We start from the raw sequence: 257,006 nt of genomic DNA, 5'->3' as shown, positions 1-257,006 counted from the left end.
TTTATAAATTTAGTTTATAATTTATAAATTTATAAATTAAGTTTATAATTTATAAAGTAAATATTAATTAAAAATTATTAATAATTTTTAAATTAATTTAAATTAAGTTTATAAATTAGAAACTTTTCATTCTGCATCTCATTGGACTGACTATCTTTCAAGGCTTCTCTATTTGCAGGACACTTTTTAAAACAGAGATATGGCACTTTGATTTTTACCATTAAATCCCGGGATTTATTTTTAAAGTGGGGAAATAGAGATTTTTTTGTTTTTTTTAAAGAAATGTCTTCATGATGATCAGAGAAGGCAGAAACCAGTCATTCCCGGTCCCTCGAGACACAATGCGGCTCCACGGGAGGCTGGAAGCTGCGTCTCCAGGACCCTGACTTGTCGTCCCAGACTCACCAACGCAAAACTTTGAAAATATATTTCACTTAAAATTACTATCATCACATACTACTTTCAGTCATCAGTGCTCCAGTATTCAAAGTATATGTTGCGGGGCTCCTTCCAGGTTAACAAAATGTTACCAAGCCCACAAGGGGCTTCCATCCCAGGTCCCGTGGCTTCCCGAACAGAAATCCCGTTACCCAGACCATGGGGACTGCCAAGGAGGAAAGGAACTTTTGATGTTAAAGCTGTCAGCCGGGAGCACAGGAGGGGCAGACCCAACTCTGTCTGTCCGGCCCACGGGGAGCAGGGGCTTCCATAAGGGGTGAAAGAGCGTGGCCACGCGCACCTGGGCAGGTTGTGTTGAAACTAAGGAGGGGCAGGTTGATTCACAAGTTACAAGGGACAGTGAGTCCTGGCGTCAGAAAGTCTGTGGCAGGGGCCTTTGGAGCCTCAACTCCTTTATCTGCAGACATTCCACCATTTCTGGGAAACAACTCACAAAGGTCAAGCAGTCAGTCAAAGTTACCAGGTTCTGGTCGTTAAGCCCTGCCAGCCCGGGAATGCAGAGCATAAGAAACGACAGGAAAAACACGTGTGGGAGTTCATCCTGGGTTTGCTCATGGGGCCGGTTACAAAAGAAAACCTGCCAAACCAACCTTTAGGGGAAATACATGACTTTTTGACTGCATTGAGAGGAGGAAGAAGAATGCAGCACATGATAACAAGATTAGTTTTAGAGAACTGTTTGTCACCCAGAGAGCTTACAGCAGACAGTAAAGCAAAGAGAGGCAGTGATCAAAAGCTGTTTGAGTTTCAGAATTTGACACAATCAACTTCCCAGTGGAGAGAAGGTAATGGTTGGATGGGACCTGGGGGAGGGGAGAATGGGAAGCCCTCTCTCCTGTCAGGGGGAGAAGAGAAAATGGATTTACTGTCCTGTAGAACTTGCAGGTTGTGAATAAATTTAAGCATGCTGTCTTAGTCCATTTTGTGTTACTAAAACAAAATACCCGAGACTGGACAATTATAAAGAAGAGGACTTTATCTCACGGTTCTGGAGGCTGGAAAGTCCACGGTGGAGGTGCTGGCCGGGCTGGTGTCTGGTGAGAGCCCGGTCTCCACTTGCAAGGGTCTTGCCTGCTGCACTCCCTGGAGGGAAGGACGCTGATGCTCACACGCAGCGGAGCAGAAGAGGGTGAACCCACACCCTCGAACCCCTTTATAACAGCATAATCCAGTCACGAGGGTTCTGCCAAACACCTCCCGAAGGACCACACCTCTCAACGCCGCTGCATTGGGGATCGAGTTTCCAACGAGTGAATTTTGGGGGACACAATCAGACCACCATGCATGCCAGTGAGATGGGTTAGGAAGATGTCTGGACACCTGGAAAAGTTCGGGAAGTGGGCTTGGAAGTGACCATCCTGCCATGCACAAGGCTCTCCTTCAATGCAGTACCAAAGGAGTGGACGCGTGGACCTGGTCACCAGCCGCCATGTAAAATTGTTCGTGTTCCGCACTGCACAAGGCCCCACATCTACGGAGATGCCCTTAACATTAAAGCCATCTTTATTATTTTGAAATTTTTTTCTTCAAATATTACTAATTAATTGACTCCAAAAATGGGCAATTTATTGCTTATTATGGCATTTGTGGGTCAGATGGCACAAAACTACCTTCTTTTTTGAAGTCAGTGTGTTATAGCAATTTTCTGAAAGATGAAAATAAAGTGCCTCTTTCCAGCAAGGTGGATACACGGTATACACGACACAGTGGTTTCACAGTAGACTCTTGTATTTTTTAAAAACTCAACTTTTGTAAGAAAGGATGTACTTATTTCTCAATACAAAGATTTTAGCTGATGTTTGTATGGAAAACATTTCCAATCTTGGGCCAGATTACAGATGAATCCTGAACTATCACTGAGAAGCTGTAACAAAGAGTTTTTCTATAAACAATACATGGTTATGGAAGAAATTAACCCTGTAATCTGTGGCTGATTTTGAAGGCTCTAAAGAGGTGGATGTCCAGGCAAAGCCATGACTCCTGCAAAGGCAGCAGGTTTGGAGGAGAGAGTGAAAGTGACGTGGGAGGGCTCTTAAAAACCTCAAGCTGAGGGACCATCAACCACCGAGTTTGCGGAAGACTACAGTGAGGACCCGGAAGAGGAGCGTATCAAACCCCAAGACACCAATGGTTTAAAATCACGTAAGCAACCCTATCCCTATTCTTGAAATGAAATCATAGGATGGACAATCTCGCTTTTAAGAACGGCTTCGTGCCTCGATTATACCCTACAAAGAAATTTACACCCATAAGTGCTAAGAGGGGAAGCAGAGATCCTCTTGGCAATTGTTATCATCCTGTGGTGTCGCCACCCTCTCTGAAGACTAATCTGAATCCAGGGGCATCCACGGCAGCAGCTTCTCAAGTTTTGTCAGCTCCAAGTGTCGATGTCACGTAGTGAGTGGCATTATAGGTCATTTTCTTAACTTATGGTAAGCTGCATCTGCATTTTCCCTAGTAGATCCATTTATGGTTGTGTGTCACGTGCTTGCTGCATTGCTAATGTAATGTTGCACGCAAGTCCCACCCGCTGGTGGAAGCGGAGCAAGTGCTGGCGGCCAGTGCATTCCGTGTTTTGTGATCAAGAAGCAATGTTTTAGCATTTTGTATCCCTCCATGGCTTTGTTACTTACATATAGGCATTTCACTGTGTTTTAGTTTGCCTTAGTAAGTTGCTTAGAGATTTTCTGTCGGCACTTGTCCACGAGGCCGAATCAGGAGAACGAGCACAAGTGGTTTGGGGAGGAGGAAAGAGTAGTTTTATTACTTTGCCAGCAAAGGAGGAAAAATGGTTGATCTTCTCAAAATCCAAATTTCCTCCACAATCACCCAGATACAGAGCTTTTAAAGGATGGGTTCTCAACTTCAGGCAATTACTGTTCAACTACAGTTGATAATTCTGATCATCCCATCTCTGCCGAAGACAATCTCGTGACTTCCACCTAGGACCTGCCCTTACCAGGTCAGGCTGGGCCATCTCCTGTTGCACAAATGAACAAAAGACTGACCCTGCCCCTCCCAACCACTGGCCTGAGGCAGGGATGCGGGCTTTAGTTCTCAAAAAGGAGCACAGGATGTCTTAAAGAGACAGAAAATCTTTTTGCCTCTTTTCCCAGACCATTCCCTCTGTTACATACTCCCCACTCTCAATATTTCCCTTCCGTATCTATGAGAGGAGGGTGACTACTCTGTTACAGGCATATAATGTAGAATAAATTTTCTCATTTAAAACAATGGAGGAAGGACTATGTTTTGTTGTTCAGAACATCTGAGATCCAAGAATGCATTAACTAATGTTAGGTAGAGATGTCTCTGTATTGTTCTGCTTTGATTATAGAATAGAAAGCAAATGGGATAAAGGAAAGACCCTTTTTGCCTAATTTCTAAAATAATCTGCTTGCATACAAAGAGCTGCTTTTCTGACTCATGTACTGATTGGATCTTAAAAATAAAACACTATTGTGATGCTTCACATTATCAGAATGAAAGATAAAAACCACATTATCATCTAAATTGACACAAAAATCATTTGATAAACTTTGGGATATTTTTTGATAAAAACTTAACGGTTTAGGTACAGAAAAAAAGTTTCACAACATAGCAAAGGTTATTCATGAAAAATTCACAGCTAACATCATAATCAAGGAGGATAACTTTTCCATTGAGACCTGGAACGAAGCATGGGTACCCACTCCGGGCTGTTGACAGGCATGGTCACTGCACGCCACAGCCTGGAATTCCCGGGCTCAAGTGATCCTCCCACCTCAGCCGCCTGAGTAGCTGGGACTACAGGTGTGCACTGCTGTGCCTGGTGAGGTAACTTGACCACTTGATTAAGGTGATGTGTGCCAGTCTTCTCCATGGCAAAGTCATATTTTCCCTCTCAAAATTCAGAAGTATTTTGTGGGGTGGTACTTCAACATTACGTAAATATTTTATTCCTCTCCCAATTTACCATTTATTAATTTTTATATTTGTATGGCCTTATGTTTTCTTATTTTTAATGGGTTATAATCTGTTCCCATCATTATTTGTTTTGATACTTGTGTTGTCCCCAGCTTGGGGGACAGATTGGGGGTCCCTTTTGTGCTGATTTCTGTGTTCTTTCAACAAGCCCCCATCATTCTTTGAGCACTTTGGCACCACAGGCTGTTCCAAGTCTATCCTGTCTGTCCCTGCCCAGCCCTGAAGTCAGTTACTTCTCCTGGGTCCCTTAAGCGGAGAATGGAACTCAGAAGCCAAGATCTGAGCCTTGGATGTGCTCATTGCTATTGGGATGCCACTGATCCCAGGCAGTGCAATGCACAGTGCTGAATATGTGTAAGCAAGTATTTCTGCACCTCTGTCGATGCGTGTGTGTCTGAGCGTCCACATACACATCTATATCCATATTTATTGCCCTGTCTCTATGCATTTTGAACTTGAGTTTATGCAATTACTTTCCACCGGAATCCAACATACAAGGTTCATTCAAATTAGTCCCCTTTTTCCATATCTGTAACTACCTTCTCCAAACCTGGTTAACCTGGTTCCCATTACCCTTATGTACCTACGTAGTTTGGTCATGTCCCCTGTATGCAACCAGCCTTGCGTCTGCCCGGCCAGATGCCCTCTTCACCCACACAGGGTCAGATTCTCCACACTGCATTGCCCCACCCACGTGGACAGCCTCCTCACCCTGCTTGGACTCTGACCCCTGCCAGACCTCCCCTGAGCACGCCCTCTCTGATGGCTGCTACTGGGTTGCTGCCCCCAACCCCACCTGGCAGGGACACCCTTCTCAGAGGCCCCGTGCCAGGCTGCCCTGAGAGAGAGATACCCCCTTCACTCTACTCATGCCAGGTTCTGTGTATTCTTTAAACTCGGTAGGAAACGATGCAGCAAAAAATTTTTTTAAATCTTTTGATACCACTGACATTTTTTATCGTATCCAAAAACTATATGACTATTCTCAACGTCAATGAAATGTTGAAGTGTATGGGAAACATATCTACCAAACATAAATTTAAAATATTGTTGAATAAACATTGGGAAAGTTGAATTGATGTCTTGATGTCATGAAACCTCAATTGCTATGTGCAAATTTGTTTTAGAAATTCTTAATATTCAGGCTGGGTGCGGTGGCTTATGCCAGTAATCCTAGCACTTTGGGAGGCTGAGGCAGGAGGCTTGCTTGAGGCCAGGAGTTCAAGCCTGCAGTGAGCTATGATCGCACCACTGCACTCCAGCCTGGGCCACAGGATCTGTCTCTAAAAAACAAAACAAAACAAAAAAAAAAAAGAGAGAGAAATTCTTAATATTCAATAAAGATATAAATTCTAGATTTCAGCCAAAAGTATACTTTTTGAAAACTACACTTTTGAATTTATTTGCTCAGTACTAATTTGGTTTGATGTATTAAGTAAAACTAATATCATTAGCAAAGAGTTACGGGATCCAAGATTCAAGGTACATAATGTTGCTGGAAACATCGAAGGGATTCAGAAGTGTTTTGGAGAAAAACTAAGAGACAATATTTATAAAATATACATTAGGGATGCTAAACAAATTGCAGCCTCTTGGCTTTGATGTGGAAAATATTTTTAAAAGATAAGGAAAACTCATTTTTAAAAAATCCCATGATTAGCCCAGCTATGATCCAAAATTAATTTGGGAGTAAGTTTTTCTTTTTTAATTCATTACAACAGTATCATCTTTCAAAGACAGGTTTATGATACTGAGCCTCATAACCTACCAGTGATCCAGATGTCAGATGTTTGAGAATTATAACACAGTGCAGTACTCTTCTATGTGCAAATTTATAAGGCGAATAGACTGTACATAAATAAGCCATGTCATGTTGTGGGATATTAATATAGAAGCAGTAAAAGCCTCAGGTTAGTAAAATCTAGTATGTTGTCTGTGAATGTATTTTACTATATTCGCAACAATAGCTTTATCAGAGGCCTCTCTACATACTTCTTTTTAAAAAAAATGTTTGTCTACCTCCATACCAACTTTAATTTTTATTATTTTTTATTTTTTAGAGATGGGGTCTTGCTAAGTTGCCCAGAGTAGTCTCAAACTCCTGAGCTCAAGCGATCCTCCCGCTTCAGCCTCCTGAGCAGCTGGGATTACAGGCTTAGGCCCACTGCACCTGGCATCTCTTTACATACTAGCTCCCAGGATATATTCCACTTTGCCAATATAATTTCTCAGAATTCAAATTTATTCAAAAAGACTTAAGGCCTGTAACGTGCTAAGAAAGGCGTCGAGTCTGGTGATGATTTCTACAGAACACAGGACACTGGGGCAAGTAAGCAACGAAGCCATCTTGGCAATGTTGTCAAGGGAGCAAGATGTGTAATTGTTTTACAGTCCGGTGACCTTGAGTTTCTCATTATTGTGATGAAAATGTCCACTTTCTATAATTTTATGTCCAATAATTTAATTTGCAAAATCTATACAGATTGACTTCATTTTAGTCATTATTTATTGAAAAACAAATAATGTAGTAATTACAGTTTTTCCCTCATGGAAGAGGCACTCATTTCTAAGTCACTGGGACGTGTCCTAGAAGCCCACACAGGCCTTGTGTCCTGGGTGACCTCTACCAGCCACTGACTGTACAAGTGTCACAGGAAAGAAGTGATAGGACGGCCTTGCTAATGAAACTACCTAAAATTAGTAGTGAATGAAACTACCTAGAGAAAAATTAACTAATAGAAAGAGAGAGGAATGAGCTCACAGCACATAGTTGTCCCTTTGAAGGGAACGATCACAGCACGACAGCCCCTTGTTTGATCAGCCACCTGGGGCTTAACTCGTATCTCTAAACGTTTTATTTTAACAGCCTTGAAGAGAAGAGGGGGAAAAAAGGAAAAACAGACACAGCCGTTTCACAGCCGTTTTCTGTTATCAGCTGGCAATAAATCACTTTTTTTCCCCCTTTAGCCCCAGCAAAAGCCCAAACGACTTGTCCCCTTGGCCAACATTTCTTCTTTCCTTCTTTCTTGTGTCCACCCCTTTCCCTATCTCTCTAAGGAAAAATAAAATAAACTTTCTTTCTCTGAAACTATTCTAATCTCTGTGTCGACGATTCTTTCCCATCCTGCCCTAGGGGTCCCCACCCTAACGACAAGGGGGTCGCAGAGCCCCTCTTGCTGCTTTTGGGTCAGGAGGTGCTGTAGTTTGAGCCCCAGTTTCAGGTTAGCAACTTCTCACCCTTTTAACCTAGAAAATTATGACTCAACCCATGGAGTGTGGATTTATGTGCTTCCCTGGGGCCGCCCTGACTCTGAGGCCAGCTTGGGGCTCTGGTCTCTGCTCCCAGAAGACTCTGTCCTTAGCAAGCAATCACATGGCGGTGTTACGTGAGTGTGCTGCAGGCCGGCCTGTGGCCCGCGTGGCCTTGTTGGCTCCATCGAGTCTGCCCAGTTAACTGTGAATTTCACCTATGGGACATCCTTAAAAAATATTCATTGTTTATGTGACATTCAGATTTAACTAGGCATCCTTTATTTTTTGTCTTTATATTCGGTTTGTTTGTTCTTGTCATTTTTGCTCAATCTGGCAACGCTTTCTCCACGGCAGAGTGCAGTATTTGGGTGGCAAGGGGGGCTTGGAAATTCTCGGTCAGCCCGATTCTGAGAGAGCTGAGTGAAGGACGGGCGGAAAGACACAGGGCGACCCCCTGGCAGCCGCCCCGCCACTCCCAGCAGCAGCAAGCAGGCCTCTTCCTGCAGCGCCACATTTAGATTAATTTGGAAAAGCCACCTCTTTTCTTCAGGCTGTCAGAAGACAAAATTACAACACATTTAGTTTAAAGATATAGATTTTTTTTTTCTTTGAGACAGTCTCACTCTGTCACCTCAGCTAAAGTGTGGTTTAAAGATCATAATTGGCTTTATTTACGATTCTAGAATCAGGCAGCACCTCACTTTATAAAACAGAATGAAGGTTCCCATGGGCAGAGAAGGTTGGTTTTATAGGCAGAAAACGGCTAAGGAAGCAGAAACAAAGACAAAAGCAGACGGGTTGTTTTGAAGCTACTTTCCTGGCGAAGGTTGAAGCAGAGGGGAGCTTCCGTACAACGCTGGCTAAACTGGCCTGCGTGGGGACTTGGATGTCACGCCTCACTCTCCTGATTCCTCACGAGGCCAGATGGACAGCTTCGCTTTGGCTGGGGACGTGGGACGTCAGCACGAGTGACTCCACTTCGGTTTGGTCTCTCGGGCCCAGCGCGGGAGCTGGGTCCAGACCAACGGCCTCCCATAAACTGTAGTGAAACACAGAGGCCTTGACTTCTTCGTGTGCGAATCAAAGGATCCGGTCACTGGATCCCTGAGAGTCTGTGCAAGCCGTGGACCCCTCTCCAAAAAATATGCTTACACTTGGAAAATCAGGTGTAGTTTCAGAGGGATTCGACCCCTTTCCTTGGGCCTGGGTCTCCTATACGGGCAAATAGAAACTAAAAATAGGTTAATTTCCTATTAAAAATAAGAGAAGAGACTTTGCCTCTCTTTTCCTCTTTTTTTCAAAAATTTTTTCTATCCGTTTCAAATGTAAATAACTCTTTATAGGCCGGGCGCAGTGGCTCAAACCTGTAATACTTGCACTCCCGAAGACCAAGGCGGGTGGATCGCTGGAGCTCAGGAGTTTGAGACCAGCCTGAGCAAGAATGAGACCCAGTCTCTACTAAAATAGAAAGAAATTATGTGGACAACTAAAAATATATATAGAAAAAATTAGCCGGGCATTGGCACATGCCTGTAGTCCCAGCTACTCGGGAGGCTGAGACAGGAGGATCACTTGAGCCCAGGAGTTTGAGGTTGCTGTGAGCGAGGCTGATGTCATGGCGCTCACTCTAGCCCAGGCAACAGAGTGAGACTCTGTCTCAAAAATAAATAAATAAATAAATAACTCTTTATAATGGCTTCAAAAGCCTCTGATGGGTCTCACAACTCAGGAATATTTCCTCGAGGACCTGGGAGCATGTTTTTGACATGCAATGCCAAGGCAGACAGCAGCCCCAGGTCCCAGTTCCTGTGCTGGGGAGGGGGGCAAGAACCTAACTGGGGAGGGTAAAAGCCTAACTTTGGGGGGGCTCCTTGCTCCAGTTTGCAAAACTACCCCCATCATAAAGATGTGAGAAGTGTGTTTCTCCTCTGGCTGAAGCCAGCACAGGTAGACTCCCTGCTGCCACGGGAACGTTAGGAGGAACCATGTGTGACAATAGACGCTGCCGAGTCCTCTGACTTTGGGGATGAGTTCCTGTTTATCTTGAAGTATGTACGTACGGGCTGCACGCGCTCGGTTACATGAGATGTCAGACCTGTTCGTCTTCCTAATCTCTTAGCAGATCGTGAGACGCATCACACTCTGGTTTATTCAGTAATAAAACAGTTTCTGTCTCTGCTACCTTATGGAGAGGATTTCTGGGTTGGGAGATTTTATTTCGTTTAATCATATTTCCCCAACACCCTGCGGACTAGATGTTCTCCATGGACCCTGCCAGCTCCAAGAGATTGTCATTCTGTGGCTCTCTCCCTGCTCAGGGAAAAATTAGCTCATTTGCAGAAATAGGAAGCCATGAACACCTTGTACGTACCACCCTGGAACCTTTCTGTTGGAAGACGGCAAACGATTTTGCTAATGCTCACCTTTAGCCCCGGAATCTCTGCCTGCCTGGTGGGTCACAAGCGGGTTCTGTGTTTGCTGTTGATGCAAGAAAACTGAGTCACAGGGAGAAATAAGAATTTTTCAGGATTTAAGAAGAATTCTTCCCTTTGTTCCATCTCTTTGGAAAGGAGATCTCAGAAAGGGTGACATTCTGTGACAGAGGGGGCAGACAAAACTTCCTGGGAGAACCAACATTACTGAGACCTCTGCGTCAGAGTGCGGCGTGGAGGGGACATTGGCGGGGGGTCATCACTAGGAGAGAGCAAGGCATCAGAAAACACGGGATACGTCACTACGCAAGGAATCACAGCACAATAACTGTCGAGCAGCTACTCTGAAGGCAGTGTGCCAACAACTGCAGGGTGTCCCAAAGGTCTCCCTACAAAGGAAAAGTTTTGTAAAATTTTGTAATGAATATTTTGCAAATAGAGCTACAATTTCCCATTTTCCCTAAGTGTGGCGACTTGGGGGACACCCTGTATATCTGTTTCTTCATATAATCCTTAGGACAGCCCACGGAGGTAGGTGTGCTCATCCCCATTTTATAAAAGAGGAAATTAAGGCCTAGAAAGAAAAACTTGCCCAAGGCCAGAGAGGCTCCATACCTCTCACCTTAACCTGTAAATTGCCCCCACAGCACGGACGAGATGGAGAGGAAGTGGGGTTCCACATCCCTGCTCTGCAATTCTGATACGATCCCGTGGTACCCGGCCACCAGGAAAACAGGGAAGTTTCCTGGAACTGCTGGTACGGTGTGAAAGGGACCAGCAGTCAGAACCAGGAAAGAGGGCACAGGTGGCCGTAGGCTGCTCCTACTGGTTCTAGAGTCTTGCCATTTGTTGCCGCCTGGCCGCCCTCTGCTCAAGTCTAACGGGGACAACGCGAGGAAGATGTCACCCGGCCCCGGTGGATGCCGCTGTCCGGGCAGGACTTCCTGGGCAGAGGCCTGGAGGGTGGAGCTGGCTCGTCGGGCACTTTTGTCCTACGCCCTATAAAACCAGGCGATCAGGACACCTCTGTTAGGCCTGGGGGGGATCAGATTCCCGGCTGGCTGTGTCACGGTGTCCCTTGGGGCAGTGAGTTCAGGGATCCACAACATGGATCTGACAGTCACAGGGTCCCTGGAGCAGACTGGGCTGTGACTGCAGAGTAGCAGGAGTCATTAAAGGGGTCAGTCATGCAAAATCAACCAATGATTACTCCCCTTTCCTACCACAGTGAAATGACAGCGCCGACCAAACCCATAATCTTTAGCAGACATTTACTTTGAGAACCAAAATGACGGTTTTGAAAGGTTTTGTCAATGTTCCTTCAATTCACTTCCAAAAGGAAAAAAAAAAAAAGTCTGAAGTTTAGGGAACAGATTTCAGAACTGACTTTTAACTTTGCCATTATCTAAATTGATTCAATTTGACCCAGTTTTCCTTTGCTTCAAGGTCAAAAGCACTTGTGGTATTATAGACTGAAGTTTTCAATATTTAAAGGACACAGACATGCTCAGAAAATTGCCAGTGGGCAAAAAGAAAAAAAGAGAGGGACGGAACTTGAAGTTGTTGGAACGAAGCAATCAGAGTGGAGAATTGTCTTTTATTTTTAATATCAAGACAGAGAATTAACATTTATGATCTTTATTCTATGCCAGATGCTGAGCATATTGCATACCTTCTCTCAGTCGATCCTGATAAAAATGCATTAGGTCAACTCTATATCCCTCACGTTACACAGGAGAAAACAGAGGCCACGAGGTCCTCCAGCTAGAAAATGGGGCGCTAGTTCATTAGATCACACTGCTTTCCAAGAGAAAAGAAACAATTCTCTAACTCTTTTTGGCTAATGTTTTTAAAACAGGGTTTTTTCAGGGGAAAGCGTTGTTTGTTTTGAAGAGATAGAGTCTTGCTCTGTTTCCCAGGCTGGAGTGCAGTGGTATCATCACAGCTCACTGCAGCCTTGAACTCCTGGGCTCCAGCTATCCTCCCGCTTCAGCCTCCCCAGTAGCTGGGACTGTAGGTGTGCACCAACACAACTTGGTTAATTTTTAGATTTTTTTTATAGAGATAGGATTTTGCTGTGTTGCCCAGGCTGGTCTTGCACTTCTAGCCTTAAGGAATTCACCCGCCTCAGCCTCCCAAAGCACTGGGATGACAGATGTGAGCCACCGCATCCAGCCGAAAACAGGTTTTAAAAAATTGAGATATAACCTATACATAATAAGATGCACATCTTTGTCTTAAATGGCCCATTTGGTAAGTTTCAGCATTGTTTACATTTCTGTAACCGCTACCCAAAATAAGTTAAAGGACACTTCCCTAAGCCCAGGAAGCTCCTACAGCCCTGCCGGTCAATGCCCAAGCACCCCGGGTGACCACTGCTCTGATTTCTGTCACCATAACTTAGCCTTTTCTGTTCCTTGATGTCATATTAAACGGAATCATATGGGATGTATCTTTTCGTGTCTTGCTTATTTTATACAATACAAGCTTTGGGGATTCATGCATACTTCTCTTTGTAGCAGGAGTTTGTTTCTTTTCATTGCTGAGTTCTATTCCATTTAAGAGATATACCACAATGTGTTTATCTATTCTCCTTTTGATGGACATCTGGTTGTTTGGCAGTTTTTGGCTACAAGGAATAAGGTTATTATGAACACTCGTACAGGGCTTTTTTTTTTTTTTTTTTTTTTTGGACACGGGTTTTCATTTCTTTTTTTTTTTCTTTTTTGAGACAGATCTCACTCTGTTGCCCAGGCTAGAGTGCCGTGGCATCAGCCTAGCTCACAGCACCTCAAACTCCTGGGCTCAAGTGATCCTTTTGCCTCAGCCTCCCGAGTAGCTGGGACTACAGGCATGCGCCACCATACCCAGCTAATTTTTTATATATATATTCTTAGTTGTCCAGCCAGTTTCTTCCTGTTTTTAGTAGAGACGGGGTCTCGCTCTTGCTCAGGCTGGTCTTGAACTCCTGAGCTCAAAGGATCTGCCCACCTTGGCCTCCCAGAGTGCTAGGATTACAGGCGTGAGCCACCGCGCCCGGCCTTCATTTGTTTTAAGTAACTACGTAGAAGTGGGTAGATGCTTGTTGAACTTTTTAAAGAACTACCAAACACACTAAATTGTTGTGCTGTTTTGTTTAAATATTTAAGCTCACTCAACAAACGTTCATCAAGCAGCTATCATGTCCCAGACACCGTTCCTAGGACATAGCAGTAAATAGAACAGGACAGAAGTTTCTGCTCGTGGGGACAGTTACTGGAGGGAGACACAACAGACACATAAACAAGTTAAACACACAAATGGTGATAGTGCTAAAGAGAAAAATAAAGTTCTGAGGACAAGGAAGAAGCATCTGGTATGTGCTTTGTGAACAATTAACTTTAGCTATTATCTTTTTCTTTTTTTAAAGATACTGGGTTCTGACTCTTTTGTTACCCAGAAGTCAGCTCCTTGGATTTTGCAAAGGGTTGGTGACCTCAACAAGGAGAGTGTTAGTGAATCCCATGACTTCTTAATTGGCTGTGAGTCATTCTTGCCACCGGATGCAGAAAAAGGGACTATAGGCCAGGCACAGTGGCTCAGGCCTGTAATCCCAGCACTTTGGGAGGCCAAGGTGGGAGGATCCCTTGAGATCCGGAGTTCGAGACCAGCCTGGGCAATAGTGAGACCCCATCTCTATGAAAAGTAAAAAAAAATTGACCAGACATGGTGGCATCCATCTGTAGTCCCAGCTACTCAAGAGGCTGAGGCAGGAGGATCGCTTGACCCAGGAGTTTGAGGTTGCTGTGAGCTATGATCTGTGATGGCGCCATTGCACTCCAGCCCAGGAGACAGAGCGAGATCCTGTCTAAAAAAAAAAAAAGATTGTGAACCACTGCAGAGGAGTGTGGGGTTCTGGTGACAGGCAGTCTGGGCTCAGACCCTGGCTTGGCCACTTACAGAGTGCCCTTGGGGGAATTATTACCTGCTCTCGGTCTCAGTTTTCCTATTTGCAGATAAAGACAATGATGAGTCCCGACCTCATAGGGTTATAAGGTGGAAGGAGATAATGCTTGTAAATTGCTTGGCACAAAGCCCAATAAACAATGTTAGTTGTCAACATTTTTAAAAAGGAGACTGGGGTTTGGTTTCTTATGTGACCTAAGACTTCTATATATTCCCTGGAACTGATGCTCCCACGCTTAACCTGCGTTTGAGCGGCTGCTTCTGCGGGACCCTTGGGAGATCACTCCTGTTTTATTTCCTGCGACTTCTTTCTTTTTCTCTCTGCGCTGACCCAGATGAGGAATTCAGCTCCTTTTCCCTGATTTGCACCTAAAATTTTGATTTCACACGAAGCCATTAGGTGACAAGTAGCACAGAAGGACGGGAAGGGGTCCGTGTGTGACAACACCCAGAAGGCCTTGCAGCGGCTCCGCGCACCGTGAGATTGGATCTTCTGCTCCACAGTCCGCTCCCTCTGGCCCGGCGCCGTGCTGCTCAGCCGTCCTCGGTTTTGTCCTCCCTCTTTCTCTCCTCCCCTCTGTTCTCAGCCTTCTCCTCCACCCCAATTCCTCTTTATTTCTCCGGGGAGCTGTTCAACAGTCTCATTTGTTTTCTTGCTTTGTGAAACTCCTGCTCACGGTCCAACCTGTACCACCGAACAGCTCCTTAACAGAGACGGTTTCTTCCCCGAGAGAAGTTTGCATAGCAGTTGCAACTTGATCTACCACATATGGCCCAGGAGGGCTCTTTCGTCCTAGCTGTCCTCATGTGCGAGAGGAGATGGGTACTTCTGGGCAGGGATTGGCGTTTCCCCACAGTCTAAGCGCCTGTGCTTTCTCAGATGATGTCTCAGCTCCCCAACGTGGCTTTGTGACCGATGGCAGAGACTTGGATGTTTGTCAGACTCTGCTCGTACCTTTCTCCTCCTCCCTTTCCTCCTCGCTTTGCCTGGGGCCCTGCCGGGTGTGGTGCAGGGCGGGCGACATGGCTCTGGCAACGTGGCACGCTCTGCTCTCTACGAAGTTTCCTCCATCCCTGAACTTGGTTCTCGGGCCTCTCTGTGAGTCTTGGCTTGTTTCACTGAGGAAGCCTCTGGGGTTTTCTTCATGCCTTTTTAGCAAACTGTATTCTGTTCTTTTGCTGTTTTGCATTTGGAATTATGCCTTAAATTATGCAGCTTAATTGTTCTTCTTTTACTTTACTTCTCTATAATTGCTAAGCTGTCTAATTTTATTTCCTCTTAAAAATCCTCTTCCCTTAGCACCAAAAAAGAAATATTTAGGTATAAATCTAACAAAATATGTACAAGACCTATACGAGAAAAACTCCAAAGATCTGACGAAAGAAACAGAGAACTAAATAAATGGAGAGAGAGTCCATGGACTCTCATGGACTCGCATGGACAGGAAGACTCAATATTGCCAAGATGTCAGTTCTCCCCAACTTGATCTGTTAAAATCTTAGGAAGGTGTTCTGTGTATATAAACAAATGGATTCTAAAGTTCGCATGGAAAGACAAAAGACCCAGGATAGCTAACACAACATTGAAGGCAACAAAAGTCGGAGGACTGACACCATCTGACTTCAAGACCTGCTGTAGGCAGGACGTGGTGGCTCACACCTGCAATCCTAGCACTTTGAAAGGCCAAGCAGGAGGATTGCTTGAAGCCAGGAGTTTGAGACCAGCCTGAGCAAGAGCAAAACCCCATCTCTACTAAAAAGAGAAAACTTAGCCAGGTGTGGTGGCATGTGCCTGAAGTCCCAGCTACTTGGGAGGCTGAGGCAGGAGGATCGCTTAAACCCAGGAGTTTGAGGCTGCAGTGAGCTATGATCACGCTACTGCACTACAGCCTGGGTGACAGAGCGAGACCCTATCTCTAAAAATTAAAGAAGTAAATAAATAATAAAATTCCTAGAAGATAACATAGGAGAAAATCTATTTCATCTTGGGTTTGGCAATTGCTTTTTAGATCAAAAAGCACAATCAATGAAAGAAAAATTGATAAGTTGTATACTATATTAAAAACATGCATTGCAAAAGACACTGTTAAGCAAATGAAAGACAAACTACAGACTGGAAGAAATATTTTCAAAACATATCTGAAGAGAATAGTATCCAAAATATACAAACTCAACAAGAAAACAAACAACCCAATTTAAAAATGAGCAAAAAATGTGAACAGGCACTTCACCAAAGAAGATACACCAATGGCAATATGCGTATGAAAAGATGCCCACCATGGAATGTCCGTAGGGAGTCGCAAATTAAAGCAACAGTGAGGTACCATTACTGTGCTATGATAAAAAATATATTTGGACTTTGTCCCCAGCTCCTGGCACAGAGCTTCTAGGACCCTTGGAACTTCCTGAGTGACAGGAGTGTCCTGTTATTCACAAGGGGCCCTTTCGATTATAGCTGGGTTTATAATGAGGTTACTTAGAATAGGGCTCCTAGGTAGTCTCAGGATGGGGCTGGTCACTAGAAAGACCAAGTGACCAGAGGGCTGAACTTTGAGCCCTACTCCCTGGCCTCTGGGAGGGGTGGGGGAGGGGCTGGAGCTCAGGCTCCGTAAAACCTCTGGAACATCAGCTTGGATGAGCTGCCAGCTGGGAGGGCGCATGCCTGGAGAAGGCATGGAGGCTCCGCGCACCCTCCCTTTCCCCCGTAACTTGCTCTGTGGCGACTTCTGTGTTGTTTCCTTTACAATGAGCCAGTAAACATAAGTAAAGTATTGTGCTAAGTTCTGTGAGCCATTCTGCAAATTATTGAATCTGGGGAGGTGAGCTGTGGGAACCCTATGTATTTATAGTCCATCAATCAGAAGTCCCAGTGGTTTGGGGACTTTCAAATGGCATCTGAAGTTGGGGCAGTCTTGTGGGACTGAGTCCTTAACCAGTGAGTCTGCTGCTAACTCCAGACAGCGTCGGTGTTAGGTAGAGAGCGAGGATTCCGGGTCTCCTAGGGACAAAAGTGGGTGCCTTGCCTTGGTGCTGCCTCCTGCAATTGCCCCACCTGGGAAGAAGGACAAGGGTGGGCCCCAGGACCCCGTCTTGGTGCTGCCCCACCTTAATTCTGTCCCGAGTGACTGCCACACCTGGGGGAGGAGGGAACACCCTACCAATCTACCAGTCAGAACTTAGCACGCCAACTGCAAAAGAATGCAGAGGGCTCTCTAGCCCATAGGCCAAGTGGCATAGTACAATACAGTCTGGAAGGTGACTTCGGACGGCCTAAGGCTAATTATCACGTCATTGGCTTAAATCTACGTTGCAGTTCCACACCCCCCATGGGCTTTCAGAGAGGCTCATGGGAGATCTGCATGTGCAGTAAGACTCAGGTCATATAAGTCCTAGTTGTCCATCAAAGTGGTTCCATGACGACGTCTGAACCATGGGGAGGTCCCTGTCCAGACACTATAAAACAAGACCCAGACCGTAACCAAGGTCTCTTTTGCTACGACAAGGGGTCCGGTCACATCTGTGCTGTGTGTATCTTGCTCTGTAAACCTGTATCTTGCTCTTGCTCTAGAATCCTCTCTTGCTTCCCCTCAATAACCTTCACCTCGTGCTTGCCTTACTGTGGTGTGTCTGGTCATTCTGCGGCCGAGACCACAGAACAAGATCGCCAAACCAGACATCAGGATTGAATTGAATTGTCTTGGGGGGAAAAGCCCACACCAGGTGTCAGAAGTGCAGTGTCGTATGAGTGAGTATAGAGAAATAGTTTTTTTTTTCAGAATGTACTAGAATAGCTAAAATCCAGAAGAGCGACAACATCAAATGCTGGCAAGGATGTGGAGCCACAGGAACTCTCCCTCATGGCGAGCGGAAATGCAAAAGCACAGCCACTGTGGAAAACAGTATGACAGTTTCTGACAAAACTAAACCTAGTGTCACCACAACCCGGCAATTGTGCTCCTTGGTATTTACTCAAAGGAGTTGAAAACTTACGTCCACACAAAAACTGCAGAATGTACAACACAAGGAGTGTACCTTCATGTAAACTATGAACTTTAGTTAATAACAATGTATCAATATTGGCTCACCACTTGTAACAAATATACCACACTGATGCAAGATGACAATAATAGGGGACACTGTGTGTGTGTGTGTGCACGCATGTGCCCGTGTGCATGTGTGTGCATTAGGGGGGTGGTATGTGAAGAAATTTACAGGAACTTTCTGCTCAATTTTTCTGTAGACCTCAAACTGCTCTGTAATTGTCTGTCAGAGCTGCGGTAATCATATGCTAGAGGCTGGGTCACCTGAAACAGAAATTTACAGCCTCACCACTCTGGAAGCTAAAGTCCAAAGTCGAGGTGTGGGAGGGCCATGCGCCCTCCAGGACCATGGACAGAATCCTTCCTGCCTTTTCCCGGCTTGGGGTGGTGGCTGGCGTCCTTGGTACCCCTCGATTTATGGGTACATCGGTCCAGTCTTTGCCTCTGTCATCGCAGAACCGTCTCCCCATCGTCTTCCTCATTCATGTCCGTGGATCCCAATTTCCCCTTGTTAAGGACACCAGTCACCTTAACGCCCTCATCTTAGCTTGATCATGTGCAAAGACCCTATTTCCAAATAAGGTCACATTCATAGGTACCAGGAACTTCCAAATATCTTTTAGGGGGAGGCACAATTCAACCCATAATACACTTTAAAAAAATAAAGGGCATCAATTTTTTAAACTCCTCTTTCTTCCTATGATAGAAGGAAAATGGGGAGAGACAGGAAGAAATGACTTTCAGGACTTTGGCTTAATTCTCTGGCACGGATATTTCACTAGTGATAACTATAAATTCTAAAACCTGATGGTGTTAATAGAATGATTTTATTTCATTCTCGGAATTCTATTGAAGTAGGGGAAACATTTAAGTCAAAAGAGAAAGGATCAAGTTCTTCTTTTATATGACATATCTACAAATGAAGAATATCTCCAAATACAGGTTATAATGGGTATCAATGTCTAGAAAGCAGCAAATTAAACGTGTAGAGATGTAAAGACAATTCCCATGAGAATGGCATTAGGATAAAGATGTCAGGATCGAGGAAAGCAGGGAATACAGTTTGTGACTGCGTACATTATTACACGTAGACTGTGGCTGGTTAGCTTCCTTGGTTAGAATATTCTGCTAATGAGAACACAGGCTCAGATTTCCTTAAAAGTCAGAAATGTCCCTCTGTTCCAAGCCCTGAGCTGTGATCTGAACTCCCGCCATCTCTGTATCACATGAGTTGAAGCAGTGTCACTAGCACCGTAAAATTCATCTGTGCCCAAGATGAGCAGAAGCCTGCTGTTCAATATCCATCCTCCCTCCCCTCTAGCTAACCCAGCACCAACTTTGTCCAAGAGACAATGTGCCCTGTTTAAAAACATTCGTCATGGCCGGGCGCGGTGGCTCAAGCCTGTAATCCTAGCACTCTGGGAGGCCGAGGTGGGCGGATCGTTTGAGCTCAGGAGTTCGAGACCAGCCTGAGCAAGAGCGAGACCCCATCTCTACTAAAAATAGAAAGAAATTATATGGATAGCTAAAAAATATATATAGAAAAAATTAGCCAGGCATGGTGGCGCATGCCTGTAGTCCCAGCTACTTGGGAGGCTGAGGCAGGAGGATTGCTTGAGCCCAGGAGTTTGAGGTGCTGTGAGCTAGGCTGATGCCACAGCACTCTAGTCTGGGCAACAGAGTGAAACTCTGTCTCAAAAAAAAAAATAAATAAATAGATAAATAAAAACATTCATCTCCATGGACTCCCTGGGGGTTCCAGGAAACCTAATTCTGTTTGAGTGGTTGGAAGTCCCTGAAAAGGGCTTCAAATCAAGCAAAATCTCTCAAGAATTTTCCATTCTTCCTTCCTGGACATGGATAAATATCTGGAGGTTTAGCAGCCAGCTCCTGATCGTGACTGTGTGAGTCTTACTCTCAGGAAGCACAGAGGAAATCTAAGACACTGAGGAAATCGTGGGGCTGCTACCCCTCCCCAACTCCATTTTTCTTCTAACAGTTTTATTTGTTGACGAAACTGGGTCATTTGGCCTGGATGACACGCCTCAGTTTGGCTTTTGCTAACTGTATCTCTGCCTTATCAGTTTAACATGTTCTTCTGTCCCTGTGCTTCCTGTAAGCTGACAGCTAGCTCTAAAGCCCTGCTCGGACTCAAGTCTGGCTCTCGGGAGTGGGAGGAATAACCCGACAGGTAATAGTGGAGTATTCCTATCACGAGGCACATAACATCTGCTTGTCTGTCTTTTTGTGACATTGGCAACCACTGATGTTCATTAGGCGTTCCAAAAATATGATATTCCAATTTTATTATTCCATCATTTATTAATAGTAATGAAGGGAAACTTTTTCTCATCAACTATTTGTTTGTTTTGAGGAAGAAATTCATACAGGAAAGGGCATAAACACCAACATCTTCCCTTCATTTGTCAACTTCCAAAATAATGATTTACTTCCTAGTACCCTTAAAGGTGACCAATGAAGAGGTTTTTATATGTTCATTTGTTTTAAATCATTAATAACTCATGAATTTAATATGTGTTGTGTTTAAATCCATAACTGTTATTATTTTTAATAATGAACAAATTGAGGCCGGGTGCGGTGGCTCATGCCTGTAATCCTAGCACTCTGGGAGGCCGAGGCGGGTGGATGGCTCGAGGTCAGGAGTTCGAGACCAGCCTGAGCAAGAGAGAGACCCCCCCCATCTCTACTAAAAATAGAAAGAAATTAGCTGGACAACTAAAAATATATAGAAAATATTAGCTGGGCATAGTGGCGCATGCCTGTAGTCCCAGCTACTCGGGAGGCTGAGGCAGGAGGATCGCTTGAGCCCAGGAGTTTGAGGTTGCTGTGAGCTAGGCTGACGCCACAGCACTCACTCTAGCCAGGGCAACAAAGCAAGACTCTGTCTCAAAAAAATAAATAAATAAATAATGATCAAATTGTCCCATGAGTTTCTCCAATTAACTCCTGAGTCCGTTTCGCACAACCCCAGTTCTCTTGGACGGCTTCCTTGCTGTCGGCTCCGTCTGGTATATTTCCCGGTCCAGATCTGGAATCACCCACTTCTCTGAGGAGCCCTAGTCTCTGCTAACAGGAAATGGCATTTACAGGCCTCATTCTAGTGCTAGTGGTACTTACGGCTAACAGGCTGGTCACTGGTTCAAGGCCTTTTCCATGGACAGAGCTGACATGTATATTTTTAAAAGATTAAACATTAAGTACATTATGAGTTAATAACTTCTTTGATTTTATATTTAACAGTGAAATCTTAGTTGCTAACCATATTGACACAATTATTTATTTGCTTTCTCTCTCTCTTCTGTCTCCAACTATCTATATTAGTTTTGAAATACCAATAGCAACATTATTTTTAACGATGTGATTACACATTTTAGAGCTCTTTTTGTTCTCAGAACATATTTCTTTAGAAATGCATCATCAAATTAGTATGTTTTAAGGTCAATTAAGATAATTTTTTCTATGTGGTTATGCCACCAACTCAGTATACAGTTAGATTTGTCTTATTTTGCTTTTGATTTTAAGCAATTATTTAATTTTGCTTCATAATTATGTAAAACTTTTACATATTTTCAAAATCAAATCTACAAAACAAGTTGTATTCAGGGAGGTCTAGATTTCATTTATTTTTTTTTTCCACCCTGTTCCTATCTTCTCCTTAGAGTTAATCATCTTATTTTAGTTTTAAAATTTCTTTTTTGTTTTATTTGAGTATCAGCTAACATATCTTTGTATTCATATCCACACAATGGTAGCAGAACATACACCATTCTCTCCACCTTATTTTTAGAAGGGTATGAAGACATACATATTCCATAGCAGGGTACAAAGGCATACCTCCTCCCTTAGAAACATCGCTTTTGTTTTATAGATGAGGTCTCGCTCTGCGGTCCAGGCTGGAGTGTAGCAGCTACTCACAGGCATAACCATAGTACACTGCAGCCTCGAACTCCCGGCCCCCGAATAGCTACGACTACGGGCACACTCCTGTGCTCCCTCATCCCATTTTCAACTGCAAGTACTCAACTGTGAGGACATACCATGTACAATTAGTTTATTCAACCAGCTTCCTGCTGATAGACAACTGGGTTATTTCCACTCTTCAAGTATTACAAATAATGCTGCAATGAATAGTCTTGTGCATATTTCTTTTCATTTCGCTAGGTTATCTTTGAGATACGTATATTCATAAAACAGGATTGCTGTACAAAGGGTAAATGCATATGGAATTTTGCTAGATATTGCAAATCCCTCTCCATTGGGGAACTTTGTATATTGATCTCATTCAGCAACCTTGTTAAACTCTCTTATTAATTAAAATAATTTATCTGTGATTTCTTTTAAATTTTCCACTTATACCATCATATCATCAGCAAATAATGACAATTTTGCTTTTCCTTTTACATATTTTTATCTTTTCTTTTGCTTGCCTTATTTCTTGTTCTGGCACATCCAGTAAAAAAAAACATTGGATGAAAGTGCTGGAAGCTAACCACTTTTGTCTTGTTCTTAATATTAAGGGGGATGCTTTCTACATTGTGCCATTAGGTTTGATGTCTGTTCTAAATTTTTATAAATGCATTTTATTAAGTTGTGAAAGTTTCCTCCTTTTTATAGTTTGCTAAGAGATTTTATCATGATTAGATATAGAATTTTATTGAATGTTTTTCTGTATCTGTTGAGCTAATGATATGATTTTTAATTCCTTGATCTGTTATTGTGAATTTCATAAATAACTTTTCTAATATTAAACTAACCTTTTATTCCCAAGATTAGACATTACTTGACCATGATGTATTCATCTTTTTATATATTGCTGAATTTCATTTGTTTTGTTGAGGATTTTTGCATCTATGCTCATGAGTGACATTGACCTACAGTTTTACTCTTTTTTGCTGAATAAATTGCACTTTTACAGAAATTTCTCCAATTCATTAATTTTTAAAATGTATTTGCCATAGAGATGCCAATAATATTTTCTTATTCTTTTGTCTCAGCAGCAATTATTGCTGCGTTCCCATTATTTTCTAATATGATTCATTGGAGGCTTCTTTCTCTTAATAAATCTTAACAGAGGTTTTCTATTCATTTAACCTTTTCAAAGAACTAACTTTTGGTTTTATCGATCCTTTTAAGGCATGTTTGTTTTCTTTGTCACCAGTGTCTACTGTATCCTTCCTTCTTCTTTCTGTGGATTTATTCTGCTGAATTCTTTTCTTGAAGTTAAGTTGCATGCTTGCCTCATTATTCTAGAGACTTTCTTTTTTTCCTAATGTTAATATTAAACTAGCAGGAAGCAGTGGCTCACACCTGTAACCCCAGCACTTTGGGAGGCCAAAACAGGAAGATCACTTGACGCCAGGAGTTCAAGATCAGCCTGGGCAACAGAGACCCCACCTCTACAAAAAAAAAAAAAAAAAAAAAAAATTAACCAGGTGTTATGGCACATGCCTGTAGTCCTAGCTACTCAGGAGGCTGAGGCAGGAGGATCACTTGAGCCCAGGAGTTTGAGGTTACAGTGAGCTATGATTGGGCCACTGCGCTCCAGCTTAGGCAACAGAGAAAGAAAACCTTATCCTAATAGAGCACTGTTTTGTTCACCCCACAAGTCTGATACATATTAACTTCATTATTTTTTATGTCTACATATTTTCTCATTTCCATTATAATATTTTTCTTGGATTAATGAGTGGTTTGGAAGTCTAGTTTTGATATCCAAACATCATGTTGTACACCATAAGTATGTACAATTTTTATTGTCAAATTAAAATACATAAATAATTTTTTAATAAAAAGAAGCCTATTTTTAATGTTTAAATGTATGATTTTCTCCAGGTTCTTCCTGTTGTTTTTCATGTTCTCTAACATAATTGCATTGTGGTCAGAGAAGGTGTTCCTGTGTGATCCCAATCCTCAAAAGTTGCTGGGAACAGCTTTATAATCCAGGACTACATCCCCCAGCCCCCGGGCCTAGGATTGGTACCAGTCTGTGGCCGGTTAGGGACCGGGCCACACAGCAGGAGGTGAGTGGAGGGGGAGCCAGTGAAGCTTCATCTGTATTTACAGCCGCTCCCCATCACTCAAATCCCTGCCTGAGCTCCGCCTCCTGTCAGATCAGCTGTGGAATTAGGTTCTCATAGGAACGCAGACCCTATTGTACACTGCGCATGCGAGGGACCTAGCTGGTGTGCTCCTTATGAGAATCTAATGCCTGATGATCTGAGGTGCAGCCGAGGGGTGATGCTAGTGCTGGAGAGCAGCTGCAAATACAGATTATCATTAGCAGAGAGGTTTGTGTAATTATTTCATTATATTTTACAATGTAATAATCACAGAAATAAAGTGCACAATAAATGCAATGTGCTCAAATCATCCTGAAACCATCCCCCCATAACCCTGGTCCATGGAAAAATTGTCTTCCATGAGACCTGTCCCTGGTGCCAAAAATGCTGGGGACCACTGATCTAGGAGATGATCAGTTTTCATAGGCATTCCGTATGTCCTTGACGAGGATGTGTCTTCTCTGATCTTGAGGTATAATGAGCACTCGCGCGCGCTCGCTCTCTCTCTCTCTCTCTCTCTCGACAAGGTTATTAAACCTTGCTAAATATGCTGTTCAAAGCTTCTATATACTTATCTGTTACAATATTGGTTTGCTTGAGTTATCAATTATAGCTTATCAACCACAATAATCAACAGAGACAGAGATGTTTAAATCTCCCATTATTGTGACAAATTTTTATATTTCTTCTTCCAGATATGTCAGTTTTTGGTTTATGTATTTTGAAGTTAAATAATACATTCCTGCAAGTTCATTATTACGAATTGAACCTTTATCATTATCTTAATCTCTAGTAAAATCTCTAGGAAAACTTATTTTCTTTAAAGTCCATTTATCAGCTTTTGGTGGTTAATATTACCAAGTACATATTTTTCCATTCTTTGACTTTCAACAATTTAAGATGCTTATGTTTATGTATATCTCTTATAATAAGCATATGTGTAGAATTCTTTTAACCCAGTCTGGCACCCTCTGCTTCTAACTGTAGAGTTTAGTCCTTTTACATTAATGGAATTATGGATATACCAGATTCGGATTCATTACTGGAATCTCATTATATGCTTCTTTTTGTTCACTTTTTTCCTATTTGCTTTTTTTTTTTTTTGCCTTCTTTTGGATTTGTTTAGGGTTTTCTCTCCCCTCAATTCCCGCCCCCTATTCCATTTTTTCTCTTTACTTTGTTTGGAAATAATATTTTCATTCTTTTTAAAGAACTCTGTTGCATACATGTTTCATGGTCTCTTCAACCCTAACCTACCTACTGATGAACACACGTGGTGTTTCCGACCTTTTGCTGTCCCTCGTACAACTGCAGTAAACAGGCTTTTGTTAGCTCTATTCTTTTTAGAGCAGTTTCTAGGCTCATAATAGCTACCCTAGATCTTCCAGGATATATATTTAGCTTATAGTGCTTGCTTTGGCTTATAAGCCTATAAAACTTAAGCTTATAAAACTAAAATTAAAACTTAAGCTTATAAAACTAAAATTAAACAGCATCTTTAACCTCTTCTGGAAGAGTAAAAGGATGTTGGAAAACGTTAATAATAATGTTCCTCCAATATACATTCTATGCTGTCTAGAATTTTAACACTAGACTGTTTTGACCTATAAATAAATTAGATATTATTACTGTTTTGTATTATGAACGTACATCTATATTTACCTACACATTCATATATTTCTTTTCTTACCATTCTTTCTTATATAACAGGTCTTCCATCTGCTGTCATTTTGGAATTCACTGGATTGTCTGGACCTGAAAATTGGTGTCCTTTACAGTTCTGGAAAAATTTTCATCCATAATCTTTTAAACTATGGCCCATTCTCCCCATCTCCTGCTGGTGCGTTAAGACGCAAGCTACACCCTGTCATGCCGGCCTCTCTCTGCCCCTGCTCCTTCTGTTTCCTTTCCCTCTGTCTAACTGAAATGCATTCTGAAAAATAGTTTTGACGTCTTCAAGTTCACTAAATTACTCTCCACCCATATCTAATCTGCTGGTTGATCCATCCATTGAGTTTTCATTTCCTTCATTGCTTTTTAACTTTAGCAGTTCTATTTGTTTTTGAAATATCGTCACGGTCATTTTGTACAATCTGTTGTTCCCAGCTCGCATGTTCAAATTCCCGTGGAGAATCTGTGTCAGCTGTATGTCGCTTCTGCTACTTCCCACACACGGTGCCTTGTTTCACCGCAGGTTTTGTGAGGGGTGCGCGACAGCTTCTTTCCTTGGGTCACCAACTGTGAGAATTCTTTGGGGCTGGCTTGCTGTTGAAGTCCATCAAAGAGGATGTGCATTTGCTTTTCACAGTATCCTAAAGGTGCCACCCACCTGGGACCACTCTGAATAAAATTATCCACTTGTGGTTTTTGGTGGGTGCAGGGTGGATGTGAATTTGGACTGAAAACTCACATATCTTATTTATAGTTATATATTATCGGGGAATGTTTTTTCTGTTCCCCAGCACCAAGTGTAGGCAGGTGAGTTTCTTGGCTTTACCTTCCACACACTAGAGTTTATTTCTAGTTCACCCTAACACAAACTATAGCCCTCTGGGGTTATGCAGGTATTTTGCATCAGATTCCTCATTGGGGTGGTCCCTAGGATTCTAATTCTGCCTCTCATACCTATGTGTTCCTCAAAGCAGTAACTCAAGTATTCCAGCTTTCGGCAAGAACCTTCAAGATGAAAGCTAACTTTGCACTTGCCTAATTTCCAAGGTTCCTGACTGTGCATTGTTTTGTATCTCTGTGGATTTCTTACCTTGGAACGATCATAGCAATGCATTTTAAAGGAAAAATTTGGTATTTAGTCAACAATGTAGTTATTTCAATCAAAAGCATTGTTCAGTACCCCTAAACCGCCTTACTGACAGAAACAAGAGTTTAGCTTTTGATTTTGACAGAAGCTCTTTGGTGACTCAATGACTAAACCCAAACAACCCTATAATGGCCTGTCAAAAACTACTCACACTTCACCCCTCCTCCATGACAGGTCCCTTAGATGAAAACCAAAACGGTACATTGCCAATTTGTCACAAATTCCTAATGGTGGCGTTTCCCGTATGTTGCCCATCAAAAGTGAATGATCTATTTTTCCAAGTGATTCTCTCGAGGAAAGAGGGGATTGCTCTTGTGTGAAAGATAACCAGATAAAACCACTCCAGCCCAAAGACGAACTTTTCAGGACCATTTCGAAATGTTCCAAAGAGAATAATCTCCAGGTTTAGAATGAGTCCTCCAAGCAACACCCCGGCTGCCAAGAATAGCTCGGAGCATTTCGAATCCTCCTGTTTCCCTCTCTCCCAACACTCGGTACTTCGAGCCACTCACAACCGGGAGAGCACGATTTATTCAGCCCTCAAAATTATGAGAACCAAAATGGATTGAGCTCATTTGCAATGCAGATGGGACTGCTCTCTAATTACAATTGCCCCTGTGATTTTTGCTGTGAAGCACAAGCCGTCAAACAGAGATTGGAAAGATCTGGGCTATAACAGCAATGAAATATTTTGGTCCTAGATTGAAGTGAGTTTTAAAGTGCACACAAGGAAAACGGGGAAACAGCTTGCGGACAAACTTGGCTGACATATTGCTTTTCCTCCCCTTGGATAAATATCTTGCTCAGACACCATGAAGGAATGTTCCTTACTACAGGTGGAGCAGGGAGAAGGGGACATGGGCCCTGTGAATGGAGTGTCCAGTTCACAAGACTAAAGAAAGCTGAAGGATGTTTCTGAAGGATCGATTCTTACAGGCACAAGACTAGCTTTGATTAATGGAAAACTGCATTTGCTTAAGCAACAAAGCCACACCTCCTTTTTGGGAAAAACATGATCTTTTTAATGCGACGCCAAAGACGCAATGGCGCATCTCACCCCAAAACGTCCACATACGTACTGCGTCTCACGTCACGTAGTCGCCCTCCATCATTTCTGAGACACACACACACACACACACACACACACAGCACAACCGTCAGGCATGTCTTGAGAGCCTGTGATAGCACCAACTTTTCCCCAGGCCCTTTCACAGCATAGTGGAAAGACTCAGTTGTAAGGTTTACATTTTGGTTGCCCCTCTGGCTGTGACGTCTTAGATAAATTGCTACTTAATTTTTCTCCTTGTGAGTTCACCCCTCTGCATAGTGACCACAAAGACACCTACATCGGGAGATGTCATAGGCTGATTGCATGTGAAAATGAAGCCTATGCAAATGTCCGTCGAGATTATCATTAGGCATAAAGCACTTTCTATCTACCTATCTAGCTACCTATCTAATCTCTTGGCTAAGTGACTTTTAGAAGGGGAATATAGCACGTGGAATAGCAGAAATCTCATGCCTAGAATAAATAGACCCCAAAATACACTCTTCTTCCTCTGTCTCTCTTGATCCTACGGGCAAGTCGTTCTGCAAGTGACAATGGCGCTGCTCTAACAGGACGCAAGTGAGAAGACAACAGTGTCTTTGCTCTGCTGGAGTGATGAGCCCTGGGATGGATTGCGGCATTTAAGGCGGAAATCCATTGAGATTCCAACGACCCTCTACTTTAGGGGTTCCCCTATTCAAAAGTTAGCGTATTCTTGGGAGGACATCTATTAGCAAGGATGGTGACGGGAGAGGGTTACCAATGGGAGAAACCTCATGACCAGCTTTGCCCAGAAAAGCCTGAACCAGGCTATTTAGGCACCGTGCCCCTCTGAGAGCCAGGGAGCTCACTATACGGGCAGGGCCTCTACCCTTCGGCCCTACGTGTCTGACATACGTGACGTGGTCACAGGAAATGGCACCAGGGGTGGGTGCCCCTCCCAGAGCCAGCTAACCAGTAGGCTGGCCGTGATCTGTAAGGTTGGGACTCTCAGACGATGATGCAACTTGGATGACGATGACGAAGTGAACCACGCATATCCTCTCTCAAGGCTTTTGAACATGAGACAGACACACAAAAAAATTTATTTATAGGCAGCAGCAGGATGAGCGGATGACAGAGAGGAGCTGATTCACCACGTGAAGGGCCGGAAGAGGGAACAGAGGAAGCCCGTGCTGTCCCCAGGGCTGCCGGCAGCAACAAAACCCAGTGCTGATCCTGAACGAGGGATCCACCTTGAACATTTTAAATTGCTTCTATTCCCACATTGGTTTTAGAATTGTTTTTTGAAAGAAAACTGCTTCCTAGTCTTGGCCGTCCCCGTCAGACTGCGGTGGTCCAGGTTTCCTAGTAACTCGCTTACCGCGCTGTGTGAGGGAGATCAGGGAATTTCGAGTATTTTAAATTAAAGGCCCTCAGGAACCAACAGTCCTTGGAAGGGGCTGTCCCTCTTTCCTCATAAAACACAGACCCAGCAAAAAGAACAACGGACTTCCCTTCCCCTCCCGGTTATCTCAATATATCTCAGGAAAGAAGATCAAGAATGCAACCAGGCCCGGCCCAAATCATTTTAAACATAACACCCGTCTCTCTGGTTAATTTAATTTGCAAAGAGAATCATTTACAAGTCAGTCTGTTTCCCCCAATCCATTCATTCTTCCAAATATCTATTCATCCTCCCTGGTAACCACTTATTGTCCCTCAGCAGAATTACCTGTATCCCCCATCCCCCCTCCCCTCTAAAATGAGGGTATATAGATTTCTGGACCCCACTGGGATATGGAGTAATGACTGTGATTCTCCCCGTGTGCATGGTAAATAAATCTTTTTCTCTTATTAATCTGCCTTCTTGTGAGTTGATCTTTCAGCAAACCTTCAGAGTGAAGGGGAAAGTTTGCTTCACTCCCCCATGTGAATGATTGAAAATGTAACCATGTGGGATGTATGATATAGCACGTGAACTACTGAGACCTACACTGTAACAGCTTATAACTTTTGAGGATATTGGTAGTTGATATCTTCCTAGGAAAAACTGGCCTGTACATTTTCTGGATTTAACTTTTTCTGGATTAATTTTCTGGAAAGTCACTGGATTAACTGTTTAGAAAAGAATAAAAACTACATGATTTCCTAAATTTTGGGTATGTGCATTAAGAATTGCGTACGAATTGTTCATAACGTCTACTTCCTGACCCTCAATGCAACCAAAATAATCTCAATTATGAAAGAAAAAAAAAGGACCTGAACAGACGCCTCGCCAAAGAAGATGTAGGGATGACAAAAAGCACGTGAAAAGATGCTCAACATCATACATCATTAGAGAATTGCAAATTAAAGAGACAGTGAAATGCCACGACACACCTATTTCAGTGACCAAAATCCAGAGCACCGACAGCACCGAACGCTGGTAAGGCAGAAAGCAGCCGTGCTGGTGGGAATGGAAAATGATTCGGCACCTTGGAAGACAGTGGGTGGTTTCTTACAAAGCTAAGTGTGGTTTGATCACACAGCCCAGTAATCTCACTCCTACACATTCACCCAGTCGAGTTGAAAACTTACGTCCACACAAAAACCTGCACGTGAATGTTTTATAGCAAAGTTTTTTATAATCACTAAAACCTGGAAGCCACTAAGATGTCCTTCAAAACAAACGTACAAACTGTGATACCTCTACACAGTGGAATGTTAGTCAACGATAATGAAAAGAAATGAGCATCAAGACCACGACGACTAGATGCAATGTGCGTTCGGGCTGGGATCCCGGAGGGGAGAAAAAGACGTTAGGGGGAAATTTGAATAAACTATGGACTTTAGTTAATAATGTATCAGTACTGGTTCATCAGGTGTAAAAAATTTACATCAACTCAATAGTTTATTTTAACTCACTGCTTTCTTATTCAATAATATTATTTAGAAATTAATTTCATTTAAGAAGTAATAGCTGATTCTCTCTGACACTGCCCCCCTTAACCCTGTAGTTCAGAAATTATTCCGGAGACTCCTTGGTTCCCACATTATGGTTATTTGAATCGGTTCAGTAAGAATCTGTGCTCCTTTTTTCCTTCTTTTTTTCTTTTTCTTTACCAAGATATAGTTGGGAAAATTAATTGTGTAATCAAAGTCTTACCTGGAGTTGTCATGTTAGAGGATTCTCGTGGAATTGGAGGTGACAAAGCACTTTAGGGAACACAAGTTGACTTTGCTCAGGGTGCCAATCAGCACCTAGAAAGCTCACCGGGAAAACTGGCTGGGCCTGGTTCCAGGTGGCAGGGCAGGCCCTGACCCTCAGCAAACCTGGGAGGACTGCGGGGGACATGGGGGGGGCGGGTTCTAAAGCTTGGTTTCCTAAGCTGAGGACAGCAAGTAACAGAAGAGTTAAACAATCTGCGATTTCTTATGAAAACTCAAAGCCAGCCATTAATTTTGTGGTAAGAATTCTGCAGCTCCTGCGGGAACAACGAGGTCGGATCACAGAAAGCAGCCCCTTCTGGGGGAGAGGGGGAGGACACTCCTTTCTGAGATCATGATGTGGGGGAGGGGCGAGAGGCAATATGGGGGTGGGGGGACCATGAACGCATTTCAAACCAGGAAGAAACGGGGTCCTCATTTTTTTTTTTTTTTTTTTTGAGCTAATTCACACATTAGAAGCACTTTGGCCGATATCAATGCAAATGACTCTTGACCACAAAAATGAAAATGAATTTTGTCTGGCGGAAGCACCATCGATTTCTCTACCTCCAGTTTTGCATCCCTTGAGCCAATTCGCGTTAACACTGCTGATCGCCTCTGTGAGCGGCTGCCCCTGGGATCTCCCTTTTAATGGTTATAACCTGTCGTTGTTTCTCAGCTTAAATAGCCAGCAAAATAAACTTTTGACACATTTTTATTTTATGTCAGCGTGAGAGTTTTTTACCCTTTAAAACAATGTGCCTTGAACGATGATGACAATTACGGTATGTGTCCCCCGTGATAAAGATTCCGAGGTGGACGAGTCCCCCTAGAATGTGGTTTATTGTGTGAAATAGCAGAGAAGCGCTCAGCAGAGAGTTAGGGGGTCACAAGGCCCCTGATCTGTGCAGCCTTGGGGAAACCGCGTCACCTCTCTGACCTGGGCTGGATGAGCCGAGCCCCAGGCTTCCTCCGGCAGGTAGTGGGGTGTCTGTGTCCGGTGGAGAATTTAGGGGTGAGTTGTCCATAGCTGAGGTCCTCTCACCACCTTTCTTATTGGAAAACTTCCATCCTCTGCAACAGTCCTTGGGCTTTCCAGCAAGCTCTATCTTCCAGCATCCGTGTGGTTCTATTTCTGGCCTGGCTTTAACGAGCACGCGGTTGTTGACACAGCAGGCCACGCCCACACTCCCAGGGCCGGCTTGTCCCAGGCCCCGCCCACACTCCCAAGGCCGGCTTGTCCCAGGCCCCGCCCACACTCCCAAGGCCGGCTTGTCCCAGGCCCCGCCCACACTCCCAAGGCCAGCTTGTCCCGTGGGCCGCGGGCCGTCGGGAGCAAACTGCTGCCCTCCACGGGGACCGCCCCGCGGATCAGTTTACATCTTTGCAGAGCCTGGCCAATCAGGTGGCCTTCTACGGTGCAATCAACTTTGTTTTCAATCAGCAAACGCATTAGCCCCTGTGGATCTCGTCTGCTGTTTTTCTCTCCCTTAAACATTTTTTTTTAACTTTTTAAAGAATTGTGGTAAAAATGCATAACATAAAATTTCCACGTTAAGCAGTTTAGGTGCACAATTTAGTGGCATTAAGTACCTTCACGTTCTTGTGTTACCATCGTATCATCACCGTCCACCTCCAGAACTTTTTCATCTTCCCAAACTGAAACTCTGCTCTCACTAAACAATATCTCCCCATCCCCTTCCCCCAGACCTTGGCAACCACCATTCTACTTTCCGTCTCTGTGAATTTGACTACTCTAGGAACCTCAGATAACTGGCAATACATAGTACTTGTCCTATTGTGTCTGGCTTATTTCCCTTGACATAATGTCCTGAGGGTTCATCCACGCTGTGGCATGCGTCAGAATTTCCTTCCTTGTGAAAGCTGAATAATACTACCGTGTTATATGGCTACACCACAGATTATGCACTCATCCACCTATAGACATTTGGGATGATTCCATCTTCTGGGTATTGTGAATAACACTGCTCTTACCCTTAAACATTTTTAAATGGACATATGTGAGATAAAAACTTGTTTTTACCTCTTCTATTTTCTGTTTGGGATCTTAGGAAAAGAAGCTTGAGTTTCTGCAACCCCTCCTTTCCCGCTGTGTTATCACTGGTGATCTGCAAGGTCTCTTCTGTGGTTGATTGATTTCCTATTCTTTCCCATTCCCCACTCCTGTAACACACCTTTCCTCCCATGTCATGATTCTAATGTATATTCTTGTTTGAATGTGTTTTTGAAAAATGGGTTTTGTTGTTTTGGTGCATTTTACTGATGTTTGATGTTAGATGAGTTTTCAATTTGCACAAATGCTTTTGTGTTATATATTTCGTACTTTTTGACCAATTGCTCTGTTCTCATGATCCAGCCATATTGCCGTACGTGCATTGATAGTGATTCACTGCTTCTAATTGCTGTGTGGCATTTCGTGAAGCCCACCTTTCTGGTTAACTTGGATGAGCAACCAGGCCTTTACCAACATGACAAATGTGCGATTTGTGCAACAGACATACTTGCAGGTGTCTTCTTCTGTATGGAAAGACAAAATTACATACCTAAGGAGGGCAGAACAAAAGTGTTATGGAGCTACGATTTGTTACTGTGCAATCCTGCCTAGGATTGATATGAATACCAAAAATTGCATAAATGTTATATATTAATTAAGGAAGTGTAAAGATAAAACATTCTAAAACACGAAATGGTACTAATCTGATGTGTTTAATAAATGAGAGATCAGAATGTTTAAATGTGCCTAAAATTAAAGAACAAAGAGGAGGAAATATTTGCAGAGCAGATTTGACCGTAGAACCTTCCTGCTCAAGTGGAGAATGCAGAGTGTTCCTCAATTCCAACGGAAGCCTCTTCAACAGGGTCTAGGACCAACGAACAAAAACAGTTGCTCAGATATGATGCACAGAGGCATTATATCTGGCCATGACCAGAACAAGACAGATTTAATCCATGTTGGACATGCAACAATATAGTGGAGATTTATGCAGAAAATTAAACATGATGGACATCTGAGATTCCTTACAACATTAAGATGCTATCATTTGTTCATAGAATGTTCCATGTCCTTGTTTGGTTTGTGAATCTATATGCTGAGTCATTCATTCAACATATATGACAATACAGAGATTAAAGACATAAGCCTTAACCTTGAAATGCTCAAAGTATACTTGGGAGACAGACAATAAACAGTTAAAAATGGCAAGATCTTGCATTCACAGGGACCCCCAGAGACCTTTATCATAGTACAGAGATGGGTTTACTAACTTAGCCTGGGAGAACAGAGAGGAACAGAAGGTGGCTTTGTAGGGAAGAGCAGCAGGCAGGCACACAGACAAGAAGAGAGGCAATCCATGCGTCTGCAGACCTACACTGGAGAAGTTATAAATGATACTATTTTTATTAAAAATGTTATTTTCAATAGTATTTTTAAATCAAATAAGGATTTTTGATCAAATCTAGGAGTAAATCTAATGAAAGATGTGCAAGAATTTTATGCTAAACACTACACATTTATTGAGAGGAATTAAAGAAGATATAAATAAGTGGAGTGATATGCCATGTTCATGGATTAGAAGGTTCAATATTTTAAGATGTTTATTTTCTCTAAATTAATCTACAGTTTTAATGATCAATCCCAGCAGCTTTTAAGAAACAAACAAACAAACAAAACAACTTAATTCTAAAAAGTTTTATGGAAATTCAGAGAACCTGTAAGTGCCAAAACCATTTTTACAAAGAGGAGTATTAAAGAATTTATACTACATGATTTCCAAGGTTTGCTATAAAATAAGTAATCAAGACAGTCTGGCATTGTGTAATGATAAATACATAGATCAATGGAACAGAAGAGAGAGTCTAGAAATAGACCCATACTTTTACAGTCAAATGATTATTGACAAGGACACTAAAAAAATTCAATGGTGAAAGGAAAACCTTTTCAACAAATGGTGCTAGAACTACGAGATATCCTTACAGAAAAACAAGGAACCCAACCTCTGTCTCACTGCACACATATACAAATAATTTAAGCTGAATCATAGCGTATATGAGAAAGCCAGAACCATAAAGCTTCTAGAAGAATATATAAAAGAATATATAACTTGCAACCTTAAGTTAGTCATAGATTTTTTTTTTTTTTTTTTTTGAGACAGAGTCTCACTCTGTTGCCCAGGCTAGAGTGAGTGCCGTGGCGTTAGCCTAGCTCACAGCAACCTCAATCTCCTGAGCTCAAGCGATCCTCCTATCTCAGCCTCCCGACTAGCTGGGACTACAGGCATGCACCACCATGCCCGGCTAATTTTTTTTTCTATATATATTTTTAGCTGTCCATATAATTTCTTTCTATTTTTAGTAGAGATGGGGTCTCGCTCTTGCTCAGGCTGGTCTCGAACTTCTGAGCTCAAACGATCCGCCCACCTCGGCCTCCCAGAGTGCTAGGATTACAGGCGTGAGCCACCGCGCCCGGCCAGTCATAGATTTTTGAGACAAAAAGTTCTAATCATAAATTGGACTTCATCACAATTAAAAATTTCTGCCCATCAAAACTCACCAGTTTGAATAGACAAACCGCAGACAGGGAAAAACTATTTGCAGAACACATATCTGACAAAATGCTTGTATTTAGAATATTGTATTAATAGATTAACTAATAAAAAGATAACCCAATTTTTAAAATGGACAAAAGACTTGGACAGGTACTTCATAAAAGAAGATGTACAAATGACAATAAACACATGAAAATATGCTCACATGATTAGTTCTTAGAAAAATGCAAATGAAAACCACAAGGAGATACTATTATACACCCACTAGAAAGGCTAAAATTAAAAAATACTGACAACAGCAAATGTTGGTGAAGATGTGGAAGAACCAGAGCTCTCATTCATGATGATGGAAGAGTCAAAAGGTACAACCACTTTGGAGAACTTTCTGGTGGTTTCTAGTAAGGTTAAACACGGAGGTACCCTGTGACCCAGAAATTTTCACTCCTAGGTATTTGCCCAAAAAGAAATAAAAAACAATTGTCCACAAAAACACTAGCACAAAAATATTCATAAGAGCCTTATCCATGATAATCCCAAACTAGAAACAGTGCAAATGTCCATCAACAGAAGAACAGAATTTTAAATTGTGGCATATTCACATAATGGAATAAACAAAATAATGCATTCTGTATGATCCTATTTATGAAGTTCTAGAACACGTGAAACTAACTACTCTATGGCAATAGATGTCAGAAAACAGTTGCCTTTGGGTTGGGGGATGATAGACTGGACAGGTGCGTGAGAGAACTTTCTAGAATGGTGGAAATGTTCTGTATTTTGCCCCACATATACAATTGTCAAAACTCATTGAACTGATCACTTGAGATCTTTTGATATTTTTGTATGGTAGTCATCCCGAAAGAAAGAAAGGGAGGGAGAGAAAGGAAGGAGGAAGGCAGGCAGGCCAATGGTCTGGGCAGAGAATCTGGAGAAACTATTTGTGCAGAGAACACTGGTGCTGTGCAGGGACAGGGACAGGGACAGGGAGGGCGGCCAGCCCTGCTCGTCAGGACCAAGCTGCCCTGACTTTCCCTGCACGCAGAGAGGAGACCTGAGTAATTGTTTGAAGGTGAATTACACCTGTGCCTTGGACAGGCTACCTGGATGATAGATGAGACTTAGGGAGTTGGACATCTGCTATGACCAGGGGGGTGTGGATGTTCCAGAAGGTAATTTGGAGATTCCAGTTGGTTACGGTGGCACATGCAATGTTATTTTTAACTCTCCCAACAACAGAGAATAACATTTCTCTGGTTGCTAGGGAAATTGTGTTCTGAGCGGTTACATATTGGTTCCTAATTTTAAAAGTCTTGGGGAAAACTAGAAAACTTCATAAGCCAGTACCCGTATGTGATGCTAGGACCCTATACCTGCTGAATTGTGGCTATTTTTCTGTTAATGTATTCATGGGTAACTGTCACCATAGCAATGATGGCCAATGCATTAGTGGAGGATTCTTGTTGATTTAGTGATGGAAGTCAGTCCAGGAAGCCCTGCTCAGGACTGTAGGAAGGTGTTGGAACAGGGGGATACACTGGTAGCCACCAGAAGCGCCAGGGAACACGGTGGGGAGCGTGTGGGCAGAGGGTCACCAGCCAGGAGCATAGGATCCCTCACAGGCCATCGGGGCCATAGTTATTGGGCAAATTATCATGTCCCCTTGGCATTAGGCTAAAGCTTAATGGGACATCCCATGGGTGGCACTAAGAGAAGAATCCCGAATTGCCCTGTGACTTTGGAGCCAGAACCTGGTACAGTTGGCAGAGCACCAAGGTGAAGCCTGAGGGCTCTGGCTTCCCCACGATCGCCATTGGTGCCCGCGTCCATTCAGCGGCGTGGACAGCGGCCCGACTCTTACGTAAAGTAGTAAGACACAGGTTGGCCCCCTCGCCCGCACACCACACACTGGACCGTCTCTGGTGCAGCGCAGGGCTGTGACCCCTTTCGGTCCCCAGCTTGCTGTTCCTTCCCCCTGGCCACTGCAAAGCCATTTCAGGCAGCTCGTGAGTGTTTTCCAGAGGCTTCCCTGTGTTCCGGCTTTCAATCTGTTCGTGTAAGTGGAAAGCCACCTCTCCTCCCTGCACCGCACCCCGAGGCCGGCGGCTCCGACCGCCCCCTTGCAGGTCACAAGGGGGTCTTCAAAAATCATCCAGACCAGCGAATCTCACCTTTGTGTTTTCCTACCGCATCACACGTGATGGCTGAGGACCACATGCTTGGCAGGATTCAATATATGCACCTAAATTTTGGTGGAACAGCCGAAAACCTTTGCGAGGAAACAGTTGTCCTCAGGTGTGGAAATAATGACCCCTCGGCACGGTGGGGGCCGGTGGGTGTGCGCTGTGCCCCCCACCTTCCCTCCTACTCGGGGGGTGTTCTGAATGCAGGGACGTGAGTGTGGATTGCCCTTGCGGTGATCTCCAATCAACTCGGATTCATCTTGCCACAATAAATCCTCCACGATCTCACGGAGGACTGAGTCACTGAATCCCCGGCAGCTCTGAGCCAGCCCTGCTGACACCTGCTGGCCATCCCTACAGTTCTTCGGAGGCCCCTACGTTGACCACTCTGTCCTCGGCGTCCACACCCCAACTTCTCACTGTAGAAAGATGCGGAGGGGAGGCCCCCGATGATACCTAGACTTGCTGGCACTGATTTGCAAGAGAAAGAGCTTTCTGCTTTTGTAGCCCAGGTCTCTCTTTCGAGCACTGGCGTTTGGTGGCCACCTCAATATCTGCATCAAGAGGATCGAGACACGTGGACATGAATTTCCTACACGTCTCCCCAGCACCTGCTGGAGAGCATGAGAGCAGGGCAGAGCCAAGCTCCTCGGCCCGTACGTATGGCACCTGCAAAGCCCTCAGCTGGCTCTCAACACGCCTGAGGGACAGGAGCAGCTCTCCCCCGAGCTGCAGCCCCCACGGCAGTCCGTTCAGGAGATGGCAGGGGAGGGAGCTGTCCCTGGGGGAGAGAGATGAGGACCTCCTTGGAGCAGGGGGGTGGGGACAGAGCTTCCTTTGTAGTAGAGACAAGTTCTCACCAGCCCCATAATTGTGAGTCACTGCTGGAGGGACCAGTAGGGGGCGGCTCCAGAGAGACACCCTCCCCCACCCAGTGAAGATCCCTCACACCTGTAATCCTAGCACTCTGGGAGGCCGAGGCAGGAGGATCGCTCGAGGTTCAGGAGTTCGAGACCAGCCTGAGCAAGAGCGAGACCCCCCACCTCTACTAAAATAGAAAGAAATTAGCCAAACAACTAAAAATAGAAAAAATTAGCCAGGCATGGTGGCACGTGCCTGTAGTCCCAGCTACTGGGGAGGCTGAGGCAGGAGGATCGCTTGAGCCCAGGAGTTTGAGGCTGCAGTGAGCTGTGATGATGCCACTGCACTCACTCTACCCAGGGTAACAGAGCAAGACCCCATCTCAAAGGGGGGGGGCAGGGAAAGAAGTTCAAAACTGCTAGACATCCAGGGAGAGGTAGAAAAAACACTGCACTTTGGCCAAGGTGACCTTGTGATAGCTGTGACCTTGGAGAGAGAATTTCATCCCTGTGAACAGCACTGGTGTATAGCCATCACCATCATCATCACCATCGTCATCATCATTGCCATCTTTCCTGGGAAGAGTGTCCCAGTGATCCCATGAGCCTGTCTGTAAAGGCCCCAGCAGAGGGTCTGGCCCAGAGCAGAATTCAACTTGAGCTTGATGGATTTAGAACAATTTCCCTGAAGGCTCATGCAGAAAACAAGCCTTTACATATTCCTTCATATTTTGTTTTGTCTTTTCTTCATCTTCCCAGAGTTAACATATCATGGGTGTCCTTTTCCCAGGGAGAGAAAGTGGGGAGTTTGGCCCTGCAGAGAATGAGACCTGGGGTCCCCCCAGACTCGGCACTGCTCAGCCCTGCTCGGGGCTGATGAGACGGACACATTTACTCTGGATGCGAAACTGAGTGGAGAGGAGGCCTCAGGATGCGAGTTTGCAGAGGAATAAATCAAGTAACATAATGAGGCAAGGATCTGTCCCAGTGAGTGGGCTCGCAGCCCTCGCTATTAATGAGGCTTTTACTTTAAACGGATGTGTTTAATCAAGCAATGTTGATCCCTATTGGGAACTGGAGGAATTATGGGGATTGCGTTGGACTCGTGCCCACGAGAGGTTTGACTATGTTATCTTGGATGAGCAGGAGCCGCCGGGGAGCAAGGGAAGCCCCGAGACGGCGGCAAGGGACACGGTGCAGCGGCAGGGTGAGTAGCCCGCATCTTTGCTCTGCGGGTGGGAGCCCAGGCCCTGGAATCGGGGCCCAGGCATCAGCATCCTGAGACCCAGGAGAGCAGGTCAACACGGGGCCAGAAAGGCCTCCAGGAAGGAGGGGATGAGAGGGGTGACAGGGACACCAGCTCCAAGAGAAGGAGCTGCTACAGCATCATGCAACACATAGCTGTCTGTCCCCTTCTGTGCACAAGACGCTAGTGGCAGGATGGGAAGACCGCTGGGAGGGGAGGAAGAGGAGAGTAAGAAGATATAAAAGCCACGATGCCCGGCCCTCCGCAGATCTGCTCCCGGCGGAGCTGGCATCCGTATAACAAGGCTTACGATGCACGGCGGGTCTCTGTACTACTCCCGTTAGCAGTGTAGACCGTTAGCAGTGTAGACAGTAGGCGCTTGCAGGCAGTACTATTTCAGTGGGACGTGCCTGAAAACTTTCTGGAATTTCCTTCTCAGAATAGGCCAGATTGGCATTTTAGAATCTTGCATTTGACAGTATGACACAAACCAATGAAATACACTGATCAATTCAAATAATAAAACGTGCTACGAATGTGCATTTTCCATCTCGCCTGTGCAGTAAAGGAAACACATTTTCCCAGGTGCGTGTTAACGTCTGTGCTAAGTGGCTTCCGTTTCTCCCGGGTGTGGCGTCGGGTAGCCGCCCTGGGAGGACACGCCAGGAGGGCAGGCAGGGGTGACAGCAGGGCCTGGTGCCTGTCGTGGGCACCTGTCGCTTACTTGTTGTGGGTCGGGGGGAGTGTGTGTCACCACCCCTCCCCTCTCTTACAAAAAGAGGGCTCCAGGGACACTTTTTTTTTTTTTGAAGTGTATAATTCAAGGGCTTTTGGTACATTCACGGAGGTGTGCAACTGTCACCAAAACCGATTTCCGGACATTTTCATCATGCCCAGAAGAAACCCCACACCCTCCAGCAACGACTCTGCACTTCGTCCAGCGTTGGCTTCTTCACCCCAGCCTGGCCCTGGACAACCACCAGGCAGCTTTTTGTCGCTACAGATTTGCCTGTTCTGGACATTTTGTATAAATGGAATCATACAGTAAGTGCCCTTTTGTGACTGGCTTCTTTCACTTAGCACAATGTTTTCAAGGTTTCCATGATACATTTTTTTTTTAAGATGGATCCAGGAGGGTGGGCAGGGCAGGGCCGAGAACAGCCGGGCTCCGAGCTGAGCGGAGCTGGCAGGTGGAGGCACAGCCTCAAAGAGGCCAGTTCTGCGGGGACGGAGACAGGGCGAGAGGGGGCTGGGCGTGAGGGGAGCAGGTGCAGAGGAAGACCCTGCAAGTGGCTCCGAGAGGACCCACAGGCTGAGACGTGGTGCGAGGGGGCCAGTGGGGGCCGGGTGGTTGCCCGGCAGGGGGTCTTTAAGGGCAATTCAGTGGGATTTTCATCCAACAAACCACAGCGTTGGAGTCCTGATGGAATCTTAGATTCTTAAGGCCAAAATGGATTTTAAAGATCATCCATTTCACGTGGAGAAAAGGTAATGCTTATATACTCTTGGTGGGAATGTAAATTAGTGCAACCTCTATGGAACATGGTATGGAGATGTTGCAAAGGTCTAAAAAGAGACCTACCATTCGATCCAGCAGTCCCACCACTGGGTATCTACTCAAAGGAAAGAAATCATCATATCAGAAAGAGCCCTGCCTTTGTGTGTTTATTGCAGCACTATTCACAATAGCAAAGATACAGACTCAACCTAAGTGTCCATCAGTGGAGGACTGGGTAAAGACAATGTGGTGTACACACACACACACACACACACACCCCCCACAGAATACTACTCAGCCGTAAAAAAGAATGAAATCGTGTCTTTTGCAGCAACATGGGTGGAACTGGAGGCCATTATCTTAAGTGAAATAACTCAGACACGGAAAGTCAAACACGCCGTGTTCTCACGTGTAAGTGGGAGCTCAGTCCTGTGTGCACGTGGCCCCAGGGAGAGGAACGGTGGACATTGGAGGCCTGGAGCGAGGGGACGGCGGAAGGGTGGCAGAGGGTGACGGGTGAAGAATTACATCACGGGCGCACTGTGTTCACTGTTGAGTGATATAAGCCCGGAGTTCACAACTACATACTGTATCCATGTAGCAAAACTACACTTGTACCCCCTGAATCTATAAAAATTTTTTAAAAATTATATTTATAATACAGAAAAAAAATCATCCATTTCACCCTTTTATTTTGCAGTTGGGGAAACTGAGGGCCAGAATGATGACATCCTGCCTGTGTTTGGAAGGAATAAAATAATGCGTCCCAGTTCCCACTGCAGCAGGGCAAACAGTGTTCAATCTGTGTGTTCTCCGCCCACGCTCCCTAAGACAGAGAAGGCGGTGGCTGTGCCCTCCCTGCATCCTGGTCCTCCTCTCCCCTACCCACCCGAGGGGCTGCGAATCCGTTGACACTCTCCCCATGGAGAGCAGGGGTCTATGGGCCTTCCCTTGAATTTGGATGGGCCCATAACCGTTTCCACCTGTAGCATCGCAGAAGTGGCGGATCACGAAAGGCAACGTCCACAGGAGCGCGGAGGCCGCCCTGCTGTGGAAGCCCAGGCCCCTCGGAAAGTCCTCATCTAGGTGCCCTTGTCAACAGGCCCTGCCGAGCTGAGCTTTCTAGTCTACCCAGCCCAGGCACCAGATGCACGGCAGTTTCTAGCCAGGAAGGCTTTGGTAAGGCACCTGCGGACGTTCCCAGCCCCAGCCACTGAAGTCTCCCCCGCTGAGGTCTGTGGTTCAGGGAGCAAAGGCAAGGCGACCCCATGCCCTGTCTACATCCCCGAGTCCGCGTCACTGAGTGTCAGGAACAGGTGTTTGGCACCACCGTGTTTTGGGGTGACCTGCTACACAGCAGTAGTATCTCAGGTACTACCGCTTAGGCAATAGAGGTTTGAACGGGCTGAAAATTTTTGGAAGTGGAGGGAGTTTTGGTGGCACTTTGAAGAACTCTAGATAAATTCTGTAGATACAGGTGTTAATGTACAGAAAAGAGAAGTTACTTTGAGTCCTTGCCCTAAGCGCTTTGCAAATGTCGCATCATGACCTCACAAGATGGGATGATTTTACAGCGGAGAAACTGACCATTAGGAGGAACTGACCATTAGGAAGCTGCCCGGGCCGCACAGCGGTGGCCGGCTGATCCCAGACTCAGCCTGGCCTGACAACTGCAGTGCTCACGCTTCTCCACCTCGAGGAACTGCCCATGCGGTTGGCTCCGCTTTTGTTTTGTCTTGTATTTATGTCTGAGGGACTGGACAGAGTCCGAAGGCTCCAGAATGTGACATGCTATAGCACGTCTACAACGCAGCTAAGCTGCAAACGGTAAACACAGAGGCCTTGCAGGCGCACACACAGAGAATACAGGACAGTGTTGATTAAAAAGTAAAACACAGAATTCTGCATCAGCCTGTGTGTGTGTGGAAAGAGAAACATACAGTTGCTTTCGTGTGAAGCGGAGCTTTTGGTTGGTGCTTTGGGCTGAATTGTGTCTCCCCAAAATACATACGCTGAAGCCCCAACCCCCAGCATCTCAGAATGTGACTGTATTTAGAGATAGGCCTTTAAAGAGGAAATGAAGTTAAAAGCTAGATCACTAAGGTGCCCCCTAAGCCAGTATGACTGGGGTCCTTCCAAGAAGAGACTGAGACAGACACACACACAGAGGGGAGACCACGTGAAGACACAGAAGCAACCAGCCCTGTTGACGCTGGGATCTTGGACTTCCAGCCTCCAGGACTGTGAGGAAATGCATTTCTATTGTTTGAGCCCCCACTCGATGGTGCAGCCCTAGCAATCTAATACAGCTGGGTTTTGTATAATAGAATTGTTTCAATCATTCAAATTGAAATTGCACAGGAATCACTAAAGCCCTCAACTTCAGCGATGAGTGCTTTGATTCCTAACCTTACTGCAAAGGGCATCAACAGCCTCTTAAGGCATTAGAATAATGTTATTGTTTACGGACTCACTTGAGCAGCCCAGAAGCCACAGAGAGTTAAATCTAGCAGACTTTGAAAAATAATGCAAGAAAGGCTACTTGCTATCACAAGTACTTTATTATTGCTTCTTCTGAAAATCTGCAGAGCGTACGTGTGAAATTGTATCCCTATTTAGGGTGTTGTTGCTTCCAAAGGCTCAGCTGCTCTCCTTTAGCTTGGGGGGGGGCTGGTGCGGGGAGGAAAGTCACCCAGCTCTCACTGTGCTGGATTCTGTCCCTCTTCTAGTCACCTCCCCCATGGCCGCAGGCTGTGTGCGATGCATGAAATCAACCTTGTACAATATCTCCAATTTTAAGTTCCCTTCTCCCAGGCGGGGTGTGAGTTGTCCATTGATTTTTACCCTCCCGTTCTGTCTGGCCCTGGGGGTCCACAGGCACCGAGGGAGGTGGAGATGGCCCTCTGGTGTGGAGAGAACGAGTATTAATGCCTAAATGCCTTAAGGCCCACCTACCTATGGACAGGGTCTCAACTTGGAATTGTCTGCTGAAATAAGCCAAAACACAAAATGTATCCAAAAAAGGAACACGGGGGGGGGGGGCCGGGAATTCTGGAAAGGGAAAGGCCACGGGGCCTCCAGGAGGTAACCCCACCCCTGACCCTTCCATTTCCCATGCTGGAGGTCACGCCCCTTCAGGGCTCGGGAAGCATGGCTTTCCTTCCCAGGGGTCCACTGTGGTGGGGAGCGGTTCTAGGGACAGAATTGGCTGGGCCAGAGGAGTTATGGCAGGAAAAATGAAAGCCAGACCCAGAACTTGGTCATGAAGCCATAGATGAGACTGTTTTTTGTTTTAACACTTTACAACGGCTGCTTTAATGACTCTGATACCGAATGCTGGGCTGAGAACGCTTTTGAACTGTTTTAATTCTCTGAGCCTCAATTTCCTCATTTGTAAAATAGGGATAAAGCGTCAATCCTGCGTTAGCTTTTGGTGAGAATTAAACAAGAGAATGGACTTGGAAATGCTTCGTAAGCTGTAGCTCATTGCGTAAGGATAAAGGATAATAATTATTAGTACTCTTTTGATCTTGAGAAAAATGTGGAGTGCCTAAGAGCAAAACCACCTTCATATTACAAATTAACTATTGTTTAAAACTGATGGAAACCCTTTTCTCTTACTCCTCCTCCTCATTTTTCCCCCCAACCCATCCAGAAAACGAGGCTTTATAGTTGTCCTATCCACCACTGCTTTGTGCTGCTGCCCAGTTGCTTTGCAGTGGTTCTGCGTGGACGGAAGGAGAGCGCATATAGGAGAAGCCTGCAAACTGTAAAGGGCTGTGCACACCAAGGTGGAGTTTTGGAGGCTCCACGCATTGACGCTGAGAAACTGCAGAGAAAGCCGCTCCAATGCCCTGTGGCATTGGCAGGTATGGGCAGAGGCTGACTTAAGGCTCACGGTGGGCGTGGATTCCTTTGCCCATTGAAATGAAGAGAAAGTCGGATGTTGGCTGTCAAGTCTCCCGTGCTTCGTGCTGTTCCTGTGAGAGGTATTGACTGTCAGTGGCCCGACAGACTGAGTCCTCAGTCCTGATGGCAACTCGAAGGTCTTGAGGTGGCTGGGAACTGACCTCGCCCGTGGGGCCACCCTGCTTTACCGTGCTGGGCGCTGGGTGCCGGGTGCCGGGCCGTGGAGCAGATGGCGCGACCTGCGAGGGACACGGAGTGGGGCTGCTGGCGGGTGGGTGGGGATTTGCAGCTCAGAGGGAAGGTCCGGACCTGCAAGGGCAAGTGCAGAGGGAAGGGGGAGGGCAAGTACTTGCCTCCTCTTTCCAAGCAAAAAAGACCTTGGGGGCAAAATTCTGCCCAAGACTCTAAAAGGGTGGAATTCAATTCATGAATGGTGTTATTCAATCCAAGAAGAGACAGGAGTGTAGGAAGATGGGCGCTGCCACTCAGGGTGGTAGTTGCAAAGCTGTAGCCAATCTGAGGTCACTGCTTTGGCAGACCCTGTAGATGTGATGATAGGTGTAGCGGTGTCAGAAAGGACACGGGGACAAAGCAAACTTTTGGCATCCATGTCACATAGGCCAGCCGTGGACCAGGAGGGAGAGGAGTGCAAAGGTAGTCCCTGATGCCATCATGGGGGTCCCAAGGGCTCAGAGCCAAAGCTGGGGGTAGCACTCAGGGAATTAACATACTGTGGGTGTTTTAATATGGGTTTTATGAGTATTTAGATATAGTAAGACCAACAGATCAGGAAACAATGGCTGTTGAAAAGAGAGCTTGTCACTCACAGCTCCTAGAAGAGGGAGCATTCTGCGCCCTGGGGGGCCACGTGGGAAGCCCCAGGCTTGGTCAGGAGGAGGAGGGCGGGGGCAGCGGACGAGCATCTTCACTGTGGCTCCCACAGGAAGGAGCCGGCAAGGCAGGGAAGCAGGCTTAGAACTGGCCGGTTTAAATTGCTCCGTGTGCTCCGGAGCATCGGAGCTGTCCCAGGCAGTCTGGTCCCTGGCCTGGAGGTGATCAGGGCGGGTAGACAGTGGCCAGTGGTGACAGCCAGTGAAGGAGGCGGCCGGGGTGGGGGGCGGGGGGCTCTGAACTGGTGGTCTGCATTGAAAGGCACTGGCAGGGGTGTCCTTTACTCTCTCTAGGAATTTGTTGACCTGGGAGGGGCAGTCTCTCCGTCTCTCCTGGGTCTGCCAGGCCCTAAGATGTCTCAGCACCAGAATCCAGAAATAAAGACATGGGTACAACAGTGGGAGCGCAGAATTGTTTTAGGGGGCGGGTAAGAAGGAATCGCAGAGAAGGTTGGCAGAGAGGAAACGGCAGAGGGAGTGTGTCCAGGGCGAAGTCACAGCTCAGCCTCCCTGTGTCTCTGGCTGCCTCGTGCAGGACTGTGTGCCCTCCTGCTGGCGTTCAGCCCGGCCGGCTGTCATTGGTCCCAGACCGCTGCTTAGATGCAGATCGGGTGGAAGCAGGACATTTTCATGCAGCCGTTTGATTGAATGGCCATTGCAGAATACAAATCCATTTTCTGTTGTTGTTAGTAAGATTTCAAACTCATACTAAGGCATATGTTGTGTGGGTTCCATCATTCTGTGTATAAGTGAATTCATCAGTGGCTGCAACAGTTTCTTAAAATCTTTTAAAACTAGAATCTGAATTTAATTTGTGGAATTTTATAGCTGGAAGTGCTCTAAACATGACATCATCCAAGCCTGTCTTTTCATACAGGAGGCAGTGAAGGCTCGGAGAGACTGTGTGTAATGCGTTAAAGAAGATGCTGGCAAGAGGTGCAACGGGCAGCTCAATGCTCTGCAGCCTCCTGAATCCTGCCAGGCTGGGCGGCGGGGTCAGGAGGTGGAGGATGACTGCGTGACCCGCCCCGTCATGGGAATAAACATCGAAGTGTCGTGCTTTTTCAAAATCACAGAACAGATTCAGACGAATCTTAAGGTGAGAAATAGTTTCTAAAGTGTCGACCTAAAAGGAAGAAGCCACAGCACTATTAAGATACACAGAGAGTTTATCTGGGCGGAGCTTGAGGATGCAACCCAGGAGCACAGACCAAGCTGCCCTGAACACGCACTGCGATCAGCGATTATCACAGGGACAAGTGGAGTTTTAAAGGCAAAAAAGGGAGAGGGAATAGGCTGATGCAAAGTTGTTTGTCAGGAATTCCCATCGGCTTACAGAAATAACACGCATTGGTGATTGGCTACATGCTGTGGAGCCATAGGGTGTGGGTTAGAGAGTCCCTGGGCCGCATTATTAGGTTACTTTATGGCTGCTCGTGGCAATGGAAAGGTTTCGAGAGGTGAGTGCACAGCTCCAAGCGGTGAAAGCAGGACGTGATCGCTAACTCATTTCACTGTCTCTCTGGGCCTGATCATGTAAAAGGACCACCTTTCTTAGATAAAAGGTCTTTTCTTTTCTCAAAGTGTGTCACCAAAGGTTAAGGAAAAAAGCTGTATCCCTCAAAGTGGATAGGCCTGGCCACCTGAAAGAGGGAGCTGTCACTTTTTTTGGATGTCCAGCAGCCAAAGCCCCTTGTCCTTTGGGGGAATCTCTTGTTATAGATGCTTCAGCGGGAAGCAGAGCTCTGGCTTCCTGCCGCGACAACTGCTCTGACACCAATTCTGTGACCCAAGCCGGGGGTCCTGCCATGTAGGTGAACTCTGATGCTGGCCCCCGGGGGTCAGTGCCCACCCCACAGGTTTACGGGCTCAGTGCTCGCCAAGACTGTCCTCACTCCAGCCGCCAGCCACGAGTCTTGGGGAACACCTGCATCTCTCACCAACTGGCTGTAGATTTCGGGGTTCCCTCAACCCCCTCCCATTCAATAGTTCACTCAAATGCCTCCCAGAACCACTGCAAGCACTGCATTTAGGATTACAGTTTTATCAGAGGACAGAAACAAAGAGAGAGGAGACACACAGGACGACGTCCAGGAGGGAACTGAGCGCAGGAACTTCTGTGGCCATGAACTCAGAGAGGGCCCCCCTCCCAGCACACCCGGGGGCCCCCCACCCCGCTCTCCGTCGGGCAGCAGGACTGAGAGAACCACTGGCCGTGGGACTGGACCAGGCTCCAGCCCAGCTGCATTGGGCTGGAAGTTCCGACCCTCTGCTCACATGGCGGGTCCTTCTGGCGAGGCCAGCCCCTCCCTTGAAGCGATTTAAGGGCCCATCTAGGGGATGGAATTTTATTGATACATAATAGCTGTACATGTTTGGGGGTACGTGTGATTATTTGATGCATGCGTACAATACATAAGGATCAAATCAGGGTAACTGGGATAGCTATCACCTCTAACACCGATCTCGCCTCACCTGGGGACATTCGCAAGAATGCGTTTTGGGCAAGCGTCCTTGCTGATCCCGAGACAGGCAGCCCAGGCCTCGCTGAGGGAGCCGCTGCTCCAGACCCGGGGGGAATAGCTCACAGCCTCCCCGGCTTCCCACACTTCCACAGTCACAACTACGGGAAATGCAAACACCGCCCCTCAAAACCCAGAGCCAGCTCCTGAGTTGAAGTTAACTGAGGTCAGGAGCAATTTTGCAACCCCCTGGGGTATAATGTAGAATAATGCCACAGAGAGACTGGAGGTCAGAAATTATTTTCCCCATGATGGGTCAGCAGTACCAAAATCTTCAAGGGAAGAAACACTGTGTGTGTGTGTGTGTGTGTGTGTGTGTTATGTTATGGGCTGAATAAATTTCATATGTTGAAGCCCTAACTCCTGGTACCTCAGAATGTGACCGTATTTGAAGACAGGGTCCTTAAAGTGGTAACTAAGCTAAAATGAGGTCACCAGGATTGGCCCTAATCCAATGTAACTGCTGTTCTTATACAACGAAGTTCGGATGCCGATCCGTGCAGAGGAAGGACCCTGGACCGATGAGGAGAGAAGCCGGCCACCTCCAGCCACGGGGAGCGGCTCCAGGAGAAGCCAAAGCTGCGGACACCTCGACCTCAGACTTCAAGCCCCCGGAACTGCAAGAGGACATGTTTCTGCTGTTGAAGCCACCCAGCCTGCAGTGCTTCGTTCCGGCAGCCAGAGCAGACTAACCGGTGTGTGCATGAGCGTGTGTTTAACCTCGTCTTGCAGGACCTAAAATGTGCTTTGCGGGTAGCAGGTGCTCAGCAAACCTGTGGGATCGAAGTGCTGTGCACCATGAGCGACTCGGGCAGGAACAGCTGCCCACAACCGCCACTCCCAGGCCAGGAGGCCACCTCTCCCGCGTTGGCTCGGAGGCCTCTCCCACCGCCACCGCCACCCGCACCTCGCCCCTTCTCCCTCGCCCGGCTGCCAGCTGCCTGGACTAGATTGGCTGAGTTATGCCAAACTGAGTGGCAGTTCTGAACAGACGTGAGGCCAAGCAGCCTCCCCGGGGGCGTCTGGAGGGGTAAGAGAACCATCGTGAAATGGCAGGAAAAAATCGCTTCTCCCTGGCAGCTCAGAGCAGGTGGGGGTGGGGTGATTAAAAATAGGCTTAAGGGAAACAGAAGATGCTTCGTGCAATATGACTCATTCAGAAAAAGAAAACAAAACGGATGCATTTTTCTCACCACCAAATCCTTTTGACAAATTGAGTCAACTAACAGAATCCTTCCTTCCCTCCTTCCTTTCTTTCTTTCTTTCCTCTCTTTCTCCCCTCCCTCCCTCCCTTCCTTGAGAAGGGAGTCTTGCTATGTTGCTCATGCTGGCCTTGAACTCCTGGGCTTGAGGGATCCTCCCACCTTAAGCACAGCCAGTGAACAGAAGGGCAAACAGGAGACCAGCACTCGCCGTGGTCAGCACTGAGGAGCTTGATCTCCGAGGAGATCGCAGCCCGGGGCAAGGGGAGAAGCCGCTGCTTCCCCCTTTTGAAGTGTTAGTTCTACGTGTGGTGACAGACAACCTCAGGTGCGTGAGGATGAATCTGCGGCTCTGTGGGACGTTCCATGTAAGAGTCCAGGTCCTCAGGTGACAGCTGGCCGTGCAGTCACTCTACCAGCATGCTCTCTTACCAAGCAGCAGTGGCTGCCGTGTGAAGAAAAGCCCCATGAGTTTCTGTCCCATGGAGTCAGGGGACTTCCCTCCCGGTACATCAGATATGTCCAAAGGTGTGTAATCGCCACCTTTGTCTCCTACTCCAGGGTTGGCTTTAGGTTAGGTCAAAATTCCTGCAAAGTTAGGCATTTCTGCATCTGAGTGGATCCTTGCAAAGTGTGCTGCTATCCTCTGTACTCTCGTTAGGCGGACAGCTAGGATCTCCGGCCCTTCTAGGGACAAGGGTGCCCTGCTTTGGTGCTGTCTCGAGCAATTGCTCCACCTGGGAAGGAAGGTAAGGGCGGGCACTCCATTTTGGTGCCGCCTCAACCTTAATCCTATCCCGAGCAGCTGCGACACCTGGGGAAGGAGGACACGCTTTATCAATCTGGGAATCTCCCAGCCCAGGCATGATAGGATTTAGAAAGTGACCTAGAGTAACCTAAGGGTAATTATTATGTCATTAGCTTGAATCTACATTGTGGTTCACCACCCCCCACCCCAGGTGGGCTTTTGGAAAGGGAGCCTATATATGCAGATGGAATTTGGAGGCTACCTGTTGATCAACTGATAACACCCCACACCTCCGAAAGCACGCCCCCAGACTGGGCTAATAAAAGGAAACAGTCTGAGAAGTCAGGGAGAGAGTGGGGGGAGTCAGTGAGTGAGTGGGTCTGTCTCTCTCCACCTCCAGAGACAGAGCTGTTTTGTTCCACAATAAAAAGCTGCTCGTGTGAAACCGCTCCCTGCCTGGGGTTTTTCTGTTGCATTGACCCTGCTGGTGATTTTTCCAAGATAATCATCTGGATTTGACGCTTTGGTGTGTCTGGTCATTCTTCAGCCAAGAGCACACCAGAACCAAGGGCAGACTGTCACCCTGATGCTCTCGCAACCCCAGAATAACCTATACCTCCACCTCTAAGGCACAGAGAAAATTTTTGTCACGTCTGTATGTGTTTGTTCTGTAAGAGTCCAAGAAATGGGAAGGCCTTCTCAAAGTAGTTACTGTTTTGAATTACCCCCACCCCAGAACACTGACAACACCAAATGCCGGTGAGGACATGGAGCAGCAGAAACTACAAAACTGAACATAGGATATGGCAGTCACACTCCTGGGAGTTACTTAAATGAGTTGAAAACTTACATTCACTCAAAAATCTGTATACAGATGTTTATGGCAGCTTTTTTTCATAATTGCCAGAACTTGGAAGCAACCGTGAAGCCCTTCAATGCATAAACTGTGGTACATCCATAGAGTGAGATATTCGGTGCTGAAAGGAAATGAGCTATCAAGACAAAAACGACATGGAGGAATCTTAAACACATATCGCTGAGTGAAAGAAGCCAGTCTGAAAAAGCTACACCCTGTGATTCCAACTATGACATTCTGGAAAAAACAAAACCATGGGGACAGCAAAAACATCGATGGTGTCCATGGGTTTAGGGGATGGAGAGATGACAGGGTGCAACACAGGATTTTCAGGGCAGTGCGGCTACTCTGTATGACACTACGGTGGGGGACATGTGTCCCTGTGCATTTGTCAGAACCCATAGGACGTACAACACCAAGAGTGAAAACCCTCATGTAAACCATGGTCTTGGGTGATAATGATGTGTCAACGCAGGTTCATCAGTTGTAACAAATGGACCACTCTGGGGCGGGGAGACGGTAGCAGCGGGAGGGGAGGAAGGGATATCTGTGTGGGGGGAGAGGGGTATATGGGAAATCTCTGCAGTTTCTGTTCAATTTTGCTGTGAACCTAAAACCGCTCTTAGAAATAAAGTCTATTTAAAAAAATAAACATAAAAATAAACAGAGGCACGGTGGCAGGAGAAACCATATAGGTACAGAAAACAATTACAGCCTTGTCACAGGCAGGCTGGGGGACAAGCCAGGTGCTTGTGAGCTGGAGCAAAGGGAGCCGATAGGTGTCCCCGGAGCCAGGGTTGAGGGACCAGGCTGGTGGCTCGTTACTGGAGGGACAGGGTGGCTGGCAGTGCAGACGGTGCCAGTGTGATTGGACCAGATCACAAAAGGAGGAAGCACATGGAAACACACTCCTCAGCTAAGTGCACCTCAAAATTCCCTGGGGTGCCAGGAGGAGGCAGAAGTTCTTGCATGAACAAGAGGGTGCTTAAGCGGGTCAACTGTAGGTGTTTGAAGTACATGTGACTTTATTCTGGAGACAACAGGCAGCTGGAGCCTGAGATACAGTTCCTTCTCACCAAGAGAAGGAAAAGGACAGTGAAGGGAAGAGGAGGAAAACAGAAGAACAGAAACACAAATGGAATTGGGCCTTAGAATTATAAGGGGAAGCAGAGAAGCAGGGAGGTGCAGAAAAAGTGAGTGAAAAGGCAAGAGAGTAACACTGGGGAAATCTGTGTTACATCAATAGTGCCACTCAGAAATTTTAAAAATAATGATAGATTTTATTAGTGGAGAGATTTAATTCTCAAAGCAATCCTTTGAAATAAGAACGTTATTACTTCATTTCACCAAATATAAGACGCCAATAATTGAAAATGCACATATTCTCTTGTGTCATAAGGAAAGAAAACCTTTTGCCAGTGAAGCTATGTCATTGTTCTGCTTATCTATTGTTGCAAACTACCCCAAAACTCAGTGTAAAGCAATCGCCATTTGACGGTATCTCACAGTTCTGTGGGTGGACTAGACTCCTCGGGGGGAGGGAGCTCCCTTGGGTCTCTCATGTCCTTACAGTCAGATGTTGGCGGGGGCCGAGCATCTGGAGGACTGACGGGCTGGACATCCGAGACGCCTCTCTCACACACCTGGAAGCTGATGCAGGCTGTCCAGGTGCGGCTTAGCTGGGGTTGTTGACCAGAGCACTGCATTTGGCTTCCACAGGTGGCTTGGGCTTCCTCACAGCATGGTGGCTGTGTTCCCAGAAGGAGTAAGCCAAGAGTGAGTATTTGAGAGGGCCCAGGAGAAAGCCGTAGGCTTCCTATAATGTATTAATAGCTTCAGCTATCCCAGAACAATACTTCTGCTGCCTTTTATTGGTCAAGCTCAGATTCAAGCGGAGGAAAATTGGACTCCACCCCATGATGTGAGAAGCGGCATGCACACATAGGGAAGGAGGCTTGGCCCTCTCTGACCGCGGTAGTCACTAACTTAAAGACCCGTGGGTTGAACACATCCATCATACTCTCGCTGCTTCAAGATAGCTTGCACCATTCAAAGGGACTTGGTAATTTCTCTAATTTTCCATTGCATTGTTTGATGTGTGAAAGGCAATACTTTTGCATGAATCTCAGTACAAAATGTAACACAGCTTCATTTACTTGTGAGCATCTTTGTTTCTCGGTATCTGTAAAGCACTTGATTGCTGCCTTTGCAAGAAAACATGGACTGGTGAACACTCCTCTGATGATGAATATTTGCTACCCAGTGTCAGTCGGTGTTCAATGAGGAAAGCAGAACCACTAAGCATTATGGAATAAGACCTTGCATGATTCTGGGAGAAGCTGAGGAAGTAAGGGACCAGAAAAGAGAACTAAAGAATCAGAGGAAATTCACTAACCAGCCCAGCTAAAATGCTAGTGCACAGGGACAATTTGGAGCATTTAGGGTGCATGGGTGGGAGCTGGTGGAGAAGCCCGTGGAGGCTGTCCCCTCTGCATACGTGCTGTTCTGCAGGTCTGCAGCCAAGCCTCTAGTGGGGCACCGGGGCCGTTCTTGGTCTGCAACTTCAGCAGTAGGGAAGAAAAGATGGAAATGGAGCCATGAAAATAAAGAAAGAGCTGGAATCTGCTGCCCCCTCTGCATCTGCCTATCACCCACCACATCTGACCACAAGGCCCATCTGAGAATAATGACTGTTGCTTCAATTTCAAATCAACTCAGTCTCAACTTGTTTTAGAGTCATCTGCCTCTAGCCTGACTGCTTGCCCAAGTACAAGTAAATGGGAAATAATATACCGAACCTCAACATTTTTCATGCAAAATGTGGACATTTGCTTAAACATGACCAGGCACGTAAAAATATAAGAATAGACAAGAAACCAAGAGGAAAAAAAAAAAAATCACACCACAGAAATATTCCCACAGGAGATCCAGATATAGAAATGATAAGAATCAGGCTTTAAAATAACTATGACTTATGTGTTCAAAAAGTTTAAAAACAGGATAAAAAACTTAGGCCAGAGGAATGCAAACTACAAAGGATAAAGTGGAAATTTTATAACTAAAAGTTATAATAAATAAAATCAAGGACTTAATGAAAAGGTTTAATAGCAGATTAGACACAACAGAAGAGAGAAATAGTGAACTGGAAGACAAACCAAAAGAAATAATCAGATAGGAGTATGAAAAGACAAGTGGATTTTAAAAATACAGAAAATAACACAACGGTTATATGGTACATAATATGTGCACAAATTCAGTCGCTAAAGAAGAAGAAACAGATCTATAAAAATATTTGAGGAGATAATGACCACGGGTTTTTCAAACTGATGAATAACATCAAACTGCAGAGTCAAGAAGCTGTATGTACCCTGTGTAGGATAACACAAAGAAAGCCATACACAGGCAGCACATATTCAAACTTCTAGGAACAAAAGACAAAAATTTTTAAAGCACGTAGAAAAAACAAAAAAACGCTTCCTTCAAAGAGGCAATAGTAAGACTGACAGCAGATTTATCACAAAAAACAATGGAAGCAAAAGACAACATCATTCTTCAAATTGCTGAAAGAAATACCTCCAAGCTAGAATTCTATGCCCAGTGAAATTAATCTTTAAAAAATGAAGGTGAAGAAAAGATATTTTCAGAAACACATTCACATATACAAACATACTGAGACAATTTGTTACCAACTAACCTACACTAAAGGTATATTTTCAAGGGAGTCTTTAGGCAGAAGAAAAAAAACACATATAGCATGAAAGAAAGAAGAGGGATAAATATAGCTAAAATATACCACGGTCTTTGCATTATCCAAGAGGCAGCAAAATTACTAACTTATGATAGACTTTAATAATTTCAGGGTGCATACTTTATTTTAGGATAGTCACTAAAAGAATAGTATTAATTAAAAAAAGGTATGCTTGAATTATAAAAATACCTAATCAAAAAGAAAACAAGAGAGTAGAGGAAAAGAAACATTACAAAGTAAAACAAAAAATTACCATATAATAAACTTAATCCCAGATGTATCAGTAATTACTGATACATAAAAAGATACTAGACACTTTAATAAAAAAGATAAAGATTGTCAAATTGGATTAAAAAGAGAAAAAATAAAGCCTATATGCTGTTTATGAGGAATCATGCTTTAAGCAGTCAAGTGTGTGCTCCCATCTGTCACCTGAGCTGTGGTTCTGGCTTCCTGGCCCCCTAGAGATCTCCTTTTCCCACCCATTTTCCAAGTCTGGCCTCACATGGATTCTGTGTTCCCCTATTATATGTATTTCCAATAAATCCCCTTCTTGCTTAAGGCAGCCAAACTTGGTTTCTGTTGTTTGCAATAAAGAACTCATTAACTGCGTTTCCAAATCTCTGGTTTTTGAGTCCTAGGGCAAAGACACACTATACTCCTGTCCAGAGACAAGTGAACGCGTCAATTTCCCATTCCTTTCATTCTGATTGTTAGAAAATGAAAGGGGGAGTCGGTGCAATCTGCTTACTGGAGGACCTTTACTAATAATCGTTGAGACTTCTTGGATTTGAGGTTCAGATTTTTAAAAATAAAAGAGTCCTCATGGTTTTATTCCCAAAAGGTTTTCCTTTGCTCTAAGACACACACACGTCTGTCAGGTTTCACTCATTGCCGGGGAAGAGCGTTCCTCCAATTCTGGGCACTCGGCGCTCTGTGTCTCTGCTGTGAACACTCTGTTCTGCAGCAGCTTTATCTTATTTGATTTTTTCCCACTTATTTGATCTTGAGCTGAAGAAAAAAACTTCCAGCTCCAATTCCAAACCGAAAGGACTTCCCTGCCGAGCCGCGATGCAGACTCTGATGCTTCTTGCGAGCGCGGGCCCTGCGTGCAGCACCCAGGGGCTGTCCTGTTTCATTGACAGCTTGCACATGGCCGGCAGAGAAAACAACAGCCAGTTGATATGTTTGCTTTGGACTGAACCATGTTTTTTTTTTTTTTTTTTAAACTGAGCAAACAAAAAGCAGGAGATGTCACATTAAAAATTCAGATTTTTGACATCATGAAAAGCCACAGGACAAAGCAGCACAAAGCCCACGTTCCACAGGGTACAACGGAGCTTGTCATTGCCAGCTGGCCTCCAGCCGCCTCCCCACCTCCACCCGCCCCTGTCATCACGCCGGCACTGAGGCTGGCTGAATGTCAGCTGCCATTTTCCTGCCACTCCTGCTGCTGTGGATACAAGGTAGAAAGGGCCATCTGTATGAAAAATAGAGCAGAACATAGGTTTACCTAATGGCTGTTCACGCACTCCATTATGATGTCCCGCGCAAAGGGCACAAGCCGGGGCTGATACACAGTTTCTACTTGGCTTACCACGCCCTCGACTCAGGGCTGCATCAGCCCAGAGGGGACGTCACCCTCTAATTTGCTCAGAGCCTTCATATCGGCTGGCAGTGGCTGGGCATATTTTATATGCAATGAGTGTTTGGGTGGAAAGGGTAAAATAAAACTCAGCCTGCTGTACTTATCTATGTTGCCTGGTCAGCTCCTGCAGACATTTGGATTTCCAATCTTTGGCTTATTCCTACTTGTCCGAATCCATCTGGGCTACGTGGAGAGTTCCTGTAAGTTTCTGCTGCCTCAGCGTCCGTTCTGGATACAAGTTGGACTTGCTCATACCAGACACAAGGATTAGCCACCCCGACACAGTTTCCAGTTCTCCACCTCCTCCCAGGCCGTCAGGGTCGTCCACCCAGACACCTGCCTACAACCGCCTCCTGGTGACCACCTCCCTACGGGACAGCCGGATACAACCTACTTGACTTGCCCACGGACCCCCGCACCCCACGTGGGCTGCACAGACATGCCACGACAACCCCCTCTCCGCCACAGCATGACTCCAGGGGACCCAAGCCTGTTTGCTCCACACCCACCAATTACAAGTCCCCAGGGGAAGCCTACTTGGTGACACCTTGGGCCCCAATAGACACCTTGGCCCACAGGTTCAACTCCCTCTGGTTCCCCGTCTGCTGATCGAACACGTTGCCCCTGCGACCTTCCTGTTGGCCTTCATCCGTTCCCTCATCGATCATGACTGGCTGATGCAGAACTCCCTCCCTAAAGGATCATCTGAGGGTGTGGATGCAACCGCAGGGTGACACCGTCTCCCTCCACCCAGTCCTGCCGTCTCCACTACCCCAGGTATATCTGCGAGAGCACCTGCGGGAAATCTTCAGCATGGAGTCTGGCTCTGAGTCCATTCCCAGAGAACCTAGTCTAGGGCTATTTCCTAGTGTCAGATGTGGTCCTAGTAAGTAGACTCTAAAATTGAGAGTCATTTTAGGGGGATGTTGGAGCTGGATCACTTGCTGACCAGTCGGCCCATGTGGGTGGCTGTAGGGGTACTGCCGTATAACTTTCACCGGTGGTAGATGGGGTTGGGTTCCCAGCGGGAGGGTCGCATGGACCGGTGCAGTATCTCTGGTGCTTGAGAGGAGGAAGGAGGTGGTAGCAATAAGGACTGTGGAACTGGGTCATTGCTGCCGAGTGACCTTTATTCATTGGTGAGAGATGACAAGAGGGTGACTAACCACGAACTCAAGGCAATGCTAAAAGCCAGATTTTCTTTGCAGCATGTAAGGAAACTGCAATCTCTTACAGCTGGAGGGCAGAGAGAAGGCCAGGCTCAGGACTCAATGCTAAGAGTAGAGGAGCTTCGGGGATGGTGGGATTCCCGGCCCCAGCAGGTCTTCTGTGCCAAAGCCAAGGCCTTAATGGGGAAGGGATAGAAGCCTGCATCTTAGGATGGTGGTACCTGGGTGTATGCGCTTGAGAACCTTGGGTCCTCAGTTCTGCCGAACTAGCTGGCCCTGCAGAACTGGCCCATTTCCCCTTGAGAGAAGGTGGCTCTACCTCTTGGCCCAAGACGGTGCAGGGGCCTCAGGTGAGGATGGCATTTTATAAGACACGGCTTGCCTCCTTCGTGGTCTACGCCACCTCCCATCCTGGCAAATTACAGGAGTCAAATCCCCGGGCAGCTCCCTGCAAAGGGAAGGGAGGGACCACGGACCCGCAGAGTCTGGCTCACACGCGCCTGCAGGAGCCGGGAGAGCACGCTGCTAGCGGGCTTCTGGATCTTGGGAAAAGCGACAGCTCACATTAAGTGAAAAGAAATACCATAACTTCCGAGGCAGATGGTGGAGGAAAGCGTGAGAAAGCTCAGACAAGCGGGCATTCCAGAATGGACCAAAGCCAAGGACGTGAGGCTGGCTCTGAGGGCGGGCGCAGAGGACACAGGCTGACCTGAGCCAGACGGGGTCGGGGTGGGGACCCAGCATGCCGCTGTCCTTTGCCCCCAGGGCACACGACAGCAGAAGTGAAATGATTTGGAAACAATAGAAGCCAGAGGGTGATAATTAAACATCAGATGCCAGCTGGGCACAGTTGTCACATGACGCACGAGGCTGAGTGACAGCAGGAAGCTGGTCTGCAGAGAGCCGGAGACGCTTAATAACACACCCTGATCCGAGAGGAAAGATGGCGGGCGCCCAACATGGACTTTGAAATGTATAAAGTCCAGTGAGAGTAAGGAAGGGTGATCGCAAGGCTGAGGGCAGCTGTCCCAAATAAAGTCAAAATTCCTTGCCTGGGTTTTGAACCTGAGCCAGTTCTCAGACCTGGAACCCCACCAAGTCCTGTGAGGAAGGACCTGCCACAATGCAGTGAGGAAACAGTAATTTCTCAGATGTTCTAGTCAGAGACACAGAACCAGTCACAGATATTACACAGAACCAACTTAGGTTATGCCAAATTAATTTTTTTTGAAAAAGTAACTGTGCTCCAACATTATAATGGCTACGATGTCACTAGGTGATAGGAATTTTTCAGTGCCTGTATAATCTTATGAGACCACTGTATATGGATCTGCTGTTGACCAAAACATTATGTGGTGCGTGACTACAGATACTTACGTGTATAAACATATTATAGGTTCTGTTCCTCTGAAGAACCCTGACTAATATAAGTGGGAAATTAGTGTATATATATTTTATATATATATATATGCACACACACTATATATATATACACACTTATATACATATTTATATTTCTATATATATATTTAGAGAGATTTTAAGGAATTGGCTCACGTGATTATGGTGGTTGACAAGTCTGAAATCCACCAAACCGGCCAACAGCCTGAAAACCCAGGCAAGAGCTGATGTCGCAGAATCCCCCAGGGCAGCAGCTAAAATCTCAGGCAGGGTTTCTATGTTTACAGTCTAGAGGAGACTTTCTTCTTTGGGGAACGTTAGTATTTGCTCTTAAGGCCTTCAACTGATTGGATGAGGCCCACGCACATACAGAGGGCAATCTGCTTCACTTGAAGTCTACTAATTTAAACGCTAATCACACCTAGAAAATGCCCTCACAGTGACATCTGGACTGGTGTTTGACCAAACATCCGGGCACCATGGTCTAGCTGAGCCATGTTGACATATAAAATTAATCATCCCACTAGGCCTTCCCTCAGTGAGACGTATTGCCATTCACTCAGGCAGCTGTGCACGGGGGAAAGGGTCACCAGCCTTTTCGAGGATGTTGGGTACAAGGTCTGGACTGGCACTGATATCTGGGCCTGGCCCAGGTATGGCTCACAGGGAGTGTACTGGGAAGTCATTTTCCTGATCCCTAAATGAATAACTGAAGTGGGCATGCTTGGTAGAAGGTTCTGCCAACCTTCAGCTCGGTCTTTGACCTGCAGGGTTAAAGGTATTAAAGTAGGAAAGGCTAAGTAGAAACTTCTAAACCACTCCCTCCCCGTGCCAAGACAGTAAGTGAAAAACAATACCACATTCCGTGGAGAAGGCCAAACACCAGTGAGTCACGGCTGGTGACAGTGGATGACTGCAAACCTAACCAAGTGCAGCTGCCGTGTTGGGTGTGGTATTTTTGCTAAAGCAGATTAACCTCTAGCACATACTACGTGGCCACTGATCTGCTCAGTGAGTTCTTGTCCAGCTCTGTCAGGGAGAAGGATCAGAAACAGTTCGTAATCACATGGGAAGGCAACAGTGTACGTTGGTGGCATTGCCCAGGGTTATGGTGACTTTCCTTGCGTCTGTCATAATGCAGTCCCAAGAGACCTAGACTATCTGGACAGTTCACAGAATATCACGTTAGTCTGCTATATTGATGGCATAATGTTTATTAGACCAGATGAACAAATCATTATGTCTCAAATCTACAACTATTCGGAAAGCACAAGGCCCGGTAGGCCTCTCTGGGTTCTGGAAGCAGCATGTTCCACACTTGGGAAAATGCTCTGACCCAGCTACTGGGTGACACGGAAGACTACAAGATCTGAGCGGGACCCAGAGCAGAGAAGGGCTCTGCAGCACGCCCAGGTGGCCGTGCATACAACTCTGCCAGTTGGGCCATGTGATTAAGTTACTAAAGGTACCTGTGGCGGGGAAAGGAGTATTGTGGAGCGCATGGCCAGCCTCAGTAGGAGAATCCCAAGTAGCCCTCTAGGAGTCTGGAGCAAGGCCCTGCCACCTGTGTAGGACACCACACTGTTTGGAAAGAACAATGTCAAGCAAGCTATTTGGTCCGGTAAATGGAGCATCTGACCACGCACACCAAGTGACCCCATGGCCAGAATTGCCCATCCTGAACTGGATTCTGTCAGAGTCACCAAATCACGAGGTCAGGTGGCCCAGCAGAAATTCATCATAAGGTAGAAATGGTACGTCTGGGACGAAGCAAAATAGGGCCAGAGGAACAAGCAGGTTGTGAGGACAGGCAGCCCAAACCCCACGTCACCCATGGCTTTTGCACTGGCCTCTCCAGCTCACAGCGATGGCTGTGGGGGAGGTTCCCTTAGGGCCACTGGAGAGGAAAGGGCTGAGCTTGGTTCATGGATGGGTCAGCTTGCGTCGGTGCATGCTGAGGACAGATGGCAGCCACACTGTTCGGGAGTGGCCTTGGAACAGAGTGAAGGGAAATTCTTCCAGGGGGTGGAGATCCTGGAGACAGAAGAGGCCCCAGTTAAAACACACAAGAACTCGGGAGCAGTTGTAGGAGGCGGAGCTGGCTGTGCAGGGCCCGCAAGGAGAAGGATCGGGAAGGGACAAGGAGGTATGGGTGGAGCCAGGGGAGTCTGTTTCATGATAATGGTCACCAAAGAGCGTCGACTACAGAAGAGGCGCTAAACAGTAAGAGACAGGATGACCCAGCAAATTCACATGAACCACTCCGGCGCCGGGACAAGAGGACTGTGAGCAGGGTGGCCACCATGGCAGAGACGGGGCTACACGTGGGCCCTGCAGCAAGAGCTCCCACTCCCCAAGTCTCAACTAGCTATTTCTGCTACCAATTTCCAACCTGCCTGCAGCAGAGATGGCCACCGAGCCCCTGACACAGACCACCCTTGACTGGACTCGAATGGCACCCGTCCTCAGCACGGGTCTGCCTTTCCTGTGCGCAGGGTCTTGGCCGGTATCTGAGCACTTACAGAGTTTACTTCATCCATCTACGAAGAAGCCTATAAACATTACAGCTGCCCAAGGGACTCACCTTGCAGAAAAGGAAGTGTGGCTACGGGCACACAGAATCCACCGGTCCTGTTATAAACCGTACCACCCCGGAGCTGCCAGCCTGGGAGAGCAGTAGGCTGTCCCCTAAAGAGGCTGCTAGTAGATGACACCCAGTGAGGATGGACTGTCATCCTCCGGGAAGCTTAATCAACCCAAATCAGTAACTATTCTATGGTGACGCGTCCCCACGCGGCTGAGTAGGAGTGGTGCCGCTTACAAATACTTCGGTGGCCCACTCTGGGAGCTTGGGCCTCCAGTCTCCATGACGTCAGGCTCTGTGGACAAGGGCAAGAGTCACCAGCCAGATAGGAATCACTGATCCCGGTCATCGGGGGAAGGACGGATGCTGCGTGAGAAAGCAGGGAAGAACATGGCCAGGTGAGCTCCTGGCACAGCTCTTGCTGCTTCCATAGCCAGTGTTAATGGTAAATGGACAGGTACAGCCATGGTGGCCTGAGAAGGGCGTGGTAACAGGGTCTCAGACCCCTCAAGGATGAGGGTCTAGGTCACCCCAATAGGCCCCAGCCAAGGGGGTTTGGATCTAGGATGGGTTGAGGAGGAGGGGGTGAAGACTTTTGTAAATTTCCCTTGAAATAAGATCAACCAAAGTCCTGGAGCAGCTGTTTCCATAAGGGACAAACTTAATCATAAGAACTAAGTGGATGTGAGCAGTGCAAAGAGTGGACAGGCCTGTGGCTTCGGTGCACGGCCCCATTGCCTCTTTAGGACAGCGGACACGTTCCCCGTGTTCTAGGAATACCAGCTGCTGACGGCTTGCAGCTGTGCCCCTCCTGGGTGTACCCTTGGCCTCACCCAAGGTTAGACCTTCTCATAGGCAAATGGCACATAACAATGACTGGCTGATGGGACTCAGAGGTCCAGCCCCCTTTTCTCAGCTGGGGACAGCTCTCGGCTCCAAAGCTCCCTGTCGCTGAGGCCCCACGTGTGGCCACATTGCAGGTCAGCTTCTTTCCTGCCCAGTCCTGCCTGCCTTTGTCCCTTGCAGGTGCGATTCCAGGGCACTCCCAGCAAACCATCGGCTTGCAGCTGCCACCGCCGGCTGTTTGCCGGAAGCCACCGTCCTTAAGGAACATCTCCCGACCCCAGTCGTGTAGCTCCAGCAGGAGCAAACAGTCGCGGCCTCTCAGCCTCCTGGCCACCACTGGCCCGCGGTGAGTTGCTGTGTCTCCCACTTGTGGGGACAGCACGGCCAGTCCACACTAAATGAGAATGGAGACGACACACAGGGAGAGGGAAAATTACGGAGAAGGCTTTGTTTAAGTCACCATTTGGAATGTCCTCGGTTCCCTACTTCCTCCTTTCTTTGACTTGTTCAGTTTTGAGTCCTGTGAGCTACTACTCTATTGCCAAAAATACCCCTTCGGTGCTTAAGTTAGTTTGAGCGGAGTCGGTCCGTCCCATACCCCTGGGTCCACAGTCTGTCTCGCGCAGTTCTGCCTGTGATTTTATCGTGGCGAAACACATGTAACAGGGCATTCACCATCTCAGCCGTCTTTCCGTGTACATTTCAGTGGCGTTCAGCACAGTCACAGGCAGCACCGACACCGCCATGCGTGGCCAGAGCCCGTCCATCCTCCCACGCTGACATTCTGTCCCCATTCAGCACGAACGCCCCATTCTCCCCGCTCCAGCCCCTGGTGACCGCCACTCTCCTTTCTGTGTCTATGAGCTCGGCTATCCTCAGTACCACACAGAAGTGGCATCACACAGTGTTTGTCTTTTCGTGTCATTATTCGTTCATTGTTTCCCGTTGGGGCTTCCCTGCCTCTCTAGCTTGTCAGCTCCTCGAGCGCAGGGGTCTCGCCCGAGGCCCCTGCCCGGAGCTGCCTGGCAAGCGGCTCCTTCCTTTCCTTGCGGTCAAGGGTACCCCCTTCTTCTGTCCTGCCGGCCTCAGACTGGCCACGCTGGGGACTGGCTTCCACCAGGACAGGAAGAGGTGAGAGTCCCTGGCTGAGCGGAATGTCGCCTGAGCTGTGAGGGCCCTTGTGGGCTCTTGCTCCTTTACGCAATTTTCTCATTGCTTCAGTGCCTGGGCGCTCACCATGCCTCCGACTCTCGCCCACCTGCCCTGTTTAGCTCTCCTCCAGGAGATGCCTGGGGCCACACACACACACACACACACACACACACGTGCACAAATAATAATAAAACACAGAGCCCAGACTGTAAGCCAGGAGGCTCGGTTTCGGTCCTGGCACTGTGTGGCCTTGGACAAGTTTCTCGAAGACTCTACACCCCGATTTCCTCATCTGTAACCTTCCTAATAGCTGCTAACCCATGGCACACGCTTCCCCCGTGCTGGGCGCAACACAACACGCGATGTGCGCGGGATAAGGACACAGGCTCCGGGAGCGTGCCATTTGTCTGAGATCGCATGCCAGCGGGTACAGTGGTGCAGCTGGGATGCGAGCTTGCGTCGGCGGCCCGGAGCCCGCGCTCAGCTCTGTTGCCCCAGCGTCCCCGGCGGGTCACCCTCCACTGCCTCCTCTCTAGCGTCCCGCGCACGTGTCTGCCCCGCCAGCCACGCCTGCCCCAGCCGCAGGCTTGCCCGGGCTCCCCGGCTCTTGCCTGAGGACCCGTTTGGGCCCGCGGGGTCCTGGTGGCACATCCGACAAATTCGTGAGCGTCTGGGCTTCTTCCCAGGGGACTCAAAACACTACAGAAGCAGGATTTAAAATGGGGTTTGGTGGTCCCAGAGCCGCAGAGTGCCAGAATCGCTGGCTCCTCGCGCCAGAAGGGACATTTATTTGTCACTTACTTCCCTCGGCTCCATCTGTCTCCGTCAGACGGACGTCTCCGGACGGCAGAGCATCAGGACGTCTGGGCTCGGCGGGGCTGGAGAACCGGGCTGACCACTGTGGAGCGGCAGGACGCTGTCCCAGCAGGTGCAGACCCCGGGGAGGGGGGGGGTGGCGGTGGCACCATGGAGCCCTCCGGGAGGCCTATTTTTGGAAGACACCTCGGGACAGCAACCGCATGAGTCTGTGAGGACTTTTTTGTTTTGAAAATACTCCGTAATGCCTCCGTGCTCCACTTTCCCGGGAACTGAGCGGCGGCTGCCTTTCAGAGGAGCTATAAATAGTCCCGGCCCGTTTGCATAAATAATGCGGAGAACGAGGGTGACGAGGGCCAGGTGCTCTGGAACCTGCGCAGCTGTCGACAGTTGGACTGAAAACCGCGGAGGCTCCAGCTTGGCCACTGGCAGCGTGAACAGTGTGGGCAGAGCAGGGGCTTCTCAGGCCCAGCTCCCCAAAAGCCCCAGGGATATGGGGGTGGGGGTGGGGGTGGAGGTGGGGGAAGGCTGTGCTCATGCTCCCTGGAGGAACTGCCGACCGAGCTGACGACTGTGGGGCCCGCGTGGCCTTCCCACCCAGGTCAATAATGTCATGCTCAGAAGGGGACCCTGACGGAGCTCACGCAGCCTGGTGACCCCAGCGGCTGCGTCGTAGTGGCTGTCGGGATGCTCTGACCTGCGCAGAAAGATTGCAGCGGGCACCTGGGCTCAGCACCCTCCCCACAGGGCTGGCGTGTTCTCAGGGCCTGGTCCCACAGCTGCCCCTCTCCCTCGGAGCGGCTCCTCCTGGGCGTGTTTCTGGGCATTCTAAGGCTCAGTGGAGGAGGCCCCTCTGGGCAAGGATAAACCGAATGCAAGAAATAAGCAGGTTCCCATGTGCACAGAGCTGGACGCAGGCTCAGTGAGCTTGGGACCCTGACTTGGAGTTAAGTTCGCAGTTCAGCAGTCCCCGAGGACTTTGTTCAGCCCCACCCCGTCCGTGTCCCCAAGGCCAAGATCCCGTTACCATCAGGGCATCAGGCGTTCTAGCCTCACCTTCTTCTCCTGCATGAGGGAGACTCGCTTTGGAGAGCCGGACTTCCAACCTTGACCGTCAGCCCAGCAGACGGGCCCGGAGGACCTAAGGGAAGTCATGTTTCGCCACTTCGTGCCAGATTTGCTGTTACCTGCTCCTGTCACCACCTCACAGGTTCCCTGCACGCTGCTCCAGGGGAAGCCAGTGCACTGGGACAGCAGGGTCACAGCAGAGAAAGAGTTTAACATCCCAGGCGCCATGTGAAGAGATGGGAGGAAGTTCTCGAATCCCTCTCCCCAAGAGTTTGGCAGAAAGGATTTCCAAAGGTAGTTTAGTGGGCAAAGGGCTAGGCAATTGGGTCGGCTGATTGGCTGGGTTTGGGGCAGAAACACAGGGGTGTAGAAATTGTCTCCTTGGCTGAGTCAGTGGGGGTGGGGGTGGCAAGACCAGTTGGGTTAGTTCCTTGGTGTGGGCCACTGGTCTGGGTGGGTCAGCCAGTCCCCCGGAATACAGGCCTGCACGACACCTCAGACCACCCTGGGTTTCACAGGGGGGATGTTGTCTGTGGGACAGTGAAGAAAGCTCAGAATCTACGGCCATCGGCCACGTGACTCCTGAGCGGTGAGCAGTCATAGCAATGCTGGCCAGGGAACAATGGCTGGGTGTGTATGTATTTCCCTACCCCAGGTCCCACCTTGTGACTCTTTGTTAACTTCATAAAGGGCAGACCAGATGGGTCATTTCAGGTCAGCCTTGCCCCCTTTGAACTCGGAAAAACCTAAGTGGGCACAGGAACGAACTGCGCTTTCCGCTTCTTGTTGCTGGTGCCGTGTGCGTATGGTGCATCTGTGGTGTCGATTCCAGAATGAGACCTTGGAGCAACCACAGTGACAGGTCCCAGGTGGGGTCTGCTGGATTCACCCGATTCCTCCCTCCGGGCAGACCCAGCACGGCAATGAGCGCTCGTGGATCAGGGTGTTCGTGAACAAGCCAGGGAGGAAGGAGGCCACACTGGGTCTTTGCGCTTTAATGAATTGTCTTTTTTAATGCACTACCCTGTTTATTGTTGACGCCTTCCTTGCACCAGTTTTCATCAGGGTCTGGGGAAGCCCATTCTGATCAGTGGCCTGTGATTTCTTTAACAGGAATGAGCACCTTTCAGAAGAAGTGCTCGGGGTGAGGAATAACGGGGGCTCACGGGCTGAGTCCACACTGAAGTGTGATACCAGATCCTTCCAGCAGCAGTTGATGGTTGGGTCAAACAAACAGGACATTGTGACACAGTAAGAAATATATATATTTGGCCTTTGCCCCAGTTCTGGCTCAGAGCTTCTAAAACCCTGTTACTCCCTGCGGGATAGGGGTGCCAGCAGCATCAGGGACATCAAGCGGTACCAATGCTGGCAACACTGCTGTGGTCCTGAGCAGGTGGCAATATTGACTTTTACCCAGTTCCAGACTACGGCAGCTTGGCGCATGGTGGAGTCCAGCGAGGCACACGCTCCTCACCCCGACCCCGTTGCCCTCTGTGCCGGAGCCTGTTTTTCCTTCCGGTCCCTTCTCTGCCATTGGTCCTGCTGAAGGAGACCTCTGCCGCCCCAGCCGGATGGGTGCACAACTCACACTCCCTTTATACATCCCACTGCACTGTGGCTTCCTCCCTGTGCTCACGCGCATCCTGGGTGGAATCTCTTTCCTGTCCTCTACCTATTCAATTACCACTTTTCTCCCAAGACCCAACTGAAGCATCATTTGACTTCCCCGTCGTAGTGATTCACATCTCTTCTGTCTTTACTGAATTCTTAATTTCTGCCAAGAGCTTTGTGTATATTCATTCTGGTCCTTTCAACAATCCCATGAGACAGATTATTGTTCCCACTTTATAGATGAGAAAACTGAGTTCAGAGAAGCAAAGTAACTTGTCCAAGGTCACAAAACCGACAGAGCTTGGACTCAAATGCATGAATGAATTAACAGATTAATAAGAGTCTACACTACCAATAAACAAATGAAAAGATACTCAACATATCTATCAGGGTAATGGTGCCAGTCAAACTCACAACGAGAAACCACTTCACACCAACTAGGATGGCTAGAATAAAAACGTAGACGATACCAGGCATTGGCGAGGATGTGGAGGAGTTGGAACCCTTAAGTATTGCTAGTGAGAAAGTAAAATAGTACAGTCACTGTGGAAAACAATCTGACCATTCCAAAAAAAGTTAACAGAGAACTGCCATATGGCCCAGCAATTCCATTCCTAGGTATATACCCAAGAATCAAAACCGTATGTTCACACAAAAACCTGCACTCCAGTGTTCAGAGCAGCATTATTCATAATGGCCAAAAGGTGGAAAAAAGCCAGATGTCCATGAGCTGATGAATGGATAAATAAAATAAGATATATACATGCAATGGAATATTATTCAGCCGTAAAAATGAAAGAAGTACTGACACATGCTACAAAATGATGTACCTCGTAAATGTTACACTAAATGAAAGAAGTCAGACATACAGGACCCCATGTAGTATTTTAAAAATTTAAATAACAAATACAGAGACAGAGAGACTCTCTAAAGTGAAATGATATTTATTCAGGAGTAAGAGCACTGCAGTGAGAATATGGTGGGTGGGTATATTTACGGAGGTAAAGGAAGACAGGGTTTGGAAAGGAAAAATGAGGAGAATTATATAAGTTATTTTGAAATAATTGTCTTGGCCACAAAGATCAATAACAAGGGTGGCACCAGTCCAAGGTTGGACAGGCAGTTGCTGGACAGATGTCCTCACGGAAGTGCTATTTTGTATAAGGTTGTGGTGGCCTTTGGCAAGGTTGTGTTTCTTAAAGAGTCTTTTGTGATAGTTCTTATTATGGGATATATATGCATAAGAACTTTTTCTTTATGGCCTTCCCTGGCTCTATTTGTCAGGGTTTTGACACAAACGACTTCATTTTAATTTTGACAACTTTTACATTTCCCCCTTTTGATCAAGATCTTTCTCCAAAAGCATCATTGATCAATCATCCTGTAAATAGGTTTTGATTATTCCTTTGTGCCAGAACGGACCTGTCCCAGGTTGGTCTGGTCCCACACCAGAGGGAGTAATTGGCAAGTAGGAGTCAGTGCCAAAAGCTTTAGCCACATTTGAGCAATGAGGGAGTGACTCTTTGGCTAAGTCTACCTGCAGTCCATTGTGAAGTTTAATTTTGTCTGTTCCATGGGCATTGACGAGCATCTCAAAGTGCTGGGCCAGCATTGTTTTGTCGGGATTTGTATTGCTGTAGAAATTTAACAAGCAATGGGTACAAAATTAAAAAAAAAAAAGAAAAGAAAAAGTAAAATTACTAGTAATACGATAACCTTAGCTTGGTTTTGAGCCATGAATCTAGGCTTAAAGTAACCCACCGAATAGGTTGCGTGACCACGGAGAATTAGACGAGACCTGTCGTAACCACGTGGCCCATTTTTTATTTTGTGTATTTGGGTCTCAGCATTCCCAGAGGAATTTGTCCAGGTATAGTACATAATATTAGCGCTAGCACAGACATTTTCTTATTTAATCAATAGATACTATAGAGTCATTTTATCATGTAGCTCCCATGATGGGGTTGAATTAAAGCAGGGAGTGAGCACCAGTTGTATTAGGGATGTTGTTAAAGTTACCTGCTAAGTGGACTAAATGATTTTTTTAAGGTCAGGCTCTGTCAAGTTACTCACAGTAGCTATGACTGTGGAACTTCAATTCCGCCTTTACCTGCCAAGCGAAAGAGGTAGGGTAATAAGCAAGGAAAAATTAAGAGGGATGAGAGTCACTATGGTGGGGAGTCTTGTTTTGTCACCTTGGGAAATGCTATCCACAGCATGAGACTTATCTCTTAAAACTTATTTAGTTTCAGGTTATATGGCTTCAGGAACAGAGAAGTTCCAACTTTTTAGTAATTCCGTGGAAGAAAGTTGGGTTGAAGAACCTAGAAGAATACAGGGCTCAACCCAGTCAATAGGTAAATAATAAAAACTCAAAAATAATCCACAAGACAACAATCCAATCACAGGTGTATTATAGCTTTATTTTTTGAAACATAACTTTTTTTTTCTGTAGTATTTTTTATTTTTACCAAAGATAATCAGAATAAGACAAAATTGTTTGTAAAATAAATTCAGTTTCATCAATTCTGGTCTGATCATTTACGTAAGTGCAGCGAGAATAGCATTTGATCGCTTAGGAATGTCAGATTTAAACATGTGTTGAGGTTAGGAAGCCAAACCAAGGCAGACTTTAGATATTTCCTGCAGTGCCTACAAACAATTAAATATGGCATCCCAGTTAAGACTTTGGCATTATAACTAATGTTTTCAATTGCATCCTGTTATAAGGACAGCAGATTCATTTTTGAACTTAGGAAAACAACTATATTATTGTAAAAAATAAAAATACCATGAATAGTTTCTGAATTTTGGAGGGATCAGTAGGGAAAAAATGTAAAATGTTTACACTTTTATTTATAAAAGTATACTTTACCAAATTACTGTAAACTATACATAGCTTAAGCGAAAAAGTTTCCTTAAATCTGGAAAACAACACATTTAAGTAGAGAACCAACAGTGTTTCAAATAAAAGTCAAAAAAATTATCTTTTTCAGTTATGCAATTTTATGTAATTAATTTTCATTCTGTTCGATCTTGATTAGCAGTTTTATGAACCTACCAATTTTTTTATTGGAGTTTGGAAATTTTTATTTAGTTCACTGATCTTAAAGTTATTTTTAGAAACTGATATTTAAAAGTACTTGTTAGAGACTTTTCCATGAAAAGTAATTTTTGACTATAGCTGATTGTAAATGCTTTTAGAGAAACATCAAAACAATAACTATGGTGCTCGCTTCGGCAGCACATATACTAAAATTGGAACGATACAGAGAAGATTAGCATGGCCCCTGTGCAAGGATGACACGCAAATTCGTGAAGCGTTCCATAAAAAAAAAAATTAAAAAAAAACCAAAACAAAACAATAACTATGGGTGACAAAAATTTAGATTAGCCATGGTTAAAAATCTGATGTGCGTTCACAATTGACAAGGAAATTTAGTTATTTCTATACATACGGCATTTTAACAACCAGAATCATGACTGACCACGTCACATCAGGACCACCCGAACTTTATAAATTTTGTATAATCTTTAGAACACTCACATCAGCTTTCAGTTGGCTATCCTGCACCCACGATTTTGAATGCTTATTTTTTGCTTTCTGAAGATTTTTCAGAAATGAGCTGGGAGGAAAAAAAAAGTAAAAGACCCAAAATTATTTACAGACATGTGTAAATAAAAATGGAACAAAATAAGAGTGCTCACAAAAATTTTAAGCCAGGCATGCAGACCAAACAAAACATTAAACCAGGCGTGCAGAAAGAACCTAAACTAAATCTACCAGAAAAGACAAACCCCACAGACAGAATGCAAATTTTGTAGAAACCAGAGTGCTCAAACTGGAAGGACACTGGTCTTTATGCAGGAAGGGCTTGCCAGAAAAGACTTTTATAGTCCCAGGAGGGATGTAAGGTCTTTTATTTAAGGCAGCCTTATGACCAAAACAGATCATGAATTAAAAAAAAAAAAAAAATCCCTCACCAAAAAGAAGGAGTCCAGGAATCTGCAAGGTGATCACTGGGGCAGAAGAGGGGGGCTGTGGGGTGCAGGGCTGAGGAGGGCACCGGTGGGACCTCACTCCACTTCCGGGCTCACCAATCTGCCTGGGGTGAGCTAGCTCCAGTCCCACTTATGACACCAAAATATGTCGAAACCTAAATAACAGACGGAGAAAGAGACTCTAAAATTAAATTATATTTATTTGGGGAAAGCATTGCAGTGACATTATGATGGGAATATTCATGGAGCTAAAAGAAGATAAGGGTTTTTGAAGGAAAAAATGAGTTTTTTGATACAGTTGTCTTTGGCCACAAAGATCAATAACAACGTTGGCAGCAACCCAAGGCAGTTGCTGGGCAGATGTCCTCGCACAAGTTTTGTGTAAGGTTTTGGTGGCCTTTGTACAAGGTTGTGGTTTCTGCAATCTTTTGAGATATCTTATAATGACTGGCAGAGACAGGATGAGGACCCTACCGTGTCATTCATTCACTCATTGTGGAATGACTTCTTTGAGTGAACCAGGCATTTTGAAGAAGCTGGTGACTGAAAATGAATAAAACACAGTCCCTACTCGCTAGGGTCCAGCTGGGGACAGGCACACAACTAGAGGTGCTAGAAGTCAGATAATGACCGTGCAGTGCCGTCGGGCCACGGATGAGAACTAGGACCCGTGCTAGGAGCTCCCAGTGCACTGCAGCACCGAGCCGGGCGCCATTTTTAACTATTTGCCTCTGAGCACTTGGAGGGCAACGACCATTTATTTTTCTTTCTTTCTTTTTTAGTCACTAGCACTGAGAGGGGGTTGGGCATTCAATCAATGCTCACTGAATATTTATTGGATAAATGAGCGAATGAATAACCTCGAGCTTACCTGTCTGTCTGATTGTCTTACATGCCTTTTAATTCCCCCAGCACATAAGGGAGCACAGGGATTATTCATTTTCTAATAAGATTTGTAAAGATGTCCCAAGATTTAATGCAACATGTTACATTGACTTCCTGATAAAGAAAATACCAAAATAAAAACTTAAAAGTCTTAAAAAAAATCTATAAAAGAAAGCCTCCAATTTTGCTTTAAAGTTGACGGAAGAATACTGGAACAAATCTACCTTAAAGTAAGGCTCTTTTAACCATCGGTGGGTGTTCACATACAGGGTGGTGACTGTGATGACGTCAGGGTCGCGGACACGCCCACGGAGTCGCTTCTAATGGGTCCTTTTTCCCCTTCCTCCGTTGGTGACCACGATGGGGACGAATGAAGCTACGGCTTCAGAACTACTTTTAACGCAATGATACGGCTGAGTCTCGGAAGCCTATTAAGCAAAAGAGGCCAGACATATAGGGTATGATTCCGTTTTATGAAGTTCAAGAATAGACAAGACTAGCCTATGGTGGCGGAAGTCAGCGTTTGGATGCACGGACTGAGCAGGGACAACAGGAAGCTTTCCGTCCTGCATCCTGATCCCAGGGGGGATGGAGACGTGTTATACCGAGAGGTAAAACCCACCCAGCTGTACATTTTACAGCATGGATATTAAGTCATAATAATTATTATAAAATGCAGGACGAGGAGCTGGTCGTTGTGAGACACACACGTGTGTATTCTTGGGCCAAATGCACCGAGACCTTTGCGTGCCGTGGCCCCGGCATACTTGCAGCGTGTGTTAGTGTCGAGGGCTCCGCAAAGCCCTGCAGTGAGGAGGTCTGCTCAGCGGTTCTATCCCAGAGGCCCTTGCACGTGCGTTCCCTCGTCAGTGCCCCTGCCACCCCGCAGGGCACGAGTCGGGGAGGTGCTGGCACAGGGACTTCACTTCACAGCCTTTTGTCCTTTGCAGCTTAAAGCCCCGATGGGGAGGGTGCCCTGGAGGAGACTCGCGTCCTCATCACACACTGAACACCTAAATCTGGAACTTGACACGTGTCCCTGCTGTGGATATGCACGTCTTCGCACGTGGTGAGCAAAGGCCTCTAAAACAAAACTCTGCCAGAAGTAGGTCACCATAAATACTAAGTGTGATGTCACCAAGGGCTCTGGAATCGTGAACTCTTCTGGGGACCTGCAGAGGGCACCCCGAGTGAAGCCTTTTGTCCTGCGAACTTTGGGTGAGGAAGATTTTGCCATCCATCCAGAATCAGCCCACAGACAAGGTATGGCTTGGAGGGTAATGGCCACGTCCCATGTGTCAGGCTCACATTTCCCACGCGGAGCTTGATGTGACATTCTAAGTATGTAACAGCCGCTGGGCGTGGGCAGTAGCCAGGCACAGGGCCACCGACCGGCTTGCCCGACCAGTGTGACATCACCTCTGCGCAGTGCTAAGCGCCTACTGACAGCCGGAAATGTGAAATGATTTGATAGATACCAGAAGCCTTAACCTAGAGATTCCTACATCTGAAGCAGTTCGTGTGACTCGACGTTGAATTTCTAAAAGGTTTTTACCTAAAAGAGAAGATAAAATCAATGGCAAAGTCATAGGCACTTTTATTTGTAACTGAAAATTAACTCACTGCAAAGTGGATTCCTATAATATAATAATAAAATACGTGATAGGAAAGTTCAGTCGAGGGGGGAGGGGGAAGAGGAGTTGGTAAATTGCTTTTTGTTCTGTTTAAAATCCATTTTGTTTTGTTCACATGTATTTAAAACATTCACAGGGAACATAACTGGCCTCTTAGCTTCCTTGCCGTGAAGAAGTTGCAAGTAGAAGCAGGTTGGTAAGATGCTGAAGCCCATAACCTAATGAGGACGGTTTTCTCAATGCTAAAATAGCGTTATTTGGTGGGGGGAGGGGGGGTTGGAGGGAGTGTGGGAGAAGAGAGGAGACAGTAGCCCAGTTTCATAGCGACGGCAAAGTGCGGGGAAGACATCTCGCGCCCGCCATCTGCCAGCCGTGCACGGCGAGTGCTGGCAGGAACCCTGGAGGCAGCCCACGGTTCCACACGCATCGCCGCAGAGCCAGCCAGGCTCACAGCGACTGCAAAGCGGGGGACAACATATCCGACCGTGGCTGATTTGGTTCCTACCTTCCCCTCCCCAGTTCAGCTCAGTTTGGGCAAGGGGACGGACACGGAGGGTGAGGGGACCCAGCAACAGCGACGTGACAGCTGGGATTGTCCTTTTGGAAGCAGTGGGGAGCCAAGATTCAAGGGTGAGACAAAGCAGAAGTTTGGAAAGGATGACAATTATCGAGGGCCCATTTTCTCCTTTTCTGATCACTATTCCTCTCAAATACCTTCGCGCTGGCCATCAGCCAGCAGCCGTGTGTGTGCAGTGAGGGTTAGCAGCAGGTTTGGGTTGTCCAAACCCTGCACATTCCAAAGAAACTGGCCCTTGACCACCTCCTAGGAGACCAGCTCCAAGGCTTGGAACATCCTGTCTTCGTACACCTGGGGCCGTGGGTCATGCCTGACAGTCTAGGCTGACAGTGTGGTTTATGGTGGGAGCTCTGGGCCATGCCACATCAGTTTGAGCTCTGCAAGGACCGGAGACTGATGTCAGCCACATGGGCCCTCCAGGCCTATGTGACCACCCACCAATAAGAACCCTGAACACGAAGGCTCAGGGACCTCCCCTGGTTGTCCCGAATTATCGCCGGGAGGAGTAAGAGCTGCCCGTGGAACCCCACTGGAGAAGGCAGCGGGAAGCTTGTGCCCACCTGGGCTCTCCAGGACTTCACTCCTGTGCCTCTTCCCTTGGCTGGTTTTAATCTGCATCCTTTTGCTGTAACGAACTGCGGCCATGAGTAGGACGGCTTTCTGAGTTCCATGAGTGCGTCCAGTGAATCACTGGCAAGCCTTATCTGAGGGTGGTCTTTCTATCTAACTGAGGGTGGTCTTGGGCCCCCTGACAACAGTGCTGTCTTAGCACCAACCCAGATCATCCTCCTCCAAAACGCCTGGGCTATGAAATATTAATACATTGCCTTCCCTTCCCATTTCCAAATTCCATTTCTGTCTTCTGCTCTCTGATCTCTGAAAACCTCATGATAAGCCCCTTCCAGGACAGGGTCAGCCTTGACCAAGCCAAGGCCACTTCTGGCCCCCGCAGCCACGAGGTGCAGGCAGGGCTTAATCTCATTCCCAGACACAGTATCGTGAGACCTGGCACCCGAGTCCCCACCACTACCCAGAGTTTGCCAGGTGGTGGCTTCCACTTTGCTTGTCTGGTTACACTGAACCTCCCCCCACCCTCACCAGGAAACAGAGTTTGGTCCTACCCACCAGCCAGCAGTTAGGGCCCTGACTGTGTCTTCACTTCCTGGCCCCTGTCTTTCCCTAGAGCGGGATGCCCTTCTCCGTGTTCCCGGTCACATGCATCCCAGTCCGGCCCTCCGAGCCAGGCGCCTACCTAGTCCACTGTCTCAGCTCCAGTCCCTGACACGGCTGAAAGCCATCCAGAGTCCCTCCTCTGAAACACATTGTCCCAGGGAAGGAACAATATTTCCCAGCCTGGTGTGATTCCTGCCTTGGCTTCTACCTGCCAAAGGGCAGGGTAATTTGTCCTGTGTTCCCACAGAAAACACAGGGAATTTCTGGACCATTCTAGGAAGGCAGACAAATGTTATAGCTGACACCATGTGGCACACTGGCTCAGCCACGTCCAGCTGCCTTCTCTCCTTCCCAAACTGCTTGCTCAAATCTCACTCACCTTTCAGGCCTCTGTTTATGTGTTAATTCTACGGGAACCTTTCCTACTTCCTAATCTAGGCAGGCGCCTTTGGGCTGTGCTTTCAGAAAAACGTGGCCTTTTCCTTCCAAGCGGTTCGCTGTGCCTGTGATTACGGGGTCAGCTGTGTCTGTGATCACCCCCGGAGACCGCAGGCTCTGCGCACGCCGCGTCTGTTTCTGCTCACCATCGTGTCCTGCACCTAGCCCACCGCTGGGCACAGAGCAGGGTACTCAAAACATATTGCTTGAATCAAGTATGAAATGTCAGAATCACTCTGTGTTTTCTAAAATGATTACAACGTCCCCTTGTACATGTGTATGCTCAATCTTCATAATCTTTTGGCCTTGTAATTTGGTCATCTGTTCACAGCCTTAAAAAGAATTAGAGAAGCTATTAGTTGCCAAGGTAACCCTCCTAATTGGAAGACAGACAGCTGTGAGGGACACAGATGCGAAGGCCTGTGTGGATCCGCCGTGCTCCTTCTGCCGCCTCTTCCTGACCGAGAAAGGGAACAACCGCGACAGAGAACAAGCTTCTCTCCGCAAAAATGGGTGGAGAAAATTCCAACATGTGCTACAGCGCGATGAATCCCGAAGACATCATGCTAACTGAAATAAGCCAGCCACAAAAAGTCAAATACTGTATGATTCCACTCAGGTGGGGTACCTGGAACAGTCAATTCACGGAGACAGAAAGTAGAGCATCAGCTTCCAGAGGCTGGAGGAGGGGTGGGCAGTTATTGTTAAAGGATATGGAGTTTCAATTTGGGAAGATGGAAAAGAGCCGGAGGTGGATGTTGGTGTCGGGAACACAGCAGTGCGGAGGTACGAATGCCACCAAACCGTGTGCACTTAAACAGGGTCAAAGTGGGAAATTTTGTGTTATGTATATTTACCATAATAAAGCAAAGTTTTAAAAATGGATGGAGAGGTCTTTCCAGTTACTCATGAATTCAAAGGGAGCCAATTGATGCTTTCCTTTTTAAACACCATAATTGAAGAATTAGAAACTGTGAAGCCGGGCGCAGTGGCTCACGCCTGTAATCCCAGCACTCTGGGAGGCTGAGGCGGGTGGATCATTTGAGCTCAGGAGTTCGAGACCAGCCTGAGCAAGAGCGAGACCCCGTCTCTACTAAAAATAGAAAGAAGTTATCTGGACAACTAAAAATATATATAGAAAAAATTAGCCGGGCATGGTGGCACATGCCTGTAGTCCCAGCTACTCGGGAGGCTGAGGCAGTAGGATCGCTTGAGCCCAGGAGTTTGAGGTTGCTGTGAGCTAGACTGACGCCACGGCACTCACTCTAGCCCGGGCAACAGAGCGAGACTCTGTCTCAAAAAAAAAAAAAAAAAGAAACTTTGTGAAGACCCAACACGGCACAGGAGCCACAGGTAGGGCGTGTCCTTGCAACGGAGGAGGGACACCTGGGTGAACTCAGCTGCAAACTGCATGGGTTCCTGTTTATTTAATCTTGCCCTGTAAAAGTGTGAGGAAAGATTTCCTTTTTCTTTTGGCGCTTACGTGCCAGTTTTATGTATGTCTTGAGGTCTTACAAGGGGACAACGTCACAGACAGTTTTAAAAGCGCTTTTGCAGATGGGGCAGGAGGGGAATGAATACCTGCTAGGGTGTTGTCCTGCATTAATCCTCATAACACTCTGGAACTTTCTCAGGACGTGAAGGAAATCAAGGCAGGGAGCGATAAAGCACTGTCTGGAGGTTACACAGTTTCTAGGAGGTGGAGACGAAACTGAAATCTGTCTGATGGCAGTGAGTGTGGCTCCGTCAGAACTGAGGGTGGTGTCCTGGGCTTTCTTCCCGGGCAGCGGAAGTCCGGCCTTGAGTGAGTTGCCACCCTGCCGACTGCACTTCCTCCCTGTGACTGAGACCCCCGTCGTGGGCACTCCCGCTGTGTAGGGCGCCGAGCCTCCCCCGATTGGTAACCTGGGAGCTGTGTGGCTCTGGGAATTTCCCACAAGAGGCACTCAGATGCCGAGATGCCAAGCGGAACATCCCCAGAAAGAGAAGGCTCACCAGGAGAGGCTTGGAGGAGACTTCCCAACACAAACATTTGTATGTGAAAGGAAAGTCCCCCGTGTCCAGTCAACTCCTCCCACCCCTCTGGTTCCCACCAGGTTCTGTCAGGCACAGCAGCTTGTTAGGTGTTTGAAGTGAGCTGATATTTGGAGAGGAAAATAAGATGCGGCCAATCGAGAAGAGGGTTTCCTCTTCCATACATAACCTATTTCAGAATGCCTCTGTGGCATCCAAATGAGGGACATGCTATGTCCGGTGATGTCCATCCCAACAAGCGACACCCAGAATCCCTCTGGTGTTGGAAACCAGACTGGCCATTGCTTCCATCAGTTGCTCCAAGACCCTCTGATTAGAGGGATCCTGATATCAAAGCTCTGAAGACTGTGTGTTTTCCATTATTGGTCTCCAGAAACACCTGAGCAGCAGAAGCAGGCTATTAACAGATTTGACCAGACCTGGGAGAGAAGTTGTCGAAAGAAGTCAGGCAGATATCCACACGCAGAAGCATGAAACTAGATCCCTATCTCCTGATATACACAAAAGTCAAATTAAAAGGGATTAAAGACTTAAATGTACAACCTGAAACTATGAAACTGCTAGAAGAAAACATTGGGGAAACACTCCAGGACATTGATCTGGGCAAAGATTTTTTTGTTGTAAAACCTCAAAAGCACAAGCAACCAAAGCAAAACTAGACAAATAGGACTAGGCCAAGCTAAAAAGTTTCTGCAAGCAAAGAAAACAATCAACAACGTGGAGAGGCAGTCAACAGAATGGAGAAAATATTTGCAAACTACCCATCTGACAAGGGATTACTAACCAGAATATCTAAGGAGCTCAAACAACTCAATAGCCAAAAGAAAAAAAAAAACTGATTTAAAAATGGGCAAAAGGCCGGGCGCGGTGGCTCACGCCTGTAATCCTAGCACTCTGGGAGGCCGAGGCGGGTGGATCGCTCAAGGTCAGGAGTTCGAGACCAGCCTGAGCAAGAGCGAGACCCCCGTCTCTACTAAAAATAGAAAGAAATTATATGGACAACTAAAAATATATATATAGAAAAATTAGCCGGGCATAGTGGCGCATGCCTGTAGTCCCAGCTACTTGGGAGGCTGAGGCAGGAGGATCACTTGAGCCCAGGAGTTTGAGGTTGCTGTGAGCTAGGCTGACGCCATGGCACTCAGTCTAGCCTGGGCAACAGAGTGAGACTCTGTCTCAAAAAAATAAATAAATAAAAAAAAAAAAATAAAAATGGGCAAAAGATCTCAGAAATTTATCAGAAGAAGACATACAAATGGCCAACAGGTATATGATATGAAAAAATGTTCAATATCACTAATCATCGGAGAATGTAAATCAAAGCCACAATGAGATGTCATCTCACCCCGGTTAAAATGGCTTTTATCAAAAAGACAGGGACTAACAGATGCTGGCGAGGATACAGAGAAAGGGGAACCCTCGTGCACTGTTGGCGGGAATGAAATTAGTACAGCAGCTATGGAAAACAGCAGGGAAGTTTCTCAAAAAACTAAAAATAGAACTACCATATGATCCAGCAATTCCACTACTGGGTCTATATCCAAAAGAAAGGAAATCAATAGATCAAAGAGATACCTGCACTCCCATGTTTATTGCAGCGCTATTCACAATAGCCAAGATATGGAATCAGCCTAAATGCCCATCAGTGGATGAATGGATAAAGAAAATGTGCTATGCGTACACAACAGAACATTATTCAGCCAAGAAAAGAATGAAATCCTGTCATTTGCAGTGACACTGATGGAACTGGAGGTCACTATGTTAAGTAAAATTAGGCAAGCACAGAAGAACGAATATGGTGTGTTCTCACTCGTATGTGGGAGCTAAAACAGTGGATCTCACTAGATAGAGAGTAGACCGGTGGTTACCAGGGGCCAGGATGGGCAAGGGGGAGTGGAGGATGAAGAGAAGTCGATTAATGGGTACAAATAGACAGCTAAATAGAAGAAATAAGAGCTAGTGTTTCAGTAGGTTGACTATAGTTAAAACGAATCTATGGTACATTTCAATATAGCTAGAAGAGAATAATTTGAATGTTCCTAGCATAAAGGAAAGATAAATACTTAAGGTGATGGATAACTTAATCCTGATTTGATCTTTACACATCATATGAATGTATCAAATTATCATAGGTACTTTGAAAATATGTACATCTATTATGTATCAATATAAAAAAAGCAGACACCGCCCACCAGGGGCTGAGGGGTGGGAGGGGTGGCAGGGGCTGCAGTCCTGCTGTCTGTAGCAGGGGTGAGCACAGAGGTAGCTGGGAAAGGGGCCAGAGACCCAGGGGGACACGGGGCCGTGCTGGCCCAGCCCGGGGGCTCTGGTGAGGTGGGCCACCTGTGAAGGGCTGAGATGCATCGCAAGTCAGGGGCAAGGACCCCGAGGGAGGGGGCAGGGAGCCTGCGGGACCTGGCACTGTGGTCGTGGTGAGGGTGACACAGGATCATGCACAACTGGAAAGCTCTTCTGTTCTGATAAAATCAAAAAAGCAATAGATATTCGAGGTCAAAAATTCAAACAATACAGAGACGTGAGAGTGAAACTAAAAGTCCCTGCCCAGCCCTGCCGGCAATTTCTCTCCTCCCCACGGGGATAGCACTGTGAGCTGTCTGCTGTACACCCCTCTGGTCTTCTTTCCAGAAAACACGGAGACTCCATTCCCCTAATCCAACGTCACATAGAATGTTACATTTCTTTATTGTTTCCTGTGCCTTCTTTTGTAGCAGTGAAATACACATAACTTAAAATTTACCATTTTTAAATGCACAGTTCAGTGATATTAAGTACAGGTGCTCCTTGACTTCTCGTGGGGCCACATCCCAACGGACCCATCGTAAGTTGAAAACATCGTTAAGTTGAAAATGCGTTTAATGCACCTAACCTCCTGAACAGCGGAGCTTAGCCCAGCCCACCTTACCTGTGCTCAGAACACTGTAGCCGGCAGTTGGGCAAAACCATCTCACACAAATCCTATGTTATGATAAAGTGTTGAGATCTCGTGGCTGTTGACCCGCGTGATTGCGTGGCTAACTGGAAGCCACCCACGTGGCTCTGAGGGAAACCATCGTCCTCCTGCGTTTAGAGCCGGTGAGTCTCTCTGGGTGTGTCGCCTTTCTTTGTTTCCATCTGTCACTTCGAGTCCTTTGGAGACAGGTTAAGCTGCCGTCTCATATGATCACTATCAATGCTACATTGAAAAATATCCACAAGATGAAAGGATGTGTGTCAAGGTAGGGTGATGGGTGTTGTGTGTGTGTGATGGGTGGTGTGTGCATGGTGTGTCTGTATGTGTCTAGTGTGTGTGGTATGTTTCTGTAATGTGTATGTGTTGTATATGTGGTGTACATGTATGTTGTGTGGGGGGGTGGGGGTGTTACTTGCATGTGTAGTGTGTTGCACATGTGTGTGATGTCTGGTGTGTGTTGTGTATATGTGAGGTATGTGTTTGTATGTGGAGAGTGTGTATGTGTGGGATGTGTGCATGTTGTGTACTTTGTGTGCATGGGTTGTGTATGTATGTGTCGAGTATGTGTTATATGTGTGGTGTGTTGTGTGTGTTATAAATGTGGGGGTGTGTGAGTCTGCGTGTTGTGTGTTGTATACGTGGGGTGGAGGGAGTGTGCGGCTGGTTTGGTGGGATAAGCTTGGATTCCTGCTACCACCACTTCACCTTTTTGGTTGGAAATTAAAGTTGGGTTCTCAACATGGTACTGAGATTTCTAATCACTTCGGTCCTCTAAACTTCTTTCATGCATGTCCATGAATAAATGTAGATTTCAGATAGACAATCCCAGTATCCTAAGCCAAGACTCTAAATTTTTTTTTTTTTTTTTTTTTACAGAAATCTATAGCTCAACCTACCATGCCATATTTTTGGAGAGAATGAATTTATTTAGCATTTACTATTTTAATCAGCAGTTCTCAACCATAACTGTGTCCTACAATCACCCAAGGAGATATTTTTTAATACAGATGATATACAGAGCCTCACCCCAGACCAAAAAATCACAATCTCCAGGGTATCTGACTTCTTTTTTCAAGCTCCAAAGGTGAATTCTAATGAGCAGCCATTGACAGAATTGACACTGGCCAATACCAGCCCTCTTGGGGTGCAGGTTTGTCCTTTGTGCCCCAAAGACCTTTGGTATCGATCTCTGTAGGCAGAACCACATCCTAGGGCCGGTGACGCAGAGCGTGGGCCACTGACCAGCAGCAGTGACACTCCTGCAAGCCCCGTCCTAGACCCACCGCACCAAAACCTGCCCTCCACAAGCCCCCAGATGCATCAGAGACTCATTCAAGGCTGAGAAGCACCATTGCAGAGTCACGGTCTCGGTATTGGCTGCACACTAAAACCACGTGGGCAATTTAAAAAGCACTGGGCGGGCCCCAATTCCAGAGACCCAGATGTGATTGGCCTGAACATTGGGAATTTTTTAAATCTCCCCAGGTGAGTTCTAACAGAGAGGCAAGGTGGAAAACCACTGCTCCCAACAGCTTTTAGGGTCATGCCGGGGATCCACAGCCCACCTCTCATCCTGGAGGACTTTGCTGGAATATGCTTCAATGGGGGGGTCCGAACATTACAGAAACAATCCCAACTTCTTCATGACTGGAGTGAAAACCAAGCTGACTTTAGGCCTGGGTCTTCCCTCCCTTTTCGGTGTTCGGGGCAAGACTTACACAGGGTTATATGGAGGCAGTTTCCTCCCAGCAGATCAACAGTTGAGGTACAAATGTTTTGCATATTTCACATCTTCAGACAGAGGAACCCTCAACCACAGTAGAGCTGCTAATAGAAGAAAGGGTTAAGAATATGCAAGCCCGAAATATGCTACTCTGGCATCTTGACTATTCTGAGTTAAAAAGCACTTGAAAAACAGCTGGTGCAAGATGATGGCTCTGACCTTCGTTTTGATTCTTAAAATCAGAAGATGAAATTCCCGTGTGAAAGATACCACAAGGGAGGCGGCCTTCTTACCACTGAGGACGGGGGTTGAAGCCGAGGGAGATCTGTACAAACCAACCTTGTTAAACTGACCCGTATCTTCCCCATCACTCCTCCACCCAGGCCACTGCCCTCGCCTGAGCCTTGTTGCATTCTCACAGTGACTTCTCTTTGTCCCATTCGGCACATAGACATTTGACTCGAACTGATTCTCTGGGTCTTCATTTCCTTCTGAAGGCTCCCGTGCCACGCAGAACTTGGATCAGATACGCTGTGTGCTTTTCTCCTGGTGACCTGTCTCATGGCAACTTAATTCTCAGGCTCCGTCCAAGGCCCCCCCTCAAAAAAACCTAAAATCTCTAAAAGGAAGAGGTAAAAATTTTGAACTCCCCTATGTGGCAATTCCAGAGTGGAAAATGAGCAGACACGCTCGCGACCATGGGAAGGAACGGGGACGAGAGGGCACGTGGGCGCTGCGGCTCGCAGGCTGAGCGACAGGAGCCCGGGGAGTAAATCAGCACTGCGCCGGCAGCAGCGTCCCGTGCTGTGGTCTGTAACTGTCACCGAAAGGAAAGTGCGGCAAAGGGCGCATTATGAGGAGGTCCACCACTTCAAAGGGATCCTGTATGATTTCTAAAGTAGACAGATCCTTCGGGAAAGCGTTTTCTGCTGGATTTGCAACATTTTACCTTGTTTTCGTTCAAGAGACGCTGCAGAGGAAGTGGAGTCAAATCCTACATGCAAACGTGGAGCAAAACACCTGCCTCAAAGTCTCCACGGACGGTCGATGAGGGTGTGACAGAGGGCAGGCATCGCCGTCAGCCAGGCAGTTTGTCAAGGGACAGTGGCTGAGCCGGCCAGGACAGGGGTGTTTCCAGGAGATCAGATTCAATCATCGCAATAGCAACAAGAAAGCAACGTTAGCAATGACGGAAAGCGACATCGGCAAGTCGACATTCACTAGCAGCAGCTGATAGTCACTAAGCGTTCACTGCACGTCGGACATGGCGCTACCGCAGTGTGACAATCCGGAAATCCGGAGGTTGTGTGGTTGAGAGCATGGGGATGTGACCTCGCTGAGTTTGAACTCTTTCACTACCGTTCCATCTACGACGGAGAAAGTTACTCCCTGAACTTCGGTCTCTTCATCTGAACATAGGGGTAATAACAGTATCATTCTCCTAGGTCAATGCAATTGTGATATTATATGTACATATTTATGATATGTGTGTTTATGTACACAGATGTGTATATATTGGTTTTCATCCACATTATATATGTGCCTACACGTGTGTGTGTGTGTATAGGTTTTTATCCACAGTTCCTGGCTCATAGCTCACGTGGCCCTTGTTATAATGTTGGGGGCTTTAGGCCTCAGGAGGACGCCCTAGAACACAGAATCTCTCCCTCGGACCTTCTCCTGCCCTCCTTTCACCTGCCAAAGGCCGGACTCCAATCTGACTGTGGACCGTAAGACCTTCACGCCAGTGGGAGCCCTGCCCCCCACCCTGGAGGAAGGGACGCTGCACAGAGAGGCCGGGAAGAATCTGGACAGACAGGCCTTGCTGGTTTAGATCCTACCCTTTCCATCCAGTCCCATTTCTACGTGGCTGCCAAGCATGCCTATCCAATGAGCTCTCCATAACAGGCCCAAGGGGACAGCATTTGGGGAGCTTCTGGGCAGCTGGACACGAGGTGGGTCCTGGGGGGTGGGGCACCCACAGGGGCACGGCAGCTGCACACCCCTTCTCACGCGCCTCGCCCTGTGCACCTCTTCACCTGTGTCCTTTGTAACACCCTTTATAATGAGCCAGATGTACGCATGTGTTTCCCTGCGCTCTGCGAGCCGCTCTAGCAGATTAATCTAGCCCAAAGAAGGGGTCGTGGAAATCCCAACCCGAGGGCAGTCGATCGGAAGTCCTGGAGGCCTGGGGATATGAATGATGTCTGACGGGGGTGCCGTTTTGGGAACTGAGCCCTCGACCTGCGGAATCTGACGCTACCTCCAGGAAGATAGCACCGGAATTGAATTGAATCAGAGGACACCCAGCTGGTGACCACTGCTCGGTGGCGAGGAAGCCCCCACAAACACACATGGCCCCCGAAGTCTTCTGTGTCGATTGTGGTGTTGGTGTGAGAGCAGAGGAAGAACTGGGTGTTTTCCTGACAGCAGCGCATGTCTAAAGCACGATGCCTGGTATGCCGTAGGCCCCAGTAAATGTGCGCTGCCATCACCAACCCCACTGGTGCACCCGTGGGATGCACGAGGCAACACAGACCTGCGGCAGTGAAGTACGCCTGGCCCAAGGCCACGCAGCCCAGGTGGAGCCAAGATCTGAACTAGGCGTTCTGACTCTGGCTCCTACATTCTTAATCACTACGCTGGGGCCTCTGACTTCCCGAAGACTGTTGCCCAGGTCCCAGGGCTCAGCCAAGACTTTGCTATGGAGTTTTCCCTGACTCCCCCTTCCCAAGGGAATGTGACCCCTCTTTCCTTTGTGCCCTGACTGTGCCGATACATTGTTCCTATGGCACCGCGTCACTCTCTGCCTCTCTACTTAGGTATTTTTTCTTTTTTTCTGTTTTTTGTTTGTCTGCTTTTTTTTTTTTTTTTTTGTAGCGAACAGGGGGTAGTTTGAGGACAGTGTGAGTACCCATCCTGCCTGAAACCCACCTGAATTCTGGACTTTAAAATTAATAAGCTGATACATTTTTTTTTTTGCTTCCTATTTTAGCTAGTCTTTTTGCCACTTGCAGAAGAGAACTGATGTACGCCTTTTGCTTCTCAAGTTTTCCAATCACGGATCACACTGTTGAGCAAGAAAGAGCTACAAGAGCCTTGGAAAAGCTCCTTTCAGTGGACATCGTCAGTTATCAGCATCCTTTGGGGATGGTTATTAAACCAGCGACTATCCCACTTAATTGTAAACAGCATCTGATCCATATTCCCTTACACGGTCCATAAGCAGGTCATGAAAAGTTGTCAGATTCCTGATCCCCTTCCCAGACCTACCTGTCCAGCAACTCCAGGCAAGTGGAAAAGAGAATCTTCCAGTCATAGGTTCCTGGACCTGGCGGGCCGGCACCACCGATAACCCTGCTCGTTAGCGGTGGTGGGAGGGGGGTTCTCATCCATGCAGCCCCCAGGCCTCTCCTCCTGGACGCTGAGGACTCTGCAAAGACTCTTGACGGGGTTTCTCTGCTCTCCCTGGTGCCCCCTCCTCTCACGAGACTGGGCTCTTTAGAGCTGGGGCGTACATAAGCCCATCTTCCCTGCAGGGTTGGGACCAGCAGCCCCGTGTTAGGTGGACAGCTGTGTTTCCTGTACCCTGGCCCTTCTCAGTCAACTCATTGTACTTTTTAAAAAGCAACTGGTCACCTGCCTTTTTGACTCACAGCGACGTGGGCTCCGGCTGCTCGAAGTGCAGTAGCCAACAGCACCGGCAGCTCCCGGGACTGTTCGAGATACAGAATTGCGGCCTCCATCCCAGACCTCCTGAGTCCGAATCCGCGTTTTAACAGGTTACTTGCTTTCTGGACAGGCAGCTGCTTCCTCGGTGGCGGCCCCTTTTCCTCCCAGGCCACCTGACACCGCACAGTTACGTAGCTTCTCATGCCAGCCCAGCCCCACCTGTGCTCGCTACCCCTGACAGGTCTAGCACGAGTTTGCTTAAATCATTTTAATTGTGACTGTATAAATAGTAACTACACATTCGATGTATTATATTTTCTTTCTTTCATAGTTGTGAATTCTGCATTGAACAATCGCGTCATTTCCCATTCCTTAGGCATTTATGTGCCTGTGCCCTGCTCTTCTCATTTCCTCAATGTCATTTTCTACATGATCACATGAATTCTAATTTTTTTAAATGATTCTATGTATGTGTGGATAATTTTCCCCATGCCCTTCACAGCCTTTCAATTAAGTTTTCCATGAGGTGAGAAAAGCCATGAGCTGTCACTTGGTTCCAGAGACAACCCTCCCTGGAGCCCTCCGGCTTCCTGCTGTCACTGGGAGGCAGGCCGGGTGCCCATCCTGGGGCTACTCTTCATCGTCACCCTGCATGTCAGTGTGGGTCCCATCAGGGGACAGAAAAAGGAGAGGCTTAATATGAAAAATTATTGAACTGTTACAGGAGAATAACTATAAAGATGTACAGAAAACAAAAAGCTGTACCCTAGGGTTGAGGGACAGTCCCCAGGGAAGGACGAGCGTGGAAGGGGCCTTTTCCCGGAGATTGCGTCCTCGTTGGAGAAGGTGTGGTTGCAGCCCCCTGCGTGGCAAAGAGGTTTGCTGGGCTGCTGGGGCCTGAGCTTGTCCAGTGTGACCGGTGAGCAGGAAGCAAGCCTCTGGGGCGCGAGCCAGCAGGCCTGGGTGGGCACCCAGAGGAGTAGGGCCCCCTGCGGTCAGTGTAGCAGGAGCAAAGGAGCAGGAGCAACACCCAGCGACCGGAACCAGAAAGAACCTTCCTTAAGTGCCTCTCTAGTGCCCTCCACTGAGACAGCTGAGCTCATTTCACCGGAAAGGAGGAAAGCCCGGGTCCAGTCCACACTGCGCGGCAGGTACTGAAGGGTGAATCTGGAGCCGAGAGGCACCGGATGGACGCGCGGCACGGGCTGTCCCTTGGCCAGTTTGTGTTCTCTGCACCCTCCACACAGCTCACGCAGAAACCAGCAACTCAGTCTCTCCACCTCACCAGACACGGCCATCCTTCTTACAAGGGAGGGCGTTCTCTCACCTGGCCCTAAAGAAGAAGATGCACGGGTCCAACAGGTGTTGCATCCGTCACCGGCTCTGCTTGTTGCTCTTCACCTTTGGTCACGGTCCCATGGAATGTTCTGTTACCTAAAGACTGACTTATAAAGTTGACCTCTAACCACTTGGATAAAAAATGAAAATGGGAGATAGTGGAAGAAAATGGTTAGTATATGCCAATAAGCACACGCATACGGTAAGCACAGAGAAAATATGCGAGATTCTCCAGTCCTCGTTTCTGTAGCTGGTCACGAGCTCATGGTCGATGCCTACGGCTTCCTCCCTGCACTGTCCCGTCCACATCTTTCTTGCCCTCCTGGCCAGAACCTCGGCTGCTCAGGATTCTCTCCCTGGGAGAACGACTGGAACCTTCATTCCTAAAGGGCCTGAGTCCCCGATTGTCCTGCTTTGTTTGGTCACTGTACAGTTTCCCGTCAGTCTTTGCTACTGAGCAAGGGAGGTCTACGAGATGACTCAGTGACTCTCCCTGGGTTCCAGACACGGTCCTCCTGGCCCCCGTTGTGCAGCAGCCAAATTGACCCAGGTGACCGAGATCAATCACTTTAACCGATCAGCGTAACGTCATCAGTGGGACGTTTTGTGGAACATCAAACAATCCAGATCTCTGCAGACTGTATTATGGCAGAGAATAGGGGAACCGATGTGGCCCCGAGGCTCCGCTGGGAACACACACTGTTGGCCCACACAGGTAAAAGCAAATGGCTCCGGTGGACCTTGAACACCGGTGTGGAGAAGGAGCACCAGTCAGGCCAGCGGCGGCAAACCAAGGGCCAGGAGCCGGGTTGATTTGCTCGGGCAAAGACGCTACACTGGGGACAGCAGCTGCACGTGGAGTCTCGCCGCTTGGTTTAGTGTAGAGTGGTCTGCACGCGTTCTCTGGGGCACCTCTGGCTTTGCACGGGCCAAACAGGTGAGGTAATGGGGTATGGTAGATATTGCCCCACCCCCGCTCTGTCAAGTCTTTCACGATGGTGTTAATCTCTGCAAGTCCCCCAAGGGTGCCATGTTGCTTCTGGTTCACTATTTTGGTAGGGAGAGGACGTCCCAGGGGCTTGCACTCAGAGTGTCCTGCCATCATGTCCCTTGTTGCCAAGCATCCAGGAAGTGGGGAAATAGGCCCAGTGAGTTAGACCCCACTGACCCCCTGACCACAGCCTCTGCCCTGACTGGTGGCCACGGCGTCACCTTGAGTGTGCACACGTTTGGCACTGCTTTCCCCTGCTATTCGCTGATCCTAAAGCTGCACCTAAGAGGCCGAGAAGCTGAAAGAAAAAGCCTCTGAAAGTCTGAGAACCTGAGTAGAACTTTCAGCACTTCCACAGGGCAGGGAGACCACGTTACGACCTACCAGAGAGGAGAAGCCCTGGTAAAGCGCGAGGCTTGCAGCTGGGACCCCCAGAAGGCCACACCTTAGAAGGGCGGGCAAACTAGAAATAAACCTCCCTTCACAAGACTGAAGAAACCTCCCTTCCAGGCAGCTCAGTTATAAGATGGTCTGCCTAAACCTTATGCAGAAATCAAAGCTAATCCGCCCTGGGGATGTAACATCATTCAAAACCTCAAAGTATCTTTCAGATTTTTTATACTCAATGTCTAGCACTCGGTTTAAAAAAGACATACGGGCCGGGCGCGGTGGCTCACGCCTGTAATCCTAGCACTCTGGGAGGCCGAGGTGGGTGGATCGCTCGAGGTCAGGAATTCAAGACCAGCCTGAGCAAGAGTGAGACCCCATCTCTACTAAAAAATAGAAAGAAATTATCTGGCCAACTAAAATATATATAGAAAAAAAATTAGCCGGGCATGGTGGTGCATGCCTGTATTCCCAGCTACTCAGGAGGCTGAGGCAGTAGGATCGCTTAAGCCCAGGAGTTTGAGGTTGCTGTGAGCTAGGCTGATGCCACGGCACTCACTCTAGCCCGGGCAACAAAGCAAGACTCTGTCTCAAAAAATAAATAAATAAATAAATAAATATAAAAAAGACATACGATGATGCAAATCTGGGGGAAGGGATAGTTTTTTTTTTAATAAATGACACTGGGCCAGTTATATATCCACATGGTAATGAAAAAATAAACCATATAACAATTAGTTCCATGTAGACTGAAGATATAAATGTGAAAAGGAAAACAATAAAACTTCTAGAAGATAACATAGGAGAACAATTTCAAGACATTGATTAGGCAAAGATTTCTTAAACAGAACATAACACGCATTAACCATAAAGAAAAAGATTGATAAATCATATCACATTAAAATTAGAACTTCTATTCATCAAAAAAGATGACAAAGAGATGGCAAATGTAAGACACAGAGTGGGAGAAAATATTTGAGATACTCATAATGATAAAAGGCTTGTACCCTGAATCTATATTTTTAAAAGTTCTGATATATCAGAAACAAAAGCTCAAACAATTTGACACAAAAATGAACAAAAGACCTAAGCAGGAACTTCAAACAGAGGACATTCCCATAGTCAAAAGGCTTATCAAAACGTGCTTAGTAATCAGGAAAATACACATTAAAATCACAGTGAGGTCCTGCAGCAAACCTACCAAAATGACTCAAATTAGTAAGACTGACCCTATCAAGTGAAAATACGGAGCAGCTGAAATGTTCATATATTGCTTGTGGGAGGCTAAGTTGGTACAACTTGGGAAAATTATTGGGCAGTATTTTCTAAAGCTGAACATGTGTGTGTTTATGACCCCGTATGTATCTGTGGTGGGCAGAATAATGGCTCCCACAGATGCTGACATGCTAATACCCAGGACCTGAGCGTATGTTACCTTACACCGCAAAAAGGACTCAGCAGACATGATTAAGTTGAGATCTTGAGGTAGCGAGATTACCCTGGACTATCCCTGTGAACCCCTAAACGTAAACACAAGTGTCCTTGTAAGGGAAGAGGAAGGCAAGACAGCGTAAGAGAGGAGGGTGTGACGATGGAGGCAGGGTTTGGAGCATGCAACTGCTGCACTTATGACTCATATACTTTTCTGTGTGTGTGTTTTACCTCAGTAAAAATGTTTATTTGAAAAAAAAAAAATAACTGGCTGATTTATTCACAGAAAAGTGCTCAACTTCTCTAAGAATCAAAGATAATGACATTGAAATATTGAAATACCATTTTCCACCTAACTGGTTGGCAAAGCTTTTTAACTTTGTTCCTCCGTGTGCAGAGATGGCAGGAAAGTGAGCCTGGTAACATATTGGCAGCGTGATAACACACCGGAGGGGCGAATTACATGTTGGCACAAACTTTTTGGAATGTTATTTGGCAAATTTATGAAATATTTCTCAAAATATATTTTGACTCACAGTCCTACCATTGGAAATTTACTCTAAGGAAATCCTTACAACAATTTGCGTAGATCGAACATGTTTATCGCGGCGTTGCTTTTGATAGCGAAAAATCCCAAAAAAGTTAAATGTCATAAAATTGGGATGGGTTACATAAATAAGATACATTCCTACAAATGCAGTCGTTTTAATATGATGAGAGAAATTTGTAATGAATTCCACAAAAAACTGTTTGTGGTTTATTATGTAATGAAAAAGAAAGCAGTTTATAAAATAATATGTATAGCATAACCTGGCCTTTGTAAAAATAGCCACATATTTTATAGATAGACTTACATGTCTAGTATTAGAGCTAGACAGATGGTAGCCATGTAAGTAGGCAGGTACACAGCTAAAAAGGAAGGTAGAGAACTGTAAAGGAGACACACCATGGCATTAATAGTTTTCATAACTGGATGATGGATTTTCATTTTCTACTCTTGTCTGTATTTTCTAATTTTTTCTCCCATGTATGTGCATTTTGTTTAATTAAAAGTTATAGAAACAAGCACCGCCCCCACAAAAGACCATAAATAGCTTCATGTCTGGTCAAGGTTTGCTGCCAAGTGAGGCGTGAATGAATGTTTTAGGGCTTTGTGGATCTTGTGGTTTCAGCTAAAGGACCGTGGACTATCACATACTTGCATTGGGACTTTATGACCTATTTCCTCCAGCAGGTCAGATGCCTGAAGAAAGAAGATGTCCACTAGGGCGTTGTTTTCATAATTTTCTCAATTCTTACCCCGATGCTCCACCCAGACGTCTACCTGCAGGTTTGCGGACGTCCTGTGGAGCCCAGCCTTGCTGCGCAGCTCTCTGCTGCTTCTGTGCAGAACAAGCTTCTCCCTCCCTGGGTTCCCTTTTAAGCAACATGCTCCAAATCTCTGTGATAATGAGATTTACCGCTCCATGTTATAACTCCAATTCGCCTCACTTACGCTGCATACTCTACACAACACAGTACAAACACCCAAGGTCACGTCCTTGCCTCGCTCCCTTTCTAACCGTGTGCGCATGTGAGTCCCCGGATACCCCTTTCTGTTCTCAACGGTAATTCCATTCATGCAGGTATCTTGCCTCCCTTACTCATAGTCTCTTTAAATCGCTCTTAATCAGAATCACTAGCCTTGAGGGAAATAATAATACGACTGTTATCAAAACGGATATCAAGTGTTTTTATCACATCATTTTTTTCAATAAAAGAGCTCCCTAAGTACTCTCATGGATTATAATTATTAATAAACTTGTAAACTCAGATCATTTGGTTTTGAAATAAATGTTTAAATAAGGGGAGAATGTTGTTAGAACTCAGGAATCCCGGAATGCTAGAATCGGTGCAAGGAAAGAAGGGGACTGTCCGAGTGTGGAGGGACACCACGGGGGCCAGGATCAAAGAGGACTGTCGCAGACGAGCGCTCACTCATTCGTTCTCCTTCGGACCACAGAGATGTTGGTGCCACAGTTCTGCGTCATGGTGCTCTTCACGGCAAAGCCACTCACCTGAACCGTTTAAATATTGCATAAATTATACCTATGTAATAATGTTATGTATAGCATGCCTTTCACCCAAGGATATGCAAGAGCTTTAAAAACTGCACTTACAGAGAATTCCAGATGTTTCAGTTTGACCCATAAAAGCAGGTTAATGTTGCTGAGGTCATTAAGTCTATAGATGAAAAAAATGTGACGGTATTTTCCTATCTTAATATATGCCAAATCTTCATATTTTTAATATATGCCAAGCTGTCACACGCTCTTTCTCAAGATCACACATTTAATTCTTTAAATACATCTTAACCCATTTCTGATCTGTGTGACATTAGAACCTTTGGAAGCAATGCCAGAATATGGCATTTCAAACGATTTTAAGCGAGAACTTTTCTATGAGCTGAAAAAAACACGTGAAAAGATTTAGGTGCATTCTTAACATTTCTACGATTAAAAGTCAGTCTTATACTAACAGATATTCCTTTTTAGTTTTAACTTGCAAATCTCTCTGGGAAATTAACAACTTTGGGGCATGTTTGGGAACCCTCATAAGTTTCGTGGGTTTTGTTTGTTTGTTTTCATAATAATCTTCAAAATCTCATCATAATCTTCAAAAGATCTGCGTTTTGAAGATATTAGTTATTCCATGTTACAGCTCGGAGGAAGAAGGGTGGTGGTCAGGGCTGCGGAGGACAGAGCCCAAATGACTTGCCCAAGGTTACCTGGCTGGTCAGGGATTCCCAGGGTTTTAAAGTTTAAAATCTCACCTGGACTGTCCTCTCTTAGAATGCAGAGGGCAGAGAATGGGAAGGTAAGTATACAAATAAACAGCTTAGCTACCAAAAGGGAATAGTAAATATATTGACACAAGTAGGATTAAAGATCATATTTATAGGTCATATGAATTTAGGAGAGTGCTCGAGAATTCCCCACCATGCTAACTCCGATCCTCTCTCCATGCTCTCATCCTGCAGCCTCCAACCCCGGGCCGCGGACTGGTGCTGGTCTGTGGAGGGGAGTGGCCGGTGAGCTAGTGAAGCTTCTTCATCTGTATGTACAGCCGCTCCCCATCGCTGGCATCACCGCCTGAGCTCCGCCTCCTGTCAGATCAGCGGTGGCATGAGATTCTCACAGGAGCAGGACCCCTACTGTAAACTGCGCGTGCGAGGGATCCAGGTTGCGGCTCCTTATGAGAATCTAACGCCTGGTCCGAGGTGGAGCTGAGGCGGTGATGCTGGCGCTGGGGAGCGGCTGCAAATGCAGATTAGCATGAGCAGAGGTTGCATTATGGTGAGTGGTATAATTATTTTAGTATATATTACAATGTAATAATAATGGAAATAAAGTGCACAATAAATGTAATGCTCTTGAATCATCCTGAAACCATCCCCCGACCCCCGTCCATGGAACGATTGTCTCCCATGAAACCGGCCCCTGGTGCCAGACAGGTTCGGGACCTCTGCTTTATCTATCCTGGTAGAGCCTGAGCTTTATTGTGTTCTCCAGCACTCGTCCCAGGAGTTCGCAGGAAATCATAACAGAAACGGGACGGAAGCCAACTATGTTATTCCCCCCAGCTTCTCCAGCCTGACCCTGACCTTATGCTATAGCTAATGTTATACACACCCTTCTGTCCCCACCCATCTGCCCGTTATAAGTGGGCCCTGATCCACACTCCTGTTAGCAGCATGGGTGGCTAAAAATCGTTGCATCATCAGTCCATAAAATCAGCAAAGCAGCCACGTCTGCAGGGCCATAGCAATGCCAAAGTAAATGTTCTTGTGACAAGTCCCTGTTGAATATGTGCAAACGTGTGCAGAACGGATCTGTCACCTCTGCTTTCAACCAAGGGGTGTTAACAAACACTGCCGAGAGCATCGCACCAGAGGCCAGGAGATCTGGGCCCCAGACCCCGCGCCACTGCAGCAGCGCACACACCTCCTGGTGTCCTTCCCAGACACGGGCAGGCACCACGCAGCACAGCCAGGCAAAGCGAGGGAACCCACACCACACTGCCGGCGTTAGACGAACAGGCCCACGTTCAAGATCCAGTTAACACTGAGCAGAGGCCACCTTCAGCCTCCAAACCAAAGGGAGGGAAGGAAACGGGCCTTGTTAGCATCTGCCTCATTAATAAACAGCTGTCCCTTTTCCCCCCAGAACTCATCTGCTGTCCAGACATCTTCCATCTGCCTCTAAATAAAGTGGCAACCAGAGGTAGAAGCTTAGCAGACTGGCCGCTTCGGGACTTGAGCAGAGAGGCTGGCACCCGGGTACAGTGCCAGAGACTTGCTGTCTGCTCTTTCCTTCTGCCAGCCCGCCCCACTCTCTGGATACCAGCCCTGCGGGAAGAGGCCACCCAGTGCTCCCCACTGTGGCAGTCCCCTGCCTTGTCCCCCGTCTCAGGTGCTCCCAGGGGACAGTGAAAACAGAAGTTCAGGGTCGCCAACGTTGGCCAGTTCTCCAGGCTGAAATCTGACTGTGCCGGCTTCTCCCCCTTCCCTCACATTTTGCCCTCTGTGTTTCTTGGTCTCTTGCCAGCTCATCAGTGCTTTTAAGAAGGCTCTGACTTTCAAACTTCTCAGTTATTTTCAGCAGGAAGAATGGTTTGGGTAATGAGATTGCCACATTGCCAGAGAGCCACCCCTGCAGGGCTTGTTTTTGTGAAACATGAAGAGAAGAAAATGATGTTTAATAAAATGCACAGGTTGGTATATAATGCTCTGCTCTTAATCTCGCAAACAGGTATTTCAATCATATTATATATGATCGCAATGAGCAAAGTGACATTTCCTTTCCCCTTAGGTGACAGGCAGTGTTACAAATCAACCATGGGACTTGCCAAAGAAAGAGAGAAAAGGACGTACGAAGAAGGAAATAGATTCCAGAAATAAGAGAGGATTCTCTCCCTTGGTGAGGCTTGCAAATTTTCCAAGTAAAAAAGGTAAGTCTGTATCAGTGTGGAACAAGTATAAACAAATCATCCTGAATAAATAATACGAATTCTTTGACACTCTTAAATCAGCCTTATAAAAAAAATAGAGTTTACCTGCTAACTTTTCCTTAAGTACACACAGAAAGTAAACTACACAGGCATTCTTTTCTCTTTCACCCAGATGTAAAAATGATTTTCGTTTCCGTGAAAGTGGTAGACACCAGAACAAAGTTCTCTTATTTGAACTTAGCAAAAGTTGAGTGAAAATACCCGCAGTGAGCATCTCCTTTCCAAAGAGCCACCGGCTAAGTTGCTCCCTCATGTGTGGCTGGCCCCCTGCGGAGGCAGGTAGACGCTGAGATGCCTTCCTTGGAGGACAGAGAGGTAAACAGCAGGGGCTGCTAGCCTGGCCCGGGAGGCTGGAGACCAGGACCGCCTGGGTGGGAGCCTAGGCTCAATGCCTTATGAGCAAAGCTATGAGCTGAACCGGATCACCTTCCAATTAGACAGACGAACAGTCTATCTGTAGGGAGCTTTCGTTCTCTTGTCCTCGGAGGTCCCAGGCTCCCACATAGAAGCAGCTGTTCTCTGCCTGCGCTTGGGGAGGCTGCCCTGTCTCTCCGGCCTCTGCACACACCCCAGCCTCTCCCACGGCTGGGCCCGTTTTGCCCTTGGCCAGTAGCAGCACTGCAGCCGCTCAGATGGACCGCAGCCTCTAGAACATTCCTATGGAAGGACTCGTATGAGGGAGGGAGTGGTTATGGGAAGAGAGTTTTCTAATTGGGGTGGGGGGGCGATAGCAGCATGCTGGGAATGGAGAAGTTAGGCTCACCTGTCACCCTGAGCTGGGCAGGTGGCCAGAGGGACGAGAAAGGATGTCCGCTGCTAGGTCCAAACTGACCTCCTCACACTGGAGATTGGCCGCGGCTTTCAGAGCTTCTCCCACTCAAATCTGTATTATATGCCACGGCCACTTTAATCTCCCTAAACATGGTAACTATCACCAAATTCTCACGCCCCAAATCATTCATGGCCGCCTTCTGCTTGCACAGTAAAGTCAAAACACCTTAGCCTGGCCGGCAGGGTCCCCCAGGAGCTAGCACCAATCCATGACTTCCCCAGACCCTGGGGCTCTTCTAGAAATGCCTGGAACCACACCCAGCCTTGAGCTCCTTACTGTGTACGAGTACGGCTGCGTGATTCTTACTGTGAGACGTAGGGGGACTTTGTCTGGAGCTGGCTCCTGTTTGAGCAGGAAGAAGAGGAAATGTCCCGGGCGAGGCAGGCGGCTGTCTCGCTACGAAGGCTCTGTGAATTGGCTCAGTGCGTTCCAGTCTTGCTGCTGCAAACCGCCCTCATTTGTGATCACATTGTCATCACCTGAGTCCCACTGCGATTACCTATTCCTAATCTCCCCACCTGACTCTGGCGCATGTCAAGGTCTAAATGGCCTCAGGAGGCGGCCTTGACTCGGATGGGTCTATCTGTTCCCAAGCCCCAGATTGACACCTGCCCAGTATGTACATTACACGTGGTGTTCATTAATTCTAAGTGTGTTCATTATTCATGGCTGTGCAATAAATGACCCCAAAACTTAGCAGCTGAAAACAATAAACATTTGAGTAATCACTATTGCACACAGTCTGAGAGTCAGGCTTCTGGAAGCAGCGTGGCGGGGTGGTTCTCTCCCAAGGCCTGTCAGGAGGCTGCTGTCCCGCTGCCAGCCAGGGCTGCAGCCGTCCGAAGGCTGGAGGGTACGTTGTCCAGTGTGTGTGTGGTTGTCGGCGAGCCTTTGTTCTTTGCAGGCTGGTGGGCGGAGGGTCGCAGTTTCTCACCATATGGGCCCCTCTCCAGGGTTGCCTAAGTTTCCTCAAAAGCCAACGACAAGGGAGAGGGGCAGGGGACGGGGAGAGAAACTGCAGTGTCTTTTAAACCTAATCTTGGAATTGAAGTGCCCTGATGTCTTCCCTGTCCTGTCGGTCACACGGAAAATGGGGAGGTGCTACACAGGGTGGCAATGCGAGGATGCGGGGATCTTTGTGGTCCTCCTGGAGACAGGCGACCACACTGAGCCACGCTTTGGCCCCCTCCCCCATATTCTAACATCTTTGAAAGTAGGATGCATCTCACAGCCAGTGGTTTGTCATAGTTTAACTGGCAAAAGTCCCATAGCTCTTATTCCTGGATCCGCTCATTTGGTGCTTGCAATTTTGTGCCCTACAGTAATTGTTGAGTTTTCACGTGTACGTATTGCTAATGTGCACAGCGTGCAAAATAAACGTTGCTATGTGCATTTAGAGTTCTATTTTTTTAAAAGCAGAATTTGGGGACTCCTCATAAAACAACGACAAACCTCTGCTCCCTGGGTAAAATTTTATAGCTAACCTGATATACAAAATTATAACCATCAAAAATGCACAACTATACAAAAATGTACAAGTCGACTGTTATAAGTCAAGATGCAAAGGCTAAGTTAGAACATCTGAGTTTCCAACAGTTTATCAAATTCATGATTGTTCTCTTCTCTGTGGCTTCTAAGTTCTAAGATTTATTTGAACACGACTTCTGTGTGCTCCACTGCACCACAGCATGGGAAAGAGGTGCCTGGTCTATTTTTGCCCAGGAAGATAGAAATCTTGTCTGGCAACAGAGTTAGGAATAAAAGATCAGTACTTAACAAAACTCTTGTAAGTGGTTTAATTTATTGTCTTGTATTTTTTTCAGGTTTAATTTAAACAAGTAACTTGATCTGATCTACAGAAGGCAATTTAAAAATAAAAGTAGGATAAAATGCATGAATTTCAACTAAAATGGATTAGAAACCCAGTAGATAATATTGCTAAATTTGGGGATTTTCTTTCAGTTCCTCAGATCATTTGCGGTCTGCATCCTCACTAGACAAGCAGTGCCAGGCCATTCTGGAAAGGCCTCCGGCTCTACCGTGACTGCTGGGGAAGCATTTCCAACGCTGGATATATATACGGAAAACAGGAGTCATCACTTTTACAACATACCACGTCCGAAAACTATCTGGAAATGGATCATAGGCTTACACATAAATGCTAAACCTATAAAACATCTAAAACATGGGGCACAATCTTTATATCCTTGGGGTAGGCAAAGGGTTGTGCCAGGTACACACTGGGCACCAATTTTCAATTCAGGGGGCAGGAAGTAAGGAGTCTTATTTTGGTCTTAGGTCTAAGCTGTGTTGACTCAACTACCCCTAAATACTTGACACGTTTAACTGAATTTGGCTTCTGTCCATTACGAGTCTAGGTTAGAGCTCAGAAAAAGGGATGAGTTGTTGGCACCTCCCCTGACATCTAGGAGCACATGAGACAAATGTTCCTCAGTTTTTCCGGACTTGGGAATAACTCTCTTATAGAAGACACTGCGAGGTGAATGAGATGGTCTATAAAACACTTTGGGATCTCGACAAGAATGATGTCTAAGATTCACAAGAGACCACTGGGGGTGACTACTCTTGCCGAGAATACGTCCTGACTTGTTGTTGCCAAGGGCCTGTGTTTTATCCGTCTCGGGAGGTCTGTTGTCTTAGTCCATTTTGTGACTGCTCTAACAGGAAACCACAGAATGGTTAATCTATTATAAATAGAAATTTATTTCTCACAGTTCTGGAGACTGGGAAGTTCAAGATCAAGGTGCTTCATCTGATAAGGGCCTTCTTGCTGCGTCATCCCATGGCAGAAGACAGAGACAGAGACAGACAGACAAGGGGCTGAACTCATTCTTTACAGCACCCCTCCAACACTGTGGTTTGAGTGTGTCCCTCAAAGTTCATGTGCGGGAAACATGATCCCCAATGCACAGTGTTGAGAGGCGGGACATTTAAAAGGTGATCAGAGCCCTCATGAATGGATTAATGCTGTTATTGGTGGAGTCGGTTAGTTATCATGGGAGTGAGCTCCTGATAAAGGGATGGATTTGGTCTCCTTCCTTCTCTCTCTTGCCCATGTGTTGCCTTCTGCCATGTTATCATGTAGCAAGGAGGCCCTCCCCAGATGACGGCACCTTGATATTGGGCTTCCCAGCCTCCAGAACCATGAGAAATAACTTTCTTTTCTTTATAAATTGTCCAATCTGGTGTTCTGTTATAGCAACAAAACAGACTAAGACACTCACACCCGTGATAATGAAATTAACCCATTCATGAGGATGCCTCATGGCCTAATCATCTTCATTAGCCCCACCTCCCAACGCACTGGGGATTAAGTTTCCAACACATGCCTTTTCAGGACACATCCAACCACAGCAGCTGTGTTTAAGCATTCACAGTTAATTTCAGGGTTGGTGGGTGGGGGTGGGGAGCTGGTAGTTTCACACAATGCACCTCACCTGTTCTGTACCCTCTGTCCTTCCCCCTGTCCTCCAGCCCCCCTCGAGCATGAAGACAGGCAGAATCCACTCAAATAAAGCAATCGAAGAACTCTTCTGTTAACTTGGTCCCCGGGCATCAGAAGAAACAGCCTCAGTCCCCAGAGACATGACATGGAGATGTGTCCCCAACTTAACAACGTCACGGCCCTGTCCCTTGCACACCGTGGGAAGCACTAATCATATTCATTAGGGATCTGGCTGCAGAGCATATATCAAAGGAGGAGGAAAGGAGTGAGGGAGACAATTATGTTTAACAAATGAACTAAAACAATTATGCAGCCACCCACTGAGAGCAGAGCTTTGAGCTCTGCTTCAAACGGGATATGAAATAACCAGCTGAGAAACTGCCTTGTGGCCAAGGTGACGGCTATTTTACAGAACTCTTCCATGAGATGCATCAGCTGACATCACTGTCAGAGACGTCCAAGAGTGCTCTCTTATCAGATCTCCTGTGAGTCTACAGTGAGTAATTCTCCATAATTTTTGGAAGCCAAATAACGGCCATTTGAAGACTTTGAAACCCTGCCTCTGGTCATCTTGTGACGCTTAGTCACATTTGTCATAATTTGTGACTGGGTAGCACCTTCTGGACACTCTTCCTATGGTGGGGGGATTCCTCCCATTTTACTTTGCCTCCCCAAAGTAGAGCCAGAAATCTTCTTCCCCACCCTACCTTGCCACTGACGCATGTGACCTAGGGTCTGTCAGACGTGCCCATGTGAAGCTTTGATGGGGAGAAGAGGAAGCAGGTACCATGTAGATCTGTTTCTAAGAAGCGTAGAGCCTTCCAGCGTGGTTCTCCCCAAGCCCACGGTCGGGCTATCACTGCAGTCTCTCCCTGGGCAGCCCTGTAGTGTGTCGTTCTGTTAGCAGCATGGCCCTGAAGTCTGACTTTGCCCCTCCTGGGTTCTTCAAGGCCCACGATACTCTTGATTAAGTCCTTTTCTGCTCAGACTAGTTAGAATGTTGAGTGATACATGACGCTTTTCTGACACTAGATAACAGGAGAAGAATGCGTGAGTGCTTTGAAAACTGTAAAGGTTTGTACCCAGCTATGGTTGCAATTACCGTACTTGGCTTTTAGAGGTAGGATGCATCAGGCCAAGCTTGCAAATAAATAGACAACCTCAAGTTTGCTGAGTGTTTGGCAATGTATAAAGTGATACATGAGTCACAGAATAAACATCATACATGTTCTTTTCTAGCCACATGGTAGGAACTCTTGCCCAGGATGAAGAGGTGGGTTTCTGAAAGTTGCCAAGGCCACTCAGTGTGGGAACTCACTGAGATAATTCCTGTGCCCTGTACTCTGACACTGGACTCTGGCCCTTTGGGAGGGTGGACAGCGGGAAACACCCAATTGGTGGCCATTCCCTGAAGGCCACAGAAGGCCTCAATTTAGTCTAAATATGACCGGGGAGAGACAGTGCACGGCAGCAAGATACCTGTGCTGTGGTCTGACCCCTTCAGTGAACCAGCTCACAGATTACAACATCCTTCCCTCTGCGAGGAGCGTCATACGAAGTGAAACGACTTGAAAGGAGTCCCCAAACCACAGCCCTCCCTGCAACGTCCTTCTACAAATACTAGGCACAGAACGCACACAGAGAGCCAACTGCAACTTGTCTAGACAATTATTTTATAATCTCTTGCCAAATGTCACTAATTCCAGTTTGTGGGTAAGTACTGATTTTTTTTTTTTTTTAGGTAGAAATAACTTTGGCATCCTAACAAGTTCCCCTAAAGTTAATTTTGGGATTCTGTGCTAGGTAGGCTCTCTCCAGACAAAGCAAGTCTCTTGATCTCAAGAGACCAGAGCCCACCGTAGAGAGACCTAGAGACTGGTCTCCAGGGAGGAAGGTCCCAGCGCTGGCTGCCACCGGGGCAGCTCTCAGACAGCCGGAGAGTTGGCTCCAGCGCTGAGTCATCTGGGGCTGCCCTCAGCGACAGGCACCTGCCTGGCTCTCATGCTCGGTCACTGCTACGACGCAGCTCCGTTGTCCCTTCTTCCTCTGCTCCTGCCACTGTGAATTCCCTCCCCTCTCGTCCCCGAAACTGTCTCCAGCTCATGGCTTCTGCTTACCCACACCTACTGCTGCCTCGTGGCTTCCGTCGAGAGCCTTCTCTGCGTGTCTTTCAGCTTCCGCCCCGACTCCTGACTGCTGATACTAACCACGGACGTCATCTTCGGATTCCTCACGAGAGGCTCCAGTGACTTCGTGGAGTCACTCTGACAGCAGATCCTGTAAGGCAGGCTCGCCAGTGGTCCTGTAGAGCGCGGATTTGGGCAGCTGTGGGCACAGATGGTACGGCAGAAGTACTGGTGTGCCTCGCTTCACCCCGCCAGTCCCCTTCTGTGTTCTGTATGGAACCACACGTCACAAGTGGGTGCTCGTGCTGTCCCGGTCAGCTAGCTCACGAACATCAGAGCTTGCAAGGAGCAAATTGTGCGGAGACTTTCTGGGCGGATTGTATTCTGCAAAGACAACTGCACCAACATACGTAATCCCACGTTCTCTCCTTAGACTGGGATGTTGACACGAGGGGCCATGATCTTTCCCGTCGAATCCAAGCAGGCCTGTGTCTACAGCCGAAGTGAAGCTATGTGACTTCCAAGGCTGCGTCATAAACAGTGGCATGGCTGCTCCCATCTTCCAGGCTTGCCTTGGAATCCAGTCACGGTGCTGTGGGAAAGGTCGTGTGACTGTGTTTCAGCCCAGCCCCAGCTGAGGTCCCAGCTGACAGCTGGCGTGAACCACTAGACACCTGGCTGAGTGAGACTTCAGATGGCCCCAGCCCCCAGCCCCCAGCTGCCCTAGCTAATCGTGAGCAGAGCAGAGACAAACTGTCCCCATGAAGTTGAGCACAAATTTGCAGATTGATGAAAAAAACAAAAAAAACCCAAAACCCACTTTATTTTAAGCCATTGGGTTTGGGGTTTCTTGTTACCCAACACTAGATAACTAGAAGTATCTCCTACTGTCTTGGTGATCTTATCCCCTGAACAAATCCCCCCTTTCCTGAGTCCTCACCCTCATCCTCTCCAGTGGCTCCTTAACCCTTAGCCTCTGGCTGTGCTGGAGCAACGTCCAGCCTAAAAGGAGAAAAAAATCTCTTTACCAAACCACACCCTTTCTTTCACATTCACATTTGCCGAAATAATTATCTATTAGTACTTAATGTCACTACCTCCTAACTCCTATGTCTGCTCTGTTTAAAAGCTGGCATTTCCCTCTGCCCAGTGAGCCCCGAGTTGCAAATATCAATATCTATCTTCCTCCTCCTCTAATGCCACAAATCCCACTATGGGATGTCACCCACTCAGTGGCTGCTCTGCTACCTAAATGCCTACAACTCCTCGTACACTCACGACTCTGGGCTGGAACAGAGCTGGGAAGGGAGGAGAGAGAGGGAACAAGTTTGTATGTATTAGAAGCCTTCTAGGTGCCAGGTGCCTGGCTAGGCACTGTCAAAACACAACATCTCAGCAAATTGATTTAATGATCCAATTGGCTTTATTAGCAATTCATGAAGCGAGCAGCATCCCACATGTGACATAGAAAGGGGCTCTCACGAGCTGAGCAGAGGAGGTGGGTGTTATAGGCAGAAAAGGGCTAAAGAAAGTGAAAACAAGGAACAAAAAGCAAATTCATCATTTCAAAATTACTTTCCTTACGGGGTTGAGCAGAGGGGACGTCCTTATCACGCAGCCCCGGGTTGGCTGGGTCCCTTTGGATGGGGCACTGTGACTCTCTGTTGTTTAGGAGACTGTCCTGTTTTTAAGTCCAGTTTGATCACGCGGCACCCGGCACAAGCGACTCCATGCTGGTTTGGCCTGGCCTGCTGGGGCCTGGTGCAGGAGCTCAGGCTAAAACAATGGCCTCCGTTCCCATAAATATCATGAAACAGCACATTTGCACAGGTCCGAGGATAACAAAGGAAAAGTGTGGTAGCAGTGTGGTAGCTGGGCCCCTGGATGACCCCCAGGGATCCTCACCTCTGGAACCCACGCCCTTGTGCCATGCCCTCCCACAGGGGATAGAGCCGGTCTGCGTGACTAATCGGACGCCGCAGAAGCAGCCTGCCATGGCTGCTAAGAACAGTCGTATAATGCGTTGCAGCTGCTGCCCGGGGCTCTGGGGAAGCCCTATAGTCAGCTGCCGTGTGGTCAGACCGCTCTGTGCTGAGGCCCCACGAGGAGTAGCCGGGTTCTCAGCCACGCCAGCACCTGCACGCCAGCCGAGGGAAGGAACCGCCCTGGACGTGGGTCCCCTTGTCCCAAGCAAGTCATCAAATGGCTGCGGGTCCCTCCAACATCTGAGTGAGCCTCGTGAAAAATCCCCAAACTGTGAGAAGTAACAGATGTGTGTGGGTTTAGGCTACAATATTTTGGGGTCTTGATCATGCAGCAATGAACAATTAATACAAGAACTCGGGTCCTACAGTCAGAGGAGCCTGTGTTTGATCCCTGTTCCGTCAGTGACCCAGGCATGAACCGCAGCCACGTGTCAGCTTCCCCAGGCCTTGGCTTCCTCCTGGACGAATGACAGTGCCCGCCTGCGAGAGTCACGCTGAGGGTTACGTCAGACGACACGCGTGGAATGCCAGGCACAGTGTCCGACACACGGCAAGTGCGCTGCAGACGCTGGCGTCATTGTGATTGTTACTCGGGCTCCACCTGGTCAGATTCTTGTGCGGTGACCGAGACATTATCGCTACACTGGCTTCTGAATGTAAAAGGATAGTAAGCGATGAGGGAACCCACTCGGACCACCAGGATGGCATGACTATTGCTTTAAACTGAAGACGTCTGAAATACAGCAGATGCAGAAAGAAACCTTTTCAAAGGTGCCCTTATCTGAGTAAAGACAGAGACTTCCAAGAATAAATCCCCTTTCCTGGGCAGCTTCCAGCCAGGAAGGAGACTGACCATTAGTGCCATGATAAAAAATCTCATAAACAAACCTTCTCAAACACTGCCAACTTCCATTTGTTCTCCTGGAAGCCCTATCTTTCCCCGTCCCTCTACGAAGCGTATATGAAGCCTTAGTCCTACCTGCTCCAGGCACCCCCACGGGCATGTGAACACACCTTGCCTGTCCTCCTGTTAGTCTGTCTACCGTCAGTCAGTTGCAGGCTGTTGGCATGCAGACCTAAGTTGACAGAGGAAAAGTCTTCCTCCCAGCAGTAAGGCAGCTCTTTCAAGCAAAGCCACAGGCGTCAAAATAAATGAGAAGCATTAAATAATAAAGAACCAGCATCATCAACTTGGATTCGGAGAACCCTACCCCTGAAATGCATTTTGTCCAATTCCCTGTCTGATGTAGGGACAGAATTCTGCAACTTCTGCCAGGGGCTGAGCAGTACCTTTAAGCCACTCGAGACAAGAATTGTCACCTATATGTTTGAGCCGGTAAAAACTAGCCGCTGTTGTCAAGAAAATCTTTTTGAAAAATTCTTCCGAGCCAGCCTGTGCCTGCCGCCTGCTCTTATCTCTGATAGCTGATAAGCCCTCTGGCTGCCAACTCAGGCTTCCTCCTCGACTCAGATTTCTGAGTGCCCCTAACGACCCTTCGCACGCGACATGTGCCACATGCCCGTCTCCCGAGGCAACACCAGATGGAGCCGTTCGGATCAAAAAGACTCTGATTCCCTCTCACCCTGATTTGGAGAAGCGTCAGTCTTGCTCCATTCTCCACTCTAGATGGACCCCGGACCCCTATGTGGCCCACGCTGGTTCCTGACGTCTGCCCTCCTCGCCGTCCACCTGACGCTGCTGGCCAGGAGACAGTGAGAGAGCAGGTGAGGGTGGCCTCTGCTCCTGCTGTGGTCACACAGCCTTCTTGGGAGTCCCTAGTCCTCTAGCTTAGAGCACTAGGGAGGTCTGAGCAACTCTGAGGCGGGCAGGACCGCAGTGCCAGGCTCTCCCCATAGAGACCCTCGCCCGGGGCTGGAAGGAGACCCGCGGGTACCTGGGGCAGGGTAACTGGGCTATGATTTGGCCAGCATGGCGGGCGACAGCCTCAGGGCAGTGTCGAAAATCTCAGCTACGCACCCCATACAAGAAAACACACCCCGTGCTTAATGCCACCCACCCTCTTCTTTTTCTTCTTTTTTTTTAAAAAAAAATTATGCAAACTAGACCTAATATAAAATTTGCCATTTGGTATGGTTTGAATGTCCCCTCCGAAATGCATGCTGACACTGAACCCCCAGCCTGGCAGTGTGGAGGGGGGTGGGCTTTGAGAGGTGATTGGGTCACGAGGCTCTGCCCTCCGAGTGGGTTCGTCTACTCAAGGGTCGACGTATTCACAGGTTATCAAGGGGTCCCCTGCGAGCGTTGGGGTGCCTCAGAGAGCCCCCGCCAGCAAGAAAGCGCTCACCAGATTCACACTCTTGACCTTGGACTTCTCAGCCTCCATAACTGTAGGAAATAAAGTCGTTTGCTTTCTAAATTACCAGTTTCGGGTGTTCTGTTATAAGCAACAGAAAAACTGAGACCCCATTTTGGCCATTCTGAGGTATAGGAGTCAGCGGCACTAAGTACATCCACCGTGCTGTGCTACCGTCACCGCCAGCCCTCTCCAGACCCCGTCCATCTTGTCAAAGGGAAACTCGGGACCTGGTGGGCACCAACTCCCCGTTTCTTCCTGCCCCTGCCCCTGGCAACCGCCGCCCTCTGACGACCTTCTGCCTCTATGCATTTGACTAGTGTGACCACTTCACAGAAGCGGGATCACACAGCATTTGGCTTTTTGCCACCTAACATCATGCTCTCAAGGTTAATCCATGTTGTGGAATCCATGTGTCAGAACTTCCTTCCTTTCTCAGGCTGGACAATGAATTAATCTTTCGCTGCACGTGTGCACTCAATGTGTTTATCCGTTCACCCAGTGTTGGGCACTCGGGCTGCCTCTACCTACTGGCTGTTGTGAATACTACAGCTTCAAACACTGGTGTCCCCTCTGCTCTTTGGAAGGGAGTTGAGTGACCCTCAGTTGTCATTTAAGTCTCTGACAAGCTCCAAAGCGGCCAGTCAGAGTGGTCCCTCCAGCTTTGCAGACTAATCTTGAAAATATTGTGGCAAATTCCGCGTTCCCATCTCACTGCATTTCCAGGGTTGTATTAGCGCCTGTCCTGCCGCCCACCTGGGCAGCCCACCTTGAACTCTGGCTTTGGGGCAGTCGTGTCTGCCGGTTCTGGCCAGGGCTTTTCGGCGCATGCGCACACAGCCCTTGCCCACCGGGTCTGCGCGGGGGGGTGGGAGCCCCTCCCCCCTCCCCGCCCCCAACCCAGCCCGAGTCCACCTCCTCCCGGTCGGCGGCTCCCGCGGTGCTTTCTCGCTCGGAGCCTCCCCGCCCTTCTCTGGTTTGGGGCCTTGATGTCACAGTTGCTCCTGCACATTCTTAAACTTCCCACCTCTTTGGTGGGGGAGCACCACATTACCGCCACCAGGTGGGAAAAGGACAGCGGCCTCTCTGTATTTCGTGTCCCTTCTTCCTCGTGGGCCCCCGCCTTGTAGGGAAAGTGAGGGGAGGAGGAATTAAATATCCCAGTCTCTTCTGGTTCGGATGGCATCCTGCTGACAGCTGGACCGCCGCTCCCTCTCGGGACCGGGCTAAACCCTCTCGTTTGTGCAGCACAGTCTGTTCCAGGCGAAGGTCCCCTTTTCTGTGTGTCCTCCCTTACCTCCTCCCCACGGGAGGTCTGGGTGTGGGCGGGGTTGAGACCCTGGGCAGGGGGCGGAAGGGCCTCAGATTCATGCCCTGTCCTCTGGCATTGTAGGTCTTTGCCGGCTCGTGTCATGGGCATGGCTCCTGAGTTTCCACCACTGGAGTCTGGCTCCTGTGGTGAAGTGTGGCCTGCCACCCAATCTCTAGGAAAAAAATCTGTAAGAACCTAATGCACGCAATTTAACTTTATCTTGTACATATACTACAATTACTCTTTATGTTAGTTTATTGTTTTGAGTCAATGTACATTGTTTAAAATAAATTATAGATGAGGAACATTTTTACGAGAGGCTCACATGCAAATCTGTTACTTTCATTCATCGATTCACAAAAAAATTTTTTTTTTTTTGAGACAGAGTCTCACTCTGCTGCCCAGGCTGGAGGGCAGTGGCATCACCATAGCTCACTGCAACCTCAAACTCCTGGGCTCAAGCGATCCTCCTGCCTCAGCCTCCCGAGTAGCTGGGACTACAGGCGTGGCCAGGAAAGACTGCGCTGGGCCACAAAGGAAATTTTACTTAAATAACAGTAGAAATGGAGTAAGCTCAGAAGAGCAGGGAGCACTTCCTCATCTCTGCTTCTCTCTAGTGCCTCAGACAGTACTTGCCACATAACAGGCTTCAATAAATATTGGTTGAATGTATGAAAAAGTGAGGGTTCAGAAACAATATCTTTAGCCTCACATACCTGTATGCTAATGCCAGTCTAATTTGAGTAAACGCTTTTTTAAAAGTACTTACTAAGGTGATAGAAGTCCTAAGCCTGCTTGAATCTCTCTGTCACCTTGAAATCCATCGAACAGAGTTCCCAGTGGCTAAAGGGATTGCACAAAGGGAAGGCCGTAGGTTAATTTAGGAGCCGATTTTGGGACTCATGATCTTGTCTCATCATCTTCTGAAAGGGAGAACCAAGAAGGCATTTAAGACAGAAGAACGATTCATCACATAGTAGCCAGGGACATGTGTACTAGTCACTATTTTGCCACTATTAGCTGAATGTTGTTTATGAACACTTAACCTCTAATGAAACTTTATCACTAAAAGAAGAAGATTGATCTAGACTCTGACAAACTATCAAAACAACAGTCTTCAACTTTTTAAAGCAATGGCATCCATTTTTCAAACGAAAATCTCAACTAAACAAAGAAATAAGAAAACAATTCGTATACTGGGGGAAAGTATTTGCAAAACACAAGTCTGATAAAGGACTGGTATGCAAAATATACAAAAGACTCTTAAACCTCTACAATAAGAAAACAAACAACCTGATTTTAAAAGGGGCAAAAGACTTCAACAGATACTTCCCCAAAGAAGACACACAGATGACAAACGAGCACATGAAAAGATGTTCAACATCATATGTCATCGGAGAAACGCAAATTAAAACAACAGTGACACACCACTATACATCTATTAGAATGGCCAAAATCCAAAACACTTACAACACCAAATACTGGTGAGGATGTGCAGCAACAGGAATTCTCATTCATTGCTCGTGAAAATGCAAAATGGTGCAGTCATTTGGGAAGGCAGTTTGGCGGTTTCTTACAAAACTTACCATATATGATCCAGCAGTCATGCTCCTCGGTATTTACCCAAATGAAAACTTATATTAATATCTACACAAAAGCGTGCACATGGATGTTTCTAGCAGCTATATTTATAATTGCCAAAACTCGAACACAACCAAGTGGATGTGTTCAGTAGATGAATGGATAAACTGTGGTATGTCCAGACAACAGAATATTATTGAACGCTAAAAAGAAATGATGGCCAGGCGAGGTGGCTCATGCCTGTGATCCTAGCACTCTGGGAGGCCAAGGCGGGAGGATTGCTAGGAGTTCAAGACTAGCCTGAGCAAGAGTGAGACCCCGTCTCTACTAAAAATAGAAAGAAATTAGCTGGACAACTAAAAAAAATATATATATATAGAAAAAATTAGCCGGGCATGGTGGCACATGCCTATAGTCCCAGCTACTTGGGAGACTGAGGTAGGAGGATCGCTTGAGCCCAGGAGTTTGAGGTTGCTGTGAGCTAGGCTGACACCATGGCACTCTAGCCTGGGCAACAGAGCCAGACTCTGTCTCAAAAAAAAAAAAAAAAAAAAGAAAAGAAAAGAAAGAAAGAAAGAAAGAAAGAAAGAAAGAAAGAAAGAAATGAGCTATTAAGCCATGGAAAGTCACGGAGGAACCGTAAATGCACATCTAAGTGAAAGCAGCCAATCTGAAAAGGCTCCACACTGTGTGATTCCAACTATACGACCTTCTGGAAAAGGCAAAACTGTGGAGACAATAAAAAGATCAGTGGTTGTCAGAGGTTGGGGAGGGAAAAGGGTCAATAGGTGGGGCACGGAGTATTTTTAGGGCAGTTAAACTATTCCATATGACACTATCATGGTGGATGCGTGTCATTATACATTTGTCCAAACCCACAGCATGTACAACAGCAAGAGTGAACCCTAATATAAACTATGGGCTTTGGGTGACAATGACGTGGCAATTTAGGTTCATCGATTGTAACAATGTCCCACGCTAGTGAGAGAGTTGACAGTGGGAGATGGGGGAGGGTTATGGGAAGTCTCTGTTTCTTCCACTCAATTTTGCTGTGGACCTAAAACTGCTCTAAAAAATAAATTTTATCTTTAAAAATGGAAAAAAAAATATCTGAAATCCATTGCCTTGAAAGTGATAACAGTATATTTTATGACTATAAACTTATTTTGTAACTGCAAATTTGTAATAGTTACTTACTTATAGTCAATGAATAAGAAGCATGAGGTGGTACAAAGAACGTGGAATGAGGAGTTATATTTGACAATCTGAGAGTCAGCTTCCCAGTTATATGTGTTTCATGTTGTACTTTGTTTCTCGATTACGGAGATCAATAATTGCAAATAAAAACTGACTCAACATTTTGCCTTGAAGTCTCAGGGTAATCTTTCATTTAACTTGAAGAGAAGGTGGTAGAAAATCTTTGCTTCAAAGTTGAATCACTAAGAATGTCTAATACATGTTCACATTCCTAAATGCAAACATAAAAATTAGGAAGTACCCAAATTTACGCCGTGATATATGAGTCTTTCTCTCGTGCACTGCAGGGCTGGCCGTCCTGTCCCGTGGAGAGCATGGGAATCCCAGGGAAGGGCATGAGTTGACATTTGCCCATTTGAGCAAGGCCAGTGTGTGTCGAACACCTTTGCCTAAGGTCTCACAGGCTAGTGCGGCATGAGCCCAGGTGGCGAGGCGTCCAAAAGCCAGGCTGTGCTCTCTCCCCAAGCCATGCACCCAGCACAGAGGAAGGAGCTTCTTTCCCTAATTCACGTGCAAGCACCTTGTACAGGTAACAAGGCACCACAGAGCCAGCAGCGTGAGGTGTAGTTGTGCATCACGCATTTCAGCTTCATTTGCATGGATATGCACAGGCCTGAATTTTTTTAGAAGAGCAGTTCAGAGTTTCAATTTGCCTAACTAATTGCATATTTGGAAGATCAAATATATGCACAGTAATGAAGAGAAAAATTGTATTCAATAGTCTGCACAAAGATAAATTAATCATGACTGCATAAATTAATGTGGCAGTGGTCTTTAAAGTGTTGACATTCACTGTATAACACATCTAAGAGTGTTGCTTGTATCGTTTTAGTAGGAAAAATGAATAAAAATATTTTAAGACATATAAGTGGAGACTAAAGGTGCAGTTGTGATTACAGCCTATGAGTATAAAAATGAGGTCACATATCCATTAAATCTATTAAAATGGCTTACAGTTTTACCCACTTCCCTGGAAGTAATTTGAAGGTCAAAGATAGCTGGGCTGTTGGTTGGGATGCCATTGCTGGCGTTGCCATGACTGCGATGACAGAAGCGTGCAAGAGGTATTATGAAATCATAAAGAAGAGACACCTAAACCTGATTTATGAGAAGAGGCTAAAAAATGCTAGGGAAGACTGTGTTGCCCCTGCCTCTTCTTTTCTGTGTTCTGATGCTTTGCCATCCCAGACCTGGCTGACCCTAGAGGGACTGCCCTTCCCTGGCAAATTCCTAGAGATAGCAAATGGCTCGGTCCAGAGCGGCCCTTTCATATGCAAACCAGCCAATTCAGAGCCCAGGCCACGACCGCCTCCCTACGGGCTCTCCTACTCAGGGCCACTTCTCTTGCCCTAATCACCTCAGGGCCAGCTATCAGACAACTAGGGACAGTCCCTGTGCCCCAGAGCGAGCCTGCTGAAATTATTCAAACTAGACAATCCTACACCTGCTTCCCTGCCTGACCCATTCCTTCCTACAGAAACCACAGTAAAGGCACTGGTCTCCCGACCAAGCCTTGCGCTGCCTCTTGTAGCCCCTTGAGATGCGGTGTGCCCCCTCCTCTTGGGAACTGTGAGTCATAAATGATCCTTTCAACGACAGTCGTCTCCTGATCAGCAGGCCTCATCATATCCGAATACTAATAAACCCCACATGTTAAAACAAAGACTTCCTGAAGGAGATAATGTACAAGGCGAGTCCTAAAGGGTGTAGAAGTATCACCTTTGTATAACGAGGCTGCAAATAGTGCTTTAGGTACAGAGAACACTGTACAAATAGGTGACCACCTGGAGGTCCGAGAAAGGAAAAGCTATCCAAGAATTCAAGCAGTTCGCTGTGGCTGGAGCACAGAGCATGAGGAAGGAGCAGGTAAAGGTGGAGCTGAAAAGGCCCACGGGCGCCAGCTCCGGAAGGTCTTTATGTGCCGTATTTAAGAAACTGCTAAAGCTGTTGGCTCTCGCATGGTGCCTGACTACAAGCAGTCCCCAGGTTACGGACAACCGGACTTACGGCGTCCCCTCCTTACAAACGGGCTCCCCACAAGGATAATTTATGATTACATAACTAAATTACTAATTCAGGAACTAGTTTCTTCCACGCATGTAAACAAACTCTCACGGTGTGAGCATTTCCTCGGCGGGGCGGTGCAGCGTCTTTGCGCTAGAGGCCGGTCTCCTTGTTTACATGGTCGCTTGTGGCCAGCGTCACTTTCATCTTAGCTTTTTTATTAGCTTTTCTGCATCTGTGTTTACCTTTACGACCGTGCCTCCAAAGCGAAAGTCCACCGCGAGTCCAAGGGAGGCTGCATAGAAGAGAAAGGTGATCGCAGTGGAAATGAACGAAGACACTATGAAGTGTTCAAAGAAGGGCCACATGCCACCATTCATTGGGAGAACATCAGGCTTCAGTTTCTCCACTATCGGAACAATTATAAAGTGAGAATAATGTAACATGGAAAAGATAGGGCTCCAATGAGAGCATCAGTTATTACTAAGCAGTGTAGTGGATTAATTATTGAAATGGAAAGGTTATTGTTGATTTGGTTAGAGATCAAAATAAGTGTAACATTCCTATTAGCCCAGAAATTAAAAGAAAGAGCACACTAGTTTCTGTAACTTATTATTACAGTACAGGGGTATTAGTATTATGGCATTACACTGTATTATTAGTACCACATATGAGCCATTATAGTATTGTTGTTGTTATTGTTACTGTATATGTTTTGTTCATCAGGGAGCCGCGTTCCATCCAAATCTGACCGACAGATGTCCTCAGGAACGTGTCTCATCCATAACCAGGGGACCACCTGTACTATGCTTTCTCATCTTCCTTCTTCTTTTGGGAACAGCATGCCATTTCCTCTGGGTAATTTCTTTTTTTTTTTATTTCAGCATATTATGGGGGTACAAATGTTGAGTTATGTATACTGTCCTTGCCGCTCCCCCCAGTCAGAGCTTCAAGCGTGTCCATCCCCCAGACAGTGTTTATCGCACTCATTATGTATGTATATGCCCATCCCCTCTGCCCCCTCCCATCTGCCGGACACCCGATGAATGCTATTCCTATATGTGCACTTAGGTGTTGATCAGTTAAAACCAATTTGATGATGAGTACATGTGGTGCTTATTTTTCCATTCTTGGGATACTTCACTTAGTAGAATGGGTTCTCCTCTGGGTAATTTCTTCCACACTTTATGTAGTCTGGTTGGGGGACACCTGATTGGTCCACCTGACCCAAATAAGACCAATCAGAGTCTTCCATGGGATTGATATGTAAAAGGTGGGAAAGAGACATTCTCCTCCCACAGAACTCACTAGCCTTGGTGGATGTGATCTAGAGCTGGCAGTGGCTGTCTCCCCTCGCACTTGAAAAGAGGTTGACTGAAGAAGAAAGCAGCCAAGTGGAGACAAGTAGACATGAGACAAGGAGAGCAAGAAAAAGTATTCCACTGATTTTTGAGTTCTGGGTTCTTGATCCTGAAATTCTAAGTCTTCAGCTGTTCTTTGGTTACTATGAACTATCATAGTGTCCTTTTCTATAGGAACATGAAAATTCCTCTGTTTAATTTTGTATTTTTTTCCCCATTTGTTCAATCCAGTTTGTTTTGGATTCCTGTCATTTGCAAACAAAGGGTCTCAAAAACAAATCCTTCACTCAGGAAATTTGGACATCCCTAGGAGATACTGAGTATTTTAAGTGGGAGAGGGACATAATGAGATATGCATTTTAGAATGATCATTTTGGAGTCAGTAGAGATATGTAGGGGGAGCTGAAGCAAGTCTTGAAGGTGTGAACTAGCACCTTCATTAGAGAGAAAGAACCCATGGGAGAGATAAGAGAGTTTTCAGCCAGTGGTGAGTACCTTGTTGAAACCAATACCTGGAAATATGGCACTGTGACATGCTGAAACTGAAGAAGCAGCCTCAAGATGTCCTTGATACCCTCCTCCTGCAACCCTTTATCTCTCCCAAAGTACAGGATGAGCTATTCTCTGCGGTTCCCTCATCTACCTAGAAACCAGACCCCCAAAGAGAAACAGGATTGCCTTCTATCCCCTCCCTGAAATCTCATTTTCCATTGTAGAAAACAAGACTGAGGAATGCAACCACACCTGGCCGGACTTTTTCACAAGATAATGTCTGCCTCTTGGGCTCATCCAAATTGCAATGAGAATCATTCACAAGTTAATTTCTGTCTCCTGGATGCATTCATTTCCCTGTAAATCATTCACTCCTACACCCTCATCTCCCCTCTCCCCAGTGAAGAGAGTGTGTAAATGTCAACCATCTGGCCATTTTTTTTTTTTTTTTTTTTAGTTTTCATGATTCCCATGCACACACTAATAAATCTGTCATGCTTTTCTCTTGTTAACCTGTCTTTTCTTATAGGACTGTTGGCTGTGACCCTTTATGACGGGGAGGAAAGGGATCACCCTCTTTCTGCCTCTATGCCCATTTGAGGTTTGTGGTTGCGTATTTTGAAGTGCAATAGGTTGGCTCAGTCGTGTGATTGATTCCTGGGTTTTTGGCATATGCAACTGGCATTTGGTGGGGCCATTAATCAAGAAACAAGATGGAGGAGGATAAGGAGGCCTTTGAGGAAAGAGAATGAATCAACTTCTGAAAATGCTGAGTCTGAGGCACCAGTGAGACAGCAGAGTGAAATACTACGAGCACGTGTTAGATCACACGGGTCTGTTGGGGAAGAAATACGCCCACGGTGGAGAAGCAATGGGAGAGCTGTTAGCACGTGGACAGGGGCTGAAATCAATGGCACAGCTGCAGGAGAGCACAGCATGGAAGAGAAAGGTTAAACCCTGAGGAACACTGATGTGGGAGTCACATGCATTTGTCATGCCTGAAGGTCCTGTCTCTCTAAGCAGATTCAGAGCTCCTCAGGGTCAGAGGTTGGGTCTTGAGTTTCATTCATTTTTAGTCTCTGGCATAGTGCTGGCCACACAGAAGACAACTCTAAAATTCACTCTGATTTGATTTCTCTGCACTTTCACGTATGAGAATACTATCACCGTTTATTATTTGAAATGCTGTTAAGGGATAAATATTTTAAAATTGTGACTTTCATACAAATATAAAAGGAACACATGTAAAGATTTTATTTAACCCATTAATTAATGAGGGAACCAGTAAAATGTTACCACCACTTAAAGGGAAAATCCAAAGACCAGGAAATGTACACAGTCATGAATGTGCAAATGAATTTGCTTAACAGATGCAAAACTGGGTTTTTCCAAAGGAAGGGGGGGGGGATCCATTGTACTTCCACTGGACAAAATTTATTTGCATGTCTATGCAAGTATCACTTGCATTGATAGCAATTATCTACAAATGATAGAGTTGTGAAATATCTCAGAGACAAGAAGGACAGAGAACACCCCATGGAATCACATAACTCAGAAGGGCGCGCTAGACAACACCTATTTTTTCTCTGAAGCCACCTGTAATCTTTTTGGCCCATTTCAAAGTCACAGTTTTCCCTGTAATGTTGAAAAGAAAAAGATATCATCCCTATCATTTCCATTGAGTCTGTTACAAAACATACATGGAGGCACGTTTGGGTACCACCGTAATATTACTAATTGATTAGGAAGATGAGGCAGAATTTGAGACCACCTAAGGGTAACCTGTCTTCTAATTGGAATGGGAAGCATTCAGGAATCAAACTCAGCTGGGCACGGTGGCTCATACCTGTAATCCCAGCACTTTGGGAAGACAAGGAAGATGGATTGCTTGAGGCCAGGAGTTCAAGACCAGCCTGGACAATATAACGAGACCCTGTCTCTAGAAAACAATCAAACAAAACTCCCAAACCCAAACCACCTCAAATCCACTCTGGAATGAAGCACAGTATAAGTAAAACATGGAAGATGTTGAAATGGCCCAGTTGGCCCATTGTTGGGAGCTTTCCAGACTAGAGTGCAGGCCCTGAAGGAGGCGACTGTCTTCCCTGCCTCCCCCTGCTCCACACCCCCAGGCCTGCCTGCCTTCAGCGTGCAGGACTGTCAGACTGTGCACTCAGCCTTCAGTGCCAGCATGTGATCCATTTAAAAATGGAAACACTCCTATCCTTCAGTAGCAAACAAGGGCAACTCTGATTGCTGGTGGAAAATTTGGCTGCTTCAGTACAACAGTTCAGGAGAGGATCAGAATGAGAACTCAGTGATTATTACTAGAGAAAATGCCCATATAAATTTCCTGAGCATAATATATCTCTCTGCAATTTTTGAGTGTTCTGTAGCAAACTGCCAAAAATGTGAAACCTATAAATAGGGGTGAGTGGGAAGGAAAAATGGGACCTGTCACAATGCCTCTGAAAATAGGGAACTAAGAATTTTCCAGAGATGCAAAGTCAAAGGGGGATTGATATTTACTTAAAACTGAAGTAGCAGGTGCCTGCTGTGTAAAGAAATAAGAGAGCATGCAATTAGGGAATATCAGAGAGAGACTTAAAAAGGTTGAAAAATGTGTCAACTAAGTTTCATCCTGAAGAAAGGTACCGCTCAGAGAAAGGAGAAGAAAACTAGGGTATACTGATTGCTTATCATGTGTTCTACTGATGAGGTACTTTATATCCACTTTTTAATTTACTCTGCCTCCAAATACTATGAAGTAGGTATCATCACCCGAGATGATATTCAAATATTTAATAGTAGACAAATATTTAACAGCACAGGTACTAGCTAATCAGAAGCTGGCCAGAGGACCCCTGCTGGATCCATTCAGTCAGGGGGTGGGGCTTAGGATCTTATTTTTAGTTTACAAGGTGTTACAATACTTACCAAGTAGCACGGCTGAGATGGTGCGTGCCAGTTGATCATCAGCTCTGTGTGGGATCCCAGGGCCATGTTCTCTGGGCAGATTTGGGCTTCCTCTCTTGTCCCCACCAGCATCACGGTCCTTCCTGCTGTTCCTGGCTGTGGTGGCCTGAACCACTGCCACAGCCTGTGTCCTGGTGGCTCCCTGCTGCATCTTGGAAGGACAGCAGGCATCGTTCCCCGTCACCATCTCTCCCTTCAGCACCCCCAAGATTAGCACGACAGACGGTACACATTTGGGTTCATTTCTTTACTAAAGGTCTGGGAATACTGTCAGAAGGGAATTACAATGAAGAAAGGAAAGAGTTCAAGTTCTAGCTCATTTAGACTTCCTACAGAGCCTCAAATGGGAGCCAGGGTTTCGCAGACATCTTTGCTTTATCTGCCCAACATTCTCTCCCCTTCCCTGGTGCTGGACTTTGAAGCCAGGCTGTCTGGGTTTGCAATTTGCCACTCAGTAACAGTGTGAGCTTGGGCTAAACGCCCACAGCTCTCAGATTCAGTGTAGGTCAGTTATTAGAGTTGTTGATTTTGTTAGGTACGATGATGGCATTGCAGGTTAGTAGGAAAATGTCTTTTTTTTCCTTTCCATTTTTGATGTGTAAACTGAGGTCTTGGGGGACAGGAAATGATGTGATGTTTGGGATTTGCTTTAAAATATATTCCAGTTAAAAAAAGAAGGTGGTAGTGTCGTGAGAGGGTGGGGAGAGGACAGAGGAGACAGGCTGATAATGGTTGAAGCAGGGTGATGAGTACCTGGGGTGGGGTCCTCGTGCTCTCCAGACTTCTGTGTGTGTTTGAAAATTTTCATAATAAGAGCAAACAAAAAATCAAACAGAAAACAAGGCTTTCACTCCTTTCCCACATCCAAAGGAATGTAACAGAAACAGTGCATTTTGATCCTCTGGGTAGGTTCTGTAACAGAGGCAAAGGGCTGAAAAAGGGCAAAATGTTTTATGATTTGTCCCTTTAAAACCCCCACCCTTTTGGGGAATTAAAACCTGCCTTGCTGCCCGAGGCCAGTAGTCAAAGGGGCAGGAAACTGTTTTCCTGCCTGTTTTCTAGTATCTTAAGCCACAGGATGGCTCAACAGAAGCATCCGGACAAAGTCACGAGATCATCTTCACCAGCGATAAGGTCCACCGAAACCACCACCAATAGCCCAAAGCCGCAACATGTGACACTGGTCACATAGACCGGAGCCCAACCGCTGAAATCCCTCCCCCCTTTAAAAACTCCTATATTTCTGCAACAGGATGGTGGTGTTTGGAGATGCTGGTCTGCCACACTCCTCATTTGCTGGCAAATTAATAAACTTCTCTTTCCTTTTCCTCAAGCCACCTGTCCCTGTTCTTCATTCTCACTGATTCCGCCTCTGGGACAAGTACGGAAGTAACAGTTCCAGCTCTAATCGTATCCGCCGTCTTCTCTAGACACTGAGCCAGGGAATAGTCTATATGACAAGGCTTGCCAGGCCCAATGCTAGGGAGTTGATAGTTTTGGATTCTACACCCACATTTTTTTTAAATGACCAGTTTCCTATTTTGAGTAACCTGAAATACAGAAGTCTCATGGTAAGGTATGGCCTTCCTCTGCCCCAGTCGTTTGTAAGGGCTATCATGGCATTACTGTTATCTCCAAGGAGAAACATTGAGAGGCGAGGCCTGGATGCGTTTACAAAAGCAACCCTGCAGGAAGGAAAGATTTGCAGAATGGAATGTGAAGTGAGGTTTGCGGTTTGAGTTGTCAGAGTCTCGAGAAGAAAAGAGAAATGAATCATTATCATTGACCACGATATTCACAGCGGGAGGAAGAGACAAGATGAGAAAAAAAGCCAGGGAAGAGGAAAAGGAAGACCATCTCAGAGTGAAATAGGGGTGGGGGAGGAGGAAGACAGTCTGAGAAATTGGGGGGAGTGGGGTTTGATTGCACCGATGCCGGCCACACGCAAAGATGTGCCCTTTCCTGGTTGAGATGAAAAGTAAATACGCGCGCACACGTGCTTATCTGCCGCGTTTCGACTAAGCAGGTAGCGAGGCACCGTTTTCAGCCCGGTGAAGACCCGTGCAGAGCAGGGTCCAGCTGCCCACCTTCTCCTCTCCGGGTCCCCGCAGCCGGGCCCGCAGGAGGAGACGCTACCTGTCCGCGAGTGCGGAGGCTGAGGGCGCAGGCGGCGTCTCCACAGGGGACAGCGACGGCGCGGGGAGGGGAGACAGGAGCCCAAGCGACACGTCCAACCTGGAGGCTGGCCTGGGAACCAGACGGCAGGGTTTCGGCCATGCAAAACGAAACGGAGCGGTCTCAGGAAGCAGTCGCTGGAAGAGCCCTGCAGGCCGACTCTTCCCAGTGGAGACGGCTGAGGTGGGAGCCCGGCGTGCGGGTCCGCCCGGTTCCTGCCGGCTCAGCCGCGCCTCGCTGGGAGCCGGACGGGCCCAGGGGCGCCCGCGCGAGGCTGCAGTTCCGCCCTCCGTCGCAGGGGGCAGCACGGGCCGGCCGGCTCCGCGGCGGCGGTCCCCGCGCCCCTCTTGGCGGCGGCCAGGCGCCGTCCGCCCGCGGCGCCCTCGCTCATTGGTTGCGGTGCGGGCGCTGCCATGTTGGCGGAAGCGGAGCCTCCTGTGCCGTGGAAACTGGCGGTGGCCGTGGGCGCCGCGTCGGTCTGCGCAGCCTCCTGCGTCTTCTCCTAGGTTGGGTCTCTACGCCGAGAGGCGGCGGCCGGCGGGATGGAGAAAAGTAGGATGAACCTGCCCAAAGGGCCGGACACGCTCTGCTTCGACAAGGACGAATTCATGAAGGTGCGCGCGGCCTCCGCTTCCCGGAGTTGGCTCGTGGGGTGCTCGCCCCGCTGTGCCCTCCGGGGCCCTCTCCTCGGGCTGCTGCCCCTGCCTGCGTCCTGCCCCGTGCATGCCCGGTGTCAGGTCCGCGATCGGGACCACGCTGCACTTCGCAGTGAGTCTCTTGGCCTCAGGTTCGGCAGGTGCAGCGCGGAGAAAGCACTTCTGCAAAATCGTGCATGTTCAGTGAACAGGCCTGAAAGTTCTGGGCAAGTGGTTTTGAGGTGAATGTCAAAGCCCCTGTTCTTACCCGGCCCTATTACCGTGCAGTGCAGTCAGGTTGCCGGTCCCCTTGTCAGAAAGAAGTTTGTTTACTTTGGAGCTCAGTACGTGTGTGTTGAACAAATCTCTGAACCCATGTGCCTACCTAGGGGTCGGGTGCGGGGAGAGGGGTGGAAACTTAATCTAAAGTTTTGACTGGCATTCATCTAGAGCTTCTCAAATGGGATATTTAAAAGCTTGAAAAATTCTTACTGACCTTGTTGCAGTACAAAGCAAACCATTCCTGTTTTCTGAAGCTGCCCTACTTCTTTTTATAAAATGAACTTGGAGTGGGTTTGCAGGTAATTGTAGGGCATAAGCTTACAGAACAGAAATATAAACTGAAAACATTTCACTGACCGTAAAGGATCATCAGGCACAGCCTTAAAAATGCCCAGGCTTTGAGTCAGAGCTAGAAGGAACTTTCCCTGCCTATTTGGTGTATCCCTCCGGGTCTGAACTTAAACCATTCAAAAAATACATTCATATTTAATTTCTTAAGGGATGGGATTTTTGACACCACTTAGTAGCTGGTTTCAGTGTTAAAAAGCTAAAACTTGGCTCATTAGTGGACACCTAAAATTTTAAACAAGTGAGTTTAAATCTCTTATTGTTCTGCTTTTTTGATGACTTTTGAAGTCATAATATGTTTTTTTCTTTTTCTAGATTGATTAGCCTATCCCTTTTTGATACTTGCATTCAGATCACATCTCCAAAGCTCTGGTTTTGAATAAGTATTTATATCTGGATCCCTGCAATGTGACCATATCATTTTTCACATGTGAGGCTTATCTACACCCGAGGCTAATGCACCTTGTTCTTGTACAGTGGTATTCCTGCTAAACCACGCAAATAAAAAACAGACTTGAATGAGATGTCCAAAAGAGTACACAGAGTCCACTCACTGACCCAGAAACCCTTTGTTCCACCCCTGGCTAAGAGATACCCTGAAACCAGGGTGGAAAGAAACAAGTAAGGATACGTGATGGGGAGAGGTGCACTGGAAGAAGGAAGGGCACACGTAGAAATCAGGGGTCTTGTTGTGAATTCAAGAATCTCGGAGTACGGAGTAATCTTGTCCATCTCTCAGTTTCTTCAGGCTTCCTTCAAGCCCAACACCAGCATCCTCTCTGACTCACTAGCCCCACCACCTTTCTCACTCTGAGCTGACAGAATGCCTTTGCTAAATGCAGCTTCAGGAAGTAGGAATCACAAAATGTAAGTTCTAAAATAGAGCTAGGGAGAGAGCAAACCGGGGAAGTGACTGGAATGCCAGCAATTTTATATTCTTTCATGGCTCTTATACCTCTGAATATGCCATACATTTTGTAGTGCTGGTAAATGACAACTTCATATGCAGAAGAAAATACACAGAAGGGCTCTTTTGTGTAAAATGTTGATTTTCTAGGTGGAACCTGAAAATCCAGGTTATTTGCAATCTGTACTTCCTTTTAAGAGACATTTTATAAGTTCTGTGGCAGAAAGGATGGGTGGAGTGCTTGCTGTCCAGCTTATATTTCTACGTGCGTCTCATTCCACACAGGTTGTAACTGGATAGGTTTTGTGCACGTGAGAAGGTTAAGATACCAGGTTTACACAAAGAGTTGAGATTGCTTGAAATCCGGTTAGTTGGTGGGAAACTGTCATTAGGTTGTCAAAGATGATGAGGGCATGCTAGTGCAATGGTAGCAGTTGTTCAGCAGGCATTCGTTGATCACCTACTGTGTGCCAGCCAGCAATCTAGACATGAAGGTGCAACGATAAAGAAGATAAAGTTTTGGCTCTTGAGCATGGGGATGGGAAGAATGTGCGAGTTGAGAAACTGCACTTAGTCCAAAGTGGCTGGAGTATGGAAGAATGGCCAGGAATGAGACAGGAGAGGCAGAAAGGGTGGGCTTGCAAGTTGTAATGGTCCTTGTGTACTATACTGAGGCGTTTGTGCTTAATGTAGTATTCATTGTGGAGTTAGAGTCAAGTTGAAACTGGAAAATTGCATGGTTATATCTGTTGCATGGGATAGGAGGCTACTTAAGAAGTTATTTCAATGCTCCTTATGAGATCTGCAAAATACAGGGGAGGACACAGGTTTGTGAAAGATTTATAAGTGATCAAAAAGCAGGAGTAGCAGATGGAAGAATTACTGGTGCGGGGTTGGTGGTGGCATCGTACTGTTTGCTTTGTCAGCTTAAAAACCAGTGGGAACACCCTTAGAGAGGGTGGACAGCCAACTAATAGATGAAATGGGACATCAGATATTGGCAGTAGGAGAGAGAAGGTGATATGCTAACAAGGGTAAATTAGACCCACTTACCTAGGTGTGCTGTTGAAATCACATCCTTCCCTTCTATCTCGGTGTGTGACCTCAGCTCCTGTTTTATAGAAAAAATAGAGGCCATGAAGCGGGAGCTCCTTCATCTTGGTGACAACACCCCATCTAGCCTTTGCACCTGTTCTTGCCATCCCCTTGCCTGTTGTGTAGGGGCTTTCCTTTCTCCTGCGGTCTGTCTCCCAGGCTTGGATCCCATGTCCTCTCACCTTCTCAGGACCCCGTTGTTCTCTGCCCCTCCGCACTCCTTCCCATTGGCTTTCCCACACTCCTGTTCAGGCCCTTCCACTTGATCCTCCCACCTACAGTTACTGCCCCGTCGCTCTCTTCCATCTCACAGCCACACGCTCCAGAGTTATCTTTACTTTCTCTCCTTTCACTCTTAAACTCACTTACCATCATTCCACTAAACAGTTCTCACTGAAGTTAGCTAGATGTAAGTCAGTGCAGACTTTTTCTGTGTCCTTCCTTGACCGCTTAGCTGACCAAATGCTCTCTTCATTTGTTTTCTGAGACCCGTGCTTTCTAGTTTTCTGTTTACTTCTCTGGTCTCCTTGTCTCTTTTGTATAATCATTCTCCTTATAGCCATTTAGTGGCTGATTATGGCCGCAGTCACATGTCCTCTCCTTTCCACACACTGTACACTTTCCCTGGGTGACCCACTCCTATAGTCCTGTAGGTGACCACCTATCGGCAGGCGACACAGATTCATGTCTCTGGCCCAAACGTCACCTGATCTCCAATCTCATGTACTCAGCTCCTTGACGTTACTTAGATATCTCTGTGGCACTTCAAACTCAGCATGCTTAAAACTGAATTTGTGGGGAAAAAAAAAAACCCAAAAAACTGAGCCACCTCCGCTCAAACCCAGCTCCCTTCGAGTGTTATCTGTCTCAGTAAATGCTCCACCATCCATCTGGCTGTGAGTCAGAAAACCAGGCATCGTCCTTGATAATGCCTCTCTCCTTCATCTTTCCAAAACCCAATCTGTTACCAAGCCCTGTGATTTTTACTTCCTAAATATCTCTTAGATTCATCTACTCACCCTTCCTCTTTTCCTATCTTCTAAGTTGTCGTTATTTCTGGCCATTATCTTCTAATGGCTTCTTACCGGTCTCCTTGCGTCCGTTCTTGCCTTTTTCTAGTCCATGTTCTATGTTGCAGGCAGGGTGCTCTTTTCAAAGTGCATGTCTAACCTTGTGTGGAACAGAAGCCTGGTCAGACTCTGCCTGGTCCTGAGAAAACATTTTCCAGGACATCTGAAGTATTCCAAAGCGGCTCGGTGCATAGATGGGCAGTTTCTATGGATATGCATTTGTTTCTATGCTGAGTCAAAAGTCTGCCCACATTGAACTTTTATTCATCAGTTCCTTTCGAGAAACCCGCCTCTTAGTGGCCTTGTTGACCCTCCGCGTTGGCACACGATACCTTTTTAATGAAAGTAGGAATTGGGAACCCCCTTCTGGTCAGCATCCGCAATGTTAATGAACTAGGAGGAGATAAACTACGGTAATGCCTCCTTATCCACCGTTGGTTTCGCTTTCTGAGGTTTCAGTTACCTGGGATCAGGCTAAGTCTGAAAACGTTAAATTGAAAATTCCAGAAATAAACAATTCCTAAGTTTTAAATTTTACGCCGTTCTGAGTAGCATGAGGCAATCTCGTGCCACCGCCCTCCTTCCTGCTGGAATTGAACCGTCCCTTTGTCCAGTGTGTGCGTGTGTTACCCGCCTGTTAGTCACTTTGTAGCTGTCTGTCATGAGAGTGAAGAAACATGGTGTATACAGGGTTCGGTGCTATATGTACTAGAAACATAATAGTATGACACTTTCCTTTCTAGATGTGGGAACTTTGGGATGTGTGATGTTTGGAATATAATCAAGAACAGCCCAAAAGATGTCACATAGTCCATATGCTGAAGCTCTTGCATTTTACCAGTAGGGACAAGATTGAGGGCCATCTCTTATTTCAGAAGAAATTCTAACACAACTGGTGCACCGGACCCTTGGCCTGTGGGTGAAATATAGTAACTGTGACAGGAGGGAAGAGTGGGCTATTTGAGGCAGACTCAGTGACAACGGTAAGAGACACTGCCCCTGCCCGGCTGACAGAAAAGGAAAAGAGAAAAATGACAAAAAGCAGATCCAAGTCCAGTGTTGCTGAGTGCCCTACGCAACCCTTCGTTTTGCAGCAACTAAAATGCTTCCCTTACAGGTGGTTCACAGTTTGACTCTAGTCTTATGAAAAGCTTGAATTCTCTTCAGCTGCAGTTTGAGACAGAAATAAATAATATATTTGAGACTGACTGCCACAGAAATCCTAATTACCCATATATGGAACTTATGCTACACTTCATTTTATAGAAAACTTGTGTCATGTGAAATACTTTTCTTGATGATACAAGATCATTACCATTGGACATACACTGTTTATTCAATTGGCCCTTGGTAAAAAGAAGTTCTGACTTTCAAAAAAAAAAAAACCTTTTTGGGCTGTCCTTGCTTTTGATTTTCCAGTTCACTTTTTGCAATATTATGAATTCTATCACTTGAATAAAATGTTGAACTCGTGGCCCCTTGAGTTACTGATTATTACTTGTGATATTTCTTTGTTTAAAATCAGATAACAAAGCATGGTGTAAATAGATCATTTTTGTAACTTAATTAGTTGTATAGCATCTAACATAAAATTTCTTTGAACATTTAACTAAACGAATTAATCATAAACTGGGGCTTAGGCTTCCTCAGGTGATCCTAATGCACAGAGTTGAGCATTTCATAACAACATGATTATGCTAAAGAGCTCAAGAAATTAGGTTGAAAAACTAAGCTCAAACACCGCGTAGATTATCATTAGTGTTAAATTTGGGTAAAAAGGAGAGAGAAAGAGAAGAAATCAGCTGGAACAGAGCTCAAATATTTGTTAAATGAATTTGACAGGATATGGTTTTTCTTTGCCTTTCATCAATATGTCAAACACAGGTATAGTATTGAACAGAGGAGTTAGAAAATTGATTAATCTATTCGAACATCAGGTCCTTAGAATTTAAGTGTTATTATTTCATAGAACTTTTAAGGTTATCTGTCCATGGATGCTGGGAAGCTCTTGAGCATGCATTTTGAATTTTTCAAGCCTGAATAATTTGGTAACCAAACAAAGGTTTAGAATGAGCTTTGGGAGACACAAGTTCCAGACCGACTGGGTCAAGTGCCAGTGAGGCCACACAGCTCTGGGGACAGGACCAGGCGTGAGGGCAGGGCCGGAGGAGAGCCTCCAGGGATGTTTCTGCCCACGTGCTTCTCTCTGAGGTAGGATGCTTTCCCCACAGTTTTCCCCATGGCTAGCTAGCTCTTTTCTGTCATTTGGATCTCAGCTCAGATGTCACCTTGTCAGAATCTTCCCTGGTTATCCAAGTGCAAGTACCTCCTTGTCACTCAACTTTCAGTGTCCCGTTTTCTTTGTAGCACTTTTCACCATTCATCAATATCGTGTCTATTTGTTTGTTTTCATGTTTATTTTCTCATTTCTGCATTAGAATATATGCTCCTTGAGAACAAGGACCTTGTCTTTGCTTTTCATTCCTCTGTCCCCAGTTCTTTTAGCAGTGCTTGAGTCAACACAGTGAATATTTAAATAAAGTTTATTGAATATACAGGGCATTTACTCATCTCTGTCCTTTGGTCTTGAAGAATGGTTTGAAACACACACAGAGCTCATGCTAATTTTTAAACCCCAATGTAGTGCAGAGATTAGCACTTAATATTTTGTATTCACTTTCGTCTCAGTGAGATTGAACATGTTTTGAGGGCAGAGATCATATCCTTAGCTTGGTGTTCCCCCCTCGTAGAACCTTCCATCATCATGAATACAGAATGATGATGCCAGGGAGATCTGGGTTCTGTCCTGGCTGCAGCAGCCAGTGAGTCTATAATTCCGCATATTTGGCATTCAGCATGAGGCAGTTTGGAGAATTTTGATCTTCTGTTGATTTATGAAATTTTCTCAATGTTAAAGATACTAATATTTGGGTCTCAGGCAAGCTTTAAATGATTAATCCCCCAGTTCTCTTGTATTAGTCATTATTTGCCATCCCTGAGTGCAACAAGTTATTAAAGCACCTACACTTTTACACTTTGGTTTTAAATTTGATTGGTCACTGCTATTCTAGTTAATGGTTCTTAAATTGTCTGCAGCTGGTCTGTTTTGCTGACTTATTTTCCTGTATTCTAATGCCTCTTGTGATTTGTTGATCAACTTCTGGCTTTCCCGGGAATTTGTACAAACTGATTTTAAAGTTTATTTAGAGAAAGACAAAAGACCCAGAATACCCAATACAACACTGAGGAAGAAAAGTAAATTCAGAGGATGGACACTACACACACAACCTGAAGACTGACCATTAAGGCTAGGATAATTAAGGCAGAGTGGTATTGGTGAAAAAATAGACATGTCAATGGAACAGAATAAAGGGTTCAAAATTAGATCTACACAAATATAGCCAGCTGATCTTTGACAAAAGAGCAAAGGCAATACAATGGAGAAAAGGCAGTCTTAACAATGGTGCTGGAACAAGTGGACATACCACATGTGAAAAAATGAATACAGACATAGACCTTTGACATCTTTCACAAAAATTAATTCAGAAAGACTCACAGACCTAAATGTAAAACATGAAACTATGAAACTTCTAGAAGATAACATAGGAGAAAATCTCGGTGACCTTGGATCCTGCAGCCTTAGTATAAGCGCTTATTAGTTCCAGGACTTTTTTTGTTGCTTCTTTGGGATTTTTCTACATTATCTGAGAGCAAACAAAGTTTTATTTGTTCCTTCTCAATCAATATAGCTTTTATATCCTTTTCTTGTGTTACTTCATTAGTCTGGACTTATAGTACGATATTGAATAGGAGTGGGGAGAGAGGACATCCTTACCTTATTCCCCCATCATAGGGGGAAAGCTTCTAGTTTCTCACTATTTTTTTTTTTTTTTTTTTTTTTTTTGAGACAGAGTCTCACTCTGTTGCCCAGGCTAGAGTGAGTGCCGTGGCGTCAGCCTAGCTCACAGCAACCTCAAACTCCTGAGCTCAAGCGATCCTCCTGTCTCAGCCTCCCGAGTAGCTGGGACTACAGGCATCCGCCACCATGCCCGGCTAATTTTTTCTATATATATTTTTAGCTGTCCATATAATCTCTTTCTATTTTTAGTAGAGGTGGGGTCTCGCTCTTGCTCAGGCTGGTCTCGAACTCCTGAGCTCAAACGATCCGCCCACCTCGGCCTCCCAGAGTGCTAGGATTACAGGCGTGAGCCACCGCGCCCGGCCTAGTTTCTCACTATTAATGTGATGTTAGCTGTGGGGTTTTTGTAGATGTTCTTTGTCAAGTTGAGAAGTTCCTCTCTATTCCTAATTTTCTGAAGGTTTTTTATCATGAATGGGTGTGGATTTTGTCAGATGCTTCTGTATCTATTAATATGATTATAGTATTCTGCTGATGTGGTAGATTACATTAATAAATTTTCTATTGTTGAACCAGCTTTACATATCTGGTAGTTTTTGAGAATAAATCCTATATGTTATGGTGTGTGATTTTTTAATACATTGTTGAATTTAATTTGCTATGTTTTGTTGAGGATTTTTGTATCTATGTTCATGGGAAATATTGGTTTATAGTTTTCCTTTCTTGCAATATTTTTCTTTGGTTTTGGTATCAGGATATTACTGGCCTCATAGAATAAGTTAAGAAGTGTTCCCTCTGCTTCTGTTTTTCTGGAGGGAGATTGTAGAATTATATATTTCTCGTAATTGTATAATTTCTTCCTTAAATCTTTGATCAGTTTCACTAGTGGCCATGGGATCAGTAGTGATGACCCCTCTTTCACCTGATATTAATGGATTTTTTCTTGTTTTTCTTGGCTAGAGACTTATCAATTTTATTGGTCTTTTCAAATAACCAGCTTTTGGTTTCATTGATGTTTCTCTGTTAATTCCCTAGTTTTAATTTCCTTGATTTGTGCTCTGATTTTATTTTTTATTTTTTCCTGCTGATTTAGATTTAATTTACTCTTTTTTCTCTAGCTTTGTAAGGTAGAAGCTTAGATTATTGATTTTAGATCTTCTTTTCTAATATTTGCTTTCAGTGCTGTATTTTCCCTTTAAGCACTGTTTTACTGCACCCCACAAATTTTGCTAAGTTGTATTTTTATTTTTACTTAGTTCAAAATATCTTTTCTTTTCTCTTCTCTTTTTTCTTTTTTTGGTCTCATTTGTTATTTAGAAGTGTATTTAATTTCCAAGTACCCGGGGGGGGGGGGTGGCGTTGTAGACATCTTTCTATTATTTATTTCTAGTTTAATCCCATTTGGTCTGAGAGCATTCTTTGTATGATTTTTATTTTTTTAAATGTAAGTGTGTTTTATGGTCCAGAATGGGTTGTCTTGGTGAATATTCCATGTGAGCTTGAGAGGAAGGTGTATTCTGCTTCTGTTAGATGAAGTAGTCCATAGATTTTCATCATATTCGGTTGATTGATGGTGCTGTCGAGTTCAGCTGTATCCTTACCTGTTTTCTGCTGGCTGTATCTGTCCATGTTTGATAGAGGAATGTTGAAGCCTCTAACTGTCATAGTGGATTCATCTGTTTCTTGCAGTTCTATCAGTTTCTGCCTCATGTATTTTGACGCTTTGTTGTTAGGCACGTACACATTAAGGATTGTTAGATCTTCTTGGAGAATTAATTAATTTGACTCCTTTATTATGATGTAATGCTTCTCTTTAATAATTTTCCTTGCTCTGAAATCTGCTTTATCTGAAATTAATATAGCTACTCTAGCTTTTCAGTTACTGTTACCTAAGAATTTTTAATGCTTCTGAATATTTAATTGGTAATACTTAAGTTTTTTCTTTTTTAAAAAATTGAGATACATTCACATAACATAAAATTCAGCATTTTAGAGTGTACATGTCACTTGTTTTTAGTGTATTTACTGTGTTGTGTAACCATCACCACTATCTAATTCCAGAATATTTCCATCATTCCAAAAAGAAACCTTGTACCTGTTAGCAGTTAGTTCCAATTTTCCCCTCCCACCATTCCCTGGCAACCACTAATTTACTTTCTGTCTATGGATTTACCTACTCTGGATGTAATACATGGACTCATCCAATACGTGTGTGGTTTTCTTCACTTAGTGTAATATTTTCATAGTTCACCCATGTGGTAGCATGTAACAGTGGTTTATTTTTATGGCTGAATAATATTCCATTATGTAGATATACCTCATTTTGTTTATTTCTTCATCAGTTGATGGGCATATGGGTTTTTTTTCTGTTTCTTGGCTGTTATAAGTCATGCTGCTATGAACATTCATGTACAAGTTTTCTACTCTATCAGGTATACCTAGGAGTGGAATTGCTAGGTAATTCTACGTTTAACTTTTTGAGGAACTGCCAAACTGTTTTCCACGGTGGCTGCACCATTTTACATTCTCACCAGCAATGTATGAGGTGTCCAGTTTCTCCATATCTTCACCGACACATATTTTCTGCTTCCTCCCACCCTTTTTCTTTTTTTTTTTTACCACAGCCATCCTAATGGGTGTGAGATATTATCTCATTGTGATTTTGATTTACATTTTCCTAATGACTAATGATCTTGAGCATCTTTTCCTGTGTCTGTTGGCCATTTGTATATCATATTTCTTTGGAGAAATGTCTATTCAAATCCTTTGCCCAGGCTGGGCATGGTGGCTCACGCCTGTAATCCTAGCACTCTGGAAGGCTGAGTAGGAGGATTGCTTGAGGTCAGGAGTTCGAGACCAGCCTGAGCAAGAGCGAGACCCCATCTCTACTAAAACTAGAAAAATTAACCAGGCGTGGTGGTGTGCACCTGCAGTCCCAGCTAGTTAGGAGGCTGAGGCAGGAGGATTGCCGGAGCCCAGGTAGTTTGAGGGTGCTGTGAGCTAGGCTGATGCCATGGCACTCTAGCCCAGATGACAGTTTTCTGTCTCAAAAAAAAAAATCCTTTGCCTATCTTTAAGTTGGGTTATTTGTCTTTTACTTGTTGAGTTTTAAGAGTTTCATGTATGTTAAACCCTTGATTTGAAGATATTTTCTCCCATCTGTATGTTTTCCTTTTATTTTCTTAATACTGTCCTTTTATGCACTAAAGTTTTTAAGTTCAATTTATCTATTGTTTCTTTGATTGCTTATGCTTTTGGTGTCATAGCTAAGAAACCATTGCCCAAGGTCATGCAGATTTTCACCTTTGTTTTCCTTCTAAGAGTTTTATAGTTCTTAGGGTTAAATCTTTGATCCATTTTGAGTTAAATTTTTTGTCTATGGTGTGAAGTTGGTGTCCAGATTCATTGGTTTGCACGTGGATATCAGTTTGTCCCCACACCATTTCTTTCCCCATTGGATGGTCTTGGCACCCTGGTCAAAAACCATTTGACCATAACTATGTTGGTTTTAAGTTCTTTTTAAATGTTTACTAGATCTACAGTATAAAAATATTTATGGCAAATGAATAAGTGTGTGTTGTTATAAGCCATTGTGAGTTTGGGGTTATTGTCACAGCAAAAGCTGCCTGATGTAGATGTCCTAAGTAACTTAGTTCTTAAGCTGTGCAACATATGTTTATTTGAGAACAAATATGTAATTGCCAAGTTGAGTACTAGTATTACCTAACAGTATTTGCTCACTGGAGCTGGGGTATGCAATTTAGAACGGCTTCCTGAAATTCAGATCCAGACGGAACTTCAAAGAATATTTAACTGAGGTAGGTAAAGTGATCTTGCCTTAAGTCTTACAGCTGGTTAGGATCAAGGCCGGGATCATAAACTGAGTCCTGCTCCCATGTTCTTTCTGTGATGTGCTATGTAAGTGTGACTATAAGGTGTTATCTCTGCTTATCTTTGCTCTCAAGGAGCAAAATGTCCTGGCTGATTCTGGCCACAGATGAAGGAGTAGGTGGGTTTTCAGTAGGTGGCTGTGAAGTTATGGATCGGCAAGAAGTCTTCTTATCTGACATCATCAGAGCAGGTATTTGGTTGGTTAACTAAAACCGTTTAACAAGTACTCTTGTACATTTCTTTTCCGTTGATGTGGTGCCAAGCTCTTTTCTCTGAAATATTGATATGCTCATTAAAGTTCCGTATTTTCCTCTTTGCATTCAGTTTGTTTCTTTCAGTTGAATGAGAACCTGAAGACATTTCCAAAGAATCTGGTTGTAGAATCCTTCTAGATTTGTGTTGTCCTCCTGCCCCCTGCCCTCCCAGGTTCATGGTTATCTCGTGCAAAATTTTCTTCGCCATTTGCATGTGTCAGATATTTCTAAAGCATCTGCCTTAGTTTTCATAAAAAACAATTATCTTGTTTCCATTCATATTTCATTAGTTTATACAATGCTTAATAAAATTATGTAATTGTGATAGTAGGTTCAAGTGACCTTAACAAGTTTGGGAATCATCACATCTGATTCTTGGTGTCCAAAGTGCTCAATTAGCAAGAGTAAGAGTCACAGGAGAAGTGAACAGTCACGTGCTAGCTACAAGCGTGTCAGCCTGCCAGGGGCCTCGGAATGCTGTAAAGGGGAAGCAGAAAGCGTGGCTAATCCTCTGAGAGCAACACTTGGAAGTTGCTTAAGCAAGCTTCTGAACATCTGTTCAAATGGAATACTCAAAATCCATATAAAATGTTAGTGCACGTTTGTATGTATCATGAAAAGACATCCAAGGTATATTGTTATATGAGGAAAAGCAGTTTACACAACAGCACGAGTATTAAGATTCAGTGTGTATGTGTGTGTGTGCACATGTAAAAAGTCTGGAAGGATGTGACTCACAATGTTAAATAGAGAAAAAATATATTAATGGTGCTTATCTCTGTAGCATGAAAGTTTGGGTGATTTTTTTACTCTCTTTTATATAATTCTTTGTTGCTTGAAAGTTTTATATTGAACATTTATTCCTTAAAATTAAGGGGGGAAAAAAGCTATTTCTATTTTGAGAAAAGCCTAATTGAAATGTGTCATTTTGAAAAATAAATTCACTTGTAGAATTTAGGCAACAGAAGAGAGTGTTCTGGGTTGGGGCCACTCTTCATGTTGCCTTTATAAAGTGAAAAAGCACCTTTATGTTATCATGTATAATCAAAGGTACTTTCTTCCTGCAGCAATATAGCCTTGTAAATTATTAGAATGGGCTTTCTCTCTTATTCTTTCTCTCATTTTATTTTTATATGTAATGTATCATCACAATTTTTTTCTTTCCTGGTTTTATTTTTCAGGAAGATTTCGATGTGGATCATTTTGTGTCTGACTGTAGGAAGCGGGTACAGCTAGAAGAACTGAGAGATGACCTGGAACTCTACTATAAACTTCTTAAAACCGCCATGGTCGAACTCATCAACAAGGATTATGCAGATTTTGTCAACCTTTCAACAAACTTGGTAAACTTTAAATCCATGATTCCTACATTTGCATACACACCGTTTCTCTCTCACTCATATTTATTTTTAAAAGTGCTGAGTGTTTTTAGAAATCTTTTAGTTGACTTCCCCCCAGATGTTTGAAGAGATCGTTAAACTTATTAATAAAAGAACCAACCTTTCTAGGTATACATTTTTGAATTTAGTTTTTACTCATTTAAGGCTGTTACAGCTTGAATATTTTTGAAGGAACATTAACCAATATTGATCTTTAGGTCTTTAGGAGGTTTGGTTTTATAAAATTTAATAATTTGTCATGAACATATAAGTTGTTTGTAAAAGTAGTTTAGAAGTGCTTGAGCTTTAATACTCCCAAACCTTGCCTTTTAGTGGTCTTGTTCATATTTTATTTTGCTTTTAAATATGTTTGTCCAAAGAAGTAAGAAAGTAGCCATCTCTATGGGAATTTTAAGAAGCATTTAAATTAATGAGCTGTATTTGCCTTTGGGAAACGCACTACTAAGTTAAATGCTCCAGTAGGATTAGAAACCCAGAAAATTTTATTTCCATTCTATTTACTTTGGATTTTCCCCAAGAGTTGTAATATTTAGGAGAGAGATAATCCATCAGAATTTCACATTAGCTAGTTGATGATCGTATAGACAGCTATTCACCTCCAATTAAAATTTTTCAAATTCATTAAAAATTTTTATCCACAGGCAAATTGTGCATAAGGAGGTTTTCATTTATAATGACTTCCCTCATTTTTATAGTTTTCATGTATTATCAATAGGTTTTTTTCATATTCTATCAACACTATGGCAAAATAACATTTATTTTGTTATTTAGCAATATTTGGTTGTGTTTTTTTCTTTTTTTTTTTTTTTTTTTCTTTTTTTTGAGACAGAGTGTTGCTTTGTTGTCCTGGCTAGAGTGAGTGCCGTGGCATCAGCCTAGCTCACAGCAACTTCAAACTCCTGGGCTTAAGCGAGCCTACCGCCTCAGCCTCCCGAGTAGCTGGGACTACAGGCATGCGCCACCATGCCTGGCTAATTTTTTCTATATATATTTTAGTTGGCCAGATAATTTCTTTCTATTTTTATTAGAGACGAGGGGTCTCGCTCTTGCTCAGGCTGGTCTTGAACTCCTGACCTCGAGCGATCCACCTGCCTCGGCCTCCCAGAGCGCTAGGATTATAGGCGTGAGCCACCATGCCCGGCCCTGGTTGTGTATTTTTGTTGTGCAGAAAGAATAACCTTAGTTCTGCTTTGATCATTAAGTAGATACTTGATCGTGATGTGTTTGTGCCAATGTGATTTTTGCCTTTAGGTTGGCATGGACAAAGCCCTCAACCAGCTTTCTGTGCCTTTGGGACAATTACGAGAAGAGGTTCTGGTGAGTTCCCCAAATAAATAATTTGCCATAAAGCATGATATGCTTGTTTGCCTCTTCCTTGGAAGAATTCCTTTAATCTGTTAGGCTGTTGTTTGTTTGTTTTTTGAATGGTTAGTAATTACCGTACTCACCGCCAAAAAAGTTGTGAATGCTTCTGTATTTTTTGCATGTGATGCCACAACCTAAAAGACGTGTTTGATTTGAAGGTGACAGATTCTCAGAGTAGACAGCTTTGAAATGTGGAGGGAAGAGAAGACGACTATTTGAAAATTCAACTTGTTAGTGCCACCTCGCTCATATGTAGGTAGTCACCAACTTAGGAATGGCTTATGTTTTAAAAACTTGTAGTTTTACAAGTATTTTCCCAAATCATATTTTATGTATGGTTAGGTTCCTAGACCAATCCTCAAAAGGTCTTTAAGCCCTTATGTAACTGAAGTATAACATAAAATCAATGTAATATCTAATAAGCATGGTATTTTAATGTTTCTCCAAGATAACGCCTGCTGTGGGGATGGGACTCCCCACTTCTAAGCCACTGGGGACAGGGATTCCATCTGGATAATAATAGGGGGGAGTTTTGGCATCATTTCCAACGGAAAACTCTGCTGCCCACCCTGTCCTCTCCCCACCGGCCCCACCCCCAGGTCTGTGTCAAGGTCCCTGGGCCCCGATGAGCTGCCGTAAACTTGGTGCACTGCACCGTCATTACGTGTGTAAGTCACCACTGCGTCATGCGCAGCTCAAATGGCCTTATGTACCTAGCCCCTAAGACAGTGCCTGGCACGTAGTAGGCTCACAGTAGATGACATAGTAAACATTCAGTGCACGTAAGTGCTGAAAAAAACGTAAAATAACAGAAATGTCAGTGCTTTGAAGTCCACAGAAGGAGTAGGCAAGAAATAACTTGTGAAAGAGAGAAGTCTTGAGCTGTGCCTAGAACTAGCAAATATTTTTGAATGTTTGTATCTTGTTTTGATTTTTTAAAAAACTTGTTAAAGTACTTTTCCTTGGAATGGAATGGAAGTGGTTTTTGTGGTTCACTGTCGGATTTCACACTGGCCTCTGCATGGCCGGTGTGGCCGGCATGGCCTCCCTGCCTTCTTTTCGGCGTCCCTCTTCCTTGTGAAGATGGGGTGTTTCCTGAGCCTCGGCCGTTAGCCTCCCACCCTCCTTCGTGAGGCGGCCGCACTCTCCTGCCTCCTGCCGACTCTGTGGATGACTCACACCCGCAGGCTCTGGTCTCACCTTGCCACCCGCCAGCATCGAGTCCCCTCCCTGCCCCACACCTATCTTTACAGCTGCTTTTTGTCTACTTGGTTTATCCATAGACCTGCCCTGCCCTTTTTGACTTCCAACTTACGAAGCTACTCTGTGAGGTTCTGAGATCACTGTGGGGTGAGACTGTTTCTGTCTTGGTCATCATGGTACCCTCATTGGCTTGCGCAATGGCTGACAGTTAATAGGTGTCTCGTACCACTTGTTGAATGAATGAATTCACTTTTCTACAGAATTTCTGTGATTTGTCCAGTTTATTCTATTGTTTCCATTACCTTCATTTTGGCCCTAATTTCTAACTGTCTCACACTTGGCTTAATTCATTAGAGCTTCTGGACATGTTTCTCCACCTGTGACCTCTCCCTTTTCCTGGCCATTCTCTTCCTGACTTCATTCCTAATTTTCCCAAAACAGCATTTTCATCATGATATATTAGTGCTTAAGACATATAGAATTAGATTCTAGTCTAAAGGCCTTATCTGGGCAAAGTTGTCCTAAATTGACCCCTTCCTGTTTATTGTACTTTTCTCTGAAATGGAGCCCGCAGTGCCCCTGGACGTGTGCTCCACTGGCCCTGAGCATGTCGTGCCAGTTCTGTCTTCCGCCTTTCGTCTTGGGATGTCTTCCGTTCCCTGTACCAGATGGCCCTGTACTTTGACTCAAGTTATCCTTTCTCTACCCTGATCACCTGCGATGCTCGTTGTATATGTATTAATTTCCTTTTGGCAGTTAATCCTGTGTGACCTTGGCTTTATATGTCATTTTGCCCCTAAATCATGAGTACCCTAAATAGCAATTGTATCTAATGTTTTGTAATTTTGTCAAGATCTGTATAATACTAGCCCACAGATACTAAGTCCTGTGGAATTGAAATGATATGTACATTTCATAATGTTACAAAGCAATTTCTACAGTACACTTTTGTTTTGTTTTTAATTCTTTAAAGAGTCTTAGATCATCTGTCAGTGAAGGAATTCGGGCAGTAGATGAACGAATGTCTAAACAAGAGGACATTAGGAAAAAAAAGGTATGCTCCAGTATTGTAATATTAAAGCATTGACTCACTCTAGCACTTGGTAGTAGCAATCACTTTTAGACATATGGTCTGACTTCGTCTTCCTGATACCGTTGCGGAGAGGAGTGTGACGTCTGTCTTTCACACGTGGGGACCAGTAGCTCCGCAAGACTAGTGAGGGGCAGAGCCCAGGTCTTCTCACTCCTGGTCTGATTAAAGTCCTGTGAACAAGAGGGATGGCGCAAAGTAATTAAATTTTTTTTAAAAAAAAGGCAAAGAAAATTGCATATTCTTCTTGTGCTTTATTTATGGTAGCATGAACATTTTTAAAGAAAGCCATAGATTTCTATGTCACATGCCGGCTAACATCCCCTCCTTGCGTCTACTCACGCCTTCGGTCTTGTCTATTTGAAATAAGAAGACAGAACCTTAGAGGTACCTGAGTGGTCACTAAATTAAAATTCCTCTTCAAGAGAAGAAACAGTAATAACCGACAGTGAAGCACTTGAAAGTTTTCCGAGCACATTATTTTTTCAACACCCCTGTAAAGAAGGTGTTTTTATTCACATTTTAGAGGTTAGGGAGTAAGTGGGCTTTCTAAAGCAAGCTCTTTTAAAATTCTACTGGAGGTTTGTAGTTTTGGAAAAAGGAGTGTGTTGCTCTCCAGCGTGGTGTTGCTTTTTTTATTTCTCCCTTTATATATTTCTCTGTATGCACTGCCTTTACTTTGCAGTGGTCCTACGTTTTTCTGATTTTTTGTAATCATAATTATATAATGGCAGAATTGGAAGTAGAATTGAAGACTTCTAACTCTAGCCTGATGCTTTCCCCAGTGTTTTCTAGATTTCTTTACTAGCACGCTTGTTTAAAATCTCAGGGAAAGAAGCCTCTGCTTAATGCTGCTTTAGGTCTCTTCTCGGTTTTTGTCCAAAGATTCAGGAATGTAGTGCGTTGCTAGAAAAGATTGCCAACTTCACGAAAGCAGAGGGTTTTTGCCTGTTTTATTCGCTCATGTCCCCAATGTCTAGAAGAATGTCTTGGTTCATAACACATGCTTAATAACTATTTGTCAGTGAGTGACTTTGTATTTTTTTGTTCTCTTGAGGGTGAGAGTTTTTAAAATGTTTCTCAAACTCTTTGATAATATTTGCCTTGTGTAATAAATGTCTCTAATGAATTGCCACTTAGGTATTTAGGTGTATGATGCACATACACCTAAATGGAAGGATAAATATGACCAGAAACTAAAATCAAAACATGAAAAAAGCATCTTAAGAATAAATGTGCCAAAAGAAAGGTTCATTTAGGAAGGGAAATGAAAGAAGGAATAAGAATGCAGAATATAAGAAAGCAAAAAAACCTAGTTTTTTTAAAACTAGAAACTAGTGATCAAAATTAAAATATGCTTGTCTTAGCCAGAATTAAGGTTTGCAGTCTTCAGAATTCAGTGTTATGTAGAAATATTCAAAATGTAGAATGCTGTAAGTCTGCATTCACTTCTGGCTTTGTGTTTTCCTGCACTTAGGATGACAAGATAATTAAGATTAATCATCATGATAACATTTTCCCGTTAATTTTTATTTTTATAGATGTGTGTGTTGAGACTTATACAAGTTATTCGATCAGTTGAGAAAATTGAAAAAATCTTAAACTCTCAAAGTTCTAAAGAAACGTCTGCACTGGAAGCTAGCAGGTAAGTACTTTTTCCTAAATAACACATGAATTAATACTTCACCCCCAGCTAAAATGTTTTTTTGAGTTAGAGCTCATTTCTTATAAAAACGAAATCAAGTCTATGGTTTAATGCTTTTATTTCTATTTATTTTTATTTCAAAATATCACGGGGGTACAAATGTTTTGGGTTACATGGGTCGCTTTTGTAATGCTCGAGTCACGGCATAAGTGTGCCCATCACTCAGAGAGTGTAACCAAGTCTGTGGCTTAGCGTTGTTCAATGTAGCTCAAGAAAAGTAGAGAGCATGAAATGGTGAAGTTCATGGTACCTGGTGATATGAAACCTTGATGGTTGCAGGCCACAGTGCCAACACACGCCTTTAAGGAAATCAGACTTTCTGGGGCAGATTTTTGTTTTTGGAATTGCCTTACCCATGGATTTGCAAAATCCTTATTGATCTTCAAGATGTAGAATAGCATTCATCTTAGATTTTTTAAATTACAGTTGATGTATCTTGAAGTTCAACATACACTAACATTATATCATTAAGAAATAGCTCAGGACATATTTAGTTGAAATTTATACACAGCAAAGAAAAAAGCTTATGACATAAGAAAAGGTGACCATTTCTGTTGTTATACTGTATTTTTCTTACTATCTTCCTACTCTGAATTTAAAATCAGCCAGATAGTGAGTGACTCAGAAAGTGGGTTGAGTGGATCATGTCAGCACTAGCGCTTATCACAGTCACCCTGCGTGGAGCCCGTCGGCGTCTCCTGCTCTCTCGCACCTGCAGCTTTCACAGCCCCGGCCTGTCCTCGCCCACTCGGCACCTCGATGCCTTCCTCCCAGCTTCCTCTCCGTCTCTGCCCATTCCTACTCTGTCTCTCCAGGGGCCCCCACTGCCCCCTTGATGCCAGCTTCCCCAGGGCACTGTTGTCGGCGCCCCACTCTTAATCAGCACCTGGGCCCCCTCCTCCAGCCTCATGGTTTTCACTGCCCCCTTGAACGGTGCTCTCCGGACAAACCTGTAGTCCTCGGACCCACGTCCGTCTGACTGCTCGAGTCTGTTTCATGTTCTGTAGGCGCCTCACACTGATCTTGTTGAAAACTGAACCCATCACCTTTCCTTCCCTCCCTCTCTCCGTGGGTAAAAAATGTCACTCTTCTCTTTCATTCCTTGTCTTAGGAAATGATACCTGCATTTCCTTCAGTAACCAGGCTAGAAATCTCAGGGCTCATGTCTCCCTTTCTTGCATTCATCTCCTCCTCCCATTCACAGGGAAGCCCTGTAGGGTCTTCCCTTGTGTCGTCTCAGACTGAGAGATGTCATCTCCTCCCTTCTAGCTCTTCTTCCATCGCCCGATTTCAGGCCATGGCCTCCTCACCGACCCCTCATCTCCTCTGGGACACGGACTCCACGCTGCCCGGTTGATCTTCCAAATATGTCTAATCTCATCTCACTCAAAGTCCTCCAGTGGGTTCTGAATGTTTTTAGGGTGAATGTTAAATTTGCAAAGCACCCTTTGCCACTTCTCCTTTATTTCTCACTAAAGCTGTTAGGAACTCGCTGTGGTTCCCTAACTGCCATAAGCATTGCTGATTTCAGCTTTCGTAATTTAATGTGTGGCCACGCGTCTGTACTGAGGGCCCTTTCTTTCCCTTCCACCTCCCCTTCACCTGCCTAATTCTTTTTTGTTCCTTCCAAATCCAGCTCAAAACGTGCTTAAAGTGTGGAGAGGCAGTTGTTCAGAATACTGTGCTAAGTGAAAAAATGCAGGCTATAAAACAATGTGGATTTGTTTTTGTAAAATTTATTTTCTATTGTGTTGGATACTGTTGATCCTTTTTGCTTTCTTTAAACTGTGTCCCATTCAGTTCTATAACAGAATGTACAAACAAGACACTACTAAGGTTACCTTTTATAAAACTCGATTATAGGACCACCTCCCCCAGGAAGTCTTCCCTGACCTCTCTGATTTAGATGTTTCATATCTGTGCTTCCATCTAGGCCTCCTAGCCACCTACCAGAGAACTTACATGTAGTCAACCGTTGATTGACTTCGATGCTTTCCCCATCAGTCTGTAAGGTCCCTGACATGAGGGGCCAGGTCTGACTTGGGTTATACCCACAGTGTTCTAAGAAGAGTTACCGACATCACCTACTAGTGAGGAACAGGCTTCCGATTACCCCAGTAATGTCTTTCTCTACCTTCCTTTGGAATGTTCCGTCTTTAATATAATAGACACTGCATTCTTCCTTGCTCTAATCACCTTCCAGGGGCTTTTCTTTAATTCATGTCAGCAAGTTTGAGCTGTAGAGAAGGTAAAACCAGGGTGATATTAGTGAATAGTAAATATATCATGCTCGTTAGGCCAAGAAGTGTTTGGATATAAATAACTGACTAACACGAGGTTATTGAGGAAGAAGGGAAATTCAGGACAGAGTTAACTTTTTCGGTTGGCCACATTGGGCAGGTACTCCCCTCTCCCTCTGAACTAGTCTGGATGCCATGGATACAGGGCTGGGTAGACCACTGATGGTCTCAGTGTGGCATTTTGTACGTCCTTTTGATGTGGACGTTTTTCCTCCCTAACTGATCATCCTATACCATGAGATACAGGATGCCTCAGCACAGCCCAGCAGGGGCTTCAGGGCCTTTATACTTTCTTTTGCTATTTTTTTTTTTTTTTTTTGAGTGGTGTTGACACTTTATAATAGGTTTTAGGGGGAAAAAGTGTATTTATTGAACTTTGTGGCAGATACACAAATAATGTCCTCTCACTAGGGCCCAGAGCATACAGATTGCTCTTTCAGCTGTTTGGTAAATGTAAAAGAAGCTTAAAAGAAGATATTTTGAGATATTTTGTTGCTGCTGGAGGGCCAGTTTTATTTATTGAGGAGACAAAATTTGATATTTTTAAAATAGTGGAGGTATTTAGAAGGAGAATGAGGCAAGTAGAGAAATCGAAGAGGATCCCAGTATAAAATAGGATAGGATGAGAGAGGGAAGAGAAATTAAAGATGCAAAAAGGGCCAGGAGCAGTGGCTCACGCCTGTAATCCTAGCACTCTGGGAGGCTGAGGCGGGTGGATTGTTTGAGCTCAGGAGTTCGAGACCAGCCTGAGCAAGAGCAAGACCCCCGTCTCTACTAAAAATAGAAAGGAATTATATGGACAGCTAAAAATATATATATAAAATTAGCCAGGCATGGTGGCGCATGCCTATAGTCCCAGCTACTCGGGAGGCTGAGGCAGGAGGATCGCTTGAGCTCAGGAATTTGAGGTTGTTGTGAACTAGGCTGATGCCACGGCACTCTAGCCTGGGCAACAGAGTGAGACTCTGTCTCAAAAAAAAAAAAAAATAAAAAGATGCAGACAGTCATGAGTAGGGTAGCTTGGAGAAGGTGGTGGAAACATGCAGTTGCACCCATGCTGGCCTGGCCGGCCCTGTGGCTCAAGGCCAGGCAGCGTCAGTAGCTTGCGCTTAACCGATTTCCCGTTGCGTCTAGAACGTGCCGTGCATGTGGCTTGTAGAGAACATGGACTGATGGCACAAAAGGCACTTTAGCTTTTCATGTTGTGACAGGGTGGCCATGGGAAATCACTGTGGTGAAAGTGAAAGGATCGTGGGTATTAGAGCATCACATTACTAATTGCATGATGTATTCTCCTGTAAATGGAAACCTTAGGAATTAAATTTCTGTAATTGTGGTCTCTACTAGCCCACTTTTGACTGGACAAATTTTGGAGAGAATTGCCACGGAATTTAACCAGTTACAGTTTCATGCTGTTCAGAGCAAAGGCATGCCCCTTTTGGACAAAGTGAGACCAGTAAGTGTTGTTTTGGATTCTCACAATTTGGTGTTGAAGAATTTGGTAAATAATTTTGGTTTAACCTAGTAATGCCCCTGATAGTAATTGTTGATCTGTTGAATTTTGAAGCTGGCCTTGAATTTTTTTTCTGTCTTTGTTTTTTGGGCCTACTTCCTAAGTGCCACACATTATAGATTTTGGGTGAAGACCTAGTCACATTCTCTGAATTATAAGGGTAAAATTAATTCTGAAACATATTTAATTTATCCAAAGCCCTTAATTGGGCTTTAAATCCATGATGCTTATCATAAACATTGACTCTGTAGCTTAAGGGGAAAATAACTTTTTTCTCATTCTGTAATTTTGTCTAATTTTGATGCAGCAGAGATTTACTCATAAAGAGATTGTGGGGAGGAGGAGGGATTCATTGTTACTCTTCAGGAAATGTTAGTATTTTAATTTTACATATATCTTCTATTGGTGTAAGAGACTTGCTGTGTACATATTTGAATTTTTAGAAATTGTTCCCACCGGAGCTTGCTTTCCTTTCCGTGTTTTCCTGCAGCGTATTGCGGGCATCACAGGCATGCTGCAGCGATCGCTGGAGGGGCTCCTGCTCGAAGGCCTGCAGGCTTCCAACGTGGACATCATCCGACACTGCCTGCGGACGTACGCCACCATCGACAAGACGCGGGACGCGGAGGCCCTGGTTGGCCAGGTGCTGGTGAAGCCGTACGTGGGCGAGGTGTGTGCACCTGCTTCGGCAAACATTCAGAGTCCCCGCTCTGTCTTCAGCTCTTCACTGGGTGCGAAGGATATAGGAAAATGCGACAGAGATCTTTCTGGAAAGATTCTTATAGTTACTGCGGCATCAGCTGTAAGAAAGGGTTGGTCCCTGTCGGTTACAATTGGATGGCAGGAATTGGGTGTGCTCTGGTATGTTCTAGTGACACTGTGGCTCAGTGTCACCTTAACTTAGCAGAGGTGAGAGTCTCACTGGGAAAAAGGTAGCGTCAGAATGTTTTTAGGTCGATTTCATGGTATGTAAATTATACCTCAATAAAGTTAAAAAATTTTTTTGAACCACTGTTCATATGGGTGGAATAAAATAATTATACAGTGACAACACGACAGTGAACAAGGAACATGGAGAGAGGGCTGGGAGCGTGGCGAGGTGTGCGAGTGGGGAGGACAGTGGCACAGCCACAGGCTCCAGGGAATACGTGCCATTTGGCCCAAGTCTTGAAAAATACGGAGAAGTTTGCTGGGCCAGGAAGGAGAGACGAGGAATATTCGAAGACGAAGGACTGTTAGGGCAGATGAGCAGAGTAACACCTGAACTCCAGAACGTGGCTACCAGCATCCTTCACCTGTCAGGATACAGCTAAAACACAGACAGTAACATATGGTGAAAGTGTAGTGAAATGCAGGAAGTGAGTATATTCTGCTCAAGGACAGGTCGTGGACAGGTTGTGCCATATAAAGATGTTGGTGCTCAGCGGTTTTCTGACATACAAACATAGCAGCTTCATCTGGTTCAAACTGATAGAAGTCGCAGAGCCTGTCCTCAGGGTTTGGGGACTTTCTTCCAGGGCCTGTCAGCGTGAATATTCTTTCTGTCCAGTAGGTGCAAGAATTATACTTACCAGGACTTCAGGGTGAAGGTCTTTTATTTTTCAAAGGGGAAAATTGAAACCCAAGATAATGAAATTTAGGGATTAATTTCAGTAATCTTATTGGCTTCGTTAGGATTACTAGAAATAATCCTTCAATTCCCTCTGTATCCTAATAGGTGAAGGGTATTATCCAGTGTCCTTCACCTATTCCATAGCTGTGTATTCCACAGCTGTGTATTCCACAGCTGTCTCTATGGGGTGAAAAAAATAACTACATTATTTATTAGTAAGTGAAAATATTTTAGTCGCTGATTTATGCTTTTGTTTTTCACTGAACTGAATCTGGTGTGCTAAATTAATCAAGTATTTAAAGTTTCAGTGGCATATTAAATAAACCATAGCCACATCGTACTTTATTTAAATTGTATACTTACCCTGTCAATTCATTCTTGACTCCCAACTTGATCACAAAAAATAAAATAATAAATAAAATATATTTTCTTCCTTCAAATCCTCCCTTCATCTGAATGATGGTAGAAGAAAAAGCCAAGATGAAGACAGTGAAGAGCTGTAGTGGGGAATTCTATGCTCTGCTTTAAGTCTTTTTTAAATAGGTGTTGTTTGATTTTCAAACTCAAAGGGAAGCAGATTTGCGTGTGTGGTTTATCAGGTCAATCTTTGTCACTGAGGCCTGTGTGTCCCCCACGCTCAGAACTGTCAGCCTAATCCTAGGAGCTGGTTCTGAAGGGGACCTATTATCTACCTCACCATTTAGAAAACATGTCAATGGGGAAGGAAGGTGTGAGGAAGCATATTTTTAAAGTTTTCTTTTTCCTCTGAAGGATATAGTTCATACTTCCTTTTTAAATGTTTTTGGTTTTTTGTTTTTTTTTTAATGATATTCCTTTTAATAGGTGATTGCAGAGCACTTTGGTGAGTCTCATCCTGGTGGCCTTCAGATCCTGTATGATAAACTCCTGGAGTTCGTTCCCCATCATTGCCGCCTGCTGCGGGAAGTTACTGGAGGAGCCATCTCAAGGTAGTTTAAACGACCTGCTTAGACGCTGCTTCCGTCTTAGGGAGCTCACCTGTTCACTGCTAGTACACGGCTGATCTCGATGTCTCATGAGAACTGGATCCGTCACGAGCCCTGGTATTTCACTGTTCCCACCCCCGCTGCTGCGAGGCAGGTTCCATCAGCCTCGTTTCACGGATGGGGACACGGATTCGAAGCGAAGACCAAGGACTGCATTTCTGAATCCAAAGCCTGTCCTTTTTGCTCTCTGCGTTGTCTTTTTCCGAAATCTAGTTTGAAATCGAAATTGCTTTTCTTTTGTGATGCTAATGTCTAATCTGTCTATAAATGTCAATTCGGTCTAATTTGATAAATTTTATACTAATTGTGAAATCATTTTCAATTTTCCCTTTTATTCAGTTTTTTTCATGACTTTCCACTTCTCTTTCCTAAATACCCCATTGCTTTTCACCATTGCCACTTCCCAGCCCAGGCCTTGCCATCTGCTGTCCAGAGTGACAGCCTCCCCACCTGGCCCCCCTGCTTCCAGCCTCCCCCTCTCAGTCCAGCCCTCGGACCCATCACATTTACCCCAAATTCTGAGTTTCACAGACTGCACCTTCTCATAAATCTTTAGGAGCTACTCAGTGCTCCCAGGGGATGATCCAGGCTCCTTGGCACAGGGTGTAAGGCCCTTTGCGACCTGACCCAGGTGGCTCCACTGCGGAGCTTGCCCTCTGCGCCCCGAGGTGCTCCGCGCACAGTACCTTCCTGTGTCCTTTGCCTTCTTGTGACACCGTTGCTCCACACGAAGCTCCAGCTCAGAGACCCATCCCTTATGCCAACAGTCAGCGTTCGTCGTGTCCTCTGGGTTCTGGGCCGTGTTGCTTTTGCTCCTGTGGAGGACTGATTTCCACCTTCCAGCACGGCCACCCGCGGCACTGCCCGCATCTCCCCACCTCTCGACACAGGGTCCTGGAGACAGCAGCTACCCAGGCAGTGCTTGCAAAAGGGAGAATTAGGCTACTTTTACTGATAGAAAGGCAAATGAGGTCCCTGTCTTCGTGGAGCCAGCGATGTATTTGGTCTTGAATTTTTGATCTTTGCAAAAACCTGGAGTGATCAGTACTGCTGCTTGGCCTTTGAAGTGCCCACTGTTTTCACTGTAATGTATCAGATGAAGCCCAGTTTTGCCTCTTTGTTTAGTAATCATGAGGATTTAGTGGGATTTGGGGATGAGAATTTAGTAGAAGTCATGGTATAAATTAAAGAAGCCACAGTTATGAAACAACCAGTCATTAGATTTGGCAGGGCGAATCTTGGTCCTGAAATGTCATTTCAAAGCTTTAGAAGTTCTTTTCCACAGTTCTCAGTGTGGCAGGATTCATGTAGAAGCCCCTGAGATGAGCGGGATCTAAATTGGACCTTGCTAGCTCGTTTTCACGTGCTTCCAGCCCCTCGTGAACGTTGTAACTGGCAACGCCAGCAGCACTCGTGGTTTTTCAGATGATCATCTGTGTCAATGTTAATCTCACAGGATTTTAAATTTCCTTTTGTGGCTTTAATTAGACATTAACTTTGAGAACAAGGAGATCTGGTTGTTGAATGTGGATTGCATTATGTGTTTCTGTAGTTTACAATTCTCATTTTGACGCCTGTAGTCCCAGCACTTTGGGAGGCTGAGGTAGGAGAATCACTTGAGGCCAGGAGTTTGAGACCTGCCTGGGCAACATAGTGAGACCCTGTCTTTACAAAACTAAAAAAAATTAGCAGGGTGTGGTGGTGCACCTGTAGTCCCAGCTGCTCAGGAGACTGAGGCGGGAGGATCGCCTGAGCCCAGGAGTTCAAGGCTGCAGTGAGCTATGGTCGCGCCACTGAGCTCCAGCCTGGGTGACAAGAGTGAGAGCCTGCCTCTTAAAAAAAAAACCAATGACCTCAATTTTGTTCTTTCCTTCTTCAGATACCTTAACAGAGCTCGCTCTTGTGATGGAAAGCATATATACACTATGTGGAATTGGATATGGAGGAAGCAGGCATCTCCTTTCCCTTCCTCAGCCCTCTTCTACCCCCACCCATAAATTTTTTTATCAATGCTTAGGTGAAATTATGATCAGATCTTCCTGGACAGTCAAGCAAAGCTTCCTTGATAACCTATCTGTGTTGATAATTTTTGCTAAGCAGGAAAATTATGAAAACTTTTTTTTGGTTTATTTTGATACTTACCAGAATGTTAAGTCCCAATTTGATATGACAGACTCCCCATTTCAAAGCTAAAATAAGACCATACATAAAATTGTTTACCATTTTTAAAAAGTTAACTTAAATAGATCATAATATTCAATACACAACCATCAATGTGGGCAAATGAGTGTGATGGTGTTTGCCTAGAAGATGTTTACATGTCCTTAAGTTCGTGAGAAACTTAAGGAATCTGCCTTGTTTCTGTATTTACTTAGTATGTAACCATTATTAACATAGGATGTTTACTATTTGCTAGGTACTATCCTAAATGCTTTACAAATGTTAATCCTTACAATGACTCTGTAAGATTGGTGCTATGATCATTCCCATTTCAGAGATGAAAAAACCAAAGCACAGAGATGTTAAATGATTTGCCCAGGCTCCAAGGTTTGAACCCAGGTACACTGGCTCTGGAGTGCATGCTTTTATCTCGTGCTGCCTTTCATCCGAGTTTGTGAATTAGGAAGCCAAAGTCCAGTGCTAAACAAACAAACAAACAAACAAATCAGGCAAGCACAACACATTAATCTGTTACCAGTTTTTTGTATCAAGATTTGTAATCAAGATTTTACTTGAAACAGCCATAGAATTTTAGAACTGAAAGTAATCTTAGAGATAACTTAATAAGCACAAAGCTGTTCGTAATGGATACATTTATACTGTTGTAGGCTTTGGTGGTGTTCAGGTTGGATGTGAAGATTGAGTTTCTTAGACGATTGTACTTTTTTCCCAAGATAAGAGCACAGAAGGTGGTGGTCTATTTTAGAGGGAGAAATGGCACCCAGGAGATTGTATGTAGGGTTTTGCCTTATCCTTGGCACTAGGTATCGGGGTTGGGACCCAGGACGTGTGTGAGGCTCGAGGAGAGACTCGGAGCAAGGAGTAAAATAGAAATTTGAGTCTAGAAACCAACTAACTGTCTTTAAAAAAAGGTCAAAATAAGTTTCAGGCTGAAGACCTTTTAGTAGAAGCACCACAGTGGAAATGCTCTTTGTAAATAGAAGATTATGGTCTACTTTACTGAAATTTTGCTCTTATCTTACAGTGAGAAGGTCAATACTGTTCCTGGGTATGACTTTTTGGTGAATTCTGTCTGGCCAGAGATAGTGCAAGGATTAGAAGAGAAGCTGCCCTCTCTTTTCAATCCCGGGAACCCCGACGCGTTTCACGAGGTAACTTTTCCCCCGTCGTCTGGACTCTTGAAGATGTTAACCTGAGAGTTTAGAAAAATCACATTCTCTCCTACACAGTCTTGGTTCTGTGGTTTATCAAAAATAAAAATTTGACTTGTGAAGTGAACATTTACCTTAAGACACACACGTTGTTTTACCCAGGTCTATGATAGTTTTAAGAATAAGCACATGTTCGTTTTAGAATGTGAAGTGTAATTCAGTCTAGATGCAGTTGGGACTGGATGATATGTACTTTATTTCCTAACTTTCTTAAAAATGTCCTAAGGGCCATTAAAAGCCAGTGTTTTTGGAGTTGTTTCCCATGAAAAGTTATTGTACATCTCTACTGTATAATTTTAAAGGAAAACAAAAAGCACGGATTGGATTTTAAAATGTACTATATAAACTTTTTTTTTTCTTTGAGACAGAGTCTCGCTCTGTTGCCCGGGCTAGAGTGCCGTGGCATCAGCCTAGCTCACAGCAACCTCAAACTCCTGGGCTTAAGCGATCCTCCTGCCTCAGCCTCCCAAATAGCTGGGACTACAGGCACGTGCCACCATGCCTGGCTAATTTTTTTTCTATATATTTTTAGTTGTCCAGATAATTTCTATTTTTAGTAGAGATGGGGTCTCGCTCTTGCTCAGGCTGGTCTCGAACTCCTGACCTCGAGCGATCCTCCCGCCTCGGCCTCCCAGAGTGCTGGGATTACAGGCGTGAGCCACTGCACCCGGCCAAATGTTCTTTATAATTAAAAAAATTAGGAAGCCCTAATATTTATTTCCTTTTAAAAAAGAAAAAAAACCATGTTATCAAGATTTTATGGTTCGGATTTCAAAAGTGAATTCCTGAGTCTGTTTCCCGTTGTGTCATTTTTAAAGGCAGCACCTGGTGTCGTGGCTAAGATGGAGGCAGGTGGCAGATCCCAGCCCCGCCCTCCTGCTGACCACTCTGCCCGGCCTCTGCGTGCCTCGCTTCCCTCTCCTTCCCGGACTTTGGTTTTTGGTTTTCTTATTCAACGAGACAATCTTTGTCTGTTAATTAGGTAGTTTATTAAATATACAATGACAGTAATTATGGGTGCATTTGGGTCTGTCTTGGTACTTCGTATTTGTCCCAGTTTTCTTCCCTCTTTTCCTTCCTCCCGTCTTTTCCTCTGCTCTTCCTCTTTCGCCTTCTTTGTGTTTTAGACTTTTGGGGATTGTTTTCCTCCTTAGTCTGTGTTTTCGCTTTACTGATGTAGAAGTTATGCCTTCGTGTCTGTATGTGTGAAGTGACCGTGGTGGTTACTGAGCAGAATCCGAAGTCCATAGACGTTGCCGAGCCCCCCCTGGAAGAACTCAAGACTGTGGGGCCAGTCTTCCCTCCTCATCGCACGTGTTACTGCTTCCAGGCTGTTCCTTCTACTTTGATTATTTTATCCTAAAAATTAGATACTATTTTGTATTGTTGAGTCAGCATCCTTGAGAACTGCCCCACATGCCGTCGTTTCTGTTGCTCATTATTCCTCCATGGTGTCAGCCCACCCTCCTGGGATCCCTTTCCTTCTTCATGAAATTCATCTGTCAAAAGACTTTTTAGTAAAACTTTGTTGATGATAAACTTGATTTTTTTAATAATAGACTCTCAGTTTGTGTTCGTCTGAGGATAGCTGTAATGCTTTTACGTTTGAAAAGTCATTTTGCTGGGTGTAGAATTCTCAGTACTCTGAGCTTTGTCTTTTGACCTCTGTTGTGAGTACCTGTTAATCTAGTTGTTTTTCCTTTGTGGTTAATGTCTTTTTCCTCTGGCTGCTTTTAAGATCTCTGTGACTTTGATGTGCTAAGGTCCACGATGAGATGTCTAGCATTAACTTCTTTTTATTATTATACTTGGGATTTGTTGGTTTTCTGAATCTGAGAATTGGTGTCTTTCAACAGTTCTAGAATATTTTTATCCATTATCTCTTCAATTGTACTTTTCTTCCTCTGTAGTCCCCTTCTAGAACTGTTGATTAGACCTGTCTTTACTACATTCTGGATAACTTCTCAATCTTCTAGTTCAATAATTCCTTCTCCAGTTGGGTGTGAACTCTTTTCCACCTGTACTTTGACTTTCCAATTTTAATTATCATAATTTTCATTTTAATTGTTTTTTGTAATCTGCCCAGTTAGTTTGCTTATTAAAGTACAGAGAGGCACGAGGTAAATGTGGATAGCCTGGACCTAGGGGACTTCAAAACAGGGAAGTAAACAATGTCAGAGCCCGTTGTCTCAGAAATACACTTCCTGTTCTCTCGGCTAATTGTCTCATGTTATAATACATTGACTAATAGGATTGTGTCGTTTCCAATAAATGTTACAACAACTTTTGTCATTTTAAAGTGGAGGGCTTTTAAAATGAGATGCCATAAGCAGAGTGAAATAATAGTTTTCAGTGCTAGCAATTCAAGATGCTTTACCTTTTACTGTACTCTTTAGAGAATTGTGTTGATAATGTTAGGCTCAGGAAATGTTTCCAGAAATGAACTTTTCTGATAGAACTTTGGCTGTAGAGTTTTAGACCAATACTTAACATTTGCAGGTGCAGTTTCAAGTTTCTCTCCAGAAATACTTTCAGCTTTAAGCCTTAATGTCCAGGTGTTTCTCGTGAAGAGGAAAATATGTTTGTATCCCTTTAGCGTCTGCTACCTGCAGAGGTACAGTTTTATCTCGAAGGAAGGAATAATCCCTCTCTTTGTCTCAACTAAACACACCTCGACCACCCTCAGGGGCTACCATAATGTTGCTCAAGAGGAGTCTAAAAGAAATTTAAAACCTGTAGTTTTTACTGCACTAAAATTCCTGTCTAAACATAGACTTGAGCATATTTAGGTTAATGGTTTGACGACCTGGGATTGAGCCCCTTTTAATGGAGAAGTCCAGCCAAAGTCCAGCCGTGCTGTGCACGGAGCCCAGGGGCTCGGGGAGCAGAGTGCCCACAGGAGGATGTGCCCCTGCAGTTTGGCTCAGCTGCCTGCCTGGCTCCCGACTCCTAGCTTTGTCTTTTGGGCAGGTTCTCTCTGAGCCTAAACAGGAGAGCAAACGTCATCTGTAAAATGGAGGACGATAATAATAGTAGTTACCTTCTAAGGTAGTTTTGTGGGTTAAATTAAAAGACTGCAATTGTAAGTGCCGCGTGTGGACGCTGAGTGCCAGGCGAGTGTCAGCTGCCACCTTCATGGTGTTGCTGGATCTCCCTGCCAGTCTTCCTGCTGCTCATCTGCAACAGTGATGTGATTACTCACGTGGTTTGATCCTCTTTCTCTCTCTCTCTCTCTCTCTCTCTCTTTCTTTCCTTTTTGAAATTTTCTCCCCCTCCTCCTCCTCCTCCTCCTCCTCCTCCTCCTCCTCCTCCTCCTGGAGAGGACAATGAGTTACACCATTTAGTCTGCTGTCTACTCCAATTCCAGTGGACTGGGTGAAAGTTGCCCTAGAACAAGAGCACTGTCATTAGAGAGCACCGGACTTAGCACACCTGGGTTTCAGGTGGGCTTGGCTACGTGAGACCTTGAGCACGTCACAGAACCACTTTGGGCATCACTACCTCATCTTTAAATGGGGACACTAGAAGGAAGGTGTAACTTGTAACGTCCCTGTTAACTCTAGAAACTGTGTTTCTGTGTGTTGATCTTCTTTATCTTGATTAGTTTTCAGCATATGCTCCAAATTCTGGGGTTAGTTTGCTGACAATGACAATTCTGCGTGTTTGTTCTTATTTTAGAAATATACCATAAGTATGGATTTTGTAAGAAGATTTGAACAGCAATGTGGATCACAGGCCAGTATAAAAAGATTAAGAGCACATCCCGCCTATCATAGCTTCAATAACAAGTGGAACTTGCCCGTTTATTTTCAAATAAGGTTAGTCATTTATTCACCCGCACCTCCACCCTTCTAAAGCAGAATTTGAATGCCACTTAAGGATGTTGTCTCCAATTAGTAACTCCCTCTCTGTGATCATCATATGATCCTTTGGGTGACAAAATTGAAAGTGGAAATGTACAAGAAGTAGTATGGTTGCCAAAGTCTGGCTGGCATGATGGAAAGGTAAGTTGTATTTTTTGGTAATTGGGAGCTCAAACACCAGACTGGGAATGAGCTGACTCCAGGCCCAGCCTCTTCCCACACGCTGTGTCCTCGTTCACTGTGACGAGAGAGAGAAAGTAGGAGTTCTGTGGCAGTTCCTTTGTTCCCTTCTCCCTGTTTCATCATCTGCCTCAAAGAATGGGTCTAGCCCACGTCTGTTGTTTTTGTTCTCTGCGATATTTCTCCCCCAGAGGCAGCGAGGAGAAGCGTAGCTTTGAGTTTTCTTTGCAGCTGATTCCGTATATCAGGTTATGAGAATCCTCTTTATTTTTTTAGCTCCCCTTATAATCTTTGTGACATTTGCTCTGTCTTTTCTGGAAAATAGTGACATTTTTCTTCCATGTTCCATGATAACATCACCTGTGTCAATTAGTGATTCTATAAGATACTTGGGGAAATTTAAGATAAAGCCTGAACAACATATATTGCACTTGAAAATAGATGATAATAGCCATTTTTGCAGATTCTCTTGAATGAGGTCGTGGTAAGTTCCTCCGTAGAATGGACTTGAAATGCTCTTTGAAGAATGACAGAATTTAAATTGCTGAAGGCTTTCATTAATGATGATGCAGTCTTGCCCCCCACCCCCCTGCCCCCCGAGTTCTGAAGAATAATTACGGAGAGGGAAAGACACCGAGAATTGGGGACCTTGATGGTAATTGCTTGAGATGATTGAGAGTGTGTGTGCTCATCTGCTGGTAATGAACTCCCAGCACTCAGGGAAGCAGCGTGGTGCCTTTCGCATCCAGGGCGGGGTTTATGCTTCATTTTCCAAGGTCACATCGTCATCTCTGTTGTCATTCAGTGAGACATTAAGGATTTGCTCACCTAAGATATCCATGGGCTGCACTGGAACTAGTTGTTGTATGACAATGGGGATCAAGCTGGGGCAAGAAGCCCCTTTGATTCCTGGGCAGGATTTAAAATAGCGAAGCATCGTTTCATAGAGTAAGACTGTGCTAGAGGGTGTTTACACTTCCCCATCCCCCTCACAGCCCAGGTTTGCAGTTAGATTGCTTAGTTTCCAAATGTCATCACATCACAGACATACTCCTCTGCCTGCTGCCTCCAGACTCCTCTTTCTTAGTCCTTTTCCTAAGACCCCGTGACCCACGCTCGGTCACCCCACACTGCCACGCCACCGCTGCGCCTCCTGTTTCCAGCCCACGCACCTGGCTCTGCCGGGCTGGGCCCCACGGTGACAGCACAGCCTCCCCCCGGCTGTGTGTCCCCTCACTCCGCGTCCTCTCAGAGCTGCTGGTTGGGCCTTAAACCATGTTGACACTCAGCCAGTTCCCTGAAAGGCTTTTTTATGTTCACCAGATTTTAGCTTTAAGTAGTCAAAGGGTTGATTAACTTTTGTTTTGAACTGTTTTATTTTAAAATTTATGAAATTTTTCAATATTGTATTTGAGTTATGAAGTATGGGACTTGTTTTTAGTACATCTGTTTTTCCATCTAAAAATAAATTCAAGTAAGACTTTGTAGAACTTTTCTATTGATTTTTATCGTGTTGGATTGTTTACTCGGAGGGGTGACAAGAAGTTCCGCAAACATGGTTAAGGGCAGAGTTGCATTGTCATCAGATTCTCTTCGGGGTCATTTAAAGTAAACCTGAAGACAGTGACGTTTGACATTTGTCTAAGAAGAAATACCACCGTGACACATGTCAGTGACAGATTCCTGCCCCTGGATCTGACTCCATACGCACATCCCGGTCGTCTTCAGGAAGAGCGGCCACACCAACACCACCGTTCTCCTGAACACCCCTGGTGTCCCTCGCTATCCCTGAGACCCCACTGTGCCTACATTTCGTCTGCCCTATGGGCGTATTGGAAAGTAGGGTGAGGGCTTAGTTTCTCATAGGAAGAAAATAGATGCAAATGTGACTAAAACAGCCTCCAATTATCGTGGATCAGTGGCCACCTGGAAGCTTCAGGTAGGCCCTTTAAATGCAGAAGGCTAAGTTCTAGTCTGTTGTGTGCGTGTGTTTGTTTTTTATTGAACTCTTTCTAGAATATGATGTACTCCCAGAACGTTTGCACGTGTGTGCTGTGTGTGTTATGTCCAGTCTGTGCTGAACAGGATAGATCCCCGCGTGATGCGGGATCTGTGTGGTACTGAGGTCCAGGTGGCCCTTCGCTTCCCTGTCCCTGTTCCCTCCTCCAACGTGCACGTCCACCGTGCAGACGGACATGCCTGACAACGTTTCTGACACGTCTGAGCAGAGAAAAAACCAGCACCCGCTATTATTATTGCCATTGTTAGTTTTTGTAAGTACTTTTATGTTATTGTAGACCTGTGTTGTTCATGGAGGAATATATCTAGAGACCTCCCCCAAACCCAAATTTAAGAATTTGCAAATGTTAGTATTTGGGGTTGGCTTCCATGCATACATCCTACTGAGAGTAGAATGGCATTCTGTGTGCGCGTGAAAACCACAGCATGGCTTTTCAGATTTCACCAAAGTGTTCTCTCTCACTTTTTGCCATTTTCTAAGAAGTGCGATTTATTGCTTTACTCCTAGAATTATTGCACAGCAAAGTGACACAGGGGCTGGTCCCGGGCTCCTGGCCAACGAGGCACAACTACGTCAAGTGACTTAGGCGATTTTAATTTCTTGTGTCTTTGCACTTACACACAGACAGGCAGAACGTCTGTGTGAAAGGCACAGATATCAAGGTTCTGCTGCATTTTTTTGTATTTTTTCATTTGTGTGCTTATCAGAATTATCATAAATGTACGTGTAACTTCATATTCTATGTCTTTGCCTAATACTAAATAGTACTTGCTTTTCCTTATCGCTTTATCGCGCCAAGCTTTCTGCTTTAATGCCGCATCCCGGTCCACTGAATGCACCACGATTTACATAACCATCCCCTCGCTTTTGGCTCTTGAGGATGCTTCCAGCTTTTTCGTGCTGTAAACAGTGCGTGCCAGCTGTCAGGCCTTTCCTGTGTTATGGAGGCTCTGTATTTTGTAGAGATTTTGAAAAAAGGCAGAGTTGGAGGTTGAACTGGTTTGCCGGTTTGCTGCCCAGCTGCAGAGCAGTTCCTTCCCCCTGTCACTGTGCTCAGTGTCACTGTTCCCTCCTGCTGCTGCCCCTGGGCCAGTCCCCAGTGCCCGCTTGTCTCACTTTCCATCTGTCACTCGTTCCTTCTGTGCCGCTCAACTGCAGCTTGGAGAGAGAAGCCTTTTGTAAGCTGCACTGGCAATTAAAGAGTCCCTTTCCTTCCGTGGTGCAGACAGGACAGCTACAGGAAGCCAGCCATGATGGCCCGGGGTCGCTGGGTGTCTTGGGCACTCAGCCGTGTTGCGTAGGGCTGCTGCTTTTATCTGGAATGCCGTTCCTTTTACTCTTCAATCGCCTTTTGCTCGATCTCTGAACTGCTTTTTAAAAGCACCTTTGTACTATCAGAAGACCAAGATTATCAACTGGATAAACTGATCATAAGCGTGTGTGAGAATTTGTTGCTAGCAAAGGAGCTAGCAGGTGACGGAAACTGTGCTGGGACAGAGGTATGAAACGGAAGAGTTATGTAGTTAGAAAACAGAATGCCTACGGACGCAGCTAGTCAAAAAAATAAATATATAAAACAGTTACATTTCACAAAGTCACAAAAACATACCCATATCTGTTATTAAAACCGACGTCTGTGACAGGATGATCTGGGGTGCCAGGTGGGCCGGCTGTCATCAGGGAGACAAGCAGGCCCACCTAGGAAGCCATGGAGCAGTAGTGACCAACAGGGCAGGTCCCAGGAAAGCAGGACAGAGAGTCAGCGGAGATTAGAAGAGCACCAAGCAATGAGTCCTAGTGGGAACCGGCCGCTGCCAGCGATGTTTCTCCAGCTGCAAACGCAGGTGCAGAACACAGCTGTCTCAGTTTGGGCCATTTCCTTTCCTGCCGGGGTGTTAATGTAGAAGGATTCGAGAAACCTGAGTTTTATGGCCTTGAAGTGATTCGATGGTTATACCAGGTGGAACTTACCACGAACACCTTCTTAATGAAGAATTATGTGGCAGTTTGTTTAGTTTGATAAATATGGGCTTGGTTATGATTCAGACCAGCTGCAAATAACCGAAACCTTACATAACAGTGGTTTAGTCACGATTTCTTATTGAGTGAAAAAAAAACAGCCTGGAAGAGTAGGCATTCCAAGGCTGGACTTACCCGCAGTCGAGGGGAGGAAAGAACTGTTAGGAGAGTGGACAGGGAAAGGCATGAGGCAGAGTCAGAAGCACTAATTTGTGTTCTTGTTTTTATCCCAGATTTAGAGAAATAGCGGGGTCCTTAGAAGCAGCACTTACAGATGCACTGGAAGACGCCCCAGGTAACCTCCTTAAAGTGATAAATGGAAAGATGTCACTAATTGAGTTTGTTAAGCTCGCCAAGTCATCTAGAGCTTTTTTTTTTTTTTTTTTTGACAGAGTCTTGCTCTGTCATCCAGGATAAAATGCCGTGGCGTCAGCCTAGCTCACAGCAACCTCAAACTCCTGGGTTTAAGCAATCCTCCTTCCTCAACTTCCCTAGTAGCTGGGACTACAGGCATGCGCCACCATGCCCGGCTAATTTTTTCTATTTTTAGTAGAGACGGGGGGGTGGGGGGGGGTGGGCTCTCGCTCTTGCTCAGGCTGGTCTCGAACTTCTGACCTCAAGCGATCCTCCTGCCTCAGCCTCCCAGACTGCTAGGATTACAGACATGGGCCACTGCACCTGGCCAGGTCATCTCTATCTTAATACCCCGAGGTTACTTTCACCTTTTCCTATCATGCAGTAAATTGGACCTTAAAAACACTTAGTTTCACTTCTTTTTTTTATGAGGTAAAAAGAAACCAAATGTTTTTTTGTTTCACAGACCTTGCTTCACAGAGATGATAAAAAGGATGCTTTAAGAATATAGGGAACAGACCTTATTTTCATTCCTGAATCTATTAATAACAGTCAAAGGATATAGCCTCTAGTGTACTTAAGCAATAGCTGTTTTTTGTATCACACTGGCTGTGATCTGCCTTCCTCTCGTGCAGACGTGCTGGTCTACATGGTAATGGTCAGCACGTTCCTGCCTCTCGCTGAGAATGACTCAGCTGGGGCATGTGCCCTGGGCTTCCCGTGCCAGGGCCTCCCATGCCAGGGCCGCGGCCCTCAGCCTGGGCAGGTCACAGTGGTGGCTACGCAGACCTACCAGAACGTATTTGCATATGCTGCCAGCCTCATTAATTTCTGCATTATGTTGTGTTCCTAGCGACCACAGAAATACCGTGTGGCTGTCATTCCTATAGCCACACAGGTCCTAGGTTCCTCAAATCTCCGCTCTCTTTGCACGCAGCTACGTGCCCTGCAATCTGAACTGCAGTGTTTTAGCTTCAGAGTTAGTTTTCATCTGCCTTTGCCAAAAATGTTTGTATGCAGTTAACTTCCTCTAGATCAGTAGTCAGTGTGTTGAGGTAGAGGAACAGAGAGGCAGACACATGAAATAGAACACATTTGAAACTAATGTTTAAACTCTTGCGAGTCACTGCCACTCCCGCTCGTGTTTGTCTGTTTGGTGTAAAGTACCCACTAAAACATTATTTCTTGAGACTTTTGAATTTCTCTAAAAAAAATTTGTTTCTGAATGCTGTGTATGTTTGGTATTTATCCAAACGCCTAAAAGATAGCATGTAACATTCTAAAATGCATGGCATCAAACGCGTGGAGAACATGGATTGTGGCCACTGGTCATCCGTGGGCGCCACCAGAGCTTTGCAGACCGAGTGGCAGTCTCCAGAGTCACCTTTGAGTCACATGTTAAAAATTCTAACACTATATTACAGCCATAATTGACTGGAATTCCTTAAACCTGTTTTTGCTCTAGCTGGAAGTCCATACTGCCTGTTGGCCTCTCACAGAACGTGGAGCAGCCTTTGCAGGTGTTGGGCGGATGAGATGTTTCTGCCACTGCTGGTGCATCGTCTGTGGAGACTCACGCTGCAGATTGTGGCGCGGTACTCCGTGTTCGTCAGCGAGGTAAGGGCTGGTAAAATGAAAGGTACGGCAAGCTGAGTACCGGAATGAGATTTTCAAACATGCCGTGTGGTCATGGAAGGTCAACTCAGCAGGCAGTAGGCTGATTTCTCCCGACAGTGTCCGGCTCTGCCTCCGGGTTGCGTTTCAGGCCTTCAGGGGAGTCTGCGTCGCAAACGCAGGGTCACCCTTGTTGGCAAGCACCACCCTGACGAGGCCACGTGCCCGTCTCAAAGCCTGAATCTTTGCGGTGCCTGCAGAGGAAAACAAAGATGCTTACTGTAGTGAAAATGATTAGAAATTGAAGTTTGTGTATTTTAATACTTAATATGTGGAAGTTTAAAAAATCTCATTGAGATTAAAAGGTAGTAAAACTAATTAATCATTCCTTTTTTGGAATATCCTACTTTTTCCTTTTTCAAATAGTCAAATATATGAAATGTCCACATAGCCCTGTTGATTTATTATTACACATAAAGCCAGAAATCCTTGATCTACAGGGGCGTCGGTGCCGTGCGGTGCTGAGCACCGGCCTTGCTAGCCTTGGTCTGCAGTGCTGTCCTGCCTCTGGGACAGTCACTCTCCGTGACAGACACTCATGTAAACTGGTCATCACAGTGTGAGCAGTAGGAAAAGAGAGATGTCCTTTAAAAAAAAAAAAAAAAAAAGACAACATGAAGATGGCACACGTTGAAAAGAATAAAATCTTTGTTATGGAGTCGGAGAGGAACCCGGTCGTCGTCTTGCAGTGAATTTTAGTGGGAAGGTCATAGGCTCTGGAGTCAGGCAGAGTCACACCTTGGCTCTTCAACTTTCTAACTCCGTGGACTTAGAGAAATTAAGCTGAGTCTCGGATTCTTCATCTGGAAATGGGAACAGCTTCTACAGTGGCTGTTAGGAGGGTTTATTTGTGGGCTGAAGCCCCTACAGATGTGGGAGTTCAGTGCAGCTAGTTCCTCTCTCCCTCCTGCCGGCCCTTTGCTCAGAAGGGTCTCAGCAGACCCGCCCCGGCCCACTGCCGTTTCTGAAGATTCCCAGGACGTGAGGGGCTAGCACGATTCTTCAGTTAGGCCTGTGCCTGCTAAGTTGTGCATTCTTGCTAGCCAGCAAGTCTGCTCATTTTCTCTCTAATAAATCCCTTTGCCTTGAATATTCATTATCCCATTCTTTTTTTGATGCTAGCGTGTGTCTCTTTGGTTTTCCTTTGCAAACAATACATCGCGCAAAAAACACTTTGTATTACTCGAAAGCGTAGTAAGGTTTGGTTTTGATATTTTTATCCTTATTAATTATAATTATGAATTTATTAAGTAATTTTGTAAGTTATTTACCCAATATAGTTAGTTAATTTTTTAAAACCTATCATGTTCCAGAAATTCATTTTACTATGGTTTGGGACTGAATTATTTATTTTTTACTTTGTGTCACTAGAAATTAGACATGAGTTCAGGAAGAGTAAACGCACACGGGGTCACAGTTTGTCCTTGTTTGACTCTTAGTTCTTCACACCTGCCTGCAGAGATAACATAGGGTGTTCTTGCATTAATAAATTTTTACTGAGTGCTTTGCAGATAGCTAGCATTTTATGGTGCGTTGTTGCCATATATATATATAGAGAGAGAGATTAATATATACACTCATGTATCTTGCTAGTGTAAAAATACTTAATCGGTGAAATCCTTTTTCAGCTCTCACTCAGGCCCATTTCTAGTGAAAGTGCCAAGGAGATCAAAAAACCTTTGGTAACTGGCAGCAAAGACCCTTCCCTTAGCCAGGGCAACACGGAAGAGCAAGGGGGCAGCCCTGCAGAAACGAAGCCTGCGGTTGCCATTTCCAGCACTCAGCTCGTGTACGCGGTCGCAGACCTGGACAGGCTTCAGGAGCAGGTGAGCCAGAGAATTCCAGGTGCTGGGCTCAGTGTTTTCACAGAGGAGCATGTGCAAAAGGCAGACGCCAGTTGGCTTTATAGGGCTTGGAATCGTGGGGCCCACGGGTACCCCAAGAGGGAACATCTCATTCATCTCCCCCTCCAGTTGTTTCTCCACCTGTCCCTGACAGATCACCTCCTCATAAGGTTCTAAGCGTGCGCTGTCCCCCGCTTGCCCGCAGTGCGTGCTGTGTTGTAGTCCCCTCTCCCGGCCTCCTGTTCCGTGTGCTCGGACGGCTCAGGGCAAAGTCAGGCTCCACTTATGTGTTTTTATTACCTCCACCTACTCCGCTCAGGCACGATCTCTAGTGGGCTGGGTTTTCGTTATTTTTAATTCATTTACCCAGGTATTTTCTGTTCACTTTCATTCATCAGCTATACTTAAAAAGTGCTAAAATATTAAATCATTTTCCTCTGTTTTCTCTGTGTAGGTCCCATATGTTTTTTGCTTTTAACGTTAAGAGAACTTGGTGGGGTGAATTTTTTTTTTTTTTTTTTTTTGTTGAGACAGAGTCTCACTTTGTTGCCCAGGCTAGAGTGAGTGCCGTGGCTTCAGCTTAGCTCACAGCAACCTCAAACTCCTGGGCTCAAGTGATCCTCCTGTCTCAGCCTCCCGAGTAGCCGGGACTACAGGCATGCGCCACTATGCCCGGCTAATTTTTTCTATATAGATTTTTAGTTGTCCATATAATGTCTTTCTATTTTTAGTAGAGACGGGGTCTCGCTCAGGCTGGTCTCGAACTCCTGACCTTGAGCAATCCACCCGCCTCGGCCTCCCAGAGTGCTAGGATTACAGGCGTGAGCCACCGTGCCCGGCCCGGTGGGGTGAATTTTGTGGCCAAGTCCTCTGCCACACAAGTCTGCTTTCCTCAAGTAGAACCGTTTGGTGGTGGCTGAATAAACACTGTTTTGAATAAAAACAGTGGTGTGTTTTGAGCAAGAATGTGGTCTTCACTGTGAGCTGTTTTTGTGTCATGGAGAGCGACAGTGTAGAGGATGTTTTTGCTGATTCTGTGTCTGTGAACAGCCGTACACTGTCTGGCTTCTCGTGTTGTTGAAATCTTTCACAGTGAAAGCGTTAAGACTGTTGCTTTCATTCGATGAAAATTATTGGAAGTTCTGATTTTAGGTTCACCATTCATTAACAATATTCTAGAGTTTGTAGATGCATATAGAATTGCCTCTTCCTTTGATTTATAAAAAGTAACTGAATATATAAAGTGCATATTTATTTCAGCTTCCAGAACTCTTGGAAACAATCAGGCCAAAACTTGAAATGATTGGCTTTAAGAATTTTTCTTCTATCTCAGGTAAAAATGAATCTTTAGCCTCAGCAAATCTTTGAATAATGTAAAATAAAATTCAGAGACTGTAGGATATATTTAAATTCACATTTTCTTCTCTAGTTGTAAATCCTTGGTTGTTTCTATATTCTGTTCTGTGACTATAACTTCCCTAAATAAGACTTTTGTTTTAATTCTGTTAATTTGATTTGATTTATTATAGTACAAGCTCTAAATATGATGACATTATTTAAAACGAAATTTACATCTGGGCCTGAATCGAACGATTAAATCCGATCTTTGCATCTCAACAGCAGCCCTCGAGGACTCCCAGGGGGCTCTGTCCGCCTGCAAGCCCGCCCTGAGCAGCAAGATCGTCCAGGACCTAAGTGACTCGTGCTTCAGCTACCTGAAAGGTGCCCTGGACGTTCCCAGGCTCTACCGGAGAACCAATAAGGTCAGCGCCATTCACTGGGAAGGATTTAGAGGCGGGAAAACATATGTCAGAAAAGCCGGAGAGGGAGGGCGGGAGCGATGGGATTCAGGGCCGGCCTGAGACAGGCTTGATCCCCTCCCGTTCTGGGACTCGTGTTCACGAAGAGAGGGAGGGTCTGCAGGTGGGTGGCCAGGCGCTGGGGGAGCGTAACTGCAGTAGCCGGACTTGCGCAGGATGGCCTCTTTCTGGATTCTTCTGGCTTTAAGGAATGACACATTTAAAAAAAAAAAAAAAAAGAAAGCATTTTAATAACACATTTAAGTCCTGTGCTTTTTTGTCTTCACATCTTGTATTCCCAACTTCACACCTCCTTCCCTTCGTACCGTTACGGGAAGTACGGCTGCCCTCGGTGTCCCCGAGTCCCACATCCGCAGATTTAGCCAAAGGCAGATCCAAAATATAAAAAAAAAACCCAGAAAATAGCAACACAACAATAAAAAATAATACAAATAACAAATACAGTGTAACAACTGTTTACAGAGCATTTGCATTGTTCTGGGTATTACACGCAACCTCGAGGTGACTCGGGTGTGCTAGAGGGTGCGCCTAGGCTATATGCAAACACCGTGCGGTGTTTTATTTGCTCTTTCTGCTCTGACTTGAAGCTCCCACTTGCAAGTGGGAGGGAGAGAAAGACCCGTTTTGCCAAATACGTTATTGTTTTAATTTTTATTTTTTTAGTAATCTACCAACGTTCGCTTTCTATTCAGTAGGCTGTAAGAGTAATTTATGCACTGAGAGTTTGCACTGCGGGCCAGACACTGCCGGACACTTTGCACGCACTCTCCGGACTCCTCTTATGAGGTGGGGGCTGGTGTCCTTACAGGTGGAGAGACCAGAGCTGAGAAAGGCTGAACTACGCACCTGGTGCTCGCTTCTCAAGGGGCCGTCTGTCCACCCGAGGGGTAGCTTCACCTGGCGGGTGGGCACTTGCCAGGAAAGCATAAATCTCAGAACTCAACCCTTCCACTCCACCTCCCCACCCCCCAGTTAGAACTTGAATTTAATGAGATCGCCAGGTGATTACTGTGGACCTGCAGTTATGGGAACCAGTGCCCTAGGCCTGCAGTCCCCACCCCCAACCCGGGCTGCACAGCAGGCGGCAAGAGGCAGCAAGCAAAGCCCCACCTGCACCCACAGCTTCTCCCCATCGCTCGCATCACCCCCCAGATCAGCGCGGCATCAGGCCCTCATAGGAGCACAAACCCCGCTGCAAACTGCACGCTCGAGGGATCCAGGTTGTGGCTCCCCATGAGAATCCGGTACCTGATGACCTAAGGTAGAGCGAGGCGGCCACGCAGGCCTCCCCAGGGGACTGCGCTGTTGATGGCGGCCCTGCACTGGAATCCAGCCGGCTCCAGCCTCCGTCCTGGGCTTGCCCTTCCTGGCTGCCTCCTGCTGTCCAGGAAACGCTCTGCAGATGTGCAGACAGCTGCGTTACTTTGGGGGAGCGATGGACGTGGTACACGTCTCAAAACTGGAACGTCAGGGGTCTCCTTCTGAACTTGAGGTTTGGGGAACTTACTGTGTCTTTTCTGTGCCTCTTTAACCCCTACCAACATTATTCCAGGAGGTCCCAACCTCGGCTTCCTCTTATGTGGACAGTGCTCTGAAGCCATTTCACCAGCTCCAGAGCAGACACAAGGACAAGCTCCGACAAGCAACAGTCCAGCAGTGGCTAGAGGTTGCGCTGTCGGAGAGCACGCACAGGTAGGCAAAGTGGGGGCCGTGGGGGCCTTGCCCGGAGGAGGTGAAGGCAGAAGGCAGTGAGAATGTCCAGCGTTTCGTCACTGGACAAATCAGAGGGTGGTCCTTGGTCCACTCCCCCCCATCCCACCCCGCCCCGCCCACGCCCACACGGACAGCCCCTGGGGCCACTTCCTGTCCCTGGGCTGCAGCCGCACTGGGCCTGTCCTCAGTGGCCCTGTGTCACCAGGGCCCGCCTGCCTTTGCTGCAGGCACCGTGCGCCCAAGTCCAGCCACGTTTCTCCGGGACTCCTGTCTCTGCTCAGGCTCCGTCAGCCCAAATGGCTCTAATCGTGCCAGATACTGAAAGGGCTCATGTGGGTGAGACCTTTGTAATCAAGGGAGAGAAACATTCATTTTAAAGTGTAATTACAGCGGACAAAGAACCAGTTTCTAAAACCTCTAAAACCCTGGAGTGTCTCTTCATTTCTAATTAAATCTACTTTTTCCCAAATGCCAGTGTTGAGTTACATCAAAGCGATTATTATTCAATTTTATTATTGATTTTGTTTAATTATTAATAATGATTAATTTTGTGATATTATTTTATTTCATTTACCGAAGTGTTAAGTAGCCATTTGTGGGTTAATTTAGAATGTAACAATGATGCATATAATACTGTTTTTATGGGCAAATGTATTTCCAAATGCCAAGTACCTAGCCTGTAGAGAAAGTTTTAAAATATAATTCATTTATAATTGGAAAATTATATTGAGAATATTTCGAAGGAAATGAGTTTTATTTAAAATTCTGAAATATTTGCACACTTTAAAAGATGAAGTTCCTGGAACTGATTGGAAATGAACTTGTTACTTGATTTTAGGAATGAGCTACGGCTGTCCACCCTCAACACATGAAAGACAAACTGGCCTATGATTTTCTCTTAGTGTTAGAAATTAAAATTTTAAACAAAATCCATGCGCATATTTCTTAATTTCTGGGAGTGCTATGCTGGAGGCCTAAGACCCTGTTTTTCTTACAATCTTAAGAAACATTAAGTGTTTACCATGGCTGAATTTTTATTGGAAATTCATTTTTATCTTAAAAACCTCCTTTTGGATCTGCAAAGCCAGTTACTCTGTTTAGCGTTACCCACGAATGTCTGTTTCACCCATAAACGCGTCTTACGCTCCAGGTACTATGAAACCGTGTCGGACGTGCTCAACTCCGTGAAGAAAATGGAAGAGAGCCTGAAACGGCTGAAACAAGCCAGAAAAACCGCTGCCACCAACCCCGTCGGTCCCAGCGGCGGCATGAGCGATGACGACAAAATCCGGCTGCAGTTGGCCTTGGACGTTGAGTACCTGGGAGAGCAGGTAAGACGCCGGCCGCCAGCAGGCCCAGCGAATGCCAAACCAGATTCTGAGGCCCCGCAGTTACCTGGGGTCTCGTGAGCCCAGCGATGCTGTTGCAGCAGCTAGAGAGTCAGTTCCCGGGTGTCAAGAGAAAGAGCCTGGGGCCCAGGTTACTTCGAAGGTGAAGTTTGCGTCTTGGGACTGTGAGAAAGAAAGGTGGAAGAACACGGATTCCCGGTCGGAAGTCCATGCAGTGATCTTCGGTGCTGCGGCCTCTGCTTGGGTCCCCGGTGGCTGGTGCTCCCGGCGCCCACGGCAGTGGGGCTTGTGGCAGGGACGGCGTCCTCTGGTCCACTGCCTGGACAGTGCCCGGTGCACGGTTGGCGCTGAACCCGGGTCTTCGAAATTCCTGCTGCTGTGGCTTAGAGCAGCCATGAAAGCGTCACCCCTGTGGGCGTGGGCGGTTGTCCCGGCACAACTGCTTCGCTTCCCTCTCTGGGTTTTGGAGGTTTTCCGTAAAATGCAGATTTCAGAATCACACTACACGGCTGAACATTAACACGCACGTCAGCACATAGCGGGTGACGTGGGCGGCGAGCACCAAATGCCTCTTCCCCCGTGCTGAGGCGGCGTCCTCAGCGTCGTAAAACTTGTGCATGTTCAGAAACGGGTCTTGTAAACTTTTTAGGTCTCCCACGTAGCAATAGATCCTCAAGGAAGACCTTTGCCAGAGAAAAAGAAGTAAATTCATAAAATTTCCATCAGAAGACACTTGGTTTTCTAGCTCACTAAGACATTTCTTTTTATACTTGAGGGTCATCACTGAAAATCTAAATTTTTTCCACTTTGAGGTGAGTTTAGAGATACATCCTGGCAGAAGTCAACTGCCACGTTTGTTTATTTCACAAGAGAAACTTAGTCTTTGTACAAACAAGAAAATTTGATACAGAGACATGGAGAGCCAGTAAGCGACAGAAAGGGAAGGAAGGAAGGAGAGAGGGAGGAGGTGCGCCCAGAGTCCCAGAGCTAACACAGAATGCTGACGAATGCGTGTGTGTGTGTGTGTGTGTGTGTGTTTGCTGTTGTTGGGTTTTTTAATTCTTTTTTTTTTTTATTTTATTTTTATTGAGACAGAGTCCTCTGTTGCCTGGGCTAGAGTGCCATGGCATCAGCCTCGCTCACAGCAACCTCAAACTCCTGGGCTCAAGCAATCCTCCTGCCTCAGCCTCCCGAGTAGCTGGGACTACAGGCATGCACCACCATGCCCGGCTAATTTTTTCTGTCGTTAGTAGAGATGGGGTCTGGCTTTTGCTCAGGCTGGTCTCGAACTCCTGAGCTCAAGCAATCCTCCCGCCTCGGCCTCCCAGAGTGTTAGAATTACAGGCATGAGCCACCGCGCCCGGCCTGCTGTTGTTTTTAAACAGAAGTGGGAACATAGTATGCCATGTCTTGGTTACCGGGATACTCCACTATAGTTGCTGTGCCAAAGAGTGTTCAGCTCATCAGATTCTAAAAGGTTGTTGGTGATACGTTAAGAGACTGAGAGCTCAGGCCAATACTTTTTTGAACATTCTCCACTTACAAAATAGTTCACTTTTTTATTTCTTTTAATGTGAATTTTCTTTTCTAGAATGTTTTTTAAGTCCACAAAAGAGGCTCTTGTCCTGTCTTGTTGGATGGACTGAGGTGAATTAACATACTGGCTTCTTAGAATGCTAAGTGACTCCAAAAGCCTGACATTTGGAATAAGTAAATCTTTGCTCTAAAGAAGAAAATACCCAGCGAGTCTTTGGGAAACCGTCTTTCTCTGGTTTACTGGGAGTGGGAGTGGAGATTTCTGTTCTGTCTTTTATAAGGGTCTCTTTTCCACATTCGGCGTAAACTGCAGTAACACGATCGTTCTCGTGGCCTTTGCAGATACGAAAGATGGGCTTGCGAACCAGCGACATAAAAAGCTTCCCGGCTCTGGCAGAGCTGGTGGCCGCTGCCAAGGACCAGGCCACAGCAGAACAGTGCTAGGCATCCTGGAGGCCCCCCAGGGGGAGGAAGCTGGGCTTCCAGCCTGGAAGGAAGAAAGCGGCTCTCTCCTCCCGAGGCCTCTGCGGCCAAGAAGGGCTTCCAGCGTCGCCCCGGCAACGCCCCTGTCTCCTCTCAGCGTCTTTGGGTCTTCTCTCGCCCAGAACAACACAAAAGCCTTTTCCATTGTATGGAAGATAGTTTTTAAGACATTTGAAACTTTCTACTATAGTTTACAGAACAGATTATTTTATTTTTGTTGTGAATCTTAGCGTGGAAGAGCTGATTTCTAAAATATGGTCAAAGTAAATCTATGTGTATGAATATAAAATCCGGTTGTCTCTCTGAGCCTGCGCTGGGGTGGCGGCTGCCGTGGCGTGGCCGTGCGGCCCGGAAACACCCTTCTCTGTTAGGACCAGAACTGCGGCTGCCCCTGCGCCTTCTGGAAGAGGCTGCGACACGGGTCCTCCGCTCTTGCTCGGTCTGTCCGGCCCCTCACCCGGACCTCGCTCAGGAGCCAGAACCACTAGGAAAGATTTACTTCCTGAATAAAAGAAGTGTCTGCCAAGAGTGCGTGTGCCTTTTATTTGTAAATTCCTCTCGTCACTCGTGCCCCGGAGTGACGCGTGTCCCCACACAGGCAGATGCTCCCTCTAACCCCCATCCAGAGGGTCCTTTCCAGCGCAGACCCTCCCTTAGGTGAGTGCAGCTCCGTTCCTGGAGGAATAGACGCACCAGGGCTGCCCTCCTGCCAGCGGGGGCGACAGAGGGAGGAGGGGAGACTGGGAAGGGCGCTGAGGTTGTCCTTGTCCCTAACTCGCAGCCCCGCGCAGCACGAGCGTCCCGAGGTCTGGCTGCAGCTGTGGCAGCTGCCCTTCCAGCTTCGTGTGAAGCAGCTGTGTTGGTTCCTCCAGCTTCGCATTCCCGTGCACCTCAGTCCCTTTGTTCCACGGCTGGCTAGACGGAGAGAAAGGAAAAGAAAAACGGAATTAAAGCAGATCCTGGGGTTAGCAGCAGCGACCTTTCAGCACTGTGATGAGGGGGCCAGAGAGGTCAGGAAGCCCCGGGAGCATCTGCGTGTCCGACAGGCCCCACGAGGAGGCTCCTGCTCTCTGCCCGCACAGCGGCCCTCGGCCTTTTTCTGCTGCCTGCGGAGAGAGGAAAGAGCGTACACTCCAGGCTGAGCCGCCGAGACCCTGTCCCCGGAGGGGCCCAAGTGTTGGAGTCCGGTGTCGGGAAGTGTGGCCAGAGAGACAGAACCGTAGGGGAGAGCGAAGGGATTTCTTCCCAGGGCCTGGCACACCTGACGCCAGTGTGGGAGCCGGCTCGCCAGCTGGGCAAGGCTGTCGCCAGCCGGGGCGGCAGAAGCGAAGGTGTGAAGCGGCACAGCCCGGGTGAACTGGAGCCCGTGGGGATAAACGGAGCCCACTCTGGCTCTCGCTTCCTCCATGGCTCCCAGGGTCGCTGATGGGGTGACCTGCAAAGGAAGCTGGCACCTTCTGGAAGCTACACGGGCACCTGGCCCAGGATCTGGGGAAGCTGAAGGAAGAGATCCAATGGGGCCTGAAGGAGCTGCAGGCCCACGGCCCGCCCTGCAGCCACGGCCCGCCCCGCGAGGACGGGAGAGTCCGCAGCTCTGCGTCAACACGCATGAGCTGCCCAGAGCCCCAGCCTGCTGCGTGTGATCACGCTGCCACTCTGCTCACCTTCCGAGCCTCCTGCAGGTGCATCTCGCGGCCAAGGCCAGCCTTGAGCCAGCCCGGGAAGGGAGTCGTGGGGAACGTAGTTCCAGCCTAAGTGGATCCGGGGTGCAGCTGCTGGAGTAGCCCCGTATCTCTAAGCCCCTTCTGCCAGCCCAGCCTTCATCAACTGTAGACCCCCGAGTGCTCGTCCCCACCTCCCGGACTCTGCCTTCCTCATTGGTTTCAAAGCATGGAGGAGCAGCGTATCACTCATCAGCCCCTCCAGTTCCAGCTTTATCACTCCCGTTTTACAGACGAGGAAACAGACACATTATCAGGTCACTGAGATAACTAATAAGTGGACTTAGAACCAGGCCAGAGAGTTCCAGAGCCCAGTTTATTAACCGTTAGGCAATTCTCCCTCACAGCACTAGAACAGAGAAGTTAGTGCAGGATTGGAACCCAAATTACGGATTTCTCTGACCCCGTGAAGCCCCGACAGGCCCTGGGCTTAGTAACACCACCCTTCCCAGCTTGTCCCACGGCGGTGACAGTCTCGATGTCACAATGCCTATTTCTAGGCTTGGGAAACGAGGCTGTTTGAGTAAAAAGTGCCAAGTCTCAGAACGCTTCTCTGCTGTTCCCCAGAGCACCTCTCCTGTCTTTGATGTGTGTTTCATCCCTCTGCTTTGGAGGATCACCGTGACTGAGTCAAGCTGAAAGATGAAATAATCCGGTTTTACTGGAAAACTAATTATTTTCAATTGTATAATACGTAGGCTCAACAGAGGGGCTCCAACACAGGAAGCGCACGAGAAGTTTCCTTCTCGCTGGTGTCACGCTGCACTGTCAGGAAGTCGGCCACCTCTGTCCTGTGGCGCCCCAGCTCTCCCTGGGGGAGTCCCCGGATGGTTCCCCGGGGCTGGCGTAGCCACTGGCCACAGCCGTGGTGGCTCAGCGCAGCAGAGTCCCAGCCTCACAGTCCCGGAGGCAGAAGTCCAGAACCAGGGTGTCGGGGGGCTGCGAGCAGCCTCGGAAGGCTCTGGGGGAGAATCCTTCCCTCCTCCAGCTCCTCATGGCTCAAGGTGGTGGCCTTGGCCTTGGCCTGTGGCAGCGTAACTCCCGTCTCTGCCTCCATCTTCACATGGCCTCCTCTCTGTGTCTTCTCCCCTCCTGACTCTTACAGGGACACAAGTCACTGGATTGAGGACACTCCGCCCCTCCAGTCAATCCAGCAAGGTCTCGTCCTGAGACCCCTGGCTCAGTGACATCTACAAAGACCCTCTTTCCAAATACAGTCACAGGCACAGGCTCCGGGGGGTTAGGGAGTGGACTTATCTTTTTGGAGGCCACCATTCAGCCCACGCCACCTCCACCGCAGCCAGCCAGAAAGGGGACAGAGTGTGGGGAGACACACGGGGTGGCCGTGGCCCCAGTCTGGGTGGGCACACAATCCTCCCACCCACTCGGTGTGTGGAGCTCGGTCGTGCGGGGCTGGAAACTGTAGTCTGGACTAGAACAAAATGGATTTGGAGCTTCTTTAGCTACACTCCCCAATCTCCTGTCCAGACCTTGGCCAGTAATGCCCTGTGGCTCCCTGGAACCGCGACGTGGAGTGGCCCGTGGGAGAACCGTAGTCACAAAACCTGCCCACGGACAGGGCTGCCACGTGGCTTGACGACCCTGCAGAGTTGCCGTGACGCGGGAGGCGAGTGCTGACTCTCCCTTGCTGTGTCCCTTTGAAATCCCCATGATGCTCTGGCAGGGGCGTCTAGATGTGGCTGTAGCCGCAGCAGCAGCTCTGGGGGTGCAGTGGGGACGCCAGCGTGACCCCGTCACTGACGACGTGCAGACTTCATGCTGTGTTCACGTTCCAGAACTCAAGAATAGTGGTAAACCTCAGACGCTGAGCTAGTGTGAGGTTCGTGAGCAAGCTGTTAGGAGCCTGTTTGAAGGCCCTGGCACGTTCTCTATTCATGGCATCTGAATACATCTGCCAGATCTCTCCCCATCAGCAACCAAGCATTCCAGATGGTTCCAGAGATCGTGAAAAGGCAGGCCTTTGCCAGTTGGCAGCCCTCTCTCCTCACAAGACCTCAGCCCCAGTGGCTCTGAAGGAACCACTGTCTGTCTCGGAGATTTGCAAACATTCCTGGTGCGAACCTGCCTCTCTCGTTTTGCCGCTGAGCTCCGTGTCGGGTGGCGGCGATACCTGTTAGCTACGAGCGTTACCTTTATCTGACTCCGAAAGTCCCTGCCTCCACGTTCCACTCAACCCTCGATTGTTAACAGTTTTCACCTGAGATTGAGTTTCAGAACAATCAGGATTCTTCGTTTTTCTTAGCTCACTAATCTAGAACTAAAATGTGTGACTAATCTTTGAGGTAGCGTTTTGGCTGGTTAAATTTCTGGCATAATCCAACACATGGATCTTAAGCAACTGAGAAAATGAGGCACAAGGTAGGAGTCGGCGCTGCTCAGGCGCTGGGCGTGGGCAGAGCAGGGCCCCAGGTGGCGGGGACAGGCAGGCTGGTCCTGCAGTGGCCCCGCGTCCTGCGTGGAGTGTCACTTTGTGTGTGTTGCTGGGCGCTGGTGAGGCTGCCTGCGGGAAGAGGCTGCCAAAGCCAGGGAGAGCGTCCCCAGAAAGGGGCGGGCGGAACAATCCCCGGAGCTCAAAGGGCCCGGAGAGGGTGCATTCGCTGCAGCCAGACAGAGAGACTCAGGATCTAGGCCTGGTGGTGACCGCCACCCGCCTAGATGCCAAAGCCGCTCTGAGCCCACCTGACGCAACTCACAACCAAGCCTCACAGCACTAAATCTTTCCAGGTAACCTGCTAGAAGAACGAGGCAACCCGAATGCAGGGACGTGGGCTCCGAGACCCCTGCTGTCCCAGGGCGATGGAGTCGCTGACGTGTCAACGCACACAGTGCTCTCGAGTCCCTCAGAGTCACCCAGGACATCTCCAACCATTCTGCCACTTTAAACATTGCCTGGGGACAGCACGTCCGCCCAGAAACCTGCACACGGCTGTTGATAGCAGCTGCCCTCACCACGGCCAAAACTTGGAAGCAACCGAGATGCACTGCGGTAGATAAATGGCTAAATAAACCGTGTTACGTCCAGACGATGGGATATTATTCGGCAATAAAAAGAAAGGAGCTGTCAGTCCACGAAAGCTGTGGGGATCGTACGTGCAGATCACCGAGCGAAAGAAGCCGTCTGAAAAGGCCACGCTGGGTTCCAGCGCACGACACGGAAGGGCAAGGCCCTGGGGCAGGCGGTGACAGGTCAGGGGTGGCCGGGAGTTGGGAGGGAGGAGGGATGAGCAGGCAGGGCACACAGGGACTTCAGGCAGTGACACGCCTCTGTGTGATGCAGTGATGGCGGACACGTGTCAGCACACGTCTGTCCCAGCCCGTAGGTCGTGCAACACCGAGCGTGAAAGCGGGTGTCGACCGAGGACTGGCTGAGGAAGACGTGCCCATGCGGATTTGTGGGCTGTGAGAAACGTCCCGCTCTGGTGCGGCAGGTTGGTAGTGGGGACGTCTGCAGGGCAGGGGGCATGTGGGGAGTCGCTGTACCTTCCTCTCAGTTTTGCCGCGAGCCTAAAACTGCTCTAAAAACAAAGTCTATTAGAGGAAAATCGCATGGTATGATGTCCAAATCCACAACCCACCGTCCAAAACCTTCAGTGCACCTGTCAGTAGCTGGAGTTTTTTGGATTTTAGAAAGGTAAAGTGGTTTACATCCTCTGTATCCTGGACCATCCCCAGGGGTTGTGGAATATTCACACTGTCAGCTGTTACCATGCAAAGATCTTCGACAGCCCCGTGGCTGTTCAGGTCTAGTTTTCCTGCCAAGTGAGTAACAGAAATCTTCCAGTTTTCCAAATTCATTAAGAGATGTGGGACCTGACGAATTTCCCGGGGGCTGCTGGAAGCACCCCCCGCTGAGGTCCCTCCGGGTCTCACGCGCAGCCAGAATCCCGACTGGCCGCGACTGTGGGTCCAGGTGGGGCCCGAGATTCCGCATTCTGAGAAGCTCCCAGGGCCGCCGCCACGGCCACTGCCTCTGCTGCCGCTGGTCCCAGGGCTGCACGTGAACAGCGAGACTTTGAAGGACGTCTGGTCCCTGCACTTCCTGTTCTCCCGAGACTTGGCGTCCAGTAGCCGTTTCGGCGAGTACACGTGAGCCCACGCCCACCCCAGTGGCCCTTTGAGGGGTGAACAAACCAGGGGGCACCGAGAGTGGGAGTGAAGGTGACCCCAGATAAAACTGGTGACATGCGTCACGATGAACGAACGACAGGCACTGATGTGGCAAACACGGTCCCTTGAGCGTGAACTAGAGGACGCGCTGTCTTGGTGACGCGGAGGCAGGGAGGTGCGTTCAAGGTCAGAGCGAGACGCTCGGGCGTGCGGGGAGGCTGGGACCTGGAGGGCTGTCGCAGCAGGTCCCCTCGGCTCTGCACAGTGGCCGACGTACCGCGCCACTTACCTGCTTGTTTCAGTGTTTGTGGACGGGAGGAAGAGCAAGTGCTTCACGGACATAAGGCAGCACCGTCATTGTCACCAAGTGACAGCAACAGGCCTGCGGGGAGCCGCCCTCCTCCCCTCCCCTCCCCCTCCCCCTCCCCCTCCCCGTCCTCCCCCTCCTCCTCTATTCTTGAGTTCCTCCTCCCGCTCCTCCTCTATTCTTGAGTTCCCCCTCCCACTCCCCCTCCCCCTCTCTGTCCTCCCCCTCCTCCTCTATTCTTGAGTTCCTCCTCCTCCCCCTCCCCCTCCTCCTCCTCCCCCTCGCCCAGGGTTTCCAAGCTGCGGGTCCAATCCCGTGGAAGGGAAGCAGGCAGGGACACTCAGGACACGGAAAGGAACCTGCCAATACTTACCCGTGATGGCTCATTTCCGTCTTCCACTCTGCACGCCCGGGACGAGCGGCCGTCTGACCCCGTGTCACCGGGAGGGAAGACGGGCCCCTCTGCCCACTTCCTGTCCCCGGTGCCACGTGGGGTGCAGCCTCCCCGGGCCCTGGCCCCGCCCGTCACACAGGTGGCACCACTGCATACGGATGGACGTGTCCAGAGAAACCCATGACCTCGGACTTCTCCGAGGACAGCGCCGTGCGGGCCTGGCCTGCCGCGGGGACCACCCGCAGCCCCGGCGGGGCGGGCGCAGCCTGTCGGCTCGGCTGCGTGTGTCTGTTCTGCTGCTAAATGAAAGATAGAACTTTTTGGCTCATTGTTGCAAAACATTTATTACTAACACAAGGGAGGGATAACCAGCCACGGTTTCACATTCTAACGTAAATTCAGACGTTTGCGTCTTTCGTGATGTGTTGTTGAAAAATCACAAATATCTATGAAAAAAAAAACTAAAGCATTGTGGAAACTGCATGAAGGTCATAGTCTCACATTCATTAAGCTAAATACAAACCAAGGCAAGGAAAAAAATGTGTACTTTAATATTAAAACCCAATTTCTCTTCTCAGCTAAAACGGGAACACTTTTTGGTTTCACAAACAAGCTGGTTGGACCAAATTCCTTCTGGAACAACAGTCCTGTGCGAAACTCCAGTTCCTGGTCCCCACCCCCATCCTCCAAATTGAACCCAACCACCCGGGAGGCTGTTTGTGCCGCCAGGATTCTCTGGCTCTGCCCGGCACCACCGTCACCAAGCACAGTCGGCTGCTCTCCAGCTCGGCGGGGACGCGGTAGAGAGAAAGGTGGGAGACTGGACAAATCGCTGGCCGTGCCCCGGGTGGCCGCCCGCCGCTGGCCTTCGTCCCAGCGGCGAGGACAGAGGCCCTGCAGGGCCGCCCTCCCGGGCCTGGCCTCACGCCACGCTCAGCGGGTGGGTCACGCGGCCCAGGAAGTGCAGGGCGGCGGCGTCGCGCTCGTACACGGCAAACAGGAACGGGCTGCTCAGGGTCACCTCCAAGGCCTCGGGCCCGCCGGGCTGCTGGGCAGACTCGGTGGGCTGCTCTCCGTCGTCCGCTTGGAGTTCAAACAGGACGCTGTTCCCCACCTGCAGGCAGCAGCACTGCTATGGCACCCGGGCACAGCGGGCACAAGAGGGCTGCGCTCGCTGTCCTGGAGGGGGATGTTTCTCCAGCCTCCCGGGAAATGCATAGCACACTCATGCCCCCCAGTGTAGACAAAGGTGTGCTTGTGTAGACGACCCTTACTCGCCATCCTGGCCCAACTCACTGACGGCTCCTCCCCAACAAGCACCTCACACTCTTGTCTCCACCCTGCACATTGCTGTCCGGGGTGGGCTTCCTGGCTCCCTCCGCTGTGGCCCCCCAGCGCTTAGCTAACTGAGCACAGAGGGCCCACAGGGTGCCCATCTGTCCCCTGCACCCAGCACAGCACCCAGAGCACCCAGGTATGTCATGGTAGGTGCAGATGTGCGTCACTGCACAGGGCAGAGGAACAGTCTGTCTGCTGCGGAGCATTTCCCCGAAGAAGGGGCTCGGGCCTGGGGTGCTCTCTCCCCTCCTCCCAGTCCCACCCCTGCGCAGCATCCAGGGAGGACGCCAGGCGGGAGGCTGCCAGGCCGAGCACACGGCAGGAGCCGGGTGGGAGGGGTCTGCGGCTCTGCACCTGTCCCTGGAAAGACCCAGAAGGCTCTGGACGCTTCTCCCCCACCCTTGGCCCTGTTCTCTCCCTCCTGTGCTGCGGGCCCCACACGCGGCTTCCTCTGTGTCCCTCCCGTCGGCTCCTCCCACCCTGAGAACACACAGAACCCGGCCGGACACACACACGGACTTGCACGGTACCTTTCCCACCCTGATGTCGGCACCACTGATTCTGCCCAGGTTCGCCTTGGCCCCCAGCAGCGTGGGCAGCTTGGCCTGGGCGAGCAGGTCCTGCAGGTCGTAGGAGCTGCGCAGCACCAGCTGGGGCACGGTCACGCGCATGGCCCTGCGGAGATGACGCTCCGTTAGGAAGGTTCCAGAGAGGCTTCCACCGTGACTCCTCAGGCCACACAGCGAGGGAAGCCATGAGCCACCAGGGAGCCGGTGGGCGTGTGCTCCTTGCTCCTGTCCCTGAAGAAGGGGACACTTGCCCTTCTCAGCCCGTTAGGCCACCCTCACCCTTGGAAAAAACTTCAGCAAAAATACAATTAAAAGCCCTTCACGCCATTTGCAATACTACGAGGGCATAGAACGTTTCCCAGTGGTGACCTGGGGCGATTAGCTGTGAGCAGTTGTCTGTTCTTTGGTCCATTCTCTTCTTAGGTTGACCCTATTGAAGGTGTGTTACCTGAATAATTTTAAAACTGTTATTTTTTAAAATAACGCACTGTGTCTCGCTAGCTCCCTCTCGCAGAGTTCCCAATGGCAACACAGCCAAGGAAAGGACAGTGGCACAGTGCACAACCTCAGCCTCTGCACTGGGCATGCCGCTATGTCGATGCAATCGTCATAGACGGCCTCTTCCTTCTGATGTCCCTTGGAGCCCGTGGACATCTCGGTGGCAGAGCCACGCCTTGCAAGAGTCGCCGCGGGCCCGTGTTCACGACAGGCAGGACGCGGAAGCACCCGCGCGTCCGTGGGTGGGAGAGTGGGTGACGGAACGTGTCCTGTCCACACGGCAGATTCCGCCTTAGAAAGGAACTTCCGACACGTGCTACACCCCGGACGAGCCGCGAGGACATTCGGGTTGCCGGGGCTGGGGCAGTGGGGACGGGGAGCTAGTGTTTAGTGGGTACAAGAGTCTCAATTTGGGAAAACGGAAAGTTCTGGAGCCGGATGGTGGTGACAGCTGCACAACAGTGTGCGTGTACTTAGTGCCACCGAATGGTTAAGGTGGCAAATTTCAAATTACGTCTATTTTACCACAATAAAAAAAAAAAACACTTAATAAAAACGGGAGTTGACATCAGAAAGCCGCCCGTTCCCTGAGTGTCATCGGGAGCAGGTTCCAGGCCTGACCCATCCGGACCTGCCGCGCAGGGCAAATCCGGAGCCCCACCGAAGGAAATTGCTTGTTTTTGCCAAGAGGAGCCAACCACACCTCCTTGGCCTCTCCCAGCCTCCGACGGCGGGTTCTGGATCAAGGGAAGCTCCCGTGTGCCGCAGATGTGCACGGGGCGGGCGTCCCGAAGGCCAGAGAGGGGACTGGAATGTTCTCCCCCCCTTCGGAACTGTAGGTAAATGTAAGTGCAGAAAAAGCATCTCCCCCCCCCCCGACCCCGGCCCCGACCTCGCCTGCACGGGAAAGACACAGGCCAGCTCCAGAGCTCAGCCGCTCTGTGCCCCGGGCTTGGCCAGTGCCGGACGTGTGTCACCCGCCTCCCCACCCTGGGCCGATGGACAGCACAGCTGCCCCACTTTCCAGGGGAGACCCGGAGCCTCCTACCGGGGGGACAGGAGCTTCATCCGGCTGGAGAAGTCGTGCTGGAAGACGAGCGCCTCCACCGTGTCCAGGTGGGCGCCGCCGAGCGGCTGCACCAGCAGCAGGCAGGCGCTCTCGCCGAAGGGCACACGAGTCACCGAGAAGTTGTTCTGGGCATCGCTCCAGTGCTGGAAGGTGCCCGTGCCGGAGAGCATGGGGACAGACACCGAGGTGCTGTTGTCCACCCAGAACTCCTGCAGCCCGGGCAGCAGGGAGAAGCCCTTCATCTTCCCTGAAACCCAGACAGAGACAGGGAGGGAGGGGTCAGCCGGGCTGGGGCAGGGGCTGGGGGACAGCGCAGGGCCCTCTCCTGTCCCCTCCCGCCTCAGCCTCCTTCCCTGGCCTGGCCCGGGCCCTCTGCATCCTCCTGGCCACGGGGCCTCACCCGCCCCGGAACCCCGAGTGTGGCTCCTCCTGCAAAATCCAGCCCTTGGAGTTCACTGAGGCAGCCCCAGCCACCAACTGCGGATGACACGGGACACGCCAGGCACTGAACCTGAGGTTTTGCATCTGTCACCCTCAGGGACCCACCCTGCTGGCACCTGACCTGGTAAACTCAAATCCAGGCCTATCCTTGTCTGAAGGCTGTGGTTTGCCGTACTTGTTCATTTGTTTGTTTTCTTTAATGAGTGTTTGAGTGGTTTTAGGGTCACAGCAAAACTGAGCAGGGCTCAGTTGAGTACAGGGCTCCCACCCAGGCTCAGGCCCCCCACTGCCATCCCGCACCAGAGCGGCCCGTCTGTTCCAGCTGGGGAACCGGCACTGACACGCCCTTGTCACCCGGAGTCCCCAGTTTCCTCGAGGGCTCCGGGTGTCGCGCAGGCTACGGGGCTGGACAGTGCGGGATGACGCACATCACCACTGTGGGTTCCACACAGTCCTCGGTGCACACTCACTTTGTCATCTGGGTCCAGCCCCAGCTGTGGCGGAGCCTGTGGCTGTCCTCTGGGCCCGTACAGAGCTGGCCACGCAGGCTCTGGGGACAAGGGCTCCACTTCTCAGCAGCCCCTGCCCCTAGGGACAGTCACACGACCTCGCTGTGACCCTTGGGTTTGCCCTGGGCCTGGGGGCAGGGGCTGGCCTCTGTGTCCCCCCCCGCTGGCAGGGCTGTGGACTGCGTGAGCGCGGGGGTGGGGAGGGAGGCCAATGGCCGAGCCGAGCGGCCTGCGGGTCAGACCACCCGGGGACGGGACAAACTCGTGTTCAAGCACTGTGACTCCGGCCTCTCCCCACAGCAGCCGGCCCCCTACCGCGACCTTCGCCAGCACACTGCACCCTCTGCCGTCCCCTCACTCCGCGTGCAGGGCCCATTTGCGGCTGTTCTTAGCAGAACTGGGTGAAGTTGAGCAGAGACCATCACGGCGCAGTCCCCTGGGGACGCGGCCCTGGGGAGTCTCAGGGGAGGGTCGAAAAGAGTCCATCTCCCTTTTTGCTGACTCAGACGTCACCGACGTGAAAGCAGGGGACAGCTGGAGGACACAGTTCCTGGCAGGGAGGACCTGGACGCGGTCCCCACCCTGGGTCCGGGTCTCGTGAGAACGCAGAGGCAGACCCCGTGTCTCCCTCGTCCACAGCGCGCCCTGGCAGGCAAGAGGAGGGTCCCTCCTCACACCCCCCCGTGGGGACCTTGGCGCTGGCCCACCCTGCCTGGCCGGTGGCTTTTTAGTTTAGAGGGAAAAAAGGACTAAACGCTTTTGCTCCAACAAGTTAAAACAGGAACGGGAAGCCGCCGCCCAAAGGACATTGGGGTCTGAATGCAGGTGGCGGCCGCTCCCCACCCCCACCCCGAGGGGGAGCGAATCTCTCCAAGTCCGCAGCGTCACGGAACCTGCCGGGGTTCCACGTCCCTCAGCGGGACGGCGAGTCCCGGGCGAAGGGCGCCTGGAACTCATCGGCTCCCACACCGCGGTCTGTGCTAGTGGGACACGTCCTGCTGTCGCGGGATGGAACCAGAGCTCCCAGGCCGCGTGGGCCGCAGGGCGCGTCTCCGTTCGACGGGAAAGCGAGGCCGGGGAGGGAGGGCAGGGCCGGACGAGGTCAGCACAGAGCGAGGCGGGGGTGGCTGCAGATCAGGCTGCCTTCCGGGTCCTGATGGGGTTCGCATTTTTCTTCTTCCTCCTCTTTCTCCTTCTTGCCCGGCTCCGCAGTCCGGACCTGGTGGCCAGACGCTCCCCCAAAGGGAGACCCCATTTCTGACGCCAGTGGCTCTCTGGCCTTTGCCTTTTGGGGGTACTCATCCCTCGGTGAGCTCTCCTCCTCCCGGGGCTCCTCTTAGGGACGGCTGAGCCCCCGGGCCCCCTCTGCCCTGCACAGGGTGCGGCCACCCACAGCGGGGTGACCTGTGGGCCGGCCCCTGTCCCTTGACGGGTCAGCACTGGGACCTGAGCAGTGCTCGGCCCGTCACTTTCCCCTGCCCCACAGGGGGGCCAGGTCTCCCCCTTTGTGGCTTTACAGGAACTTTGAGGGTACTATCGTGGTGAGAAAATCGCCGTGGGCTATTTCTAACCCCCCTCTGCCTCCACAGTCCTTTCCGCTGCCTGCCTGGCTCCCTGCCCCCCAGGGGCTGCACATCTTCCTGGGGGACCCCCACACTGGTGCTTGTCTTCCCAGCCCCACTCCCCGCGCGGGGGCTTCGGGCCTTCCCCGCACGCTGGGGTCCACTGGCCGCGAGAACCCGGCGGGGCGCTTTGCCGGCAGCTGCGGGCCCGGGCACATCCGCCCTGGGATCTGCCGCCCCGGAATCTCCACCATCCCGGGGCCAGGGCCTGCACAGCCTTCCCCTTGCCCCTCCAAGACGCCCGGCTCAGAGTCTTGTAAACAGTAAATCCTCCACGAGTATTTGTTGAACAAATAAGCAATTTTCATAATAGGATTTTTGTCAAGACTCCCTCCCCTGCAAAAGGGATTTGAGCAAGCTAATTGGCCATTTCTGCAAGGGCCAGCGACGCCAGTCCTTGACCTTCTCAAGAGACGCAAACCCGTCCCTTCTGAGCGTAGAGCGGGGCCGTGGGGCGAGGGGGCAGTGGGTTTGAATCCTGGGACCCCCCCATGGTGGCTGTGCCGTCCCGAGCAAGGCACTTTGTCTCTGGGAGTCTCTGTTTCTTCACGAACACCTTTCACTGCGTCGTGAGGGGATTTAATGACGAAAGCAAAGGACACGGTGCAGTGACAGCACGTGACAGCTCAGGGCGGGGGGTGGGGGGGGTCAGGCACCTCCCCTGCTGGAGGGGTCTCCCTCCGGCGCATCCTCACGCCCATGCCCCGCCCACCCCAAGGCCGGGCCGCTTGGCTCAGCCGCACTTGGACACTGGTCCGCAGAGACAGGGAACGGCCACCCTTGGCCCCGCCGCGGGGCCGGGGCCGGGGCTGAGGAGGGGTTTGCCTTACCTCGGAAGTGGACGTGGGTGTTGAAAAGCAGGGTGCCGTCGGCTGCGACTCCCGCCGGGCCGTCCATGCTCCAGCCCGTCACTGCCTGCATGAACCTGTCCATTTTCTCGGCGGCGAGCTCCGGGTCCGTGGAGAGGTCCAGAGAGCGCGGGAGCACCACGGGGGCGAAGAGAGCCAGGCCCTGCACGAAGGGCTGCTTCAGGCGCACGCCCGGGGCCGTGAACAGGCCGACCACCGTGGACAGCAGCAGCCGGGCCCGGCCGTCCGCCCCGTCCTGGGCGACCAGCAGGCCCTGGGTGGCCCGCAGGGCAGAGAGGACCTTGTGCCCGTCCAGCCGGGAGGTGCAGCCCCGGTCCTCCCCGGGGACGCCCAGGAGCGCCTGCAGCTTATGGGCTGTGGGGTCCGAGGCGCCCAGGTAGAAAGAGGCCAGGGTGCCGAAGACGGCCGTCGGGGACAGCAAGAGAGCCCCGCCGGTGGCACTCCCCGACTCGCTGAGCATCTTGTACATGCGGAAGCCCAGGAAGTTGGCCAGCATCCCCACCGTGGCGGCCCTCAGCTTGTCTTCAGCCTCAAGCCCCTCGGCGGCCAGCACCAGCTGCTGGCGCAGGGCTCCCTCGTCCAGCGGGGCCGTCTTGGCCTGAATCGGGGCGGGAGTGAAGGTCGGCTCTTTGAGGGTCTCCGGGGTGGATTTCTCCAGCTGCTCACAGCTGCTCTTGCTGTAGACGAGGAGGTGGAAGGGGTGTATGTACACCCGGTCCCCGGTGGCCAGGCCGGCCCAGGCCGCGAGGCAGAGGACAGTGGCCCTCAGGGTCACGCCAGCAGGACCCATCTCTGACCGTGGCACTCACTTCTGCAAACCCTGTAGAATCATTTGCAAAGGGTGAAAGGGGATTATTAATTAACCGTTAAGAGCCCTCCAGCCAGACTTCTAGCTGTCCCAATACTCCCTGCAGCCATTTAGCCCAGGACAAATCCATCCTCGTCTACAAACACTGAAGAGAGAAAGGGGTCCCAGGCTCCGTGGCCAATCTCTGACCCAAGTGCAGAAAGCAGCGTTATGGGCTGAATCGGGTCCCCTCCTGCTCAGCCCCCGCTCCCCGCAAAATTCACGTGTTGAAGTCCTGACCCCCAGGGGACGCGGGTGTGTTAGGAGACGGGGCCGCCAAAGAGGTGATTAAGTTAAGATGAGGCCATTAGTGTGGCCCCTACTCCAATATGACCAGTGTCCTTGTATGAAGAGGAGATGGGGACACAGACACACAGGGTCGAGCATGTGAGGACGCAGGAGAAGACGGCCCTCCCACAGCCCCGGGGAGGAGAGGGGCCTCCGGAGAAAGCAGCTCTGTCTAGCGTTGATCTCGGGCTTCTGGCCGCCAGCACTCCCAGATAATCAATAAACGCTGAGCAGCCCTCGGTGTGTGGCGCTCATCGTGGCAGCCCGAGCACAGTGGCTGAGCGCTCTCCCGGGGGACCCAGGTGTGTGCCAGTCGGGAGCCTTTGTGGAAGCCTCCCCGCCCCCTGAGATGATAACTCAACGGCTTGGGAATGGGTTTGTTAGTCTCCCCTGTGGTCCTCACGTGCAGCCAGAATTTCCCACTGTCCCAACCCCAGACCCGCTCTCAGCTGTGCCTGCGTGGCGCCACCCCCCGCGGAGCTCCGAAGTCCCACCGGCCCGGCTCGGCGCGCCCACCGGCAGTCGGACGCATCCGTCTATGCTGGGGCCTGGCATGGATGTTTTCTTAAACTTCTCAGGTGACTCCGACGTGCAGCCAGGGTTAGAGCCCCTGCCCTGGACACAGGTGGCCAGGGTGGCCAGAGGAGCCCCGGCACCCCACTCCCCCCAAAGTCCTGCGACCTTGCTCCTGCCTCAACTGTCGCAAACAGCACGGCGGGAGCCGGCCCGAGACCCTGGAGGAGAAGGCTCTCGGGCTGCCCTGAGAATCCATCCCGTCTGGCTCCTCTCCGCAGAGGGATGAATGTTCCTTCTGTTGGTTCGTTCAATTCCGACAATTTGTACCACGTCTCACTCACTTCTCGTGGAGGGGGTGACCGTATTACCCTGTCACTCCTCAGCCTTCCTGCCCCCCGTGCTGATCAGGGCTGTCGTGGAGCTGTGGTCTGTCGCCACTCGATGCCTCCCCTAAGCCCACCCAGCCACCTCTCCTGCGCTGGCACCCAGGCGGGTCCCCACACCGCCCTCCACACGGTGACACCACTCAGGTGCACAGTGTCTTTCGTCCTGCTCTGGTCTTTCAGTGGCCAAAGGGACTTTGACTGGTGACCTCGGCCGCCGTCTTGCCCAACCTCCCCGTGTGTTGGCTCCATCCGCTGTCCACATGCAAAGCTGGTGACCAGGAACAAGGGGACAGGAGAGCCTCCCCGCTCCTCGCAGGCCTCCTTGCAGAGAAGCCCAAGTTGCAGTTCATGCCCGACCCAGACAGTGAGACCAAGCCACGGCAGCAGGGACGCCCGTGGGAACCGACTGCGGGGGGAGCCCCCCCCAACAGGCCCGGGGCCATTCTGCGGCAGTCTTTGTTCTCAGCTGTGACCTGCTGCTCCCAAGCTGGTCTAGGTGTGCGCGCATCGGGGTCCTGAGTGTGACAGTGACGGTGCTCAGCGTGGGGGCCCGACACCCTCCCCCGGCAACCCCCCTCCAGCACCCCTTCGCCCTCCCTCTTCCCCAGGTCCCTGCTGTATCTCCCTCCTCCTGGCTCCTAAAGGCGGAGGGCGAGGGTAACAGCTCCCGCTTCTGTGACGCCGCCACCAGCAGGCCGCTGCTCTGAGCCTTTCCTGTGTCAGCCCGTCAGGTCTGCACAGCAGCCCTCACCTTCCCCGCCGACCCTGCGATGCCACAGGCCCCCTGCCACGTGCCCCGCCACGCCGGGCACGCTTAGCTCTCCTGTCCTGCTGGCTTTTATCGCCTCACTGCACCCTGCATGATTTAGTTGCGTATTTATTATGCTCCGTGTCTGGTCTGTCCCCTCCCGTGTGAACGGAAGCCCCACGAGAGCAGGGCTCCCGCCGTCTCGCTCACTGACACAGCCCACGTTCCCAAGACAGTGCCTGGGAGGCAGCAGGTCCCGGATGTGTAGCTGTTAAATGAATTCGTTGATGCTGTTTTGCAGAGGAACAGAGAGGTCCAGTGATTTGCCTCAGGTCAAACAGCAAGTAAGAGACAGAACTAGGACTCGAACCTAGAACCCCCCCAACCCCGACTCTGGTGTCCACATGCTTGAGTACCAAGCTATACTGCTGCTTAAAAAAAATGAAAATCTGCCTTTTCAGCTTAACCTCAAGTTTAGAAACACTTTCACGCCATATTAGTTCTCTTAGGTTATACTGCAGCCCACAAGGGAGGAAGCCCAGGCACTGTCATTAGGCCCGTTTTATAGACGAGCAAACAGGCAGCCCCGGGCGGGCAATCTGTCTCGGGGGAGGTGCGGTTGACCCTGGGGGGGACCCAGCGGGGTGGCGGGGGGCTGACCCACCCGGACCACCGCTTCCCTCCCCAGCCCCCACCTGCCCCAGCCTCGCTGCTCCTTCTGATGGGAAGAGGACCCGGTGGACTCTTGGCCACTGTGACCCTGCTCCTCTGCGTGTCCCCTGTGTCCCCAAGGGCCCCAGGTCTGCTCAGAGGAAGCAGGAGGACCTGACCGTCTTGCCCCGTTGCTAAGGAGGAGCGGTTCCTCTGGGGAGACTCGGAGTGAGGTCCCGGGGGGAGGCCAGCCCCCTTCCAGACGTCTGGTCTTGGGGGGCAGAGGCAGCTTCAGTGGTCACGTCTCCTGTGGTGCACAGTCACCGCCACCCCCGTCGCCCCCCTTGAGCCCAAATGTGGGGTAGCCAGCGCTTCCCCGCCACCCCCAGGACTCCCGGCCTTCTCCAGCCCACAGCTCAGCTGCGTGTGAAAGAGCCAGGCGGAGCAGGGGCCGAGGGGGTTCCCAGCTTACCTTCCACTCAGTTTCAGGACAAGGCAGCCGCTTCCTGGCCGGGCCACCGAGGCCCCGTTTATATCCAGGGGGTGGAGATGGCGCCGTTCCCAGGCCGCCCTGCGCACAGGCTGGAGGAGGGGGCGTGCATCACTTGGCCAGACCGCAGGCCAGGGGGACGGACGCCAGAAGCCACTCTCGCCCTGGGACCCCTTCCAGGACGTCACGCTGATCGATGCACCGTTTCACTGCTGCACAGAACGCGCCAGTGCAGGGCCGGGTTACACATTTACTGAAGTTTGCGGGAGCGAAGGCCACTGTTTCGGGACACCGGAGTGTCCCCTTAGTGGTGTGGCGGCCTGAGGCCACCCGCCCAGGCCTTCTGACCAAGCCCTCATGTGATGTGCTTTTGCGAGGCCACCTGGACGGCCAGCGGGGGGAGGAGGGAGGCCGAGACAGGACAAAGGGCTGGCTGTTCACACAACCTGGGGCCACTCTGACCCTGCCGCTGGCCCCTGGGGTGTGTGACCTCGAGCAGCTCCAGACAGCCATTAGGCGCCTACCCTCTGTGAGGGCCTCCAACAGGCACTGGGAGAAACACAGCACCGAGTGAAAAGCACCTTCTGGAAGCTTCCAATTTAGCTTGGAGACAGATAAACAACAACAGTGCAGCCAGATTGAAAGGCACAAACAAAATGCTTTCAGGCTGCAGAAAGCAGCAAGCCAGGAAAACTGGGGCAGGGTTGGGGGAGCATGTCCTTGGAGCCACACTCTGAAGCGACGTAAGTTGACTTGGAAGTTGCAGGAGGGCTTCTCGGGGGAGAGGCTGGGTGTTGGCGGCAAAGACCTGGCCAAACTGCTGCTGCGCCGTGCCTGCCACCCACGGGGACGGCGGCAGGGCCAGCTGTCGCGGCCGTCTTTCCTACCGAGCCTCCGGGACCCAGAGCTCCAGGCCGAGCTCTCCAGGATCTGGGGCTGACACCCCGGGGAAACCGGCTTCGCACCCAGATCCAGGGTGGGGGCCCTGATAGCAGAAGCCCCTGGACACCCTGCCGGGGGCCAGGCACTGAGGCCTCCGGGGGAGGGACTGATGGAAACAATGAATGAATGAAATGACGTCTTTGCGGCAACTTGGTTGGAACTGGACGCCATTGTCCTAAGTGAACTGTCTCAGGAAAGCGTTCTGACTATGCATTAAGCCTTACATAGAAAGATCCTGAAGTTCTGTTAAATGTCTCTAAATTTTGTCTGCATAAATGACCCCAAACTTCTACACTTGGAAACATTTTCGTTCTTTGGAATCTGTGCTTTCTGGGTGACCTGTCCTCAAACTTTTTGCTTGAATAAACTCTCTTTAAACTAGGTTCTGACCCTTTTGATTAGTTTAGGTTGACAGTGGTAAGTGCTACAGAAAATGAATAAGGAGTCCTTCTCTGCCTACGGGAGCCTCACTTTATTCAGTAAACTGATGGAACCACAGACCCATTCCCCAAAGAACACACAAACGCACTCCTGCGTGCAGTTTCACTCACAATTGCGGGGGCTCCACGCATCCCTGGAGGTCCCTGGGTGTGCAGTTGAGAACTCCTGCCCTGGACAGAGAGTGGAACAGGCATTTCCCCCTCAGGAAAAGCACATTCTGAGGTGTGTGTGTGTGTGTGTGTGTGTGCATGGTTTGCGCATGCATGTGTGTGATTGTGAGGTGGTGTGTGTGCTATGGTTTGGATGTTTGTACCCCCAAACCTCATGCTGAAATTTGATTCCAATGCTGAGGTGGGGGCCTAATGAGAGGTGTTTGGGTCTTGCGAGCAGATCCCTCATGAATAGATTAATGTCCTTCCGGAGGTGGGGACAAGGGACTTCCTTCTCTGTTATTTCCCAGGAGAGCTGGTTGTTACAAGAGCCTGGCTTCTCTCCCCCAGCGCTCTTGCATCCTCTCTCGCCATGTGATCTCTGCACCACCGGCTCCTGTCCACCTTCCGCCATGAGTGGAAGTGGCCAGAGGTTGTCACCAGCAGCAGACGTTGGCACCATGCATCTTGTACAGCCTGCAGAACTGTGAGCCAAATAAACCTCTTTTCTTTATAAATTGCCCAGCCTCAGATTTCCTTTATGGCAACGCTAAATGGACTAAGTGTGTATGTGGTTTGCGTGTGCAGTTTGTGCATGCATGCATGTGTGTTGTGGTGTACGTGGTGTGTGTGTGTGTGTGTGTGTGTGTGTGGTGGAGGTGGGACACTAAGGGTGCCAACCCATGTTTCCAGGCCATGCCCTGGTGCTCTTCTGCGGGGACACACAGCTGCCCTGCGTGGCTGACCTAGACACGTGGGGCTCCCAGCCGCTCCCTCCTTCCTCTCCCCCATAAACTAAAGGGGCTTGGACACACGTTGCCCGATTCCTTGCTCTGTCTTCCAGGCCTTCCCTGCCACCGTATGTCCCGCTGGCTTGCTGTCTCCTCTGGTCCCGGTCCCTCCTATGCATCCTCATCCAGGACGCAGGCCCCCAGCTCAGCCCTGGATCAATTCCTTCCCGCACCGGCTGGCTCGCTCCCTGGGGCCTTCAGATCAAAGTTGCCCTCCCCACCCTCCACCTCTGCCACCCCTACCTGCTCCCCAGGCCCAGGTCACCTCCCCTGGTCTGTCACCTTCTGCGAACTGTGCGCTTCAGGAGTGCTCCCTTCTTTCACGTCCTCGGGTCCTGAGAGTTCACTCACACAGCGATACAGCGTTTAGGACATTTGAGAGTAGGTCTTTGGGGATCACAACACAGGCTAAAGTTCACTGCAGACTTTTGCAAGGGGAGAGGCCTCTAGAAAGCCAAATTTCTTATAATAATGGCATATCACTGGGGAGAAAGTAAGGAAATAATCATTGCTAGATTGGGCCCAATAAAGAACGTCTGCTTAAACCTTTGGCAAGATTGGTTAAAAGTCCTCAATCTACTTCCAAAGCTGACTATCAGCTGGGTGGATCTTCTCTGTAAGACTTTAAAGCTCATTAAAATAAATGAGAACATTACTAGAGAATTTTTATCAAGAATGTAAATTATTCCCAGAAGGGGCAGCCATTCAAACAGAATCCAGGCTTTTGACCCAGCCCAGATGTAGGGCAGTTTGCTTCCCAATTGGTGCTATTTCTTGTGCATTCATTCCATCTGTGGCAGTTAGGGACAGGATTTATCTGTTGAACGAAAAGTCAATGCTCCACATAGAAACTAAGTAAGTCGTCACTCAGGATGGATCCGTGAAGCCAGCCAGGGCTGAGTCGGCAGGGCCGGCCCCGTGTGACGTCTTGGTCAGCCAGGCGCCCTCGGGCTGGTCTAGTTCGGGGATATTCTACTCTGTGGTTATGAGATGAGACTTGATCTAAACTAGAACTACTTTCCAATCTCCGGTACACTCACCCAGTCACGGGACAGACACACACAAACTCCTCCTCCAATGCAAAACCAAACAGAGCCGAGAAAGTAGATTATTTATTTACGTATATGATACAACCTAACTTGGAATCATCTGTAAGGCAAGAACGAAGAGTAAACGAAGGAATGGGGCTTTCATTTCTGCTTCCAGGGCAAAACTAGTTGTGTCAAAGGGGACTCGTCTGTGCCCAGATCGGAGCTGCTGTCCCACGGTGCCCTGTGGGAGGCTGGTGACCACTGACCGTCATTTACTGGAAAGCGGTGGGGGGCGGAGCCCTGTCCTGCATCCTACGATGGGTCCCTGAAGTTCTAAGTTTTTGTCGTCTGATGGGGACACTTCCCACCATTTCCGAGTCCTCACTGCTGTCCAACTGCACCAGCAGGGCTGGGACAGGCCATCCGACTTCTCAGTTGGTAGAACAGGCTCTTTAGGGAAACGTCTATTTCTTTCCAATAAACGGCTCTCAGATACAAACAATTTTCTCAGTTGGCTCACCAGGGCTTTAGACTCCTAGTAAATAAAACAAAAGAGCCCCAGCCCCCCTGTTTCACCAAGGGGAAACTGTTCCTTCTGTTTTTAATAAAATGTTTATTGTATTTAGTTAAGGTACACAACACGATGTTTTGATATACCCATAGATAGTAAAATGGTCACAAAATCCAGCAAATTAACACAGTCATCTCATATAGTGACCTTTTTCGTATGTGGCGAGAACACCTAAAATCTAGCAAAAATCCCGAGTACGACATTGTTGAGTGTGGTCGGCGTGGCGCACATCGGGTCTCTAGACTGTTCCATCCTACGTGTCTGCTGCTCTGTAACCTTTGACCTGCACCTCCCAGCTCCTCGCCTCCGCCACGCCCGGTAACCACTGTTTTACTCTGTACTTCCACGTGTTCACTTTTACTTTTTAGATGTCACGTGCCAGTGAGACCCTGCCGTCCTTCTCTTTCTGCCTGGCTTGCTGCCCTCAGCGCAGCGTCCTCCGGGCTCACCCGGGCTAGTGGCGCGTCCCCACGCTTCTGTCTCGAGGCCGGGGGTGTCCCCGCTGTGTGTGTGTTACGCTGGGGACCACGTCTTCCTCATCCGCTCAGCACTGGGCAGAGACAAGCTGTTTTCCTGTCTTGGCTGCTGGGAACAATGGGTTAACAAAAGGGAACCGGGAAAGGGAGAGCTTTATTTTCTGCTTTTGAGGAACCTGCAGACTGGGGAGGCGCCACCTTCGGTGCAAGTGAAACGGTGCCCTCCGAGGAACAAAGAGAAGCCTAGACACTCTATAAAAAGGAGAAATGTTACACATTTTTATAACGCTTGGAGAAATTTTCTTGGCACCAGTAAGGCTTCGGGGAACGGTGGGCACAACAGTCTGAGAGTCGCAGCAGGCTGTGTCCGTGGCCATTAGACAAAGCCGGTTTCTCGGTCGGTCTCAGCTGCCAGTTTGCAGAGAGTCACACTGTTGGAGCAATGGTTTGTGCCCTTTACCCCCTGACTCAATGACTCTGTTTCAGTTGGGAGTGACAAGACTGACCCGATTTGTGTGATCAGCTTTCCCAGGAAGGTGCTGACTTCGTGTCCTCTGGGTGAACACCCAGAAGTCTGTCCCTTCTGTTGAACCTTTTCGACACCACGTGATGCCCTGGGCAGTGCCCTGTGGTCCGCTGTTGGCTCAGATACAGTCAAGCGTGGGCCGGAGGAGAGCAGGCATCTGCGAAAACAAAGCTCTGGGAAAGTCCGTGAGGAGAGCGTGTTTCAGAATTTACAGCCACGCTGCCGGCTTCTCTCAGTCACCAGTGGCAGTTGTATAACTAGGAAATGGGCTGTGTGCCTGTCAATTTCAACATGAGCGGATATAATCAGTGAATCCAGTTTCATGTTCTTGTGGAAACTGGTGATAAACTTTATGCCTAATACTGCTGGATGCTGACACACACACACACACACACACACGCACACACACACCCATTTCTGATCCCTTTCTCCTTTTGTCACCCCCACATAGAAATTGAGAAAATGAAATACTCAATTTCCTACTCTTCCCTGTAGCCATTAGTGGTCAGGGAAGATAGTTCTGGCCAATGAAACATAAACAGAAATCCGAGAGAGCTTCTGCTGTCCTTTTATTGGCAGAGTCAGTGGCTCGGACTCGACCCCTTCTTCCTCCTTCAAATGTTGATGCAATGGCAGGAGACGGACCAGCTGTCTTGCAACCATGAGGCAACAAATGTTAAGGACCAGAAGCCAACAAGCTAAGGATGATAGAAAACACCTGGGCATTTGATTGGCATACAGAGCTATTTGAACCAGTACCCATGATTGATTGCCTACCTCTGCGCCTCTGCTTGTTGGAGCACTATTAGCATTTCCCAGCAATTGTGTGCAGCTGAAAATATTCCTGAGTAACACAACCTTTATTCTCACTCAGAGGCCAGAAGAGCATTATTCAAGGATTCAATTCCATTAAGTACAGTATATTTCCTACTGAATTTCAACCTCTTGGTAATGAGTTTTGCTTTTATGTTTGTTTTAGTTGCTTTTGTTTTTTAGGGGTCATCAGAGTGTAGAGTGTAACATTTGCCCTGATAAGTCCAGAGCTTGTCTGCAGTGCCCAGATGGGTTAATGACTCCAGGCCACGACTGGACGCAAGGCCAATGCCATGCCGTGCTTGGCTATTTTACTTTATTGTCTAACATGCTCCATCTGTAATTAACCCTGTGATGTGGGTCTGGCTGATTTTTTTTGCTTCCTTTCTCAGTAAACTGGGAAAATGATTCTCTTTTCTCTGTTCACTCCCAGGAAGTTTTATGGTTCCTAAGTCTGCAGGGTGTCAAGCTCCTCTAAGAAAACCACATATGACCCCAGTGATATACACAGAGCTTTTTATAACTAGGTAAAAGAAAAACTTTTCTAACATGCCTTCCGGGAGCTCTCTATTCATAGTAGTCCATGGTCAATCCTGACAAGTAAAGAACAGTTTTACGAAAGAAATAATAGAATGAATGTTCATCTATTCCAGGGATTGGCAAACAGCAGCCCGCGGGCCAAATATAGACTGTCATCTGTTTGTGTAAATAAAGTTTTATTGCAACACCGTCAAGCTCATTAGTTTATGAATTGTCTATGGATGCTTTCATGCTACAGCAGTTGAATTGAGTCGTTGCAACAGAGAATGTGCAAGTAAAGCTGAAAATATTTATTACCTGGCCCTTTACAGAAAAAGGTATGATCCCTAATCTATTCTGTTAATTCAGATTGTCAATGGCAGAGGTGTTAGATGTATACTTGGATATTGTCCTTTCATTCAAAACTTAGCTTTAGAAACATCCACTGTATTTATAGCACTTACATAATGTATAATTTTATTATTCCATTCCTATGTGAAGGGATGATTACCCAGGGAATTCAGAACATAATGACACCAAAATAGACAACATGTTTTATTAAATTCATAATGAAGATTATAGGCAGAAATAGTCCACCAATCTATCTGGACAATGGTTACAATTGCAATTACATTGTCACAAACTGAAAATCAATCTAAAAGAATATTGTTGGCAAAATTTAGATCGGCAAAATTTAGCCCGGGACATTGGGAACTATAGGGATTATAGGGAAGGAAACAAAACAAAACAAAAGGAAACTTTGGATCTACCCATGAAAGAAAATCCTCAGTGGCAGAAGCTCTAATCAGGAAAATCTGATGAGGGCAAAAGCTAATTGATTACTCAGATCTTTATTATAAATGGAAAAGAATTTATCCTGATGAAAATTACTTTTGAGAAATAAAAATGGAAAATGTTTCATTAATTAACTTTTAGAAGAATAAGAATGATTTAACTAGACTCTATAAAAATTGATTAAGAGATTAAATTGGCTTAACTGACTTTATTCCAGAAAATACTTTTCCAATTAAAATTCACCATTAGTCACATAAATCTGAGTAAAATATTCTTATACAAAAGGACACAGTCTCAGGTGTCCACGGTTGTTGGGGCAGGGCCTCCCTCGCTCAGGGGTGGCCTGGCCAGGCCCGGGTGCTGTTTCCGTGTCAGCAGAGTGAGGCCCCGTGACTGCAACGCCAGGAACACTGTTTCCAAGTCCGTTTTTCCCATTCAGACTCATTTGCACTTACGCTAGCGCAGCAGTATGTCCCTGATCCCAACTCTGTGTGTTTGTTTGCTTTGGCACTCAGGGCTGGGGACAGCCAACAGCAAACAGTTCTGCTCACCATTTAATCAGTTTAGATAAGAAATGGCTGTCCAAATGGAAAAATGTTGTCACCCTTTTCCCACCGAAGCCCCATAGTTTCGATGATCTAAATGCTGTCCTTGTGGGCCGGAGATGCTATCTCTTGTGAAAACTGAGTGCCAGAAATAATATTTATTTAATGTTCGGTTCATCCTCTATGGAAAACATTGCAAAGAAATTTGGAAAGAGAAATATCAGTGAGTGCCTTTCTCCTGCGAACGAGACAGACAGGAGAATTCAGAGCCCAGTGGGGAGGCCAGTCCTGGCAGGCTGCTAGGAAAGGCTGCTAGGACAGGCTGCTAGGACAGGCTGCCAGCCAGAGCCCTCGGTCACCTCCGGGGCCTCCTGCCAGCGATCACACGGGCACTAAACGGCTGAACATCCTGTCTGAACATTGGTACGAGAAGCGCCCACACCAGTTGCTTTGCTCATCTTAGTGATAAGAAGGACTGACCGCCTTATGAATGGTCCACTGGCACTTAGCCCGAGATGTCACACTACGTGCCAAGGTGGGACAGGGCTCTACCTGGTTTGCACTTACAATGTTTGAAAAGAAAACAAGAGCTTAGCTGGACTGACCACTTATATCACTTTATTATATGCTTAATCAACAGCACCAAGTCTAATGGGTGAATGAATCTCTCCTATTATCCTTTCCAAACACCTGTGCTCCACAACTCAGTCTTTTGTGTTTGTTATTGACACTGAATCAGGCGATTCCAGACACCCGCCCTACCCCCACCCCTGTGTCTCCATCTCACTCTCCCTCTCGTCTGTAGGTTCGTCCCAACCCCACTGCAGGACTTGGATGAGGAAAGCCAGACACTATGTCTCCCCAGCCCATCCCTTCTCGCCCACACTGTTCCCGCAGGTCTCCCAGTGCGTCCCGGAAAGACGCCTGGGCTAGCAGGGTGAGGAATAGGAATTTGGGTAAGAAATCTGGAAGTTCTCTGTCTCCTTTTCTCCTAAGGGGTCATGACAATGGCGACCTTCTGGAGTCAAGGTTGCCATCTCTGTTGTCTACACCGAGGATGATGAGCGATGGGATGTTCGGGTGAGGTGGCAGGAAATTAGCACCCCAGTGGGCCTTGGAGAGCCCCCAGATCACACCAGTGGTGCTCGGGGTTGACCCTGATGCCTAGAAAGGGCTCTCTCTCCTCCCAGAGTCCAGACGACAGGAAAACACACTGACCACAGCTCCCTGCTGCAGACGTGAATGACCCTTCCTTGCCAGGAATTGATTCTTTTACCCCTGTTTGGGCTCCCCCTACCCCAAGCCAGGGCAGGGAAACTGTCTCATAATACCAAGTCTCGTGCCAAAGTGTGCACACCGGGTGCCTTCCCCAGGGAGGCATCCACGCACCCGCCCTCACCGGGTTATTCCGTGATTGTTACCTAAAACCATCCGGCAGACTCAACAAATGTTTCCCAAGCACGGGTAGACAGACCACAGTTACAGAGGAGATTAGAAATGAAGCAAGAAAATAGTCTGTACAGCTTTATGCTGCTAAGTATGAAAACCCAAGTGAAGTGCACCATTTCTAGCAAAATTTAAATACCAACTATAAGCTCAAGAAAAAATAGAAACCTAAGTAAGTAACTAAGGAGGAACACAAAGTTCAGTCAAAGTTCTAGCTCCCCCAAAGGCACTATGCCTAAGTGGAAAAACAGGAAGTTTTAATCGCTTCTAAGGAACCAATAATTCTCATCTTTTGTGAAGAATTGTTGGGTGACTACTCGGTGTAAGGTGCTCACTCAGCCTGGGAACCATAAACTATCCGAAGTCTTCCTGCCTTCAAGGGTGTTAGTCACATTAGAGAGGTTGGTAATATCTGTGCAGATGAAGATGTCACCAGCGAAATAGTAGCTACAATGATAAAATGCTGCCCCTACTAAGGACTTCTGATGTTCAGATTAGCCTCCAAGCATTTCGTCTCTATGACCTCATTTGCATTCTCTGTAACAGGGTCGAGGCCAGAGAAAGGGGAAAAGGTTAGTGTGTGCTCTCAACATGCATTTGTTTCACTCTTGCATTATAATCTCTTTCATTGAGGTCAGGGAACAGACGACACATTTTCATATTCCCTGCAATCCCCGGGAGAAGACTTCCGGTCTCTGGGTGCTAGTGAGGACTGGATGAGTTAGCAATGAAAGCATTTGGCACAGAGCCTGGCACGCAGTCGGCCTGTGGGGGCATTAGCTGCTGTCACCCCCGAAAGCTCTGCCAGGAACGTGGTTGTCCCCCAGGCGATGGGCAAGGAGAGTCAGGTCCCCGTGGGGCTAACTTGGCTAGGCTAGCGGCAAACAAACACGCACCCGTGACCTGACCCTCCACCCCGACACCAACCCCCACGCCCAAAGCTGCTGCCTGGTGCGGTGTCTCACCACCCACCCCGCGGGCGGGCGCCACCCTGCCCTTTGGCCCCACTCGGCACTCCCGCCTGGACTTTCATCCACACTCAGCAAATACCTCCGGCCGTAACCACCCACTCCCCGCTCCCGGTAGTGTTCCCAGCACTAGTGCACACTGAAAGGACAAATACAACTTAAAAACAAGCGGCTTAATTCTCCAGTTTGAAAGTGAGGGAAGCTCTTCCTTCCCCTCCTGTCGCAGAGCACTTAGCTTGGGAGACTTGTGATTATCATTTCTCCTCTCTCTGAAATACATATAAAATCCTTCTGAAGACTAGACAAGACTGTCTTTCTCAAGGACCTGGGGGGCAAACATCCAGGGAGATAACGTCCCCCGCTCCTGGCTCCAAGCTGCAAAACTGCCTCCCGGGATAAAAAAAAGACGGGGGAAGTTTGTTTTTCCTCTGGATAAAGCCATGACGGTCATCCCAATTGCCAGGTAAAATCAGGATGAACTGTGTGCCACAAAGGGTGTGGTCGAGTCCTCTTACTTGAGGATTAATTATGCAACAGAGGGAGTGGCCTGAAGGAAAAAAAAAAAAACAGCAGAAATATTTTCTGGCTCTTTAACACATACTGCGCTCCTTTTTGAGAACCACAGCCTGCAGCCCTGGCAGGGTCCGTCTTTCGTCATTTGTGCAATGAGAGAAGGCCCAGCCCAGGCCTGGTAAAGGGAGGTGCTGGGTGGAGGTCACGAGATTGTCCTCAGCAGAGATGGGAGGGTCAGAATCATCAGCTGTAGCTGAACAGCAATCGCCTGAAGCTGAGAGCCCACCCTTTAAAGCTCTGTGTTTCTGCTTTATTAGGATGATGGCATTTCAGACAGGAGTCTCCATCCTCCTCCTTTGCAGGCAAGGTGATAAAATGTCTCTTTCCTTCCTCCTCAAACCACTTGTCCTCGTCCTCCTGATTCGGCTTCGTGGACAAGTGGCCGAGCTTTCGTAATAATTTCCGTCCATCTGGAAGAACACGTGGGATGAGCTGTATCCGCTCGGCTACAGAAGCAGGTGCGATTCCTTTCTGTCCTGGCGGTCGTCGGGCTCTTAGCGGATCATCCGCGATGCCATCACGTTCTGGTTTAACAGTTTTTCAGTGAGAGAGTGTTTTCTTTCCTTGATACCTTTGTGGAAAGGATTTCTGGGTTAGGAGAAGACTTTGTTTTTGATTATATTTCCCCAGCAGTGTCCCCTAACCGTCTGCCTAATGCAGACACAGCTCCCGGATGTCCCGTGGGCCGCCTACCCGGGCTCTCTGCTTCCCCTGGCCCTGTTCCATCTGTCATCCACGTGGCACACAGCCAGTCCTTTCCTCAGGATAAGCCACATCGTAGTCCCTCTCGGAGTGAGACTCTCCAAGGCTGCCCACTGCAGTTGGAGGAAAGTCCCGAATCCTTGCCACACGCGGTCATTTATGTGACCTGGCCCCTGCCCTCCTCTCTAAGACCCGCACCGTCCTGGTACCAAAGGCCCTTAAAGATCAACAGACTTTGGAAAGGGCCTTCCCTCTATCTGCATAAACCAGACAGACCCAGCAAAAAGAACAATGGACTTCCCTTCCCCTCCCAGTGATCTCAATGTGTCTCAGGAAAGAAGATCAAGAATGTAACCAGACCCGGCCCAATCCATTTTAAATATAATACATGTCTCTCAGGTTAATTTAATTTGCAAAGAATCATGTACGACACAATCTATTTCCCCCCATCCATTCATTCTCCCAAGTATCCGTTCATCTTCCCTAGCGACAATGTATTGCCCCGAAGCAGAATTACCTATATTCCTCATCTCCCCACCCCTCTAAAAGGAGGGTATATAAAGTTCTGGGATATTGGGTGGTCACTCCGTGATTCTCCCCATAGGCATGGTAAATAAACCTCTCTCTCATTAATCGGCCTTAATTGTGAGCTGATCTTTCCGCAAACCTGAGAACTTCAGGGTGAAGGGGACCTTCCCCACAACCCCACGCCTCTGAACACCGACACGCAGGACCATCCAGGGGAGTTTGCTGTTCCCACTACCCAGTATCTCCGTGCAGCGGCTCCTCATCACTCACATCTCGGCCCTAGTTTCACCCTCGAGAGGCCTTCTGTGATCACCCCCAAAGAAGTGCCCCAGCACCCTGTCATATCTCATCCCAGCGCACCACCCTAGCTTCTTTATAGGAGTATCATCACATGAAATTGTACTACTTATGTCCTGGTTTGTGTGCAGTGAACTCTCTGAGGGCTGGCCTTGTTCACTGCAGTATTTCCAGCACCCAGAACAGGGCTGGCCAGAGGTAGGAGGCAGGTCTCAAAACTCTGCTTCCACCAAGAGCAGGGAGGGGGAGCGGTGGGAACAACCCTGGTTTCTTGATGAAATACAGTTGACCCTTGGACAACACAAGGGTTAGGAGCACCACCCCCTTTGCGTTGAAAATTTGATTATAACCTTTGACTCCCCCAAAATTTAGCTCCTAATAGCCTAGTGTTGACTAGAAGCTTTATTGATGACATAAAGTCAATTAACACATATTTTGAATGTTATATGTATGATATACTGTGTTCTTACAATAAAGTAAGCTGGAGAAAATGTTATTAGGAAAATCATAAGGAAGAGAAAATATACTTATTATTCATTAAATGGGAGTGGATCCTCATAAAGGTCTTCATCCTTCTCATTTTCATGTTGCGTAGGCTGAGGAGGAGGAGGAAGAGGAGGGGTTAGTCTTGCTGTCTCAGGGGTGGCAGAAGTGGATGGAGATCCACACAGAGGTGGACCCTCACCGTTCAAACCCGTGTTGTTCAAGGGTCAGCTGTGAGTTCAGAGTATGCTGAGTTAGCACAGGGAATGCCGGCAGGTACCTAAAACCATTCTGTGCACACACAAGACAGGTGCAAACAAACAATTGATCTATTAAAAGTCAGTCCCCTTTTGCAAAAATTCCTTTTGATTGAAACGATACAACATTGCAAGTTCAACCCTTTACTGTGATTTCCAAATACATTTTTACATGTCCACCTGGCCAAAAAAAAAAAAAAATCATCTAAGGATTAAAGCTTGTGAAAGCAAATACCGTGAGAAATGCCAGAAGAAAACTTCAGTGAGTGCCTTTGGTTCCAAGGCCAGTTTTCTTATTAAGTGATTTGTTTGCATTTACCTACACCCCAAAGGCTGTTCTCATTTGCTACAATTTAATAAGTCACGCCAAAATGTCATCCTTGCTTGTTAAAATAGAAAGCACTTGAAGACTTTCCCCTGGAGAACTTGGCAATGAAGTTCAGAGGGGTGAACCCATCCAACCCTGTATAACTTACAGATGAATTTCCACAGCTGTTTCACCCTAGTCTCTGTCTGGTCACTACATCTGGTTGGATGGGGCCGCTGTGAGGAGGACTGGAGTCGTCTTCATCTCAGCTGGTCTCCCCGTTGGCCACTTCTGTGTGGCTCTCTTCCACCTGGAGACTATGTCTTAGACTTGTTCTGCAGACATTTGGAAGATGAGAGACCAGCCCAGAAAACAGCTTGGGCTCTAGTTTTGCGACACTCTGAAGCTTAACTTAATCCTCTTGAAGCTTCTCTCCCATCTACTGTCTTACGTTGGCACATGCATCCCTCCTCTCCCTCTGACAGCTGGTCCGCTAACACTCGGGGCCCTGGCACATACCGGAGTCTGTGTGTGCGTGTGCGTGCGTTATACTTGTTTTGTTTAAATCTCTATGTTCAGTTCACAATAGCCAACAGCCGGATGCGCCCCAAGTGTCCATCAGTAGGAAAATGCAAAAACAAAATGTGGTCTACCCACACAATGGAATATTGTTCAGCAAAAAAGAGAAGGAAATTCTGACACATGCTACAGGGTGGATGAACCTCAAAGACATTATTCTAAGTAAAATAAGCCGGTCACAAAAACACAATTACTGTATGAGTCTACTTATATGAGAGTCCTGGAGTCGTCAGATTCATAGAGTCGGAAAGTGAATGGAGGTTTCCAGGGCGTGGGGAGGAGGAGGATGGGGAGTTACTGTTCAACGGGCGCAGAGTTTCAGTTTGGGAGGATAAGAGTTGGAGATGAATCGTGGTGATCGCACACCAGTGTGAATGTGCGTAACGCCAGTGAATTGAACACTTAGATATGGTTAGGATGATAAATGTCATATTGTGTGTACTTTACCATAATTTACATATATACATAAATGATATCTATGTATCTCTATAGAGACAGATGGATAGATAGATAGATATAGATGTAGATCATCCCTACGTACAGGGCAAGACTACTTGCAGGGAAGAATGTAATTCACACCTGGTAAATACAATTGGCCGCGATTATCTTCTTAACAAAAGACAGAGGCCCTGGAGGAGAAGTCTCTAACCAGATCGACCATTTCCTCAGCAGTTGCTCACCGAGAACTTTCTGGGTCTCCTGCCCTGTTGCCGGAGAGTGTTGCCAGCACCACAACTGGCCAGCGGACGCCTCCTCCACAGACTTCACCAAAGCCTTCCCCCACCATCCCCCGGGGGTGGGATGTTGTCACCCTGACCGCCAGGAGAAGGGGGTGGAGTGTGGTTTCTCCTTCCTCCTCCTCCTCTCTCCTTCCTAGCGTGGACTGCAACCCTGCTCCACCTTCCACGGTGTCATTGCTTATCTCGGGAAGGGTTGTCAACTTCTCATCAAACCCTCAAGCTATATGATTTCCAATTCGTGCTTAATATTTTCACCTTATTGTTTTTAAATCACTATGAAAATTAATACACCATCTTTTGTAAACACTTGCTACACAAGCACGCAAAGTGGCATTCTTGTTCTCCTCCTGCTCACCGGTGCCCAGCCTCGCTTGAAGGAGTCCTGCTCCCCTTTTGCAGCTGGGCCCTGGCTGGCTGATCTGTGGTCCCTCTGGATCCACCTGCCACCTGCTCTGTCCCTGGGAGGCTGGTTTATGTGGATGGTGGATGGTGTCACCGGGCTCCATGGCTTCTTTGGCTTCAACTTCACAGCCTCTCCTTCCGCTTAGGGTGGCCTCAGGTGACTGCATCCTCCCCACCAGCTCTGCAGGACTATGGGTTCCAGAGGGGCCGTGCTGCGCCCAGCCCGGGGAACCACTCAATCTATTGTGGTTTTCCTGCCCACACCTTGTCAATGGTTCATCTCTTAAACCTTCCTCAAATTGTCCCATTCAAATATACTGTCTGCTTCTTTTAGAACCCCGACTACTATTGAAAAGAGAACTGTCCCACCCTACATTCGGGGAGGGAGTTTGGGAAATTGTGCCAAATCTCAAAGAAAGATGACATCCTCAATCCAAAGAGTTGGCATGTCTAACTGTCACTCTTGGTGCAACTGAGAAAACACGGGTTGTTTAATAACACTCAGCTCTTAAAATCATTTCCTGTTTCCAAGCTTGTGAAATAAGTTTGTTTCTTTACATGTAAACGTTTAAGGCAAAGTTTTGTTGACTTTGATGTTTTTTTTTAACTCAATGGACCTCTTGTCATTTTGGTCTCGATCGTAAGAATTATTTCCAACATTTTTGTTTCCCCAGTGTTCTCCCAACATCTGGAGCGTGAACACAGCTCTCAAATGAAGACGGGGACTGAGCAAGGAAGAAATATGTTACTCTGGGTGTTCAGGTTTTGATTAAATGTCCCCTCTACCCTAATTTATGTTTCCTAAATAGCCACTTGCTGCTATTCTACCTAATGCAATTCTTCGAGCAGCACTTTGCGGCAAAATATCAAACTCCTGAGGCTCAGTTTCCTGGTGGGCTGGGCTTCAGTCCCTTAAAAAGGTAGAGGTGGACGCAAATAAACGCTTCCACGCTGAGATGTAGCCATGGTGGCGTCTGGCACCATTGAGCCCTGCAGGTGAGGTCAGCCTGGGCCACGCCCGGCAGCTGACCGCCTGTGGCCAGGGTCATGGACATCCCAAGGAACAGGAGCCTGGGGGGCAGAAGGACGGCCAGGCAGTACCCCCTGAGAAGGCGCTCCCTCCCTGGGACGTCATACGGTGCAGGGGAGCCGGGCTGCAAGGTGAGCACTGGCTCTGGCGCAGGAGGAGGCTAAACCCTTTCAGTGCGTTTCTTACGCAGGTGCATTTTTGCTTTATTCAATAAATGACAGTGCAGTTCTCTGATTACCTAGCAACTAAAGTGAATCTTTAAATAAAAAGACTGATTCTTCCAACGCATAGGCGAGGCCTAGGGGGAAGGGCTGGGCCTCTGCCTGGAGAGGCGTGTGTAACAGGAGTGCAACAAGAACGGAAGTCCTGGAGCTGGGAGCAGGTCGGGCACTGAGCAAACCCTCCCTGACTCTGGACAGCACTGGATTTGACTTCAAGGTCCTTTTCCCAGTTCCTGGGGCGTCTGAAGGGGACATTTCAGAAATCTGGGCTGGTGATCATTTCCCTGCTGAGGTGTCACCAGAAACAGATGGCCCTCACATTGTCACACCTGCCTCCCTCGGTTGCCCTTCTTAGTGACTTTGAGACAGAGCCATCTGGCCGGGCAGCGGCCGCAGGACGCTCGCTGGCAGCTCCGTCATCTCCAGCAGAGAATCATCTGGACAGGCCAGCACGGGGGTTCCAGAGTCCTTCACTGTGCGGACAAAGAGACCCAGGAGAACGAGAGCCTTTATGGGGGTGGCGGAGTGAGCCCAGAGGGGCCAGAGAGCGGTGTCTGAGGGACAGGCACGGGGTGCAGGGAGGACGGGGGAAGGGGAGGAATGGCAGCCTCTGACCCCCTGCGTGTGCTGGACTCTGCAAACCGCTGTTTCCGTACATCCCACCGCGGCAGCTCTCATGACCCTGACTCACACCGTGGAGATGGGCGCGGCCCACGCACAAGTAACTCGCCCAAGATCACCCCAGGCCAAACTTGCGAGTTTGCCCTAGCATCTTCCAGCTGCTACAACAAAACACCACGGCCTGGGCGGTTCACAAACAACAGAAATTTCTTGCTCCCAGTTCTGCAGGCTGGAAGTCCTTTGTGTCAGCAGATTCGGTGTCTGGGGAGGACCTGGTTCCTGGCTCCTGTGTGCTCACGTGGCAGAAGGGAGGAGGGAGCCCTGTGGGGCCTAATCTTATGTAAAGGCACTAATCCCTGTCACTAGGGCCCCACCCTTCTGACCTGATCCCCTCCCAAAGGCCACGCCTCCTAATGTCATCACTGGGGGAGTTCGGGTTTCAGCATGTAAATTGGGGGTGGGGCACAGGCACTCAGCCCTAGCAGAGTTAAACCCAAACACGGGCAACTCTGATGTCTGCACCTCCCCTGTAACGTCATACGCAGGACGTGCGGGACAGAAAGCGTGACAGACTGAGCGATCATTCCTGGGATCCGTGAGTTTCCGTAAAAATACATACCGTGGTCTTTTAACTGTGCCCATTAACTCAAGACCCCCTGCCTAGAGGACCACACAGAAACCATTGTAAAGTGCTCCCAGCGGTGGCTAATACTCTTATAAACGGCCTCCATCCTCTGACCTTCACTTTTTTCTCACTTGTGAGGCCTTATTTGTAGGGTCTTACACAGAAAGGAAATTAATTAATATGCTATGTGGAGAGGAGAGGCTCGCGTGCTCTGGAGAAGGAGTGCATGTCCTCTGTGAGTTCCGCTGTACCAGGGGTCAGGTTGGAGGAATCCGGCCCCCCACCTGCTTTTGTAAATAAAGTTTTATTGTGCCGTAGCCATGCCCGCTCATCTGCTTGGCCGCTACGGCTGCTTTGGCGCGACAACAGCAAGGTGAGCAGGGGCAGCACAGACCGCACGGCCCACAAAGCAGCAAGTCGTCACTACCCGGCCCTCTACGGGAAAAGTCGCCAGCCCTGCTCTCAGCCAAAACTGGATTTTGCAAGATCCGTGCAAGCTGCGTTCACAAAACACGTCCTACTAGGATCCCCCAAGCTCCCTGTCAGCTGCAAAAGTCGGCCATCAGGAGCTGTGACTCAAGGCCACGCAGCTCACTCTGTCCATGCCACCTCCTGGATGCATTAGGTTTCTCGCTGTTTTTCCTTGGGAAGCAACCCTCTCTCCCCTGGGTGTCTCCAGTGCCCTCAGCAGATGTGTCACCTCCGCCAGGAACCAGCTGGGCCCCACAGCTGACTCTGGGTCCGCAGGAGCCCCGAGCGGGCAGCGGCTCTCTCTGCAGTTTGCCATCAGGGCGTGTCCCGTCTCAGTCTCCCAGGGAGGGGCTGGGCAAACAGGTGGAGGCCAGGGCCGCACAGCCCAGGGGCCCTCGGAGCTGCTCCTTCTGGACCGGCACACGCAGCGGCTCCTCCGCTTCCTTCCCCTCCACGGCCCACCCAAGCCCGCGGCCAGGGAGCAGCCATGCCTTACCTCTCCCGGGCCCCGGGGCCCCAGCCGCACCCGGTCCCCAAGGATGCCCGGCCCACCCACTCTTCAGGCCAGAGCTTTGAGCAACTGAGGCAGGAGTGCCTGCAGAGAGGCACCCTGTTTGAGGACGCAGACTTCCCAGCCGACAACTCCTCGCTGTTCTACAGTGAGAGGCCCCAGGTCCCCTTCGTGTGGAAACGGCCAGGGGTGAGTGGAGGGAGTAGGGTGGGGGCCCAGGGGACGCTGAGGCTTGGCGGCCTGGGGAGAGGGCGGCAAGCTCCCGGGGAGAAGAAAGTGGAAACAGAGGCTGGGAGGACGAGATGTACCCTCAGTCTGACCGAGGCCCGGCGTCTGAGCCCACCGCTGCAAACTTCGCAGTTTGGAGGCAGGAAAGGATGTGCGGGCCTGGGATGCCCTGAGGTGGGTGCCCGGGACGTCTGCTGCTCTCCCCACCCTGCGCCGAGCTCTCTGACGCCCACCGGGCCCGGGGAACTGCAGTCGGAGAGGGTCTTGTCAGGAGGCAAAGAGCAAGAGTCAAAGCTTTGTCCAAAAGGACACGTCTTGGTTCAGAGACTGCCCCTCCCCCTGCGTGTGTGACGGCGCCGCGGTCACGTATGTGCAGTGCCTGTAGCCTCTGGCCCAGAGCCGAGGATGCTCAGTGTGGGTCGATGCCTGGCTCAGCGAGTTCCCAGCAAACGTGTGCGGAGTGGAACGCACGGGGGGCAGGATGTTCTCCCCAGGGCGAGGCGTCCCCATTCCTAGAGGAGAATCGGGGTGGGGGCCGCCCACCCCGGCAGTCTGGAGGGTGTGGGCCCCAGGAGTCGCCAGCTGGTGCCTGGGACACTGTGCCAGTGTTTGCCGTGTGGATTAGTCAGGGCGCTACCCCTGACCCGGAGCTGGCTGCCTCCCTGCGTGGGTGCTGGCCTGGGAGTGGCTCCTGTGGGGACAGGTGGCTCAGGGGCCAGGAGGGGCCGTGCAGAGGCGCTGGAGCCACAGGGGAGACCCTGAGTTCTAGTGCCTCCTGCTGCTCATTCGTCTCACGTCTGCAGTCACGTCACTTAACATCCCTGAGCCTCGGTCTCCACCTGTAAGGTGGGAACTGCAAGGACTAATGTGGGCCGGCGTCCAGTGCACAGAAGGCTTTCGACAAATGACCGCTGCGTCATTACTGCTATGGCTGCTGTCATTAACATCACTATTGTTAGCTCTGAATCCCATCTTACTTCTAAGTAGCAAAGGATTCGCCATAACTGCTTCCTCTCTATCTCCCGACAGTGACATAATGCTGATGTTTTAAATGCATAGCATGTTCATTTTCTAAATGTGCACACACAAAACCTCTGTGCTCTTCTGGGACAGGGCCAAAGGGAACGTAAGCTGCTACGTATGAAGCGGTAGGGTCTCATTGCTGTTTCCCGTTGTAGGCAGTGTGTGTGCATGCACTTGCGTGTTTGCATTTGACCGTGTGTGTGCACATATGTGCATGTATGTGCATGTGTGTGACTGTGTGTGCATGTGCGTGAGTGCATGTGTGTGTGTGTGTGTGAAGCTACATGCACACGCACACATCCACCTACCAGGTAACTGATCCTCACATACGGATAGAACATCAAGTCCCGACAAGGTGCCCCACACGTGGGGGAACTCGAAACGAGCGCTCGGCAGTGCTGGCAGAGCTGGAGCGGAAGCTCCCGGGCACGTTTCTCGTGGGAACCTAAAGCCTCTCCAGCAGGTTCTGATTCCCTGCGTGTGGCTGGCAGCAGTGTGAGGGCAGGACACCGGCAGGTCGTGTGGGGGTTGCACACTTTTGGCAGGATTAGTAGATCATGCTCTGCTAAGTAGCAAAAGGAACGTTTCCAAAATAAAAAACAGTTACAGTACGCAATAGTCCCCCCTAAGGGGCACTGTCCACACCCCTCAGTCTTCCTGGGCCCTCAGCCCGTGGACAAATGGCACGCGGGCAGCTGCCCCGGCTGCAGGCTGTGGGCGCGTTTGTAACTGAGATTCCCGTTTGGAACTGAGATTCCGCAGGTGCAGTCAGGAGCCCTGGAAATCAGAGTTGATCTCTTGGCCCCAGGTGGGCAGAGCCCTGGCCTGGTTGCCTCTGGCCCCAGCAGCTTTTTCGTTTACCCCAGGGTGCCATGCAAATATCGGTGTTTTCTAGGGGGCTTGACAGGAAAAGGGTGGAAGCACCTGCTTAGGGGGCTGGGGTTAGTGACCTCAATGCGCATGTCTCTTACTTTAAATGGAAATTGGGCTGGACTACAGAATCCTGCATGCAGCAAAGTGTACCTGTGTGTGTAGGTTCAGCAAACAGCCAGGGCTCCCGATGCTCCCAGCCAGTGCTCCTCAGACCTGCCTCCTGCCCTTGCTCTGACTCCTCCCCTGTGACTGCAGGCCCTCCTCTCCCAGCCTCCCCTGCTGAGGTCACCTCGCTCTTCCTGGGAATCGCCCATGACCTCTCCCAGCCAAGAGGGGGGCTGCACCTCCGGGAACCTGCCCAGTGATTCTCTCCTTCCCCTACTCAGGAAGTGCCTGGCCTCAGGGGACAGTGGCCACGTGGCTGTGAACAGTGATGACAGGAGACACAGGAGACGTGACCTGGCAATTCCATTCTGTGCCTGGGGTTCAGGAAAACAGAGTCAGGGCCGCCACTATTGAGCATCAAGGACTCACGGAGACTGCTGGACGGTTTCCACGTTGAGGGCTGGCAAATCTGATTAACTCGCAGTAACTGCTGTGATCCATTGGTGATGTCTGCCACGGGCACATGACATTGCCCCGGGGCTCAGATGCCCTGGGTCGGGGGCTCCCAAGCCTGTCATTGAGAGTCGGCATCAGGGCGTGGTGGATATAATTCTCATGCTAGAGGAGCACGCAATCGACTCAGAGTGAACAAAATGTCCTGTCCTTCCTGCATCTCTTCCGGTACCTTCTAATAGGTCTCCCTTCTGATAGGAAAACCTCACCCTTTCTCTGCACGGAGGAGCCTGGCGCTTACTCATCCTAGCTCTTCCCCTTAACCATCTCCCTCTTTTCCAACACGGTGGAGGGAAAAAAATAAAAAGCTGCCCAAAAAGAAAAGTAAGTACTCCAGAGCCACCGGGACATCGGAATTTTAAAAACTTGAATGGCAATTTATTCGCATTTATTAAAGCAGGTTCACAGCTGGGCGCAGTGACTCATGCTTGTAACGAATCCTAGCACTTTGGGAGGCTGAGGCGGGAGGATCGCTTGAGGCTAGTAGTTTGAGGCCAGTAGTTTGAGGCCAGCCTAGGCAACATAGGGAGAACCCATCTCCACAAAACAATAGAAAAAATTAAAAATCAGATTCATACTTTATTTGATCAATCTGAACCTTTAAAATGGTTTAATGTCAGAGGTTCAGAAACTAAGGCTCAGAGGACTCAGGAAACTTCCTGGGGACATTTCTTTATGAAACCTATTGCTGTTGGGGACCTTCAGGGGCACAGCCCTGCTCAGGCACCAGAGGCAGCAGCTGACCCGGGATAGAGGGTCCAGGCCCCAGTGTGACGCCGTCCTGCCCTGCCCGGTCCGTGGGCAGCTGCCTCTGCTTCTGCAGTGACCAAGTCTGACGGGCCATCTCCAGATGATTCAGCCCTTCCGAGAAATCCCGCTGGCTTCCTTGCCCCTGACTGGTCTCGCTGCCTCCGGACGCAGCTGGTCAAGCCACCTCCCTGCTGCCCCCAAGTGCTCAAGTCACCCCCTGGGCTCAGCCCCCTGGGCTGGCTCAGCGCTGCTGAGGAAGGAAGCACAGGCTCCCAGCAAGCCCCTGCCTGGAGTGCAGCCTGGGCTCCGTCCTCGGGGCGGGGGGACACCCCGCAGCATTCCGTGTCCCCCACGCACGCTCCCGTGATCAGAAAGGCTCTTCCGTGCCTGGGAAACTTCGACTCAATGGCCTCCCTGGTGAAACCTTTATCCGCCAAGCACACTCAGTTGTCTGCCTCGGCCCTGCTGCCGTGGCGATGTCACTCTCTGTGTGTCCGCCGGTCCCCTTTTCGGAGCCTACCTCCTCCGCAAGGGCGGGGGCTCGTTTATCCTGTTCCCACGGCACCGTCTGGCACCGTCTGGCACCGTCTGGCACCTTCGGAGCAACGATGACGGCCAACAGTGCCTTGGCCGGGTGACATGTGCTGCCTGCCAGGATCACCTCACTTAATCCCAGAGGGCCCTGAGAGTGGGTGTCATTGTTATCCCCTCCTACCAAAGGCGACACCGGGCCCAGAGGTTGACGTCACGGTGGGGGGAGGTGCCCCTCCCTGCCCGAAGGAACAGGGCAGAGGAGGAGCCCAGCTCTGCCAACCACCCCCCTCTGCTTGCAGGGCCGGTGGGAGCTGCCCGCACCCAGCCGGGACGCAAGTCACCAGGGAGGGCAAAGGGGCAGGCAGCCTGGGTCGAACCGGCACCGCCACAGCGCTCCCTGCAGCTGGCTGAGCCTCTCCGACCCACGCATCAGGGTGTTCCTAGGGTCACATCCGCGGGAGGGAAGGGGCTGCAGGGTGGTCCCGTGGAGGCCCCAGTCAGGCACGGGGGCACCCTGGAGCTGGGATGGTCCCTCAGAGTTGTCCGGGGTGGGGTGACAGGGCCTCTGTGTTTGTAGACCTATGGATGTGTCATCGGATTCGGATACGGATGCCCTTGAGACGTGTGACCTCCACAGGTGGCCTTCCCAGCAAGCTCCAAAGAGGCCAGGGCTCCCGGCACCGGGCACACGCCCTCCGCCCTGAAGGGGTCTGAGAGGTGAATCACAGCAGCCACCACAGGGACTCAGTTTACTCTTCCATAAAATGGGGACAACAGGGCACCTTACGTGTGGCGTCCCTGTGGGGATCAGCTGTGTCACCACACGCAGAGCACTCAGCAAAGAGCCTGGCACATAAATAATAAGAAGTGTCAGTCCTTGTTCTTTCTACTGCTATAATTTCAACCTAGCACGATCCTCTCCCTGGGGGGAGAGGGGGGCCAGGGGGCCCCGCCTGGTTTCAGGTGTGACTCTGTAGCCCACAACTCACCTGCTTTTTGCCAAAGGTAGAGTTCTCCAGGATAAAAGCCGGACGTGCAGACCAGGGTGGAGAGCACCCTTGTCTCTCCTCCAGAGGTCTCCTGGGACCAGGGCCACCGAGCCCACCCAGGGACACCGGAGTCTCAGGTCCTGGCTCCGAGAGGCCATCTGTCTTCTTGCCCACGGACCCTCCAGCATTGCCATGAATGCTGGGTGAGACCTTGAGCCACAGGCCAGGGCCCTGTCACACACAGGCCCCTGCCCCACGTCCCACCTGCAAAGGTGCCCGGCCACCCGGCCACCCGGCCACCCGGCCCACGCCTCATCCCACGGCCTCTGGCTGGGGCCGGACACTCCCTTTATTGGTCTTAACTCGGGTCCACCGTGCTGCTGTCCACCTGCGGATTCATTTGCAGGATCTGTTCTGCCTTTTCCTTTGTCTGCACCTGAGACTGTCCCCTCGGTCTGGTCCTCCCTCCCCCTCCCCCATGTTTCCATTCAGGGGAGCTGGGGGCTCTGCGTGGTGTCTTAGGGACGTCTGCGAAGTCAGGAGCAGAGGGGCCGGGGGTGGGCGCGGAGGTGCAGGGTCTCTGGCCGGCAGCGGGGTTGGCAGGACAATCGCAAGTGTGGCCTGACTCCCTCCACGAGGCCCCGCTGCTCAGCACTTCCACACCTGTCTCAGCGGCCCCGTGGGCCCCTGGGCGGAGTGGCCCTGTCCCCAGCACTGCCCTCTTGTCAAACACAGCTGTGCCCGGCGGGGGCGGGGGGAGCACAAAGCCAGGGCACATCAGGGGGTGGTGGCAGCCAGGCTTGCCCTCAAGGGAGCCCAGGGCGGGCAAGGAGCACACGGAAGGGGGGACAGGGGGACTGGGGGGGTGGCAGGGGCCCAGGGAGGGTGACAGGTGCTGGCAGGGGTCCAGGGAGGGTGACCGGCTCAACATGGAGAGAAGATGAGGTCACCACCAGGCCTCATGCAGGGGGCTGTGTGCCTGAGTGCAGGGGGGCACAGACAGAGGAAGGGGATGTCGGGTGGGGGTCTCGGGCCTACAGGGAGACAGCCACGTGCACGCCAGGCCTCCCTGGCTGCACCCCTCTGCCTTCTGCCCTGCAGTTCCTCCCCTACTGCTCAGCCTGGACCCAGGACCCCCCCAAGACGCCCCCACCCCCCTAGCCCATGCAGACGGCCCCCCACCCCAGCACCCCGGCAGCCCTGTGCACACTGTGGCACGGTGGGCTCCCTGCTCCCGGTGTTGCTCCCCCGACCCCCACGAGGGGCTGTCGGCTGCTCCAGGACAGCTCCAGGGTCCCCACAGCCACCGCCGTGCGGGGGACATGCAGGGATCAGCACACAGCTATAGGCTGCACCACCCGGCGTCTCCAGAGCTTGCTGGAAACGTGGCTTTTCCCTTTTTATGACTTACTGTGCTCAGAAGAGGGAAGTCTGTATCTTTGGCTGAGTCTCTGATGATGAACAGAGTAAACAGACCAGGCCCTAACAGCAAACATTCCCGGACGCTTGGCCCTGGGCCACTGCTCCAGGTACTGCTGGGGACGTCCCGCCTCCAGCCCGGGCCCCTCCGCAGTCTGGGTGTCGGGACACAGGTGGGAAGAGCCCCTGACTTACCTGCATCTGCTGACCCAGATCAAACAGTCAGGCAGCTGCCGAGCGCCAGAGCTGCCATCAGAGTGGCATGGGCAGCTGATTCTCTCCCTGGACCGTCGCGCACCCCCTTAGCCCCCTCAGCCCCCTTGCTTAGGTCTCTGCTCTCAACCTGCCTCCCCCCACCCTGCGGCCCCCGGCCCCACCCCCGCCCCCACCCCCTCGCTTCCCGTCCTAGCGCTTCTCTCGCCCGTGGTGTCTGTTCCCCCCACGTGGAGTTCACGGCAGCTGGGTGGGGGAGGGACGACTTTCTCTCTTCTCTTCTTTGCCGTAGTCCAACGCCAGGAGTGGAGCCCGGCGCCTCGGAAAAATGGGAGGAACATACGAACTGTGTGGAGTTGCTTTCTAAGACTTTTTTGTTTAGTGTTTTATACTTATCCCTCCATCTTATATATGGATGTATTATTGCACACTGATGAGTTTGTTAATACACATACATGAATATGTGCAATGCATAGTAAATATACAATGCACTTAGGTGAAAGTATATGAGGGATGTGTGCGTATCTCTCTCTGCATATGGTATAGATATATAAAATTTTACCAAAATGCATATCTGAAAACATAAAGAAGCTGGGTGGGTGGGGGGTGGGGGTGTGTTTAACCCCAGGCCCCAGCCTGTGGTGTGTGTGTTACTCACCTCACGTTAAGATGAGGAATTGGAAGCCCACAGAAGTCACAAAGCTCACAGGTGGGGGAGCCGGGATTCGAACACTCAGCCCGAGTCCCAGCCCAGTGCCCGAGTGAGGGAAGGAGTCCTTCGTCCACGGCCAACGTCCCTCTTTGCGGCCAGGCGTGGCGTGAGGCTCTTTGGCCAGAGGGCCGTGCTGGGTGCCGCCGGGGAGGCAGAATCTCTCCCCAGGGGATGGGATTTATTAGAGACGAGCCCAGGCTTGTCCGGGGCAAAGATCCACGGGGCCTCTCCCCCTACGTGGCCCTCCACAGGGAAGAATGCCGAGCCCGGGGAGGACGTCCTCTGCTCCAAGGAAGAAGAGCGACCCTGAGGCTGCCTCCTCCTGTTAGCCCACAGGGTGAAAGGCCTCGTTCTCATCACACTCTTGTCCCTCCAGGAAATCGTGAAAAACCCAGAGTTCATTCTTGGAGGGGCCACCAGGACCGACATTTGCCAGGGGGAACTTGGTGAGTGTGAGGGGCTGGGACATGGCCAGAGGGGGTGGGGGCTGGCGGGATGGGGCAGCCACAGCAGCAGGGGGTCCCCAAGAACCCGAGGGGCACAGGGGTGGGGGAGACAGCACTACCACCACCCTCCGCCTGCCCCCTCCGAGGGGAGCCTGGTCAGTGGCCCCAAGCCCCGGCACGCTTGTTCCTCTAAAGGCAGATGCACCTGCGATCTGGAGCTCATAGCCCGTGGTTTACAGAGGACAGTGACACCCAGCAGCGTGGGTCTGGCCTTCCCACACCATGACAGTGCTAACACCTGCACACGTGGACTCAGTCACCTGCCAGGCACTCTCCTGAGCACGCGTTGCCCCGTCTCCTCTCCCCAGCCACCCTCCTGACGTCACAGATGAGAACACGGAGGCTCTGGAGGCTAAGGCACTTGTCCAAGGTCACGGAAGTGATTGAACCTGGATAGTCTGGCTGCAGAGACTTTGCTCCTAACTGCTATCCACACTGCCTCTCAGGACTCATACCCCAGCCGCCCGATCAGTCTCCCTCTGGCAATTGGCCTGAATTGCCCCCACGCCGGTCAAACTGGGCCCTGCATTTTAGGGTGTAATCCCGTGGGCTGGGTTTACCTTTATCCCACCTGTGAAAATAGAGAGAAACCACCTTAAAAAACACACACACACAGTGAAATCAGCCAAGAGAGCAAACCGTTGCAGGCTGTGCAGACCCGACTTGCTTACAGCGGAGGTGATCACTGCGGTCTCGTGGCCAAGGCGGCTCACGGTGGAACCTCCACGGTGCGTGACTGAGCCGCCCTAAACTCAGGATCCCAAAGTCACACACCTGGATTGATGACAGCTAGTTAAATAGACAGATGTAGATAGACAGGCAGACAACGGTGGTGAGTGGGTGGTCAGCTGGATGGAGACAGAGAGACGATAGATACATTGACACGTGATGGTAGGAAGGTGGGTACATGGGGATAGATCAATATAGGTGGCTGATAGACAGATGACAGGATTACAGTTGAGCCGCACAGGTCCACTCACACACAAGGATTTTTTTCTACCAAATACAGGTTGAGAATATAGTATTCATGGGATGTGAAACCCGCATACACAGAGGGCGGACTGTTGGTGTCCACAGGTTCTGCAGGGCCGACTGTGAGCTTGAGGATGTGCAGATTTTGGCGTCCTCGGAGGTCCTGGAACCAGCCCCCGTGTGAACCAGCCCCCGTGTATACCGAGGGAGGGCGATGTATACTCCAGGTATAACTTAACTTTTCAGAAACGTCCCACGCAGATGGTCTGCCTCTACTGCGGTTGAGCCTTCCCTAGGAGATGCTCCGGCCGCGTCCTGCCTCTCCCGCGCCTCCCCTGGCCCTCGCCCGGCCGCCCAGTCCCCCACTGCTGCCCAGTTGGAAACCATTGCACGCACGGGCTCCTTTGCATTCAGAGGTTTGGCTTATCACAGTGGTGCAACATGTATTTGGAGTTACAACCTCATATTTAACCTTAGGGGATGGCTGACGGTAAACATTATTTTGTTACACTTTTGTTGCACCCGAATACTGCACACAGCGTGGATGATGGAGGAAACAGCCCCCGACAGGAATCAGAACTTGGCCAGCAGCGCTGGGTGCTGCTCCTGCTAGTGCCCCTGACAGACGTCACCCGGTCACCCAGCGGCACACTGGCCTGCGGGGGGAGGGCATTTCTCCCGGCACGTGCGGAGGCCAGCCCCACCCCTGCCCGGGCCCAAGAGAGAGAAGACAATTTTGTTTTGCTGTTGAGTTTTTCTTCTTCTTTTTAATTGTATAAATAACATTGACTTCTGGATCCTCCCCTCCAAAAGCTCAGAGAGTTTCTGGCTGGACAGACACGATGTTGTGCTCTCAGGCCAGGAAACGACACACATTGTCCTCAACTGGGCGAAGCTGACGCCGGGTGGAAGAGGTCGGCCCACAGCAGCGGTCACTCTGTTGGACGCCCCCAGCTGCGATCAGAGACTGCGTCCTTCCGCATCTTTGCCTTCTTGAGCTAACGGTCCCGCGAGCCTCCAGCCGTGTCCCTTCCTAGTGGCATCTCCCAAAGCTGACCCCAGGCTTCCCCAAACCAGTTGGTGCACTAGAAACCACTCCTCCTGAGCCCCAGCTGCGGTTGCGGTGGCATGTGCCCTGTTGGTGACAGCCTCAGGAAAGCCAGGGACAGCAGGTCAGGAGCATCTTTCCCGACGCTGTGCCCTGTGAGTCTGTCTCGCCTGCGAACAACCAGCAACGGGCCCCATTACAATGCCCCAAGGCCAGCAGGGCACAGTATTTTCCAGAAATGTGACTTCCGAGGAAGCCACGCTGAGTGCGATGGGTTCGTAGGTTCCAGAGATGTTGATGTTTCTATGACAACAAATAACATCTGGGTAAAGCTGAGGGGTCTTGTCGGGAACACGGAGGCCCCCAAACATCTGCTCACACGCATGTCACAGCAGCATCTGTGGTGCTGGGTGAGGCACACGCAGAGGCCGGGTCCATCCGTCCTCCACGCGGGCAAAGGCCGGCTCCGGGAGCGTGCAGGGCACGGATGAAACGCCGTCGACGTGTGACCCCAGAGTTCCTCCCGATGCGTGTTCATCGAGGACACAGCGGGGGGGCTCCGTAGATGAGTCACTCGATCTTGAAAACGAAGACAAGTTAAAGCACACGGAGCCCCGGCTCCCTGTCACCACACTGAGTCTGGGCTGCAGAGAGGCGTGTCCCCAGGTGCCACAGGGCCATCTCTGAGCACCCCGCTCCAAGCCCCGCGGAATCGGCTGGGGCTGCGGCTCTGTGACGCCTGCTCACCGGCCACGCTGGCGCTCGCGTGCACAGCCTGCTGCTCCGGACGGAAAGTCGCCGAGCGTATCTGTAACACTGCCAGGAAGGCCGCAGCTGTTCCTGACAGACCGGGCAGGGAGGCGGGGAGGGGGGACAGAGGTGTCTGTTGGTTTTCTGTCTGTTTTTAAAAATGCAGAAAGGACGTGGCCACGTCCGGAGCTCCCCACCTCCCCTGTGGCACGGTTTTCCCTTGTCCTGTGAATTAGCGATGAACACTGGGGTCCCCGCTCTCCCTCTGCAGGGGACTGCTGGCTGCTCGCCGCCATCGCCTCCCTCACGCTGAACCAAAAGGCGCTGGCCAGGGTCATGCCCCCGGACCAGAGCTTCGGCCCCGGCTATGCCGGCATATTCCATTTCCAGGTAAGAGGGGGCCCAGGCCAGTGGTTTTACTCTCGGGGGCCCGGCGTGACACTGCACGCTGCCCGGTAACCCTGGAGACAGTGTGGCTGTCTCTGTGGCAGAGTTGGGTCCTAACCCCGCCGAAACCGCGCTTTCTTGTGCAATAGCATCCAAACGCGCACACACATGCACACATGTAGCAAACGCACACATACTTGCACTCACATGCACACCCTCACACATGGGGGAGCAGATACACACACTCGCACACTTGTGATGTGTAAATGAACATGAACCACACACACATGTGCACACACCAGTTACATACATGTGCACACACATGCAATTGGGCATACTCACACTCCCTGTACGGCACTGCACCTGGCATGCAGGGAATACCGAGTCCACCTGCCTCTCTTTATGTGACTGTCCAAAAGTCAGTCTTAGGGGCTCCATCCATGGGCGAGGAGGAAATAAAGGTTAAGGAACATCGGAGCGAGACCCTGAGACTGGGAGGGAGAGAACAGACCCGCCGTGATGGGTCGACAGAGTCCTCGAGCTGCTGTCAGTGGTGGGAGAGTGCTCAGCGCGTGGGTCAGTGGGCACAGTGCAGGTGGCGCCATCCTGGAACCCACGTGCGACCTCCCTCGGGACCCTCAGGGCAGTTTGGTTGTGCGGGTGGAGGGGAAACGCCAGGCTGAACACCCACGAACGGAGCCTGGACCGCCCTTGTGACTGACTCCCCCGTAATTTCCGTCTCCACCCCGGGCAACAGTTCTGGCAGCACAGCGAGTGGCTGGACGTGGTGATCGATGACCGACTGCCCACCTTCAGGGACCGCTTGGTTTTCCTGCACTCTGCGGAGCACAATGAGTTCTGGAGCGCCCTGCTGGAGAAAGCCTACGCCAAGTCAGTGCCAGCTACCCTTGACTCCACGTGGGGGCCCCCGTCACAGCGCAGGGGCCACGAATGGGGCGTCTGCGGGGTGGGGAGGCTGAGGCTCTGGGTTTGCAGGTGAGGCGCAGCGGGGCCACCTGCCGGGGCTCTGGGGCGGGGCAGGGGCTGCAGGTGGAAAAGGAGCAGCCAGGACAGCTTGACCGTCGTGGCCTAGATTGCCCACCTTTAGGCACAGTGGCCACACGTGTCTCCCTGAGTCACAGATCTGGCCTTGGAAGTGCTGGGAGGGCCAGCAGGGGGCAATTCTGGCTGTGCCAACCTGGTGCCGCGGACTTTCCACCGGTACTGGCGTGGCTCAAACACGGGCCTGTTGCCCGTGTGGATACAGAGACGTCAGTCTCCCCCTACAGGATGCTCCTTTTTTATGACTTTTAAAAAATTGTGATAAAATATACATGACATAAATTTTACCATTTTAACCCTTTTTAAGTGTGCAGTTCAGTGGCATAAGGTACATTCACATTGTTGTGCGGACATCACCACCATCTCCAGAACCTTTTCATCTTGCAAAACTGAAACTCCTGGCAACACCATCTACTTTCTGTCTCTGTGACGTGACCCGTCTAGGAACCTCATACGAGGGGAATGGAGACATTCACTTGTGATCACCAACCAAGTGACCGCAGCTCCCTCCAGCTCTCAATTTCCAGCCCACCAGCTTATCAGCAAAAGGCCACAGCAGCCTGAATTTGATCCTCAAATAATGGCAGAGCCCCCAGGAGCCACTCTTGGGCCCAGCCTGGATCTTAAAGCCATGAGAATCCTGTTCTCAGAGACAGAAGCAAGGATGGTCTTGCTCCTACCTCCAAGTGGGACCATAAAAGCTGCAAAATGAAGTGAAGGTGGACTGCCATTAAATCAGTCCTGAAATCAACAGGACAGAGTTAGAGCCATCAGAGAAGAACCAGAGATGCTTCCCTTTGCCTCCCATCCCACCCAGGGCTGTGGGGACACCATCAGAGCCACCAGGCAGGCTTGAGAAGGGCAAAGAACACTCTTCCCAGGTACAGGGGTGAGACCCAAGCCCAGCTCTGCCCCTTGGCCCCCCAGTCATGCACAAAAGGCAAGAGAAACTACACATCAACTAGTTTCTAAACATAAACGAAGAAACACACACATTCTAAACATAACAAAAATCTTTATTTTGATTTTGGGGTCATCAAAGGAGGAGAACACCTCATCAAAAAAGACGTGCAGGCGGTCAGTTTCATGTGTCAACTTGACCGGGCTAAGGGCTGCACAGGCAGCTGGAGAAACATTATTTCTGGATGCGTCTGTGAGGATGTTTCTGGAGGAGATTAGCATTTGAATCTGCAGATTGAGTAAAGAAGATGCCCTCACCGACGCAGCGTCATCCAATCCAGTGAAGGCCTAAACAGAAGAAAAAGGCAAAGAAAGGTCAAATTCACTCTCTCTGCTTGAGCTGGTACCTCCAAGCTCTCCTGCTCTTGGGCACGGGAGCCCCTGATTCTCAAGCCTTTGGACTCAGACCGGAACTTGCATCATCAACCCCCCCATCCTCAGGTTCAGGCTCACACAGACGCAGACCACCGGCTTTCCTGGTTCTCCAGCTTGCGGATGGCAGACCGTAAGGTTTCTCAGTCTCCATAACCACACGAGCCAGCCCTGTAATCAGTTTCCTTTCCGGTGTATCTACATATTCTATTGGTTCTGTTTCTCTGGAGAATCTGATTGATACAGATGGCAAATAGGCACAAGAAAAGATGCTCAACGTCCTTTGTCACTAGGGAGCTGCAGATTAAAACAATGAAACGTCACGACTTGCCTTCAGTACCAACTGCTGATGAGGCCGTGGGGCCGCAGGAGCCCTCGCTCACTGCGCTGGAATGCAAAACGGTTCAGCCACTTTGGAAGATAATTCGGCAGTTTCATACAAAACTAAACCTAGTCTTACCATATGATCCAGCAATTGCACTCCTTGGTATTTATCCAAAATTAGTTGGGTAAAAACTTGCATCTAGAGGCCAGGTGTGGTGGCTCACGCCTGTAATCCTAGCACTCTGGCAGGCCGAGGTGGGAGAATTGCTTGAGCTCAGGAGTTCGAGACCAGCCAGAGCAAGAGCGAGACCCCGTCTCTAAAAAATATATATATATACATCTACACAAAACCTACACATGAATGTTTATAGCACTGTTGTCCATAGTTGTCAAAAACTGGAAGCAACCAAGATATCCTTCAAGATGAATAAATAGACAAACCATGGTACATCCATACAATGGAATATTATTCAACGAAAAGAAGAAATGATGGATGAATCTTAAATGCATATTGCTACGAAATGAAGGACCAATCTGAAAAGGCTCTATACTATATCACTCTATACAACATAATGGAAAAAGCAAAACTATTGGGATGGTAAGAAAGATCAGTGGTTGCCAGGGATTAACAGGGTAGTAAGAATCAAAAGCGGGATAAATAGGTGGAGAACAGGGGATGTTTTAAGGTAGCGATACTATCTGGTGTGATACCGTAATGGTTAATATCTGACACCACACGTTTATCAAACCCATAGCACTTTACAGCACAAAGAATGAACCTTAACGTACGCAAAATTTAAAAATCATCTAGGAAGATGGGGACTCCCTGGATGTAATGAAGCAATGTAATTATCACAAATGTGCAAAACAACCTCACTGAAGGGTGAGAGAGAAGGGTGCTGACTTAAGTAATTTTGGAAACGAATGGGGTCTGTAAGACTAAAGGCAAAAGGAATTGTACATTAGCACTATGCTCTAGTTGATAAAGTCGTTTCTCTAGGAGTACACGGGAACAATTCTGATACAACTATACATGTTTACTGAACTGGGCAATCAAGCAAGTGGATGGTGGAGCCGGTTTCTCGCCGTTGGAGTGGGAGGTGCAGACAGGCAGGGGGAGGAGGCCAGAGTGACGCACGTGGTAACGCACGTGAGGTGCAGGCACCAGCAAGAACTTAGTGTGGCTTAACAGGGATGTGACATATAGACATACGCACATGCAAATGGGTTGTCATACACAAATATATCTCTGCTTTGTCAGCTGAGAGGACCCAGACGTCATGACAGCCCCATAGCAACAAGCACGCCTGCCTCTCAGGTCTTGGTTTCTAAGACCACTCCCCCAATAAAAGGAGCCAGGCTCCTTGGGGAGGAGGCTGATTCTAGGACTTGGGCAGGAAAGACATAAAATGAGGCTAGAGCATCTTATAGTGCCAGAAAGTGAGAACACACACACAGCGCATGCACACACACACACACACACACACAGAGACACACAGATGGGGTTATGTCAAAGGGACACAGGAGCCACCTGAAGGAGCTCCAAACAGCCAAAGCTAGAACAATCTGACCAACAAAATAAATAAAGCAGTAGGTGATTATAAAAATAGTAGAAAATAAGTGTCAATAAGTTTATACTGATTTAAATAAGTGATTGAGTACATGGAGGAGGAGGGGCAAATGTCCCATGCAGCAGAATTCCAAATAAATCATGTATATATTCCAATCTCAGGGAGGGGGAGCATAACTCCCCACCCCCTAAACGTGGGCCACACAAAGCGATGTCCTTCCAAAGAGTACAGGGTGGAAAGGGGATGGGGAGCAACTTTTCAGTGGGGAAACCCGACAAACACGGCCCTCGCCAGGTGATCAGGGCCGACGTGGACAGTGGAAGGTCATGTGGACAGTATGTACTGCCGACACGGTACGATGAGCAGGCACTTACCTCCTTGGTCTTCCTCCCCCAAATGGATAGCCATGAGAAAAAGGTCAGACGGATTCCAAAAGAGGGCATGCCACAACATGCCTGATCGGACTCCTTGAAACTGTCAAGGTCATGGAAAACAAGCAAGGTCTCAGAAACTGTCCAGCCATGAAGAGTCTAAAGAGACAAGACGACTCCATGCAATATGGTGTCTGCGTGGGATCCTGGAACAGAAAAAGGACATTGGGCAAAAACCAAGGAAACCGGAATAAACTATTGAACATTAGCTGATAATGATATGTTGGCTCAGTCGTTGTAACAAAGATGTTGAAGGTAAAAGAAACTGGCTGACAGGATGTGGGAACTCCGTTCTATAATTTTTCTATAAATCTAAAGCTGTTCTAAATTGAAAAGTTTATTTAAAAATTCAAGAAGAGTGCATATATATTAAAAAACCAAATGCATGTGAATACAAGAGATGACTATGGAAAAAATGAGTGGTTGGGAGTATGTGAGACCAGAAAGGAACAAAAAGGCCCTTGACTCCAACACCGTGGTGGCCAGCCGCATTCCATGTGAGGTGACAGGGCAGGACACACGTGTTAACCCTCACGGCATGCTCACCCCCTCGACTGTAGTGATCATTTCACTCTGCGTATGCATATCAAGACAGGTTATATACCTTAAATATATACAATTTAAAAAAAAGAATTGTGGCTCACACCTGTAATCCTAGCACGCTGGGAGGTCGAGGCAAGAGGATCACTTGAGGTCAGGAGTTCAAGACCAGCCTGAGTAAGAGCGAGACCCCATCTCTACAAAAGTAGAAAAATTAGCCGGGCATGGTGGCACGTGCTTGTAGTCTCGGCTACTCGGGAGGCTGAGGCAGCAGGATCACTTGAGCCCAGAACTGTTAAGCTACGATGACACCACTGCACTCCAGCCGGGACGACAGCAAGATTCTGTCTCCACAAAAAAAAAAAAAAAAAAAAGTTGTAATAAATAAATTCATAGATACGAACAGCACACCCTAAAAATTAATTAGTTAATTAATAAAATAAACTTCACAGCAGTCCTGGGAGGGAGAGCACAACTGTCACCCCCATTTTGCAAAGAAGAAAACTGAGGCACTGAGTAAGTGACGTGGCCCAAGGTCATTCAGCCCGTAAGTGACAGCCCTGGGGTTTGAACCTGCAGCCAGCCAGAGCCCGGCACTCCTGCTGTGGACGGGCACACGCCGGGAGCCCGGGTCTTTGGCTTCCCCAGGGCGCCAGGGGAACCCTGACCTCGCTCCCCTCCCGGTGCTCCACCCGCACCTGCCTGGAGAAGGTTCGGGCCCAGCGGGGAAAACGGGCCCAGGGCGCCCCCTGGTGGCCGCGCGGCCTGCCGCAGCCCCGCTCTGTCGCCGCCCCTCAGGCTGAACGGGAGCTACGAGGCTCTGAAGGGCGGCAGTGCCATTGAGGCCATGGAAGACTTCACCGGGGGAGTGGCCGAGACCTTCCTGACTAAGGAGGCCCCGGAGAACTTCTACGAGATTCTAGAGAAGGCCTTGAAGCGGGGCTCGCTGCTGGGCTGCTCCATGGATGTAAGTGCTAGCGGGCGCGTCCCGTGCAGTCTGCCCCCTACCGGCCACCCCAGGAGGGCGGAACCATGGCGGGCATGCTTATTTCTTTTAATGAAAAGACAAGTGTTTATTTACTGTTTTTCGAATCGCAAAGGTAAGATATGGACAGATCCTGAGACATCTGAAGGCACATGTGTATCCCCGGCCCCACTTCCTGTGCGGCCCCTCCCGGGCCACCCCCGAGACTGGGGCCACCGCTGAGCCTGAGGCCACCTGGCCAGGCCTGGCACAGCCCCTCGGTGCTCGTGTAGACATGCACACACACACACACACACACACACAGGGGCGGTTGCTTTGGTTTTACTAAAATGCAATCTCACTGCACAGTCTTCTGAAAGGTGGTTTTTTTTTTTTTTTCGCTTAATATACCATGAAAAAATACGTATCAAATCAGTAGATAGAAATCTAATAGTATTTTTTTCAAATTTCTCTACGCTATTAGAAATCTAACAGAATTTTTTTCAAATTTCTCTATGCGTACAAGCAGATGTATGCCTCCTCTGGTTTTTTTGAAATCTATTCCAGTTTTCCGTCTGCTGTTGGATTAACCTCGGGGTGGGGGGGGGTCTATTTTCTTGCTAATGAATCATCCAGTCCCACTTCACTTTCCAGTTGGGACGGAGTCACGCGCCATATTGTTACAAGCTTCTTTTCACCTCTTGGGTGCAAGTGATTGTGTCTCCTCGCTCGTGCTATGCCAAATGACAGTGACAGTCAAGGAGTCCACACTGGGAACGAGGGCCTCCCCGCCCTGGGCAGGGACGGGGACTTGCCGTATGTCACTGAGGGGAGTCCTGTGAACCGGGTTTACGTGGCCCACGCACTCGGCCAGCATCTGGGGGAGATGAGGGCTGCAGGGTGGGACGTGGCCGGTGGGGGTGGGGCCTGACCGACACGTGCGCCTGATGCTGCCCTTTTGACGGTCTAGGCCAGAAACGCTGCCGAGTCTGAAGCCCGGACGCCTGCTGGACTCATCAAGGGTCATGCCTACACCGTGACAGCAATCGACCAGGTGGGCGGAGTACACCCCACTGCAGGGACAGGGAGATTCTTGACAATGCTGGTCCCTCAGGAACTTATTTAGTGCCTCGCAGTTTAAATGTCTGCCTTCCAGACACTTCCGTGACTATCTCATCTAAAGGAGGCAGGCTGGAATTCAAAACAGCAAACCGGGAAAGAGAAAGAAACCAGGAGCTTCTACCACGGCACCACACTTGTTTAGCAGGCTTGGGAGCCTGGTCTCTGTTTTTTTGTTTGTTTTGTTTTTTTAGTTCCTTTCTTGCCCAAGTCCACCGTCAGTCCTATGCTAGTCAGGATTCGCCAGAGAAATAGAACCACTAGGAGAAGAGAGAGAGTTGACTCTTGAACCACAGGGGTCTGAACTGCGCAGGTCCACTTAGATGTGGATATTCTTCCGCAGAGAAATATATTTTCTCTTTCTTATGATTTTTGTAATAACATTTTCTTTTTCCTAGTTTATTGTAAGAATACAGTATATAATACACATAACACAAACAGTGTGTGTTAATCAACTAGTTATCATTAAGGCTTCCAGTCAATAATAGACTATTAGTAGTTAAGATTTGGGGGAGCCAAAAGTTATACACAGATTTTTCAACTATGCAGATTTTTCAACTCTCCACATTGCTCAAGGGCCAGCAGTGATGGGACTTACACGGCATTGGCCCCCGCAGTCGCGGAGGCTGCGAAGTCCCGTGATCTGAAGTCTGCAGGCTGGAGACCCCGGGAGCCCATGGGAGCTCCAGCCTAAGTCTGAAGGGAACAACTGGGGACCAGAGTCACCGCAGCAGAAGTCCCAGCCTGTGGTCCGGAGAAGACCATGTCCCAGCTCGAGAGTGAATTCTCCTTTGTTCTGTTCGGGTCCTCAGCAGATGGGCCCTGCTCTACTCAGTCTGCCTGCTCTACTCAGTCTGCCAATTTAAATCTCACCTCCCTACAAACACCCTCGCAGACGCAGCCAGAATAACCTTTAAGCAAATATCTGGGCACCCTGTGGCCCAGTCAAGTTGACATGTAAAATTAGCGCTCACAAGTCCCATTCTCTGCAGCTGAAGCCCAGGGCGGAACTGATCCCTGGGGCCACCCAGACCCCACACAGAACCACCTTGACCTCTAGCAAGTGGCTGGTGAGGAGGAGAGATCTTTGGGGGGCATGAGGGAGAGAGGAGGGAAGAGAATGGAATGAAAAAGGAAGACAAGAAGCCCGAGCTTCCCGCTCCCAGGCCCACGCTCAGCGAAGCACAGAGGCCCACCTCTTCCCACTCCACCTGGCCTGGGCAAGTCTTCACCCGGTCTGCAGAGGGCACAGGTGCCTCTGGCCACCTGTGCCCACCCACATTTTGAGTGACATACTCCAAATGCATGGGGGGAAAAGAGCACAGAAGGGAGGCCCTGTCCTTCCTGGGGCCAAGGTGTGAGCTGAGCTGGATTCTTTGGGATCCTTTAGAGTTCCAGCTATTTGTGCTGGTTGCTTTCTTCCTCTTTCCCTATCCATACATGACGTCCCACTCACTCACTTGAGTGGGCATGGGATTTTTGCGGTTTGATTTTCTAAATATTATTCCAAGTAACAACAGGAATCTCCCAAGATCTTGGTTTAATTGCTTTTGCTTTCTCTTCACCTACAAGAAACTTACCTTCCCTGAACACTTCAAACCAATGAGCCTCTCAGCTGGTCAACCCCAAGCCACATCTTGGATTCTGCAGAGTTGATATTATTTAAATTATTTGTACACCTCAAAAATATAATTTATGCCCAATGCATGACAATAAAGTGTTCTGTTAGCTAAAGTTTCTGGTTAGTTGATGAATAGAAGTCTTTTATTTTCACTCTTTCTCCTCCCAAACCTTTCCCAAATGCGCTGGCCCTCTTCCCTGCTCTGGGGACAGCGTGAGGGCACACTGGCTCCAGGGTCATGCATTTAGACAGCGCAATCTTCACAGACACCGGAAACGAAGACAATATTGAATTTAGAAGACTTAGAAACTGCTTTTGTTTATTGTTGTTGTTAAAATTCCCAGCATGTGTTCATTTTCTTATCATTCATCTGTGAGTAGGACACCAAGGATGAAGAAAGTTCCATGATAGTTCCACGAGCACTTTTGAGGACTGCCCTTACCACTGAGTGTGCTACCGCTGAGGATTCGTAGATAAATGAGGCTTGGCCCCGCCTCTGGGGAGACCCCAGTCTAGCAAGAAAACTCTTTTGTTTGGAGATTCATGTGGACTACTTTCTTGCTAATTACAATCCTACTTTATTCCTCAGATTGGGCACAGCCGTTCTGGGGTGATGTTAATAATATAATATCATTGGCCATGCTTGCAGGTATATTCAACAACGATTAGAAAGTTCCAAGGGCTACTTAAGAATTGATGAACTTTTGCCTATCTTCAGCAGTGTTAGTTTTAGCCAAGAGGCTTTCGGTAAGGCCGGTCCTGGATGGAGAGGAACCACCTGGATGAACGTGGCCAAACCTCTGCCATAGTTGTCATTTCACATTTCCCTCATGCTTTTCCCTTCCAGGTAAACTTCCGAGGCCAGAAAATCGAGCTCGTCAGAGTCCGGAACCCTTGGGGCCAGGTGGAGTGGAACGGGTCATGGAGCGACAGGTCAGTGGCCCTGCCGTGTCTCCCTGGCTGGCTCCCGGTGCGTGGGGGGGGCAGGGCTGGCCACGCAGCCACGGGAGGGAGGAGAGGCTTGTCTGCAAAATCCCGGCCCCTGATGCAGGGTCCTGTCCTGCTTCAGGGTGGCCTTACTTTCTCCCCTTTCAGCCCTCGGGGCCCACCTTACAACCAACCTTGATTCTCAAGAAAGACTTTTACAACAGCTCTCCAACCTTCTCTAACCTTCATGGACTCATTTTTATATCCATCAGCGTACTGCCTCCCAGAAAGATGTTTTATATCCCCATGATACCGTGACAGGCTTTCTCTCCAGGCACGAGTAGCTCCAGTAATCAGTGTGCGTCCGCATATGTGTGTGTATGTGTGTGTGTGTATGTGTGTGTGTGTGTGCGTGTGTGTGTGTGTGTGTGCGTGTGTGCTTTGGGTGGGTGGGGTGGCCATGAGCACTTTGGAGGTGAGAACCCCCGCAATGCTGCCGGTGGCCATGAGCACTTTGGAGGTGAGAACTCCCGCAATGCTGCCGGGCAGGTCGGGCTCCCTCTCACGGTCACTGACCCTTGGCCAAGGCCGCGGCCCAGCAGGGAAGTGGGGTCGTGGGATTGGAAACGCGTCCATGACGGAGCCGCTACCCAGGGCCGTTTGCTTGGCTCCCAGTGATAAAGAAAGGTCTGCCTTTTCTGTCTGTCCCTCCACACTCCAGCCCTGGTCCCTAGGTAGGTGGCCCAGGCGGCTGGGAACTGCGGATGTTTGGGCAGGTGCGCGGCAGGGCCCACCCGGGGCTGTCTTGGGCTCCCGCGGCCCCTCCCTGCCCCCCCCCAGGGCTCCCGCGGTTCTGAGCAGGCGTCTGAAGCAAGTCTAGAACTTGGGTAAAACCGAGCCGGTGTTTGTCCCCAGTCCAGACAAAGCCACCAGGTCACCAAACATGGGCACAGCCCCGTCGTATTGACTGAACCTGCTGTAGGGCAGCGCACACAGGCACGCACTTTGCAGGCTGCCACTGTCCCCACAGAGGCTCTTGTCCCACCATGCCCGGCCCCGGCCTCGGCTTCCAGCTTTTCGGAACCGAGGGGCAGAGACAGATTCAGACCAGAGCCGCGTCGAAGGAGAGAAGAGATCCGTCTCCCTCTCCTGGCAGAAGTGGAAAGGACAGAGATGCTGAAACCAGGACGAATGGGACTGCATCATGTCGTTAGACAAGTGGTGGCCCTCGGCTCTGAGAGACCATCCATAAAAGAAAAAGAATCACCATTTTTCCCTCTTTTCTGGAATTCACAGAGGTGGAAATAAAGAAAGCGTGTTTTGACTGGGAGTCAAACTGGCAAGACGCTTGTTTCCCCCCCACGAGGCTGCCGGGCTGCTGGTCACACGCAAGCAGGGTATAGGCACCGTGTGGCCAGCGAAGCTGCCACCTGGGTTGTAGCACCCAACAGCGGTGACGCAATCTGAACTATTTGGAGACACCCCCGGGGGTTACGGAAAACGCAGTGAACTTGGAGTCACAGCTCCTGCTTTCGGAGGGCGCCGGGCGGCCACTCATGCGTCAGCCCTGCCCGGAGCAGGTGTCCGCGGCTGCCTGGGCCCCCTTGTCGGGACAGGCGTGCCCAGCTCACGGGACCTACCGGACTCCTTAGTGAGACCACGGAAAGAAGGTGCCTTGACATAAAACATCAAGCATGGGCAAACACCAGGAATTGCTGTCACTTTTCACAGTGTCAGGCACTGCTCCAGGTCACGTAGCGAGTTGGAGGCTGGGGACAGAAGTCAGCCAATTTGTGTCGTGCAGCGGGGCCCCTCTGCTACTCCACTGGCGTTCAGTGCCCTGTGATTGTCCCGTGATAGTCTATGCAGGCGGCTCAGATGGTCCCCAGGGTTTTTTCCCATCAGCTGCACTAGGACATGTATTTTCTGACCAGGCCTCATATCTGGGGACCAGCGGCTCACCAGCCCCTGCATCCCTGGGCGCGTTTCTGGGGCCCAGTGAGCCGTCACTGAGCAGGCCCTATTTCCTCCGTGGCTGCAGCCTGGGGGTCCCCGGGGGCGGCCGTCCCCCCGCAGCAAGGCCAGCGTGCTCTTCACGACCTCTGCCTAAACGCAGACTGTGTTTCCTCCTAGCTCTGCCGAGTGGCTTTCCGTCGGCCCAGCTGAGCAGAAGCGCCTGTGTCACGCCGCCCTCGACGACGGGGAATTCTGGTACCGTGCCCGTCTCTGCCTTCACCTTTGCGTTCATTGTGTGACAGGTGTGAGCCCCATGCCCCTGGGCACAAGGGGCACCATGTGTCTTTCTCTCTTTTCTTGGCAGATCGAGTACATCTGTCTCACACCCCTCATATCCACCCTGGTTGGCAGGAAATTTAGTCTCAGTCATGCTTCGGCAGGGACTCACCCCTTCCCTAGGTTGGATCAGGAGTCTCGAGGGAGTCAGCGCCGTCCAGGCGATGCAGGGCAGAGCCCTGGTCTCCAGGCCGACGTCCGTGCTCTGAGACCCCCGCGTTTGCATAGTGAACCCCCAGACAGGCAGCCCTGCTGCCCACAGGGCCTGCGCCCTCCGTGCCAGCCCGGGGACAGGGGCTGTGGAAGGCAGCTTCCCTGACGGTACCTGAAAGTACAGACTGACGCGGGCAGGAACGAGCGAGTGGAGGGAGGCGCGGCAGAGGAGGAGAAGTCAGGCAGAGGAAACTGAGGAATCCGGAGCGGGAGGCTCAGCAGAGACAAGCGTCCGCGTAGATGGCTCTCTGTGTCCCCCTCTGCCCCCGCCGCCGGCCTGAAACTCCAGGGGGGGTGTGCCGTGTGGCCGTGTGGCCGTTTGGCCGGTCCCTGTGCGTGGAGCCCTCCCTCCTGGAATCTGGGCTCCGAAGCCCCTTCCAGTCTCTTTCCATCTTTCACCCACTCTAGGGCATAACCTTGCAACTCCCCTCTCCCCTTTCTTCCAAATCGCTCACCTTAGCGTTCCAGTGCTGTCATTTCTCGTACCTTCCGGGGGAGAAGAAGCCTCTGTTGACCACTCACGTGACCGATCCAGCCGCTCCTCTCCTGTGCAGCTCTGCTCCTCCCTGCTCTCGGCTCCTCCCTGCTCTCGACTGACTCCTCCCTGCTCTCGGTTCCTCCCTGCCCTCAACTCCTCCCTGCTTTCGACTGACTCCTCCCTGCTCTCGACTCCTCCCTGCTCTCGACTGACTCCTCCCTGCTCTCGGCTCCTCCCTGCTCTCGACTGACTCCTCCCTGCTCTCGACTGACTCCTCCCTGCTCTCGACTCCGCTCCACTGTGGGTGCCCCTTCCCACCTCCCTGCTCTCGCCGGGACACCGCTGACTCGCTTGGCCACATCTAATCATCTTGCTCCGTCCGCGGCATGAGACACGCGGGCCCTGTGCTCCCCGGACTGCAGGGGACCCCGCACTCTGGTGCTCCTCCTCCTTCCTGGGGCTCCTTCCCAACGTCCTGGCCCCTCCTCATTCCCTAACCTGCTCGCGCTGAGGTGCCCCAGGGCTCCTCACGGTCTGCTCCCACTCTGTAGGTGATTTCTTCTGGTCTCATGACTTTAAAGACCATCTTTACACGGATAATTCCCAGGTTTCTACCTTCAGCCCCTTTCCCTGGAATCCCAGATGCATGTATTCAACTGTCCACTCAGCGCCCCCCCTTGGATATCTAGGAGGCGTCTCAGATGACCGTGTCCAGACCTGCCCTCCCGAGCTTCCCTCCACAGCATGTCCCGTCTCTGTCCTTCCAGCGGCTCAAACTGAACTTCTTGACTCCTTTCATTCTCTCGTTCCCCACATCCCACCCGTCAGCAAATCCTGTAGGATCTACCTTCAGAAAACGTCTCCAATCTGGCCCCTGTTCCCCACCTCCCCTGCCACCAGCGTGGACTGAGCCATCCTTGCGTCTCACCTGGACGATGGCACTAACTTCCCGGCTGTCTCCCCGCTGCTACCTGGGCCCCTGCGGTCTGTTCTCCGCACAGCAGCCAAGGATCCTGTCACTCCGTGCGACACCTTCCGGTGGCTCTTGATCGTCCCAGAGTCCAAGCCAAAGTCCTTATACCTCCCTGACCCCCCATGACCCCCGGATCTCATCCGGATAAGATCCCTTCCTGGCGCTTCACGCCAGCCTCAGTGGCCTCCTCGGTGTTGCACGAACACACGAAGCACCGTCCGCCCCGGCCTTGCTCCGCGCCTGCCGGAACCCTGCAGAGCTGCTCCGCCCGTCCCTGGCTCTCCAGGTCTCCGCTCAGAACGGGCTGCGCCTGTGAGGCCGTCCCTCCCCTCCCTGCTCACGCTGACACCCGCCCCACACTCCCGGCCTTCCGCCCAATTTGACTTTTCTTTGTAGCAGTTATCATATGCAATCAACCTATATTTTTACATTTTTCACCTTTTTTCACCTTTATAAAAACTTTTTCTGTCTCCCACACTGTGAGGTCTCCCCACTCCTTGAGCACAGGGGCCAGATGATTGGACGGATGGACGGACGCATGAGGCCATTGCCGTCACCCCCACCCGTGGACTGTCTCTCCGCTTTGTTACAGGATGGCGTTGAAGGATTTCAAGGCCCATTTTGACAAGGTGGAGATCTGCAACCTCACTCCCGACGCCCTGGAGGAGGACGCCGTCCACAAGTGGGAGGTGACAGTCCACCAGGGGAGCTGGGTCCGGGGCTCCACGGCCGGGGGCTGCCGCAACTTCCTGGGTAGGTGATCTGCCTGTCACTCTCTCTGCCACTCCCCAGTGTCCCGTCCAAGCCAGAGACATCAAAGGATCAGGGCCAGGACCCTCAGGAAGGCCTGAAACATAGACAGTAAGATTCCAAAAATTACTAGGAAAAAAAGACTGCAGAGATTTAGTAGGAAGTTGGATAAGAATTGCTCAGGGAAACTCCTTTGTTTTACCACTAAGGTTCTTTTCCATTACAAATAATAGAAACGCAACTTACCCCAGTTTAGCAATAAAAGCAATTTATTGTCCTACATAATTGAAAAGCTCAGAGGAAAAGCAGGTGGGATTCAGGCACAGTTCCATCAGGGCTCTGGTTTCATTTGTTTGTAATACTCTTCTCCGCCTTCTTTTCTGTATTGACTCCTTCCTGCCTCTGGCTTTCTTTATGATCGCAGGAGGGCTGCCGGCAGCATGTAGGGCTTCCTGAGCCCTCATTCACATGCACAGCAAGGGCAAGAGTTAAAGACTTTTGTCTCCAACAAAAGTCCTCAACTTCCCTCTAATTGCAAATGCCTTGAACCGGTGTTGCTGGTGCATGCAGTGGGCCGATCAGCTTTGTCCCAGTGCTCCGTGGCAAGAGGGGCTGGCGTGGACCAGTCAGAGTTTGCCCTTGGAGCTGGGAGCGAGGTTCATGCCGCTCAAGTCACGTGCCGTTAACCAGATGCTGGCGGGACAGCCACGAGTCCACTGCACTCTCCTTCAAAATGGGAAAATGGGAAAAAAATAATAATAAGGTGGAACAAACTTGAGCAGACTAGATCCAGGAAGAATGTCTTCAACAAGCTTTGCGGGAAATGGTTCAAAGCAAGGTAGAAATGAAAGCGAGGACACTTACATTCTCACTGGGGTCACGGAAAGTAGGGCGAGAGGTCTGAACGGAGCAGGCGGGGAAGAAACTATTTCCTCGTGTTTGGGAGGTGGGTGGGTGTGTGTGTGTGTGTGTGTTTTAAGGAAGGGGAGATAATCTACCTCTTTCTAACGGCAGATACCTTTTGGACCAACCCACAAATAAAGCTGTCCCTGACTGAAAGCGACGAGGGGCAGGAGGGGTGCACCTTCCTCGTGGCCCTGATGCAGAAGGACCGGAGGAAGCTCAAGAGATTCGGTGCCGACGTGTTGACCATCGGCTATGCCATTTACCAGGTTGGTGGGACCAAACCGCGCCTCAGAGTCCTCCCTCTGAGTCCTAAATCCTCCGCTCCTCCCGGCCTCCTGCCTGAGACGCAGTGGCCGTCCCCAAACTGTGTCGGAAACACCGAGACCAGTGGCCTCCCTGGAGAGCCGTCCCCACGCTTCCCTTGCAGTGCCCCGGCGAAGACCAGCCCCTGGACAAGGACTTCTTCAGATACCACGCTTCCCAGGCCCGCAGCAAAACCTTCGTCAACCTGAGAGAGGTCTCCGACCGCTTCAGGCTGCCCCCTGGGGAGTACGTCGTGATCCCCAGCACTTTCGAGCCCCACCAGGAAGCTGATTTCTGTCTGCGAATCTTTTCGGAGAAGAAAGCTGTTACCCGGTGAGTCATGGGAACGGGTTTCAGAATCCCTCTTCATTTGGTGGCTTAGTCACACGGAAGTCACCTGGGGACGGCTGGAGCCAAGACCCCATTCTTCTCTTTTCCATTATCTCCCTGAGAAAAAAGCAGGACACTTTCCCTTTTAGCTCAGCTCTTCCCACCCTCAAGCAAACCACTAAAAAAAAACCAGTCACTCTCTCCCCTGGTCCCAGAGTCATGCTCACAAGACACCCTGGGGTGGGGCCCTTCAGTTTTCAGACCTATTACCAAGAAGCTTCTGGAGTAAGAGCTGCACGTGGACTTAATTCTGTGCATGATGAAGCGGGTGGCCATTGCAAATTCCAAGAATGACATGCTCTTTCAGCTCCAGTTTAAATAAATGTTTTTAACTCTGCCTATCATTTTACGTACCCAGCATTCTGCCAGCTCTTCCTTGCAGTGTCTGAGCAAAATTATTTTGCATGAGTTACTTCTTTGGAAAGGATTTCTCCTTACTGCCCATTGGCCACCGGCTGCTCTGTGGCGGAGGGAAAACAATGGTTCAGGACAGAAGAATCTGTTTCTTTCCCCAGCAGTGGTATTCTAAAGACTGCAGAGCGTGGCAAAATCTACTCATTCAGTATTTAAGCAGATAAATCCCTGGCAAAGGACCAGCCTACAAGAGTTAGCAAGAGAAGAACAGCTGTGAACACACGGCCTGCTCTAGTTCTATCTCCTGTTTGGCGAGGGAGAACCGGATTGAAGGCCTGCGTTCAGCAATTCCCATGCGCAAAGTCTGCCTGGGTTTCCAGGCTATTTGCAAAGGCGTGGTTCTTTCTCACGCCTAAATAGAAGCAGTGAAGTCTTTAATTTTTAAACACTCTGCAGGAGAATTTTTCTCCAGCCTTCTCCCAGCTACAGCACAAGCTGAGGATGACTTTCCCAGTATCTGTTCACACCAAACACCCCAAGCGAGATCCATGCAGATTAGCATCTCTCACGGGTGGCAAGATCGAGAGAGAGTGCCAGGCTGTGCCAGTCCTGTGCCTCCTGTTCTCTGTCCCATTGATGGGGTGAAGTCGGGGTTCCTGGCAATTAGAGTGTGGCCCGTACATGGCAAAGTTAACTCCGTACTCAGGCTTGCCCCGAACCAGATAACCTGCTATGATAGAAGCATAGAATCAGCTCTGCAGCCCAGCAGCAGAAAACCCACACCAAGCTCTGTTTTCCATCGGCTTGGCTCTTTGCGAGGGCCTGATCCAACAGAGGTTCCAAAGGACTGTGTTGCGTGTCCCTGTGGGGACGAGGAGGGGAAGGAGGCGACCTGGGTTCAGTCTTAGCCTTTGTTTGTTGGTTGGTTGGTTTTGCCTTTGAGTTTTTACCAGTAGTTCTTTGGGAGTGCTTCAGGTTTTACTGCATAAGATTAGACTCCTCCAAGTGTTTTCAGCATCCGTAGGAGCTGAAGCCTGCTCCTGTTACCATTACTGCTCTCCGAACACTCTGTGAGCAGCAAAATGAACAGGTTCCTGTCATTTTCCCTCCCCTCCCCCAAACCTCAGTGCACAAACGCCCGGCCCCCTCCCCCCTCCAGTGGAATAAGGGATTTACCTCCCCAGGGCAGGGCCAACAGCTTCAAAGGGTGGCCTTTTGGGTTCTGACTCAACTTGCTCTGTAATCTTTAAAAATCCACCCCTCCCAGTGAGTACCACTCGGCAGGCTGAGCGCACGGTGCCCAGTGGCTGCGTCGCCCCTGCGCAGACGCGGAGCCCCTGCGGGGCAGGTGCGTGACGGCACCGCCCTGTCTCGGGGTCTTTGGGGGCTCTGCTGTTCCACACAGCACTGCGGCAGCCCTGGGTAAAGGGCACCGAGGAGATAGGGAGCCACGGCTGCTCTAACTTCTTCTAGTTCTGTACATCCAGATTTTGCACGTTCTCTTTGGTGACGTCTGCCCTCGTCTCCCTCTTCCGTGCACGCGGGCAAGGTCTGAGTGACTGGGCGGTGTCCGTGCATGGGGCCCTGCACAAAGAGGGCTTCCCTGGGACAGACCCTTCCGGAGCTCTGGCTCTTCAGTGCCGCACGTCCCGCTAAGAAGCGAATCCACAACTGAGGGGCGTGTTTTCCGCCCCTGCAGGGATTTGGATGGACACGTAGACATCGACCTTCCCGAGGTGAGTCTCCTGACGTTGCCGCGGAGGACGGTTCCCGCCGGTGGCGCGGACACCTTCCTTGTGACCGTACCGCCGTTTAAAGCCGTGAAGGTCAGGAAATGGTTAGTGCGACCAGGTGAGCACCTGGGATTCTAACCTCCCGGAGCCCGAGACGGGCGCGTGCTAATCTGTGTCCTTCGGGTCCCCGCGGGAGCCGGCGTGGGGACGAGGTCGGTACTTGGTGGAAAGCTCGGGTTGGTTCATCTCTCTGTGCTACCAACTCCACCTGAGAGCCAGCTGCTGCTTCCGAAGGGGGTGGAATAGCTTCTAAACGTATTTTATTTAAGAAAACTAATCAATAAAAAGAAAATGAGAGAGGCAGGTGGATTCTTTTACCGTGGACTCAGGGGAACACGTTATGTCTCCCACATACTGTGTGTGGGGGGAAGAGACGGGGTTGGTTTTGTCCTTGTCCAAGGGCTGTGAGACCCCCCAAGACGTGCTGAGAGGTGCCCAGAGCCGTCTGACATGTCCAGGGTCAGCAGAGACCTGTTTTTAGGAAGAAACTTGCTGTTCTGCGTTGGGATATAATTTGTTTAATGGTGCCAAAAAAACACAAAAATTCCCCCCAAATCACCCAAAACATTTACTGAGCTCTTTCCAGGCACCAGGCCCAGGGCCACGTGCTGTAAACAGACTCCTGCCCTCAAAGATTTCACCACCTATCAAAACAGATGATTAAGCAAGTACTTCCAGTCCTGGTGAGAGGTAATACAGAGGAGTGTGACAATCTCATGGCAAAGACCCAGCTTAGGCAGGGGTCAGGCTTGCTTTGGCCTTCTCGTTTGCAAGGCAGGAGGGCCCGTGAGTCCAGGTGGTAAAGTCTCACTTTCTTTCTTTTTTTTTTTTTTTTTTGAGACAGAGTCTTGCTCTGTCACCCGGCTAGAATGCCGTGATGTTATAGCTCATAGCAACCTCAAACTCCTGGGCTCACACGATCCTCCCGCCTCGGCCTCCCAGAGTGCTAGGATTGCAGGCGTGAGCCACCGCGCCCGGCCTAGGTCTCACTTTCTAAAGAGCCTTTACGAGGAGACTGCCATAGGCAGCGGCTCCTGCAGGCCACATCAAGAGGGTGACATGGGTCTGGGCACAGGAGGTCGCAGAGTCTTTTCTGCTATTTTTGCCAGGTTTCGTTTTGTGGGTCTTTTTGTGCAAGTTCCTTTGGTTGTTTTTCAGCCTCCAAAGCCAACTCCACCGGGCCAAGAGACAGAGGAGGAGCAGCAGTTTCGGGCCTTGTTTGAACGTGTGGCTGGCGAGGTAGGGTATGCCGCCTCCGTGTCCCCACTGGGCCTGGCCTCTCAGCAGAGGATCTTAGTTGTGGGATTGGTCAGCAGTGGCTCTCTGAGGCCTGTTGGAACTAAAACACCAGCCTTGATGTTAACGGAAGAAAACCAAACTCTGTAAAATAACTTAAAGGGGTTTATTCTGAGCCCAAGGGGAGTGACCATCAGCCCAGGGAGCCTTCAGTAAGTGGTCCCCAAGCAGTTGGGCTACAGTTTGCTCTTGTCCATTGTAGGGGCAGGACTTGCAGGGAAGATCATAAATCAATACCTGGAAGGTTTACATTGGTTTGGCCCCAAAAAGCAGGACATCTCGAAGGAGGGGTGGGGGACTTACGGGTTACAGGTGGGTTCACAGACTTTTTTATTTGCAATTGGTTAAAGAAATGAAGCTTTGTCTACAAGTCTGGAATCAGCAGAAAGGAGTGCTTTAAGTAAGGCAGTGTGCTAGTCATAGACAGGCCACAATATACTGCCTCAAAGTGATCTATTAAGCAAATTTATGGCCTACACGTGTGACTTAATCTCTGCCTTGCATGGCCTTGTGTCCTGTTTATAATTTAGTACCTTATTGCCACTCAGAGTCTGTCTGTCAGTCTCCTGGTCTCTATTTTAATGTCAGCGCTGGTCAGTGTAGTAGCCAAACTACCAAAGGGAGGGGATATTAGGAAGCAGGTCTGACCTCTCTTTGCTTCATGTCTTGGAACTCAGCTCTAAGGTTTTTTTAGGTCCCCTTTGGCCAAGAGGGGGCCCTTCAGTCAGCAAGGGGGCAGGGGGTTAGGATTTTATTTTTAGTCTGCACTGCTCATCGGAGGCCCAAAGACTCCCTTGTCCCAGCATCTCTTCTGTGACACCAGTCTGCCTCTGGCGATGGGGCACGAGAGCCCAGAGGGGCTCAGGTCCGGCCCAGACGCTTTCTCTGCGAGGCTAGAGCAAGCCTTGAGGAGGTGGCTTCTTTGGACTCTGCCCCAAATCACTGCCCTCAGGATCTTCTCTCTGCTCTGGTCGAAGGTGGTGGTGTCCAGGGAAGCCACCCTTAAACTGCAGCTTCCTGTCCTTGCCCCACCCCTTCCCAGCCCTCTCCACTGCTGGGCTTCTTTGTTGGGTGCCCTGGTGCTCCTGGGGGCCCTGGGGGGAGCCCTCATATAGCTCCAGGGTCTTCCTTCCCCTGGTGGGGGATGGGGCACCCAGGGGAAACCGTCTCAGGTTTGCAGTCCCCAACTCCCAGGCCACAGACAGGGCCACAGAACTTCGCTGGAACCCTCAAGTCTATGGAAAGATTGTCATCCGTGAAACTTAGGAACGGGCGGGGGCGTGGGGGTGGGGGAGGGTCCCTCACAGCAGGAGGTGAGCGCGGGTGAGCAAGCGAAGCTTCGTCTGTATTTACAGCCGCTCCCCATCGCTCGCATCACCACCTGAGCTCACCTCCGCACTCCCAACCCTGTCCGTGGAAAAACTGTCTTCCATGAAACCGGTCCCTGGTGCCAAAGGGACGGCTTTGGGGGACCGGTTGGGGACGGCTGCCTTAGGTGCTCCCTTGGAGCCGTAAATAAGCTTGATAGACTAATTCATGTTTAGGGTGATACCTGAACCCGGGGTGAATGTCTGATGGTGGCGTTTCAGGCACTGCAGTGAACAGGCAGGGCAGGGAGATGTGGGGGCCACGGGGAGGGATGGAGAAAAGTGGGGGCTCCTGCGGCCTGGGGAAGGCCCGAGACTGCATTTCCAACAAGCTTCCGTGCTGTGGATGCTGAGATTCAGTGACTCTGAAATCTACCCCATTTTTAAACCTAAATAAACCTCTAGGTTTGAAAAATAATCCGTGAGCCATATTCCCAGGTCTGATTTGAGGGGTCCCTGGGCAAGCCCCAGATGTGGGAATTTTTTAAAGTTCTCCAGTTGATTGTACTGAGAAACTCAGACTGGTTTTCCCAAAATTCCTGTAACATTAGAGCCAGCTGGAGAGCCGTATGCACAATCCCACTCGTGGTTCGTATCCTCGGGGAATTGGGCAAGTGCCACATAGACCTGCCCGATTTTCCTCGCACTTTCCTGGGTTGGGCCCTCCCCGGGAGAGTTGGGCTCTTGCCTGGTGGGGCTGGCCTGTCCCTGAAACGCGGGCCATACTGAGCCGAGTGGCCGCAGCAACACAGGGGACAGGCGCATCTGCCGGCAGCAGGATCCTGAGGGCCGGTCTGTTACTGGCGCCAAGTCAAGCCCAGGACTGATAGGAACTCCAGAAAGGTGCCAAAGGCCATCAAAAGCAATTGTCTCCGCTTCTACAGGACATGGAGGTGACAGCAGAAGAACTTGAATATATTCTAAATGCCGTGCTGCAAAACAGTAAGTGCCGCCCCCACTGGGGTCCCAGGGCCCCCATGGAGGGACGGGTGACCACGCTGCCTGGGTCCCCTCCAGCCTTTCCCGGCCACAGACGCACTTCCCAGGGCTGACTTGTAGGCAGACTTTAAAATAGTTCTCATCGTTTGTTTCCTCATTACAAATAGGATGCAGGTTCATGGCAGAAAATTCTAAAAAAATACAGAAAAGCCTAATGACAAAGATGAAAATCACCAATAATCTCACCACCATAAATAACCACTGTCAACACGTGTATCTGTGTGCACGTGTGTGTCGTGTGTAGTCTGCGTGTATACACACACGTCGTCAATTTTAGAACATTGCATCACCCCAGAAAGAAACCCCGTCCCCGTTAGCTGTCACTCCCCGTGGCCCCCGGCCCCGGGACCACGAGTCTGCTTTCTGTCGCTGTAGCTTTGGTTTGTCTACTCTGAACATTTCTCATACAAGGAATCGCACAACACGTGGCCCTTCCTGACTGGCTTCTTCCACCGCGCGTGACGTTTTCGAGGTTCCTCCATGCTGTGGCATGTGTCAGTGTTTCGTTCCTCTCTACAGGCAAATGATATTCCATTCTATGAATATTCCCCGTTTTGTTTATTCATTCATCCATTGATGGGCATGTAGATTGCTGCCAGTTTGGGGCTATTTTGAGTAACGCTGCTGTGAACATTTGCGTGTAAGTTTTCTGGGTAGGCACGTGTTTTCATTTCTCTTGGGTATGTGGTTAACAGGATTGTTGGATCTCATGGTAACTCTATGTCTAATGTTTTAAGGAACTGCCCAGCTGGTTTCCATGGTGACTACTGTATATTTCCACCAGCAGCATAAGGGTGTTCAAATTTCTCTGATGATTCTAAATGCTGCCTTTAAACTTAACTTTTATGAGCATTTCCCCAGCTCATTAGCTATGCTTCAAAAACATGATTCCTAAGCTCTGTGTAACACTCCATTGTATGGAAACAGCCCCAGGTACTGGCCACGACCTTCCACTGGTCATTTTTTTTTTTTTTTTTTTTTTTTGTTGAGACAGAGTCTCACTTTGTTGCCCAGGCTAGAGTGAGTGCCGTGGCGTCAGCTTAGCTCACAGCAACCTCAAACTCCTGGGCTCAAGCGATCCTACTGCCTCAGCCTCCCGAGTAGCTGGGACTACAGGCATGCGCCACTATGCCCGGCTAATTTTTTCTATATAGATTTTTAGGTGTCCATATAATGTCTTTCTATTTTTAGTAGAGACGGGGTCTCGCTCAGGCTGGTCTCGAACTCCTGACCTTGAGCAATCCACCCGCCTCGGCCTCCCAGAGTGCTAGGATTACAGGCGTGAGCCACCACGCCCGGCCTCCACTGGTCATTTGTATCATTTCTAAATGTTTGCCATTATCGATAGCCTAATGATCAAAAAATCTCCATGTGTAATTCTTTTCTTGGGATTCTTAAAACTAGAATAAATGGATGAAAGAACATTCCCATTTTATGACTTTTTCACATTTTGCCACTTTTCCTTCTGAAAGGCCGTGCTAACTGCTACTCCCAGCAGCATCATGTGACAGCGGCCATGTCACAGCCTCCTCCACCCCAGATGGAGCCACGCTGCTGGGCTTCAGCAGATGGGGACGTAGTTCATCTTATCAGGGGTCCACTGAGTTCAGCTTTCGTGTGTGATTTCAGAAAAGAACATCAGATTCAAGAAGCTAAGCCTGATCTCCTGTAAAAACATCATTTCCCTGATGGACGTATCCTTCCGCGTGCTGTCTCCGTAGCACTTTCTGAGCACGTGACATCCTTAACCAGGAGGACAGTCGTCTTCACAGAGGGTCACCAAAAGCTGAGGGAGCCCTGGTGCTGGATTGGATCAGAGTCAAAGAGCACAGGACTGTCCAGTGGGGGGAGGGTTTTCGAAGGGACTTGGGGATCTCGTTGCCACTCTGGGGTCCCGTCCGAGGGAACCGAGGGTTCTGTTTGCGTGACCCTGCGGCACCACTCCATCTCCCCCTCCCCTGCCATTTCCCCTCTTCGGAGACTCGTGGTTTAGTCGTGAGAGCCACCTCCCTAGGTCCCCAAGTCTGTGTCACCCAGGCCAGCCTTCAGCCCTGCCCCTCTGAAGTCCCAGGGCCGAGGTCCCACGAGGAGCCCCAGGTTGAAACGCTGCTCAGATCTCCCTTAACCCGGGCGGCACAGACCAGCGGCAACGGGAAGCTGGAGTTCGGGGAATTCAAAGTGTTCTGGGACAGGCTGAAGCAGTGGATCGTATGTGACGCGGCGCAGGGCTGGGCCTCTGGGGACCCCACGAGCCTAGGGCAGAGGGGATTTTGAAAGGGTGACGCGCGGCAGGACAGAGGAGCTGTGTGCCGAGGGGAGGAGGGAAGACATGGTGACACAATGCCGAAGCTTACGGAAGTGGCACTGCCAGGCTTGCTCCCAAAATGAACAGGGAGACAAAACAGAGACCAAATTCTGGAGGGCCCCTGGGGGGTCGCTCCGCCCGGGCTGGCTGTCACCAGTCACTGCCACCGATGTTGCCTTCCAGGCACTCTCCTCAATGCCACTGTTTCCCTGCAGAACCTTTTCCTCCAGTTCGACGCGGACAGGTCAGGCACCATGTCCTCCTACGAGCTGCGGACTGCGCTGAGAGCCGCAGGTAAGGAAGAGTCTGGAACGCAGGCGGCTGACTGTGCCGACCACGCCCAGGTGCTGCCTGTGGGCGGCCAAGCAGGTGGCAAGGAAGGTCTCCTGCCCACGGCCGCGGAGGTGCTCTCTGAGCTGAGCTGGTGTTTTGTAAGGTCACAGCCCTGGGAGTGGCAGGGCCAGGACTCAGACCCAGGACTCGCTCGCTCACCCCAGGGCCCTGGTCTTAAGGCACTGCACACATCAGTGCGAGTTTTTAAATGTATCCACTAAGAATGAACTTGGCCCGCCCCACCCCCACCCCGGGGGCCTCTGGCCACGTTTTCTGGCCCAGCAGGGCTATGCGTGACTCTTGGGTGGGAAGCCCGTGCTTCCGAACCTCGATTCAGGGCACGCCTGTGCCCGCAGTATGGGGACTCCACGCGTCCCTCTGCTGCCTATCCCTGGCTTTGGCAGCCACAGACTCTGCATCCGAACTGGGTGACGTAGCCGTAGTCTCTACCCTGCTCCCGGCACGCGGGGTGGGCCCCAGGTGGCGTTTCTGGCTCTCGGTCAGTGACTGCCGTGGCAGTCTGAGTCCCCGTGGCTCAGTGTCCTGTGCACACAGCCGTGGTCGCCCTCCCCAGGCTGCCCCGGGCACAGTGGCATTCACTGTGGACGGTGTCCCTTCTGAGAAACATTTCTAGGGCCCCCTGTACGTTTGAGTTAAAAATGCCCTGGAGAAATAGCCGCTCACTGTGGGTGCCACAGCGGGACTCCTCCAAGGCCCTGCAGGGCCGCGTGCGGGCTGGGAGCCCAGACAGAGCGCGTGGGAGGTGGGCATGGGGATGAGTGAGGGCCTTGGACACCCCAGCATTGAGCTCCCTCAGACGAAGCTTCCTGAAAAGCCAGGCCCTGTGGGTGATGTTGGCCCCAGACCAAGCCCACAGACTCATTCAACTCAGAAGCCATTAAATCCCAAAAGTGCGCCGTGCCTTCGCCAGCACCCTGCCCCTCCAACGTAGACACGCCCACACCGCATTTGAGCCCAGCAGAGGTCCCGGGGACTCGAGCTTCGCAGCGTGGACAGTGGCTGCCTTTGCCGGTCCCCTCCTAGCTGACTGGGAGCCCCCCTGGAGGTGCGGACTCACCTGGGGCTCAGATGTGGTGGCCCTGGGTCTCCCGCTCCTCCCACAGGCTTCCGGCTGAGCAGCCGCCTCCTGCAGCTGGTCGTGCTCAGGTATGCGGACGAGGACCTCCAGCTGGGTTTTGACGACTTCCTCAACTGCCTGGTCCGGCTGGAGAACGCTAGCCGTAAGTGTCCTCAGCCCCGGGCGGCAGTTCACCTCTGTGTGGTGTCTTCACTCGCCCCCCACGAGCACGTAAGAAGCAACCTGGCAAAAATCATGGCCAAGACAGATGGCAGAGAGCCACTGTCAGTCCCGGGAACAGCTGCGCCTGTGTGCTGAGCTGAGGGGCAGGGTGAGCGGGTCTTCTCCGAGGTGCCTTTCTCAGCATCGCCACTCTTTCTGCATTCAGAGTATCCCTGCAGGAGGGTAATGGGGACCGGGGGTGCCTCATATCAGGAAATGTTCGATTTCAGGGCAAATCCCATCATAGCACAGAGAATCAGAAGATCCTCATCCTTCCCCAACCCACGCCCTCTGTAAGCCCTAGACCTTGGCCCGGTTATTGCAAACAAGATTTGTTACACCAGAAATAGAGAGAGAGAATGTGTAGGTGGTCCTCAGAGTTTGCAGTCTATTATCATATGCGCCCCCCGCCTTACGGGTGGTTGTCAAGGGGGGGCTGAGTGAAGTGTGTCCCCGGCCGGTAACTCAGCACCAGGTGGCTACAGGGCTCCCACCTGTGCAGGTGCAAAGGGACCAGCGCCCCCAAGGGTGCCCCATGCTTGGTTTAATGCTCCGGTGTCGCCATCTTGAAAGTCTTAATAATTTTCGAACAAGGGGCTGCATTTCCATTTTGCACGAATTACGTATCTGGTCCTGCTTGGCATTTTCTAAAATTTGTCTGATAGGCCACTCCGAGCTACTCGGTAAGGAAAGGCGGGGTCTGTGATCCTCGGTTACAGCGTGCAACTGCTCCCGCTGCTTGTTTGGGGACAGAACAGTGTGATTGCTTGCATGAAGCTGGTCTCCACTGGACTGTACGCTCCAGGAGAGCTGCCCTTACCGGGCACTCAGTGAATATATGTGGAGTAAGAAGTGAAGAGAGAGGTTTGGAGAGAGGTGAGCGGGCCCCAGAGGGCCTTGTGTGCCCAGCCCCGAGGCTGGGCCTTCTCTAGGTGGACACCAGTAGCCAGTGAGAGGTGCGTTCTAGAAAGACCCCTCCTGAAAGAAAGCCACTTATTAGACCTACAGGGTGGCCCAAGCTGACCCTAGAAATCATGAAATTTGATAGTTTCTCTTCTCTCAACTGCTCTTTCCCTTTCTAAATCCCCGGAGCGAATCCTTCCCCGTTTGGGGTGGGAGGGGACGGCTCTCAGCTTGCTCTTGCGGTGGAGGAGCATTAGGGAGAAGGCCCTGCAGGCTCATCGGGACAGGTGCCCCTGGAGGAGTTTACAACCACCGAGGCCGGAGCTTTACCCCACGGTTATTGTGACGTTTTATCATGGAAATTTTCAATCACCCACTTAGATAGAAAGATTCATCCTAGGTCCCCACGCACCCCACAGGGGGGCGCCTCAGACTCTGCTGCACGTCACAGTCCCTGGGGTCGCTTACAGACGTTTCGATGACGGAGCTGCACCACAGACCAGCTAAATGAGAATCTGAGCGGGGGCGCAGCACCGGGGTTTATGGAAATTCCCAGGCACTTTCCAGAGCTTTACACCAGCCTCAACAGTTATCATCTTGCTAATTCTTTTCTTAAGTTTCCCCAACATATACCCTTTCCACCTGAATATTTAACAAAAGGTCCCAGACATTCTGTCCTTCCATCTGTAGGTCTCTCAAATGGGTACCCTTGTTTTGAGCAATCAGGATCATGCCATTTGCTCACCTGACAAAATTCTCCCGAAATCCTCCACGTCCTTAAATGGCTGGTCCCTGCCGACATTTCCCAGGTCACCTTTTACAGCTGCTGGGTTGACGCAGGAGCCAAACAAGGCCGGTCCCCACACTTGGCTGTTGGGCCTCTTCCGTCCCCTACGTTTGGGGACAGCCCCTTCGGTTGTCTCTACCAGGTGCCCGCGGCGGTTCTCTAGTGAGGTCGGCTGCTGGCCCTTGTCCTGCCAGGGTGAGGAGACTGTAGTCAGAGCAGAGAGTCACTTGCCCAGGTCACACTGACTCGGCACCCGGCTCTCTGTCCTACACAGCTGGGCCCTCCTGCCCTCTGAGAGCACCTACAGCCCCTCCCGTGTGGGACTCTCAGGGACAGACTTGACGGTTTGTCACGCAGAACGTTACACACAGGCGCATTTTTTTCTGGGGCCCGTGGATTTCGAGGGATCTGTAGCCCCAAAGGGTGAAGATAAGGGAGAGGTTTCTGACCCCGGAGCCCCTCGCCAGCTGACTGGCGTATTGCAGGTGACAGCACCGGCCACCACTCCTGCAGCCATGGCCGGCTCCAGGCATTGAAGGGGCTTCCTCTAGCTGAGAGAAGCCCCCTCTGCCGGCCAGGGTCCTCCCGCCGCTCCCGAACAGCCTCGTCTGCCGCCAGAGGGAGCAGCTCACCCACAGGCTCTGCAGAAGGACCCTTGGGTGGCCGGGAAACAAGGAAATCTGTTAAGAACTGTCTCCACAAGGAGGCCTTCCTCCTGTCTCCCAGCAGGCGTTTTCCAGGCTCTCAGCGAGAAGAACAAGGAGGTCATGCGTCTCAGCATAAACGAGGTATGGCCGAGCCAGGCCTGGCAGTTCCTGAATGCACGATTTCACGTGCGGGTTAACATTCCGTGGAGGGAACAGCTAGTGTGTTCTGAACTACTGTTTATTTAGTAATCAAATGAATCATTACAGTAACCCTGTCAGCCAAGTCCCAATACTGTCCCCATTTTGCAGAGGAGGAAACGGAGGCAGAGAGATTGGTCACTTGAATGGAGCGAGGGAGCGAACTCTGCCCTGTCCTCCTCCTCCTGTCACCGGGCAGCTCAGCCTGCCGCCTTCCAGCTTCCGCCTGTCCGCCTCCCTCACTCACGTCGTCCTGTGGCTCCCAGGATGCGTGTGTGTGTACATGCTTGCACACGCGTCCAAAGCCCTGAGAAATGCAGCACTTGACCCGTTACAGGGGCTGTCACGGCAGTGAGGACGGAGGTGGGAGAGCGCGGATCGGGGTTGCAGAGGCGGGACGCAGCGTTCCAGGGGATTTTGATAACGTCTCCCCAGAGGATCAGGGCTGGCCCCGCTGCTCAGAGGGTGGTCCGTGGCCAGCAGTCGCTTGTCAGAAATGCAGAGTGCCGGGCCCGGCCCCAGACCCGCAGAGTCAGTCTCCTTTTAACAGGACTCCCAAGGATCCCTCTGCTCATAAAGTTCGAGACGCTGGCTCGGCATCCTCCTGCCCAAAGGCAGCGGGGAAACGGTAGAATGCTTTCCTTCAGTAGTGTCTATAATTTTTATTTCTCATTTTTTTCTTTCTCTCCCTGTGTCCTTCTGTCCTGCTCTGCTTTCTCTTCAACCTGCCCATGCTCACACCAGGCGGCCGACGCCTCCTCCCCAACCTCCGCCCATTCCCACGCCCGCGGCTCACACCAGCTCGTTCCCAAACTCAGTAGAAACCTTGGCTTTGGAGAACATTTGACTGACTGTTCCAAGATAAAAAGGCCCAGACGAGGGTGGAACCTCCCCCCTCTTTTGCACTCTGACTTGGACGGCTCAGCCTGCTCCGTGCCTCAGTTTCACCATTTGCAGGAAGAGATCTAGGCCTTAATCTTACACCAAAGTTTGGTTTATAATAATATCAAAGAATCTGGCGATTTATTACGTTGACTTTTCTCCAGTCTTCTCGTGTGCACATCTCAGATGCCTGCACGTGTGGTCATTTCACGGAGAGCAGAAACGGGACGTTCGCTCCTAGTGTTCTCTTTCCCCTGCAGCCTGTGGGGCGCAGTCAATAAATATCACTCCTTTGATTGACGGCCGTATGAAACACCCAAAAAAAAAATGTGCATACTCAAACCATTCTATTACGGAAACCAGAGGGACCCCTAGGCCCACCTTTATTCCTCATGTACCTTGAGGTTTGCCGGTAAGCGTGAGGGAAGTGTGCCGGCTGCCCCTCGTGTGCGGCGGAAGGGGGAGAGGACAAGTTTGCAGCCTCCTGGCCAGCCCAGCCCAGGCGGCAGCAGCATGGGGGAGCCTTCCCCTGCTCCAGGTTCCAGGTGTCATCACTGCCAACCCTGTACCCACAGGGCTGGAATGAGTCCTGCCCGCCCGCAGCTATCCCTCTGGGAGACAGCAGGAAGAACCTGTGTGTTCCCTCCCCCTAAAGCCACCATCCCCACCACCTGGGGGGACCTAAAAATCCGGATGCCCCAGCCACACCCCACGCAGATTAAATTCTGACTCTCGGGGGTGGGACCCAAGCACGGATAGTTTCTAAATTCCCTTGGTGAGTGCAGTGTGCAGCCGAGTTGGGGCACCCCTGTTTTAAGGCCTCCCCCTCCCACCTCCACCCAGGAGGCGACGGGAGCTTTCCCTGGCCAAGGCGGCCTCGCCGGCAGTCCCTCTGCTGAAAGAGCCTGATGAGTGTCCCCCACTTCTCTGGCCCCTGCACCGCACATGCTGCGCCCAGGAAGGTGGGGGAGAGGGGAGGAAACAATCCCACGTCATCGTGTTCCCCCCGAGTCCCCTTGCCGTGACGAGCAAGCTGCCAGGAAGGAGGAGGCAGGTGGCACTCGGGAGAGGAAACGAGGGATTCCGCACCGATTCCCCACCAGCTCGCCTGTCACGAGCCCCAGCCGTGATGGGGGGTCACCTCTCTCCCGAAGGTGAGGGGACCCCTCGCCACAGAGGAGAAGGTGCTCTCTGCCACCCTGCTCCGTGCCACTGTGCTCCCGACAGGCAGAAAACACACTTCGCCGTCCCCCGTCTCACCGTCTGCGCTGGACACGAGCTCACTCGGGGCTCAGGACCCGCAGGGAACTCAAAGTGCCAAGAATTCACTTATTGTCTTAAGAACGGTTTCCTGTTGCGGTGGGAGTTCCAAATTGCAGGCAAAATGGTGAAATGGCAGCTTTCCTGTGATGCAGACAAACTGAGGTCACCCCTGAGGCTGGGGGGACGTGCAGGGAGGAGCCCTCATCTCTCTCTCTCTCTCTCTCTGTTCCCAGTTCATCAACCTGACCATGAACATCTGAGGCTGCCCCGGTGGGGACTTCTCCCGGGCGGAGCCGCCTGCCCGGGGCGCCCTCCTCTCCCCGCCTTGATCTGGGAAGAATGAAGTGGACTCAGCCGTACTCTCTGATTTGTGCTGCTTTTTGTGAAATTGTTGCCGTGGGGTGGCGGGTGGCACCCTGTGCCTCACGTCCAGGTTGGGATCTCGCTCGCCCCTCCTCCCCCTGCTCGCCCTACGCCCTCCCGCCAGTCGTCACGCAGGGTTCCAGGGTGCAGAATCCCGGCTTCAATCACTGTCCCCAGGCCGCCTTACCATTAATAAAACAATGTTTTTATAAATGTGTGTGTGTGGAATGATGTGTGTGTGTGGAATGAGATGGGGGGAAGGGCGTGAAGTCATAATTAAGCATTTTCTGCATCATAAGTATGTTTCCTTATTGGGGAAGATAGCAGGTCATTCCAGACACTCTCTGCTAAGAGCGGATCAACGTGAAAACCTCTGCCTCCTCCTAGGAGAGCCGGTGACTAAGGCAGTCTCTGTCCAGTCCAGACATTCTTAGTGTCTAAAGCCTTTGGACCAGAAATCCAAATGCCATGTTACTTCTTCTCTGCTCAGACTCGATCATACTCATGCTCACAGTGAACAGAGTGGAGGATTCTCACTGTAGCTCGCCAACACTGAGCAGGAAAATCCCACCGAGCTGGAAGAATGGGGAGTAACACGACAAGATATTGGCTCAGTAAATGCCAAGTCCCACATTCTTGCTGGGGTACTTGTGGCAGATGTGTGGGGGGCAGGGAAGCATGCTGAGAGGGGAGAGAATGGTTGGGATGAAGACCAAGTTAGAAGTGGAGCTTCATCAGCACCCTGTCCTTGACTCGTGGTCAAAGATGCCAGGACACCATGATCTCCTCCCTTACTCCCCAGCCCTTCCCGGGGCTCGCCCGGCAGAGGATGCAGGACAGGAGCTGTCTGTCCAGAGCAGGCGGAGGACAGGGCTCTGTGGTGGGGCCCCCCACACGGCCACACACGGTGACTGTCATGCTGGGGCTGTGCCCACTCTTACCGGTTCATGCCATGAACACGAACCTTGCTCACAAGCAAAGGAGGGGGCCTCATTGTGTGAGCTCAACTGACCAAGAAAAAAGAGGAGACACAAATGAACAAAATCAGGAATCTAAGAGGGAGGATCACTGCTGACCTACAGAAATTAAAAGAATGATAAGTGAACAACTATATGCCAACAGATTAGACAACTTACATGAAATGAAAAATTCCTAGAAAAAAATAAATTACCAAAACTGACTTACGAGGAAACCGGAAATCCTGAATAACTCTATAGAGATTTACTTTTATACCAAGTAAAGAAATTGAAACAATAGTTTAAAAATCTTCCCCTGAAGAAAAGCCCAGGCCCAGATAGCTTTACTGGTTAATTGTATGTAATATTTAAAAAAGAGATAATACCAATCTTACACAACACCTTTAGAATGCAGAGGAAGAATACTCATTCTATGAGGCTAGTATTCCTTTCACAAAGCTGCAAACATCACAAGAAAACCACAGACCAACCCCATATTGCAATAATTCTTAACAAAATATTAGCAAAAAAATCCAGCAGCATATGAAAAATATTAAACACCATGACCAAATAGGATTTATCCCATGAGTGCAAGGTTGGTTTAACATCCAAAAATCAATGATTACAACATACTAGTAGAATAAAGGACAAAAACCCCATGATCATCTCAGTAGACACAGAAAAAGTATCCAACAAAATCCAACACCATTCGTGATTAAAGCTCTTTAAAAATCTAAGAATAAAAGGAAGCTTTCCTAACTTTATAAAGGGTATCTATGAAAAACCTATAGCTAACAGCATTCTTGATGGTAAAAGACTAATTGCTTCCCCCAAAGATCAAGAATAAGGTGCTCACCAATTCTATTCACCACTGTACTGGAAATTCTACCCAGTGTATTGGGGCAAAAAAAGGCAAGGAAATGTATGCAGATTTAGAAGAAAGAAAGGAAGAAGTAACCTGTCTTTATTCACAAGTGACATGACTCTGTGTGCAGAAAATCCTGAAGATACTGTGTAGAAACTACATAAAGAACAAAATTGGTACATAAAAAACCAAGTGCACTGCTTGGTTTCAGAACTTACTGTAAAGCTATAGTAATCAAATGAGTTTTACTAATAGCTTAAGGACAGAAAGATCAATTGACTAGAATAAAAATCCAGAAATAATCTCTTACATTTAAGGTCAATCGATTTTTTACAAAGGTGCCAAGTCAATTCAGTGCAGGAAAGGATAGTTTTTTTAACAAATGGTGCAGGAACAAGTAGATATCCATAGATCACATGCAAAAAAAAAGTAGGGGGACTTGGACTCTTATTTCACATTAAACACTCCCCCCAAAAATCAACTCAAAATATACCTAAATGTAAGGTCTAAAATTGTCAATTTTACAGAACAAAACATAGAAGTAAGTTTTTGTGACCCTGGATTAAGCAAAGATTTCTTAGATTTGACCCCAAAAACACAATTCATGAAAGAAAATGTTGGTGAACAAGACTTCATTAAAATTTAAATATTTTCTTTTGCTTTTCAAAAGGCACTGTTATAAAAATAGGAAGAAAAGAAGAAAACCCACAGACTAGAAGAAAATGTTCACAAATCATGTGGTCTGTTACATACTTTGTATCCAGAATACATAAGAACTTCTACGACCATATCTAGATTTAAATAGATATGTCTCCAAAAAAGATATACAAATGGCTAATAAGCACATGGAAACATGCTTAGCATCGTTAGTCATTAGAGAAATGTACACACGCACACGCGCGCACACACACACACACACACACACACTAAAACCACCAGGAGAAACTACACCGACCCCCCTCCCCCTGCCAGGATGGCTGTGATAAAAAGGCTGCCAGTACCAAGTGCTGGGGAGGATGTGTAGAAACTAGAACTTTCTATCATTGCTCATGAGAATGTAAAATGGTTCAGCCACTTTGGAAAACAGTTCGGTGGTTTCTTTAAAAGTTAAACACATACTTACCCTATACATTTGCAATTCTGCTTCTAGGTATCTACCCAAGAATAATGGAAATGTATCTATACACAAAAACTTGTGTGTGGATATTTACAGTAGCATGATTTACAAAGCCCAAAACAGACTGACTGGTGAATGGATAAACAGAATCCCTTACAATGGGATTATTTAGCAATGAAAAGGAACAAACTACTAATGTATGCTTACTCCATTTACATAAAACTTGCAGAAAAGACAGATCTACAGAGACAAAAAGCAGATCACACTGGTTGTTGACACCACGCCCGCTGCAGCCCTGTGGTCAGGGGGAAAGAGCAGCCCCAGCTGAGGGGAAATCCTTCCCTACAGGTCCTCAGACCAGTCCCTGGGCCCTGCCTGGAGAAAGCCTGGGCTGCTGTCCCCTTCATCTGAAACGCAGAGCCCGCCCGGCCTGCTCTCGGCCCCGTCCTGTGCAGCCCCGCGGGAGGCACTGACAGCGGGCCAGGCCTCCAGAAAGACCCAGGCATGTGACCCGCTGGGCAGAGGTGCCAAGGTCGCTGGTGCCAGCCCAGTTCAGTACACTGGGTCATTAGCAGGAACAAAGCGCCATTCTACCGAGCGCCAAGACTGCCTGCGGAGAGCCGTGTGAGCCGCAGCTGGGAGTCAGCAGTGGGCTGCGCTTGCTGCCGAGGCCGCCGGGCCACTTTCCCAGCCCCCTGGGGCCATTCTGCAGAGGGACAGTCTCCTTGGTACCTGAGTAGCGCCTCTGCTGGAACGCGGCACTGGCCTCGGCGGGAAGTCTACCGATTCATTCCCATGGGACCCCAGCCAGAGGAAAGCTCACTGCCCTTCCAGGGAAAGGGAGAAACCGTGGTCAGGAGGCTGAAGCATCTGGAGCAAATGCAAGTCCACGCCGTGGAAATGGCATTGGATTTGGAGTCCGAGTCCTGTGTTCGAGCCCCGAATTCACCTCTGGCAGCTGCGTGACCCTAACTCACCTCTCCGGGCTGCCTCGCCCTGTGCAATTGTATGATTCCTTCCTTCACTCTGGGATCTCGAGGGCCGGGCCCAGGGGGGCTCGGTCCTGTGCTACCTGGATGCATGGAGGGGCCGGGAGGAGGTGGCAGAGGTGGGGCCGGGAGGCTGACAGCGCTCAGGGTTCTGCGAGGAACGTGGCCATCCGGAGGGTTCTCTCGAGGCCACGTCCAGACCTGGCTTCTAGGAAAGACTGTCCCCCTCCTCCCTGTCAGCGTCTCTACGCACGCAGCTCCCCCGCCGTGCACACTTGCCAGAGCCCCGCTTACCCGTGTGGCTTGAGCCCTCTCTCTTGTCCCTCCAAGCCTACCTTCTGGATTCTGGAACGACAGTCATCCACCTGGGTGACCTCCTCACGGTCATGTCTCTGGTGGGATGGCGCCAGCCGCCGACAACGGCCCGTTCCAGGGGACAGCATCAGGACATGCCGTGTGGGGTCCCTGCAGCCCGCTGCCACGGACACACCTTCCCTGGGAGACCGGCCCCTTTTGCTCTGGGCGTGACCTGCCTTCTGGCCTCTCTTGCGAGTCCCGCTGTCATGCCCTTCCCCCTTGGTCCCGACCTAGATATGGGTGTAGCTCTCACCTCCCTGCACTCGTCCTTCACCTGTGCTGTCCTCATGGCTCCCATGGCCATTTCCATGCCACTTCCTCCCCAGCCTGTCTCCACCCTGGCCTCCCCGGGGCTCGTGACATGGCAGAGGAGGACTGTGTCTCTTCGCGCCCAGCTCTGCAAAGTCTTCCCTGGGGGCCTCCACTTCTGCATCCCACAGAGATCAGATATTGCCTCTGCCACACAAGATGGCTGCTGTGTCACCCTGCTGCTTGCAGTAGGTTCGTGCCTCCTTGTTGCTCCCAGGAAAATGCCAAGACTCTAGCACGGCCCTGCTTACGTCTAAGCGCGGTTCTTGCCCTTCGGGACGCAGCCCAGAGCTGGGACTGACCCGCCTCCCATTTGGAGCCAAGGCCCTCGGCCTTGCTGGGTCACCGCACTGCCACTGAGCGCTCCACTGCCCACTGCAGGTGTCCCCTGGGGACCAGGGGCAACTGGACAGTGGGGACGGGCCTAGTCATCCTCACCTCTGTGTGTCCTAAGTGCCCAGCACAGCTTCTGGCCTACGGGAGATGCCCTGTTAATGTTTGTGGCACAAAAGCACAGATGAAGGGAAATCCTGGATCCGGAATACTAATGACACATTCCTGTGCCCCTTTGGTCCCCCGAGTGGGCAGAACGGGCTTGCTTTTGTGGCTCTGTGGAGGCCGCTTACCCGACCTCCGTTAGCTGGCATGGAACACTGGCGCCGTTGCTGCTCCCAGAGCTTCCCGGGTGTTTGGCACCAGAGATGGCATCATGCCTTCCTGTTAGAAATTTCAAGCACACGGAGTGGCCTTCACAGAAGCAATGAGCATTATGGTTAAAAAAAAAAAATTCTGATAGAAAACAGGTGCAAGGCCCTTGTGCTAAACAAAAGAATAGTAGTGCAATTCACAGAAAACGCCTGCTGTACTCAATCATTGCAACTTTTTAACAATCACCCAACCAAGGCTGCATTCAGCTGGTGTAAAGTCCCTGGAAACATCAGAAAATGTGTGGTTGAGAGTCCCACAGAAACTCTCTATTATGCTTACTATGATCTGTGATTTCGTTAGCTAGAAATGTAAAACAAATCAGTTTTTTTTACAAAGCTGATAATTTGGTTTTGGTGGGGACAGGGAAGCTGGGGGTTGGTCACTGTATTTGCAAGACGTAGAACTTCCCTTGGCTGAAATCGGAGATGTGTATTTCTTCGGACGGAATGCATGGGAATATGCACCCTGATGACCTACGCAGGCCTTGTCGAGTTCTGTCCACCATTGTAATGAACCCTGCTGCTGCTAAAACACACCCCACTGTATCTTAAACTATTTTATGTTTTTGTTATATATTTATTATAAAGAGTTTAAGTCACAAAAATACAAAGAAAAAGGTTTAAAAATCATCCTAAGTGATAATCATTGTTTTTTTACTCTATTTTATTGGGGTAAAATATGCATAACAAAATTTACCACTTCAATCATTTTTAAGTGTCCAGTTCAGTGGCATTAAGTACATTCTCCGTGTCGTACAACCATCACCCCCATCCGTTTCCAGAACGTTTTCATCTTGCCAACGGAAACTACGTACCCGTTGGACAGTAACTTCCCAGTTCCTCTCGCCCCTCCCCCGGCAACCTCTGTTCCACTTTCCGTCTCTATCACTTTGCCTGTGCTAAATACCTGCAGTAAGTGGGATAGGACACATTTTGTCCTTTTGTATCTGGCTTACTTCTCTTACAATAATGTTTTCAAGGTTCATGCGTGTCACAGCACATACCACAGTTTCCTTCCGTTCTCAGGCTGAACGTGTGTGGGTAGCGCACATTTCGTTTGTCCGGGTTGTTTCCACCTCTTGGCTGTTGGAAATAATGATGCCTTGGACACTGGTGTGTAAGTATCTGTTTAAGTCCTGCGTTCAGTTCTCTGGGGTATGCACCTAGCAGTGGAATTGCTGGGACACTCCGGCTGGACCATTTTATTATACGTGTCTACCAGCAGAGCACGCGGGTTGCAATTTCTTCACATCCTCACCAACACTTGTTATTTTCCTTTTTAAATTTTGTTTTATAGTATTCAGACAGAACTGACTCCTGTCTTGCTCCTCCACTGCAAACACCATTTCTACAGTCCCTACACCTGTCTTGGTGATCCTGAACAAAGTCAGGCTTACCGCCTTTAGCAAGTGTCACGAATAAATGTTTTATTTAACATTGTCTCCCACGCCTGCCCCTCCCCCCTGCGCACGCTGGTCCCCGGCACCTCCCACGGCTGAGGACAGCACAGGACCATCTGCGCTGCAGGCTCCGCTCAGCCCCTGCTCCCAAGTCACAAGGCATTTATTTTCCAGTCTAGAAATTTCCCTTAAACCAAGCCAGAGCCCCACACCGCCCCATGTGCTTTTATTACCGTAGTGCTGAAAGAAGTATATAAAGATTTATGGAGGTGCACGTATGAGTCGGAGCGGTGCACGGAATCACCACGTATGAAATCACTTAGGAGGAAGCTGCAAGACATTATGCGTCTATTAAATAATGGAAAACGAAATGTGCGTTTGAAAAATAAGCCTTTCACCGAGGCCAATGAGATCATTTTCTTGGAAAGAAATCAGCCAGAAGTGGGAGAAACCCCACCCTCCGTCACGCCTCGCATCTGAGGATGAGACGAGGCCGGAGGCCAGGGCTGCGCACGGACATCCGCGGAGCGTCCCTGCACTCGGGCCACTTCTCACGCTCAGTGAGGATGGAAGAGGAGCGTGGGGAATCTCTTGCCTCCGTCTCTCTCTCTCCCCTCCAATCGTTGTGCTGATAAGCATGTGACCCAGACAGATAAAACCGGTCAGTGACTCACTTCCCGCTCTGTGAATTCAGGGATTCTGGTGTTGTCTTTGACAGAGTGGAAAACGCACGAGAAGGGGGTCACCTGCTCACGTCTCCACCACCTTCCGGCAGGAAAGTGCCGGGCGGCCCAGAGCTCAAGGAGGAGAGAACGGAAGAGTCGCCCGAGGGAAGGTGCCGGACGTGTGACCACCGGACAGGGGAAAACGGTGCTGCTAATGACAGTGGGTAAATTGGGGCAAGGAAGGAGCACGCTTCAGTTTTGAGATTTGCGGTAATTACAGAATGTCAGTGTGAAAACACCCTGACAGCGAATTGGAGCAGGGAAGTGGATCCTTGGTGAGATTTTGAGGCCGGTGGTGTGAATTTGGAAGGTTCCGATTCCGATAAGTCATTTAAAAGTCTCGAGTTCACGAGAAAACGTGTGTAAAAAGAGAACCCCAAAGGAGATAGAATTTGAATGGAGCCTGATGTTAGGATATAGAAGCACCGAGAAATTTTTAGAAATAATAGACTAAAGGATTATGTCAGAAAGAAATAAGTGTCCTATGGCCGAAGCTTTGTTGGGGTGGACGAGAGAGAGATTTGAACCCTGGTCTGTTTGAATCTAGAGCCCCTGCTTTTGCAACCACTTCTTCCAGAACAAACATGCACCCCTCAACTCAACCTGCCTGTCTTAGGCTCCAAAGTCTTCCAGATGTACGGTAACCCTCTAGGTCTTCAGAAAGGGAGTTTGGCTGAAGGTCACAGGCAGGGAGCTGGGGTTGGCCAATAGCTAAGGCCCCAAGGGAAGCCACTCTACAGTGGAATGAAGCCAGCGCCCCAGTCAAGCAAGGGGTGAGATTGGGGTGCAGCCTGGGTCTCTCTGAGGCCGACGGCCAAGTTCTGTCTGCGGTCCTGTGCTGCCCGGAGGAGGACATTTTGAAGAAAAGATGCCCATTTGTTACTAGAAAGTCAGGGAGGCTTCAGATGCTGACAAAGACTTGGAATGTGTTCAGAGATCAGCAGTGGCCTTGGAAAGCCCATGAGGCTTGTCAGGGAGACGTGCAGGGAAGAGCAGCAGGGACAGACTGCGCCATCAGGCACCCTGACCGCGGGGAGCGCGAGGTTAGCCGGGAGCTCGGCGGGTGGCAGCGATAGGGAAGCCACTGGATCAAAGACACGCGAGGACAGCCGTCTACAAGCAGAGCACCCTGGACATGCCCGGTCTCGTCCGTTCTCAGAAGCTAAGCCTGGTCAGCTTGCAGGGCCCGGTTGGTACTTGGGTGGGAGACCGCGTGGGAAGACCCACTGCTGTAGGCTGTAAAGGAGAAAAGAAAAAAACAGAGCACAACGCAACAAGGTCCTTGAAGCCGAGGCTGCGGTGGGAGGACACACGCAGGTCAACTTACTGCCATAAAGGACCACGCTGGGCGGGGCACGGTGGCAAGTGCGGGAGTTGGGGACAGCTCCTGCCCTGTAGGAGCTGGGACGTGGGCCGAGGTGGGAAGGAGGCAGGTGCGTGAACGGCGGCTGCGGTGGAGGGGGACGCGTGCTCCCTGGCGCCTCGTGCCAGCTGTGGCAGAGGGATGGCGTGTGGCCTGCTCCTCCCCCTGCGGGTGCCCAGCCCCACCTCCCACTTGGGAGTCCTCCCCTCTGACTCTAGGACCAGCCACAGGGCTTGCTTTGCCTCGGCCAGCGGGGCCCACCTGCAGGACTCCACCCGCAGGACTGGAAAGCCTCGCGCGTGGGCCTGTTCTCCTTGTTCTCCGCCACCACCGTGAGCACACACGGGCCAGCCTGCTGGCGTGTGAGAGCAACACGCGGCTCGGTCACCCTGATGCCCCTCTCCCAATTGACTACAGACACGTGAGCAAGTCCCAAAGCAGAACAGTCCTACTGAGACCCCCCTCCCCCAGTCCCTGCCCGCAGACCTAGGAGCTAAATAAATGTTCTCTTGTCCCAAGCCCCGGAATTCTGATGTTGTTTTCGTGCAGGGTTTTGTGGCAACAGATAACTGATACGCCATTTGAATAACAAGAAGGGAGCATTGTTTCAGTTTGCTTTGGGGTGGCGGTGACCAAAAAGAGCAAAAAAAAGAGAAGGAATTCAAGGCTACTCGAGCAAGAGCCTGGGGCAACAACAAGTGCACAGAGTGGGGCAGGGGGAGAGCTCAGGCGTGAGGGAAGGGCTGCAGCCACCCTGAGAAGCCTGGGTTCGTTGGGTGGGAATGAGGGGGAGAAGCCATCCTCACCGATGGTAGCAATAAGCTCGAGAGACTACCTGGAGGACCAGCTCTGAACACACGGCTCTGTCTCCAGAGGCGGCCAGAGCACAGCAGCTCCTGTCCCCAGGGCAATTGCCGAGGGTCAGGCCCTTCCCCTGCATCCTGCGAGATCGGCACAGGCGCCCAGAGCCGGCAGCTCCATCACGCCCACGTTCCAGCTGAGGAGAGCGTGGCGCAGAGGAGTGAGCCAGCTCGCCCACGTCACCCAGCCCAGCCACGTCACCCAGCTCGCGCCTGGCAGAGAGAGCTGGAGCAAGACAGGGGGCTGGGGCCAGGTGGAGCCTCCACTTGGAGAGAGGCCGGAGGGGAGTCCTGCAGAGCGGGGGCTGGGGTGGGCTGGGGCTTAGGAATAACGTGAGTGAGGCCAGGCTTCCCTGGGGGTGGGACATGGGGCTGCAATGCCTCAATCAACCCTCTCTCCAGCTCTGCTCAGCAGCCCCGGGGCAGGAACAGGTGAGGGCAGGAGACTCAGGGCCTGGCGTCTTCACACATGGCTTTAGCAGGAAGTCCCAGCAGCCGGGGAATTTAGGGTGGGGGAGGAAAGAAACCAGGAAGTCCAGGAGAGGGTTGAGGGCCTGGCAATTGAAAGAAGATGAACCAGAGGGTCCCACGAAGACCCGAGTGGGTGTGGGGGAGGAGATGTGGCCCCCACAGGAGCACAAAGTGGTCAGAGGGGGTCTGCACCGTGGGGCAGTTCTAAGCCTCTGCCCACCGTCAGCACTGTCCAGGCCACAGGAGGGCTGTCACTAAACTGGAAGGCCTTCTACGAATACCAGGGATGGTTACTCCCCCCACCCCTCCCCTGGGGCCAGGTGGCTGAGGGCATCTAAACACTGGCAATTTGTCTCTTTAAGATCTTTACAAGATCTTTTGCAATGAGGGAGAAAGGAAAATCCATCCGAGACATAATTGTGTCCCTGTGGTGGGGAAGCATCAATTCCACGTATTTTCCTCTAAAACGTGGCTCCTTCTCGTTCCCCTGTGGATGGGCCAGGCCTGGGCCAGGCCGATGGTAAGGCCAGTGTGCGTGACGCAGGGGTAGTCGCGGCACGGGGCTTAAACCTAGACCTCACTGGGAGAGCCCTTCTCCTTCACCTTGTCCTGGGAAAATATTGCCTCTGTCCGCGGGAAGAGCTGGGTTCTGGCTGGCTGGGGAGTTTGTCTGCGACACCCTTGGGTGGGAAAATAAAACTCCCCACCTCTCCTGCCAAATGGATATTCAAACCGCCAGGCCTGTTTTCAAAGGGGGCAAAGAGTTAGCTGGGAAGAAGCAAAACGTATATATAAAAGAAAGAGCTGTCCAAGAGCACGAGTCCTGCAGAGCCACAGCAGGCCGGGGGGCGGCTGGACCGGCGGCCTGGTAGACTGAGGCTACTGTGGCCTGGATTTCCGGAAATGGCCTGTGGTGAGGTCTCCTCGAGGAACCTTTCTCCCCAAGAGCTTGGGGAACTCACGCTTCAGGCCACCGGCCTGTGGAGGCTCAAGCGCTTCTTTCTTTGTCTGCACATCCTGGTGGCCGACCTCGGTGGCCTGGCCAGGGTCTTGCTCTAGGGTCCTGGAGGGGCCGGGGCACGAGGGCGCGAGAAGTCCCGGCGTTCTGTCCTCAGAGATGGGGCGCCCACCTCGCCCCGTTGGGGAGTCTCGATCCTCCAGGCCCCAAACTGCCTGCTCAGGAGTGTCTGACCCGACCCAAAGCCAACGGGGATAAACAAGGCTGCGCAGAGAAAGCTGACAAAACACTCTGTGTGTGCAGAAGCCAGATGGCTTCGTGGACTGTGAAATACCACAGATGGCGCCGTTTTCCCCCAGCAAGTGGGCCCCGAGGCTGGGGCAGCCACTCCGGGATGTGGCGCCAAACCTGGACCGGGTCGCACCCAGAAACAGGGTGCGGGAGATGCCGAG

General features: G+C 48.9%; 3 protein-coding genes, 1 long non-coding RNA gene and 1 other non-coding gene across 8 annotated transcripts; 3 read left to right on the top strand and 2 right to left on the bottom strand.

The window, feature by feature from the left end:
• Positions 1 to 70,958: 70,958 nt before the first annotated feature.
• Positions 70,959 to 71,065, top strand: LOC138393521 (U6 spliceosomal RNA). Its single transcript, XR_011235201.1, has one exon. It is a non-coding gene; the product is annotated as a U6 spliceosomal RNA (small nuclear RNA).
• Positions 71,066 to 120,330: 49,265 nt separating this feature from the next.
• On the top strand, positions 120,331 to 167,927 carry COG2 (component of oligomeric golgi complex 2). 2 transcript variants are annotated; one of them, XM_069484575.1, is made up of 18 exons: positions 120,331 to 120,531; positions 133,440 to 133,601; positions 134,910 to 134,975; positions 137,200 to 137,280; positions 138,858 to 138,961; positions 142,669 to 142,777; positions 143,325 to 143,504; positions 145,290 to 145,414; positions 148,677 to 148,803; positions 152,542 to 152,681; positions 157,179 to 157,240; positions 158,765 to 158,916; positions 160,602 to 160,799; positions 162,078 to 162,150; positions 162,441 to 162,580; positions 164,190 to 164,329; positions 165,501 to 165,681; positions 167,578 to 167,927. In XM_069484575.1, the coding sequence occupies exons 1-18, from the start codon at positions 120,460 to 120,462 to the stop codon at positions 167,677 to 167,679; spliced, it is 2,214 nt and encodes a 737-aa protein (XP_069340676.1). In that variant the 5' UTR covers positions 120,331 to 120,459; the 3' UTR covers positions 167,680 to 167,927. The 2 variants fall into 2 exon arrangements, with proteins under 2 accessions (XP_069340676.1, XP_069340675.1); XM_069484574.1 differs by having other exon boundaries at positions 162,438 to 162,580.
• A 67-nt stretch (positions 167,928 to 167,994) lies between these two features.
• LOC138393417 (uncharacterized) lies at positions 167,995 to 172,895 on the bottom strand. The gene is made up of 2 exons (XR_011235182.1): positions 169,383 to 172,895; positions 167,995 to 169,215 (listed from the first exon to the last, which is right to left on the bottom strand). It is a non-coding gene; the product is annotated as an uncharacterized lncRNA (long non-coding RNA).
• Positions 172,896 to 174,596: 1,701 nt separating this feature from the next.
• AGT (angiotensinogen) lies at positions 174,597 to 185,163 on the bottom strand. The gene is made up of 5 exons (XM_069484578.1): positions 185,092 to 185,163; positions 181,145 to 182,003; positions 177,722 to 177,989; positions 176,137 to 176,281; positions 174,597 to 175,382 (listed from the first exon to the last, which is right to left on the bottom strand). The coding sequence occupies exons 2-5, from the start codon at positions 181,971 to 181,973 to the stop codon at positions 175,191 to 175,193; spliced, it is 1,434 nt and encodes a 477-aa protein (XP_069340679.1). The 5' UTR covers positions 181,974 to 182,003; positions 185,092 to 185,163; the 3' UTR covers positions 174,597 to 175,190.
• An 18,177-nt stretch (positions 185,164 to 203,340) lies between these two features.
• CAPN9 (calpain 9) lies at positions 203,341 to 245,374 on the top strand. Of its 3 annotated transcripts, XM_069484741.1 has the most exons (20): positions 203,341 to 203,658; positions 211,205 to 211,274; positions 214,376 to 214,494; positions 215,249 to 215,382; positions 220,550 to 220,718; positions 221,686 to 221,769; positions 224,303 to 224,388; positions 226,516 to 226,593; positions 228,931 to 229,091; positions 230,103 to 230,260; positions 230,422 to 230,630; positions 232,741 to 232,777; positions 233,993 to 234,073; positions 236,382 to 236,439; positions 238,126 to 238,190; positions 238,636 to 238,704; positions 239,017 to 239,095; positions 240,259 to 240,375; positions 242,854 to 242,912; positions 245,348 to 245,374. In XM_069484741.1, exons 1-20 carry the CDS (start codon positions 203,446 to 203,448, stop codon positions 245,372 to 245,374), a joined length of 2,073 nt encoding a protein of 690 aa, XP_069340842.1. In that variant the 5' UTR covers positions 203,341 to 203,445. The 3 variants fall into 3 exon arrangements, with proteins under 3 accessions (XP_069340842.1, XP_069340843.1, XP_069340844.1); XM_069484742.1 differs by lacking the exon at positions 226,516 to 226,593; XM_069484743.1 differs by lacking the exons at positions 211,205 to 211,274; positions 214,376 to 214,494.
• Positions 245,375 to 257,006: the final 11,632 nt, after the last annotated feature.

The sequence above is a fragment of the Eulemur rufifrons genome, chromosome 11, assembly GCF_041146395.1.
Source record: "Eulemur rufifrons isolate Redbay chromosome 11, OSU_ERuf_1, whole genome shotgun sequence".
NCBI lineage: Eukaryota > Metazoa > Chordata > Mammalia > Primates > Lemuridae > Eulemur > Eulemur rufifrons.
Note: the sequence above shows the minus strand (reverse complement) of the source record. Positions and strands in the feature narration are given on the sequence as shown.

Bases quoted from the DNA above. Each gene is read 5' to 3' on its own strand.
- COG2 (XM_069484574.1), top strand. From the start codon at position 120,460: ATGGAGAAAAGTAGGATGAACCTGCCCAAAGGGCCGGACACGCTCTGC. The intron at 134,976-137,199 runs GTGAGTTCCCCA...AATTCTTTAAAG, and splicing joins AATTACGAGAAGAGGTTCTG to AGTCTTAGATCATCTGTCAG. The intron at 162,151-162,437 runs GTAAAAATGAAT...GCATCTCAACAG, and splicing joins GAATTTTTCTTCTATCTCAG to CAGCCCTCGAGGACTCCCAG.
- AGT (XM_069484578.1), bottom strand. From the start codon at position 181,973: ATGGGTCCTGCTGGCGTGACCCTGAGGGCCACTGTCCTCTGCCTCGCG. The intron at 177,990-181,144 runs GTAAGGCAAACC...TCTGGGTTTCAG, and splicing joins CACCCACGTCCACTTCCGAG to GGAAGATGAAGGGCTTCTCC. The intron at 176,282-177,721 runs GTAGGAGGCTCC...TCATCTCCGCAG, and splicing joins ATGAAGCTCCTGTCCCCCCG to GGCCATGCGCGTGACCGTGC.
- CAPN9 (XM_069484741.1), top strand. From the start codon at position 203,446: ATGCCTTACCTCTCCCGGGCCCCGGGGCCCCAGCCGCACCCGGTCCCC. The intron at 203,659-211,204 runs GTGAGTGGAGGG...TTGTCCCTCCAG, and splicing joins TCGTGTGGAAACGGCCAGGG to GAAATCGTGAAAAACCCAGA. The intron at 238,705-239,016 runs GTATGTGACGCG...GTTTCCCTGCAG, and splicing joins ACAGGCTGAAGCAGTGGATC to AACCTTTTCCTCCAGTTCGA.